General features: G+C 47.5%; 16 protein-coding genes across 43 annotated transcripts in view; 8 read left to right on the forward strand and 8 right to left on the reverse strand.

Moving 5' to 3' along the window:
- Positions 1-117,166: 117,166 nt before the first annotated feature.
- On the forward strand, positions 117,167-148,856 carry SFXN1 (sideroflexin 1). 6 transcript variants are annotated; one of them, XM_015876152.2, is made up of 12 exons: positions 131,298-131,360; positions 133,228-133,413; positions 136,720-136,894; positions 137,481-137,651; positions 138,352-138,450; positions 139,428-139,503; positions 140,481-140,566; positions 141,691-141,818; positions 142,291-142,340; positions 146,575-146,624; positions 147,364-147,411; positions 148,550-148,672. In XM_015876152.2, exons 3-12 carry the CDS (start codon positions 136,731-136,733, stop codon positions 148,644-148,646), a joined length of 969 nt encoding a protein of 322 aa, XP_015731638.1. In that variant the 5' UTR covers positions 131,298-131,360; positions 133,228-133,413; positions 136,720-136,730; the 3' UTR covers positions 148,647-148,672. The 6 variants fall into 6 exon arrangements, with proteins under 6 accessions (XP_015731640.1, XP_015731637.1, XP_015731642.1 ...); XM_015876154.2 differs by lacking the exons at positions 131,298-131,360; positions 133,228-133,413 and adding an exon at positions 117,167-117,251; XM_015876151.1 differs by lacking the exon at positions 133,228-133,413 and having other exon boundaries at positions 131,244-131,360; positions 148,550-148,856.
- DRD1 (dopamine receptor D1) lies at positions 118,222-123,485 on the reverse strand. Of its 3 annotated transcripts, none has more exons than XR_001558233.2 (3): positions 123,375-123,485; positions 119,021-122,948; positions 118,222-118,859 (listed from the first exon to the last, which is right to left on the reverse strand). XR_001558233.2 is itself a non-coding variant. In XM_015876148.2 (3 exons), exon 3 carries the CDS (start codon positions 121,386-121,388, stop codon positions 120,033-120,035), a length of 1,356 nt encoding a protein of 451 aa, XP_015731634.1. In that variant the 5' UTR covers positions 121,389-121,396; positions 122,117-122,948; positions 123,375-123,485; the 3' UTR covers positions 118,222-120,032. The 3 variants fall into 3 exon arrangements, 2 of the variants coding, with proteins under 2 accessions (XP_015731634.1, XP_032303414.1); XM_015876148.2 differs by having other exon boundaries at positions 118,222-121,396; positions 122,117-122,948; XM_032447523.1 differs by having other exon boundaries at positions 118,222-122,948; positions 123,248-123,464.
- KIF20A (kinesin family member 20A) lies at positions 148,610-156,813 on the reverse strand. Of its 4 annotated transcripts, none has more exons than XM_032447522.1 (19): positions 156,793-156,813; positions 156,323-156,491; positions 155,246-155,335; positions 155,015-155,134; positions 154,427-154,565; positions 154,150-154,337; positions 153,922-154,066; positions 153,386-153,586; positions 153,059-153,170; positions 152,873-152,944; positions 152,604-152,747; positions 152,352-152,517; positions 151,952-152,110; positions 151,135-151,274; positions 150,935-151,037; positions 150,435-150,633; positions 150,171-150,262; positions 149,755-149,892; positions 148,610-149,258 (listed from the first exon to the last, which is right to left on the reverse strand). In XM_032447522.1, the coding sequence occupies exons 2-19, from the start codon at positions 156,482-156,484 to the stop codon at positions 148,986-148,988; spliced, it is 2,643 nt and encodes an 880-aa protein (XP_032303413.1). In that variant the 5' UTR covers positions 156,485-156,491; positions 156,793-156,813; the 3' UTR covers positions 148,610-148,985. The 4 variants fall into 4 exon arrangements, with proteins under 4 accessions (XP_032303413.1, XP_015731630.1, XP_015731631.1 ...); XM_015876144.2 differs by having other exon boundaries at positions 156,706-156,809; XM_015876145.2 differs by lacking the exon at positions 156,793-156,813 and adding an exon at positions 156,651-156,731.
- Positions 156,804-171,525, forward strand: BRD8 (bromodomain containing 8). The gene is made up of 21 exons (XM_015876140.2): positions 156,804-156,917; positions 157,267-157,363; positions 157,971-158,040; positions 158,841-158,890; positions 159,006-159,128; positions 159,284-159,364; positions 159,818-159,882; positions 160,351-160,487; positions 160,915-161,130; positions 162,393-162,537; positions 163,754-163,963; positions 164,337-164,617; positions 165,036-165,491; positions 165,847-165,940; positions 166,152-166,198; positions 166,560-166,774; positions 167,090-167,182; positions 167,407-167,475; positions 168,146-168,323; positions 168,975-169,079; positions 171,111-171,525. The coding sequence occupies exons 1-21, from the start codon at positions 156,899-156,901 to the stop codon at positions 171,168-171,170; spliced, it is 2,811 nt and encodes a 936-aa protein (XP_015731626.1). The 5' UTR covers positions 156,804-156,898; the 3' UTR covers positions 171,171-171,525.
- A 4,731-nt stretch (positions 171,526-176,256) lies between these two features.
- Positions 176,257-181,342, forward strand: NHP2 (NHP2 ribonucleoprotein). Of its 2 annotated transcripts, XM_032447524.1 has the most exons (8): positions 176,257-177,351; positions 177,506-177,648; positions 177,809-177,895; positions 178,319-178,387; positions 179,277-179,507; positions 179,862-179,931; positions 180,021-180,126; positions 180,326-181,137. In XM_032447524.1, the coding sequence occupies exons 1-8, from the start codon at positions 177,286-177,288 to the stop codon at positions 180,415-180,417; spliced, it is 864 nt and encodes a 287-aa protein (XP_032303415.1). In that variant the 5' UTR covers positions 176,257-177,285; the 3' UTR covers positions 180,418-181,137. The 2 variants fall into 2 exon arrangements, with proteins under 2 accessions (XP_032303415.1, XP_032303416.1); XM_032447525.1 differs by lacking the exons at positions 176,257-177,351; positions 177,506-177,648; positions 177,809-177,895; ... (1 more) ...; positions 179,277-179,507; positions 180,326-181,137 and adding exons at positions 179,585-179,785; positions 181,149-181,342.
- Positions 181,343-181,743: 401 nt separating this feature from the next.
- Positions 181,744-186,454, reverse strand: N4BP3 (NEDD4 binding protein 3). Of its 2 annotated transcripts, none has more exons than XM_015876409.2 (5): positions 186,345-186,454; positions 184,503-184,937; positions 183,734-184,288; positions 183,176-183,433; positions 181,744-183,015 (listed from the first exon to the last, which is right to left on the reverse strand). In XM_015876409.2, the coding sequence occupies exons 2-5, from the start codon at positions 184,905-184,907 to the stop codon at positions 182,443-182,445; spliced, it is 1,791 nt and encodes a 596-aa protein (XP_015731895.1). In that variant the 5' UTR covers positions 184,908-184,937; positions 186,345-186,454; the 3' UTR covers positions 181,744-182,442. The 2 variants fall into 2 exon arrangements, with proteins under 2 accessions (XP_015731895.1, XP_015731896.1); XM_015876410.2 differs by having other exon boundaries at positions 186,320-186,434.
- A 1,853-nt stretch (positions 186,455-188,307) lies between these two features.
- B4GALT7 (beta-1,4-galactosyltransferase 7) lies at positions 188,308-190,272 on the reverse strand. Its single transcript, XM_015876381.2, has 6 exons — positions 190,138-190,272; positions 189,711-190,052; positions 189,405-189,630; positions 189,132-189,215; positions 188,883-188,987; positions 188,308-188,768 (listed from the first exon to the last, which is right to left on the reverse strand). Exons 1-6 carry the CDS (start codon positions 190,182-190,184, stop codon positions 188,613-188,615), a joined length of 960 nt encoding a protein of 319 aa, XP_015731867.1. The 5' UTR covers positions 190,185-190,272; the 3' UTR covers positions 188,308-188,612.
- A 375-nt stretch (positions 190,273-190,647) lies between these two features.
- LMAN2 (lectin, mannose binding 2) lies at positions 190,648-195,130 on the reverse strand. Its single transcript, XM_015876380.2, has 8 exons — positions 194,950-195,130; positions 194,745-194,863; positions 194,557-194,674; positions 192,742-192,821; positions 191,859-192,020; positions 191,588-191,702; positions 191,195-191,314; positions 190,648-190,920 (listed from the first exon to the last, which is right to left on the reverse strand). Exons 1-8 carry the CDS (start codon positions 195,098-195,100, stop codon positions 190,760-190,762), a joined length of 1,026 nt encoding a protein of 341 aa, XP_015731866.1. The 5' UTR covers positions 195,101-195,130; the 3' UTR covers positions 190,648-190,759.
- A 246-nt stretch (positions 195,131-195,376) lies between these two features.
- On the reverse strand, positions 195,377-198,506 carry LOC107320470 (ADP-ribosylation factor-like protein 3). Of its 8 annotated transcripts, none has more exons than XM_015876374.2 (8): positions 198,355-198,506; positions 197,516-197,620; positions 197,058-197,201; positions 196,848-196,964; positions 196,696-196,746; positions 195,910-196,087; positions 195,757-195,829; positions 195,377-195,647 (listed from the first exon to the last, which is right to left on the reverse strand). In XM_015876374.2, the coding sequence occupies exons 1-8, from the start codon at positions 198,421-198,423 to the stop codon at positions 195,548-195,550; spliced, it is 837 nt and encodes a 278-aa protein (XP_015731860.1). In that variant the 5' UTR covers positions 198,424-198,506; the 3' UTR covers positions 195,377-195,547. The 8 variants fall into 8 exon arrangements, with proteins under 8 accessions (XP_015731860.1, XP_015731861.1, XP_015731862.1 ...); XM_015876379.2 differs by having other exon boundaries at positions 195,556-195,647; positions 195,902-196,087; XM_015876375.2 differs by having other exon boundaries at positions 195,545-195,829; positions 197,058-197,180.
- An 89-nt stretch (positions 198,507-198,595) lies between these two features.
- On the forward strand, positions 198,596-204,686 carry RGS14 (regulator of G protein signaling 14). 2 transcript variants are annotated; one of them, XM_015876371.2, is made up of 15 exons: positions 198,596-198,765; positions 199,597-199,618; positions 200,498-200,652; positions 200,754-200,846; positions 201,225-201,368; positions 201,470-201,619; positions 201,738-201,831; positions 201,934-202,058; positions 202,128-202,325; positions 202,414-202,490; positions 202,597-202,723; positions 202,821-202,902; positions 203,058-203,116; positions 203,247-203,355; positions 203,527-204,686. In XM_015876371.2, the coding sequence occupies exons 1-15, from the start codon at positions 198,721-198,723 to the stop codon at positions 203,751-203,753; spliced, it is 1,707 nt and encodes a 568-aa protein (XP_015731857.1). In that variant the 5' UTR covers positions 198,596-198,720; the 3' UTR covers positions 203,754-204,686. The 2 variants fall into 2 exon arrangements, with proteins under 2 accessions (XP_015731857.1, XP_015731856.1); XM_015876370.2 differs by having other exon boundaries at positions 198,597-198,765; positions 201,738-201,858.
- Positions 204,687-206,306: 1,620 nt separating this feature from the next.
- Positions 206,307-210,268, forward strand: SLC34A1 (solute carrier family 34 member 1). Of its 2 annotated transcripts, XM_015876368.2 has the most exons (13): positions 206,307-206,416; positions 206,569-206,685; positions 206,823-207,005; positions 207,170-207,298; positions 207,369-207,512; positions 207,596-207,707; positions 207,785-207,980; positions 208,187-208,282; positions 208,417-208,510; positions 208,693-208,860; positions 209,201-209,317; positions 209,428-209,552; positions 209,634-210,268. In XM_015876368.2, exons 2-13 carry the CDS (start codon positions 206,583-206,585, stop codon positions 210,186-210,188), a joined length of 2,022 nt encoding a protein of 673 aa, XP_015731854.1. In that variant the 5' UTR covers positions 206,307-206,416; positions 206,569-206,582; the 3' UTR covers positions 210,189-210,268. The 2 variants fall into 2 exon arrangements, with proteins under 2 accessions (XP_015731854.1, XP_015731855.1); XM_015876369.1 differs by lacking the exons at positions 206,307-206,416; positions 206,569-206,685 and having other exon boundaries at positions 206,921-207,005; positions 207,220-207,298.
- A 110-nt stretch (positions 210,269-210,378) lies between these two features.
- On the forward strand, positions 210,379-212,996 carry LOC107320469 (alpha-2C adrenergic receptor-like). Its single transcript, XM_015876372.2, has one exon. The coding sequence runs from the start codon at positions 210,962-210,964 to the stop codon at positions 211,994-211,996; it is 1,035 nt and encodes a 344-aa protein (XP_015731858.1). The 5' UTR covers positions 210,379-210,961; the 3' UTR covers positions 211,997-212,996.
- A 1,364-nt stretch (positions 212,997-214,360) lies between these two features.
- On the forward strand, positions 214,361-228,284 carry GRK6 (G protein-coupled receptor kinase 6). 2 transcript variants are annotated; one of them, XM_015876288.1, is made up of 16 exons: positions 214,361-214,476; positions 216,729-216,824; positions 219,178-219,290; positions 219,602-219,679; positions 219,883-219,983; positions 221,278-221,370; positions 221,682-221,745; positions 222,288-222,428; positions 222,999-223,189; positions 223,739-223,776; positions 223,900-223,989; positions 224,093-224,301; positions 224,570-224,707; positions 225,010-225,147; positions 225,343-225,477; positions 226,236-228,284. In XM_015876288.1, exons 1-16 carry the CDS (start codon positions 214,425-214,427, stop codon positions 226,239-226,241), a joined length of 1,683 nt encoding a protein of 560 aa, XP_015731774.1. In that variant the 5' UTR covers positions 214,361-214,424; the 3' UTR covers positions 226,242-228,284. The 2 variants fall into 2 exon arrangements, with proteins under 2 accessions (XP_015731774.1, XP_015731773.1); XM_015876287.1 differs by having other exon boundaries at positions 226,890-228,284.
- A 1,170-nt stretch (positions 228,285-229,454) lies between these two features.
- PRR7 (proline rich 7, synaptic) lies at positions 229,455-233,545 on the forward strand. 4 transcript variants are annotated; one of them, XM_015876293.2, is made up of 3 exons: positions 230,641-230,755; positions 232,234-232,816; positions 232,910-233,545. In XM_015876293.2, the coding sequence occupies exons 2-3, from the start codon at positions 232,507-232,509 to the stop codon at positions 233,296-233,298; spliced, it is 699 nt and encodes a 232-aa protein (XP_015731779.1). In that variant the 5' UTR covers positions 230,641-230,755; positions 232,234-232,506; the 3' UTR covers positions 233,299-233,545. The 4 variants fall into 4 exon arrangements, with proteins under 4 accessions (XP_015731776.1, XP_015731779.1, XP_015731780.1 ...); XM_015876294.2 differs by having other exon boundaries at positions 232,234-232,509; positions 232,602-233,545; XM_015876290.2 differs by lacking the exon at positions 230,641-230,755 and adding an exon at positions 229,455-229,668 and having other exon boundaries at positions 232,234-233,545.
- A 135-nt stretch (positions 233,546-233,680) lies between these two features.
- On the reverse strand, positions 233,681-243,552 carry DBN1 (drebrin 1). Of its 3 annotated transcripts, XM_015876284.2 has the most exons (15): positions 243,357-243,552; positions 239,591-239,646; positions 239,392-239,504; positions 239,154-239,228; positions 238,932-239,078; positions 238,766-238,843; positions 238,537-238,688; positions 238,387-238,450; positions 238,230-238,289; positions 238,024-238,138; positions 236,747-236,884; positions 235,989-236,117; positions 234,709-235,283; positions 234,517-234,619; positions 233,681-234,444 (listed from the first exon to the last, which is right to left on the reverse strand). In XM_015876284.2, exons 1-15 carry the CDS (start codon positions 243,440-243,442, stop codon positions 234,374-234,376), a joined length of 1,962 nt encoding a protein of 653 aa, XP_015731770.1. In that variant the 5' UTR covers positions 243,443-243,552; the 3' UTR covers positions 233,681-234,373. The 3 variants fall into 3 exon arrangements, with proteins under 3 accessions (XP_015731770.1, XP_015731771.1, XP_015731772.1); XM_015876285.2 differs by lacking the exon at positions 236,747-236,884 and having other exon boundaries at positions 243,357-243,551; XM_015876286.2 differs by lacking the exons at positions 235,989-236,117; positions 236,747-236,884 and having other exon boundaries at positions 243,357-243,551.
- A 1,646-nt stretch (positions 243,553-245,198) lies between these two features.
- Positions 245,199-251,256, reverse strand: part of PDLIM7 (PDZ and LIM domain 7) — a 20,766-nt gene continuing 14,708 nt past the window's right edge. The window contains 16 exon segments of the mRNA XM_015876046.1: positions 245,199-246,105; positions 246,312-246,427; positions 246,868-246,988; positions 247,156-247,336; positions 247,421-247,655; positions 247,786-247,844; positions 248,738-248,771; positions 248,927-249,081; positions 249,190-249,228; positions 249,795-249,814; positions 249,816-249,832; positions 250,106-250,157; positions 250,159-250,261; positions 250,389-250,430; positions 250,914-250,941; positions 251,178-251,256. The exon segment at positions 251,178-251,256 is cut by the window's right edge and continues 16 nt beyond it. Of these exon segments, the coding sequence (XP_015731532.1) occupies positions 246,019-246,105; positions 246,312-246,427; positions 246,868-246,988; positions 247,156-247,336; positions 247,421-247,655; positions 247,786-247,844; positions 248,738-248,771; positions 248,927-249,081; positions 249,190-249,228; positions 249,795-249,814; positions 249,816-249,832; positions 250,106-250,157; positions 250,159-250,261; positions 250,389-250,430; positions 250,914-250,941; positions 251,178-251,256 (1,368 nt within the window). The 3' untranslated portion in view covers positions 245,199-246,018.

Here is a 251,256-nt window from a genome sequence, read left to right on the forward strand (position 1 = left end):
TGCTCCGTTCTTTCTCAGTATCTTTATAGTCTGCATTTGTTTTATAGAAAATCCTGGGTTTTGATTTAAAAATGCTGCTACTTTTATCCAACTCTTGTTTGTGTGTTTAACTGAGAACTAATTTCCTAAATACAGCTACTGCCTCTTTTATGGTATGATCACACATTTGTTGCAAACAGTTTTGCCAGACTTTAACTAACTGGGCTCAAATCAGTCACAGCTTGATGTCATAAAGTACGTTAGAGACCAGAGAAAAGATCATCGGTGTGGTCAAGTTTTCTTTGAAAAATGTCAGATGTCTCACATGATTGAATATCTTTACACGTTTGGTTCCTTAAGGGAAGTATTCAAACTCACCACTGCCCAACCTAGCAGGAAATGTGTAGTATCTCTGTTGCAGATCTCAGATGAACTCAACCTGTACTGAGTTCTGCCCAATGGATTTCTACTTAAGCATAGTACTTCTTACAGTGCTTACCTCCGTCTCAGCCTGTTTGGGTACCCATAGTGCAAATTCCCTAATGACAGCATACAAAATATGAACAGCTTCACCCGAGGTACACACATGCAGGCCTCATCTTGGGCAGCAGAGCCAATGCAGTTTGTCATATCTTAAAGTAGGCAGCAAAAACATACCATGACAGGTGAACTGAGATTGTCCACCTTTCTCTTCCTGTACAGGGAGATTCATCTGGGAAATTCAGTGCAATAGTCCATCCTAGGGACATCTAGAGAGTTTTCTAATGAGTCCATTGAATGCCCAACATAGCTAATGTTCACCTGAGCTTGAAGACTCATGGAATCACTACGACTTAAATTAGAAACAGGTCAAGTTCATAGTAACAGCTGACACAAAAGGAAGAAAACAGAGTAGTAGATCAGTAGCTCAGATATTTTTTTTCCCATGATAGAAGTAACAAAGTGTTCATTGTTTTAATGAGCATCTGTGTCCCCAGAGAACGTAAACATGGGATAAGTTCCAGATGCACATAACTGCTCCTTGCCTAATCGGCATGTCAGAGGTCTGCAGCAGGAGGTGGTGGATACATCACTCCAAATATTAAGTTATTAAACATGCCTCTGGGTGGCCTGACCAGAGACTGACTCATCATCAAAACCATTTTCTGATGACAGCTAGACAAATCAAAACAGCTCATGTGCATTATAATTCATATTCAAAACAACAGACTATTGAGCTTTATGGTCATCTAATTAAACACAGCAGGAGTACAATCATCTAAATTAAAAAAAAAAAAAAAGAAAGCAAACCACACACACAAAAAAACCCCACAACCCTTCCTCGTTGTATTGAATAAAAAGTAAGTGACACAAGAGAATGAAAATCAGGTTCTGGAAAAGGAATCGTGGCTACCACACGACTTGCCATAAAACTCTAATGCATCCTACAGTCAGTGTATCTTAGCAAGGACAGTGCCAAGCCAAGTGAAATCAGATCAAGCCTTTACTAACCAACTCCAGCTCAACATTTTCCTTCATTTCATAGGATCATTGATTTTTTTTGCCTCTGGTTTCAGATTAAGAAAACAGAATGCAGCCACATCATCAAAGGCTGTTTCTGTATTAAACCCAACAGAAAACAAGCAGTCAGTGCTGCACAATGCATTTTTGGCCCTAAACCAGCCAATCACGTGTCTCTGGAGCTGAAATACTGGCTCCAAAGTCAAATCAATGACTAACTCACCTGAAAGGTATTTGCCACTAATTCCTCATGAAGCAGGCTGACCTAATGAGCTGCAGCCAGAAGTGCAGATTCATCCCAGTAGAGATACTTTGTGGTAATGATTGGTGATTCTGTTGGTTGTTTGAGTTCCCCCAGCAGTCTTCCTAATGCAGATTTCCTTGTTCCCTGCTTGCTTACGTGGGCTGCAGCCAGGAATAGGCCTGTAGAGCCTACTGTGCTGGAGTATCCCGGTGACCCTACAGAACTGAGATTACAGAAATCAGAAAATCCCAGAAGGTAGCTGTTGATAGACCGCTCTAATTGATGTGCTGCCTCTTAGCAGCCAGAGGGCAGAGTGTGCTTTGCAACACGACAGGAGCTTTATCAGGCTACTCCCTGATCCGATGCTGTATGCTGAATGGGGCTTTGTACTGAGGAAAAGTTATCAGCAAGAAGAAATTTGCAGCAGAAAAGGTAAATGTTCTTCACAGCTTATATAGTGTGTGAGTGGATTCTTGAAGGAGGAAGAATGGATTCAGAACAAGTGGTAGAGTCCTACAAAGGAAAACACAGGCATTTAAAATTGACTTTCTGGCTGATTAGCACAAGGATCACAGCATGAAAAGCATCTAAGAGCATTGAAAACTGGATCAGATTCTTTAAGGCCATTTCAAAGTGACTGGACAGTGGGATTTATATTACTTTACCATGCAAACCAAGCTGAAAGTTTGTAAAATACACCTGCACAGTATATATGTGATCTGTATTTTGAAAGCACATTCTGTATCCATCATCAAATGATAATGTACAGGAAGGCATCCTGCTATACATAACCCAGCTAAAATATAGTTCATTTCATCCTTCTGCAGATTGTATTCAGCAATCTGCCTTCATAAATTGCTGATGGGAAAGTTATCTTTATTGGTTGTCTGAGGCTTCAAATTGTGAGCATGAATTGGATCGTTAGGAGATATTCTGTCTGTAAGCAGCACTTTCCATTCCTCTAAAAATTGTGGCAGATTGATAATGGTTTTGAAGTCCACTTGCATTTACCTTCTTGACATAGACTGCACAAAGAAGGTGCTTCTAGAAAACAGACAAGAATAAAAGGAGTCGGAGATGCACAGCCTGCAATGAAACTGGATCACAGCTCACTGTAAAAATCTCAGGAAAGGATTAGTCTAATAAAATGTCTGAGCTATTTCCCTCTCAACAAATGCAGCCTTAAATGCAGGAAGTGACTCCGTGCTTTAAAAAATAAGTTACAGTTTAATTCTTTAACTCAAGTACATTAATTATGAATGTGCAACAGATTATGAGCCACTGAGAAGGGCAATTATAGAAGTGTTAGTCTGTAGACACAGTATTTAGTCTTGTCTAATACAGTCATAAGGATCGAGTTGTACCGTTTTTTTAGTTGTTTGGGAGGGTATCCAGATTTCCACCTTTCAGAGCGTGACGTGTAATCGGTTTTGCTGCTGTTTGAGTGAAATGTGAATCGAGTGATAAACATCTGGAGTTTTATTTCTATCCACTCAGATTTTTTGCTGTCACATTTGGGGTCTGAGCAGGCAGCCATGTCCATCTGGTTCCTTGTACAAATGCATATGGGTCTCTAGGTGCTCATGTGTAGCTGCCTCGTGGATGCTTGGCTGCACTGTATCAGTCATCGGGCAACTGCAAACTCAGACAACACTCTGCAATTCACCTTGGAAATGCAGCTCTTAAAACAGCTCTAACACATTTTCAAGATGTGCTCTACCCAGGCCACTCCACTGTCCTGGACTGCCTGAGAGGTATACCAGAAATGAGACATATATCTAATAGGGGTAACCATCCACAGCAGTTCTGTTCTGCTTTGTGTGAGTGAATGTGGGTGTGTACCAGATCACCACCCACCAACAGTATGGAAGAAGGCTCCAGCAGTGAAGAGTCCCTTTGCCTCTACTCCCCAAATGCTGCTGCCAGCAGATACCATGACTGCAAAACAGGAGCATGTCAAAGTCCAAACTGAGAAAGATCTTCCTATGGGAAATCATCACTTTCACAGTACTGTAACTTCACTGTACTTCTCTTGAGTACTTATTACTAATGAGGTGTAATCATTAACTGCGTAAGTAATAGTTTTCATAATAACTGAGGAAAGAGAGGCATTTCAAATGTATTCATTCTGGCCAGGTGACACTCCCACAATACACATTGCACCTCTATTGACACTGTGCATTTTGATGTGTACTTCTTGTGGAAGATGAAAAGAGGTTGGGAGAATTGGGAGGATCACAAATACCTTCTGTATTATCTCAAAATTCTCCACAGAGCATCAGCTATCCTTGAAACAAAATGCATAGCAGACACCTGGTCCTGGTCTCAGCAGATCTCCCCTCTTCCATGTTAAAACCAATTAATCTTGAGTTTTGCCTTGTTTTCTCAGAGGTTATTATTAAACCATCAGCTTGCAACTGAAAGTTTCTCTCCGCCTTGTATGAATTTTTCACTCTATGTCCACCCACTGGGTAGCTGTTGCAGCATCGTTGTTGAAAAATAGTTCTGAACACAAGTTAGTTAATGCAGTTACTCAGGAAGATTGAATGCTGCCAATTTTATTTCAGTAGGAAAACACAAAATCTGAAAGGCTTCAATGGACAAACATGGCCAGGTATGAAGTAGCCCTGTTCCTTCACGTCTCACAAAAAAGGCGCTCCAACCACAGTGTTGGAAGTACAGGTTTTAACAGTGATGAAGATATTTAAAAGAGCCCAAAGAGTACAGGAAAGTATTTTATTCAGAGGGATGCAACCAGGACCCTTATTTTTCTGCCACTCTTCCATCTTTCCTCCTGTTTCTTCCCATGAGATGAGCCCAGGGCAGCGTGCACTGAGAAATGCAATGCTTGAGCCCAGGACACAGTTTGCTTGAGTTTGTCCCCTTGGCAAAGCCTCTGGCTGGTTGAGCAGGAGGAGACTGATACCCTGGTTGCCTCATAAATGTCAAGTGTAATTTGTTGGGCTCCTATCTGAGCACACTGCATAGTCTTTTCCAGCCTGGGAAATTTCTTCTATCCTTCAATAACCACATCTCGGAGGCAGCTGGGAGACAGAAATATCTTCCAAGAGAAACAGATGCTTGAGGCTTGATGCTTAGTAAATGTGAGCATGGTTTTCTGCATTTTACAACCTTTCTGTATAGGTGTGTTGCATCTGCAATGTAATAAGTTCTTAGATAATGTATTGAATGGTAGAGCTAATTGCAGTTTGTTTCCTAGTTTTCTCCCCTTTAAAAACAACAAGAAAAGAATATGCATAATAAACACATAAAGAAATAAACCACAAAACTTTTTCACCTTTCCGTCCTCAGGCAAAAGAAACAGTTATGAAACTCCAGCCTTTTCTCACTGTGGCTCCGTGCTGCTAATTATGAGAAATCAAAAAAGAACCTAACACTTCCAGGGTGGAGCCCATGGGCAAATGGGGAGCTCCAAAAATTAAAGGGCTGTGGGCAGCCATTATTTGAATAAGAAAACGTCATGGCTCTTAGGACTTCAGGCTGAAAGGATCAGCAGAGCTCGGCTGCCTTTCAAGCACAATAAAACCAAACAAATGCTGACCCAGGATGCACTAGGAACTAAGGAAAGAGTCTTTGCTCTCTCTGCTCTTCCAGCTATTGAGTTTATTCTCTAACTCAAATGCAGTCTCTGCAAGAAGCCTACAGCACCACTTGCTCTCATTTTTCTTGCTTTAATAATGAAATGCTTTCAGAGCAGCCCACTCCATATATAGCTGAGGCCATAAGGACAGCACTGTCATTGCCTTCCCATCTTAAGGCCACCTTACCCTGATGGTGGATTTTCTGACTTAGTGGCAAACACGCAGGATCTTTGCATTATTATGGAAGAAAAGGCTGCCAAATGATTTTGTAACCATGGAAATGAGAAAACAGTATATGGTTTTTAACAGTATTTAAAGACTTTTAAATGACTCTATGGGACTCAGGAACAATGCACAAATCCGCCATCCAATTGTAACCCACACTACAGCTATTTCTGTGAAAGCAGTCAGGAGACAACATGTTTGGAGGAGATTTCAAGTCCTTGTGCATAGGTAGCACAGCTGAGCTCCCCAAACTGGCATTTTCACAGATACAGTTTTGTCGAGCTTAAAAATGAGTCAGCTTGTCTTCCTCCAAGACCTGTTGAGTTCTTAGTACTGAGTTCTTTTAAACTGAAACGAATTCACTTGAGAAGTGACAGAACTGGTTAAGAAGCAGAAATGCCCAACTCTTGGCAGGAGAGCAGAGTCTCCCTGTGTGAGCCCTATGGGATCTCACCAGCAGACTAAGCCACTGGGACCATTGTGATTCAAGGACATTACAACAAGGCTGAAGCCCAACCAGCTGCCCCAAGAAGCCAGCAGCACTTTGGCAACAGAAACTCAAACTCTGCCATGTTCAGATGTGGCAAAGCTCTCTAACTTTGTGACTTTCACCCATTGATATCCTCTGATTTCCTAGCCTTTTAGTTTGATCACTTTTAGTTGCTGATGAGTCAGTTGGGAGGTATTTTTGTTTCATGGCATTTGCATTTTCTGTAACTGGTTCTTTATGTGTTCTGATGTTTGCTGCTCAGCAAGCATGCCCCATCGCATTCAATGTGCCATGAGTAAAGCTGATGAAATATCTAAACAAAAACTGCTCTTAGAACTCACGTTGCATCCCCAGGATTCAGCTCTGTTTAACCACAAAGCCACCCAAAGGAGCTCAGCTCCACTGTGCAGTTGATGGAAGAGCTTATCTGGTGAGGCAGAAATGCAGCCTTATTCTGTTTTGAACTAAAAAAAAGAGTCAGTTTAGATAAGATTTTAGGAAGAAGCCATTACTATTAGGGTGGTTAGATACTGGCACTGGCTGTCCAGAGAAGTTGTGGATGCCCCATTCCTGGAAATGCTCAAGGCCAAGCTGAATGGGGATTCAGGCAACCTGATCTTCTGTAAAGTGTCCCTGCTCAAGACAGAGGTACTGAAACAAGATTATCTTCAATGGTCTGTTTCAGCCTAAACCATTCTATGATTTTTTTATGTGATAGTTTATATAAAGACATAGGGTGGAGGGGATTTGCCTCATGTTCCAGCCCCTTTCTGTTTGTACATCAGATTTGTGGCAATGGTGGGACACTGACTGTCCAGAGGTCCCATTTGGTAATTCAGCATTTATTTCTCTTGATATCTTTACAGAGGTGCATCTGAGTGAAGTTTGCATCAGCAGCATTCTGGAATGACTCTGGAATTACAGTGGTGTTACCCAGAGATAAAGCCATCCTGGAAGCCATTGGCATGAAGAAGCTCTTATTTCAGCTTGTTCTTATCTAACAAACAGCAGTTAATACTGGATTTCAGTTCTAGTAACAGAAACCTGGATTCAGTCAATTAATAAAAGCAGCGAACTTTTGTAATTGTGCTAAAATGAATATGGATTTTGGCGATAAGTGCAGCCTGTTTATCCCTTATTTGAAGCAACAGAAACTGCAGGATTTTCCAGGTCTGCTTCAATAGCCCTAACGATTTCTTTTCTTACTTTCCCTCTTTCGTACTCTGCCCTCAGATAATTTATTTCCAGTTCTTGATGGATCCTGGAAATGTAGAGGAGAGGCTGCAGAAATGCAAATAATTGAAAAAGTGTCAAGGTAAAATATAGCTAAAAGAAGCCAGATATTTTGTGTGTCTCTGGGAATGTTGTTTGCATTTTGTACCGTGAGAGGAAGGCAATCTTTTTTTGTATGACACCCTTATATAAACCAAGCATAGGAGAATTGTCCTCTCCATTTCATAGCTATTTTTTCAACTAATTTAATCTCTGTTCTTCAGCCAGCCAAGTGAGATTTCTTCCTAAACAATATTGATGTCTGAGAAAGTATTGGTTTCATTACTTTTTATAATGGAATTACACACTGCCTGTTGTGCATTTAAAATCAAACTGTAAATTAGGCAGAAAGAACATTTGACACCTGCACAGGTGTTTCAATAATGCTAAAGCTTTCAGAGATTTCAAATGCATTTCTGTATTCATTGATCCTAACACTTCACAGTAATTTGGGGGAAAATATTATCGTAAATCTCTCGCACAGGCTTATACTATTGCAAAAGGGCTCTCGTTATTTTCAGGAAGCAGTTCTATTCTCTGGCTGTAGGTTTTATCTCCATTTGATTCTCTCTAAATGGGTTTTCTATCTGCACTGTAGAAGTCCCAAGTGACCATTATTTTGAAGACAAAGTGCTCTTATTCTTTCGGGCACTCAGACCATTTTTAGAGTAGATCCTTCTGGCCTTCAGTCACCCTTGTTTACCTTGTTTGTTGGTTTTACCTCCAACCATAAATATTTCTGCTAAAGACTGAGATTCCACCTGGTTTTGGCCCAAACTTCTTTATGTGAACAGAGTTGATGGTCAGTCCTGCAGCATAGATGACTCACACACCTATTGGTCCTTCATAATACACAGTAAGAGTTCAATTATCAGTATTTCATATGGATTTAGATCCCATAGCAGCTTTTTGACTTTTAATTTAGATGTGCACCTTACTCGTTTTTTTGCTGAACCATAGGAACTTTCTGAAGAGGGAGTTTTCAACATGTAACCAGAGGATGGCTCTTTTTTCTATCTTGGATCATCTTTAGCAGGTTTATGGTTGTGATTAAAACACTTCATTTGAAATGCATTGTTGTAAACAAGAAGAGACACACTTGATGCATATTTAAAATATGCAATTAAACAAAAGGAAGTTGCATATCCCAGTGCAATTGCTCATTCACCCGTGTAATAAATGGCTATTTAAAGCATACATTCCAGTAAAAAACAGTGCAAGACCAACTTTTTTTTCTCAGCCTGCACACAGCTGTGGCTTCTGCTGCATTCTTCTCTACATTGGTCCTTCACAATATATAAATAACTCATCTGAGATGACTAAACAGAGGAAACTATTGACACGATCATGGTTCTGACAGCAGGATTTTGTACACAGATTGAAGCTGATCTGATGCCAGTGAAGAACAGCAGGAACTGCAGAATAATCAATGAACCCTCACCAGGGTTTTGGCAGCAGAGTGTGATTGCCATCAAATTTTTGACTCAGTAGCAATGGAAGTAATTATATCATGCTCTGCACCGGAGTACAAGCTGGGCGTACTGACATCATTACAACCGTAACAGTTTGCTATCCGTAAATTCTCATCCAAGTAATGTAATATATTGTTTACTTACAGCTAAACAAAATGAAATATTAGTTTCCATAATAAGCAAGGAACACAAGATGTCAGGAATGCCAGCGTATTTCAAAGCAGAACATCCAAGGAAAAAGAAAGGCAGAAATTTGCTGCTAAAAGGAGACAATCTGTGGGGCAGTTTTGCTTGTCTTGCTTTCTGATTTGTGTTCTTCTATGAAATGTTACACTTAATCAGAGACTGCCTGATGTTTTAAACACATCATTGCATAACTGTGATTTATTAATATTTTTAATGTTCTTGCATAGTTCTTTTCTCATAGTGAGGGCTTACACAGGTCTGTCTTTATTTGCCTCTTGAAGAAAAAAATAATTGCATTCCTTATTTCTTTGTGAGAGTTTTAAAACTGACATCAAAGGCATTTTACTAGTTATAAAATAATCCTAATTCTCTGAGGAAAATAATACTCATGTACCAATTCTGCTACATTCAGAACTGAATACATTAGTCTGTTTTGTTTCTACAGGGTCTCTATTTAAAATGGTGTGCTTTCTTAGTCTTAAATACTTTTAGGAAGTTAAACTGGAGCAAAAACCCTCCCTGCTGCACTGGAAAAGGGAATAGCATGAAAAGAAGCTCTCCAGCTGCTGGGAGCATCAGAGCTGTATCTAATATATCAAACAGGATTTCTTAATTTGGCAAATGATTGGAAGATTATAATGGAGTGATGTTGCCAGTGTGGGACCCCCTTTTACATCCTGAAGGTCATGAAAAATATGGAGCTTATATATCCTTCCGTGTGAAAGGAGAGAAAAGAGGCCTCTCTAGAGCTACTCCCAAGCTGTAGGTTTTGCCACTCCAAACTGATAAACATCCCAGCTCTGAGAGGCATTCAAGCAACATAACTGGGTCTGACTGTAATGGATAATTAACTGATATATGTCCCCCTCTGGACAATGGGCAACGGGAAGCTCAGGGAGAAAAGCTATGGAAAGATGGGAAAGGTTTTCTTTGTTCTCTCCTACTCCAGTCCTTATAACAAAAAGTGGTTTCATGTGGATGCTTGCCCGAATTTTTCCACCCAAAAATCAGTATATAATAGAGAGGTCTCAGTGGCAAGTTTTAGTGAAAGTTAAAGTATTATGTGAGATCATCTAGATTGTATTAGGGGTATGTGAGTCACTGTGGGATTAAAAGAGATTTTGCAAGCAAGTAGAGAAAAAACCCTAGAATAGAAAATCATCCTTTGGTAACATTGCCACTGCAAGGTTATTTAAATTTAATGTAATAATGTTAATTAATAATATAAATAAGCATTGATGAATATTTGAAAACCTCTACTTCACATGCAATTAACTGAAATTACACGAGCAATTATATGGGGAGCCAAATTATTTAGCAATTTTAAAGCTATTTACACTCACGTTAGACTTCTCTCTGCACAATTAAGCCAAATTGTTGCAGGCAGTTTCATTTATATTAATTTAATATTGCTTGTTTGCTAATTTAATAACAATTGCAGTCAATGTACCTCTTCCAGCCCTAAGCAAATCAAGGCTAAGATGATACAGATTTGCATTTTGGGGGCCTGCATGTAGCTGTAACTGAGCCACAATGGCACTGAGTTCTGGAACGAGATTTCATTTACTCTGTGAGCTCTTGGCTCTTTGCTTTTGTTATGACACAGACTTTTATTGTTCTTGTGTTTTTTTTCTATCTATTCCATTATTCTTTCTTGCCAAGGCCTTCAGTCCTGGTTTGCACTTCACCTCACTGTGTGTGCTGAGAGCAGGGTGCCAAGGGCCACAGCTCCAGGTGAAGGGCCATAAATCAAAGTCATACTATGTGAAATTCAGTGTGAACAGATACCTCTGTCAGCAAGAAGCTGCAGTCCCTGTCAGCTCATAATTTTTCTCTCTGCCTGTATGTAGCCTGATGGGATGCATGTTCAGTCTGGAGGAAAGGAGGCTTTGGGGAGTCCTCATTGCAGCCTTCCAGTACTTGAAGGGAGCTTATAAGCAGGAGGATGACCTTACATGGTCTTATAGTGACAGGGCAAGGTAATGGCTTTAAACTAAGAAGGGGATATTTATGTGAGATGTCAGGAAGAAATTCATTACTCAGGTTATTGTGGCACTGGCAGTGCAGCCCAGAGAGCTGTGGGTTCCCCATCCCTGGAGGTGGGATGGGGCAGGTGGGATGGGGCCCTGCACAGCCTGAGGGGCCACCAGCCCGAGGCAGGGGATGGAACTGGATGGGCTTTAAGGTCCCCTCCAACCCACCCATGCTGTGATTCTGTGCTTCTATGACACAGACTGGTGTTGAGAAACATGGTGACTGCATGTCAGGACAGCACTTGTTTGCTTTTAATCCTATCATTGTTCAAGAAGCAAGCAAGAACTTAACTGCTTTCTAGACATGAAGGTTTGCTTTGGAGGCCATTAGGAAAATCTAATCTTTAACACAGAAAGCAGTAAAGAGTAAGACAGATAAAACAGTGCTGGTTGACTACAGACTTTTTCTTTGCACTCTCTGAAACTCTTTTGTTACTTAGTGATTCGCACCGAACTTCTAACACATGTGAAGCTGCAGGCAAACATAATTAAAGGAATTATATCACAAAAGGTTCAAGTTCCCACTGAAGGCTTGAGTCAATTTAGCTGTATGCTTTTTTCAAAACATTTCTAAGACAAATCACTGAAGGAACATCCATCCCTGTCTCTTTTTAATAATAGCTGAGACAAACTTCTGTTAGAGATGGAGAAAACGTGCTTGAGATCTTGAGGGGGCTTCGTGTAGCTCTGTGGTTTCATGCTCTGTTCTGTTCTGTTCATTTCAGAGATGCCAGTAGCCCAGGTTCATCTCAGCTTTAAGTCACCTGTATATTTTATCATCCTGCTTGTAAGAGGCACCGAGTGGTCTTGCTTTATGGGATAACTGTCACACCACTATTAAGATGAACGTTTAAAGTCCATTCCAGCTTTTCAGAGAGCAGTTCTCTAAAATTCCCACATTCACTCACTGTACCTCTGTTATAAAGTATCTGTCAAAACGTCTCATTAGAAATTTGCCAGCAGGTCACTTCCTTTGGTTTGCAGTCCAATCAGCTTTTCTTATTTATTTTGCAGTCCAGATGATCATTTTGCAGCATTCCCAAACAAAATAACTACATAAGCATTTGAACTCCAAAGTTAAGTGGAATAAGTTTCCACTTTAATCCCACTCCCAGCAGTGGTAAAAAAAAAAGAGGGAAGAAAAAGAGGGAAAAAAACCCCACCTACTCTCAATTAAACCCTCTTTGCACACACACTTTGCCTTCCTCTAACACAGCTTTTGGTGCTAGCAGCACTAAAGCTGATTTCTCATAGTTCTGGAGACTGAGCAGAACTCAACCATTCCCCACATCAGCTCAACCTCTGCTCCTTTCAGAAGTTGAAGCCTTTGGTGAGTAATGAAGGGCACCTTCAAAGCAAAGTCAAGCAAGGCTGTAATTCTGCAGCAAAGTACTGGTTCCATTTGTAACCCTCTCCTCACCTCTATTCTTGCCCTGTTTAAAAGCAAAACATTGTAAAATATTGAAAACATTCTTGTATGTCTTGTTGACTGCATTTGTTTCACATACAAGCCGAAGCTAAGTAAAGACTTGGATGAGCAGCACTAAAATGCAGCTATATTTAGGTCTCAGCATGTTAATGTTTCTATTTGTTGCACAGCCCTAAGGAATTTTTCAGATAGCTTTTATGGTATTTCTGTTGCCAAGGAAACGCCTTGTCATGTGTGTGTGCTCGTGGATAGAGAATAAGCCTGCCCAATTTCCATCCCCATTTGCAGACATAGAAATTCATGTTGTGTTGAACAAGGCAAAGACACAGCAAAGAAATATCCCAGCATGTCTATAGGTAAACACTAAAGGAAGAGTGGTGCTCATGTTATTCAGCCCATAACTCACATCTACCCCTCTTTGGGCTCCCAGAGATGGGAAAATATCTGAACACACATTGGTTGAGGAAGAACTTTAAACCTGTTGTGCCCATTGTCCCATGGTAGCACCACCAGTGTCCCTCACTGAGTTATCTGTAGCCCGATAACCTCATTCTGGGGGAAAGGAGCTGAGAAACTGTATAGGGGTCAGCAGTGAGAGGACTGATTTTTCTTCCCCTCCCTCCAGGGTTTGCTATATTAGAAAGTCACAATTCTGTGAAGTGACAGTCATGGGAAGTGACAGCTCTTTGGAAGATTGAAGCATCTGTCTTACTTGGTCTGTGCCCCTTTGCACCAGGAGAGAACTGACATGACATGATCGGAACAGAAGTTTGGACTAAATCTTTCACAGCCTGTTAGGGCAGGCTGAGATGGCGTTTGGGTGAGTTTCTTTGGTAGGATACCACACCGTCAGCTCTGGGAGCAGGGAGGGGGCAGGCAAAGGAGGGAGAAGAAGTAAAAAAATATATTTGCATTTTTAAAAGCCTTTCCTCACAGTGGTTTCTGAGGAAATGTAGGTCAGCTGTAGGATCCCTTTCCCACAGGGCCAATAGGAAAAAGTTTTTCTGGTGCAGTCTTTCTCTGGCCTGGTTTAGAATCAGTGATTTTTTTCTAAGCAGACATCCAGCTGCTTCCAAACCTCAAGCTGTGGGTGAGAGGCTTACAGCAAGCTGCATTTGGGCAAAGTGATGACTGCCTACAACAGTTCCTCTAGCTCCTTAGTTCCTTCTTTATTTAGATGACACACCTTTGGTTTTTCATCCTTTCTTTAATCCAGATCTCAGTCATTAGGGTTAATCGCAGATGACACCCATCCCAGGCACCCACAGAAATCTGTGAATGGTGGAGAATTTTACTGACCTTTACAACATTACTCTTTAGGTTTGTTGTGTTTCTTCTTGTTCACAGTGAGTCTTGAGAGTTCTCCTTAATTTAAGTAAAAGATTCCTTTTAGAGATTCAGTATCACTATGTTTACCTCTCTGAAGGAACAGACTGAACAGCTTGGTCTCTTGAGAACTTACCTAAGATTACACTGCAGTTTCCCAAAGGCTGTAGCAGTGTAAATGTTGATACACCCTTTATAGGAACCAGAATCATTTTGCTTCTCTTTTCACACTGTGGCAAAGCTAATGCTAAGGGATGATGGAAATGGGTTCAGAATATCAGAGCCACGCATGTCCTGGAAATTGCTTTCTTCTTCTGCAATAAGGCTGTCTCCACTAGCAAGTTTGGGGTTGTCAGTTCAGATCAGTGTTTTACTTTGCAGTGGAATCAAATACAAACAGACACGGCTTTAATTCACCTTTGAGTTCCCTGAAACCTGGAGCACTTCAGGGGACAGTTTGGTTCATGACATAATTTCCATAGGGCACTGGGACCTCTGAGACTTGCTCTCTGCATTGTCTGTTGGTGATACCCATCTCACAATGATCAGTAGTCACAGACACCACAACATTGTGTCTTCTCTTGAAATGTGCCTATGAGTACAGGAGAAGTAGAAGGAAACCAGTCCTTGTGCTTCAAGGTCTTCAGGAGACTCCACCTGTCTGACTTGGTCATTTCTTGCACCAGAAAATAAGAGTAGCTTAATAATAAGTGGTGCTTAGAAATCAACAGACTCACAGCTGGTTCAGTTTCCACCAGGATCTTATTTGGATGGTCCTGAAGTCAAGCTTGTACATTAGAAAGGAACAGATGGCCAATCATTTTGTGTCTGAAGCAGAACTGACAAGATTCTTACTGTAGTAATGTGTAGCAAAGCAAACTTCAAATGTCTACTTTTTCCCTGGTGTAGGCATTATAAGCTCCACTGTTTTGTACTCCAGGTACCTAAAACAATTGTCATGTGTGTGGGAAAGCATTATCACTGTATCCCTTCCAACCTGGGATATTTTGTGACTCTATGATCATTATTTGCCTGACTTTGCCTTCCTGTCTCCATATCAACGAATACATTTGTCACATCTGTGTTTAAAGGCAGATATGGTTTCATGCTACAAACTTTGTGGATCAATGCAAAGTGATTTAGGTAACTAGGAATTTGAAAAAGTCTTATTTAAATTTTCATCCACTACAGTCTGCACCATTTGCTGAAGAAACCTTTTTGCTTCATCCTTTTAATGGAGAATAACTGAACGATGTCTGCTGCTGAAGGTAATGATAATCACACTTTCTAAGAGGATAAAAATTCACTCATTTTTATGTTATTTGTTCCTCCTGTTATCTTAAACTGGAAAAAAAATAAAGTAAAAATGAGTGCTTGTCTTCCTAAAAGTGTCAAAAGGCAGAAAAAATTCCTTTACAGTTGAGGAAAAACTAAACCAAAAAGTAAAATGGAAGCATCAGGAAGTTTTACAGTAATACTTAAAAAGCACCCAGCACCAAAGCAGCAGGAAGATGGGAGGGTGCTCTGTATTAAATCAGGAGGAACAAGGATATCACATGTGTAATGCCACCCAGTGCAGAGACTTCATACTTCACACCTAAAGAAGAAATGGGTTTGGTTTATACAACAGACAGTCTTGGTGCAAGAAGGTGAACAACCTGTTTGGGACCCATGACGAAAGGAATTCATGTTTTGTTTTTCGTATGTTCCGAATATCATTCTCACACCACTACAGAATATGCAGCACCATGCAACTGAGCCTCAGGAAAAGATGTTTGTGCCAGGACAAAGAATATCGGAGCAAAGCACATTAAATTTCATGGGAATCATTTGCAGGAAACTGCCCTTTTACTTCTGTCCAAGCTCTTGGTAGGTTGGTAGCAATTTATGAAAACAACAATTACTATAATTAAATAGGAGGAAGCAATTAAGCTGTGTTTTCCAAACCCTTTCTTCCAACCACTACCACACTGAAAGGTGAAGCTTCACTGTACTGCTGCAAGGAACATTGTAGGTTGTCTTTAGTAAGAACATAATAGGGGAACATCACAGAATTAAGTGGCAATAATTATACATTACCTTTTTCTTCTGTCAGAGGTCACAGTTAAAGTCATGGAAATAAAGTTCTTTTAGTATTGCAAAAGGAGAGAGAAGAATAACTTCTGGGTCTTCAGAAAACATTTTTTCTCCTTTTATCTAAGCAGAATCTAACAGTAAAACTGCAAAAATAGAATTGAACCTGAGTATTTCTGTAGCTATGATATTGGGTGTAACAGAAATACATACACACATACATTAATGCATAAAATGCTGTTATACTTCACTACTCCTTGTGTGCCAATAATCTGACACATAGCAATTTAAATTATAGCAGAGTTTTTAAGATGAAAATCCTGTTAAATAAACCCTGAAAGAAAATTTGAAGTTCTGAGATGAGTTTGCAAAATTTCCTGACACAAGAGATATCAAAATGACATTTCAACACCTAGTTTCTATTATGAGTTTCTATTAAAACCTATGATTTCAATTAAAAAAAAAAAAAAAAAAAAAAAAGGAAAAGGAAAGAATTCCATTGAAGAAAGAGTTTTTAAGTTGTTTCAAATGTACGTTTTCAGAAGTCTTGTTATTTCACTCTGCTGACATAACGTAACATAACATAACATAACATAACATAACATAACATAACATAACATAACATAACATAACATAACATAACATAACATAACATAAAACATAACATAACAACATAACATAACATAACATTTTTCAGTACCAATACTGTGTGCAAAATCTGCTCTTCATGCTGAAATCTTGTTTGTACAGAAGAGGCAGGTGTGTAGAGGCAATAGAGGCAATGATACACAAAAGAGAGGAGAGAGACGCACTGCAAGAGTCAGTGAAGCTCCAAGGCTTTTGTTTGCATGCAGGATTTTTGTTCATAAAATATGGCCATTTGCAGAATTCTCTTTAAGATATTAAGCTGTCCAGAAAGGCACAAATTCCTAATGAACTGAAGAATGTGAGGTGATTGAACTTGGGTTTTGGTCTAGATTAAATTTATTTGTCTGTTACCATTCTGACATGAATTAACTCAAGATCAGAAAGGTCAACAAATGAGATTTAAAACTGCTGTCAGAAGCAGCTTAAAGAAGTAGAAGTGTTCCCAAGGCCAACATGAACAAAAAACATGGGACCCTCATGAAATTAAGCAAAGAAGAGCAAAATGAGTATCTTCTTCAGAGGAATGCTTGAAAGCTTTGGCTAGATCCAGAAATTTTCAATCTTTTCAGGGCACTGATAGTAGTTTTGGAGTTTTGCTGAACTGTGTCTATCACTGCAAATGTCAAGTTTTCCTCCTATTCATTCTGCCAAAGATCACCAAGTTTGTGTGTTTGTGGTGGGCTTTGATGTGCATGAAAGTCTGCAGAGATTTGCAGGAGGCGTTCAGGGTAGACATACAAGTGTTGACGTAGGCATAGAAACTAAAGCTTTGATGGTAATTATACTCTGTCAGTGGGTTTAATGGCTTCAAAAATTGTCTTTGCTGTTTGATTTCTTGAACAAGTTTTCCAATGAGAAGCTATGGAATTTGAACACCTTCGACTTCTATAAAGATGGATGATTCTTCATTTCCAGTGTAAAGAGGGCTTCAGTTTTTTCCCAGCTTTAGTGCTGGACATACCTAAAATGTGCAAGTGGATTTCTAGCTTGGTTTCTTTGGTTTGAGATGTTCACATAGGCAGCTCTTAACTGAAGCAATTCAGCAGATTTTATTTCAGGATCCCTTTGTTACCAGATTACCACTTTCCCAGTGACCTTTTTATCCTCTTTCCTTATGTTTCCTATATGAAACCATGCAATAGAAATGTCAGTCACACTATTCTTTCCCAATCTGAAGGAAGCTGAGGTCCCAGAGCAACCAGCTTCACTCAGAGCACAGTATAATAGCAGCACACTGGCAGCGCTCACTGCATACTCACTGAGTGGCAGGTAATTCACATAGAAACCAACATCTTTGTCAAGCCTGTCCACATAAGCCTTTTCAATTTCCACAATGTTAAACCTCTCAAGAGGATAGATCCTGCTGTTATCTGTCACATAGCCAGATTCCAGCTCTGATGGCTGTGCTCTGAAAATGCCATCAGCTAAGAGGTGACAGTGGTCAAGAAGATACTGAAGTTGGGAGAGAAGCACTCTTCAGCATATTTTCTAGCATTCAGTCCTGTGAACTTACTTGCCAACTTACACAGAGTAAATGGTAGATTCGAAATCTCTGAGATTTCTGAACAAAAGCTTTGTATTTCACAGAAGTTTGGGGGTGTTTTGTGATTTATATATGTACAAGTGTGAGAGAATTAAAAAGGAATGGGAATCTGGTCTCAGGTGGCTGTTATTCTGCAGTTTTGTATGGCTTAAGACTCTGCACTGTGATAAAACATGGCAATTTTGATATATTATTGTCCATTTGAGAGTCAGACAATGACTGCAAGGAGAGGATGAAGAGTCAGGTTCCTACACTATTATGGATGCAATGACGTTGTTTACCTTTTAAGTGAGGCAGTTTGCTGTCTCAGTGGACTGACATACATGCTGTGCTGCCTCTATTGGGTTTTCTTTCTTATTTTATTGTTTACCATCATCTAAAGGAAACTGAAAGAAGGTTAGACAAATTACATGCTCGTGCTTTGTGTATGGTCAGCAGGACTTGTCCAAACAGCTGCATCATTTTAGAAGAAAGCTCAAAGAAATTATTCCAGAGGAGTGAAAGAAGCAAGCCGCAGTAGGTGCCACTGCCCATTGCTACAGATAATGCAATGCAGCTTGAATCCATTGGGCATTACCTGCCAGTCTATTCTGTGTGCTGTGTTCCTCTTGGCAGCAGGAATGATGGGTAAGATGTGCTTGCTAGAATTCACAGAGTGTAAAGAAAACCATCAGTTGACCTGTCTACCACTTAAAAGCTACTTTGCACAGCAATGATTTTTACCCAATTAGGCCAAAATTAAAATTCTCAGCCAGCTGCTGATATTTCTCTTCAGCAAGATAAATTCTCGTTAATATCTTAGAATCACAGAACTGTAAAACAGTTTGAGTTGGAAAGGACCCTTAAATCCATCTGGTCCAACTCCTTGCAATGAACAGGAACACCCACAGCTCCATCAGTGCTCAGAACACCTCCAGCCTTACCTTGACTGTATGCAGGGACTGGGCACCTCTCTGGGCAACCCGTGCCACTGCCTCCCCACCCTTACTGTGAAGAATTTCTTCCTTATATCCAATTTAAATCTCCCCTTTACTTAGTTTGAAACTGTTTCCCCTTGTTCTATCAATCTGTTTGGACCTATCTAGCTCATCAGTCATCCATAGCTACAGCACCACATGTAGTAGCCTCATTGGCTGTTGTATTCAACTGAAATCAGCTGTTACACAAGGTTTTCTTTCTAGCTAGAGCATCATCTGTTTTGGAGGCTGGATCCCTGCCTGCCTTTGCTGGTAGATGCACGGGCATTTGCTGCTCCAGTTCTCTCTGAGTGGCTGCTGTGTCATTCACCCGGCACAATTTAAAGAAGGTTGCACGAGGTTGCATGTTAATTACACTTTGAACAAAGCTTTGCCTAGCTCTGGATTCATATAGGGCTATCAGCCCCATGGGACTGAGATTTTTCTTTGTCCATGATCCCAGTAAACATGGAAGGGAAATCCTTGGTAGTACACTTTGTCCAAAACATCTTCATCAAGACTGATGCTTTCCTGATGGAAGGTCATTCAGATTTCTTAGTGCCTGTAGAGTCTGGGTTTCCTTGCGGGCTTCAGCTTTATTCCTGAGTAAGGTGGGTTAGCTGGGACCGAGCACTGCACAGCCAAGTTGTATCAGGCCTCAAAACTGCTTTATTTAAGGCTTGTGTATCTGTACCTAACAGTGCACTTCAGCAGCTGCCAGATTTCTGTGAGCAGCTTTTTGAAGGGTTTTGGTGCCCTAGGAATGTGGATTACCTTGGAGGTAATGAATGCCCAGTTGCCAGCCTTTGAATGTAACATGCTTTTGCAAGCAATTAGCCATATTCAGAATAGAATTCCATCATCTTCTTTCTCCTATGGTTCTCAAATGCTTCATTCAGTGGAGAGCAAGGTCCTGGCTGAGCAGTCCTTTCTTTGTGCCTGGTAGAGGGCTGAAAGAGAAAGTGAGATTATAATTAATACAGCTGGTCTAGGAGCATTTATTTTGTAATGCCTACTTTTGTAGGCAAAGTACCTGAAAAAATGCAAAAAACAAAATTATTTTGCTTCTAATTCAAGAGAAAATGTTTCCCATTCATTTTTATTTCTTACCTGTATGTGGGAAAGGTATGTGGCAAGTGCCACAGCTGCAAGCTGAAATGGGCTGAGAAAAATAAGCTATCAGAGACATAGCACTAGCACTCCATATGATCATCTTTTAGCACAGTGGGTTAAGGTAAAATCCTTTATTTAACAAAGACTTTGCCCAGGGCACTGCATAGCAGCGGCTGTGAGCAGTAACCTGCCAGCAGCCCTGCTTTTATCGCTCCTAGTGTTTGAATGTTTCTGTGGCAATTCAGAAAGACACATAAAAAGCCCGAGTTTGAATGGCTGCAGAATAAACCTGCTCTTTCCCTTTATTTGCCATCTAAGTCTAGTCATTTTTCTTTTATAACATTGCATTGATTTCTGGAGCCACAGCTTGTGTTGTGACATCCACAAGGCAATGATTGCTGTTCAGTGGGTTTCCACTATGCACACTTTGTGGTAGAAACAGACAAGGGGCTTAGGGGTGCTTACAGGGCAGCTGTACACTGCAGTTCAGGAACAGAAAACACAATGGATGAAGAGCTGCTGCCTCCAGGTAAAGCATTTTTGTTACTTTGAGCAGGTCAGTAATCCCACCGAAGTCAAATACTTTGTTGTATCAGAGCAGCTGAAAGCAGCAGAGATAAATTTGTCTTAGGGAGGCACTTGAACAAAGAGAGGGACATTATTTAAGGAGAGACAGTTTGGAGATGGAAAATGAGGAGAATAGGTATGAGAAACAGGCTGGACTTCAGCCATTTGTTCAGCAGCATCAAAGCAAGAAATGTAACTCCTGTAAGGAAACATTCAAACAGGGGACAATGAAGCATCTTCAGAATGAAAGGAGGAAGCATTAGAATGTTGAACAAACTGGTCAGACAACAGGAGGGTAAACTGCAGAGGGAGTAACAGAAACAGTAAAAGAAAAGAAAATTATTTGTTCTTTCAAGAATGTCAGCCCCGTCACTGGGGATCTGTAGAAAAGAAATGTATTTTAAAAAATGTGATTTCTTCAATCCCTTTTAGCACCACTCTTAGAATCATAGAATCATTAAGGCTGGAAATGACCTCTTAGATGCCCAGCCCCAACTCCAACCCATCCCAGCATTCGCACTGACCACATCCCTCAGTGCCACACCTTCACAGTTCTTGAACACCTCCAAGGATGGTGACTCCATCACCTCCCTGGGCAGCTGTGCCAGTGCCTTGCTCAGATACAATAACCCTAGATGTCAACTTAGTATAAGTTAAACTTTCATTCCTGTTCTGCATTATATACATATATATAAATAAATATACACGGGAGTAGAATGGCTTGCATAAAGAACCAGCTGCTCTGTAGAAAGAATGAAAGAACAGACTGTATATATGGGATTAAAATAAATAGTACTGTCTTGTGCATCTGCTTCTTTTAGAGGATTGACAAGAGCTAAACAGGTGATGCTGCAAAATTATCTTAATTGTCATATACATTTGCCAGTTAAGTGAGTGTCCCACTCCCAGCCCTATATACATACTCTCACCTGGAAGCACCTCATATTTCTTGCCTCATTGTTTAAATGGGTACAGAACAAAATAATGAGCAAAACAACAGTGCGTGGGGTGCAATTAAGCTACCAGTGGAGAGCACATAAACTAATATGAAGTAAAGAAAGAAAAAATCAGACACGGAAGCTCCTACAGTGGTTTTGTACCTGTGCAGTGTGACTAGTCAGTGAGCTGCCCACCTGCTTTTATTTTTCACAACCAGAGTTGTCATCATCCTAGTACCTCACAGGTAGCACTGTATTTCCTGGGTGCTATGCTGTGGAGCCAGTCTCAGATACAGCTATGCCTCATGGCTATGGTAGGGGGAAGGGATTTGCTTTATCCCTCCTCATTCCACCTTTGATTTCCTACAAAACCAGGCAGGAAGCCCTCACCCTGCAGTCCTCCATTCCCATACGAGTGGATGCTACAGGGGAAAGCTGGACTTCCCGATTCATTCATTGCTGAATAATGAAAGGCCAAACATTCCCCAAGACCACATAAAATAAAATCTTTGAGACCTTCTCTGTAAAGTTACTCTTCTACCTTTTATTTCTCTAAGATACTGTTAGAATCAGGCCCTTCTATTCAAATGTTTGGCTCAGATGAGTCAGTTGCTGAGTAAGGTGATTACCAATACCAGACATAAGGTATTTATTCCTTCATACAGTCCTTCCAGCCTCCGGGCTTAAAGATTTTTGGAAGAAAAGACAAATTTTCTAAATAATAACACTTCATTTGTAATCAGTTGTCCAGTCCAAACAACACTTTGTTGTTTGGATGTATCCCTACTACTGCAGTCTCCTTGCAGAGAGAAACACAAAATAGGTTTTATATAGTGGGAGTTTGTTAGTTAGGTTTTTTTTTAAGTGGGAGCAAAATGAGTAATCCAAGTGCAAAAGTCCGGAATTTACTATTTTAAAGATAATAAATGTCATGCTGCTACTAAAAAAAACACCCAGAGATGGTTCTAGAATAACAGCTTGGAGAATCTGATTAAAGATTTTTTTTTATTATTAAAATCACTGATTCAAACTAATGGAAATAAATTTAGAAAGCAGAACCTAAATAATATCTGAAAATGGGCATCAATGCCTTTGTATGTAGGTCGCTCTATCAGTAATGCCTCCATATCAGCAGGCTGAAGGAACTGATTGTCCTCCTCTGCTTTCTCTCTGTGGGGCCTCATCCAAAGCACTGTGTCCTGGTCTGGGGTCCCTAACACAAGAAGGATTTGGGGCTGCTGGAGCAGATCTGGAGGAGTAACATAAAGATGATCCTAGGGCTGGAGAAAGGTTGAAGGTGTATGGCTTGTTTAGCTTGGAGAAAAAAAGGCTCCAGGAGACCACACTGCAACATACAGTGAATAAAAGGAGTTTATAATCAGGAGGAAGACTGACTTTTTACTCAGTCTGATAGTGAAAGGACATGGAAAAATAGTTTGAAACAACAAGAGGGGAGATCCAAGTTAAATGTTAGGAAGAAATTCTTTACTTAGAGGTTGGTGTGGCGCTGGAACTGATGCCCAGAGCTGTGGGTGCCCCATCCCTGGACGTGCTTGAGGCCAGGTGAGATGGGGCCCTGCACAGACTGAGCTGATGTGGGACAGCCAGCCCACAGCAGGGGGTGGATCAATGGATCTAGGTGGGCTTCAAGGTCCCTTCCAATCCAAACCATTCTATGATTCTATGATGATTCCTCATCCTGCTGGTCTGCAATTTACCACAGGTATCCCTTAAATAAACAAAGATAAACACGTAGATATTTAATAATTATAGCACTGTTCAAAAAGATACAGCAGATTTTGTCCATTTACTGACAGATTTGCTTTTTTTGGTGGAAAATCATGTCATTTATAAGTAATTTAGATATTGGGGCATAACTTTCATTTGATGAATGGCGAATTATGGACAATTTTTCTTGCAAACACCTTATTGTGAGGTAATTTTCTCTTTCACTGCCACTATGATAGGGAAAAAGGCTTTTAATTCAATATTGATGTCAATCTTTAGCTCACAAGTTGGGGGAAGCTGTTATATAAACTTGCCATGCACAATTGCTTCACGTAACAACATGATGTGTGGCTAATGAAAACAAATGTTAGCTCCTTGCCATGAATTATAAAGTAATACAAACACATTTCCAGCTGGGCAAACCACTATCAATGCATTAAACAGCTTTTACAGCTGAAATGATGTATCAGGCAATTGAATGATCACAGCAGGAAACTATGAGCGCTACAAGAGCAGCTCCACTCAGCACGTTAATCCTAACAGAACATAACCTCCGACACAAACCAAAAGTATCTACTGGGAGGATAATTATCTGTGAAACGTTGGAGATATTGCTCATTAGCTGTACATTTTATTACATAAAGCGTTGAATGAGGTATGATAGATGCTGCTCTTTCTGGGCTGAGACTGAGCTTTCTCTTTAACACCCAGAAGGTTTAGGGACCTCTGTCCTTAGGAGAATCACCATGCAGACAGCCCAGACATCAGGTGTGGTTCTGTTTCCTTCCATCCATCTTTTGCCAACACTTCTGTAATATAAAAGATCTGACCTCAAGCCAGCTGAAGTAAGCATTCAGCATATTGAATATGAGATTTGAACCAAGCATCCACATAACACATGCAGTTATCTCTTTTTTATATGTGAAGATATAAATGTGTCTAAGAATTAAGTGAATCAGCAGACTCGATCAATTCAAAGACTGGAGATTTGGTGAGGATGAAGATTTTCAGTAGGTGCAACCTATAGGACCTGTAAAGAGTTCACTTGCTTGATTCACACAAACAATCCTGGAGGGCATTTTGAGCAAAGCATGGCTTAAAATAGAAGCCATAAAAGCTGAAGATACATAACAGTAATGACTCTCTTAGTCAAGGTTTTTTGATTTTCAATAATATAACACTTCAATACATCAGTCCCTTGGCAGCAGTTTTTATTTTCTAATTGGCAATTCAACCATAATATGCTGGAGTGTGTAGGCTCAGGGCATATATATTAAAAACCCAAACCTTCATTAGCATTGTACACTGTCACTGCCACTCATGTGGGTGTTTATAATAAAGCAAGATACAATTCTGTAGCTTTCCACAGGTCAGCAACTGAGAGTCAGCTTCACATACAGAGCTCAAGGACCTGTTCATTGCTTTAACAAATGGAAGTCACTGTTATGTTTTGAATATATCACATGCAATCATCAATATATACCACACTGGGAGAGCTAACAACACTAATTTTGTTGAGCAGATAATAGGTAAGAACAAAAGTAACTTTAAGAAAGCATGAAAGGGTTTTTTTTATCTTCAAACCACTGAAATTGTTAATAAAATGAAATGCCTAATGATTCACTGAACTCTTTGATTTGAAAGGCAGAAAGTCTAAGAGATTTAAAACACTGTTCTTTCTGAGGAGCAATTACATGTGATTTAATCAGCCATGCACTTAAAAAAAAAAAAAAAAAAAAAAAGATTTAGAAGCTATTTTATGTAGGAAGCAAAATGACTCATTAAATGAACCTTCACCATAGGGGGGAAAAAAAAAACCAAACCATGTTATCATTAAAGTAGTGAACGTGATTTAAAGAAATACGCAATGAGATTTAACAGTGAAGATTTGAGGGCTGGAAAGTCACCCAAGTTCATTCTGAAGCTGTCAGCCAAAAGAAGATTTAAAACTTAATCTAACAGCCATACAGGATCTTGGAGATTTTTGTCAATATGGAGAGAAGCATAGCAGGAACATGAAGCCCATGTATTAACCTCTCTGTTTCATCTACTGTTGAAGCTAGTACTAGTTCTCCGAGCTCTGTGACTTGACAGTTCTTGACAATTAGTGCTCATACCAGCTTTTGCTTTAGTCATCAACTAGAATAAAACCAAACTGACAACTGGGTAACATGATTGGACAAGAAATCTGAGCAAAGTAAATACGCATTTTAGATAGGAAAGTAGAATGCATGAAGCGTCTACAACTTTCTTTTCTGTTTTTTGTAAAATTACCCATAAAACAAACATGCATGCATATGAAGTGTTCTTTTAAAATTCTTTTTAATTCAAAGATGCCCAAATGTGTACAAATGAACAGTGGAGCAAAAACACAGGACCAAAGTCATCTTCTTTCATTGTCTCCCTTCATTACTGGGAGTTCAGAAAGAACTTCAGTACAAATAGTACCTGAATAATAATGGGTGTATTTAAATATGGAGGCAGCCTGAATGTCAAGGTCTCTTGAGTATACAGAATAAAACTCAGTTTTAAGTTTCCAACCGATATTTCACATGTATAAGCTTACATGTACAAATGCAGCAACAAGGCTTATGGCTGCATTAAGGAATATTTTTTTAAAACCTACTTTATTGAATGGATTGAAATGTTATCATGAAATAATTTTGTCTGGAAGAAAATACAGTTTGTGAGCTAAGAGTTATTAAATGACTGCCCTGTTTTTGTATGTACTATAGCCTGTATTTCGGATAGAACTTTTAATTTTCTTGAATGAACCAGCAAAATTATACATTGAGAGCATTTGCAAGCACCTGTCCCAGACCCACACAGACTTGATTCAGCTGTGTGCACATATAGCATGAGTTTAATAACAAAAGATCAGAGCTTGTAATTAACACAGACAGCTCCCTAATTTGCACACAAAGTCAGCATCGTTGTTTAAACTAAAAAGGTTCACAGTTGGAACTATGTTTGCCAGTGGGAATTCAGGGTATCCAAGTAAACACCATAGTCTTGAGAGGTAAACTAACTTTTTAGGTAGGAAACAAAAGAAGAAAATGTTCTTCAGTTCTCAGAATAAACCAGTTTTCCCTTTGGGAATTCTTTGAAGAACATTTTGACAATCTCATTCGTACCAATCAGCTCAGTAAGTAATGGGAGGTATGCCCTTTGGTCCTCCTGCCACTTTGTTCTGCAAAATGATAGTCACCGAAAGGAGTTGTGTTTGGATAGTAAGTGTGGGAGGCCATAAGGGATATCTTGGATACTATCATCTACCAACCCCCTCATTCAATATAATATTTGATAAGAAATAACAAGAAATAGATAGTGCTTTGTTTCCTAATACTTGGAATGTGTAGCTTAAAAGTGTGCATAAATCACTGCCCCTTGCACTCTGACAGCTCACCTTGAGATGCTGACACACTGACAGCTCACAGCTCACCTTGAGATGCTACTATGGAGCTGCAGTAGGGCGATCTTTTTCACCGGGGGACACAAAGCAAAGTGGTATTTTTGGTGATGTACAGGACCATTTGCAGATGACAGCAGCAGACAATTACTTGCCTTACTCACCTGGGGGCCGTATACCTTCAGGACTAAACATCAGTGTGAAAAGTGCTCGCTTGCTGATGGGCAGACTGTGTTTTATCCATACCTGCCTCACTATTTGTTTTTTGCGATGCCATGGGGGCTGCAACATGGAGACTGGGACACATGTTCCTACTTTAATGGTGCTTTAAATGACACAGAGGAGCCAAGTTTGCTAAGATGAAATCATTCCCCCAGGGCAACATCCTTGCAATTCTGCTTCAGCCCTCTCAGTATTCATGTAGTTGATATCGGAAGTTTTTTTTTTATATTTAATGGCTCTATTCTTCCCCCTTCTATTATTTCTTCATCCCTCTGCTTCCTAGAACACATCTAAGCAGTAGAGATGAGCATGAACATCAGCATTCACTTCCAAAATTTCACAAAGATCAAAGAATGTCTTAATCTCAGCTCCACAACTCTTTTTAGGACTAGCCAAAAATTTTGACTAAATAACCAAACCTATTTGGATATCAGGCTGATTCAGATCCATAGTTCTTTCTTAATGTAGCCTGGGGGTAAGACACACTCTGCCCAATGGACCTGTATATACCCTTTATGTCTGTAGTTTATACTATTAAGCCCCTTGGATTTTCTATAATCATTACTGAATAGATCATTGTAATAGAAGGCAAGTTCAACGTGCAAAGAAATGGTTACGGTTTTGGGAGTGTGGGTGAACTAGTTTCTTTCTTTTTGATTGCCGTAGTTTGGTTGCTTGTTTATTTCTCAGTAACTTTGGATAAAATTTTGATATAAATTTTGTTCTGAATCTACCATTTTCTAACATTAATAGCACTTTCATCCATCATCAAAGTGCTCTCGCCTACAACATTCCCATCTCTAGCTTTTCAGTCTTTGATTCTGTCACTTTGCCAAAAAATGCATTAGTATGTATGTATCTGTGATATGGAGAAGGCCCAGGGGCCCATTCCTGTGTGTCATCCTCGTTGTATTGCTCCTGGATTATGTACTAGAGAGACCAACAGGAACACAAACTGGTAACTAATAAATTGCTGATATACATACGAAACTCTCAATTACTTGTATACTGCTGTTGATTTTTAAAATGATCGATTTCATGATGCAAAATATATATATTTATATATGATTTTCAGTGATAAACCTAATGTGATTCTCAGTTATTTTTTGCTGCCCTTGTCTTCTTAAAACATGTGTATAATCCTCATTAGCCTACATTAGCATGTCTTAGGGTATATACACCTGTGAAGAAATTAACAATATTCCAACACACTTAAAATTACTATAGTTACTAGACATGTGACCTTGCAATGGGAAATATCTCATAGACTGAGAAACGACATCAATCCACCTTCCAATGATAGACTCCCAGCAACACGTTGGGAGTGCTGTGGAGGCAAAAGACATAAGTAATAGGAGAGATTTATTACCAAGTAAAGACTTTCCTAATCTAAGGGGACAGATGCCCTCATGTCCAGAGAACTTTTTAGCAAGGAAGCCAGCCATTCTACTGATACAACAGGGTGTTCTACCGCAGACTCGCTGGTACAAAGACACAATTCAGACTTCATTCTTCCACTTTGTTTCCTGACAATATGCTGCTATTACTGATCAAACACTCTTTAAACATTTGCACAGATTAACTATTTAGTGTTTCCTCATCTCATTACAATTTAAGATGTAAGACTTTTAAAAAATAATCGGTACCTTAGAAAATTTCCAGCTCTGTTGTTATGGTAATATTATTGAGATTGGTATTTTTATTACCATAATTCCCAGGTTTTACAAGGAGAAAAGTAATGAGTAATAAAATAGTACAATTGAATCGTTTAAATCCATAAAAGTTTTCAGACTGTATGAAAACTACTGAATGAAGCTGTGATATGAAAGCTAATATCTGCATGTTCATAAGCCTTCAATAATCTATATGTATAGAGGCACTGAAGGTAAGATGTTGAATGTGAAGAGAATCTCCTTTCTTCCTATAATTTTTTAAGCCATGTGCAGAACTGTGACAACCGTGCAGTGTGCAAGGGAGTTCTGGGAGTCTTTGCAATAAAGGAAACATTGGGTCATCTATCCATGGTCTGGATGATCTTTGGTGACATCATATATAATCTCATGACATGACCAAAACCATCAGAAGTTATAGAAAATTATACAAAGTTATTTTTGCCCCTGTCTTGGGGAAAAAAATACCACAAGTTCAGTCCATCTCCATCATTATTTGCTATTTGCAACCAAGTCCCAAGAGGAACAAGTATTCAGGAATTTCTAGCACTTTCTTATACATTTTCCCTGTTATTAGTTCCAGCTTTGGGGCTCTGGTGGTTTTCCTCCCCATGTGTGGCAGTATAAGCTGGCAGAGTCTCACAAAGTACTTTACTGGGTACCCTTATCTCCCATGTGTCTCAGCAGAAGTGCTCTTCACCTCATGAAGTTGAACATTTTGACTCATCCCTCATGCCCACCTGAACAGCAGGATCATTTTTACAAGTCCTAAAGATATTCAGCTGCGGTGACATATGAAGGCAGGGAATGCAGGTTGTTAACATCAATAAGTGTATGTTTAATTAAGAATTAACATATTGAGAAACTACACTTTCATCTCTGTCACCTTTGGACATAATTCATTCTTTTCTCCATCAATTACTTCTTACCAATCTTTTCCTAGGAAAGAACATTCATTATATTCTCCTCAGACGAGGGTAAGTGTTTACACTGTCCCTTTGCTAGCAGCAAAATGCTTTATCCACCAGCTATTGCTGTACCCTTTATAATTGCTCAGCCTAATTAACACTACAGTGAATTACACACCTGCACTATCTTCCTATCCCTGCACTCCTGCTCTTCTGCATTGATGCTGTTGTTAAAAATGTTAAAATATTTCTGAGCTGTCTGAGCCTTCCTGGAGACCAGAGCTCGCTGTGTGCTGTGCTTTTCCATGAAGAATGAGGAAGATGCAGAGGCTGGCTCAGAACTCTGACACTGACTATATTTAGATTCCTCTTTTTCTGAGAAACTTGTTTCCCATGGGAAATGAATCCTCCGGGGAAAAAAAAATGTCGTTTCCACCTCATTTGTTAATATAAAATATCTTTGCTTTTGGCTTCCTGCTACGGAGCACAGAACTGCTGCATCTTGTTAATTTTGCAGTATTGCTAAATGACACTGAGATTTATTTAGAAGGAAACCAAATTTAGTCCCATTGGATCGTAGCAACTGTTATATGGGAAAAAAAAATAAATAAATAAAAAAGAGCTAAAAAAGAAATTAAAAAAATGTTTTGCTCTTGGAAAGGCTTGTTCTCTGAAACCAACAAATTATCTACATGGAAGTTAATCAAAGCACTGACCCTAGGACGCAGTCAAAGATGTTGCTGCAGGCATTCAAAAAGGGAATTACATCCTCTACAAAACTGAAACATTACTTTCAAAGAGTAGGCAAATGATCAGAGTATAAGAAAAACAGAGTTACTGTTGCTGGACCTATATAACTCTGCAAGAACGAGACCTTCAGGCTGCTGCTGGAAGTTATATGTTTAAATTATGGGTGTGTTCCTTTGTCTTGATACTGCCCTTTTTAATGCCTTCCCTGTAACAGTGGACACCCTGGGATCATCATCCCCCTGTGCCATGTATTCATATTGACTGGGCTGGACCGTGCACACAGAGAGACTGTAAGCAAAGCTATTTCTACCTTCATTTAAAATAACAGACTAAAGCCAGACTGCCTCTGGCTGTACGGATGAGTCGTCATAGTAAGGCTGGAGATGCACACGATGTGATACATGATGTGATATCTCCAAAAAACTGCCAGTACCAAGGATATCAGTCAAGTATATACTGACTGAGTAGGAGTTGTTAATGATACAGCATCAATATTTAAACAGTAGTATAGGCAAAAGGATAGGTTAAAGGTCTTGATATTTCTAATTGAGACACAAGATTAGAAATTAGTATAGATTTCTAGTTTTGAAAGGAAAACTCTCTGTTTCATCAAAGATTTTTCTAGTGGACATAACGTTAGCATCAGTGATGTTTGCAACAGGAAGTTTTCTGAGGTTAGTGCCAGGCAAAGATGCAGCTGAAAGAGATAGTATAAAAATGTCTGTGGCCAACCAAGTTTTCACCAGGATCAATTTTTCAGGACAAAATTTTCACCAGTGCCCAAAAATGTTGCTGCCTCACTATGTGGATTTATGAGGTTCTGGGCATCTCTTGTTTGAAATCCTGTCTTTGTCTTCTACCATGTATATTGTTTTACAGAAACATCCACAAGAATGGATCCATGCCAATCTCTTTGGTTTTAAGCTAGCAGAACCCATTTAAACAGTACCTGCCTTAACACAGAGCACCATGGTTCTGCCAAAATGATGAGAATTGAATTTTGCTATAAAGTCAAAAGACTTAAGGCAGGGACTGATATCTGAATGATAGTGCTGTATTTCTGTGGTCAGGAAAGCCCAGTTTGAAGCCTGCCAGGGGAATTTTGCTGCTTTTATTGTGACAGTTCAGCTACCCGGAGCAGCCCAGGCACCAGAGGCCAACCATATAAAAAAAACATGAGTTAAGCAAGAGTCTGTAAAAGGCAATGAAGCAGCTCAGCAATTCATGCCAGCTCCAACAGCTGCTCCATGCTGATACCTGTCCATGCTGATACCAGGCCATTTCTTGCCTGGCCATGTGGGTGACAATGGCAGATGTGCCCCGTGTTGGTATAATCATCATGGTACACAGATGACCTACTGGAATTTAAAAAAAAAAAATAGAATAAAATAAAATAAAAATTGAAAATTCATAAAATATCAGAACATTTTTTTTCTGCAAAAACATCTCACTGTCTTAAAAAAGAGCAGGGGAACAGAGTGAAGCTTGCATCTGCAGGCCTATGGTGGGTTTCACGATATTTGGGGCTTTTCTTGCATGGTTAAAGCTTCAGAAACTGAAGTACTGGTACAAAAACCAATGTAAAATGGAATAAAATAATAAAGAGATTGAGGACACGCTTTCACTTTGAAGATTATTCACTTAAAAATATTTTCCTGCAGGTAGCTTACACTGTGAAATGAAAGTTGATTTAAAAATTGAGGAATAAAATTCCTCATTTAAGACAATCTTCAAATGTTTTAAAAATTCAAAGTTTTATAGAGATGATGAGTGAAGAAAATTGTCAAAACGGATCTTTTCTTTTGATGGATATTAGAACAAATATAGATAAACCAACATTTTCTGTTGAAATAATTTCAGAAAAATACCCATCCAGGTGTGATAGTCATAGAAAAGATTATCAATTATGTCTTACTGAATAAGTTTGATTACATAGAGGTGACACTTCGCTGTCAGTTTCTCCAAAATCAACATTTAGAATTATTTGCATTGAAAAACAGCTGAACTGTGATATTAGGTATCAGCAGTAGAAGTGGTCCTGTAGAAGCTCTCAAAAAAAGGCAAAATGTTGCTCTGCTTTCAGATTGAGTGCATACAGTTCTGTAACTCCTGCAGTGGGCAATAAGTAGTATGATCCAAAACAATATATATCTCAAATTATACAGAATTTGCCTTCTTTTCTTTCCCTACAACTCTGCATTTCCATAATTCCCTCTGACTCCATTATAATCTTCTATTTTCTTGTTCCTTCCAGTGCTGAAACATCTGAACAGTCCTATTATTTCCTGCCTTGCTCTTCCTATGGCCCATCCCACTGTACACAATTGCTTTTGGATGTTTTTGCCTTAACATAAGTACATCTCATCAGTTCTTGTTCATCCTCTGAAATATTTAGATGTAATGCTTAAGGATCCATGGATATTTACATGCAAAGTATGCAATTAATATGAGATGTAGAGTGTTTCTTAAGTTAGGTTGTGGCTTGGAATAAGAAGAATGACCATCTTGTGTTAAGCACTGTTCGTTTTATGTTTCCCTCTGGACCAGAGGGAGCGTGGTGCCCCCACAAAAGCACAAATGCTTGTGGGTATTTCATGCATTTGGTGAATTCAACACTATTTGGAACCAGTTTCAGATATTAGCTGACAAAACAGTCTGTCAGTTAATCTCATGCTGGCAAGTCTTTTCATTACTGAACTGGAATGCATACAGCATGAATAATAAAAATGACCCATTAAATTATCTCCAGCAATTTTGTGCAGCTATCAGACATATGCAGCTTGATTTTCCCCTGACTTATCCCTCTCTCAAAAAGATGGATCTCAGCGATTTCAGCATACTAATCTTTATTAGCCCTCATTAACTTACCACATATTGTATTGATTTTAATATATTGAGCCGCTTCAGAAAACAAAAAGCAGAGAGAAGATTCAAACCACCCATTGGAGGTGCAGCTGTCTCCATGTTCTTTAATAGAAGCTCCCAAAATTCTGCCTTCCTGGGTTGTACTGGCAGATTTTCATTCATAGACCAAAATAGGGATTTAGGCATCTAGCTCACATGTGTAAACTTACATGGAGATGCCTAAATTTAGTTGTCACCATTTTATACTGAACTGAGTGCACACTGCAGTCTGGCTATGCACACAGCAGAGATGGATCCTCCTTTCATAAGGAATAGAAGAGCTTCACATAGCTTGTCTCCACGTATCTCCACAAGCTCACTGAAGTTCATTTAACGGTAACAAAGGCCCACAGAGCTGCTCTCAAATGTGAAGGAATTGACTTAATTTGGTGTCGCAGTTTGTTGTTTCCTCAGAAAGGCGCCCCAGGCTGTAATGCAATCATTGCTGCTGTACTAAATTTCAAGCTAGATCTTATATCACCAAAAGACAAGGAGTATCATGCAGAGCAACATCAAGCTAAATTTAGTGTGAATTAATTTTATCAACAAACACACTCTAAATCTTTTCTTTCTTCTATTTTGATGTTTTTGCAAACGTAAAGTGCAGATAAAATCAAAAAGTGTATCTCTTTCTCTCCAAAGAGGAGAAAGAAAGGGCAGAATTTGATGGACCACAAAAAGACGTCCATTGGCATTTTTCTTTTGACTCCCAGCAGAAATAATTTCCTCCAAGCAGCTGGACAATTACAGAGAAAAATGACTGCCCAGTACCACAAACCTGATGGAAAGTCAAGGAAATCTGCCTGCAACAGGCTTGCAGCCATCCAGTCTATAACTTTCTATATAACTCATTTTTATGCCAGGCTCTGTAAGAGGAAACTCAAGAAGGTTTCCCAAGTCTGAATCTTGAGAACAGCAGAGTGAGTAGCTATCTTATTTATAGATATTGTCTCAAAGAAGTAGTGTACTGCCCAACAGCGTCTGTGCCCAAGGAGTTTTGGTCAGGCAAGCAACGACATGATTTCTGGCACTGGAAGGATGAACCATTGCCCAGTTTTTAGGAACATTATCATAGTCTACAGAGAAGGATTTAAAGACCAAACTAGAAATATGCCCCATGTCTACTTGGCACAAAGTGCAGTTTGGTGTATTTTTCTCCATTCCATTCATACAAAGCAAGAATTTGTATCTGGGATACGGTGTCTGAAGAGATTAATGCCTTTTAATTTAATGTAGGGAAACAGTTCCATTCTCATGGGATTAATGGTTCAGCAGCAAATGCCTGGTAACCCTAATTTTAACAAAGCTATCTTAAAGCAACCGCACAATGCTGTCATTTTAAATGATAGAGCAATTTCAAACATTAAGCACAACACCAAAGGGTTTTAGTAGCAAATATTAATAGGGGTCAAGTGGTTTCATTTCAAGATTTGCCCTGCATTAATTTATCTTAACTTTCTTATTTCAGTACAACTTGTAAAAACTTCTGAGGCCACGTAGTTTGCAGTAGTGGATATTACAGGATAATTCAATGCAGTTAAAGGAATAATAAAAGCTAATCATTTCCTGGAAGAGAGGGAGCAAAATGTCAGTTACATTAACACGAAATACCAGCAACTAAAAAGGCTATCACAAGCGACATCTCCACTTTATTATGTCAAAACAAAAATCTCCTTTAAATCACATCCCGACAAAACCTGCTGCATTTCATTGAACCATTGGATCATTTGAGTTGGAAGGAACCCTTAGAGGTCATCTCATCCAACACTCTGCAATGAACAGGAATCTCTCCAGGCATTCCGAAAGGATGTCATCACCCTCTAGCATTAATTGCAGCGGTCATAAACCAAGGAAACAACCTTCTTGGAACTCCAGTCCACATTTGGCAGAAGGGTGAAATGGCAGTGAAAGGATCAACTGAGTCAGTAGAGATGGTGAGATGGGAATCCTCCATGTGGGGCTGAGCAGCTCTGGCTTTGCATAGTCAATGCCCTTGCCATGAAGTGTGACATAAACATCAGGATGAACCTGGAGCACTCCCAGGCCCACCATTCTTTCTCCTTCACTCCCTCTTTACATGTTTTCTCTCCTCCATCACTTGGATAAGGGGAAAGAGCATATAAAGTCTGGGTTTTTTTCTGATTTTTTTCTGTGAACCATTAGTTAACGTTGACTAACGTAAGACTGCTGTCACACTCCTTCCTCACACAGCATTTTGAATCGCTTGGAGATGCTTCTATTGCAGGCTGTAGAAACTCTCCCAACCTCGATGGGCGCAGTTCCAAGTCATTATTCCTTGATACTCTGTGAAAATTAACCAAGCAGCTTTCTTGTCCTCTTCACCCATAGTGACTTAGTGTATGAGAAATATCTGCTTATTTCAGCAGTCAGACAGCTTGCTTTGTTAGTGCAGAGACATGTGCTGTAGAGGATTTTTCCTCCTGCTGTGCTTAATTTCTGAATCCAAGGGGATTATTAAAAAGGAGGAGCAAAAAAAGATTAGGTGCGCTTTCATCTACCTTCCCAAATGGTGCCAGTTCTCATCAGAAAGCAGCAAACATTTTCTGGAAAATCACACTTTATGGCTCCACCAAATCTTTGATCAAAGGTCTCAGAAATAAATTGGTTCTGCAAACATCCATCTATTTGACGTGCAAATTGAGCACTTTAAAAAAAATACATTAAAATTAAGCCTTATAGTTGTCAGCTCAGTATAACACTTCATTCTTTCCCGATCCAATTGAAACAACCTTGAATTTGACACAACACATCTGAATTTACTTAAATCCTACATTCAGTTGGTGCGGCAGGATGATAGGTTAATGACATTGCAATTAATGAAAAATACAGTTCAGTTTCTCCAGGAATTAATTGGATTTTAATCCCCAACTTTACTTAATTATATGACTATTTCTGAGCAACTGTTTAATTTGTTTTGGAAATTATTTTTGCGTACGTGGAAAGGAATACATTTTGAACTGTTCTTTTTTTTCAGTGTATTTTACATTCCTGATATATCCCACTCAAACTTCAGCATTTACCTCTATTTATATCCAGGATCCAGCTCGCCCACAAGTTATCCTCCCTGATACCCTGAAAAAGCTGAAAGAGCTGAGTGGAAAGGCAAGCTCACTGGAGACACCAGTTTCAGTTGCAGGACATTCAGCCCTTCCCCTTCTGTCCATCTCTATATGATCCATTTTATGTCTGAGTCCCCAGGAATGGGTGTTAAACTTGGTCAGCAGGATTCTGCATCAGTTGCAGGGTCTGAACTGGATAAAGTCCCTTCCATAGTGCTCCAGTAGCCTTGTCTATAGCAGCGGTGCAAGAAATTCTTCATTTAAACATGTATGCTCCAACAAAGAGCCTTCCCTTTATTTTTAAAGATGCCAGTTTCTTGAAGTATCTTGGAACATTTTAAGGGGAATTTTCCATTAAAAAGTTAAAAAGCAGCAACAAATGTTGTCCTCAAAACTAATCCCATCAATGAGAAAGAGCCAGTTCCAGCAAAAATCCCACTCAGTTTTCCTTTAAATACACATTTTAATATGGCTGAGCACATATCAGACTGTTTTAAGATGTAAGCTAACTGTAGCAAAACTGCAATAAAAAATGCATGATCCAAACACCAGAGCTAGCACTGAGTCGAAGCATAGCTGGTAAACTCATACCATAAAGATTCATCTGAGGATAAAAACATTTGCATTGGAAAGATGCATTTTAAAGCCTCTATACCCATTTCAGAAGTCTTTTAGACATTTCTCTTGAAATTTCAGAAATTTATGGTACTCATATCACAGATTTTGATGAAAAATAGTCGAGGAATATTAATAATAGATAATGAATACATGATGTTCGTAACGATTATCTCATTAAATCAGACACGTTCTCTCTGTTCAGCCTTGTTTCTTCAAGCTTCTGCTTAGGGAAGCTGTTCTCAAGAGAAACCAGAAAGGAAAAGTTTGTACTCTTAAGATCTGATTATTCAGAAGGGAAAGGAGCAGAGCAGGCACTTGGGGGTGTTAAGAACCTCACTGTCATTACTTTCAGATTAGTGTCTGTCTGCTAAACGAATCCACACAATGGAAAGGTACTTAAAGGCTATGAATAAATAAATAAATAAACAAATAAATAGGAAAAATTACAAAAAAAAAAAATGAAAAGAAAACCAAAAATAATCAGGAATGGAGCTACATGCTACATCCAGAGCAGTAATTTGGGTGATTAGTCCTGAGATATCTGTATAATGATAGCCCTGTGTCTGCCATTTCTGTTAGAAGCTGGGAGTAAAGGAAAGGTCATGTGGCATTAAACAGAAAGCAAATCTGCAGAGATGCGAAACATCCTGTGTAAAAGCACATTCTGCATCCACAGACAAAACAGCTGCAATTTGGAACTGTAAATATGCACTGTGAACTAGTCATTCCAAAATAGAACATGCAGAGCTGCCTGATGAATCTACCCAGTAATTTCAAGTAGTAAATACATTTGGGAAGAAACTTATTTTTCCCATAAAATGAAGGAAAAGTACCTCACAGAGGAAATTTGTTTGCTATTAATTATTCACTGAGCTGGACTCTTGAAGGGTTGTATTAGTGTCAGGTTTTTGGAGAAAACAACTCTTTATTGTATTGCAGAGAAGATAGACTTGCTTTGTGTCAAACAGGGAGAGATATGACACTCTGCTAAGTAATAACACAGAGAAGATGAGAAAGGAACACTTATTTTGAGTCATCCTGATTACTTGGTTTTGATTCTGTCCAAGGCTTAGTTTAATTGTTGCAACAGTCTTCCCCACCAACCTTTGGGTGCTTTTTTTGGGTAGAGAAGTACCGAGTTGGGTAGAATGGCTCCAGACACATCATCACAGCCATGCACCAATAGCTCTGCATTGTGCCCTTTTTCTCCTGAGAGCAACTAACCAATTATGCAGATGGACAGACTTTTACAACAGCCTACCTAACAAGCAGGTGTCTCTAATTGTACTTTGAAATAATTCTTTGTAATTCGGTTCTTTTTCACCCAAAAGCCTTTCACTCTGCTTCTTCAGTGCAAATTGCAGGGCATTTAGAACCCACCGGGAAAATAGTTGATTAAAACGCTGTGTAAAGCAGAAACTGACGCTGCTGATTTTTCTGAACATTTAGGTAAATGTTAGACTAAGACCAAAAAAATACCCAGGCAAAAGTCACTGACCTCTGAAAGTAAAACATATTGTTAAAAATAATGCAGTGTCCTTGCTAGCAAAGCAAGTGACCCAAGGCGAATTTGTTCCAAAGCCTGTATACTTGGGGATCTTTGCTTATCAGTGCAGAAAGATAACCAGTGGTGGCTTTGAGCTACTGCTGACTGATTTAATCACAATGATCTGCACTGTAAGTGGAGTGGAATACTACAAACTAGAGTGCAAATGAAGAACAAAAATCGTCATCCTCAGTCACCTCTGTGTTATTTGATTCTTACTAAGGAAATGAGACTATTGCCAATCAGGTTCCTTGGCTCACTATGTCTTTACAATGAGCAGTCATTATTAAAGACCAGATCTGTTAAAGCTTGGCCCATTGGCTCTTTGTGCTGCAGTAATGATATGTCAGATCTATCTATGCCAGTAGAGTACATTTTCATAACACTCAGGTGTTCAGCACATAGAAGGGGATCCCACTGCTTCAGGTGCAACATGGGAACCAAGAGAAATCCCTGTCCTCAGCTGTCCAGTACAGCAGCTGAAAGAAATAATGCTCTTGGCTCTTATCCTGATCTAGATAGGAACTGTCATGGAATAAGATTCCAGGAGTAAAAGGAGAACTTATTAAAATAATGTAGTGATAAAGGATAAAGACTTCATATCCCATTACAGATCTGCCTGTGTGGAAACCTTGAAGTCTACCCCCTAGAAAAGAGGGTTTACTTTATTTAGACATGTTCATGTACGTTGTTCTGATTCTTATAAGTCAATAATCATTTCTATTTCAGCGCTTATTTTCCCCTATTGCCCGACTTCTCCTCATCATGGCATTTGTTTCCTGATTCCTTGTAAGAATGCCAAAGAAATGTCCCAGAAAATATTTAGGATTCTGCAGAATGGTACATCCAGAGAATCAGCCACCTGTATCTCCCCAGTCACATTTGCAGACTGTGTGTCTGCAGACCCCTCCTGGACATCTAACTGTTGTTAAAACTGCATCTAAACCTCCAAAAAGACAAGGATGCCTTGCTTCTCTCTGAACTGATGCTCCCAGCACAACAGTTCTGCGGGAATCAAAAGTGGGTTTGTGGTGCTGAGGGTCATGGATTAGCAAACATGGTGGCAATTGGTTGATGGTTGGAATCTCAGCGATCATTTCCAATGTTAATAATTCTAGAATTCTATAATTCTACAATTCTAAAACTCCTTTAAGTCAGATTAACTCCTCTTACTTGGCTCCTAAGTGCCTACATGGATATCTGTAGTTTATTTAGTCTCTTCTTGGTTCTTTGATAGCGCTCATCTAAGTGTCAGCTTTGTAACTCAGCCATAATGTGAGGAATATTCATGTATTTCACTTTGTGCCAAATAACTTCATGGCCAACTGTGCCAAAAACCTGGAATAGAAATCTTGTCCCAGAAAATGGCATACCTCCAATTTTCCTGCATAAATTGAGTGATATGCATGGAGCAATTTTAAGACTGTATTGTTCATCATCAGGTGATGCTTTAAAATTTCATGAGATTTTTTGTTCACATTGGACTTACTACCTAACACCAATGCCTTGTCTTTGATTTATTTACACTGTAGGTACCAAAATGTTAAGTTTATGTGATTTTATGTATGAACACTTGCTATATAAGAAAAAAGTCCATATTTTATTTATAGATCTGATAGTACATAGGTAATTAGGATATAGAGCACTCACAAAGATTAGGTTACAGAATGTGGCAAAAATTACAAAGCACATGAAACAAAATAATTCACTCTCTGCCTGTCTTTGATGTATTCAACTGCAATTTCTGCGTATGAACCTCTCATGTTTTATCCATCCTGCAAATTCTTATTTTTAAACATATGTATCAATTATAGAAATTCTGGAATAATTACATTGTCCGATAGAGGAACAGTGACAGCTTTGAATTTTAAGATGTAAAGCTTCTCAATCTCTGCACTGTGTTCTGAGTATGTATATCTGTTGGCGACTTATGCCATGCCAAGCCAAAATGGCAGCCTTGGTGCAGGCTGGGTCAGGCAGCTGTGATTAAGAGTGTTTATTGACAGCTGTCTTGAAGGCATATACCCCTCGCTCTCGTTATGATTATGTATTTTCTATCTTAATGACACACATGAGAACACCAACACAGCCAAGACTAAAGAAGAGTCCAGCATTAGGTAAAATAAAGAGGAGTAATCAAAAGATGAACTGAATTATAGTAGCCATCATTATTTTCTCAGTCAGATGGTGCCTTCTGGAACAGGTTACGTGAAAGCAAAGCTCAGGCTTTACTCTGCCATCTCATGGCTTCTTTTACTCGGAGAAACCCTTGTTTACCCTTATTTAAAAGAAGAGAGAAAGAGATTACAGGAATAAAATCCAGGGGCAATTTGAAGCATCTACTGCATCTACTTACAAGGGAGGAAAAAAGGGGCAGAATTTTTCTTATGTTAAATATAGAGGCATAAATGATTTGTAATGTTGCATGAGTATCTTTCCTCCATTTTTCTTTTGACTTTGACAGATGCTTAGATAAATACATTTTCATCAATCAAATTCACTAGCTTTCTTTCCTTCTTCTGTTTATGGAACGGAAAGTTCAGCTTGGTTCCCACAGTAAACTAAATGGGGAATTTAGAGTGATGCGTTTGGCTCTCCCAGTGCAGAAAAAAAACAAAACAGTATTTTACTGAGTACCTATTTAAGTATAAACTTTAAAAGGTCCAGCCCACTAAAAGTCTAATAAAATGACTTTGATTAATGATTCAATTTACCATGTTACGGTTACGTATTTGAGTGAAAGATAAGTTTGTTTTAATGTCCTGTATCCATTTTACCTAAGGCTTTGAAAAGTTGATACCACTGTTCAGACTTTATGAAGGTATATTTTTCAATAACATAGCATCTTTCAATGGTTAATGTAGTTATTACAGCCCTGGGTATATTCTGGAATATGCAATATGCCTGAAATATATTCACAGCTAGGTCAAATACAGATCATCCTGTGGTACATTGGAAAAAATGTCCCTTCAGTTTGCTGTTTTTCTTTATTTGTGACAACATGAATGCAAAAGGACATCTGGCACCATTAATGACAGTGGCAATGGGAGAATGCTTTGGTTTTCAACATAGAATCATGGGGTATCCAGGGTTGGAAGCGACCCCTAAGGCTAATTGAGTCCAACTCCTGTCTCAGTGCAGAACCACCCAAAAATAGAAGAAATCTGCCTGGCTTCCAGAGATGAGATATCAGTACAGCCCACTCAACAGAGTGGCTGATTCTGGATTTTCAGGAGCTGGAGGCTAAAACCCTTGCAAATTAGGCCCTTAGTTTTCATTCCAAGAGTTTTAAAATGGAGGGCAAGTCAAGAATAAGAACATGTAATCACCTACTGAATATTCATCATCTCAGTACCTACTGCACTTCCTGTGGATTCCTCTCCAAAGGGCATTTTGTTGGCAAAACCCACCATATGGAGAGGACAGCCACGTTATGTAATAAAGGCAAACAGAGGTCTTTAGGAAGACCAGATATTATGCTCCAAAACTGTAATTGCTATAAATAACATCATGTAGATTCTGTATTTACTCTATTTTAGGGCTTTCCACACACTATTTACACACAGTATATCTGCATGTTTGCTAGTCAGAAGGGATTTTTACTTCACTGCTTGTAGAAAAAAATCAGAAAAAGGTTAAACAGAGTGAGAAAACGTATACCATGAGGCCACTTTGCTGATGAGGATGACAAGTCAGCATATAATACACTAAACCAAGCTGAAGGTGCTCAAGAACTGCAGAGATGTGGCACTGAGTGACATGTTTAGTGGGCATGGTGCGGATGGATTGAGGTTGAATGTGATGATCTTAGAGGTCTTTTCCAACCTTAACAATTCTATTAATCTCTTGCATGTAACTCCTCATGATCTGGCTCAAAATTTACATTTTCTTACATTTATCATCCACCCTAAAGATACTTCAGTGACATCTGAAATCAGGATGGCACAACTGGATGGCAGTAAAGGTGGCCATCCCATACAAACTCACTTTAGCAAAATCTTTGAAAGTGATGGATGGAATTTACTAAATAATTTCACCTACACTTGCACTTCTGCTTTCCTAGATTTTAAGAACTTCCCAACACATCTTCTCCAGCTTCAGAAACAGCTTTACCCATCCAGCACAGAGCTCGGCTTATTGCTCTGTGATCTTGGGCCTGTGCAGAGCTGAACTAGAGGAGGCCATGAGCACATCTCACAGGATCTGTGGGAAACCTCTGCAAGAATATGAGTTGTGCCTCCCCTTGCCTCACCTTCCTACTTCACTACCACTTTGTGCCAGCTCTTCTATAAAGCTATAACTGGTGAAGGCAACACATTACTGCTCAGCCTTGTTCCTGCTTTCATACAGATACAGCAAAGCCTGTGGTTCAGTTGCAGCATAAGAGCAAACTTGATTCCAGGCCTTCCGCAGGAATTGCTCTTGACTCCATTTCAGCAACATTTACTTTTGAAACACGTGCATTTGATTTCATTAGGACCCCAAAAGCTTAAGCACCCTGCTGAATCAGAGCCCTTCTGCAACTGTGGCTACAGGCTGATCACTGTTCAGACATCATCTGTGGGGAACTGCTGGCTTTCAGATGCCAGGACCCCTCCAAGCACCATGAGCAAAGGAGGCAGCAGCAGAGGATGAAAGGGCTGAGTTATCAATCAGTCAGTTGTTAGTTCTGTGTTAAACAGCAATGTCAGGACATGCAAATCAAAGCTGTTTGTTAAGAATCTGCAGGAAGGATTTAAAATATAGCGCTACTATTTAAAATCCATTTTGGGATATGTTAATACTTTATTACAAATGTAAATTGATATTAGGCTGTGCAAACCTTTTTTTCGTGTTATGCAAATTCGTTATAAATATGTTAATGTGGTTCCTGACACAAATCAGGAGAACATGTTAACTATGACAAATGTTAAAAATAACAATTCCTAAACTTTGTGATTATAGATAAGGCTGTATTTGCCAACTCACAGATTATATAATTCAAACTCTGACCTAAGTCCAGGTTGGTAAAACAAACTTATCAGGCAGTGAGGTAATACATTTGACACTGAACTGTTCTATATCAGTCACAAAAGTGGTTATTATGAATATCTTGCTTCTGCTGTCTCATCACTGCTGGATATTTTTGAACTTCTTACTTAAAAACTTGAAAAGGCTTCATAAATGTGAACTTTTGATTTCCCCTCTTTCTCCATCTTCCCAGATGAAGGTTCATCCTGCTGGTCCAGCACAGTGTTTGTAAAGGTGGCAGGCATTCACAGCCAGGAAACTGAAGTGTTAGAAGTTTTGCTGCTTTGAACCTTTACCTTTACACATCTAAAAAGTAACAGACTTAGCAGCACCTCTAAACCCACTAAAACTCAGGCAACTTCATTTCTATTCTCCTTTTATCACTGGGCATGCAAAAGTGCTGAGCAAACCCTAGAATCCTCTGAGCTGGAAGGAACCCTTAAATGCCATCTGGTTCAACTCCCCTGTAGTGAATGGGGACACCCACAGCTCCATTGGGTGCTCAGAGCACCATCCTGTCCAACCTCTGGTATCTGCAGGGATGGGGCACCACCACCTCTCTGGGCAAGTACCTCCCTTCCTCTCCTCCTTTCCAAAGTGAATGTCCTAGAAATGAGGAGCTTTGGAGTTCCATGCCTTTCTCATGTTAGTTTTGGTGTGGTGAGGTCTCAGGGTGTATTTCATACTTTTGCATTCTACTAGCACGGCTGTTTGCCTGCCTCCCAAACTGCAGTGCCATGGCTACCCAATGGAAATTGCACTGAAATTTTAAGAAACATATAGCTAAAGAGCAATTAAAAATATGTTAATGATTAACCTATTAAGTCATTTCAGAAGAGACAGTCACGCTTTGTGACCAAGGATCCAAATACTCTGACTTTTGGGAAAGCTCATGTTTGAGTATAAAGTTGTTGGTTTTGTGTTTTTGTTTTCCCTGGAGCTTATCCTTTATTTTTTAAATCCAAGTTTTAAAAACTTCATCTTAAGTGAGATAAACATAAGGGAAAATGTGATGTGGTTCATCCTGACATTCAAATGCACATCAGTGATAGAAGTAAAACTTAGAAGGGCAGAAGGGTTTCATCCATTTTGATATCCCAGTCACATAAGGATATTTATGGCTTTTCCCCAAACTTTGCACAGTGAAATTGTACCAGAAATGGTACAAGAAGTGCTACATGGATACCATCCATAGAGTTTACCACAGCCATCTCAAAACAGTGGTGTTTCCTCAGACCTCAATGTTTTGCTAATTAAAACTAGAAGCAAGAAGTGCCCCAATGTGCTTAGTAACTAAATTCTACCTTTCAATCTCCAGAAAATTTTGTCTTCATTTTAATCCTGACTCTGATTTAAAACAACATTTTTCTTCTCACTTGGGATTTCTTCTCCCATTTCTGCACTGGTATTGTGAGAACAATGTACTTTGTGGTAATTATAGACTCATTTTCAGTTATTCAGTCATGGGAAAAGTTACTGGAATATCCAGGAAGATGAAGGTAAAAGCCTTCAGGACCTCTCAATTGTCACCAGCATCCAAGGAACTACAAGCTCCAACCCACAGCAAAAGCAGCACTTGTCAAGAAAGCTGGAGATTGCAATTGCCAAAGAGGTAATTATTTATTCATGAAAAACCCTCCTGAGAATTCAGTGTATCCGAATGTCAGAAGCACTTGTCAGGCTCATTATCTGGGGGTAAAGGCTGCACTCAGCCCCACATGAGAGCTTCTGCTCCTGCTGGCTGGCACAGGGAGCCATTTCATCTAATGAGCAGAGAATCTACTTCTCTCATTTCCCACCTGAGGCTGAAACAAGTCAATATGTTCTCATTGAGCACCTTCCCCTTGGCCACAAGAAAAGCCACAGCTCCTGGAGGCTACCATGCACGTCCAATTGGTGGCCCTTTCCCAAGAGCTGCATACTAACATTGTAAAGGAGTCTCATTTGATTTGACCCTGCTTAAGAATTCAACCTCTTCCTCACCACTTCACCATCCAGTTAAATTGTTCCTAACCATCAGAGCTGGAGTAACCTCTGATATTACACATGGAGGGCTGCTGTTGCTCTATTTATTAACAAGTCTCACGTGACCATGACAGTGATGGCTGCAGGGAAGAAGCAGCATTTGGACTTTCAGAGTTTGCCCCAGGATCAGAGCAAGGCAGTGATTAGTCCCCAGAGCCACTTTACCCCAGTGTTAATTATGAATGTTTGAAATAAAAGATAAATTCTTCCTATAATTATCTCCTCTCAGAGGAGAGAGGTAGGTATCTTGTTTGATAAGGAAGTACTCTAAACAACAGGGGAAAAAAAAACCAATAAAACCAGATTTGTGTCACCAAGTGCTGTTCTCTAAATGAAATGATGGATCTCAAGCTTAAAATAACAACAGTGCTTGAAAGGAAGGAGGAAAGTTTGCTCTAGGAATATGTGACCATGTGAATATACAAAGATGAAAATGCTCAAGAAAGGTGCTCATTTTTGTCTAGTTTCACTAAAGATCATTCCCATTTTGCTCATCTGACATTGTGCACAAAGCCTGGGGGAGAGCACAAGGGGATGCTTGACACTGAAGAGCAGGCTGTTATGATTTGTGTTTGGAACAGGCTGTCCAGAGAGCTGTGAGTGCCCCATCCCTGAGGGTGCTCAGGACCAGGTGGGATGGGGCCCTGTGCAGCCTTAGCTGGTGGGGGGAATCCAGCCTATGGTAGGGGTTGGAACTGCATGACCTTCAAGATTTCTTCTAACCCAAATATTCTGTGATTCTGTGATTCTATGACTTGAGTCAGGAGCTTGGAATTGATAGCAATTTATTTTTAAATCAATAAATTTGAGTGTCAGTTGGTTAATTCCTTACATTTGCTTGCCTTCATTGCCTCTTCAGCTCAGTGCTATCTCATTTCCCCATTTGCCTGCAATGTCATATACATTTTTACTTCTTCAGTAATCTCACAGAAAAGCAGATAGAATATAAAACTTACAAATATGTCACCACAGTAAACTGATGATAACAACTGGGAAACGAAAGGGAGCAGTGAAGAAGCAGGTGGTGATGAGCACTTGTTGCACCTGGGCCATTTTGCAGCAGGGAATCAGCCCAGGCTCCTCTATATATTTTCCTGTAGTGCTGTGCTCACAGAAATATGAGTGGAAAAAGTTTCCGAAGACTAAAAAGCACCATTTTAACTTGGTTTAAAATAAAGGGGTTGTGGGCTGCCTCTGCCCTAGGAGAAAATATCTCTCATGATTTAGACTTAAACAAAGTTTCTGAACTCTAAATTTGAAATAGCACATTTAAAGGCAGGTGGGTGGATGGATGTGGAGGTGGGAAAGCGAAAAGACAAAAGGAAGAGAGCAGGAGAGAGCTCTTGGGAATCTGTTCACAGAAAGCTCTCAGAAAATTTTGAAGTTGAGGAGATATTAAGTTCTAATTGCTAGGCAATAAACAACACCCACCTGCTGACTAAATGTCAGGACCAAACTTATGCCTAAATCTGATTTGAAACAATGTCACTCAGTGATTTTATTGCACACAGATAGAACCTTTGCTTTTTTTTTTTTCAGCATTAAAATGAAAATAATGTAGGATTTTTAATTACCTGAAGTCAGAGACCTCGGGCTAAAGTAAACAGAATCATGGAATCGTAGGAGTTGGATGGGACCTCTGGTGATCACCATGTCCATCCAGCAGGGTATTCTCTGAAAGCAGTTAGTTCTCAACATGCAAGAATATACTGCTAACTAAACACCCACAGGAGCTCCAGAAAACTCAATACAACCTCTGGGAACCCTCTTGTTGTGATCAACATTTATGCTCCCTTCACAAGTGGCCGACAGCAGCAGGTCTGATCCCCATGCTGCAAATATACTGCATGCATGTGCCAGGAAGCAGTAAGTCACAACCAAGGCAAAGAGACAATTCTGAGCAGAGACGAGGAAAAAAAAACGTAACACCTGCTTCATACTGACCCTTACATTGCATTTGTGCCATTAAACAGAAATAATTAAGAAAAAGTCTGAAATCTGAATCTCAGTGTTTGATTAACTGAGATCCAACCCTTACCTTCATCTTTGCTTGTAGGTCTATCAGCTCTCTGAAATGCAGCAAGACAGACATCAGATCCTGAGTCTTGAACTCTCTGTTTACATTAAGGCAACTGGATAGATGGAACAACAGATTAAAACTCTATCCAATTTTAATACACAGTAAAATGCTATGGAATTTTGACTTAGTCCATAATTAAATTGGAAGATCAGTGTTTAATCCTAACATTAGTTTGGGCTGCCAAGTTGCTCTGTATTCAGATCATAGACTTTGGTTTTATTTAAAACTCCTCTTTCTGTGCAAACACAGCTCCTCAGCAAGAGGAGAAAGTACATGGAGCTGATTTAAAGCAGGATATTCAATCCTTTCCTAAAAAATAAGATCAGCAAACAGTTGTTTAAACGATCTGAAAGATAAATCCATGGAAGTTCCTTACCCTAATACATCAAACCACAGAGAACCTACAACAAAAGACTTCACTGAGCTTTTCTCTGTCCTCACTGAATGTAAATGAGAACCTGAATTAATACAAGCATCTTAAGGACACTTGGCCAGTCACTGTCAGGAAGCAGCGGCTTTAGTTTACAAGATCCATCAGCAGTTTTGTGCAGCTGACTCACACCTGTCTGGAGGATGAATGGAAAGATGATTTATTTGGCAGGTGAGACTGGGAGCTACAGGCTCTTTGTGGATTGAGAGGATGATGCAGAAGTGATGGGGCCGTCGCTGAACCAAACTCATCTCTCTGCTCTACTCCAGTACTTTTGCTTGGCCTTGAGAAAGATGCTCAGAGTTTGCTTACTTCTTAGGAATGTTATGAGAATAAATACAAAATAAATAAATAAATACATGGGGGAACTTAAGTGCCCCTGCAATGTGGACCATACAAGTGCACAACCATTGTGGGAAGAATCTTGGAAAGCTACTCCATATTTAACTCACCATGTGGACAACATTTCACACCACGAAGATCTTTATGCAAATTTTCTCAGTCAGTTTTAAGAATGGTTTAATTGAAACCTGCATGCAGGATGACAGTATCCTTGTGAGAAGCTAATGTGAAGTAGTTATTTAGCTTAAAATCTTTGTTCTACCTTGCTGTGTAATAGCTTTCCTGTGTAGATAAACCATGAAAGGAGAAAAATGGACAATATCTACTACATAATTTTTGTTATAATCAGCTTATCAGTTATTCACCATTGAACAGGGAGTTACCTTTAAAAGCATCTCTCCTATTAGGACACACAAAAAGGAATCGGGTGGCAGAAAGCAAATTCACCATAAAGGGCAATCAGTTGACAGATGGAGGGAAAACACATTTGAAAACAGCATATTTGAGAAGGATCATGAAAATGTAGCACAGCCTCTTAGGACTCAAATAGGACGTTTAGTTATCATCCAGCAGAAGGGCTAAAGTGGAGTTTGTGGAGTAAAATAGATAGTCAAAGAAAGCAGATGCTAAACAGAGGTCTGGAATATTCTGAGCCAACAATCTAATAGAGAGAGAAATATAACTTGTGGAAAATCATACAGCTGAAGCAGAAACAGCTGAAAAGCAATGACAATGATGTGTTCTTAGTACAGCAGAAGGTAGAAGTATGGAAGTAATGACTATGAGCTAGAAAGCCCTTAGAAAAAGAATGGCTGTTTTCTTCAGTTTCAGGAGCAGTGGCCAAGTTGGTGAGACTTGCTTGAGATGCCTCTTGTTGACAGACTGAGGAATCTGTGGTCAAACGGTCAGAGAGCTGCCTGATGGTAATTCTAAGAATACTTCCCAACTTGGTGTCTGATGTGGGTTAGAAACATTTCCTTGTACCACATCATCCCCTCTCCACACCTCACTTGTGCCTGCAGGCAGCCAGCTGCAGTCTGGCTCCCAAACATACCATTACCCAAACAGTGTTAAGGGCTGGATAAGAAGGGCAGTTTGAAAAGACATTTTTCACCACATTATTTTCCTGTAACGAAACAAGAGCATTCTTGCTCTTGCTTTCACAACAACCAGCTGCACATTAGAAGCACAAAGTGTCAGGATGAAGAGACGTGTGTCAGTGCTGTCCACCTGCACAGAAGCAGTGGGTGTGAAAGGCTGGTGATGCCTGCTGCTCTCCGTGCTCTGTGCTGCACTGCTAGGGGACCTCAGTTTTTCCCATCTTATGCCAAACAGATGGGAGTGCCACATCACATCCAGCTCACTTCTTGAGACATGATTCCCCCCCACTTTTTAAATTGTTTATTACTGTTTTCATGTCTTCCCTCAATCACCTGGTTCTTCTACTGCCTTTCCACAGATGTATCAGCAGGAACTGAGAGAAAGTCTGACATTGCAATCAACCTGCTGCCTTCCTACCCCACTGTCATATCCTCTGGCTCAGTGGTGACTTCAAAGTCAAAGAGCAGCTGACAACTGAGCAACGATCTATGACAAAAGATGAGCAAACCATGTAAGTTCTTCGTTTGCTGGGTGAAGAAAGCAAAGGTCCTGTGTATATGTCATCTTGTAAAGGCTGAATTTTTGCAACAGGACTGTAAAAAGTTCTGTCTCAAAGATCCAGTCCTCCCTGCTTCAAGTCGCTAAGTCCTTTCCTTAAGGAATTTCACTCCTGTTCCTTGTGAATCAAAAAAGGAAGACTGGCATCCTTAAAGCATGTATGGTATTTATTGAAAACATTAAATGAGGGACATGAAGATCTCATGATGTCTAGCCAAAGTACGTTTGTAGCATCTTCTACTTCAATATCATAGAATAACAGCAGTGCAGTCATCAAAGTATGTTTCAGCAATTGCGGTTTGGAACTTATAATTGCAAGCTCCTATGAAGTTATGTAGCTTATTTTAGCTTTAGGTAGGATTACACATTTCTATGACGAAGAATAGCATCATCAGCCGCACAAGGACTCTCATTCCTCACAGCCCCAGTCACTGACTGGTCCCTGAACGAGCAGTTGATTTTTTATGTTTTAATGTAACACCGCTATTGCACAATCAAACTCTGGCTACAGCACCTAGATGACCATTAAGGATCCCCTCTGACTCAAGCATTTCTGATAGTTGTGACCAGGAACAATTAGAGTTCATTATTTCTTTTCTACTAACCTTTGCTGCCAGAATTAAGAACTCACTCATATTTTTAAGTTGATACCTATCCTTTTGCTATTATCACTAATTATGGCTTAGCATGAAGCTTATGCAAATGTTTTTGATTACAGATTTTTGCAGTACAGATCATCTTACCGTACTTACAACTGGAAAATGGCCCTGGCTGCTCTCCCAGGGGCTGAACCTGCTCTGCAGGCAGGGACTCCTATCTGTCCCTTAGGATGCTGCTGGAGTACACGTTTGCTCCCTCCCTGCTCTATACTCACCACCATCTCCAAGTCATTTCCAGCCACTTTCTGGGAAGAGTTTAAATAAGGCATTTACTGCTCAAATGTGCCCCTCATCGACAATGCCTCCAGCAAACCTATGCTTCTTTCAAAGGTATCAAGAAGACAATGGTAGAACTGTTAAGCGCAAATTAGAGAGTCATTCTCTTGTTGAAATTATTCTAGATCTCAAAAAAAGAAACTGCTAGCAAGAAAATCATAGAACATAACACTTTCCTTGCAGTCTTGCTTTGCACTGCATCTTCTGTTTATAGTTTTACGGCCAAGTAGACAACTTTCTATGCTCAGAGATGATAAGATGTAAAGGACTAATAGAGAAAGGAAAAATATCTGCCCTGAAATGGCCAGGTTGGAACGCAGTGCTCAGATGAACCAGAATCTCCCAAGCTTGTGAAGCCAGAAAATCTATTTGTGACTAAGAGTTAACACAGCAATCATTTCTGGGCAATTAAAAACACTGAACCTGTGAGGTGAGATGTCTTCTCTAAGCCTTCCTCCTGGCAGACAGGCTGTCACTTTCAGGCAGTACCAAGGTGTTTTTGGCAGAAGTGGAGACAGACAAAGTTGGTAGCCCAGCTCTATTTAAAGAGTTCTTCAGTTGTCCTTAGACCAACTTCGTAATGCACTGTGGTATAAAACTTTGATGTTTTGATGGACTCTTGGGGATGTAGTTGATGCTTATTAACTTCAAAGAGTCCTCTGCTGAACAATAAAAAAGAGTAGAAATGCTCTCAATGGATTGTCTATTCTAAAAATCCCTCTGGTTCTTGGCAATGTGGGCTGTATGCATTAGGCGAGGCGGCAGGGGGTTCTTTCAGTGCTCTCAGCTATATTGTCCTGCTTTGCATGGCCAAAGCATGACAGCAACTGCATCAAGATCACAACTGCCAATGTTCTGTCTGTGCATAACCTCTCCAGGAAGGACACCATGTAAAGAAGAGCCATTTCTACTTTGATTCTAGTAATCTTTTTAAAGAAAATCAGTTGCACAGTAGGAACCTGCAGGCTTGATTATGTGTACATTTGAGTGTCTCAGTGTATATGTGTAAATATTTAGAAATTCTTTCTGACTGCTGTGAACTGCTGTACATTTTAGTTGTGCATGTGACACAGCCCCAAAACAGCTCAATGAGTTCCTGAAATAGACTCTCAAATAGAATCAAACAGCACTGACCTACCAGTGTCACAAGGTTTTCAGCTCAGTTTTTGCTAACACAATACTTAGCACAGTCAGTTGGGAGCTTTGTAAAGGATGACTGCAATTGTAAAAGACTACAGGAGAGCCGAGAGCCAGTCTTCATTCTAATAGATGCTTAGAGATAATGACAACGAAGCTAGACACTCATCATTCCTGAATAACACTGGGACTCAAGAAATTATTTATGTGAAATCTCTGTAAAACTCTATACAAAATGATCCTCTCCAAGGGCAGGAAGGGTGTATGGACCCATGGCCCTGATTGCATGGGGTGTAACCTTGCAGCTATTTGAGTAAAATATGTGAAGTTGCAAGGCTTGGTTTGTGTTGGTTGTGCCCTTCCTGTTGGGTTGCTGGTTGGTTGTTTCTGTTTGTACGATACTGGGAATTCTCTTATTAATTCCTTTTAGCTCAGAGTGAACAACTACTTGAAGCATGGGCTCCTATCTGTCTTTAGGATGTCCGAACAACAGTTCAATTCCCAATAACATTTAGAGAATTTACCTTTTCTGTAAATACCACCATCACCAACAATGTAATGAGAGCTGATGACACAGTATGTTCATGTTGGCTTCAGAATAGCCAAGATTTGTTTTTAAAGCTCTTTGGATGTTCAGCCTTTAACTGGTAATTATTTTGTCAATGTATTTAAGAACATTTACCTCCTCTTCCCCTTTCCCCAGTGACAGAAGTTCTCTATGCAGAAGGACTGGACCTCTGGGGACTGGGAGGTGAATCCTCTGATCCGGGCTTATTCTAATGCAAAGCAAATCATCCTTGGGGGTTACTTCCCCGTGCTTGGGCAGCCCAGCAGTCTCAGTCTCAGAAGGGAAACCTGTAGGACTCTGACGAGCTCCCTCTTGAGTTTACTTTTCTGGGATAGCAGGATCCTGAATATAAATTAACACCTTTGAGACATAAACGCTTTTCAAGTAGTGAATATATAAAGGCAACAACAACTCCTTCCAATGACTGAGTAAAAATGACAGTTTCTGTTTTCTTTTGTGACATTGCTAAGTAACCCAGAATTTCCCTGGTATGAGCATGTGAGAGTTTAGCATAATTGCTGCTGCCAGTATATTCAGATGTATTAAACTGCAGCTATGATAAGCAAGTACTACAAGTAAAGGGAAAATAGATCGTTTTCACCCCTTGCTCAGTCCCCAGTGTCAGCATCCGCAGTGCCATCCACCCCAGGAGCTGCAAGCAAGAAAGGAGAAAATGTTGTGCAGCAGCTTCAGAAAACTTAGTGGGGATATTTTCCTGCATATCACATTCCACTTGCTCTCACTGAAGGATGTGATTTATTTCATTTTCATCTGGTGATTATTTTAATCTTTTCTTTTAGGTGAGGTGGTTTCATATGGTCAGACAGAAATTATATTATCCATATAGGCAAGTAATGCATCTTCTTTGTAAGGATGCAAAAGTGAGTTATGCAATAGTGTGCCTGAAATAGCTGTCTAAGAATACTGCAGCACAGCTCTCCATCCTTATGCTGGATGGAAAGCAACAGGAGTTATAGCTTTTGTGGAGTTATACAGGAGTGAATTTTAGCACTCCATCCTCCATGTATTAAGGCTTTATTCATTGTTCCTGCTTCTTGTTCCATGCTTTTCCCTGGTGCATCATTGCTGGGGAAATGTCATTAGTGAGGATATTGTTCAATGTAAGTCATTAAAAAGAAAAAAGAAAGGCAACTGCAGCCCATACAAATCAGCCTCAAGGAAGTCTTTGGGGGAAAACAGATATTGCTGAGTAGTTTGGAAAGCTAATGTTGTCATTCAGTGTCAGATTTAGAACTAAGGATAAAACATGGAGAAAGAACGAGGGAGAGCTGATGGAAGCAGCTGGGGAAATTTTAAATGGAGAGAAAGTGACTATATTTGATTTACTGACTACCAGTGTAGCTAAGCATGCGTAACACTGCTTTTCCCTTTCACCTTGCCTCCAAGGTTAGGCAAAACTAAAACAATTAAGAAGTACAGACGTTGTTCTGCTCAGTCAGAACCACACTTGTGGCATTACAAAAACCTTTCTGTAACTATAAACAGTGCAAACCTCTCAAAACTCCTGCATGAAGGGAATGTGTCATGAAAACCAGAGCGATCCCTTCCTCTGAAATCTCTGTAACTGCTCCCAGCATTGCTGAAGGAAGGTGCAGATGGTTTGCAGGAATTCTGCAAGCTGCTGTTATGCTGCTGGGAGGAGCCCAGAGGTCTCGGTTGGATTGCAAGAAACTAAAATTCCAAACTCATTTTTACAAAGCACCTGTGGCTGGCAAATCTGGAGGCTGAGGCTTTCACAGCCACAGGCTGTCTGTGGGCACACAGCGTACAAACCAACACAGCACGTTGATGTATCCTCTCCGCTCTGGCAAGAGGATCCTGCCTGTGCCACTGCCTAACTGTGTTTCTTTCCATTTGAGCTGAAAGTTAAATGCTCTGTTTGGTGTGAAGGGTGCTCTAGGGAGACAGAAAGCAGCAGTTTTGGAGTGGATTTCTACAAGGACTGGTTTCCAGCAGCGCTAGTACTCAGAGTACCTATTATACGATGTGCTTTCCTCAAAAGGCATTTCCCCCCACATCATCTTGCAATGAAGCACCCATGGTTTCTGTGAGAAGTTCAGCCTTGACATTCTTTGAGAATCTGACTCACATTTTCTACAGTGCAATAAAAATCAAGAACAACATTCACTATTTACCACTTCCTAATGATGCTCAAGCCCCCAAACAGGGGGCTAACTTCATTAAAAGATCAATTAATTCCTAGTGTGCGAGGCTTGAGGGGTGAATGACTTCTCCTCCTCTTCAGAGCTCACAACATGAGGCTGACAGGGAGGATGGACTGAGAAAACCAACTTTCGCCCACGCTGAGCAACACGCTGCCTCATGCAGAGCTGTTTTCCCACCCACACTTCCTCCTCTGCCTCATCCCCTTCCCATTCTTGTCCTTTTTGGCCTTTTGTTACAAACAATTCTGCTCTGGTTAGATTCTGCCACTTTTATTTAACCAGTGTTCTAAATACCTGAGCAAGAAGAAGGATAAAAGCCTTTTTTTGTTTGTTTGTTTGACTGACTTATGCCATCTGAAGTAGTGCCAAGTAAAGTTATTCCCTATAAAATCCCTGCAGAGCTAAGAGATAAAGTAGGATATATTGTTGGTATGCAAACCTAACTCAATATCTTCCATTTCAAGAGGCTTTTCATAGTCACACTGAAAGGTCAATATTTCAGATGGCTACAAGAGGACTGTAACTGCATGGAGATGGATGGGACTTGGAAATAGTTTTAAGAACAAGTTTTGCGTTCAGTCTCAGCTGATATATTAACTGAGACTGGCAGGAACCCTGATCTGCATGTTTAGAATAAGGTACAGACTGTTTGGGGTGTAATGACCAAGAAAACATACATGTAATTAGAATTACCCAAAGAATATTCTTTTGCGTTTTGTGAGCAGCTTTTAGTTGGAGATCCTTTTAACTTCAAATCCACAAGACCTGAGTTACTTGTACTCTTGCTGGACTAGAAAGAATTAATGTATCAGCCAGATTCTGTAATCCAGTTTCCCATAGTAATAAATGTATTCTATATGCAAAATAAATGTTTCTGGAGTCTTATCTGCATTCCGCTGTAGTGTTTATAATGAAGCATTCCTGTTATTTCCATATGATCATTTTACTATGTCTGTAACACAGCCTTTGTGTTGGGAATGTGCTTCAATAAAAAAACATGATTTCACTGATTTGTTCTTTCTATGCTAGCAAAATTTCACATTGTGAGCTTCAGAAATATTCATGACTGATGTCAAGATTTGCTGGATTTAACATTCTCTGAAGGAATTTATGCTAAGGCATATAAACAAAGTAAGGAAAATTCCACAACCAGTGAAGGACCATATAAGTTCAATTCATAGACTCTATATAAGCCCCAGCATCTCCTTCAGACACCATTTAAGCACATCTGCTTTTAGCAACTTGCCTGAATTCCTCTGAACAAGCACAGGTGTATGTCAGATGTTAAGAAACTACAAGCTAGATGCAAATCTGACAAACTAGGGGAGATATCAACAAGGCAGAACACACACAGCATCTTAACAAGTCTGCAGGAGGGACTGCATCATCGAATTCATAGAGAAATGAGAGAAAAGTAGATCTGAAAGGATGCAAGTAATTCATGCTTGTACCACAGCAGCATGAAAAATGTTGTGGATGATGTATTTTATAAATGTGAATACAGATGTATCAACCTTGATTTGATTTATTCTATAATTATACAATGTTTATATTTATAAATGTATGATGGAAATATACAAGTATCAATATTTATACACGGAAAGATATTCATCTCCATATGTTTTAAAAAATACTGTCTCCTAAGCAATAGTCACCATCTTGCTGTTTGGAGAGCTGATGTCACTCTAACCTTCACCCTCCTTACTATAATTTAAGCCTTTTACCTCTTATGCTGCCATCAGAAGTTATGGCAAAAGGTTTATTTCACTTCTGTAGTCTCACACACTAAAGTTCTTCCAATCAGCAATGTGAACACCAAAGACTGTGGCAGGGCAGATAGGACTGACCCCAAATTATCTACAATGTGCTTTGCTCTCGTGTCTGCCACAATCCACATCTCCTGATCAGGCCTGAACCCTAATCAGGGTAAAGGCATTTTCATGCACTTTTAAGGTCTGCTTTGGTCACTGTGCTTCTGGAAGGGAACTTCCCAGCACAGTTACACAATGGCTCTTGTCTGCACTCTGTCAATGGGAGGAGGGAGTGGAGGCGAATACCGTTTTATTAATGTCTACTAAAAGTGGTTTTGGTAATGAAATTTGACTAGACTGGAGCAATACGTGGGCAAAAGGAGTAATCAGAAATGGCATGAGCTTCATTAGATCAGCTTGCAAATGATTTGAATTTCTTTGGCTACATCTTTCAATTATGGTAATTTCTTAGAGTTTTCATACTATTCAGCTACAGAAAACGATATGATTTTCATCCAGGAGACTTGGGACTAAGTATTTAACATCATGATACACTTAATGCATGTTGGTCAGAAGGGTATAATTATTGACAACCATGGGTAAAATCCCCATTAACAAGTTCCACACATCAATGGATGACTACTCTGGTTGAATGAAAGCTGATAATGGCATTGTGTGCGCTCAGTGGCCAGCGTGCTTGCACAAGGCTCTCTGGCTGTAAGGTTAGAGTAGAGTTCTCTGCATTGTAACTGATAATTGCATTGACATAGTGGGCAACCTATTTTTAGATGAATCAGTGAGGTCTTCCAGCCCTAGAGTTATTGCCCTAGATAACGGCTGAGGGAGAACAAACAAGAACAAGAGCTGCCTTGTGTAAAATACAGAGCACACAGGTTACTCTGCTACCATTCCTTCCTGATAACAGTGGTTTCTACCATTCTGCCTTTGCCTTTTAGTATGATTTTGAAGCCTTTATCCTTTCTATCATTCAATACTGTGAAATAAAATGTTGAAATTACATGTAAATACATCATGTGTAGGTAGTGTTTCTCGGTACATCAGAGGCCTGATAATCACTAACTTGCATTACATTATTCATGTTCCTGGAACAGTTTGTGTAAGGCCACTGCAGAGCCTTTCTGCAGCACCCAAATCTCACTTGGGTAAAATTTAGATCCACCTTATTTCTAACAGATTACCAACACCACTCTGTTCCAGCCCTAGAGCTAAGCACAGCTCCCAGGAAAGACATGCACTTGTGATAATATCTTCTGTACAGACCAGAACCTGGGGACTTCAGACAAAGAACATATAGCCAAAATGATCAGCATCATGTTTTCTTGCATTTCTATTCTGACTGACCTGGTTGAGTGTTTTTACATGATTTTGTTACAGAAACACTTCTTCTGTTGTGGTTTTGTTTTGTTAGGTCTGTTCCGAGGGAAGTAATAGAAGAGAATAAAATATGAAAAAATACATAAAAAACAACAGAGAGAAAAATGAAATTGCATGGCATTAGTATACTAACACGTAGCCACAGTATAAGGAGTCTGATAGATGCTAATTATGAAGCATCACTAAAAACTAAACAAACACAAACAGAGGCTCCAGGTTTGCTTGACCTGAGATGCTCCACTCAGTGAAGCTCCTAATTAAAGAAGAGAATGCTGCAGTGCAAATGTCTGGATACTTGTGTAGCTGACTGGATAAAACCCCCATAAAACAAAAACTTTTCTCCTTGTGATTGCACTGAAAAAAATGCATCAGTTTGTTCCAGAAATGTTTTACAACACAGGAAATGACTGACATTCCAAATGCTGCCTATTTCAATGTGAAATTGTCTAAGAATTTATGAGTAGTTCCATCATTGTTTGTGATTTATACGCCATCTTTAGATTAAAATAATTATTACTAACTTGAGGTGTTCTGCCCTTACAGATACCCTTCAGAGCAGAACCTCTGTTCATGTTGGGAGTGACTTTATATTTTACAAAGGAAACCACAAACGTGGTATAATTAGATACAGATTTTCCAAGATTTCAGATTGTGTAATTCTTTCTCAGGGATTTCACTTGAATTAATCCTGTTATTGCTCTGCTTAGAGATAAGGAGCGAGGCTCACTTTCAAAGCACCAAATGTGTACCCTGGGTCCTAAGCAGAAAAGAAGAAAATAAACTGTTTTACTTGAGTAGCTGCTGGACCAAAATACACAAAGAAGGAAATGGTTTTCCTTTTCCACCCAACCAAATCCTTCATAAACATGCAGGCTTTGACATGAGGCTGTATTTTTAACAAACCTGAGAAAAATGCACTCAACATTCATTCAAAGCGTTGAAAATTTATAGCAGCGATTCTTCTTGATGCTCCTTATAACACCCCATCATAATGAGCACCAATTAGTCACAAGCCCATCCAGATCCTGAAAGATATGAATAAAAGAAGGGGTTGAGTAAATCTCCAGGAAAAAAATACTCAAGGTACAGTTCCTACTAGAGCAGTTAATTACTACAGAGCTTTTGAATGAAAATAAATTCAAAGCAATATACTGATGTTGGAGTGGAAGTGTTTATTCTGAGAAAAATATTACACAAAAAACAGGTAAATCTGCCAACTATGACTGAGTTATTCTTTTTTGGTTTTGGAATCATGTGAGATTGAGTCTTGATTTATGGCATCATAAGGCTGACAGTGAGAGCTCTTGATGATTGTAATGGAAGATCTTTAGATGCTGAAAGAGAAAAAGCATACAACAACCCAGGTATGTAACCATATATGCACACCTACAAAGCCAAAAATTAAAATCAAGTGAGTTAGTGCTGGATATCAGAGATTCCATAGGAAAAGAAAATGTTTCCTTGTGCAAAACAAATGAGAGGTGGATGTTTCCATTGTGAGACTTCATCCCAAGTGATGTAGCTGGGGAGGATATGTCGTATGAGCCTATAACACACTTAACATTGACATAATTTGTCCCTGAAGTGCAGAAGAGATGTGGTTTATGTTATAGACTGTTATTTTCCCCTTATTTTTTTCTTAAACAAACCACTGTCTTTCTTAGTGTTGATATTTATTGTTGCCACTACATGGTAGAGTTGCCTCTGAGATGATATTTCACTGAGCAGTTCCTAGCTAAGGCAAGAAACTGGAAAAGCACACCAAGTCATCAGTGTACAAGTGATGCTGCTACAGTTAATCACAGAAATGATTATCTTAATTTCTCGGCATGCTGTTTTATAAATGTCTACAAAGACAGAAATGAGATTGGTCTGAATTTGGGGATATACAAAGTTATCTTTCAGCAGCTGCGTTCGGAGTGAGTTTGCTGATATCATTTAATTTCATCTCCATCTGCCTTCCGAACACTTTGGCATGTGTTTCTGAGTACCCATCTGTGTCTGTGGGTTGGGTCAAATGATTGTACTTACAGACGTCATTTGGGATTCTTCTGGTATGGGGCATTCAGGAAAACCAGCGATTCATTGGCACATTACTCTTTAGTCATGCTGCACTCTGCCCACATTGTGCTTGTCAGCAATGATATTTCTCTTGAACCTTTGTCCTGGGTTGTTTCTTGCCATGCTACAGAGAGTGTAAGGCACTGAATCTCAGAACCGCAGAACAGAGCATCAGAAGGGTCTGAGTGGCCAAAATTATATATTTTCATCCCCAAATCTGATGTGAAGCTCAAATCTGGTGTCAGACTGAGAGGCCAAGAGCTCCAAAAATTCATCCAGAGAGCAATGCATTCTGCCATTAACACTACAGTGAGAACATCACAGATGGTACATGCCTGTCACTGCAGATGTCCCAAGGAATACTTAATGCATTTGAGGACATCATGGAGACCATCCAATTTTCAAGACAAGCTCTGGGGTTAGGAGAGAATCCAGCTGCAGCGTCTGCTGTAACGTGCAGTTCTATATGTGCCAACAGCAGTGACCTCCTGGAACATACTGGCACAGATTGGAGCCAGGGTTTTGGCTGGGAACTCACACTGCCAGGAAGAGCTGCTCAAAATTGTGGTGGTCTTTCTAAGCCCTTCCAGGAGTTCTCTGAGCTACAGAGCAATTAAAAGACAAAGGGTAGAATGGTACAGGCTCCTTTTCCTAGTGATTTATGTCTGTCCTTTGTCCAGTAAAGCTAACTATTTTTCCTTTAGCTCAGAAAAGCTTAGGTCAAGTAGTTATTCCTAAAAGTTGATTGAATATTGTTGACCTAAAGCTCATTTTTTGCCATTTCAGTGTGTGCCAAGGCTTCCTTTCATGAGCCCTAATTTATTGTTTCAGACATTCCCATGTCTCTGTATTCCTGAACAAGTATCGCTATGCAGTGATTCCCTCTTTTAAAGAAAACTGATCACAAAGAGTGCTTTACAAATACAAAACCATCTGCACTGCCCCAGGGCTCAGCGAGCATTGCCTCCATGCTGAAAGGTAAAGCAAGGACTGCTGGAAGTGTAACTCGCTGTTTTAATTCTGCTCCACAAGAAGCAAGCACTGCAGAGCAGACTTCTTTTCTTCAAGGTCTTTTAATAAATTGATTTGAAAAAGAAAACCCGCCAAGATTTCTGGTGCAGAATCTTTCAGCCTTGCACTCTTTTTGTCAATATACTGCTACCTGCAGAGCAGAAAGGTTCTCATCCTCAGGATGAATGTGGTCATCACAGTCTTCGACAGAAACAAGAATTTCACTTCATTTTAATGAAGCAAGGAGAAATAAAGACAGTGATAACTTCCTTCCCTGGTGATAGTAAAGGTTGAATAGCTTCCTCTTGCCATTAGAGAAAACACAAAGCCTCTTCATCACATCTCTACCCAGAGGAGCATCCAGAGCCCGCTGTGCTACACATCTTTGTGGTGACTCTCTCTCCCTCGGAAAAAGTGGCACAAAGTGACACACTGCAGCACAATTTAACCCCAGTGCTGTCAGTCTCTGCATGCTCTTGTTCTGTCTGACCCAGCACTCTGCAAGGAGTGCAGCAGTTGTGCTGCCGTCTGCAGCTCAGACTGCCCAACATCTGCAAAGCGGTGACCCACGCACAGCACTTCTCATGCCTGGTTTTCTCTTGCACTGGAGGACCTAAATTTAGCAGTCCTCTCCATGCACTTGGCTCAGGGCAGAACTCAGCTGCAAGGCTCTTCACATTGGCTTTTCTCACAGCATCCGCTACCTAATGAACTTGTAGAGCAGTGAAGCATGGCTGCCGCTGGCTGCACTGGAGGAGCCTGAGGCTTGCTCAGTGGTGGGATAGGAATGACTTCCTCCTTGCATCCAGGCACACAGGAATGTCCCCTGCTAACAACATGCTGCAATGCTTTTTCAGTAGCTGCACACTTTGGGAGGATTTGCAGCGCTGCTCTGGAGCAGTTGGACTGCAGCTTTAACCTCCTCCCTTTCCTTCCCCTCATTTTCCCCGGCTCTTTTCTCGGAACGCTGACTTTCCAGCTGCAGGCAAAACAGGTGCTGCTATATTTCTCTTGATTTTCAAGGATCACCTCAAGTGAAACTTTGTGGCATTTTAAGAACAAGAGCATTTATCTGCACTATTTATATAAACCTCCTCTATTAACCCATGCATTTCTGTTTGGATTAGCCTAGACCAGACTGGAAGGAATGTGAAATCCCCCCTCTTGCTCCATTCTCCTCCCCTGCTCTGTAGCTCAAATATGTTGCTTAGTCATGTTCAAATCACAGTGTGGGACGTAACAACAGGAGGCATTGCCACTCTGTTCAAATGGATACAGCACACTGTGAGTATTGAATATTGAGTTAGAGTAACTGTACCCTTCAATTAATCAGTGCTTAGGATGCAACTAAAATATGCCTAAGGAGTCTGCAATTACTTTACCTAATTAGTAGATACATTTTCCTAAGAAATTATAAAGAACAGGATCATTAAGGTCGGAAAAGACCACTAAGATCATCTTGTCCAACCATCGTGACAGTCTGCCATAGGATTATTGTAGGTCACACCATCACAGACCCTTATAGACAGAAACTTGGGCCGAGCAAACTGTAGTGTTTCATTTCTTTTCCTTATTTAATCTTTGCTGATGTTTTAAAAGTAATTTGTGGATCCCCATGAGGCTGCGAGCTGCCAGTTAAAACTCTCATAACAAGCTCACCGTGCTTCACATTTAAGTCTTCTCGCAACAATTACTGCACTGTTCCCAGACCAGTATAAATTATTACAGTCTCAGATGCTCCAGTGTACAAAGGAGCTCCTACAACCAGCCAGGCTGCTACAATGCATTGGGGGAAAAACCTCCCTTAGATCAACCTAATTACTTTTTGTTAATCGCACAACATAATTATTTTTTTAGTTAGCTGGGAACACGGGGTGATGGTGGTTGGTCTAGATGGTCTTAATGGTCTCTTCCAGCCTTAATGATTCTACAAGTTTATGATTCTGTGATCCCACCAGCAATCCTCTCTTTTCAGGTGTCTCAGAATCCAAGCACAGAACTAAAGCCAGATCAAAATACATATTTTCTGGGCTGTTCAGACCCAGCAGATTAGATTTAGCTGATGCAAACACTACAGATGCAGTGCGGCTTGTGAAAATATGTTATATACTACAAGCAAAATGAGAATAAATTAGGACAAACTGAGACAGCAATAAGCACTAAAATAGAGCAGGCTTCTTGATAATGTCTTCTGGCACATACCTTTTTATCAGGGGACTCAACAAAATTGTGTCCTCTTTACATGTGACCATCAGAACAGGCCAGATTCATTTCATGCAGCAAAATGCAATGGGCAGTTTTGGTCCCATCACTGCAGAACATTCTGCCCAATGCTACAATATAATGATGCCATTTAAACTGGGACAGAAAATTAATTAGATCCACCCTCAGAGTTCTGCTTCTCTAAATTTGATAGGGGTTCTTTGCTAAACATCTGTGCTCCCCTCCCAGCTAATTGCAAGCAAAGAGGAAAAAAACATGAGCATGATGCTCAGTGCCTCCGCCCAGAGACCTATTTACATACTCACTAGCACAAACACACCTTGTTGCACAATTTGCCAACACTCCTTACACCGCCCGACTGCTGTGTGTTGGCCATTAGAGAGACACTGGGATTTATCCTGTCAGTCGAGCCCTGTGCCACCACACCCGTGGCAGTGACATTATCTAAAATACCTGAGCTGGAACTAATGCTAATAGAGGAAAAGCTGTGTGAAAGCAAGCAGTGAACAGCACAAGTCTGGAAGGCAGAGCAGCGCAGACCTTTTGCAGGTGTGGTGTGCTGTTGCGGAGCTGATGACAGGTCTCACTTGCTCTTCAAGCTGCTCCCACTGAACTCTTGGCAACCGCTCTGCACTGACATACCCAAGCAAGACTGATTCACTGTTGAGAAGAAGTACATCACCTCAAGTTCTTTGCCATTATCGATTGGTATTTTTTTTCTGATGGGGATTCTCCATAAAAGCACACTTTTACAGGAAAACAGAAGAATGACCTCTTTAGCACCACAACATACAGGAGTTTGTGTCTCTTTTCTATTGGCTTTCCCATCATACTGAACCGGTTTTACAGGAGAGAGAAGGGTTTTGAATTACTCAATTGGTTTCCTTCACATTATGGGCCAACTGATAAATGGTGCCCTGATGATTTGATAGCTCCATTAAAAGCCAAAGATGTCCATAAATTGTGCTACTATATCATGGTTTCAGTTGCTGTTATGGAAGGTATTAAATGAAACATTACTACAAATAGTCTTATTTACAGGCTACAGTAATAATAAAGATTATCTTCAATAACGTTGTGTAATAATACAACCTTATTATAAATTACCTCATAAATAAAGCAAAAATTAAATGAAATTTAGGTTAATTTATATGCTGTCATCCCTGCAGCTAAATGTCTAAACCATGTATTGGAGGGGCTTTCAGTCCTGCAGCACTAATGGCACTCCAGAAGAGAGACTTTGGATGAAGAGCTGCCATTAAGGTGATAGGGGCACCAACCCTGGAGAGGGATGAGCCGTGGAGGTGTAACATTGAGAAACATGGTCAGTAGACATGGTGAGGTTGGGTTGACGATCAGACTGGATGACCTTAGCTGTCTTATCCAATCTTATGATTCTATGACTGTACAATTTAAACTGACCAAGTGGGCCCTAGGAGGTGAGAAGATGGGAGTTGGTGACTGGGAAAGTGCAGCCCTGGGGTCACTGCCCCATGTCCTTCAGTGTGGGAGCAATGGGGCTGTTGTTGCTCAGAGCTTGCTCCCCATCAGTACTGATAGTGCTGCACTTGCCAACTCCCCAGCATTTGTTTTCATTCTGTTGTTATCATACCCTAGCTATGTGCCATCTATAAACATTTCTCTAACAGAAGCTGCCTCGGGGGAAAACAAACATGAACAGCAGTGAGAAATTACTCTCAAAATTAAAGAGAATGGAAAAATTTTAAGTATATTTGAAAATAAAATGATTTTTAAATTCCTTTGCAGTAATTGGAATTTGTTCTCGCAGTGCAGTGTTCCTCCACAATTACTTTTCAGTCCTTCCATCACAGTGTGGGTGAGAAGCAAGAATATGAAAATTAGATTAACTTAATTAAATCTGCTTAATTTACCTCACTTCTTTAAAGAGAAATGTCCCTAAAAAATTAAATACATAGTGGGCAGTTTTCCTATTCTATTAGGCAGAAATGTGTTTTTAGAAATGGTGCTTTTTCACTTCATTATCTTTTCTTTTTAACCTTTCACTTTCTATGAGACAATTACTCTGGTCAGGCACAAATAAAGGAAAAACAACCTTACAATCCAGCTTGTGAAATGACATCATTGTAAGTAAAGAAACGTTACCGAACAGTGAGGTTTTGAGGTAGCACACATAGCAGGAAAACAAGAGAAAGCTTCAGAAATAACATATCCTAAAACAAATCTAATTTTTCCATCTAGGGACCCCATCCAGTAATGAGAGTATGGGGCTTTAATCAGAGTATGGGGCTTAACTGCAAAAGGGAGTTGTATTTTAAAGGTTACCTGAGTTGTTATTAAATTAGAACTGTTTTTCTTGGGATTACTGGCATAACTACGGAATTATTCCACTGAAGTCAAGAGAATTGTTTGAATGTCACAGCGGATGTGAGATGAGAATGAAGGTAATGATTAATGCCACGACTAAATTAAAATATTTATTATTATAATTAGGTATCATTAGCAAATATAAAGAAAAATAAATGATACCAAAAATACTCAGTTGCATTTGTATTCTTTGCAGCTCTTCCTTTTTTCACCTGTATGGGAATTCATTGCCTCTTATCACCAGTCCTCAGGTTTTTCTGCTGCTTAACGTCTTTATAGACACCTATCTGTGTTTTGTATGGAATATTACACATACAGATAAAAGATCTGTTTCACCAATTCACCTCAAGGAGAGCCTGGTGAATTTCTACAGTTCTCTGAATTCTCCTCAAGTAGTCCTAATTTACTTATCTATTATTAGTTTAATATCACTAACGAAGAGGACAGGATGTGGGAGTTGGGTGTTCAAACACTGGGAAATCGTATACGGGAAGAATTTGCACTGCATCACCAAATGTTACAATGAAAAATCTGTTTCTCAATTTTTAAGCTCTATTGATGCTCTCTTCCTAAAATGAAAAGAATTTTCTTGCTGTGATTTAAGAGATTCAAAGGTATTTCTCTGAGTTCACTTTAAGGAAGACAAAGCAGCTGAAATGTGCATCACAGTTCCTGGATGATTTAGGATCTCAGTGTAGGAGTGATCAACACACGCTTTTATCTGCTCAGATTTCACTCTTTAATACTACCTTTCTGAGCAAAATTTTATGTAATAGGTTTCACTGGACGGTGCTGAATATCAATGTTTGCACAAAACAGCTCCCCACTCAGCCTGCTTGTACTCCTACCACTTCTAAGCAACCCTGGCTATGAATCTAATGAAAAAAGAAAGGCAAGCTTCAGTTTGAAACTCAAGATCAGCATTTTGCTGTGCATTTCCCCAGTGGTACGAAAAAGAAAGCTTGCACTGAAACCTACCAACAAAGCAGTAGGGTTATTGAAGGACTTCATGGCTCCAGCTAATCTCTTATAAAAAGTACATGAGGCTTTCAGAAGTGTTTTAAGTGCTGCAACACATATGGGGGAGTAAACAGTCACGGCAGGGAAATGTGGTCAAACAAAAGAGTTTATTAAAATAGAAGGAAATGTGTCCTTCTCTGGGGACTTCAGGAACTGTTTGCATTTTAAGCAGTTTCTTCTTGCTGGTACAAAGCAGGCAGAATGATGGCCGGTTTAGGTTCTCCACAAACTCATCCATTTAGAAACTCCTTTATTCATAATTGAAATAAGACATTTGTGGAGAAGTTGGCTCATGCAAAATTGCTTTCTTCTCATACCTCTTGTAAGTTCACAGTGGGAAAATCTCTTTTTCTTTCCTCTGTACTCAACCTTGAGTTTCTTGCTCAGAAGCATTGCACTTATTGATGAAATCACTTGCATCTGCAACAAAAGAGCTGCAGTAAACTTCGTGGCTTTATCTCTCTACCCAAAGCTTTCAGAGAGATAATACCACAAGTGTCATGAGAGTGGTCTGAACAGCTTTGAACAATGAACAGCTTTACTATGCACCAGAAACTCAGGTTTGACTGAATATAAGGGATCTTAATGTGGGTGGATCTGTGTAGTGTCAGGAGTATGTATTGGAGGAGTGTTAGTGCAGCCGGGGTCAGATCATTTATTCTGGCCACTGTACAAACAGGACGAAGGGAGATCCAGGGACCCTGGTGTCATTCATTCACCACAGGTGATGAAAGTCCCCACAGCAACAGTTCTCACTGTGTGTAGCACATAAATCCTTCTTAGAGTGGGAGTTACGGAGCCAAAGTATAAATTAAAGCCTAACAAAATGAAAGTGCGGTTCCAAACATATTCATTTGTGTGAGGTTCGTGGCTGGCAATTTACAGTAATGTTTGATTATGAAATTACTATAGCAACTTCGTTAGTACTACAGAGTCACCCCAGTGATTCTTAAACAAACCTTTGTATAAAGGGGAATGCATATTCCCACATCAGAAGGAGGAATGCTTTTGTGGTTAAGACACTCTATTAGTGCTTTGGAGAGTAGGCACCCAGGTTTGGTGCAGTCATTCTGTGGAACCCTGGGTTGGAAAGCAGTTTAACCTCTCTTTGCAGAGATGAAAATGCCAGGAACTTGTAGCTTGCTGTCATCAAGAAGAAGCCAGACAGGTGAATCCTGTTTGATTGTGGAGCTCCTGTAACAGCCTCTGCCATTACACACCACAGGTTGACTGGATTATCAGGGCAGGTGTACCTACCCAGAAATGCCTCATTCTGGGATCATTTGTTCAGTTTATCTTGGAGTAATCACTATTTTCCAAAATGATGCTCAAGAAGACCCCCTATTACATCACTTTCAGCTTTATGGTTTCTTTAGTGAGGATTCTGGTCCCATCACTGTGTTTGAGATGCATTTGAGATGTCCACTTTGAGGTCAAAAAGTGGGCAACAAGTGAGTTTGCATACTTTGAAGTTTATTATTCTCAGATTGATATTCTTGATATGCTTAGCTGTCAGAACTGTAACAAAAGCCCAAGCACTACTACAGAAGACTAATGAATTGAAAGCTATCATAATTGTTGACTTTCCAGACTCTGAACATTTTCCTGTGATGGGACCCTAAGGATTTCTATCAGTCATAATATTCTTTCTCAAGGCTTTCTGAGAAATACAACGTGTTAGGAGAAAAACAATGTCCAGGAGAAGAACTAATTCCCTAAATAGTTTGAAAAGCTAGAAGGTTGGGAGAAAAAAAACACATTGCTATTAAAGGTTTATTGAACACGAAGGTGAACAGAATAACACTGCAAGATGCAGTTCATAATGTTCAACCCACTTCACTCCATTCGCCACTGCTAATAAATACAGTAGCATTGTAGTAAAGAAAAAGGAATCCCAAATCAAGATAATTTTCCTCTTAATCCTAAAAACAGCACAGTAGTAAGCCTTCAGGGGAAGTTAATTCTGAAAGAGAAGTTATTTGTTAGAGAGTCTGGGGGTGAAAAAAGGAGCAGGGTGGGGGAATATAAAGGCAAAAGTACAATAAATTGCATGTCCACATGCATTGCTGGGAAATAAAATGCCATAGGTTTAAGATATCTGATGATTCTCAGATTTATTACTCTTGGAGTGATGTTCCTGTGTTATCTGCACTGCACATTACTGAGAGCACATCATGCCCCTACGTCTGTGTGTTCTGTGCATCTGTCCAGAACCACCGCCATGAAAACTGAACGGACCGTTCTGAGGCTTTTGAGAACCTTGATGGGATGCTGAAGAAGATCCAGAAATTTCACAGGCAGTTGAGGGTGAGCAGTGTTGGCAGACAGACGTCTCATGGGGTCATGATCTTAGACACTTATATTTGAAATAATTGAGCTTTCTCCATGCTTCCTTTTACAGAGCAAACACTCGTCAAGTGATGTTAGTCTGTGGGAATGCCTATAGAGATCCTGATTTTCCTGTTCAGGATGAGCCTCTGATTTTGCCTTGTTCAAATGCTGAGGTGTTGCTGACCCAAATACATGTTCTCACAATTGCAATATCATGAAAACTGCCAGCTAAATCTGTCTTCAGATTATTGAGGATGAAATTTGTGTATTACCAAAGAAATTAATGACAGGACATACACATCCCAAAAACTTTCTTTTTAATTTTGGAGCATACTAAGGGAGCAAGATTAAATTCTGCGATACTTTGAAAAACCCAGTGATTAGAGAATTTCCTTGTAAGTTTGAGCTTTTGAGTTTCAGGCTTCCTATTTTCTTCAACAAAACAACTGTTTTTAACTGTGTTTTATTTGCATTGAATTTTGACATCTGTATTAAACAGTCTTTCAAATGTAATGCCAAGTAAATGAAGTACCTTATCTGGGACTAGGTGATATTTTATACTGTGTTTATGTAAAACTGAATTTCTTTGAGTACTCTGTAATTTCCATGTCATCACGTTGCTTACATTGTTTTCAGTATAGAATCTAATCTGCAAAATGTAGGTTCCGTGGGAAGAAGAAAGTTGTTTTTGAAACAAAACAGAGAAAAGAATATGTAAAGATAAAGGGAAAAGCAGGGAGGAGGGGAAGGGAGGGGAGAGGAGAGGAGAGGAACAAAACATTAATCAGTTTCCCCCAACCATATAGGTTGTGCATTGATTGAACAGCATTATCCTTCTTAAGTATTTCAACAGGGCACCATAAACTTTAATGTGTTTGCATAGTGAGTAGTACTTGCAGATAACAGGTATATTTATTGTTTTGCCACTATTTTTTTGTAAATTTATCCTAAGAAGGAAAAATTGCTTTATTAAAGAATTATTCCCTAAATGGGTTTCAGGCAGATCTTCAATAATGTTCTCCAAAGTTATTTTTGATGTGCAGAATTAGAGAATTCAGATATTTTGAAGGCTCTCATTCACCTCTTAGTCACCTCTCCTAAGTTGTGTATTGAATAACAATGGAATAAAAGTCATTGTACTTAGAATTTTTTTAGCCACTGCCTTGAGCTTTTAGGATCTGTATAATAACAGCAGAAATATTCGCAGCTGAATAACTGACAAGGGGCTATTTATGGATCTACCTCTGAAGGTTTTTGCACATTTGAAGTTGAGAAGGTAAAATTTCTCGAATACATGGGATGATTCCTCATGCGTCTTTGTCTTTGAGGGTCTTTATCACAGCAATGGGCTCTGCTTTTGCACGACATTCTTAGTTCTTCTGCTAAAGAAAGGGGTAGAGAGATAAAAGCTTGTGTAGTGATGAGACATGACAAACAAACCCCTGGGTGACCTGTCTGGGCTGCACAAGGCTGGGGCTGTGCGGATGACGTGTCCATGAATGTACATCAGAATAGGGCTCTCTGAAAAGAGGATCTATCGCAATATTTTTTATGCTATGGGAAAGCTTAAGAGGAGCCATGTCCTTTAGGATTTTCAAAGCCTCCAAGCCAGAATGGTGAAATGTGACAACCATTCAGAATATTCTAAAAATAATAATTAGAATGAGCTGGTGCCCAGCAAAAGGAGCTCCTACGTAAGGAAGCCTCTCTGGTCTCATGGTGCCCTTTGAGTATTGCTGCTCTATGCAGTGGCCCAGACAGTGGCCCTAGAGGGAACCCCTACTTCAGAAACAAAACTCCCTCCCCTTTATCTTCTCAAAGAACTGTAACTGAATTGAATCCAAAGCTTCTCCTCCTCCTTGCTGCTGCAAGGTGTGAGCAGCTGAAAACTCTATCCAGGTACTAAATATAGAATAAGGCATCTTCTGAGGGACTGGCTGTCAAAGAGCTGCAAGCATCTGCCTACTCCCTTCCCCTCTATTTTTGTCTGTGTCTGTAGAACGAAGAGGGCATCAGGAATGTTTACCACTCCAGACTGCTCAGTATGACGTAGCCTTTCTGCATGAATGCTAACAGGACATTTCACAGTTACAAAAACTCAAGCCTAGGAGATGCACAGGATGGGGGCAGGATATTGTTCACAGTAATACAGCCTATGCAAAGCTACCAAGCTTTATAGCTTTCACAGAAATCCTCCAATATGCCACCAACAAATGGCTGGGTATTTCTTAAGCTGCTGCTTCAGCAGCAGAATACATCAGTCAAGTTATGCACTCATTTGCTAGTCTAGATTTCACTATCTGGCCACACTTTTGCAATTCCAGACTTCTCAATCATTTTTAGATGACTGAACTGCTAGAATTTCCAGGTCCTTCCTGTCACATACTCTTTTACTTAAAAAAATAAATAATGAAATGAGGGAGAAAGGAAGAGAGGGAGGAAAGGAGGAAGGGAGGAAAGGAGGGAAGGAAGGAAAGCAGTGCAAATTTTAAGGCTAGAATTCACTATTATGACCACCTAGCCTGTTCTCCTGCATAGCTTTACTGGTAATTTCAGCTTTACACAAACATTTCTGATTCAGTAACAACACAGTTTTACATGGAGAGTCTCATATGAAGAGGAGTTATCTCTGTCACTGGCTATGCTATTCTAATGGTTTTTTTTTGCTTTAGAACATTGATTCAAATATCCAGATATTTGCTCTTCTCCTGATATTTGCTCTTCTCCTGCTAGAATAAAAAATGATTTGCTGTGAGATTGTAAAACTTAACTTCTCCAATTCATACCCTCCGTTTTAGGTCTCCACGTGGATATCTTCCTGCACTGCATTTCCTTGTTTTCCCATTTGCCAAAATCATTGCATCTACCTGGATGTGAAGATGCTGAAATGTGCAGAGATGAGGGGTGCAGTGAGCTCTTCCTTCCAAATCAGCACTCATCAACACCGTGGATAAGCAGCGCAAGAGGCAGCTGAGAAGATCTCAAGGGTGCTGTGAGATGAGACACAGAGCTCTCACCCTTCCAGGAAACCTGTTCAGGAGGATACTCAGGTGCATTGGGGACAATATGCAATAGTGATTGCAGCTGCAATCTTTCTGGAGTTCATTTTCTTTGGAAGGAGCAGAGATGTTCAAACTATGGCAGCCTGAGAGGCTCTGCAATCCCTCCAGGGCAGCTGTCCTCCAGTCAGAAAAGATTTGTTTCAAATACGAGTGTTTTTCATTGAATTAAATGAGTTTTCCTGTTGTTAGAGATGTAAGATTTTTTTTTTTTATGGACAAATAACGTGCTTTTTATCTTCCCTCGCTTTAAACACAATTGTTGCAAATGTACTTTCAAGATGCTGATTTCTATGGAGAACTTGCCTGTGGTTTCAGTGCTATGCAACTTAAAAAGCAGTGTCTTTAAAAAAAGGCATTCTTACTGAAGGGAAAGCTCAAAGAAAAATCACATTAAAAGATAAACTGGAGGAGAGGGTTGGGGGGGATAAGGAGGGGGGGGGGTTATATATATTCCTATATATATTAAATTATATAGGAAAGTGTCTTTTTACCAGCGGCACTCGTCTGTGCAACCAATGGTTATGAGCACCTCTGGCCATACTGCAGTGATTACTTTACCTGTCACTATTCTTGGATTTGCCCTTTTGATTCCTGTGTGGCTTCGTTAAAGATTGCTTCACTTCTGCAGGTCTACAACCTTTCATTAGAAGCCTCTCAATGCAACGAGCCAGTGGCCTTAATCCACAGAAAGTATTGCTTTGGGGGATAATGATTTTGCTCTGTATTTAGCCCAGTAATTACTCCACCATATCAAAACTTTTTTTACCAGCTTTGTGGCAGTTGATAAAGCTTTTTATTTTCAGCTTTGTTTCTCCTGATTTTTTCAACCCAAAACCTTCACTGTCTCAACTGTAACTTTAGAAATATGATTTTCCAGTTCAAGGAATCAGGCTAAAAACAAAGACTGCTTTCCACTACTGCCAATTGCCATCAGTGACAGAGGTGTTCCCTATTGTGCAGGGTGGTTTTCACAGGATAAACCACACATAAACAAGAATTGTTAAGAGATCAGAGCCCCCAGACATGGGGATCATCTGAAGCTCAATTTAATCTGAAAGCCTTACAAGTTAACAAATGTCCCTCATGCAAACAGGTGATTGTCATATTCTATATGAATTCTACCCTTTTTTTGGCCATTCTTCATTTTTTCCTTTTCTTAAAGTACATCTTAAGATGAATCTGATCATCACATTCCTTTGGTATAACAGATGATGGCTGCACAAACAGGACTTTAATAGGGTTGAGTTTAATAGAGTGAGCTCAGCTCTGGGCAAAATAAATCTCTCTTATTGTATCCCTGAAACCTCAGATCCCATTATAAGCATGTATTTAGAAAATAAATCTAATAAAATTAATGATTATTATATTGTATGTCATCATACCAGAAGAAGAGCTCTTTCTATCACTTCTCCTTTTCTACCCTCCCTAATAAACTCCCTCAGACTTGTATCCCAAATTCTCACAGTGATCACATCTGCTTTTTTCCTCTTCATTTAATCTTTTGAGACTTTAAACTTCGGATACCACTTACTTGAGAGATGATGAAACTCCAGACATCAACAGACCTAAAGAATTAAAAGATTCCCTTTAAATTAACCTTAACTTCATCTAAGATAACCTTTTCCTTTCTTCAGTGATTTCCTAAATACAGCAGTTTGCCTCCACATTGCCATGCCAGAGTGATAAAAGACAAATATGAAAATCTGCCATAACTGAGGTTCCAGATCAGCTGTAGATTCAGTGGAACCTGAAGAATTGCTTGATGAATTGGTGATCAGATTGCAGCATAATCCTATCAACACATTTATTCAAGCTGGTTTTGTTCATTTCTCTGGAAATTATAGCAGGTAATTGAATCTGATATCTAATCTAGCTATTCTGACTTTGTTTTGGGCAAAGTTATATAACATGAAGTGTTGCTTTTATAGAGTCTCCTGCACAGAAAACAGATTTAGCACATGTCTCTCTTCAACCTTTATCCTTGAGGTGAAGATGTCCTGAGGCTCTGGTTGTGTTGCACCACCAGTCTACATCATCATGGACTAACACTGTTCCAAAAAACTGCTTTAAAAATTAAAAGAATGATACAAATAGAAAATTGCTATGACTCAGAAGCCTTGCAACTTCCTATTCAGAAGCAGCTACATGCAGAAGCAATGGCAAATGATCCCTGCAGATAATTTATGGTCCGTTTGGTGAGGTAAGAGTGGAGTTTTTCAACAGATGACAGATTTCCTGAGTTTTACCAAGCCAAAATATTTTTATCCTATCATCTGAACCAAAAAAACTTCCAGTGTGTGTTACCCAAAAATGCTAGAAGATGTTCCATGAGATCATCAATCTGAATCACAGCTGCTTTTGCCACAGAGGGCTCTCAAATGCTTTCTCTTTTTCTGTAGCAATTTCATTGCTGATGCAGGATTCTAATTCCCTCTAACAGTTTGTATGTTTGGGTGAGTGCCTGACCACTCATTGTGTTCACCAGCTGGATATATGGCATCCCTAGTAAAAGCTTTAAAGAGGTTTGATTGCTACCTTTATGTGGCAAAGCTGTCTATAACCCCGGGGCCTCCTATAATGTGCTGTCAAAGATCCTTTGCAGTCACTGGACTGATTACAGCAGATTCACTAGTTTTTATCTGGTAGGATCTGTTTTCATCCATTTCTCATCATAAGTCCTAGATGTACAGGGAAGAATGCTGGACAATGCTTAAATGGATTCCCAGTTGTTTAGTGCATGTTATACTCAATAATATCAATTCATATTAAACATTGTTTGGGGAAAGGAATTTGTTTACAGCTTCTCCAGCTATACTCTGACATCTGCAATGGCACACAGGATATCCTGTTTACAATTGTTATCATTGCTGTTGATATTTAATGGTTTATCTTTTAGCATGTTCCTCTTCTTTTGCCATCACTCTTTTTCTATGTGATGCTCAATGATCACACTGCCAAAAACCACAGGTACATATTTTGGCCTCCCCGTGCCTCTTGTCCTATGTGAAAATAAGCAAATTACAACAACATGTTCAATTAAATCCTTGCAAGGTTCTGGAAGCAATTTTCAGTTCTTCCAAGTGTTTTACATTAAAGGTCTCACCAGTTGTTCCAACTCAAAGATAACGTTTATCTCTTTTCAGTATATGTAAAGCAAGAACTGGGGCTGCTATATGAGGTAGCAGTTTTCTTACAGCCCTTCAGACAGCTGAGCATGACAGCTCCAAAGTGCACTGTCTGATACAGACAGCGGCTCTTTAGAACTCACTTCAGAATTTCCTTCCCAACGTAGCAGCTGCCACAAGTTGTGCTGAAGAGGCCGTGTGAATGGGAATCCATTTCTTCTTTAATTTTTGCTGGTGAAATACATCAGCATTGACATGCATGTGCTACTCTGCTCTAGCACAAACACTTCTTTGTCTCTGCTTCCCGAAACAGTTCTGTCACTGTGCAAAAACAATGCCGTAAATTACTCCATGCTGATTTAATAAAGTGACCTGGCTTGTAGCCCAGCAAAGCAGATGGTGTTATAGATTATAGGCTAATGCCCTGAGGGAGGCCCAATAGAGAAAGCTTTTCAGAAAAGAACTCAAAAGAAGAACCAGGGTTGCTCTCAATACCTGTAGGCATCTTTCTGAGTTGGCAGAATTGATAGAGTCATAACAGAAAACAGTTAAACACTGCAAACAACAGTATGTTTGATGCAGAACACCTTTCACACCTGGAGCACTGATAGAGCCTGAAGCCCCTGACCCATAGGAATAAGTTGTGTCCCATGGAGCAGCTCCCAGCCACATCACTGGCCCAGAGTTGCTGCTAAATCAATACAGCACTGCCTGCTGCCCTCGTGCGTTTCTTGATCTGATGTCAGTACCTTTTGCACTAACTTAAGAGAGGCAATAAATGGGCAAAGAGAGCAAAGCTGTTCACCAGTACAACCGGCGATCTGTGTTTTAGCATCCTACCAAACAATGAAGGGCTATAGGGTCTGTGGCTGCCCAAAGCATGTCAGGACTTCAGTTGTACATCTCACAGAGAAATCAGGAAACATAGGCACTGAGCTGCTGTGACCTCTTCAGTGATTACAATCATAATCCATTGTGTGCTTGTTTGCAACCGATCCATTTCTGTAAGCAGTTGAGTTTAATTGGGCCACAGCTGCTGCTGGCTGAGCACAAGGAAAGGGGGGAGGGGAGGGGGGGTGAGGGAAGGGGTTCGTTGACTCAACAGCTCTCCTTAAATTAGGGTTACATGGTTTGATATCTATCTTATTTCTTTTAGCTGATATACTGCTAAGGCAGCAGTAGGTCTTCAAAGCAGGTATTTCCGCACAGGTCTCATTATGTGCATCTTCATGGATACCCCATGGTATCCACCTCTTCCCACCTTGTGGTATGGGGCCTCCTTGTCTGCTTTGGCACAAATCCTTGTCCTTGCCTGTCTTGCAGAGCACTTCCCAGCTTTGAGCCATGGATCTATAGCTGTCTATGGATCATTCCCCAGCTAAACTGCTGCTAAGTTCAGAGATCATTCCTCTTTCTGTTTGATTTTACTCTCTCTGCTGTGGGAGGTTAATAGAGAAAGATAACATTCCATCTAAGAGCTCAAATGGCCCCATCCCATAATATACTGTGATGGATTTCAGTCTTTGTGACACTATTCTGCAAACTCAGGATCATTTCCTATCTATCTGTGATACATTTTGTCCATTCTTAGCCAGCAGATCAATCACTCTGAGCACCCTCGTCCCTCCATTGCACACTGACCCTAGATTAGGACTTATAAACTGCAGTGAAGGTCACAGTTACTGCTACATATATGACTCCCTTCTGCAGCAACTCATGTAACAGTGATTTCCTTGTCTTCTATGGCTGATCTGCAAAAACTCTGCAGGTGGTATCTGCAGGCTTTCAGTAGTGGCAAATCCTTTTATGTGCTGCTTTTCAGCTGTTGACTTGGTGGGCAGAGCCAGCAGTGGTGGCATGCCTCTGTAGCTCTGAAATGGCCCTAAGATGTCAGTAAGCCACAGGTGTGGGAAATAACTGCCTGCTAAGGTAGGTATTTGCCACAGCTTTGTCTGATGATTCATTTGTCAGATACTAAAATTAATCTACCAAGATAATAAAACCCCACAGCAAAGTTGGTGGTTGCTTACTCACACATGGATGCCATTGGGACTGTTCGTGGGATGGCTGGCAGCCTTTGGTGCGTGTCTAACCTGGACTACATATGGTGCCAGGTTAAAATCCATCATACGCTGTAGAGCCACCATCTCTGGAGGTGTTCAAGAACCGTGGAGATGTGGTACTGAGGGTCATGATTAGTGAGGGTGGATTGATGGTTGGACTAGATGGCTTAGTGGTCTTTTCCAACCTTAGTGATTCTTTGACTCTATACCCATTTTCAAGATGAAAAAGCTGGAGAGCAAAGAGCTCATCCCTGTCTGAATTTCCTTTTGTAGAAGCAGAGGTAGTTTGAAGGGATGAGGACTCCCCACATCCTGTGATGGCCAACTGGAATCTGGGGTCAGTTTCATAAAACCTACAGGTTGCCAAAGAAGTAATCTCCATCAGTCCATCCCAGGGTCATGGTAGGAAGTGCTTGAGAAGGTTCGAAGGCAGAAAGATGGGAATACTTTGGGGCTGATCCCCAGCAGAGGACCTGAGGGGATGCCCTGACCATGGGGCAGCAAAACAGGGCTATGTTGGTGAGCTGTCAGGTGAGCTGTCAGGCCAAAAACCAGCATGTGAGCACCTCAGAATAAACTGTCATCCTCCAGGCAGCTCTGTCTTAAGTAAGAGAGTAAGGAAATAATCTCAGCTATTCGTGGTTTCAGCTAGCATCTCATAAAGATACCATCTAAAATAACAGTGTTGACTTTTTTTTCAGCTGAAATTTGATGTAGTATTAAGTTGCAGGGGAAAATGGAGACAATTTTGAATCTACAACAGGCATAAATGCTCAGCATTAAAAATGTCACTGCAAGCACTTCATCTGCTTTTAAGACAGTGTGATACATCACCACATACAAACGGAGGGAATAAACATAGTTCAAGGGCTTAATCTGCGAGCAGCTCGATTACTAAAAGACAGCGGAGCTATTATGTCATGAACAACCATTGGTGTGTCTAAAGGAGACATCTAACTGGCATGATCTGTGTCGAAGACTTCTAAAATAAATCTTATTTAGGGCATATCATCAGAGTACTGGTTTGTAACACAGCATAGCTCTGGTTGCGTGTGTGTGTGTGTACTCTCATTTCCTTAAGTGTCAATGTTGTACGTAAGGATACAATTTATTTGTTAACACTCATGAATATTTATAAGCAAAATTGCAATGAATATTTCACAAAGGAAGAGTTGCTCATATTCCTATTAATTAAGGAAAGGAATAACGTTGCCTTCTGAGTGTTTTTTTAACATGCTGATACAGGGGAAAGTCAGTGCAGCAGGTTTAATTCTGCCCTTGCATACAAAGCCAGTGGGTGGAAAAAATGAGTCCCATTGGGCCAAACAATTACTTTAATGATGTCATATCACATCCAATACAAGTGAGTCAGATAATAGGCCGAGCTCAGATCTCAATGAAGGCAGTGGGGGCAAGGGGAAAGTAGTGAGCCTCTTATTAGTGTTGCATTCAGTGGGTGTAACTGGGGAGGCAGGAGAAAAGAATTGATTCCCACTGAGCCTTTCACCTTAATGCGTACCTTCCCAGTACTTTCTTTTCTATGTGCTTCAGGAGGTCATTCTACTGAACAGCTAAGAATTCTAGAGAATAGCTAAGAAAATGTTAGTTCTTCTGTAATTGAATTAAACAGGGGCTACTGATGGGCCTTTCTTCTGCCAGTGAAAATGGGTAGTTTTTGCAAAATCTAATGATTTTTGATTGCTTAAAAATATGCAAGAGATGAAAATTCCTCTTGATAATTTGAAGAAAATTCAAGCAATCATATATTCAACTCAAAGCCACATGTAAGGGTTATGTTTCTCCTCAGTTTGTTTTCACTCAGCCAAGTTCCCTAATCAATGAACTCTCCAGCAAATCATTTCTAATGATTTATGAGTAATAGAAATGAAAGCAGTAATAAAAGCTCTTTAGGTTCTACTAATCTTTCCTTATAGATGTGAAAGTATTTGTTAGTAAGTTCCTTTCAGTTTCTTCTATAGCCAGAGTGCATTCCAGAGCCTCATGGGTCCCTCGGACTGCTCAATAACAATGGGTAATGCACCACACTATTTTAATTAAGCTTGATGTGCACTGACCTTGAAATTAGAACAAAACGTCTATTTACTGTCCACGTTATAGCTAAATACAATAATTGATTTTCATTAGTTAGACTGGAAATGCCAGCAAACAACTCCATGTAATTTCAGTTGGTCCCTGGAGATGGTGGGACCCTTCAGGGAGAGACAAATGTGCTTATCCTGAGTGGCAAAAGATGTTTAAAGATTTCTATTTACTTTTCTTTAGCACAGTGAGGGAAAACCTTGGTCTCTCAATTACCCAATAATATATATTACCCAATATATATATTATATACCTATATATAAATTAGTGCCTTCCATTTGGACACTCAAACCTTTCATGACCACTGAGCGAGTGTGAGACTCACCAAAGGCTTTAATGTTGGGAAAGTTGAGTCAACAGGTAATTGAATAACTTGTTAAAATGAAGTGTAAGGACTGTCATGCTACTGAATGTTTTGAGCTTTTAGTTCTTCTCACCTTCCCAAAGCATCACACACTGCAGGCTCAGGAATCCAGAGATGATGAACATTGGAAGAAAGTTCATCAGCCTTCATGTCAACACCGAGACCAAAGCAATTACTGAAAAGTGACAGCATTGGAGTAGGAATTCAGCTGTTGAGGTGTTCATAAGAAATATTGTCCTATGGTGATGTGAGTTCATTTAAAGACCCAGTCTCTTCTTCTGCTGGCATCAGAGGTCAGAGACATAGATTTGACAGCATGGCATTCTTTTGCTGTTTACCGATCTGCAATTTCTTTTATATTTACTATTTCTCAGTCTGCCTGATGCGTTTCAAGAGGTGAAGGCCTTTATGATTCATCATCGCCTAGAGGGAGATGCTAAACAGAAACAACAGAACTGCCCATCCCTTCCAATGGCTTGGTTCACTTTTTCCATATATTTTCTATTCTGTTTAGTCTGCCAAATTTCTCTAGTTCTTGAACATACAGAAATAAAGATATCCTATTACTTGTTCAAACATCACAAAATACCCTGTTAAACAAATTATTGATGATGCTGCCATCGGGGCTGTAAAACTGAGGAGAAACTTCAGAAAAGCAGAGCTGTGGATACTGTGCTTTGCACCATTCTTCTGCCCCATAGCGCCAGGTGTGAAATGCTGTCGGCTGTCCTGGAACCCAACCTGGGTTTGTGAGTGCAGTGGTTGAACTCCCACCAGAGCTGCTCCAGGGCAGGGGTTGTGCGCTCTGTTCCATAGAACATAATTTAAGTCTGAAGAGGAACTAATGCTTTCCATGCAGTAATTAAACAAGCACTTTGTTTTCTCTCACAGCTTCAAGGCAATTTACCCTCCAGAAGCCCAGCCACATCCAGCAGACATCATTGGCTCCCTGGTCTCCTGCATTCACAGCATCATCTTTCCTGACCTTTCCTGCTCTCTTCCAACAGTTCATCTTTGTGATTAAGTGCTGATCTAGCTCCCAGTTGCTGAAGACAGAAACCCTGAAGACAAAAAGCTGTTAATGAAGAAATTAGCTCTACAATTGATCCTAGAGCCATGCTTAATTGCACACGATAGCTCTGTCTATTGAACTGCCACAGTTGCTTAGTAATTAATAGCATCTTCATATCACAGGCTATAAAACACCCTGTGGATTTCTGCACTGCATTCCCATTTTGTCTTGCTGTATCACTAACATCATACCATCCCTCTGGAAGGAGGTTGTGAGATTAAACCTGTACATAGCCACTGTATCTTTTCCAGAAGAATGTAATAGTAGCCAAAGAATCCACCTTTTGTGTACTGTTTGTCAGAGGGACAACATGAAAGCAGAACACACCTCCTTGCCACTTGCCCTTTAACCCCTCCTAATGAACCTTTCATATGCTAATAATGCTAAGGACCTAAATAAAGAAAACAAATTTATAAAGGGTTGAAACCTACTAGTTAATTAGAACATCCAATTACAGCTGAGAATCCTCAGCTTTGCTGCAGGTTGCTAATACACACAAAGCTTCGTTTTACCTTTAAGGATCTCCCAGATGTGTAGCAATCTGCTGAGCACCTAAGTGAGAGATTCTAGCTTTGAAGATCAATAATGCATAAATGAAGAAACTAAGAATAGAAGCTAAAAGAGCAAGCCAACGATGCCTTGAAACCAAATGTGGCCTGATTCCTTGAACTGCAAACCAGATTTCGTTTCTCCCCCTTGAAAAATTGCTTTCTTTCCCTCTGCCTCTCCAACGCATGTTTCTTGCAGCTGTGTGTTTACAGACACCGAGATGATGCTGCAGTTATGTCAGAACCAGGACAATTGCATAATCCATCAAATTGAATGCAGACTGTCTGACAGTGACAGCTGCCAGCTAATAATAAGGGTTCCGTCAGAAGCCAAGGAGAATAATTCAGCCTTTATAAGCCATGGCAATAAGGAAAAGAATGGCTTAGCTCTGCAAGGCTGGGTCACCAATACAGGAGGAAAAAAAATCAAGCATTTCCAAAAATAAAACTTCCTTTCTAATATGTGTGTTTAGAGACTGCAGTTCTGACCATCCATTCACACTCTCTTTTTCACTTATAAAATAACTTTAAATCAACAGACATTGACCCACGTGAACTGTGTCAACATCCCTGAAGTGCAGTAAAAGACAGAAATCAAGACTGCGAAATAATTGCTTTTTAAGAGGGATCTTCAGTGCATTTTAATGCACTTCACTGACTTCTAAGATGCACAACTTTATTACTTCCAGGATCCAATTTCCTCCAGCATGTATTTCTGTGAGAGTCATATATTTGAAATGAGGGCAGGCATTTGTTTGTGGCCATAAAAGTGGGGGTCACTGCTAGAACCTTAGCATCCTTTAATAAGTGGGTAGATTACTTAACTGCTGGAAATAGAAAGCTGTGACACATAGTTTTTTAAATCTCCACCCAAGTTTGCACATGCAAGCAGTATTTGGAGCACAAGCACACTCCAGTTGCACTGACTTAGAGAATCATTGCATGCTCAGCCCAAGGAATCTTTGACGTGCTCACCATTCACAAACATCTACAGCAAGGCAATGTGATCTAAGTTTATCCACTTTTTATTACTGAAATAAATCTATCTGCCACCCATGAGGATGTGAGCAGGTGGAGATACAATTCTAGGTCAGCAGAGTGGTGTTTCCTTAATTCTAGCCTGACTGGGTATGCAAGCCGATGGGTTTCAAAGTGTACCTCCACTGCAGTGGATGAAATTCCTTGTCTAACAATCACATGGTGGGCACCATGAGCACAACTGTCCCTGTCCATGAAACACAGATGTGAGCCAGGAAAGCCAACCCCAGAGCAGCACCTTCCCAAGCACATATCCCTCTGCACCATACAGTCCTGGAGCTGCTCTCAGAATACCTCAAGCTTCTGACAGCGAAGGACCATCTCTACCACAGTCATCAGAGCTTCACAGTGCTCAGCATCAGCAACTGGCATCAGGAGAAATACTGAGAGAAGCGCTCAGCATAGTCAGAGGAGTCAGAAGAACAGAGAAAGAATACAGTAGCAGAGAAAGGTGGAATCACTTGCCCAGGATCAAGCAGGAGATCAGTAGCAAAGCTCACATTTCTGGCTGTTAATTCACAGCACAGGGACTCAGTCTCTTGATGTGCTCATGTTTCAGAGCTCACGAGGAGGGCTGTAATCTTCAGCAGTGAGCACACAGGTGGTTAATTAAAACGCTGGTGCTTTCACTTTATGATTTAACATTTCTTTACTCTGTCATCTTTATTTTTGTAAGATTAATTTAAAAGATTAAATAAAGATTCTGAAGAAGAAAAGAAAGCACGGTATTTCAACAAGGTTAGAAGAAATGTTGAATAAGTGTCTATTTTTCCAACTTCTGTTTCGACCTTCAGTATTTCTTAACATCTTTAGAAGTGTGATCCTCTTTTAATATGTCCATATTAAAGCCTGACAAGGTGTCCTTGAATCTGGCACGCATGCAGGTATTTAATAGCAATGTGAAGATAAACCTGTCTCTCCAGACCTTCCTTGTTATTTGTCATGGAATTAAGAAGCGAGCTTGATTACAATGTCTTTCAAAATTTTAAATGAAATCACAGTAACTGTTTGATGACACTAATTAGGAGCACCACCTTCAGCAATGTTGCCCTAAGACAACCAATGTTCAAAAAGAAATGTTTTCAGCTAAATTGGGCCTTAAATATTTCAATAGACAAAGGTCTCAGTGGAACATGGAAATGCACACTCCATAGGTTACATGCACCAACACCTGGGGTTCCTTTGAGGTTCTTAGATGAGTGTAGCTCACTGCCCTGCCCTCACACACCCATAGCTCTGCCTCAGTTTCCATCTTTCCTACATGTGGCCCTTTGGTGCTCTGCCCCCTCCACACTTGGCTCCCTGTACTTTGCTTTACAGCAAAGCATTAAGCAGCATTCCCACCATAAAGATTTACACTGGTCCTCCTTCCCAGCATAGGGCACATGTGTATAGTCCCATATGTGAATTTTGGTGCCGTTCCTTGCTGATAGCCTCTGCCTGCCACCTATTGGCACGTTGCTATGGGCAGATGCATGCAAACCCAGCTCCTCCATGACTGTAAATATTTGCCTGGGCACGAATCACATCTGGTAGTGAGGCTGTGCATCTCTGCCAGCACAGTTAGGAACACAGAGCAACTGCTAGGAAGGTGATAGATTGATCCTGATAAACAAGAATTTGTCAGTAAGGAGGGGCTGTTCTCAGCAGTTTCATTCTGGCATGAAAGGAGTGCCAGTTTTCTCCAGCTGAAATCTCATCAGTCCACATTCCTCTGCTGCAGAGCACCCCAGTGTGTGGCTATCAGTGTCACAGAGTATGCCATGGTTGACTGGAGTAATGTGCAAGGGGAAAGAATCCCAGTGCCTAATACAAGCAGGAAGGAATCAGCTATCATTCAACCTGAATGCTCAGCACCCAGTGCAGGTGACAATTCCAATGTCTTATTATAGTTTCTCTTGTCTTATGTTAGGATGTGGCTTCCTTGATATAATTTGCAATACATACACAAAGGAATAAGGAACAACTTGTGAAATTAAGGTTTTTCACTGCTTCTGTGGCCATCCCTTGAGGTAATTTTTTTTCTCCTTATTCTGAAAGGCTCACCTTCCTGCCCGCATTTAACGGACATTTGTTTTATACCACTTCTCCTAACCAGTTTTCCCAAGCTTCCAATATGGGAATTAGCATTGTACCCCTCTGCTTGTAGTTCCAGAGCAAAATGTGTGGCATAACAAGGAGATGAAGACACCATGAGGAAGCATTACTCCCATGCTTGGAAATCTGCTGATTTCTCCTTGGCAAAGACCAAAATTACCAACACAGCACAATGCAGGGATTTTGCAGAACAAGGGGATGGGGAGCAGTAAGGACAAACAGGCACTTGTTTAAGTTCACAGCATTCCTGCCAGCTTTTATCTGCTTTTACATAGGTCACTCTAAAAGTGATGCCTCCTATTTGTTTCCATGGTAACTACAATGGATATAAAGAGCAAAATAACACTATTTAATAGAGTAAATTCTCAGCTACAAAATGGTTTTTCAGTGTTGTCAGCACTGTTTGCTATGCACTTGCACCAGTGATGAGGATGAAGAGCTCTTCATTTTGTGATGTGACAGCTGCGCATGGCCATCCAGAACGTGGCACTTTCCTGTTGCTAATGCTGAAATGCACCACCCACCCCTCACTGTGCTACATCCACTGCTTGGGCTCCGTAAATGCTCAGAAATGGATGTCAGTAGGTGCCTTTTTTTTTCACAAGGAGGAATTTAATTCCACTCTTAAAATTGCTCTGTCAGAGTTGGCAGATCTGAAAATGCTGAAAACTATCAACCCAATTCCTGAATCTTCGCACACTTTCTAAACAAAACGATTCAGTCTTCACTATGAAAGTGTTTTGGACATGTCTCTATTTCAGACTACTTGGTTTACCTTTTCCCAGTGCCGGAAGAAAACTGCTCTGTAGTGGTGGAATTTTGTGCAAAAGAAAAAGAAAAAAAAGCTTTGAAGCAAATTTTAGACAGTTTTACAGTGTATTGCAAGTTCTTCACACAGTGGAGAGATCAATAAATTCACCAGGAGCTGCACTGCGCCAGTGGGAAACACAGGTCTTCATCTTTGAATATTTTCACTTGAAACAGGTGATCCATCCAAACTAAGACATCATTTTATGTCAGATAGAAAAATCCCGATCTGCAACTGCTAAGTTCCCTGACAGTTAAAAAGGAACATCGAAGAAATGTATCTGCAAGTAGGAAAGTCAGAAAAATTCGCTGAAAAATAATGTTCATTTTCTAGATAGGCATAAGTTTGACCACAAAAGGGAAAACTCAAAGAGACTGCATTGAATTGTCTAGCACAAAAGTAAATCACTTTATCCAGAATAAGGTGACCTGTTTACAATTTGCACATCATCTTCAATATTCTTCCCGTGCTCAACTGAATCTAATGAATGTGTCATTTGTCTGAACAGCACAGCACAGATTTTGTTGTAAATTCTCAGGATACTGTCTGGGTAAAATGGGGCAAATCAACATTTACATTTCATTCTTGCATATTGTTATTAGGAAACAGGAAATCCGGGGGAAAACGAGAAGCATTCAGAAGTTTAAATCCAAATCCGGTCCAGTCTCATTAAGAAAAATCTTATCCCAAAAGAATGAGTTGAAATGAGTTAAACGGCAGTGAGAAAAACAATTTTCCAACACTCAGAACTGTTTGATATTGCTCTTTATAGCTGCATTTGAAAAGGTTTTAATCTCAGTAATATTTTGTTTATTTCCCTCCTGCATAAATCATCCAGGCATTTCATTGTCTGTTTGGATGCATTTCTTCAGCAAGTTGTCAGACAAGTGTGGGAGCAAAATGATGGCCCAGGAGAGAGGCAGTGCTTGCAAATGTCAAAGCCAGTCACACAGGAGATGGTATTATTTGGCATTTCATTCATTCATGAAGATTTCCAAATCCCAAATGCTAGGCAAGTGTCTATTTAAGGGGCACTGGTGGTCCATCTGAAACAGCTGGGTTTTCCTCCAGATGATGTATTTGTTATCACTGCAGTGATTCCAGTGATTCATGTGACTCAGATGACCAATTAGCTCAGGAACATACCGTGCTGGCTTTGAAGAAGGGTTCAACTGTGGGAAAGATACAGCACAAAACTGCAGTTTAGGGAGGAAGTTGGTATCTCCCTGCACACCTCCTTCTGCTGTTTGAGGGAACAACCTTCCACTGATCTCTGCAATTGCCACCTCACTTCTGTGTTTTAAGAGACTCTGCAGGGCCAAAAATGCAATGTGTTACCTGAGCCAATGAGGAAAAGAACACGGGAACTGGAGTAAAAATGTTCGCTGCCCTTCCCATCATCACTCTTACTTATACACAGCCATAATGTCTGTGTTAGTTTCCTAAAGTCTCCAGTCAAGGTTTAGGACATAAGTAAGTGAAAAAGTGAATTAAGTCACATTCATTCTTCCTTGATCCCAGCCTGGCTTTAGGCCACTTCAATCATCTCCAAGCATCTATATTTAGGCTCTGCACCAGCTCGTGCCTCCAAGCAGTTGATATGACGCGACGAACATTTTGTAAGATCTATCAATACGAGAGCTGTGCATATTCTTTGCTAAGAAAGAGCATACCAACTCAACAGCCCAACAAATGACTTCCAAGCAGTGATTCTTGCAGCATCACTAGAGGGATTTGTGGAGAAGAGCTGGGATTACTACAAGAGTTGTTAGGGAATATGAATTTGTCTACTTTGTCCTGCTTGTTCTCCTGTGGGAAAGCAAGCAGTGAAGGAACCAACCTGTGTGGTTAGGTAATAGACAAGGAAAGATAACATTAGCCTATTCATGACAGGTTACACAAAATCCCAGGGAAGGACATTTAATGAGCTGCCAATAAGCTGCTACTGATCACATGCAAGCATGAAGGCAAGGGAAGAAACACAGCCATTCTGCAGCCAGCAGGCATATTTGCATGTCATTCTATATTTATGGTTCATTTTGCATCTCATCCCCACAGCCTGATTAATTCAAGGTTGTTTTTGAAAGCAAAATCTGGGCCTTTCTGTCTCTACATGAAGGCTTTGTGAAGGAGCTGTGGGGTCTCAGCACTGGGTTAAGGAGACGTTCCCAATCACAGCAGTTGTAGCTGTGTACAAACTCCCAGCCAGATCCGTTCTGATACCTCTCACAACACAGACCAGGGTAAACACCGCTCGCAGCCTTACGAACTAAATAAAGGGATCTATTTTTATCACTCTGCACACGCTGCTTAGAATCAGCTCTGCAGTGGCCAGGCTTTCATTCATCTGTGTCGCAGAAAAAAAGCAAGGTGGAGATTCAGCACAGATGTTTCCTAACACAGTGGAGCTGGCTGTACGTTTCTAGTCAGCATTCACCTTTCTCACTGAGCTGAACACCTCCTCTGCCTGCTGTCAATGCCAGGTACCTCCTTCCCAGCACATCACTCTCTCGTGTTACAAAGACACGCCAGTTCTAATTTACAGCATTTGCAAAAGAGCTCTTCTTCCTGCCTGTGGGCAGCAGTGCTGATGTGTTAGGCTCTTATTAGGAAGGTGTCATCTTGTCACCCTCCCTGAGATGACAGTTCTCACTGTGTTGCTGAGATGAAGACCCCTTGAACAAATCTTCCTCCAATTCTGTAAAATCTATGCATGAAAATAGAATCAGTGATGAAATCCTATCTGCTCAGCCACATCGCACATGCTTCAAGGCTTGAGTATCCTAAGCAGGATGTTAGGTAATCATTTTGTTTTAGGGAAGTGTTTAGAGGCTAACTGGAGATATACACAACCTTTCCTTGGGGGACTTCTGATACAGGTAAAATTAAGCACAGTGCTACATCCCCTTACAAGCTGGGGGCTGGAAGATGTCTGTCTGTTTTTCCATAAGGCAGAGGGAGTCCAGCACAAGATTTCACCACAAGCTCCCTGCTGTTCGATGGTTGGACTGGTCTTATTGGTTTTTCCAACCTTAATGACTATGATTCTATATGATGGCTAATTTCACAGAGAGACATGCTTCAAAGCTTCCTCCAGCTGAGCCAGGTTTCGTGACACCTATCAAACTCATTAAAATTATATAGATTCAGAGGACCTCACAAAACTAAGTAAATGGGCATAAAAGTGGCAGGTGAAGTAGATAAATATTAGATGATATATTTAGGGGAAAAGTATCAAAACCATTCCTGCATGATGCTGGATTCCTCTTACTCTGGTGGACAGAGATGTCTCTCAGTAGATCTCTGAATGGAAATTTGGAAGACCAGGTAGGAACATGCCCCCTGACATCCCAAATACTGCAGCAGTGAGTGCCAGGACAACCAAGGGAATGGACTGAAGGATATGATCAGTTTTCCATGTGCTTCTTAGATACTATCTCCTGCTGTCTCTGATGGATAGGGAATCTTGGGCTACCAGCCTCACCCACTGGGACATTTCATGCATTTTCTTCTACTATCACTCATATTTGGAAATAAGACATTCAAAATGATAGACACCAATAATCTTCAAGTCACTGCGAAATGACTGGTTGCACTTTTTCAATTCTTCAGATAAGTAATGGTAGCAGAAGGAAACTGTTTCACTTAATGATTTGTTTATTCTTTGATCACTCGTGTACATCTGGCCAGTATTGTGACAGCTCTCCGCTCTATATTGCAGTTTCTATCTTATTCCTGATTGATTTGTTCATCTTTGCCAGTATTTAAAGAATAGATTTCCAAAGCTGCTCATTTCTTTTCCAGTTATTCAGGTGTTGGTCCAGCACTAAGCCTGAATCAAAGCTTTAAAAGAGCTCTTGGAATTACCTTAAGATAATTTAATGGGTTCAGAATCTGGCCAAACCCCAAGGTGCAAAATAAGCAGTTACAAAAAAAAATCAAAAAAATTCAGGAAGATGGAAATAGATTCTTACTCTAAGCTTTATTGCCAAGTTACATGCTGGTATGCACAACAAGCTCTTTGGAAAGGCAAGAATCAGCAGCAAACCATTCAGTGAACCATCTCATTCACCGTATATGCTTTTTCCAATTTTATTTTTCTGTCATGTTTGTACGGTGCATCTGCACAGCAAGCCCCCTCTCCAGATGGCATCTTGCCTGCTTCACTCTGGCTTCCATCTGGAAGAATTGCTTTGCATCTGCCTCTGAAACTACAGCCAGCTCTGCTCCAGTTATCAGTCAGTAACATGAAGCAGGGAGATGGTTCATGCTCTTTTAAAGAGGGATCGTTGCTGTGATCTCCTAGCTGACAAAAGTATGAGCCTTTGAGATAAAAGCTCTACTATCTCCTTTACTCAACAGAACTGCCTGGAGAAAACCACTGGTCTGGCTTTATTGGTATTCATGGACATACACTAAATAGAACCAACACGAGTACAAGATATTTGCTGTGTCTGACATTAAGGATTGCACTACTGTTTTTTAATCTCAGACATCTGAGGATATATTCTGACAGAGTTGAATGCAAAGTACCTCTACAGGAAAGGATTTTCCCTCACCTACTCTTAAAAGGACAGAGTTAAAGTAGAACTAGTCACTTAGCCAGAGGAAAGAGATGGATAATTCATCTCACTTGATTGATCTTAAGATGAGGAGAATCACTTACAATTACATTACAGTAGTTGCCAAGCCTGGCTAAAATCAGATTATAAGAAATCCAACCCAAGATTGATCTTGATCACAATTCAAAGGAGGCTGGTGATGTTCACAACTGGGTTACTAGATTTCGATATCTTTTCATGACAGTGCTAGATATGCCAGGTATCATCCAGATGAGTCAACACTGTCCTATCCTTTCCAGTTAAAGCATTATGGTAGTTTCAAGTAGAAGTGTTTTAAGTAGCTTTTAATAAGTTACAGAGAAGTTAACTTCTGTGGGACATTGGAAATTGATTGTTAACCTTGTCCTTGTAATCACAAAGGGAAAAGTATCTCTATGCAGTCATTTGTAGCCATCTCCTCAAAGCTCCCTTCCCACTCTCCTGGCATGGATGATGGCATATCTAGAGGAAATCTTCTTGCTGACATGTGTGGGCCTACTGTCTGCTAAACACACTGGTTGTGTTCAGTGTAAGGATAAACTTTGACTAATTAAGGCTTATAAACTATCAGCCACAGATGGTAACAGTTTTAATGCCTCCTTGCATGTATATGCATATGGCTGGGAGAAAAGAAGCCAAACACCACCAACAAACTTCCATTAACAGTTTTTCAGGGTCTAAAATAGGTCTTTTGAAAATAATGTTTTTTCTTCTGAATGTCTGAAGCACCCAAGGATTTAGAAGCATGAATTCCTTGTAACTTTTCTCATTTTTGTTGGTTTGGATTTTTTTGGCATTTCCTTTCCTGTGTGTTAATCATCTCATAGCAAAGCTTCTGTAATAACACACAGGTTTGAAGTTAAATTTAGCAAGGCTATTCCACCTTGATTTTCACCTACTGCTTGTGTACAGCTGGCAAGTGACTAACTCAGTGATGCTCAGTTGTGGGTAGGTACTTATCTGCCTCTTATCCTTCAGAATTCACTCTGTGATCTTTATTTTTGCTGTCACAAATGGAAAAAGTATTTAATGTCATCATCTTCCCAAGGCTCATCTCAGCAGGAGTTTCTACTGTTCACCTCCATCCTCACATCTTGCCTCGTTAGTCAGCCTGGTTTTGCATTGGAATCCAAATATTAGGTTAATAAGCAAAGGCAGTCTCTTCTGAAGTGTGACCACAGCACAAAGTGGATCCTTGGGTGAACCAAGATTGCACCAGTGCTGTATTCCTGCTTCAGTTTCTGTTTCTGTCTGTGGCACAAAAGACCCTGAGCATTTCAAATGGCAGCAGAAAACTGCAAATAACATCCTCAGCAAATGGAAAACTTTTTGAGTCAGAAACTTTGCTTGTGCTGTGGGCTACAATCACTACCCCTTAGTCATCTGATAGCACAAAATGTATTTCCCAATCAAAACACAGTCTGACAAACAAAGTAGCAACATGGAAAAGAATGACACTGAAACGAACGTTCTTTGTCCTCATTTCCTCAAATATTTGTCCTACATATATATGGTGGGAGGTGTTTTTGTTCATACATCCAGTTGAGTGTCAGCTGCCAACATTCAAATGATGCTGAGCTCTTTCTGTCAGGATATTGATGTCTATGGTAGAACTTTACCAACTCACCAACAGGTATTATTTCTTAGTGTGTTTGTGAAGCTGTTTTTGGTATCAGCATCTTACCTTGTGACATACTTTGTTCTTCCTGCAAACCAAGGTATGGGTTTATTGCACATTTCTTAAGAATTGGCAAAGGGGGGAATTCTGCAAAGTCATCTTAACAGAATCTGCAAAGGCGCATTACAAGATATGCATCTGTCATAGTCCTGTATTTATATGCATCACCCTTTAACAAGTGATGCCCTAGTAGTATATGTGTACTGGGTTTCTACTTCTGGTGGGTCTAAAGCAGAGAACTAATACATAGATAGGACTTATCTCCTCCAGGCAGCTGGAGTGGAATAAAAAAAGATTATTCAGTTCTGTGCATGTCTGTGCAGCAAACAGCCACATTTGAAATGACAGCATGATTGCGTTTTAATGGGACAAATCCAGGATTAACCAGCCCTGTACAGGTGTCAGCCCCAAAGTGCACCACACTTGTCACAGCCTCTGAGCATTAATATGAACAGAGTGTTCATTCCGTTGCCGCTGGAATCTGGTCCATCAAAACTGTCAATCTTGAGCAAACTTTATCCAGTAAAAGCAATGTCATTACTCAGCTGCTGAGTTACACACACTTGAGGGCAAGGGTGACTTTATGAACACACCAAAATGTCTCTATCCTGACATCAATGCATCATATCTTGTGCCACAGCCCGATTCAAGTGGGAAATGTCCTTGCTGCTGCACTCTCCTCCTCCACCCCACTCCAACACGCTGCCATAGTCCCACACAAACCAAGCTATGGTTTGTGCCAGCCTACAGGCAGAAGGCATGTCTCAGTATCCATGATGAATGAGAGCCCTAAACCACAACCCCATCTTTTTTAGGCATCCTGTATGGCAGCATACAGGGAAATGCCCCATGTAGAGCAGAGTCCATTCAAAGAGATGTGCATAAATACACCGCTAAGAAGTGGAGTTCATAATTCCAACTAATTTTTTGGCAATGACTCAACATGCTGAATACATCTTCATTCAGCTTCAGTGGAATTATATCAGATCTTATATATTTTTCATCTCAAATGAATAAAATATAACATTTCTTTTAATAACTGACAAGCCCGTCTTTGAAAACCTCTAAAGCAACTGTAATAGAATAATAGCAGTGGCAATAGGGTCTGCTCCACCCACTCCTTCTAAACGATGGAGTACTGTTTTCAGTATGCCATTTCAAAATGGGATTTGCCAGCAGAGATTGTTTCTTATCACATGCTATGGGCAGGGTAGTGTAGCTCTGCATTTCCCTCTGCAGCGAAGCCCAGCGGTACGGAAGTTGCTGCATTGGCTTTTCTCACAGTGCCAAGGAAATGGTTGTGACAGTGGCCACTGCAAGTAGCACAGAAATCAGATGTAACTGGACAGAAGGAACCCTTGAAGCATAGCGCAGCTTATTTTTAACTCACTGCCCTGCCCTACTTGTTCGTTATTTTTGATGCAATGCACATTTAATTCCATATGAATTAATGAGCAAAATGAAGCAAGAGGCAGAGAAGGGACCAGCAGACTGACTCCATGCAGGGGGATGCTTTAAGTACACAGAAAAGGATGCAGACTCATGGGGAAACATTGCCTGTGCCAGTGGAGCATATTCACCAGAGCCAAGAAGTGGGGCTGGACACACAGAACCTGTTCAGCACTATTGAAGGAATATAAAGAACCTTATTTTGGCAGGCAGTGGTCAAAATTGGGTCAAATTTCTGTTGATCCATAAATGGGTACAACAGTGATTGCATCCATCAGTATAATTAACAGGAGGATCTGGCTCAAAAATTGTATGGAAATATGGGGGTAGGATGGGAAGCAGTAGAACCAAGGATTGATATGTGAATAATGGGGAAATCTGGAATAGCTCTTTTTAAAGTGTACAGTGTTGGTAGTGTCATTCCATCACACAGCCCCAGAAACCTCACAGCACGCTGAATTCCTCAGCACTGACATACATGTCTGATTGTTCCAAAATCACCAGTTAGTTCATAAATATGGACTTGCATTATTGGAGAGCTGCATCAGCATATATTGCTGTAACTTTATATCTTTTTCTTCTCCCTTTTATTTATTTAATATATATATATATATATAAAGTATTGTAAGAATACTTAAACATACTCAAAGAGAAACGAAGAGCAGAATTGCTTTTGTCAAGCAGTGATTCAAGAGATTTCTAAGGCAGAAGAGTCTGGCCATGTGTCTGCTTTTTACATTGGTCTCCACTCTGTTCCCACTTTGATTACTTTGGCAGAGAGCCCTCCTGGATTTTCCTCTTCATCTTTTATTTTTTTTCACTGCATGAATTGTTTCACTGTTCTTTCACCCTTTCAAAGTATCTGTGTATCTACATATACCCACAAATGAACTGAGTCCATTCATCCTGTACATCTCCTCTGACCTCTCAGCTCTCTAATTAAAGGATTTCCTTCCAGCCTACATGTACAGTGCACATAAACATTTTTATGCTCGAACCTACTGAGCCATTCCATACTCATTAAAGCAGCAAAGCCATTGGCTCAGCCAGGCAGAGAGCAAGCTTATGGAACTGGAAAAGACCTACTACAAAGGAGCATCTCTCTACAACCCCAAAGGCCACAACAGCTGTGAAGAAAGAGGAGAAAAAAAGAAAGGGAACTATGACTGGCATGCTGTCAACTTGAATAAGATTGCTTTTTCAGACTACTTCAGTACCCTCACATCTCCACGTAATCAATGCAAAGAGCAATTCCAGGGCACACTGTTATCACCTTTGGAAAGCTCTGCTGCTATCCAATATAAACACAATATAAACTTCAATATTTATAGAAGGAGAATGGACCATAAGGCAGGTTATTGGGGTGTGAAAAATTTGCTACTTAATGCAAGTCTACTTTCAGTTCAATAAGGATGGAAATTGAGGGAGGTATTACAACATTTCTGTTGTAAATCCACTTAGCTTCATTGCATTCAATATTTTAATACATCCTACAACTCTCCAAATTAAAAAGTTTGAAACTGAGCTGATTTTACAGAGAGTTTGGAAGAAAAACAACTAGAGTTCAATTTTTCAAATGAAACAAACAATATTTCTGAGTTAATTTTCCCTTTTTAGAAAACTTGGCTATTCTATTGAAAATACAGCCATCTTTGCAAGTGGAAAATACATTTCAAACTTAGAAAAGAGAAAACAACTTGAAAGATAAAAATAAAACAAAACCAAAAAAAAAATCATTTTGGCAGCTGGTAGTACGGTTATTCAAATTACCCACATGGAGTGTCTGAAATGTCTCTCTTCTATTCTTCCACTGATCATCCATAAAAGAGGGACTGATGACAGTCCCTGAGTTTGAAGCAGTGCACGGTAATCCAGTCCTTCCCAGATGTCTGATTCCTGATTTATACCATGCTCCAACAAAGACCAAAACAGAAGATCTGCAGAATAAATCAAACAAAACAGGGAAACTGTTCAAAAATATCCCACAAAGTTCAAGTCATGGAAGCAACAGAAATCCTAAAATGAACTATTTTGACCTCAAAGATGCCGTGTTTCATTTAGAGTGGAGACACACATAGGAAGACAGAGAAACCAATGGCAGAGAAGTCCATCAGCACTACAGGTTTTTTGGATCTCGCATTCAAACTCATTTTCTCCACTCTCAACCATTGCTCAAGAATTCCAGATTGTCCATCTTCATTTCCATTTCCTTCTCAGTGACCACCACGGTTTAGGTGCACAAATCCAGAGCACTGAGATGCACACTTTGCTGTCAGCTCTTCAAGTCCAAGATCCCACCAAAGCCAACCTCATTGCCAGTCCTTCAAAGCTGAACTTCATCCATCCACCTGGAAAAACTGTGAATGGGACTGAACAACCCACCCATAACCAAACATCTAAAAAAGAAATGTTAGTTTGATCCAACTGTTGGGATCTGAACACGTTGTACCTCAAAAATCCTTCTTTTCTGTTCAAGTTTGTTCGAAACATCCTTGTAGCTTCAGGTCACAGGCTTTGTTCTGAATTTAGTGGTAATTTTGAAATGCCCTGCCATAGCAATATGACTGATGAAGCACCAGTGTGAGAGTTTGTCCTAAATATCATCAAATATAATCATCTCAAAGCATCTGAGAATAAACATGGCTTCTATAGGAAACAACAGCAAATACTGCACTAAACGTAAATTGTCCCACTTGGGTTTCTGCAGACCCTCAGCGTCTGTAAAGTGTGCAATTGATTGGAAAAACAATTAAAAGAATCCTGATGAAAGACTCTTTTTTTAATAAAAGACTGTATTTTTCACTGGAATCCCACAGTGGGAATGTGTGCTTTCCTTGAAAATGCCTGTTTAATATAAGCAGAAATAAGCAAGATATGTCTTAAGTAAAAAGAAATACATAATTTTAGTGAACTCATAAATGTACATTTCTCAATTAAAAAAAAAATCAGCTGTGCATGGTTACTGGGAGGGGGGTGAGCTCTTCCTGAACATCAGAAGTGTTATATTCATAATTACTGATAAACTGACTGATTAATTAAGTACTAGAGAGACATATTAATTCATCTAGTGCCTGATCCAATTCTCATTTAGAACTCCCATTAGTAACATTAATGTGGATTGCAATCGGTTTCTCATCCATTTCAGTCTCTCCTCCCATTATGCTTTAGGGAGAGCTGATTGAATGCTGCAAAGAGAATGAGTGCATCTTGGCAAATATTAATTTGCAATTTGAAATGAATTTACTGTGACTGTTCTAGTTTGCCAGCTGGAATACCCTTCAGAACTGGGAATTTTCAGCAGAGATTGGACATCTTTCAGCACAAGTAAAATTAGGATGATACGATATTCCCCAGAAGAGCTTTTCTGCATATTTAGGAATACATAGATTCAGAGGAAGAAAAATATATTATATTACAATTATGCAATAAGAAGGAATATTTTGCCATCTGACATTGTGTACCAGGTAAGGATTATGAAGCACTTACAGCATATTACACACCAAGCACTATTCACCAGAGTTGTTTGATCAATGTTGGCAGCGATCAAAAAAACCCAACAGATCTGAGATGACCTTCATGCAGGCAGTTTGCAGCCAGGAAAAAGAGGAAAGATGTTCTCAGAGTCACCTTTTCCTCTCCAGCCAACCTGAGACAGCTCAGTACCCCCAGAGGAGACTCCCAGTGCTCAGTGTGAGGTAGGAAACCTGCTGCACATGGGTTGTCATGTTGGAGAAAAGCAGAGCTCCCTCTGAATCAATCCACCAACCTCACTGTCAGCCTCTAGCAGCCTCAGAGTCGACCCATTACACCTAAAATTCACCTCTTGCTCAGCCACTATTCCTTAGCTCATCCCACAGCAAAGCATCAGGGTTGGTCTGCTCTACCTCTTTGTTTCAGGTTTCTGACTGTCTGTAAATACATTCATCTCTCTGGCACTGTTCAGTAATCACACCGTGTGAAGCACATCCTCTCTGCATTAATCCCATTTCATTATTTCTCTAAGCCAGCACCAAAAATGAAGCAGAGGTAGGAAGACTGTATTTGTAATGTACAGACTGGGGCACTGGTGCTGTTTCACTGCAGATCCACTGCGAGTGGATACATGCTGCTGCGTGCACTGATGGCAAAGGCACAACCATTTGTCTCCATCTTCCTGTCTTGCAGAGTCCTGCTCGCTTAAAACACACTCCAAAGCAATAATTTATCAAACCATCATCCAAAGCAAACCTCATCTGGGTGTCACAGCCCCGTGTGCTGAGAGCCAGCACCATCACTGCCTGGTCGGTTGGCAAACACAGGGGGAATGACGGAGCTGTGTAAAGGCACTCACTCTGAGGAGCAGAAAGGAAAAGTACTCAGACAACAAATACAGCTCAACTTATTGACATATGAATCACGAGCAAAGCTTAAAAGATACGAATATAAAATCCAAATCGCAGTATTTAAAGACTCAGAACACTGCACATTTAAATGCCTTTTAAACAGAGAAGCTACCAAATAGCTGGATGTTTCTTTTAGAATCTTCTATTTTCTGCTTCTCAAATTTTGGACACCTCCAGACTCAGGAGAGTAGAGATGGAATTTACATGAAAATTATTAACATTTTACTTGTTCAATCCATGTCACTTTTAAAAAGTTACTTTCACGAGGCTGGAGGATGCAAGGCTGTCAGCTCTGGAGACTGACATCTCCATTTGTAGGCAAAGAGCAAGGAAAGCAATGGCAAGAGCAGGGCAACCGCCCACCCAGTGTTCTCTCATAGACATGACAAGACAGGGCAGATGCCACCACCCAGCACGTCTGTGCGATCAACCAGCATATGGCCACCAACATGTAGGCATTGAGGATGCTTTTTCCAGAATAATGCCCTGAAATACAGGCTGGAGTGAGCTGGTTCCAGTCTAGAGGCAGGAATGGGAGGGAATTAGGTTCCTAGAATTCAGTCTGAAGGTCTGGGGAGGTTGGTAAGGTATTGGCACAGGCTGCCCCACAGTAGTGGTAGAGTCACTGTCCCTGGAGGTTTTCAAGAAACATGGAGATGTGGGCAATATTGGTGGGATCTTTCCCATTCCCCAACCCAGGCACTTTCAGGCCCCACATTAGGATTCAGAGAGCTCTCCTCCAAGTATGCTCTGTGTACATCTAAGCCCTATTTCCCAAGCAAGGAAAAAAGAAGCTGATCGGTCAGACTGCATCTTCTGATTGTAAAGTCAGGGCTTTCAGGTTGTGCTGAAGGCAGCAGTGACTCTGCCACTTGGTGAGTAAGAAGTGTAACATTAGCGTGAAACTGAAGCCAAAGAGGGGAACAGGAAACAGAATGAGTCAGAATAGCAATTGCAGGGGTGTGTCAATATTTATAGCAAAAATCCTCAGGCTTCAGCTGACTTTATCTAGTGGCATGAAATAGATTTTGTTTTAGCGCTAATCAGGAAATCTGTTTGACAACAATAAGGACCTGTTGATTCAAACCTTTTGCTGTGTAGGGCTACATCAGACTCCAAGATTATTTCCTGAAAACTCCTTGCTATCACTTCTGTATCCTAAAAGAGGCATTTTTGCCAACAGCCTCCCTAAGGGACAAACCACTCTGCTTTTTAAGCTTGGACTAGATTTTAGCTAATCTGCTATTCTGCAATCAAAGAGAAGGGAAAGAAGGGTGAAATTAGCCAGATTACAACATCTTTTGTTTCCAGATCCCAGTAGTTCTTTCTATTTCATGGCTGAAACGATCTGGGCTTGCTGAATCTGTTGCTAAGCAATTGAAGCCATCAAAGTTTACATCCTGAATTATTATCATTTACTTTCTGAAAATACGATACAGGTCAATGTCTCAAAATGTGAGCAGGTATGTTTTAGTTCTATTCCCAAGGGCTTCTCCAAGTCAAATCTATCACAGTGCATGTGACAGAGTGAGCTCTCTTTCAAAAACGAGCCAAATTCTCTCCTTATTAAGCTATCCCTTTCTAAATAGCACTCATCAAAAATACTTGGAGGGCAGGAAAGCAGAACTGCAATATGAAATGTCTGAAAGAATCATCTGGCAGGCTAAATGGCTTTACCACAGCACTCAGCTTATGGGCGGCTTCGAAAGAACGCAGAAAACAGCACTCAGCAGAGCAGACAGATCCTCACATCCAACCATTATCTTATCCCAGCCAGCAGTCTGATAAATGCACGTCTTTTGCTTGCATTGATGCACCATGCTCGGGCTGTGTTTGGCGTTGAGCTTCGTTTCCAAAATGCTTATAAATCTGTTTATTACCCACAGATATTTAATCACCCCTGGCTTAACTTTCAGAGCACATTATCATCACTTGTTCACTTCATCACTTGTTTCAGGCTGGGTTTCCAGCAGGAAATTGACCCCAGGCAGTACAATACGTTTGGATAGCACTGATGGAAGCCAGTTTGGGAATTATTGATTGCTGGTATTTTCACACTGTGCATATTTTTATTTCAGATTGGCAGAGATGTGGGATTCTTTGCTCAGTCATATCACAGCACTGGATACATGGTTCTTTACTCCTGCACAAGTTTGTAATGTTATAGAATGTGAAAGATATGGATATACCATGAAGTATAGAGTGTATCTTGAAAAAGATTCATTTAAACTTTGGGGCTTATTTAACAGAACAAGCCTGTGTGTGCATTTCAGGTCAGTCTCAGGAAGCTGCCATTTCTACTTTTGTAGATGAAACCATCCCGGAAGAAGAGAATTTGGCCTTGCATGAATTAACACATCTCAGGCTTACATAGCAGACCAAAAGGACATGATAAACTGTTCTATTAATCAGTTATGAAAGTGTGGGCAGTAATGGTAGTTCCGAAGGGATTTCAAAGAAGAAATTCAATGTAAATGAAATTTTCCTATTAGCTACGTTATCTTCCATTTACCAACAGTGATGGATGTAGAAAACCTTTTCCTATAGAAGTTTTCTCCTTTACAATTAGGACAAGAGCTCAAGTGAAATGTCAACCAGTTTGTCCTCCTTTCTGTCAAGAGCGGGGCAGCCCCAAATACCAAAATATGAGATCAAACAAAGGCTCAGAGTCTCTTCTGGCCAATGGATCAAAGGAAATTCACATTTACTGATGATGTGAAAAAGATGAGGAACTGAGACACTCACAAAGTATTCTGTATCAATATGTGAAAGCTAAGATAAGGATCTGAGGAGAATGTGAGATATTTGATTAGCAGGATTTCAAGTTAATCATGATAGGACTCAATACAGTAGTACATCAGGAAAAAGAAACAGTGAATTCAGTGACAGTGATGAAGAGGAGAGGATGATAAAGAAAGAATTTGAAATTTCTAAAATGTATAATGTTATATGTAGGGACAAACCTGCAGAAGAGCGAACAGGAGACCGATCCTTTCTACTTCAAAGAGCAGGTTTTTTTATTGCACTTTTTTGGATATTTGATATCTTAATCTGAAGTGAAAAACTTCTGCTAAATTGATTTTCAAAACTTCCCTAGCTTTAATGGGAAAGGATTCAATGCCTTTGGATATATGATGAATGAAAGCATGTAGATCCTGGTATGAAAGCTTACTAATTGATACATGCGTTAGGATTTCACATACCAGCCTGCTACAAATCTCAAAGAGAAGATTAATGCAACTATTTGTTTATCACCTATACATAAATATTTTATGCACGTATATATGTATGTGTATCAAGAGTACATTAACTGCCTAGAGGTTTTTGCAATATGCATAGAAAATCTGTAATGTTTATACTTATAAATATTTATGCAAATAATGCCAGCAGTAAATCATTCACCTTGAAGTCATGATGCTGGTAACACCTCCATTGAGAAGTTCTTCAAAGACACGAGAGTGCAAAGCATCTGAGCATTAACAATAATAGCATCACCAAATGTAATATGGGGACGTATAATAATTACAGTTAATATTTATACAAATACAGTTACTTTGGGTTATCAGCCCATACAAAGAATGTCTCTCTACAGCACTACCCATCCAATCTCTTGGAGATGCCAACCTCTAGTGCAGGATCTGACCCTTGATATTAACTGTGGGAACCTGAGAGGTAAAACTAATGATCTAATAATTAATCTCTTAATTGATCAGATGAAGACCACCTTGCGCAAGTTTTGCTACTCAGCACTGCATCAAGTCAAAGAAAACAACACATCATTTACATCAACTGAAACCATTCACAGCTATGTGAGCAAGAGCCATTGACCTGGTTTGGATAAAAAAAAAAAACAAAACCAAAAAAAACCTCAGATAGAAATGCCAAAACTGAAAAAAAAAAAAAAAAAAAAAAAAAGTCCTGAATTTTTGCTACTGAAAAGCATGACTTTTTTTTCTGTTAAATAGCATTACATTGATATTAAACTAAATACATTTTTATGGATGGAATCATTCCCAAATGAAATAAAAACATCACCGCATTGTTTAAGAGTTTAATCGGATATACTTCTTTTGATCCCAACTTTTTTTTTCCCCTGTGTTTTTTCTTCCACTCAAATCAAATTTTTAATGTAATTAATGACTTGATTTATTTAGCCAGGCTGATGGCCCGGCACAGTGACAAGCTCCAGTAAAAAAACAGTTCAGTTCTCTTGGAGAATTCAATGTCAGAAGCAAACAGTCTGCCAATGGAATGCCTATACAGAACCTAATTTTGTACTAGTGTGGTCTTTTCAGGCCGTGATTTATCCCAAATGATTATAGCAGTGAGGCCCATAGTTGCCTTACACCAGATCCATTCATTGTTGTTACCCTCCAGACAGAACTTACTTATTTGCCATCTGGCTGCCCACATGGTCATTCCCTCACTTACAAGCAGAGAAACTTAAACTCATCCTGGACCCTGGAAGTAGCTCAGCCTCTGCACTTTGCCTCAGCATTTCAGCTGGGCTTCAGATCCTGGATGTTTAAATCCTATGAATTATTCCCCAGAGCAATTTGCAGGCAGGAAAGGGGGCAGCGTGGCCAAATAGCATAGCCCAACTATGATTTATGAAGCTCTTCATCTAAAAATCAAAACTACAATTAATTTTCCCAATGAGGAGGAGATCAAATGATCCCATATTTTTAAAAGACACACACACACACACACACACACACACACACACATATATATATATATATATAAATTTCTCAAAGAGTTTTTCCTGTAACTACATTCAAATCATTGTTTGGATCTACTTAAAAGACCAAGAGAATAAGATGGCAACATCCTTATGAAGTTTAATAAAATTTTAGCACCTAATTCTTCAGAGTTCCTCTGACAACTACATTCAAAATCATTCCCAAAGAGATGATCCTCTTAGAGCAGTTTTTCTAGTTTATACTTGACACCTTTCTTCTTTCCTTTTGTTGTGCTGGTTGTTATAAATATTCAGTGATTTTTATGAGCCTCGGCAGACCAAAAATCATTTTCAAAGAACTCGGTTACATGTATTCACATATTTAAAAGGCCCTAGGAGTTCCTTTGTAAGAAATATTATCTGAATTTCTGCACGTCTGTAACTAGTGAAATGTTTTACAGCAAACAGTACTTTCAGTGAGGAACAAAGAAGGACGATGAGATCGGAGTAGTGATGTATGTTGAAAGAAATCCTGCTATGGAGCTCTTGAGGAATACTTGTCTATCCCAACACAAAATGTCATTAAACTAGATTTGTTCAAGGGCCAATTGTGTGCAATATAGAGAGAACTAAGACTCCACTGAGCTACACCAGAGGCTGACAGTTCTCCATCCTATCTATTATGTGTTTTCTGCGAAGGAAATGGGCAAGGAGAGCTGTTAAAATAACCCTATCATGTTATGGCTTACATTTCACATTTCCAAAGCTGACATATCAAACTCTTTGAGCTGAAAAATTATTTATCAGGAGCCACTGCATGCAGTGCCGTGGGCTGTATTAGAGGGGAAGTTCAGGAGTTCCTGAACTCTGTGCATTAAATCCTTATAATGTTTATTAGTTTCCTCAGCTTTGCCTCATGCTAACTAAAAAGTGAAACGTGCCACTTGAGTAATACCCACAGGGTAATCAGTCACTGTGGGAGAAGATTGAAAACAATCTGGGACTCCCACAGTACATTCAAAGCCACCAGTACCATTTATAGCACATGTTTTATGCATCTGTTGTTCTGTAGTGGGAAGCCATTCAACAGATGGTTTCATTTTCACTTACATTAGGTATATAAAGTTGTGAGCACGTTTGTAACAAGTGAGAACCAAGTTCAAGCTACAGAAATGTGCATTTATGACACCCCCATTTTCATGACAAGCTTGCTGTTAGTTTAATGAGATGTAAGGTTTCTAACAAGAGTCAGTTCTGGTAGGGTTACAAAGGGCCCACTCCCAAAATCAAGGTCAGAGCGCTGCTTCTGTAGTTCTGCTTCTCCTGATTACAGTAAGACCAGGCTGGGATGCTTTACTTTATAGTCACACATCCCAAGTTCCTACAGAAGCTGACAGTTTTCAAAGCTCAGTTTTTCAGCATGGTCAAGCAGGAGATTTAAATGTGCAGTAACAGGAGATGAGGACCATCACCCCCAAGTTATAAGTGCACAAAGATTGCTTACCATATTTTATTTATGTTTATATGTTGCTGAAATAGTGATTTTTAAGTTATCTGAAAGGATGAGAAAATGTAAATGCCTCCAGTAGGTATTCAGGGAGCAGGTGGTCAAAGCGCAAAGCTACCATCATCTCTTTTAAAAAGGGGTTGCTCAAAGCGATGTTGGATGGGGCCGCTGGCAACCAGAGGTAGTGCATGATCTAGTGCTTGTCAACCCCGCCTGTGGCAAGAAAGTTGGAACTTAATTGATCTTTGATCTTTAATTGATCTTCCAGTCCAAGCCATTCTGTGATTCTATCATTCTGTGATGATTGTGGACTATTTGACTTTGTATTTCATGCTGGATTCTTAAAGTGCCTTCCAAATATTCCATGTCATACTCGGTTATTGACATAGTGGTAAAAATATAATGAGACCAACACGAAAAACAGAATGCAAAATCCTTTAATTGGATTTGAAACGCTGTGCTTGGAGAAAAGATTTTTGCAGAAAACGCTTTTCATATTTTAGTTTTATTTTTTCATTAAAAAAAAAAAAAAAAAAAAAAAGGGGTTTTAATTCCAAATCAGAACAAGAACAACTCAAATTTTAGCACTTTGTGTTTTTAACATTTTGGGGGGTTTTCACCAGCTCTGCAGTAGTAGGGTGGTTTGCCCTTGCTCCTTTTCTGTCCCCATATTCTGTGAGGCTTGTTTCAGTATTATTTGAGGAGCTATTGGAGTTTCAGCCCTTAATTCTTCCTCAGGGATAGCTATAAGTAGATTGACAGCAGAAAAGAATCGTGTGAGAATTTAAAGTGACAAGTGATCTCTGGGGATATTGCAAATGTTTTTCTTTTTTTCCTGCTTCAGAATGAGACAGAAGATCTGTGTTCTCTAAGATAGGAATACTACAAAAGCAGCAGGAGGAGTTCTAACGCTTCTCCGCAATGACTCCAACTCAATCTTTCTACTTATGCATCCAGATGTGGCCACCAAGGACAGAAACAAAACCATTCATCTACTGAAATGTCCATAAATCAGCGATTTAAGTGGCTTTCTGACAGCATCTGTCTGGTTTTAATGTCAGCTTATGGCTAAGGCAGTGGTTTAGTCTTTGAAATTGTTCATAAGCAATGAAATGCACAGAGTTGTGATCAATAATGAAAATGAAATATTCTCCGTATTCCTACAAGCCTCAGATTTTGGAATTCTTGTCTAAATTCTCATTTTCAGTGGCTGTTGCTATTATTCTAGAAGCTTTCCACCTCCCAGAGACCCTTTGCTCACGTGCCATGATGTACAGAATAGTTTCTGATCAACTCATCTCGCCCAGCAGGCATTGTTTTATGTCTTTCCATCACGTTCCTTTTTCCCGAAATAAAGAATCCAAATTGATAAATTCCCAGGAAAATTAAAAGAAAAATAAAAGTTACAACTATGATGAAACAAAGTTATTTGATGTTAGCACTTCAGCAGGCAAATGATTTGCACATAATAGACAAGTTGACAGAACTGAGATGAAGCACAGTTTCTGAATGCAGATGTTTCAAAAATGAATGCAAAATAGGCTTCAGAATGGATTTGTGGTGGCTTTGGGGAAAAAACACACATTTCTGTCAGTGATGGTGCCAGTATTTATCTTACTTTCTTCTCTCTTTTTCTTTTCTTTTCACACACGTGAACTTCCATCTGAAGTAAATTTCTTTTCCCCTTCCCAGGGTATTTAATCCCAGGCAGCCAACCCTCTTCCCTCAGCAGTCACATCAGGAATGAGGCTGACTTGTAAAGCTTTCTCACAGCTCCCCATCTCTGCACCTCTTCTAGTTGGCCTTCAGCACCTCACACCTTTTCTGTGGGTCAAGAATTCTCTCCTTAGCGCAAATCGTGCTGATAAGCTCCTCATTTGGGATTTTGGTGATGGGATGTTTTTGGCAGAGTTGCCTGAAACATTCAATTCTGCTGGAAGATGGTGCTCCAGGCACCCAATGGCAAACTGCAGGAAGGGAGAGGAGCAAGGGATGAGGTGAGGTCGGGACACCCAGATGCTTTGGATTACGTTTCTCAAAGCAGAGAAAACCAACTTTCCCCAGCTCGATTACTGAGCGCTTTCTCTGAGTCTCTCTGTCTTTTCTCTTTCCCCAGGGCCAGCTTTTAAAAACAGCATTTCTGAATTGCATTTTTTTCTTGCCAAGAGAGCACTGTCAATGAGACAAGAGCTGGAGATTTTCTTCTTCCTGGCTATAAACTGGCTAACACATTTCAGGACTAACACATTCCTAACCTGTGCTTTCTCACTGATTTCTGTAGCTATCTCTTCCAGCCATATGTGCCGACAAGAGAGCTGCACTTGAGAGGAGATTTGCATTTGGAAAACTATTATTACCATTCCTCACTTCTTGCCCCAGGGTCTGATTGCTTGATTCAGCATCAGGGAGAGGACATAGCGAGTTGTTTTGTGAGGGACAGACTGTAGGATCAGGGATGCAACCCCTGCGTGTCTGGGCAAGAGCTGAGTGGGTCTTGTACACACAACCATGGTCTACCACAGTCCAGATCCACTCACAAGCACACACCGATGGGACAGCTGTATTCTGTAGTGTCAAGGGTAGCATCCTCCCAGCCAAGAACTGGAGGAGGCTCTGGGAACTACCTGATCCCAACCAGCTGGCTCTTCTGTGGCAGAAACATTCAATTCTTGAGCTGTTTTTGGCAGCACTTTGCCTTAAAATGAAAACGTACAAAATCAATCTGCAATATTGAAATCCAACGGCATAATTCCATACAGGGCAGTGCGGTTATTAAGACAAGTGCTGACAGCAGTTATTCTACCTTACATTACAGGCAGCACCACAGCCATTGATACGAGGTGAGATAAATGGACATGAGCAAGATCACTTCTTAATATTGGTACAACTTTTTGTGTCAAAGATATCCTGGGATTGCCTTACTGGCAGTCTCATAGTTCTGTCTCAGTTCTACTGCTGGGGAATATGTCCAAACACACAGCAGACATGAAATGTTCATAGGGTGGCATCTTTCTTCATGATGGCTCTTCTGTTATGGGTCTGCTATTTTCCTCCAGACTGCCCATCTCAAGACGTTTGCTGGCATAGTAATTCATGTTTTCATTTGACTTACAAGGAGAAAATTCTAAAATATGGCATCTTGAAAGACTTCACAGCAAGAGTTGGAGAACTGCAGGCAAAGGAACTCATGTCATTTTTTAGTGGAAAAACTAATATACACATCAAAGCAACTTCATGAAAGTTGCTAGGATGCAGTCAAGCTTTAATTTATATGTGCCAGATTGCAGGATTCATTCCTACAATGTCACTTCAGCTACATCATTGCCATTATTGGCATTAATTTGCCATTATTATTGGCAAACTTGAATAGTAGATGACAAACCCACACATCTGTGCGTCCTACCAACATGCTCTGATCTCATTCTATCAGTGCACCTTAAGCAAGATCTTGCCAGAACTCTCATGTTTATATATGCTTAAAGAAAATTCATGGAGCTGCAATTTAGAAAATGTAAAATGTCCTCTACTGGGTCATTCTTTGAATCAGTGGCAGTCGTGTTCTTGATCATTATGGTAGGTTGTGTTGTGTTTCGTTGTGTGAACAGAACAGCAAGGGTATGGCTCTCACTGCTTAGTAAAGATCCAACAATTAGTACAGAGGATGTCTCCCATCTGAATTTCAGTATGAGCAGTTAAATGCTTTCTGCCTAAGATACTCCTTCAAATTAAATGGATACAGGATAATTTCTCTCTTCTTGCCCCAAGCAGGTTTGCACTGAGTGATGTACATCGTAAAAATCATTACTTCAGCCCAGAAGGGGCAGGATAAAAGGATCAGTCTTCAGTTTCTTAGAAAACTCTTCTGGAAAAGAGAATAAATAGGGACATCGTTATGAAATTTGTCCTCAAGACATTCAGAGTTATGAGAAAAATATATACATATTTTGAACATATAGTCGTTTAGATACAACAGGCCAAGCCACAAATGGGTAGCCCTGAGACTGCTGCATCCTGCCTAGAAAAATCCCATTTGTTGTCTGAGCTGAGTCTGCTTCAACAAAGACTTTAATCAGCCCTGGAAGTGTTGGTGATAGAACTGAGAAGTGATAGGGATGCAGGCAGTTCTGTGTCCTGACTGAACTGAGCAGTGGAGAGCACGCACTGCTCCAGCTGGAGGGTGGGTTTGCTAACATGATTATCACACATCCGGGGCTTTCATGAAATAGAAGAGTGTGTGTAGCAAATGCGTGCCCAAAGAGTGGGTTGCCTCTGGATGCTGGTTTTCTGTGTCTGTTCAAGCCCCAGAAAGTAAGTAAGCAATGCTGTGTGGCAGCTCCATCTCACAGCAAGGATTCCCAGTGAAATCCATGATAAAGTGTCCCCATTAGCACACAGAGCACAGCAGTAGAGCTCCCTTGTGGTAAAAGAAAATACAGGCATTGGAAGTGGGGGAGGCAGCAGGGAGGGGAACTGTGTGTGCAGCAGAGGAGTAGAATGAGAGAGAACTGAGTATGGGAGTTATGAAAGCTGAAAGTCTCTGCAAATTGTGCAGCCCCTCCTTCATCTGACTGAGAAACTGGAATGCTATTTTTTTATTCTTCTTTTTTTTCCCAGTTTGGATTCTTTTTCTTTATTTTTAGCTATGTATTTAAAGCCATGGAGGCTGTAGTTTTGCTTGCTACCGCTTTGAATTTGCACACTGGGCATATAGCTACTCTCCCACATAAGCAGGTTAGAAAACGTCCTGTGAAAACACTGCTTGGGAAATAGCACCTTCCAAGTGAAAATGTCACCATTGCAGCCCTACTCTGAGTGTGTGAGGATGTTCATTCAACAGCACTCCCATCATCTCGGGTATTTTGTTGTATGCATTCCACTTGCTTTGATGAGATGCTTAAAAAAGAATCCTGAGGCTTTTGAATGAATTAATGCTCTTTTCCTCTTCTTGTGAAAGAGCTCCATGTTGTAAGGCAAAAAGGTTTGATGGTTCTCTCTTCTATTAGAGGGGAATATTCACACAAAATAAGAATTCACACTTTTAGAGCCAAATCATTTATCTTTATAATTCCTGTGGGAGATGAATTTCTTCATCCAAACTCAGAGCCTGAAATCACATACAAATTTCCCATGTCAGGGGCAGGGTACATAGGAGCTGATGATTCACGTGCACACTTTGCATATATAAAAGGAAAAATACTGATTGCTGAGAGTGCCCTTTGCCTGTCTAGCTGCATATAACAAACGCATCCCTAAAGGAGGGCACCTTGGCGGAAGGAAGGTACAGATGTGGAAGGAGCAGAAATTGCCTCAGCTCTTACAGCACTTGGGGCAGGGAGCATCTTTTCCCTACCACAGTGCACATCTGGATGCACACCCACCTCCTCGCCCAGGGTATAAACTGCACCACCTGATTCACAGCCACCTGTGCCAGCACCAACTCGGCAGCGTCTCTCTTGCTGATGGCTTTTTGTATTGCAAAAATAACAGCAGTTATGTAATACAGCATCTTCTCTTTGAACCACTTAAAAAGAGAGGGGGAAAAAAATGAAAAGAAAAAGAAGGAAAAAGAACATTTTTTGCTGTAAAAGGGTTCTGTTTGTGTGAAAAATTTTGAAAGGGCTCGGGTTGAATGAATTCGTTTCGTATTAACAAGTGGTCTCTGTGGTCCAGCATTAGCATGACTGTGATCCTGCTTTGACCTCATGATCCTGGAGATGAGGAAAAGCAAGATACTCACCTTCATGTCTCTATGCTGTGGATGGGTGTGTGGGAGCAGAGCCTGGGGTACAAGCACTGAGCCCCAGGAGCATATGGAAGACTGGAACATGGGCTTATCTTCCACCTCAGTCTTCACATGAATATGCAGTTTTGACAATGTCAGCCCAGAGCACTCAGTTCTGGTGACCCTGCTCAGCCCATCCCAAGCTGTGCAGGGATGCTCAGCACAGAACCAGAGGAAGAGCTGGCTCACCCCATGCACAAACCTCCCCCAAATCCTGCTCAAAGCAAGCACGGGGACAAGCCAATCTGCTCTATGTGTGTGTGTGTGGGTCTCTAACCTTTCATTTTCCCAAGTAGCCCTCCCTATTAAAGTCCTTCATCAACAATGTATATAATAGTTACTGCACTTGAATAGCAAATCCACCCCCAGCATCCTTTGTGCAGCATAGGGCAGGGTGTGCAGCTCTGATCTGCAGCAATCTAGCCTCCCTGTGGGGCTGCCATGGGGCTGGGCTGGGTGCTAAGTGCTCAGAGCTGATCTCCTGTTGTAAGCCTCCCCTGCAGGCACTGCAGAGGTAAATCAAACCTAAAGCCTATGCCTGATGGTCTGCAATGAAGCAGGCATGGCTCAAGCAATAGGACAATGCAGGAATGTTCTTTATTTTTGCAGGATGGGGCAAAATGTGCAGTATAAGGGCCAGAACAAGTTCTACGGATGGATGAGGGTTCTGTCCCAGCCTGTGTAACAGCAGCACCATGGGGCTGGAGCAGCCACTGCTCTGCCCTCAGCCACCCACCAGCAATTCCCTGCACTGGGTCTGGTACTCCACAGACCAGCAGAGCTCATACACTGCCTGTGCTGCTCCCATTGCCAACCTCCCTGTTCCTGCCTGGAATGAGCATCATCAAATGTCGCCATGCCTGACTCATTCCTGCCTGGAGAGGATGATTGAGTAGCTGAGCTCACTTTCTACCTCTCGGGCGTGTGTTTGAGTTCCTGTGAGTCACACATTATAGTCTTGTTCTCCTTTGACTTTGGGCTGCTTCTTAATTTCTCTCCATGATACAGTAAAGATGCACTGTCCATGACCTATTTTTGAAAACAGAGTTAACTTTTTGTCTCAGTCCACTTCTTTCTGAATGCCTTCCCTGCAGGTTGCCGTTCTCCACATCTTAAGCACACAGTGAGCCCCATCATACATCTACATACATGAGAGGATATTTATTATGCACCATGCAGCCCTTCCTCTCTCACACTGTGCCTTCCAGGACTAAGCAGACAGCACTGCAAACATCAGGTTGTTCAGGAGAGAAATTGCTGCTTTATTTAGGTGGGTACACTTTCCAGCAGGCATCCAGTTCAGCTTCTTAAGCTCTTGGTCCCATTTGAAGACAGCCATCCATCAGACATGCCTGCCTCCACGGTTGTCAGCATGAAGAAGAGAGTACAGTGGAAACAAATCACGTTGCAGTCCCACCTGAGCAGACAGTGCTAAATACGCCTCTGATCAGAGATGTTGGACCATTTGGAATGAAATATTCCCTCTGTGTTATCCCAGCATGCAGCCCCCAGGATGGATCACAGCCCGCCTGAAGGGCTGCAGCGTGTTGCAGACAACGGGATGCCAGATAGGGAATTTGTTTTATGGCTTTACTCTCAACCACAAGCTGCTTGCCTTTTTCTTTAGATGTTTACCATAGTCTACATATGCTAAGATTTATATTTCAATTCTGAAAACAGCCATTTCTTGAGGAAATAAACAACAAGCAGCTGACTGGAAGAGAATTTGGATTCAGGGTTTTTTGCTTTCAAAAAGAGACTGAAGAGTTACGGACGTTGCTGTTTGAAAAGTGAAAAATAATTAAAACTAAAGGAAAAGATGCATTCAACACCTTCTTGGGAAGGCACAAGGAATTTGGGCTTGCTGTGGCACAAAATGATTATGTAGGTAACATTGTCCACACAGCCATGCCCTTGCGAACCCTTTGTGATAAGTGGGAACGAGCACAGCCCATTTTGTGTCCTTCATTGAGAAAGATCCCATTGAAAAAGACCACTGGCATTTGCTGTGTTCTCTCTCATGGCCTGGTGTTGTCTCTGAGCATCCCCCAGGCAAGGGCAGGGGCAAAAGAGCTGGGAAGGAAGGGAACTGCACGCAGACAGCAGAGCCCTGTGCCAAGCTGGCACCTTCTCTTCATTTGCACCCACATGCTGTACAGTGCTGCTGCAGGGATAAGAGAGAAAAAAGTCAGATGATGGGTAACACAATATGGAAGGGAAGATAACGCTGCCTGCGGGGGCGGCTTGGCAATGGAGCAGTTCTCTGCAGATCTTCCCTTCTTTAGAAAAATAGGGGAAAAGTGATAGAAATGAGGTAGCAAGCTGGTATTAATGGGCTCCAGCAAGAAGTTCTGTTTTACAGGTTATTCACGCTCACACCCGTATTTAACTATAATTAATTCCCAACGATTGTTCCAACGTCAGGCAGTGGATGTAAGTGCAGTGCTATAAAACCATTGGAGCCAGGACAACTGATGTGTAATTCACTGTGACTGTGCAAAAAACGATGGTGAACTGCAAACATGCTGCATGCACTAATAAAGTTTGCTTTTGGAACAAACACTTCATGGGAGTACTTGCTTTTCACGTTCATTTCTTCCTTCACTGGAGCCTGACATTAAACCGAAATTATTTCCTCTCGTTTACAGAGTAATACGTCTGAACACAATAAACGCGCATCAGCTTCGTTATTATCTAACAGAGAAAACAGTGTTTAACTGGCTGCAGTGCAGGGAGGGCTGATACAGTGCCATTACTGTGTCTGCTCCGTGGGCTGGAGGCACTGCCCAGCATGAGTCCATTACCGGGGATTTCTCAGCCGCTTAGAAGGTTAAATGGCTGAAGGACTTATCCAGAAGTGATTGCTTTTATGATCCCAGCTCTCTCGTGTTAGAGAAACATTATCTTATTACCCTCCAAATCACTGATGAAGCTTTTTTTAATTGTGATTTGACTCCCCTGCGAGGTACCACGCTCACCATCTGGTGCCTGCTGCCTGTCTCCAGTGCCCATAACCCCACTGAGTAGGACAGTGAGAGGCCAACAACCCAGGACTGTGTCTGCTGGGCTGGGAGCAGGGAGAAGTGAATGCCTCCCTCTTTCACCCATGCTTCTCATCACTAAGACCTCCTGCAGCTGTTGCAGCCTCGCTTGGCTGCCCACAGGTGGGGATGGAATTTGGCCCCTCAATCACCTGATGGGAAATGCTTCTTTTCTTTACAAGGACACAGATGCCCCATCTCTGGAGGTCTTCAAGGCCAGGTTAGATGAGGCCCTGGGCTCATACTGATTTTTGGGTGGTCCTGTGTGGAGCCAGGAGTCAGACTCAAAGACCCTTATAAATCTATTCCAACTCAGATATTCTATGATAAGCTCCAGGGGTAAATAAGCAGACCCCATTAGCCATTAGCCCAGGCAGTGAGGAGCTATGGCTGTCCAGTGGTAGGCCAGGAGAGCAGGATGAAAGAAAACGGATAGACAAAACACACTGGTAACACCCAACCCTGGTGGGCTGTGGAGTGATAAAGACTTGGGTATTCAGCAGTTTTATTAGGCTTTGTGGCCATATCCCTGTGCTTCCCTTACAAGGAGCACAACCGCAACCCATGGCAGCAAGGATCCAGGCAGCACTGCTCCAAAGCACGGCAACTTTGGACTTTCTCCCTAAAAAAAGCCATACATTTTCATATGGGAAAAGGAACTTTCTATTTCTCGTGTTGTCTCACGCTGAGCTGATTTCACCGTTCTGACTGACACTTTAAAAGTTTGCAGATTTGCCTGAGGCACATTTTCGAGCGTAGAAAAAAACCTCTATCAAAATGGTTGAGGTTAGTCAAAGAGATAAGAAAGTGGGGAAAAAAAAGAAGAAGAAAAAAGAAAAAAAAAAAAAAAGGGTTTTCTAAGGGAACCATCCAGTTTAAGGTAGTCTGGAATTTTATCAGACTCACATTGTGCTGATCAGCTGAGGAATCATGCATGCAGAAGTTTGTGATTTCATATATGCCAGAATAAATCTAATGCATATCCCAGGGAATAAATTATATTACTGTGGATTTATTCAGCTGTAATAGATCAACATTCGTCCCTGAGCGACTCCAGATTTTCTTTCCTCTGTGCACAGCCTCTTCCCTGCTAATGCATCCCCACGGGAGGGAACACTTCTATAAGCAGGAAATGGGGAAGCAACTCATGCCTTTTGCTCAGTGGCAGAATTTCAAGCACTTAATGCGTACAATTGCTCCAAGACAAGGCTCCATGTCTCAGATGAATGCAGATATGTAACCATGCCCCCGTATGGAAAGAAGTGTTAAACTGGAATTGAAGATCTGGAACAAAAACTCCTCATGGCTCAAGAGGATTCATACCTCTGTATTCATTTACATTGTACATCATTATTTGGATTTTAACTCATTGTCATCAGCAGTGTCCCACCGGGAGCCAGGTATAGAAGCAAGACAGGACCTTGTGTCCCAGCCATGTTGCTGCTCCACTTGCTCATGCAAGCACTTCAGCATCTCTGGTCCCTGGCCCCATTTAGTATGGAGAAGCAAAGCCAAATGCAATGGTTTGCGTGCTCCCTAATCCCTCTGCTTGAGCAGAGGCCATGCCCTAGAAAGGTTCATTCTGTAGGGTAAGAAGGGAAGAATTGCTCTCCCATCTGGAACACAGTGAACATTCATGCAGGAAGATCACCTTTAATCTTTTCATTCTTAAATTATTGCAATTATTATCTTAGTCTTCATAGGATGACTGCAAAGAATCCCATACATCCAAGATTCAAATATGGTTCTCCTCACTCTGTGATTCCCACATTAGTGGAATTTTGGGGTAATTTACTGTATTAAGTCTATTTTACCCAGCTTGAAAATCAAATTCACAAAGCCTGCACAGTTAATCACAGTCACAGCTCTCTTCTACAATCAGAGCAGTCCATAGAATGACCAGGATGAGAGGAAAAGCTGATCTTCATTTCTGCCAAATGGTCTTTAGCTCCACCTGAACACTCCAATCCATATCTCAACACACAGCTTGTCCCACAGTGGTAAACATTGGTTTAGATTAGAAAATTATTCTCCAGTTCCATAGTTAATTACATAATTGCTGCTTGTCAGCTCAGATCTGAGAAAAATCAGAGACCGGCCAAATAAAAAGAATATTTTTCTGTTCTAATAAAAAATACTGTTGTATTTTATTCCATCCTCCTTGAAAGCAAATGCTTTACTGCAAGGCTCCGACTGCAGTTATCTATCACATGGGAGCCCAATGGTAGGGAACAGCACTTATAGCATTAAAAATGCAATCTCTGTGTGTCAAACCCAAAAAGTATGCCTCTTGGCAGCCTCCATGGCCTCATTTTGGCTGCAGAAGGAACAAAATCAGAATTTGCAGTGATATTCCAGCATCACCTCCTGCTATAGCTCCTGTTATCCAGGGAGACAACGCCGGGAGGAAATCTGGCATTTAAGTTTACTTTAACACTGTGAATATTCAGGTCTATCCAGAGCAGCCCATACATTGAGAGACCCATTCACTCGTTTCTTTTTCCTGCACAGTACTTCCATGCACTGCATACACAAGCAACAGTGACGGTGTAACGGTGCATTGCTGCAGACTGCAGGTGTAGCTCATACCCACCTGAGATAACTTCAACACTGAGAAACTGCTCTGCAGTATCACAAATCACTCCCTTATTTTCCTTGAGGAATAAAGGTGTAAGGGTCATTTTAATTAACTTAGCTGCTGAAACAATTAGTCTGCTTAGTGTATTAAAGTACGGATCCAGCTAAGAATCTGTTCAAAGAAGCAGCACAGCAAGAAGATGCCAAATGTATAGGATCATAGAATAGTTTGAGCTGAAAGGACCTTTAAGGGCTATCTGATACAACTCACCTGCAATGAACAGGGACATCTACAGCTCGATGAGGTGCTGAGAGCCCCATCCAGCCCGGTTACAGCCAGCTGAGGAAGGGAAGCACAATGATGGGCTCAAACTAAGGGAATCCTTTGCCAAAAAAACAGGCCCAAAGAAAGGAAATCCTCACCTTGGAGCCAAGAAACAGCTTCTCCAGAATGACAGAAACCCTTCCAGCTGGGGGAAGAGGGAAACTTCTCCTCAGCCATCCCAACCCACCCCAGCCCTTGGCTGCTGCCAGCCCCCAGGCTTTCACTGGTGGCCTCTTCCTGTGTTTAATTCTGAGCACAGGCAGCCAATGGGGATGGGGAGGAATCACCAGTCATTTTGCAAAAGAAAGTGACTGAAATATTGAACACTCCATTGATTGCTGCCTGTGGCATGTGGAGCATTCCCTTTATTGTCCCGCTGTAAAGCAGCAGCAGTGGGGCTCAGTGGGGCCCCTCATCCACCCCCTACACTGCACCTGCCCTGGGCTGCACCCTGCGTGAGGGTGGGAATCTGGCCCCAAAGGCATTTCTCCACCTAAATGCCAAGCTTGATAACTACCATTTGTGTTCTATTTGCTGAAGCATGACTGTGCCAGGACGGGTGGGACGGAAACATGGAGTGGAGCTGCTTGGGGAGTGAAAAGCGCGTTATTTCACATCAAACCACATCCATACAGTCTATCCTGGTCTGGAAGGGAAAATGAGGCAGAACAGAGAGAACATGTGTAGAGTTCTGGGGAAGGAGGAAGAAGGAACTTGCTGAAAGGCAGCAGGAGGCCCCAGCAGGCAAGAAGGGAAAAGCTTCAGCCAGGATACAGAAAACTGCTCTTCTGAACTCAGGTCAGTAAAAAACTCAGGTTTAAATCACTGATGTTTCAAGGATTTTGGGAACACATCTCCTGCATCTGCATCCCGCTGTTTGCAGGGAAAGGCTTTTACCACTGCTACGTGCTTCCCAGGCTGCCTTTTGCTACGTTACATCTCCTCAAGCAAAAAAGAAATAGGACTGAAAGTTTTCGCATGACATTTTTCTTGGCAGAATTTGTCCTCTTATTTTGAAGAACTTTTTGCATGAGCAAAAGGATAGAATCACAGAATACTTCGGGTTGGAGGTGACCTTACAGCCCCCCCAGCCCCAACCTCTGCCCTGGGCTGGTTGCTCCCACCAGATCAGGCTGCCCAGGGCCCATCCAGCCCAGTGCAATGAAATAATTTAGAACACCTTTAATTCAGGACACCTTTCACTGAGCAGATTCAAAACCCAGAAGCGGTTTCATTCGTGTGTGGTGAGATCTCTTTTAAACAGGAAAAAAATCCAATGGGTTTAGAGGGAAATTGCTGACTTGACAGATACAAGAGAGCTGAAGGAACCCCGGGACACTCCACACAATGTGCTTTCATCTTTTGAGAGTTATGGGATAGCTCTGGAATAGAACAGTTACGGAATGGCACTGTTCTTATTCTTCAAGTTACAGTCGCTGTGTGGCCACATAAGTGACATCACCGAGAACATATTGTACTGTCATTATGCTAAAAACCAAAGTATTACTGGAAAGAGCTGCCTGTCGAGATGCTATTGGAAGTGGTTGTTTGAGATTGCAATCAGATATCGGTGCTTCTGAAAATTATTCATTTGAATAAATCCAGGACCATCTCCCCATAACTATGTTATTAAAGCTGTACATCAGCAAAGGCATTTGCTCTCTCATCTCCTGTATCTTGTACAGTTTGTGAAGTCAGAGACCCAAATCAGCATAATACACTTGCCAAGGGGCAGGGGAAATGTATTCAGATTGAACCTAGTGATTCTGGTTCACTCACCGCTAACAGCTCCTTCATCAAGGCCATGGGGTTAATCATTAACCTCTATCATCTACAAACAGAAAAATACCTTCAGTCACGAGGAAACAGAGCAGAAGGGAAGGTTACACCAGTTCCAAGCACAGGTCATAGCTCTGGGACAGTTAACAAGGGTTAGGGCACACATAAATAGGGTGGCAGCAGGTTGGTCCTTCTCACTGGTCCTGGCCCTGATCTCCAGCTCTGCAGCAGGTAGGAGGCACTGCTGGGTGCAGCGAGGGGAGTCCGGGGGGAGGGTGTGGGGATGGACTTTCTCCCAGCAAAGTGTTACGGAGCCAATGGAGGGTGGCAGGAGGGCCCTGGTAGGAGTGGGAAGAAAGGAGGTGACAGGTAAAGGGACCTGAAAAGGAGCAGGAAAAGGGAGGTATGATGATAAATGAAGATCCAAGCGTATTATTGGTACTGTACAATATACGTAGGAGAAAGGAGTTGGAAGCAAATATTGTTCAAATAGAGGGACAGAAAGCAACAAGCCAGTGCCCCTGCTCACACCTAGAACATACATCAGCCCCAAACCATCTAGAATGAAACCACCATCTTGCTTTACATGCTTTTCTTAACTCATGTTTCTGCACCAGGGAGGGGCATGACTGCAGCCCCTGCACCTACTCCAGTCCCAGCTGCATCACGTTGGTAATGCAGAAGCAGCCACAGGTTTTTCTGTAGGTTTGGCTTTTGTCTTCATTTCAAAATGAACCTGCTGACAAAGCTGAAAGCAAAGTGCTAAGCTGCTGTTATCAAAGTGATGCTTCTGTACTTTGGCTGAGCCCCACCAGCTCATCACTCCTGAAACGACTCATTTTGATACAGTACAATACTGGTGGTGGGATTCTATCAGGCAGCTCCGAAAGAAAAAATAACTCAAAAAGCAACAGGTACAGTGTGTTATAAACAAATACCCCCAGCCTATTAAACCAAGGCAAAGTGACCGAGGTAAGAGGCACCGATAAATCTACCATTGCATGTTTCACCAAGCCTTGTTCAAGCAGGATGTGGTTGTTTCAGGCCCCAGCTGAGAGAAGGGCTGAGAGCTCCCACAGCACTGAGGAATTTCTCCTGCTTCTAGTAAGAATTCCCATCTGCCTCCTTGGTGTGATCCCAAATAATAGCAAACAGAAAAGCAGAAACCATCCCCTCCTTTAACATGATGGATACAACTGCATGTATTTAACAAATGCCATGTCGATTGCTTTATTTGACCCTCTCTTCACAAAATAATTTTATTATATGTATGAAAGCAGCTTACAGGCAATAAAGTTATGAAAACATTCACGATACATAAATACACAGACCTGATGCAGGATGTATATAGTTCATTAGACTGAGATTTTTCCTCTCAGTTCTCTTTTCCTGACGTTGTTGTTTGTTTTTTTCTTTGTAATATATTAGGAAAAGTTTCTCCAGAGGGTATCTGTGCCCATTCAGAAAGCAGGTCTCTCACTTGAGAGTGCTGCTGAGTGTTAACTCCCGGTGTTCCTGTTGCTAACATTCGCTGCTCGCTTTGGGCATCACAGAGGGAAAGCAGCAGGGAAGGACCATGGAAAAGTTGCAGTTTTTTTGAATTAAACACTGGCAACTTTGTTTTGGAGCTCATGGGGAGCTTTTGAGGCGGGGGCTGCAGTTCCATCCATAGTTAGAGAAGTCTTAATTCAGATTGGTGATGAGGCACTATTCCTTACTGAAGGGACTACTGAGGTGGGAACTCCTAAAGTGTAACATCCTCCTGGCCTCCAAAGTAAAGCACTGCGTACCCACTTGAACTCAGACTGATAGCAGACAGACAGCATGATCCCGGTGGTACTGCAAGAAATAATACAGATGATAACAAGGTTTGGCATGTTTACTACCATAAAACCAATTGTGTTTGTTCGGAAAAGATATCCAAGACTTGGAATAAGAAAAGTCTGAGAAAGCTGTTTATCTTACATAAATACAAAACATTACCTACTACGAATTGTTACCTAAGTAGCTTCTCTTCTCAAATTGGATTCTCCTGAAGGTTGTAGTCGTACTGAAGGTCTGTACAGATCCACAAACTTGACATTCTAGCAAAGTCTTTGTAACGTGAAACTTCTTAAAAAATAAATAGCAGCAATTCCTTGTTCTTTGTATAAGGGAAGAGAATTCACAACTCAGTCAACGCTGATCCTATCTTTTGAAAGAAATCCCACTTAAAAACCAAAGCCCACAAGGAAACAAGCTCCACTCCACATCAGTTCTGTTGATTCCTTCATTATGCTGAGCTTCTCAGCCTTCCTCCATCCCACTCAGCTCTCCGGGCCATCGGGGCTTCCATAAAGTGCTGACTGGTTGCCTGGCCACAATGCAGTAATGACACTCCAAAAATATCCCATTATTTAGACATCTTAAATAACATAAATAAAGCTAGATCTGTAATAACATATGAAAAATATCAATTTAAAACAATAAATAAATAAAACCAGTATCAACATGTTAACTCCCAAAGCTTTAAAAATAACCATTCTCATAAGGCTCAATTATTTGTTCAGAAATAATTTTAAGAAGGCCTCTACCTCCCTTTACAATCCCTCAGCCTTTAACTAGGATCTGTTAACACCCACTATCACAAAACACAGCAATCCTTTATATTCTAGTAAACATGAATCTTTAAATACTTAACATTTATCTTTTGCCTCACTTGGAGCAAGAAATCGGCCTCTCTAGGTGCAGAGGAGAAGCACTATTTTCTCACTGCACTGTATCCAAACTTGTGTATATTCCTCAGTATGAACAGCACAGTTCAACATCCATTTTTTTTTAACCAATTTTCAGTAACTTTTTGCTGTTTAGTGTTTTAAATATTAAATGTAATGCCAGGAAAATTCATTCAGGGATTGATGTAAATGTGTACTTCTCCCTAGGGCTTAGTTTCATACAAAAAGATTGTATCTTTTGTTTTTTAAAGATGATCACATTGTACACTATTATGTTTTGCTGGGTACACCTCACTGTTCAGGTTTTATGCTGCCCATTTTGTGTAATGGGATTTATCTTTTCCAAAGAAACATCAGCTTCATAATCCAAAATACCCGACAATGCTGGAGACATTTTCTCCAAGGTCTTAGATAGTTCACCCTCTTCTTCCTTTTTTAGAGGTTCTTCTTCCGGACAGATGATTGCGTGTGGGATCAGATAAACCAGATTTGACTCTTTGGGGCTGGACCCTTTGGGCTCATGTTGGCTTGAAAACACAACCGCTCCATTGTTGTTAATGCTAACAGTCTCTATAGCATTGCCGGACATTGGGCAGAGCCTGTAGCATCCTAGCAGGGTGGAAAACGCCTTGCGGAAATCAGCATTGAAGGCATAGATGATGGGGTTTAGGGAAGAATTAGCCCATCCAAACCAAATAAAAACATCAAAGATGGTAGAGTTAATGCAGAAAGCTTCTGCTCCCTTGGACGGTTGGGTGGGCTCGCAGAAGGGAATCATGCAGTTCAACACAAAAAATGGCAACCAGCAGCACACAAACACCCCCATGATCACTGACAAAGTCTTTAGAACCTTTGTTTCCCTCTTGAAGGACATTTTGAAGTTGCTCTCAGGTTGCTGACAGTCCATGCTGCTTCTGTTGCCACTTGTGTTCTGGCAGTTCTTGGCATGCACTGCTGCTCTCTCCAAAGCTGAAATTCGTCGTATTTGCTTCTGAGCAATCCGGTATATCCTTGTGTAGGTTACTATCATGATGGCCACAGGTATATAGAAGCTAATTACAGAAGAGGAGATGGCATACATCCTGTTTAGGCTAGAATCACAGTTGTCTGTGCTTATACCTTGTAAACTGGCATTCAAGTCCAAAAGGCTCGTGGTTTTAGCCTTGTGCCAGTTCAGCTGCACGGGGATGAAGGAAATCAACACAGACAAAGTCCACGCCACACTGATCATGATGAAGGCTGCCTTGGGGGTCATTTTCCTCTCGTACCTGAATGGGCTGGAGATGGCCCAGTATCTGTCCACACTAATGACACAGAGATTTAAGATGGAGGCTGTTGAGCACATAATATCAAAGGCCACCCAGATGTTGCAAAATGAACCAAAAGGCCAGAAACCAGCGATCTCAGACACTGCTTTCCAAGGCATGACCAAAACCGCCACCAAGAGGTCTGACACGGCCAAGGAGATGACAAAGAAGTTGGTCACTTTGGACCTGAGGTGGCGAAACCTAATGACAGCTGCGCAGACCAGCGTGTTTCCCAGCAGCGTGGAGAGGATCAGCAGCGAGAGGAAGCAGCCCGTGAGGATCCGAAAGGAAGAGTCCCTTTCCGCAAGCAACCCTTCCCCATCCATAGTGGTGTCGTTCCAAGTCATAATTTCTCCTGAGGGAAAATCACATCATGATTTTCATGACAACATCAGCTCCTTTCCTTACAGATAGCAGGCATGAGATGTCCGTTAATTAGTCATCTCTGAACAGACCAAAGGCTCCTGGTTACAGTCCCCTCAAGCCCCAATGGACTTCACCTACTCTGAATCTCCCTGAACGACACTGAAAGCTCTATGAGCAGGAACTGAAAATGTGCAAATACAGTCAACTCCACTGAGGGGTTTTTAAGCAGTCCCTTCAGGAACACACTGCACCACCCCAGCATGAAGCAGCCTGATTCAGACAGCTCACCTGCAAATGTTCTGCTTCTGTCCTCTGCAAATATACCCCACAGACAGGAAAGCAATCACTTTTCCATGCTTGCATATATTCCCACTTAAATAGGCTATTGATCGAGTGTTTCCAGCGTCCATTGCACTAGCCCTTCATATTTACTGATGCGTACCGTACGAGGTGCTTTTCCTTTGCTTTGGTTCCCTAAATGTCTCGCTGATTAAACACCCCATCCTTCCTCCTCAGCATGCTCCTGTTACAAAATCCACCAGTTCTCTGCTTCTGGGCAGCATCAGTGAGCAATTCTTCACTTCGTTTCAAGTTTTACACTTCCAGAGACAAAGGAAATAAGCATACAGCAGGCGTGTTTTAAAGGTTTTCAGTACGAAGTAGCTCAGGTTATTTAGTTTTTATCGAAATGAGAAATTCTGGCTCCTACCTTTCACCTTCGTTTCTGTTTGCTCTGGGATGCAGGGCCGCCTCTTCTCCTCATTTAGGTTTGGAATTGCATAGCAAATCTTACAAACAGACCCAACGTTGTATCAGTTGCAGGCATGTGTTGTTCCCTGAAAGCATCAATCAGCAAAACAGGAGCCACCGAAGTTTAGTCCCCAGGAATTAGTCCTGCAGCAAGCAGTGGGGCAGCGTTGGTGGGCAATGTGTGACTGACCCCGTCAGTGTGTGCCCGGCTACCTCCATCCCATAGACTCCATAGATCTCTCTGCAAACTTCGTTGGCCGGCTCGGTTCCGGTCGAGCTTTGTACATCCTGTCAGAGGGAATCATCCCAAGCAAAAGGCACAGTATTCCCAGCACCAGCAAGAGCCAAGTCGCAGTTGTTTCTTTCTTTCCTCCGTCGTTCTCTGAAGGGGGTGAAAGGAGGGAGAGAGGAGGAGGAAGGACCTGAGTGAGCTCCCCTCTGCACGAAGGCGGTGATGCCAGGAGTGGTTCCTCTTCCAGCAGGGACGAATGGTTTCAGCGCTTCTCTGCCAGGTTATAGCTCTCCATGACCACCACGGGATAATCTCACCTCCTGCTCAGAGGGGCTGCGCTCCGGCCGTCGGAGCAGCCGGCTCTAGCATGCTTTTCCCTTTAATAACAGCGCAGGCGGAGCTGCTCTTCACGCTCTCCCGGGCCGCGCATCTCCGGTGCCGGGGGCTTTTCCTCCGTTCGCCCGGGAGGGCGGCCCCGGCGGCACAGACTTCCTTCTGCCGGGGGCAGGACTCGGCAGCATCGCCCCTGAGAGAGCTCTGTCCGTCCGGTGTCTCCTTCCTAAAGGATTAAAACAAGGGAAAGACAGGGTGGAGGCACGCAGAGGGCACAGAGCAGCCCCCCTTCTCCTCTTTTCACATCGTCGGTCGGATGTAGCTTCCCCTGAGCCACCTCCCCCCGATTTTTCCGCTTTCTCGGGGAATAAGCGGGATGCCGAGCAAAGCCGGGCTGCGGGAGTTGAGCGCACACGGGATCACTTTGCCCCGCCGAGCTGCGGGACGCTGCGTGATGCCTCGGCGCTGCGAGCCAGCCGAGTCCCATTCATTGACGCGTAAAGTAAGTACCGGTACCCAACTTACGGCTGGGCGATGCTCGCAGCGGTGCAGGCGGCGGGCTGCAAGCCGAGGAAACCCGACAAGCACCGAAACCCCGGGGAGCACCGATAGCCCGGGGCACGCTCGGCACCCGGCAGAACAGGGTACTCACCGGAGCGGGATGCTCGGGTCGGCCCGGGGTGACGGCGGTCAACAGCCGGGGCAGCGCTCCGCTCCCCCCTGCTCCGCTCCGCGCCACTCCCCGCCGCCCCGCGCCCCCGCGGCTCCCGGCGCAGCCGCGGCCACCGGGCTCCCTCTCCTGGGCGGCCGCGGCCCCGCGCCCCCCCCGCCGGAGCGGAACGCAAGGCAGCCCCAGGGGCGCGGGGCAGGGATGCTCCGGGTGTCCCGCCCCGCCGCTTCCTCCGGACAGCTCGGCCGGTTCGGCGAGGAGCGGACCGGGAGGAGCCGGAGGGAGCGGCTCCGAGAAACGGGTCCTTTAGATCAGCACTGAAGAGGTTAAGGAGACAAAATCCGAGAGCAAACTTCAAACCTGGATCTCCGTAGCAGACGGAGCGTATTGCTGTCCCTACATATCGGCAGGGAAAGACCTCAAGGGCAGTTTCCCCAGGGCGTTCCGGTGCCCGAGGAGCCGGGTCCTGTCCAGATGTCCCAGAGCAGGAGTGGGGACAACAGAACCGCGGCTCTGGGAGCTCCCGGAGCTTCAACCCCTGACGGCAGATGTCAGCCCTGGGCAGATCCCCCTCCGTCTGCGAGAGAAAACTCCGTTCGTTCACCTGCCCGCAAAAATGTGTCGGTTCAGATCGTGTTTTCTTCTTTACAAAAATCACTCTGGTTCAGCAATAAGCCCTTCGAGCCCTTTCATTCTACAGAAGGGATTTTTCTGTCCTACTTGAGCCACGAGAGCCAACGGAAGCAGATGAACGCAGTGATTTGCAAGTTGCTACCTTTGTGTCATAACCTCACCTCAAACAAATGGATCGGAAAATGAAGATAAACATCACGGTGTGGGGGGTTTAAAACCAACGAGAAGAACAAATAAGTTCACTAAGTTGTCAAGATGCATTTCCTGGGTTTCAGCATTACTGAAGTTGCTTATATGCCAGCTATAATTTCTCATAATGTCAGTCAGTGTGGGTACAGTGCTAAACTAACCCTGACTAGCTAACTAAGATGCTCGTTTTCCCTTCCCCTCTCTCTTTCTCTCACTTTTAATTCCTTCTCAGCAAAGTCTCATCCTCCTCCTTTTGATCCCGTTCTTTAATCATCATCATTTGTCCCCAGGGGAGAGTGAAAAAGACAGAAAGTGAATTCTTTGCTCTTCAGTAATAGAGATGCCTAATGAAACTCCTTCTGAGCTTTCTTTTTATATTTTTGGGATTTTTTTGGTGTATTTTTTTTTCTCCTTTTCTCCTCAAAGCACAACACAGGTGAGATTTACTGCATGTACTTATCTTCTGAAAATGCAGCACACTGCTGCTTTGGAACAGAAACCCTGGGCCGAGGGGAACATTGACTTTGTAAGAAGACACTGGGAACATTCTCACATACTTCATTCATTTAAATCAACATCCATTCCAGCAGTCAGAGTCTTTTTCATATCTCACCCCTAATTTAACGTGATCATTTTGTGGATGAAATTCAGGCCTGGCTCAGCTGAGGCCATAACAGCAAAGCAAAGCCCCTTAAACAGCTCTGCAGGTTTATAACACTCCTTCTTCAAACAGGGCACCCTGCTGCGCTCATTTGCCACTTCAGCTAATTTGCGAGCTTTTAAAACTTTCATGACTTAATAGTCATACCCAGGTGAGGCACAAAAGTGAAATCCATTAAACCCTTATTATTGTTCAGGTAAATGTAGTGGAGGGATTAGGCAGCCAATTGGTGCATCTCTGGGAGCCATTTCTACAAAGGATGGGTTGAATTTGCCTTTTGCTGCTCTCCAGCTGATGTGCCCTCAGACAGCACTGAAGGATCAGCTCATGTCCAGGTCAGAGCTTGCCCAAAGCTGCCAGCAATGGGATAGTGGTGCAGGTGTGAGACCTGGAAACAGGCAGAAAACTAGTTTAATTTTCCCTAGGCCCCCACATATAACAGCTACTTGATGTTATTTAATGCTTTTCAACCACTGCTGACTGATGCTGAAATCAAAGCAATACCCAGCAAAGGAAATCTCGTGTTGTCTCTGCTACCACCCTACAAAACATCTGTTGCTCCTCAGAGACTCTTTTTGGAGAAATGCCCATTGGGTTGGCATAAAGACTTGAAAATACACATAGAGTAACACCTTCATCCAAATGATCTTAATCCAAACAGTAATTAGCTACTAGAAGACCGAGCCAGAGCTGAACAAAGTCCAAGGCTTGTGTTCAGAGATAAACGTGCTTTAATCTGCCAAACAGAACACACACACATAAAGGTGGCTTGATTTACAAAACAGTGTTACAGTCTGTGGATACAAACTGTACTCACGTCACTCTCAGGATGACTTCTGGAGTCTGCATGCATGGGATGTATTAAACATCAAATCAGCTGGGGTGGGCTAGCAGAAATAATGCCTGAAAGAGCTGTCAGGTTTCTAAATAACTGGCTATGCTAATAAGCCAAGGTAACTTTAGCCTCAGTTTAACCTTCTCGGAAAAATCAAGAGTTTCTGGGAATGGAGCAGCAGCTATGAACTCAAAAGATCAGCAAAGCTCATGGCATAATTGGTGGTAACACAGTTGGGCACTGCTTGGGAAAACACAGCAGTGAGTACAAAATGCAGAGGAAAGATGAGAGGCAGAAAGAAATACAAACCACACATCAGGGTCTCAAGCTCCTTCTTGTATGATGAAGACCCATCAGGAGGGAGAAAGAGTCAGTGAGAGAAGGGATTTCTCATCCCCAAATGGTGCTAACAAGGCCTAAATATTCACTACTGGAGGGATATATTTTTTTCTTTTGAGGTACCATAATCTGTAAAAGAAAAGGAACAATGTTACATTCCCCATATGTCCTGGGCAGTCAGACTGGGCTCTGTTCATACATCCTCTTCCCATGTAACCAATCCTTCCTTACATTTCTAATGTAAAACCCAAACCAAAGCTGACTGGTTTCAGCTGCAGCCCCCGAGATTTTACAAGCTCTTTTTGGGCAGAAGAGAAAGACAGGAATGAAAGGGAAATATCCACCCTGGGGACAGAGCAGGACCTGTCAGCTGAACAACTCCATACCCCACCAGCAGGATCCCTCCATAGCTGATTGCTGAGGATATACGATATGAAATAGCACATAAACCAGCATGTCAACACGAAAATAAAGACTGTCCCCACTGTGCTGATATATGCTTTATTTGCACATGCACTCTTTGTTTCATACAGGCTTGCATTTTTTCTTTCACTCCATGGATGGGCACAAAAATTGAATGCATGAATCAAAAGAGAAGTCACGGCAAAAATGACAGCACTTCTAATGCCAAAGATGGCTTTGACATATTAATTAGTACCTCAGAAATGAAATAAAGCCAGTGATATGGGATGATTCATTAGAATGAAATTAATCTGAGAAATAATTAATTCTGAGTGGATAAATAAGAAGAGTACAAATGGATATATTAGCAGCAAAACTCTTCACAGCTGAGTGCTACAGTGATTTTTAGCAACAGTGGATCAGGCTACAGATAACATAATTTTCTTAGCAGATGGCTTGGTAGGTGGCACTCCACTCCTAAGCTGTAGATTTACTCCTGAGCTGCATGCCAGCCAGCAACATAAAATGGATCCTTCTCCATATTCCAGCCCAGCCTCTGAATGGTGGATGGAGAACTGCTCCTCTTCCATCAGAGGACTTTTGTTCTTTCTGATGCAAAACGTGTCATGATGAAAAGTGTGGCTGGCACCAACCTAAGCTCATTGCCTCTAAGGGTTAGCAGAGTAGGTAAGAAAAGTCAGACTGTTACCCAACAGCTGATGATGTATATATGTAAGTGCACATCACTGCACATCCAGTATGGTCGTGCTTGACAGCCCTCCTACAGGCAGGCTACAAAAGTCCTGGGATTAATGAGAATTAAATGAAATATGACAGTAAAAAAGTAAGAATGGAATGAAATGGAATGAAATGGAATGGAATGGAATGGAATGGAATGGAATGGAATGGAATGGAATGGAATAGTTTAGTTGGAATGGACCTTGAAAGATCATCTAGTCCAACTGCCTGATCTCTTCAGGGCTAACCAAAAGTTAAAGCTTATTAGAAGAGCATTATCCAAATATCTCTCAGCACCGATAGGCACTGTGGAAGTGTTTGATCTGTGTTTGACTGTCCTCACAATGAAGAAATTTGTCCTAAGGTCAAGTCTGAACCTCCCCTGGAACCAGTGGAAAAATAAGAATCCAGAGCAAGGTTCTGGCTTTAGTCTCTTCATTCCTCCTACTAGTTTCAACCAGAGCTTTTGAAACACCCAGGGATCAGACTGGATCACCCCAGACCATGATACAATCCCAAATTCACTTTCACCTTACCTTGTCTGCATACTTTATCTATTCCAGCCTTTGTGCCAGTCTGACCACACCAGGTAGAACTGGTTCATTTCAGTAATTCAGTAATAACTTGTTCTTTGCAGCCTGCCTCTATGTCCTTGGCTTTTCCCTGCCCTGTGTTGCAAAGAGAGAAGTTGCTGTGACAGCAGCTCCCAGAGCAGTGTCTAACAAGCAGTGCTTGCCCTGGTTGGAAATGTTCCCTGCATCCTATCATCCATTTGTCAAAATCCATCTCAGGGTCAGGGGCTTCAAAGCCAGCGAGCTGCTCATGCTCCTGCCCTGCTCAGCAGCTCTGGGCTTGGAACAAACCAGGGTTTGGCTGCACCAGCACAGCTATTCTCATTCCCTAATGCTTTTCTAGAAGCATCCCAATGATTTCTAGTAACTGTACTCTACTTATGGTAACTCTGATCTGTTTTCCAGGACTTCTGCTCTTTAGGAACTTCCCAATGCTTTCTAAGAATTGTGCATTTCTTTCTAGGACTCTTCTACTGCTTTTTAGGAGATCTCCCTTTCCTTTTAGAAACTGCACTCAGGTTGGATCTTAGGAAATATTTCTTCTCAGAGTGATCAGGTATTGGCACAGGCTGCTCAGGGAGGTGGGGGAGTCACCATCCCTTGGAGGTGTTAATACATAGGTGTAGCAGTGAGGGTCAGTGGACATGGTGGGGATGTCCAAGATCCCACAGGTCTTTTCTAACCACTGTGATCCTATGATATGTGATGGCATGTGACATGCTATTCAGAGCTGTCTGGTAGTGTCTTATTTTATCCCATGTCATGTTGTCACGTGTTGTTCTCAGCACTTCACTCACACTGCTGCATGCCTCTCCATGTTGTGGCATGCTCCTGCGCATGTCAACTGATGCTGCTGTATGCCTGGTCCCTAAAGGATGATGAAAAAATTTGTCCAGCGCAGTTGAAGCAGCTGTGATATCCCATGGGATGGTGCTAAAGCAGGAGGGACCTACACCTCCTCTTGTTCCAGACTCCATCCACCAGCTTAACTGGCTGAAAGCCTTGCTGCCAGCAGTGGCAAATAAAGCTAAAATCTTTAAGTGACTTTGCAAGTAACTCTCTACTAGCTTATATGAGGGTTTATTTATGTTACCAAAGTGTTGTGTTGCTGATCTGTTGGACCATTTTTCCTTGGTTAATCGTTTATTTATTAGCAGCTGAAACTGTGGGAAAACAGGGTGAAGGTTTTTGATATACTGACACAGACTCACAGATATCTGTAGTTCAGAAACAGTCTTTGAATTTAGGAGACTGTACTGACATCCCTTCCAGTCTGGAGTTTGAATTTCCTGCATACCATTAATGCACAGTAAGTCAGCAGAGCAGAAGAAATGCTTTATATATATGGTTCATCCAGCCCCATACTGTGCTCCTGATAGTAAAACGCAGCACAAAGCTTTCACACGCACCTCCCATCAAGTGAGTGCTAAAGAACAGTTCCCAGAAATGTGGCTGGGTTCTTCTGGCAAACCTCTGATAACAGTCAGCTTGGTGCCAAGGCCGGTTCCTAACACCACCTCCAAGAGCCAGCAGCTGAACACACTCCAGCTCCTTGCTCTGCACATTCAGAGCCGTCATCACACATCGTTTCCCACCCGCTGTACAAATGTCTTTCTCATGGAGTAGAAATGTCTTGATACATTCCGTGCTTGCTGTTTGTGATACAGGGCTGCAGAAAACCCAGTCCTGTAGTGCCACTTACTGGATATCTGTGTTAATAATTGCAGCGCACAGCAGCTCTCAGTGTTTGTCATTTGATTCCAATTTGAAATGGGGAAAAAAAAAAAACACCATAAAATTATTAATGTCCAACATAATATTATGAATACAGTGAAGCTTGAAGAAAGTGAATACTGCAAAACTCATTTCTTGGATGAGGCAGTAGCTGTACAAGAACAGAAATGTTCCTGCTCAGGTTTGCATAGGGAAAGCTTTGCTCTGCAGCAGTCTAGGAATTCATTCAGGTGAAACACAGAGAGGGTTAAATTCATATCTAGTTCAAAAAAGGACTGAACGAACACCTGAAGGTTTGCAGGAGTGTTATTAGTGGGGTCAGCTGGAAATCAGGTGCCTGAAAGGAACACTTCAGCAGGAACTAAGGTAGCACTTCATGCATCCACTTCAGTCTCTAGGGATGTGCTTCCTGTAAATGCTATTAATACTTACACTGTAATTTAACCTGTATGAAAACCTGTAAGAAAACACATGCTTGAGTTTACTGGCCAAGCTATGTGGGTTTACTCTATAGGACTGTGTGTAGGGGTTTTGGGGGGGAACGAGGACTTCAGAAGAACAAAGATCTGGTACTCAGCTGCAGATCAATATACTGTATACCACATCATGGGTCCTCTACTCTCAATCCACTAAAGCAGAGAGCTGGCTGGGAGCCACCACAGCCTCTTCCAGCCCACCTTATTTTACTTCAAAGCATCGATGAGCACAGAGTGTCTATTTTTTGGTCTCTACAGGTTGATGAGCTATTCTGGCACACCAATGAGGTAACCTAGCACTGTTTGCAGAATATTCATGGGATGCAGCACAGCTCTATCGCAGCACATTGTTCCCATTCCCAGAAGACTCAATATGAGATACGGGATGACACCGGCTCACATGTTGCTGACTTATCAAATTATCATAACACAATATAAATTAAGGCTTTAATGAGCTTTAATTGATTTGCGAAGTGAGCTAGCAATCTATTTTGTCCATCTATCACCACATTCATCTGGAAGCTGGGATGGAAAAGGAATGGGAACAGCCATCCCTGGCTGTTTCTCTTGATTGGTCAAAGCACTCTCAGTGCTCAGTGGTAGTTTACCTGCTAGTTCTTCTGCAAAACTGCCTGAAGAGTGGCCAAGAAAGTGCATTCAGGCTTGCTCTGAATCCCCTGGGTTTCCTCTGAGCATTTCCCTGCTGCCAGCTGCTTTCTGCAATACTTATTAAAGCTGGAGTAATGAAAATGAGAAAGTCCATAAACATCCATTTTTGTTGTCAAGGTTGCCTTCGGGCCTCCGGTTCTTTTACCTTATAGTTGTTCCTATTAAACTGACTGATGATCCAATTTGTTCACCAAGCAAGTACCGGTATTTTGCTCCAGAGGTGGCCAATAATATTTCTGATAACCCTCCCATCAGCTTTTATTCCATTAATTATGGAAGTAATTTCACAGCCTGCAAGACTTGAGGCCACATTGTGCCACAAGCTGCAAGCAGGCCTGTCCCATCAGGGAGCTGAGAAAGTCGGATGCCTTAATAACCCAAACTCACAGAATACCCCGAGACGGAAGGGACTGAACCCAACATAGGACCACTCAAAATTCAAACCCTGTGTCTGAGCGCATTGTCCGAACCCTCCCTGACCTCCAGCATCTCGGGGCTGTGCCCACTGCCCTGTGCAGCCCGTTCCATCACGGTGGAGCTGAGGGGCGCAAACCGATGCGGAGACCCAGCCCCAAGCACGGCGGACACCCAGCCGACCATCCAGTTCCCGGTGGGCGGAGCGGGGCGGAGCGGGGCGGCCGCTCTTCAACCCGGCCCCGCTCAGCACGAGCCTCTTCCGGGCAGCGGGGCGGCGCGGAGCCGGCAGCGTGCGGGGCTGCGGTGAGTAACCGGCAGCGGGGGGCGAGGGGCCGGGCAGAGGGTGGAGGTGTTGCCCTGCCCGCTCTGCCACCCCCGGCCTCCTCAGGGAGGGCTCCAGGCCTCGGTTCGCCCCTGTTTCCTGATTGAGGACCCTCCGCTTCCCCGCATCCTCAGCACCCTCCCGAGCTGTGCGCGGTGCTGTGTCACAGGGTTGCGAGCTGGCGGTTCTCACTAGCAGGGTTTATTTCTTTATTGAGTTGTTAACGATTGCTGTGACGATAAAGGAGGAGGGGGTGAAGGCTGGACTCGTACCAGCTTAAAATTGGCTGTGTGTATCCTACTGGAAATATATATGGTAGTAAAAAACCTATGGAAAGAGGCCATGAACGTGTTTGGGTACAACCTGCTAATCCTACCTCAGCTCACAGCAACCAGCAGTGACACAAAATCAGACCTTGAGTTAACCCTTCTCCCTCTTATTGCTGAGGAGAGGTCGGTGTGTGACACATCCCCATGCTGTCCAGCCTGCAGTGTGAGCATAGATGGTATATTACAGGCACACGCTGATGCAGCTCGGACGTCTGGAAGCAGCTTCAATGCAGAATGATGAAATCTCCCACCAAGTGCCAGCCAAAGATGGCTGCTGTTTTGAGGAGAGAGCCCCAGCAGCAGGCGCTACCCATAACGCAGACTGCTGCTTCTGTTGCTAAGCTACACACAGGATGGGCATTTATAAGCAAAAAAAAAAGTATCTTGCGGTGTTAGCACGGTTTGCCTCCTCCAGCACTCGGTTGGTTCTTGTGACTGTGGTAGGAAAAAGGTCATGCAAAGGTTTTGCTTCTTATAATCTAAATGGATGTTTGCTAGAAGGAGTGCTTTGCAAGTGTGTTAGCATTTAGTGTGTGTTGCATCATACTTTTCCTTGTTAGTGCTGCTTCTTTCAAACCGTGATAGCACAGTGCAAATAGAGAAATACCACTGCTTAATAACCCCGGTAAGTCTGAGATCCGCTGTTTTGCCATCACACAGAAGTGCTTTCCAACTATCCTGCCTTGATTGACATCCCTGTAGAATGCATTCATTGTGTAGTTTCCTTTGCCCAAACAATTGGAATATGGGTAGTAGCTGGGTTTGCATTTCTGCTGTAGCTTTACCAGAGTGTTATAAAGTAGAATAGGTCTCTTTTTACTGATCAGAAGGAAGTTTGTTTCCTGTTTTTTTCTCCTAAAACAACGTAGCCAATATTCTCGTGGTGTTCCTCCTGGAAAACAGCTGCTGTGGGAGTGCTTTGAAGGACAGATCTAGGAGCCTAAATGTATCACACCTTGTCCCTCTCTCTCTCTCTCCATGAATCTGCACATCAAATGATTTCAGCAGCACACAACTCCGACTTTAGAGCTTTTCTGTAATGGTAGGATTCTGATAAGAAGTGGGTATTGCTGATACATTCTATTTTTAATTGGTTTTCAGAGAGGGAAAGAAAAGTGATTTTATTCTCCTCTTTTTGAAAAAGGAACACTTAGCTCCTAGGAGAGTCTGTGAATCATCATCTGACCCAAATACCTGAAGTGAGGGATCTACGTCAAATGGGTACCAGGAATGTCCCATCTTTCTTTCAGCATTTATGTTGGCTAGTTTATACCCTTCCTCTATGAAGGCTGCTTTGAGTTTTGTGAGTTATCATGTGTCCAATGATGTTTGAGTTATGCTATAAATGATTTGGACTGGGGAGCTGAGGTGTGAGATGTTGCAATGTTCATTATCACATTCACACTGCTTTGGACACAGTCTTCTCTTCTTTTGGCCAGCTGTTGTCCTCCCCAGCTTGGTGTTTGCTTCCTTTCTGGATCTGCATACAAGAGAGGTGAAAGGCTGCTCTCATTTACAGAGTCCACTTCAGTAGGGGAAGGTGCTGGAGCTGATCATCTGGACTCTGGCCCCCATAAAACCAAAAAGCAACAGGAGATTCTGTATAGTGAAGCAGTATCCCATCCAATCTGAGGACATTTGCTGAAGGATCCCCCACTCAAGACAATCCAGGCCTTCATATCTGTTCAGGAAAGCCTATTTCTGGGTGAGTTTTCAGGCTAGTAACTCTCAAAAATACTCTCAGACAGTATCATACTTATCAGCAACCTGCAGACAGTTCTCATCATTGTCAGAATCACCTCCCTGCTCTATGGAGCAGTGGCAGAAGCTCTCTGCATCACTCAAGGAATGGGCATTTTGATGTTAGGGATGCTTCTTGACTCAGAGCAGTGACTACGGCTTTAAAAATGTCAGCTTGTTTCAGATACACAGCTGTATCATCAAGGAATTTCCTTTTCCATTGCTCTGCTTTCAGCTTTAGCTTGGAAGAAGATCAGTGATGCATCTGGTGAAGCTTTTTACTTGCAGAATGGATTTTGTCAAGATCAGGTTAAAATAGGGGATGTGAGTAACATAAGAAAGCATACATTGTTGCAAGGAAAGTAGCAAATCCAGTTTCCTCATTCAAGCACTGCTGCTTAAGTGCGGGTTGCCTGGGTTGAATTCATCCCCTGGTTTATGAGTCCTTCAAGTGCACAGTTAGTAACACACAGGGTTCACATTTATACAAAACCTCATCTTTGGTTTTCAGCCGCGTTTCTTTTCATCCATGCTAAAATGATCCAACGCCTGGGTTGCTCAAAACAGCCTCAGATGGTCATTGCTACTCTTTGGGCTGTCGCTGCAGTGTGAGAAGTGACATATGGTGGTCAGTGTGCTGTCAGAACCGCAGTTAGGAAATAGAAAACCAAAGAGTTGAACTGACAACTCCTGAATCGGCGTTTTTCAGGATTGTTGCAACCACTACCGTTGACCTTTTAAACAAGGTTTAAAGTCTTCTGCTATTGCTGCTGATTCTGCAGCAAATCTAAATGCAGCCTTTGTACTAATATTGTTGATCAGGCTTTGGGCTGGTTTTACGTAATTATGTTTTTTAAGAGAGGCCGATCTCAGTTCCAAGCCCTCTTTCCTTCCCATTGATGTCAGTTTACAATGGGAACTTGCAGGCAGTCTCATCTGATAGAGGACAGCAGGTTTAGGTGTGCATTGAACTGGGACTTTCTGTTCAAGGTCACTTTCTGATTGGAAAGAGGAGTTGAAAAGCAGTCAAGAAGGGATTCAGTTGAAAAGAAGTCTGTTTGTAGAAGGTTATTCAGAATACAGAGTTGAAATTATCTCTGCAGAGGAAGGAAGACCTTCGTTTTGTCTGTGGATAAGTAGAGCTTCATTATTTTGATGTGTGTAATCAAAAGAGTCTGTAATCATCTTCCTGGTCCTGCAGCTGAACCCATGGCAGCACATTCCAGCAAGCCACAGCCATATCCATGTGGGAAGCTGACTCTTAGTACTTTATTATTGATTTATTTTGCTAGTATGGGGTGTTGCTAACCCTATGCTATGTTGTCATCCTTGTCATTTATCCACCCTTGTAGTGCTGATCCTCCTGTGTTGTGAATGTGACCACAAAGTGCCATTTAAGTATCAGTTATTTCAGTAATTTAATTAGCACTGTCTACCAAATCTTCTGCTAATGGAGTAATTGTGTTATTTACCTTCCCACCTTAAAGTCTCTGCTGCTGCTAATTCAGTTTTCTTATTTTCCAGGTGTTCTCCCCTCTGTCAGTACTTACAAACAGGATTAAGTGTGGGAGCAATAAATACAAATTATTAGTCAACTAATAAAGGCAAACTTCAGCAGCCCCCTAACGCTCAACTGTGCATGTAAAACAAAGTCAACATTTTTCACTTTCATTCTGGAAGATTTGTGCATTTACTTCCCCCTTTTGCAAACTTTCCACTTATCTCAGGGATCACTTGGGTTTGTATTGATTTGATTTCATCTCGGAGCCCTGTACGACTTCTTATGACAATTTCATTAGGAATATTTGGGTAATTTGAGCTTAAATCTTGGACGTGCCTGACTTATATTGAGAGCTCTTTGACACAAGTGGTATTTTAATAACAGGTTGCCATAAATCATGTACAATCAAGGCAGAGTTCCCTGGCTCTCCTAGACAAGGAGCACTGTAGCAGAGCAGTGACTCAGTCCCGAGACCAACAAACCCAGCAACCTTTCTACTCCAGTGCAAGTTTTGTGTGTCCCCAAGCTGTATTTTTCCAATGTCTGGAACTTGTTATGCTTCCTTGCATGGACAGCATCCGCTCCTTTGTGTGTGCACCGTGGTCTGCCCATGCTCAGAGTCCTTATGGTTTGAAACTCACTTAGAAAAGCATTGTACCTACTGACAGTATTAAAGTGCAAGTCAGTTGTGTCAATCACATGATTGAGAGGAAAACATTGTGTTCTTGGATAACAGGCACCCAAAGCTTTCATCCCTTTTTTGCACAAGAGCAAATCTTTTTGTTAGGTGAATGCCAGCAAGACTGGAGTCCATGTGCTCTGCTGTTGCCTTTGCCAAGACCAGTCCTATCCAAGTCAGTATTTTTTGTTGCTGTTGTCATCTTTTTAAACAGATGCAGTGATTTCAAGCATAAATTTTGACCAAATTGTCACCAATGTCTCATGAGCTTCACAGTGTTCCTGAGGTTTGTTGGTGGGAGGTAAAGCTCAGATGTCAAAGTACTTTTAGTCATTTTGAAGTTTTTAATTTTCTGGGCTTTAAGCCTTCTAAATGCAGAGCTGTGTTAGTTTGGTGCCTGTCATTGTGGTTCTGTTACCATCCCTGATGTGTCATTAGAAGAACTGGTCATGTGTTCATAATGCAGTAAACTGTTGCCTTATGTAATCTTTGTTTCAATAGGACGTGGATTTGGAGAAACAGCATTTACTGAAAATAATGTTTGGTGTTTGTAATCCTGATTTATTTACTTTTTGCTTTGCAATGCCAGAGGTGTTACCTGGATTTTGTTAAATACTGCTGCACTTTGTAACAGCTCCTCAGGAATCTCTTGAAAAGTTTAATTTCCCTTTATGACAACATGTTCAGCCGACTCTAATTCATACTCCAGTAAAGCAGATTTCTGTTTAATGTCTTGTTAATGTTAATTAGTACATTTGCTTGTTAGTGAGCTACTATACTTTGCATTCTACTCATCCTCAATTATGGTTACAGGAAACCATGAAATGTATAAATGTTTTGGGAAGCAAGCCCAAAAATGTAGATATTTAAGTTCTTTAAGTTAGTTTGTTTTCTTGCATGAATACCAATCTCATTAAAACTGTGATGATGTCTGACATAATCTTCTTTCTGTACTCCTTTAAGCTCAGTTCTGCAAGATGTGCCCTTTTTTTGCTGCAGATAAAGCCATTTTTCACTGTAGAGTCTTATCAGTTTGAGACGTGTTATGAAATACGAATTCTGAATTGCAAGTGTTCTTGTTGTCTTTGCAGACTTTTTGAAGATGTCAGCAGATATACCCTTAAATATTAATATCAAGGAGCCCCGATGGGATCAAAGCACTTTCACTGGACGAGCCTGTCACTTCTTCACTGTAACAGACCCCCGAAATATTTTGTTATCTGATGCCCAGCTGGAAAGCGCAAGAAAAATCGTTCATGATTACAGGTATGACAGTCTTTATTAATGCTGGCCCAAAAAAGTCATGACAGTGAAAAGAATAGCACCATTATAGGTTTAAAAGGACATATTTAAGACCCCCTATTTATTGCACCACTCTTTCATCTTGTTTCAGAGCTTGAAATGTTGTCAGATTACTAATGAATGGGGAAATTATGTCATCTGAAAAAAAAAACTGTTTAGTATTTGAAAATGTGGGAGTGTCTAGTTCTGAAAATAGTTAATAGAACAACAGTTTAAAATAGCCTTTCATATGTCGTATTTTGGGGGCACATCGTTTATTATATCAAGTTAAATTTCCAAAGTTTCATGCTTAGGCCAAGTACTGGTTTGACTCAAGAGAAGTTTGATGCTGGTTGTCTCAACTCAGATAACACAACCAGTGCTGGGAGTTTTAATTCTTCTTATTTTGCCAATTTATTTAATAGCTGATGATCTACAAGCTGACTATGAGGCTAGATTAAATCAGCATCCTCTGATGCTAAGTTTTTCACTGGAGGTCACAGCATTTTATGTTTATAACAGTTGTGTTTTTTGCTGTTGTCTTGTTTTGTTGGTTTTAATTTGTTCTAAGACAAGGTATTGTGCCACCTGGATTGACCGAAAATGATCTGTGGAGAGCAAAGTATATCTATGATTCAGCCTTTCATCCAGACACTGGTGAAAAGATGGTCTTGATTGGCCGAATGTCAGCTCAGGTACCCATGAACATGACTATCACAGGTTGTATGATGACCTTTTATAGGTAAGTGGTGGCAGTGTAACACATGAGACATTTCCCTGCAAATTACATAAGTGAAAATCAGTGTTACTGTCAAAAGAGCATTTTAGAAGATGTATAATAAATGTTGTAATATGTAAAATTTTACTTCCTTTTCTCTCTTCTCCCTGTGTTCCCTCATACCCTTACTGATGAGTGGTATCCTCTGGAAGTAGCTGTGATATAAGCTCTTAGATGCTTCTCATAACCCGTATAGCCCATTTTTCCTTCTTATAATGTCTTATAGATTTATTAGAACAGTTAGGGGCATGCTAACTTTTTGAAGACTGAGAGAGTAAAATCTGTTTCTGAGTCGCTTATGGAGTTTCCAAGGAGGGGAAATGAGCTGCAAAGGAGTAACTCTGGAAAAGTACTGTAGGTCTTCAAGAGTTGCATTTTTTCCTCTGTATGTTTTTGTAGAGAGGGTTGCCATAATGCTTTTGCTCTTACTATAAACCTTTGTCCCAAGTGAACTGTTATTTATTTGCAATGCTTTTAAAGATCTATTCTTAGAAGAAACTTGTGCTTTCATTATTAAGACAGTATCTCCTTGACTAAATTGCTTTATTCAGGTAACCAATAAACTTTATGATTACAGCTTACAGTGGCTTTTCTCGATTCATTTTTCTGGGCTGTTGACTCAACTCTGTTTTTAAAAATATTAATAGCTGTTTCTTTTTTCAAGAACGACACCGGCGGTGGTTTTCTGGCAATGGATTAACCAGTCCTTCAATGCTATAGTAAATTACACAAACAGGAGCGGTGATGCCCCAATTACTGTCAGGTCAGACTCAAAAGCAAATGCTTCTGATGTGTTTGCAAGTTCTCTCTAATGGACTTGAGTATGGTTGGTCTTTAAAGTTTGAGATGGTAGATAAGTTTGTTCATCTGCATTTACCATCAGTTTGGTACATGTAGTGGAAATGCTGAGTCACAGCCTGAAGCAGTGATGGAGCACCTGGTGGAAGGCAGGGCCAACCCAGGGGAGCTCAGGTGCACACAGTGCAGCTGAGTGACCAGAAGGGGTGGAGCCAGGATCCACCCCTTCCCAGCCCTCATTTAAGGGTTGGCAGTGGAGGTGAGGGTATCTCTTGCTGGAGATCCCTGCCTACCTGAGGCCTTCCAAAGGTAAGCAGCTCTTTTCTTTCATTTTTGCATCTGTGGCTGCTGCTCCTGGGCTTGTTCTTGCTTGCTGTTGCCAGGGACTTTGCCACCCTGCTATTATGACCCCATTATAGCATTACAGTATGTATAGTCAAGAAGCCCGAGGGTGGTGAAGGTGATCTCTGTTTTCACCCTCAAAGATAAATCTGAGGGTTTTAGTCAGTTCTGAAGCTGCTTTTCATAGAGGATATGTCAACGGGTGGATTAGGTTGGATTTGGGTGTTTATTGCAGAGCTGGTATATATATATTTATATCTTTTTGGTACTGTTGATTTCAAATATTGTTGTGGATATGATCTTAAGAATTAAATACAGAACTAAATCCTTTGAAGTGCTCATTCAGATCTCCCAGAAAATGCCAAGTAGCAGTGCTGAAACAGTAGAGCCTGGTTCACAGTTAAAATGTTGCTTGCAGATAGTGGGGGAGGGGGGGAGGTTAATTTGTGTAATTTGTGTGTCCATTCCATTTTCAGTCCAAGATATGTTTTAACTTTTGTAGATAGAAGGAACTTATTGTGTGTGTAGAAATTGCTTGGTTTTGAAAGTGGCATGAATGTAATTATCGTGCATGTACAAACATTGTTATTTTTGTTTTAGCCAGCTGGGAACAGCCTATGTTTCTGCTACCACAGGTGCTGTTGCAACAGCTTTAGGACTTAATGCACTGACAAAGGTATTGCTGATACATTTTCCTGCTCTTAGTCAGATTTTGGTGCTCTATGAAATGGCTCCCTTCTCCTCCTTTGGATCTGTTAAGGAATAGTAATTACCTTTGGCAGCTCTTTTCTTCAGTTCCTAATCTTATTTTTGCCCCACATAGATGGTTTTGTATATATTTTAAGTGCCCTATCCTTGCTGTTTTCGTACACAAAATACATGCAATGAAGGTGCCTTTATGCCATTTCTTTTAAGGTGTCAAAGTATCTGGGAGTGTCTGAAAGTTAATTGCAGTGGATTTGTAATTACAGTGACATAGGCCTGTTATGTAATTGTACAGCTTGCCTGGTTTTTAATGTACAGTATTACCTCTGGAAACATAAAAGCCTACTCTGGACTGGCTGAAGAATGTGTAAAGAGCTGCTTCTCTTAGATATGGGAAACTCAAATTCTTCAAACAAATGCACAGCATATTTCAGGAAGAAAAAACCCCACGATTTTATATCCTTCCATCTATGCTTTAGTATACTGGGCACGGTACAGCATTTTCACATTACTGAAAGATACTATTCTAAGCAGAGTAATTCAGATTACATGAGACATTGGCTAGATGAATGGCTTCATGCAATGAGTGGCCTTAGATGCAAAGCAGCTATTACAAATGTTGCTGGCTGTAACCTTGCCATTGAAGACAGTGAAGTTAAGGCCTATTTAGTGTTGCCATCAGGCTGTTCAGAAGCTGGCCTTTGTCCACAATGATGCTACTAAGTTAAGAAGATTTTTGCCAGTCTCCTGCCGTTGCTCATCGTGATAGTAATATTCATGACTTAGGTCTTGCTTGTGTCTCTTTTGTCTCTTCCTTAACATGGAATTTTCACTGAATTTTAATTAAAAGGAGATAAATGTCATCTGTCATTAACAAGTGAAGAATCTTGATGTGACCTTTGGAGAAAATGATTATGTAATTCTTTTTTCTCTCTCTGCTTTTCACAGCATGTCTCACCTCTTATAGGACGGTTTGTTCCTTTTGCTGCTGTTGCTGCTGCTAACTGCATTAATATTCCACTAATGAGACAAAGGTAGGGAAAGGCATAAAAATCACTCATTAAAAAAGAAAGGATGTTATTGTGTTCTTAGATCAGCAAGGTACTGAAAAAAAGAACGTTATATTATCTTTAGCTTCTTTCAGAACCTTGCAAAAACCTTGGGCATGGTCTTGTTTTAACTGATTGACTGTGATGTGTATAATAGAACATTCTCATTCTCTTCAGATAAATATGTTTGCTTCTTCAGCCTTAGATCTAAGTAACCAAGTACCTGTCCTTCAAGGTTTAATACAAACTACACTTTGGAAAAATATAATTTCAGGAATGGTGCTTCAAATCCCACATATGGAAGTTAGTCATAGAAGTTGGTATTCAGAGTTCTATTTAACATTCTGAGATTACAGAATATGTTTTAAATAAGTTTAAATATATACCATCCTCTTACAAACAGGGTTGTGAGCAAAAAGGGGAATATTTTCATGTTTATGTTCATGGTGAAGTTGAATCTCGGTAGTATTTTATTTCCAGTGAAAGATGGGAAGAAGATCTTAGGCAGTCTTCAGTATATCTGCCCTTCTGTCTGCTTTTCACTCTTTGAAAGGGTCTGCCCTGTATGTGAGCTTTGCTCAAGAGCAGAATTGTGTTAAAGCTCTGATAGACAATAATACAGATACAGTAATGTAGTTTCCTTTGTGCATTCTGGTATACTTCCAAATACATTTTTGGTGGCTAAAATGGAAACCCAGACTATAATGCCACGGTATCGTGTTTTAGTTCAATGAAACTAATCTACCTGTGTTCCCTATGTTCTAATTGGGGAAGGACAGGCTACTTTGAGAGGAGTCCTGAAAACTGTATTCATCTGACTTTTCTTAAAGGACAGCCCTCTCCCTTCTGTGTACTACAGAAACAACATCTTGGAATACACGTGGCCAGGCTCAGACATCAGACTGATATTACAGATATTCAGTTGTTCACTTTTTAGCATAATTTGCCCCAAATCCTTCTTTACAATTTGAATTTTTTTTGCTGCAAACATAAATAATAAAATAGAGCCTAATTCTTCCAATAAAAAACTTTAAAGAGGAGAAACATGACCAAAAAAAGAGGATAAATCTACATCAGTCTCTGCTGTATTTTCCCTTATTATTCAACAGGGAGCTCAAGTTTGGAATCCCTGTCACAGATGAGAATGGAAACAGATTGGGTGAATCAACTAAAGCAGCTCAGCAGGCAATTACTCAGGTGGTTATATCGAGGATCCTCATGGCTGCTCCTGGCATGGGTAAGAATAAGTTCAGTCACATACAGCTCCTAATTAGAAGTTCCTACTGTGACAAAGAGCTTAAGTTCTATGGAAGTGATTTTTGCATCTCTTACTGAAAAACATCCCCAGTATGTTACACTGACATGCAACAGAATGGTTCCTGGGGTGCTTGTGTGGAAATTATGTGAATAGCAAAGGAATGGTAGCAAGTTCTGCTTGAATGGAGCTTGTTTGCTGAAGGTATGTGCTTTGACCAGTGCCAAGTTACTGAGCACAGGGTTAGTTACCTGTGAAATTAGAAGTTCCATTTCATGGGAGAGTCTACTCATGTAAATAACAATCCAGTATCTCTTAATGGCAATGTGAAATGAAAGCACAGTTATCGACAGCTTTGAAAACTGAATTAGTGTTGGTTCATCTCTACAGAAGATTAAATCCATGTGCCTTTATCTCCAAAGTTCATGCGCTGTTTTTGTTTTCTCATTTGCAGCAATTCCTCCCTTTATAATGAACACATTGGAAAAAAGAGCCTTTTTAAAGGTTAGTCTCAGATAAACCATGCACATGTATTTCATGTACTAAGTTAATGTTTTCATATAATTCAAGTATTTTAAGTCTTTGTATTCTCCTCAGAGAAATCCTGGAGGACGTCATTGTAGAGTGTACTTTGCAGCTGTTGCTTTCTTCCTCTTTCAAAGACAGAAGTGTCTTAGTTCTTTTAATCTTAAAGGGCACGAGGAAATTACTCACTCATTTTGTTATTCTGGTCATTATGTATAAAATGTGGAGTTCTTCCTAGTTACGCGACTTTCCTCTTACCAAGACTTGGAGTACAGCTTCCTTCCTATTAGGTCAGAGTTTCCAAACCCTCCATTGGGAGAGCGATTTGGGCAGCAGTTGGGAGGGCAAGCAGAGGAAAGTCCCTGTTTCCATCAGTTTGTCTATGAAAAATTTTCTAAAATACTGCAGTTTCGTTATATCTGATCTTCAAGCTTCTTGTGCATGGTTAGATAACCTGCCTATATGGCAGGAAGAGCTTGGTATTAATAGATAAATGGGGCTTTAGGAAATCATCCCAGGTGTCTCCCAATTGCAAAACACTTTTGCTTTCCTGAACGAATTTGTTGCTGTTTTTCCCCACTCACGTTAACAGGAAACACTGTTCAGAATGTAAGAGTAGGAAATGTGGTGGTTGAATTTTAGAATAAAATTCTGTTTTTTATCTCATTCAAGAAATGAAACTGCAATGCAGCCAACTGCACTGACTTGTTTGCAGTGTAAGGAGCCCTGTACTGTTTGGGCTCTGTGGCTTTTGACCCATTCCCTGTTGGCAAAATAACTTTAAGTGGCTTGTGATACTGTGATGTCCTTGAGAATGTATTACTGGAACATTCACCTTGGCTTTTGAAGAATGCCAACAAAAGAGAGTAAAGATGATTTCCCATGTTTTTGACATGTAAAAGTGTCACAAATGCCATCAACTCAACTGGCAAATACATGACATTTGTGAAGAATTTGTGAAAATTCTCATGGTTTGAAGGCAAATAGCTGTTGTTGTTTGTGTGGTATCAACATAAGAGTGTTGTGAATTTTTCAGATCAGCAAAAATGAGCGATTTCTTCAGTGACTGCTCAGTGGTCTTTGGTACCATCATGACTGTTCATGCTCACCTGTTCCTCCCCCTCAGCCTCAAAGAATGAGCAGAGGTGAAACACTGCTCTACAGGTCATCAGTGGTAACATTTGGTAGAGATTAGTATTAAAGCCTTTAAGGAATAAGCTGCATTTCTAACAAGCAGCTTCTGTGCTTTCTCTTGGGGCTTCAGAAGCGCCATCCCATTTGCAGTATTCCAACACCATCCATGCTAGCTTTACTAACTCATTTTTCTTAGTCTTTGCTTTGCACGTCATCAGCGCTCTTGGAACAGTACTTGTAAGCTTGCCAAAGCCTATTAAAGAAACATGCAGGGTCAGAAAAGTCAAATGGCTGTTGAATGATAAGGAACATAGAATGATGTAAGCAGTGAGAGAGAGGTAAATACTTCTGGACTGCTGATCTCGGTGGTAGCAATGAGTCATCCTTTGGTATTTTAAACGTGATGTAGGTTCTGTAGTACTATTCATCTCTGACATGGTTTTGCATGAGGATACTTCAATTATAGCACTAATATACCTGACGGTATTCCCAAAAATTATTGCTAGAAAATGATTCAAAAATGTTTTTAAAACCACAAACACATACTTGGTGGTTCAAAAAGAATCCTAATTCTCAACCAGAAAACTCTAAATACTTGGTTTGATATATACATTCCTTTTGCCTTTGCTTTCAGCAGTTGCTTTGACTGTGTTTTGAATTAAGCAATGCAGTGGCTCTCGATAGTGAGGCTGCATGCTGCACATATTGACTGGCTCCACGCAGAATCAAATTGTTATTACATTTGCTGCAGCAGAAGGATCCATAGCAACCTTGCTTTAAGGGACAGGGTTTGTAGGTCTGTTTTGTTGCAGATAACCTTTCCCCACCAGAAATGAAACATTCATTTCATAGGAATGCCCGAAAATCCAAAGGGAAACTGAAGCTTTAATTTCTATTGCAGCTCTCATGTCCTCAGCAACTGTTTCTCTCTCTGGATTGATTCCGGAAACTTCCTTGTATGCCTTTAAAGTAAATATCTTCAAGTATCTTAGTCTGTAACTAAATATTCAGAACTCTTACGAAGCTAGAACAGAGCCTTTTGTTTGTTTGTTTGTTTGTTTCAAATATTCTTCTTAGATATCTTAGGCCTTAGATCATATCATTCTTTCCTTCTATAGCTGTTGTTTTTAGTGATGTCCTTGTGAACAGGCATAGCTTCCCTGAGAGAGTTGACACAGGTGGGGATCAAACAGTGAAAGAAACAGGAAAAAAAAAATCTGACTTTCTTTTTGCCTTTTGTTTGCTTGCTCCATTTTGTTTGCTATCACTTCTCTGCTTTCTCTTTGCATGAACTGCTGAAGATGCCTTGAAGTCATCTGGAATTTAAATTGCCTTCTTGCCTATTTAAAAACATCTTTTAACAGGCTAAATTCTTTTGCCATCTTGTAGGCCTCTATTTTCTCTTTGTAAGGATGTGCAGCATGCAGTTGAGCATTGCTTTATCATTTGAGATTGTTCTCTAGGCAGCATTGACCTTCTAGTGTCAATGTTTTACCTTGCCATCGTTCTTCATTATTTCTCCCTGCATTCAGGAGCCAGTTGCTGTACCAAGTTTTTGTGTTCCCAGCTAAGTGTAGGACGCTGACCTTGGTAACTGCTGTCCCTCATCTGTGAGCTGTGATTCTCATAGTCCAATTCCTGATCTTCCACTGTCAGCCATGGAATTTCTTGCCATTGGAACTCTCCCAGAATATAAAATTTAAAGCTTTTTGAGTGAATTTATTTCAGGTGAGAGTCAAAGGCGTATTCAGTGGATTGGCAGAACAACGGAGCATAGCTGAATTGAGTCTTTACCCTTTTATTGTTGCAGGTTATTGCTGATTCTTTCTACATTCATTTCTGGATTGCAGGTTAACACCAGGAAGAAATAGTAAAAAAAGAGGAGCAGTGTTCTACATCATTTCCTTCTCTCAGGCTCTGGAGAAAGCTTCATATGCAGGCTTGATTACCACTGCTTAGACCTTACATAGCACCAGCTTTGTCACACTGAGCTTTCTAAATTTCCTCCTTCTATCTCACCTGTCATATACTGCTTCTCTTTTGTTCACTGGTTTCCCCTGTAATTTCTACATCTTGAATAATGCCTCTTGCAGAAAAACATCACCATCGTTGGGAACATTGTTCACTGTAACACATTCATACTCATTAGCTCATTTGATTAAAAATCAGCTTCCTGTTATCATAGCATTTGTGCTATTCTGCTTATTAAATAAAGACACTGATATTTTACTGTAACAAAACAGAGCCCTGTGTAGAGATGGTATTTGAACAGATCTGGTTTTATTTCATTAGCAGTTTCAATTAGAATGCTAAGCTGGGCTAGTGGAGGGGATTCCTAAACCATTCAAAGACCTACAAGAAAACTATGCCACTTCTTAGTGTGCGTTCAAGTTCTGCAAGTTATGATACTGTAAGGTATGCCATAAAGAAAAAGAGTCTATATATTATGGGGTGCTTTCTCTGTTTTGTCCCCTAGTCCCTAGATTTTTCTTTAATGAGATGAACGCTTGCAGAACTGGACTAGGTTGTGTCCTTAACAGTTAAATTCCTACACATCAAATCATAGCATAAGACAGGAGGAATCAATTCCTTGTCTCCCTTATTTTTTGGTCAGCAGGTGCAATGATCTGTTATCCACAAAGCAAAGTTGCAGTTGTGAGTTAAAGCCAGTTGATGGAAGAGAGAGCTACAGCCAAACTCCAAGTGCCCTCAGGAGATCTGCCAGTGCGTTCCACCAGCACCGCTCCCAACTTGCTAGCTACTGTGGGCTTACGTGACTCAGAGAGGTTCAGGTCAGGATCAGTTCATGAGTGAAACAGTTGGTCACCTGTTGTAGTTTCTAAGGGATGCTCAGAGTAAGTGTACACTGATATCACTGAGTTTCTTTACTACTTGAAAGAGGTTGGGGTAAGGCTTTCAAACCATAGCTCAAGCTTAAGGTGTGCTGGTAATTGTTTTCCTTTCATTGTGTAAAACAGACTTTTTTAGGTGCAGGTTGTCCCTTCCAATGCAAGTTTCCATGGTGGGAAGAGGAATAAAAGATAGCATACTCACTGTGTGTTATTCTATTTTTAAACAGAGATTTCCATGGATGAGTGCTCCCATTCAAGTTGGATTAGTTGGATTCTGGTGAGTGCCTTCTTTGGCTTGTCTGCTATTATAAAGGTGTAACTGCAGGGGCTGCTTTTTAAGAAAGTAGCATTTGTGTTTTGTATAAGGTGAAAAAGGCAGGGGGGAGGGGGAATCTATGTATGTTGAAGCAATACAGACAAGAAGTTCATTTCCACATCTGTGGCTGATAAAGCTGATAATACCATTTAGAAAGGAAGCAGTTGAAGAAGCTGCTGTGAGGGAAGAGAAAGCAGGGGGTAGGGAAGAGGAAAAAGGGAGTGACAGGAAAAGGTATAAGCAACTTAATTTGTGAAACGATACTTTAGCTGCCACCTCCATAAACAATAATTGTAAACTAATCCTGAGTTTGAGTTCTTGACAACTCTGGTTAATGGAAGGCTGTGTTTGCTGTTGTCTAGCACCTTATGTTGCCATGTACACCAGTGCAAAGAACTGAAGGGACATCAGATGAAAGTTTTATGCATATTCATAAGGGTATTGCTTATGCTTTAAGTACTGCATAATACATAAGCACAATGCAATGAGAAATAAAGCAGTTGTTTGTCATTGAACCTTACCTCACTATCTATGCCAAAACAAAACATCTTTGTGCTTAAAATACTGCATGAAAATTCAGATTTTCTTTTACTGTGTATATATATATATATATTGTGTGTATATATATATATATATATATATATATAGTGTATATATATTGTATACCTCTTTATTGTAAACCTGTTTTTGTCTTTTCCAGCCTTGTGTTTGCAACTCCTCTGTGTTGTGCCCTGTTTCCTCAAAAAAGGTACATATTCCTGTTATGTTATTCTTTCTTTAATATTACACTTCAACGCATGCAAAATACTGCAGAGACACAAACAAGTCGTCATTGCCTCCCAGAGCATACAGTCTCAATATGCATACAATATGATAAATGTGAGAATATTCAGAAAAATATTGGAACGTAACATTGTTATTAATGTAGTCTGAACCATCTGTTAATGGCCAGTGAGGTTCTGGCTTCGTTAAGTACAGTCAGATCCCATTTTATTTTTAGCTAGAAACTTCTCTGGTTCTAGAGAACAGCACTTGGCTAAATGTGCTTATTTGTGATTTGACTGGTTTTTTTTCCATCAATACAAACTGCTCATAATAAGAAAAAACACCTCAAATTGCAGTATATAGCAGAAATGGGGTCTTATATTGAACTTATCCTTCATTATTTAGTGATTGTTAGAATTATTACAAGCTGACAAGCTGCCAAACGTAGCTTAAAAGATGCAAGTTGGAGCTGAATTGGTTAAAATAGAGAGCAACTGAAGTAGTTTTTGACTTCCAGAAAACAATACCTAATTCTCATCTGATTTAATGCTACAAAGCAGTTTTGGCTGTTTTCATGGCTGGCATAGAATGCTAAAAGAGCGTCACCAGGCTACCTCAAGACAGGTTATAAACTAGGAAAGCAGCAAGCTGAGCTCTCACAGCACCCCTCTGCTGGGGTGCCTCTTAATTCTAACCAGTGCTCTCAGCTTCACAGAAAGATCAGATCTTAAAACTGTCTTTAGAACTAAATTGCAGCTGTTTATGTGATCTGGCAGCTGTGATGACTCAGAAATAAACATCAACTGAATAAAATCAGACAGCAAGTTAAACATCCTTAGGGAGAAGCGCTTCTGTTGACAGAGACAACCTTAAGCAACTCCTTAGATTCCTACCTTCATGATAGTAGGAACTCCAGCTGTTTCTTTAAGGTATGGGAGATCTTTAACACCTTCTAAGTGGGGGATTCTTTTGCCTGACCTGTGGAGCATGATTCCTTTATGAGGAGTTTATAAAAAAAACTCTCCACAACCCAGGAATTTTGAAGAAATGCATCAATCTTATTTTAGAATCCAAGTGCCTGTTATATATATGTAACCCTTTTACTTGTTTCTTTTGCTCAGTTCTATGTCCGTAACACGCTTGGAACCAGACTTACAAGCAAAGATCCAGGAGAACAGCCCTGAACTAGAACGTGTATACTTTAATAAAGGATTATAATTCAAGGAAGGGAAGGTATCTTACAAGGAGGATCTTGTGAACTTATTTTTATGTGCCACCATAGTTGAACTCAGTTTAACTGGTCCTCTTGTTAAACCACATTTTGATCATCTGCATTGTTTTATACTTAAAAACCTTTCCTCGCTGTAGTGTTTAAATTACAGAAGGTCACTTTGTCCACTTTGGTATTGATTAAAACTTTTAACCATACATATGCAGAAATGTTTACATAAGCTCTCAAGCAGCTACAATAATAAGCACACAAAGAAGAAGAGAAGCTATGATACTGGATGTACCACCTGTTCCAGTAAGGGGAGGCAGGGATCCCTTCCCAAGAAGTCATAAAGCAACTGATCGAAGTTGCCACCCTCTGGTAGCAGCAGGACGGGGAGCTGAACGTGTCAGAAGGTTGTGCAGGAATGGCTTTTTGCCAGGAGGTTGGTTAGGTTGTAGGTTTTCCCTATTGGCACAGAACCGTTTCTTTAGAGTTGACATTGGAGGAGCCTGGAGCTTCTGTACAGTGTGATACTGTTCAGCAATGCAAGCTGCTTTCTTCCGCAGATCCAGTTTTACCAGCATCATGTTGTTCTGCAGTTCTGCCAATGTTTGGTCCTGAAAAAATAGACAGCAGTGGTGCATTTAGAAATGTAACTCCTTGGTAATTATGAAGACTCTGCTGAAATTCGCTAACCAGCATACTAAATAAGGCCATACAGAAAAGGCTCCTACTGTCACTGTTATAGCAGTTCAGTAACAAAATAAAAACAGTTATGCTAAGAAAAAACAGAATCCATCATGCTGTAAACATGCTGCCATAGCAACTGTGATGGATCACAGTGGATAAAGGAATGAGAACTCTGAATTCTGCTTCAAGTGCAAACTATCAAGTGGCTAAACAGAAACAGTTGGGTCTCCTTTGGAGAGTTAAACATGCAATACAATTCAGACACTGAAGAAAGTTGCAGTATAGCTCCCTTAATGGAACAGGTATTTACGTGTCTAGAGAATAAGTCACTGATACTTGCAGCTACAAGAATCCAGGTCTATCTGCTGATTACATCAGAGTACATAAACTAATAACCCAGTGCAAGAAAGGATAACACGTTACCTGTCTAGCCAGGATGTCATCGCATGTACAAAGGGCTTCTCGAAGTTTCCCTGCGCCTGTACTGTGGCAGCATGCCCTCTCCGCAGACTGAAGAGATTCCCCAAGTTTTTGTAACTCTGAGCGCAGCAACCTCACATTCTAAAAGAGAGATTTAAAGCGAGCTGTTATCTTACCACTGTTTTAGTAACAAAGCTGCTCTGAGATAATCTAGACATGCAGTACTGAGGGAGATCTGAGTGAGCTACACTGGGATCACTGACAGCAGCATCTTCCACATCTGCACTGAAGAAACCTTCAACTTTCAGAATGCTGTCAACCATTTATTTGAAGGCTTGGAGACTGCAGCTCCAAATACATTTTAACTGGCAAGCACTTTGTGTTGCAAGAGTTTCTTTCTCTAACAGAGATATAGTTACCTTCTGTCCATCTTCCAGTTTCTTGTCTACATCCACAGTAATGGGTCTGGCAGAGGGAGGTGGCTCCAGTAATCTCTGGTATTTGCGCAACTCTAAGAATAGACGGAAATGAGTGAGCAGGAGCTCATTCATAGAATATTAGGTTTATCTTAAAGTCTGTCCTGCCCTTGAGACCACCTGCCACAAACAAACTGAGAAGAGCTCAGGATTTCAGTTTAAACAAAGGAACTTTAGATTCTGAACTAGGAGTTGAGCCTGTCTTACCTGATGATGCTGTATTCAACTCCTTTTGACACTGCTCCAGTTTGGCCTTAGTATCTGTCAGCTCCTGTTGCAGAGCATATGAAGCAGCCACCCGCTTTGACCGACGCAAGCCTTGATCTGAGTCCCTTTGCTTAGCATCCAGTTTTTGTTTTGCCTCTTGCAGAGCAGCTTGGAGCTCTTCAATCTTCTCATCACGCTCCTTGAAGCAAGTTTGTTCAAAAATTAATTTCAGAAAATCTTATGTTGGACAAATGGAGGAATACAAATGATTACACATCAGTTCCCAGATTAAGAGTTGAAAATCTGGAAGTCCAACTTACTACAAAATAGTCAAGATAAGAGAATTAACAAGAATTGTGGATCAAAGTTATTAAGTATGGATACAGCAAAAAAACCAAAATATTTATTCTCAGTCTTTGTAACCACCCTCCTCTTCCTGGACTTAAGTATCCCAAGCCCCTGCCACCTTCCTGCTGTCAATTCCATCCCTCTGAACAAACCTGGATTTCTTCCTGGTAATAGTCCGTCAGTGACTCCTTCAGGTTATTCAGTTTATCCTCATACAGTTCCTCCAGCATTTCCTTCTGTTCATCAATGTGTTGGCTACAAGGAAAGCAAACAACTATCTGCATCTGGATCTGGTAGCCTTTGATACCATAGCACACCCTAAACACAGGTTTTAAATCAGCCTCAGCTGTACCTCCACCATTGCTCCTTCTGCTGCATTCTCTCCTGCATCTCATTGCAGATCTCTGTACGGAGACGTATTTCTAGTTGTAGCTTCTCCTGCCTCTCCTGCACCAGCAGTTCTCGCGCAGCTTCCACTACATGCAACAAGTCCTGGAAGACAGAATCTCCCTTGCCCACATTGCACAGCACAATTACGACCTAAAGAAAACAAACTAGCTGATCCTGGATCTGTAAGACTGGGGTAATCTAGGTTTAGGATGGTTTTAGTCACTTGGAAAAATAAGCTGGTAGGCTTCTTCCCAGTTCCCTTCCCATGAGGTGGTTTAAAAACCACTCCAACTGGAGCTATCACCATAAGCAGCTTGCTATACTGCACTGCTCAAGGCTGCACATGCCTTTAATACCCTGATATGTTACAACTCAAATCTCAGTATTTCTTCCACCCCCCTCTTATCTTCCAGCTATTCCAGCTTCCCACTCGGAGTATCCAGAAAATCTGATTATTTTTCCTCAGTTTAGCCAACTGATTTAGTAATTCTCCAATCAAGATTTCCCTTATAGAGGAGAGATTATGGGTCTGCACCTGAGCTCTTACTGTCCTTGGTCCACAAATGGACAAGTGCTCTTAAGCACTCTTAAGCTTCAGATTTTGAGCAGCTATGGATGGAATATCTTCCAAAGATCCCTACTTTACAGTGTTCTAAGATCACATCTTTGAGGCTTTCTGTCATCGTTGCACTGAGTTCCAGGCCCCACCTTCCAGGTTAACGGTTAGACATATTCTTGATTTTCTATCAGTAAAAGTTGTAAAATAAATCACAACCCACCTCTCTCTCATAAACAGAGACATCTGCTTCATCTTCACTGTCCGTTTTCACTTCTTCCATCTCTGTAGCCTCTGTACCCTGGCTGGTTCGCCTGCTGTGCTCCTTGATAATTGACTGTATGGATGGAAGTCCCAGCTTCATGGGAGGGGCCTGAACAAGCTGAAAGGGAAAAGGCTATAATTACTGGTCCACAAAGGCTGGAGGGCTACTTAGCCTTTAAACATGGCACTTCACAGCATGCTGTCAAACTTTTCAGTTTAGCAGAGTTTGGAATTACTGTGGAGTTAACAATACACTGCAAAAACACAGGGAAGGAGTGCGTGCATTCTGAGGGAAAGGGACCCATTCCCATAGGAAGAAGCACCCTGAGCACATCACAACATTACTAAGTGTTACATACCTGACTGGCAATGGCTGAGAACTTGGCTACATACAGAGTTTCATCATATGTAGATGCACATTGATTAATGTTGACAATCATACAAGATCGCCCACGTCCAGTAAAAAAACCCTGGAACACACGGGTTAGCTTGCTGTCCCGGAAAGGAACCACAATCTGCTTCACCCTATGGGAAGAGACGACAGTGAGCCCATGGGAAAAGCAAGACAGCCTTCCCTACAACTTCCCCCCTCTGAAGTTCCAGATACTCACTTGGATTGCTGTTTCTGACGGAGGGCAGTGATGCAGCGACCCAAAGTATGGAGTGAAGTATTGATGTTGTTTGCTTCCTTCATTCGGTCCCCACTTATCTGGTCTTTGCAGCGCTCTGATCCCGCAAGGTCACACAGAGATAGCCTGAAAAAAACAGAGATGCTATCACCTGACCCACAAGACCTTCCTTAAGATACTTCCCAGATCCACAGCAACAGTTTAAAAAAGTCCACAGAATACCCACAAATCCTAGAAAGCATGAAACTCACTCGCTGATTTTGGGAACAATCTCACTGCCACCTCCTTGCAAATGTAGAATCCGAATGGAGAAGATACTGTGACTGTAAAAGAAGCACACAGGCATTTAAAAAGGGGAGAAAAAAAAAAAAAGAGACGTAATATTGAAAAGATTCTCAGAACTTTATATCTAAGAAATGTCCCCTCCCACTCCAGACCTGCGACTGGAGTTCTGATTCATGTGGGTGCTGGCAAAACTCTGGTTCTTCCGACCCAGTTTCAGGAGCCTCCAGGCTTCATCAGCATCACGGACATTGATCCAGTTCAGATCTGGAAAAGCAGGCATGCATTGGGCATGGCAGTTAGGAGATCGTAGCGTTTCCCTAACATTAATAAGCTTCACATCCTCTTTATCCAGGCATCTGAAGGGCCAGAGGACATTGTGCTCCCCAGCATATCACTGCTAAGCCACCCACTCCATCCTTAAGTCTCCCTCAGGTGAGATCCACCTAGAGGCCCACTATAAACATCTTTCAGGTAAATACCTTTCACGTAGGGGTTGCCAGTCTGGTCTTCACAGAGCCGCAGTGTCTGCCTCTTGCGGTTCTGACCAGGGAGGGCTGGTTCTAACAAGTCATAGATTAACTCATTGTAAATCTCAAAGAAAGAGACCCAGATGGAGAACTGCACATCTGCCGTGGTGCTGAGTGAAATACGATCCAGGTCAGCCCAGCGAGGGCCCGATTCTGGGGAAGAAAAGAAAATAAATCATGGCTGCAGTCTTTCAAAGGTCAGACCCGAGTAGTTCAGGAATAGACTGAAATGTAGTAACACCACCCCAGACTCAAAGCTATTCTAAATACCTCCTGCTATTTGGACATACGCAACTACCTTTGTCCAATTATACAGTATTAAATTCCCTGTGACAGCATCTTTACATGCAAGGACTGCCTATATACTTGATCTCAAGAAGCACAAGATATTTCAGACAAACTCTTCTTTAGCCTTAAGCCTTGTTACTGCCCTTTCTTCCTCTATTCCTCCAACAAGCAGGTAGTACAAAATAGGTTTCCAGATATACCTTCTGCCTGGCTGATGTCTGAATGGCTGGTAATGTGGCTGGATGAAGAGAGGCCAGCAACTCCACTGTCAAAGCTGCCACTGGTGGTGGCCTGAAGCTGAGATTCGGCACTGTGACTCCTTTTCAGTGATGTTAACAGCTCCTCCTATGAGGAAACAAGAAAAGCCATGACCAGGTGGTCGAACATCATTCATTCCCTAGTAAACCTCCTGGAAGCAATGTACTTACCTCCCACAAGCCCCCTCGCAGCATGCTCTGTTTCTTGGTCTCTTCCTGTCGAACCTGCCTGCTGTCCAGCCAGATCACATCATTGCAGAGCGAAGGCTTCAGGTCCATAGATTGGTACAGACGGTCCCCAACACTATTGAAGATAACAGCTAAGGAACGAGGCAGAATCCCACCATCTTTGATGCTGCCTGAAGAAAGAACAGGAAGCCATGGATTCAACAGAAATACATACATACAGCTACTTCAGATGTCTGCTACCACTTCATACTCCCATTACCCTGAATGGTGTGAGTCTTCCCTGAATTGGTGTTGCCATAAGTGTAAACCAGCCAGTTCTGCCCATTCAGTACATCCTTTACCACCTCTTTCATTGTTTCATCAAAAAACAATTTCTGCCCCACATCTGGTCCAAAGATCTGCAAAAAAACAACACAGAAAACAGCCTTATGTAGATCCTTCCTACTTTTTAGACTGCAGCTGATGGTTCAAATACTGCTTAGTCCTTAATGAAGGCCTCCATCCTCCACCACCACAAACAAACCTACCAGTAACTCCAGCCTGAGAGCCCTATAGAAACAGACCGTTCACTTGCTTAGTCCAGTAACACACAATATTACTACAGTCTTCATCATATTTAAATCTTTATTAACAAAATAAGAGCTTTGCATTTGCTGCTGAGGCTTGCAGAATCTATTTCAAAATAGATAAATCAATAAGGAAGACATCAGAAATGAGTAGAGAGAGTAACACAGCTCATACAGAGTACTGCTATTAGTAGTAAAAAGGCAGCTTTTTAAGTAGTATTGCTGGTTTAAGCTCAAAACCCTCTTAATTGGATTAACTGTTGTCTGTCCCAGTTACCTACCTGAGTAAATGAGAACCTATGTGCTGCTTGTCCCACTCCACGTTCTGTGCTCCGCATGGTGAAGGAGTCTTTGGGGGCTTTTAGAAGAAGGGTCTCTGAACTCTCAATGAAGACACAACCCTGAAAGAAAAAATAAATCACAGTGGCTTACAAGAGGTTATGACATGACAGCAAAGGAAAACTGGTTCTCCCAGTAAAGGACAAACACAAGTGGTTTATCAAGGATCTCACCTGGTCTTCCCCTTTTTCCAGCTCTGTAGGTTTCAGGGGTCGAACTCTCAGATACACCTTCAGTTTCCCATTAACATCTTCAGCAGTAGCCTGCAAAACTTGTACAGGTTAAACACAGCAGCCAGAGTGACAGTACACAGCTATCTGCCAGGCCCAGAGCAATAACAGGAGTCACTGATTGGAAGACACACAGTTACTCCATAATTCAGAAGCACCACCAGAACATCTTTCCATACATTTCCACGTTCACCAACATATCTTTGCCTTGTGTAGTGAAGCAGAACAAGAATCCAAAGACATGACACCAAATCCAGCCCTAGAACTGAGCACTGTGACTTGCAGAATCAAACTCTATAATCCAGAGATGGGTTATAAAGCAGGTATGTTTATCACAGCGTTGTGCAGCGCCGGGTGCAAGGGGGATAGCTCCTCCAAACTTGCACACCGTAAGGAGAAAAGTGTGTTAGATATATAGGTCAAGCTAATACATAATCAATAGCCTCCTCCTCAGTTTGATTACATATTCATTACATTCCCTATGGCCTCATTCCTCACAACCCCATTCCTTCATTCCTCCTGATCCCATTTCCCACAACCTTTGCTGTTATTATGGGGTGAAATTCTTCTTCTGTTTTCTTCTTGGTGTTATCTGCTGTTATTGTTCTCCCATGTCAGCATCATCTTGCCCGGGGGGGGGGGGATCTAATCCTCCTTGTCAGAGGTCTCCGGACAATTTCTTCTTATCTTTATTGCCCTCTTCTCTGGCTTTATTTTGACTAAGTGTCTGTCATTCCCCCTTTTCCTGCATTTTTAAATGTAAACTATCTACATTTACCCTTTGTCTTGGTTTCTGTGAAGTTCCCTTTTCCCTTAGTATAGCAAAGCGTTACCTTGCCTCCATTCTGGGGGCTTTGCTCACTCTTCACTGAGCTAAGGGGCATCCATTAATTGCGCCCTTCATTAGTAGGCTGCAGGTAACAAGAGACTCTTCTTGACCGTGTAGTGGAATTACTTAGCACTGAGCACAGAACACAGCCCTTATGACACACAGTGCGGGTAATAGGGCTCCATCCTCACCTGCTGGCTGCCCTCGAGACCAGGGGAGATAGCAGAGAACTCAGACAGCAGATCCTTGCGCACATCAGCACCGAACCCTGCAGCCGTGGATTCCAACACGGGGGAGGCGGCAGCACCATCATCATCAGAGAACAGCCCCGGGGACAGCAGCGCTCGATCCATGGCGACCCTGAGGGAAGGAACGAGGTGATGGCAGAGCAGCGAGCAGGCCCCAGCAGCACACAGCCCCAACCTTCGCTCTACACACGCACAGCTGCGGACAGGCCGTTACACAGCGCTCGTTCCCCACCCCCCGGGGTCTCTCCTCACCCCCGGGGCCCGTTCCCACCTCTCGGCCCGTTCCAGCCCCCCACAACCGGCCGTTCCCCGTTCCCCGCTCGCACCTCCCGGCTGCGCTGCCGATACTGTTGAGGTTTCAAACCTCGCCGCCCGCTCCCTCCGCCAATAGCAGCCCGCGGCTTCGTGCTCACCAATCAGAAGCCGTGTTCAGACAGGAAGGGCGGGGCTTTGTGCGCTCGGTGCTCCCGGCGGGCTGTGCGCAAAACTCCGCCCCGCCACAGCTCGGCCGAGGGCAAGATGGCGGCGGGAACGGGGAGTGAGTGAGGGGAGAGGGGGAACAGAATCGGTGGGACCGGGGAGGAGGGACGGAGCCGGTCCGCAGGCACGGTGATGGGGCGGGGGAGAGGCCGGGGAGAGGCCTGAGGGGGACCGAGGGAGGCTGAGGGGGGCTGAGGGGAGGGGCGGGGCCGACGGCCGAGCGGGGGTGGGGCCGACGGGTGGGGGGGCGGGGTCAGGTAAAGGGGGCGGGGACAACGGGCTGAGGGGGCGGGGCTTCGCTCCGAGGGGGCGGGGCCAACGGGTGGGGGGCGGGGCTTCGATCCGAGGGGCTCCTGCCGTGGGGTGCTGCATTGTGCTGCACTGCATTGTGCCCGCTGTCCCAACAGAGCACAAGCTGCTGAGCGCCGGCCCCACCGAGCCATGGTCCATCCGAGAGAAGCTCTGCCTCGCCTCGTCCGTCATGCGCAGTGGAGACCAGAACTGGTAAGGGGTGGGCACAGTGAGCTTCGTGTTATGGGTGCTGCGGGTTGGGGTGTTAGGTATGAGTCTGGAAATGGCTCTGCTGCTTCTGGAGTAGTGTGTGAAAAGGGATGTGTATTAATTGGTACGGAGCACAGGTTTGTAGGTTGAGTTATAGTGTGTACTGAGTTGGAGTGGGCACTCAGGGCTCACTGAGTCCAATTGACTCCACACACAGCCATTCAAATTCAGACAGGCAGCATTATCAGACACTTCTTAAACCATAGCAAGCTTGAATAGGAAGAGTTGCATCCAGGTAACACGTGCAAGAGCCATGTTTGCTCTTCCTGTGCTTGGTTTTGCTGCCTATTATCTCCCCACAAAGGGAAGTTTTCATTTAATTTATTAGAATGTGATTTTCAGAGCAAGAAATGGAAGCTCTTGCATTAGGAGTAGGCAGATACTTTTGAGTCTAGAAACCACAGTTGATTAACTCCTCTTAAAAAACTCCATCTTGGTCGATCCATTGTGTTAATGGGGACTGTTCTGTGATGAGAATTAAGACACCTTTTCATAGTGTGTTTGTTGGGGTGGGTTCATTGAGCAGTCATGTGCCATTTCTGCCCTGCAGGGTCTCAGTCAGCAGAGCCATCAAACCCTTTGCAGAGCCAGGCCGCCCACCTGATTGGTTTTCCCAAAAGGTAAGAGGCTGCCAATGCAGTCCTGGAATAAATGAATTCTGTATGTGGTATGGAAGGCAATAAGATGACAAAACTGAGAGTAGAATGATCAGAGATATGAAAAAGCTCCCTTCTAAGGGATGACAAAGTAACATAGAAACTTTCAGCATAAGAAAGGAATAAGTGAAAGGAAAAACAATAGATGCTTATACAATTCTGAGCAGCATGACAAGGGTGAACAGGGCGTAATTGCTCAGTGCCTTGTCCCATAGAGATGTTAGAGGCTATTGGGTAGGACTGACAGGAGACAGGCTCGAAGCAAACCAAAAGAGGCACGTGATCAAGCTGGAGTTCATTGTTGTAGGGTTTTGTGGATGCCCTTGTACTGTGGTGTGTCCAAGTGTTTGGGCAAGCAGCTGGGGTTATTGTTAGGTAAGGACCAGAAAGAAATTAAGATTATTAGGGGAGAAGTCTGGGTTTGGTTTGGTTTTAATGGCATTTACTATTTCTGTAGTTTTGTTAAGCTTGACTTAATACTATCTTGTCTTCTCCATTGGAATATTTTTGGTCCATGTTCACAGACAGAAGTGTTAAAGCCACAGGTTTTTTTGTGTCTTTGTTCTGAGTCAGCCTGGCCAGTGCTAGAATAAAAGAGTGAACTTATCTTCCTCCTTTTGAGGTATGCCAAGTTGTATCTTTGAGAGAAACTCTGGAGAATTCTGTTCATAAAGCATTAGAGTTGGTGCCCTGCAGCTTTCATAGATAGCCATTTGCTGACCTGACTCTTCTGATGTCCTCTGATTTTCTTTGTTTCCTTTCAGCATTGTGCATCTCAGTATTCAGAGCTCTTGGAGACTACAGAGACCCCTAAGTGAGTATAAAGTCTGAAGCAAATGCAGACTGGGAATAGTAGACAGCAGCCAAGAAAAACAGCAGAACTCAGATTTTCTGTTTCATTACTGCTTTGTTTGTCTCTTGTTCTACAGGAGAAAGCGTGGTGAGAAAGGAGAGGTGGTGGAAACTGTGGAAGATGTCATTGTGCGGAAACTGACTGCAGAACGGGTTGAGGAGTTGAAGAAGATTATTAAAGAAACACAGGAGAAATACAGGTATGTGGCAGAGGCAGAACTGTGGTGTGCCTGAAAATCCTGCTCTGATAAAGTGGCGCAAGTGGGACGATGCTTGGGGTAGAAGTGCATGTAATGGGAGCTTCTCAGGGCTTACCGTTTGGTAATAAGTAAGTAAGAAGATTTTCTGATTACAGGCAACTCAAGAAGGATGCAGAGTTGATCCAGGCTGGACACATGGATAACAGACTGGAGGAGCTGTGCAATGAGATTATGATGTGGGTTACCTAATTATTTCCACGTTATTTTCTTCTGAGGTTTTAGTTCCCTGATGTTTTGTGTTTGGCAGACATCTTTGGCTCAGTCCTTTTTCAATTGGGAGAAGAGAGATCATGCTTTGACCTCTGGGGGTGAACTTAGTTTAGGTTGTGGGGCACCTCTTTATGTGAGACATCTTTCAGAGCTCCCAGTATTGAGTTTGTTGATGACTTGCAAAATCAAGCTTGCCTCTACCATTTTGATATGCAACTGGCAGTGAAACTACCTGCAAATCGTGTTATTGTCTTGTTGGCCTTTGATTCTGCTTTCCTCCTCAGAGGGTTTAAGCCTGAGTCCACAAAATAGTTCATTGTTTTCTGGAGAATATGGGGTAGGGGCCAGTAAGATGATTGTGTGGGAGAAGGTAAGGGGCAGTGGAACACTGTGACAGAGCATTTTTATTCTATATACAGAAAGAAGAAAATGGAGGAGGAGGAGGCAGAAGTCAAGAGGAAGGCTACAGATGCTGCTTATCAAGGTAAACTGGACAGTTGCTTCTTTACTCTCCAAAGGGATGTGCTTCTGTTCTTCAGAACCATTGGAAAATACTGTGTCTTATGATCTGTTTCACGCGAGTTCTTTGCCCTAGGGGTGGAAGAGAGAGTTTGTATTCTTTTTCCAGCAAAATGTAGAGTGTTCTGATAAGAAAACAAAAGTGTATGTAAGAGGAATAAGGATTTGTCCTGAATGTTTCATCCATTTATAGTTCCTAGAGCAATGCAGTGAGCTAACCTAGCAGTGGAGGGATGTGGTAAATACCCAATTGCTAGGGAAACATGAAATTAAGGTGCATTACCCATTCCTAGTATTATCTATGAAGTGAGTGTAGTGTGATGCAGGAAGTTTCTGCAGTATAAATTGTTTTCTTAGGGTTCTTTAGTCAGAGGTAACTCAGGAGCTGTCCAAGATGGATGGTGTCATGGAATCCCATTCTCTTCTCTTTCAGCTCGTCAGGCCATTAAGAATCCACCACGAAGATTAACGGGTGTGATGGTTCGCTCCCCTGCAGGTTCAACCTCTCCAGGGGGAGACTATGCTCTGGGAGATCTGTCTCAGCCTGCTGTGGATGAGGCCAGCCCAGGGGTAAGAATGTTTCCCACAGTAAGAGGGAAAGACCAGCCTGGGACATAGGGTTCTGCATCCTTCACAGAACAGGAGCCTGGGGAGAAGCCTTTGGCCTATTCTGCAGACTTTTTGCTGTGGTAGTGCTGTAGTGTGGTTGATATGCAGTGCTGCTCAAGATACGTTTCTTCTTTGGTGGCTGTGATGATCAGGTGCCTGGATCAAAGGCTGTGTAGGGGCAGCAGTGGGTTGACCAGACAGTCTTCTGTGTGTGCCTGGGAAGTGGCGCTGCAGGACAGGGAAAGGGTGAAAGCCTGGAGTAGTGTAGTGAGTGAATGGAGTAGGTGTCTGTGGTGTGCTGGATCACTGCTCTTGGGGGAAGGAGCAAGTGGGACTAGTCGGTGTGGTGGAGTGTGGCTTTGAACAGTGTGGTTTTTCTCTTTCTCAGGTCACTCCAGGGACATTGCCCAGCACCCCAGTTGCCTCCTTCATTGGAATCCCTGACACCCCTCCAGGCTCTGCTCCCCTGGATGCCCCCATGACCCCAGTCACTGATGATTCACCCCAGAAAAAGATGCTAGGACAAAAAGCAACTCCGCCTCCTTCCCCTCTGCTCTCAGAGCTGCTGAAGAAGGGCAGTCTCCTGCCCACAAGCCCCAGGCTGGTATGGAGCTCTCTGCTCATATATACAAGCACACAAATAATCTGCTCCAGACTCTTCCATTGAAAAAGGGGGAGCTGCAAAGGCATTTAAAAGTATACTGTTCTGTGAGAATCCCAACAGAAGAGAAATTTGTGAGAGAGAATTATCCCTGTGAAGCCACAAAGGTGGGATCCTTTCCCAGCATTACTGTGGGTCCAGGGCTGCAGGTGTCAGCACACAGAACTGGCTGTCCCTAGTTGTAAGGAGCTGGAGTTGCAGGCTTTGGTAGAGGAAATGGTTCTCATGGGGCTGCATGTTAGTGAGAAGACATCATTCCATTCAGTCTCCATGGAGGTGTTCTTGGCGAGTTCTCCTTTGGGCTCACCATTCTTTCTTACCTCTTGGCAGAAGGTTGTGCTTCAGTCTTTATAATGGATCTTAGGGTAGGACTAGAATCATTCAGTTAAGTATATGACCAATGTTGAAGTTCTTCAGTCTTCTCCTAGTTGTTGACAGTCACTGAAATGGCTGTGATGACAAGTTATTTTGGCCCTTCTGGTGTTAGTGTCTAGAAGGCATAGGAAGGAGGGCAACTGTTGCTGACTTTTGAAAGCCCTGTCCCAAAGCTGCAGCCATCAGCCTGCACGTGCCATTGATTCCCTGCATTAGTGTTTGTGTGATGAAGTAGATGTTTTGCTGTTGATGATTTTTCAGTAATCATATTTGGGGTATTTTCTTAGCTTGTGTAGGTGTTCCATGCTCTGTGTTAGAGTGTTACACTGTGTTAGCAGTATAAGATGACAAAGGGTAGAGAATGGCTGTAGAAGTCTTTGGGTTTTCTTCGTATCAACAGAGTTGCTTTGCATCTGATTCAGAGTCTTTTATTGGTTTAGAGTGTGATGTTGACAGCGTTCCATCTTGATGTGTCAGTTTCCCTGAACTCAAAATAAGGGATAATTCCTTGCTATTTTAGGAGGTAGAGAGGCTAACTCTACAGGTATCCATAAGGAATTGTGAGATCCTTGTGCTCAGTAACTGAGGGAGAGCAATTGATGGTTTTGTCCTACCTTAATGGAAGTTTGCACTATAGCTGTATTGAAGTTGGAGAAGAATAGCTTTAAACTTGCATAAGGGAACCTTAGGCAGGGACTAGGCTGGACAAAAAGCACAAAAGAATTGTTGAGACAGCAAATGGTGGATATACTCATGAAGGTGCCTATCTGGCAGAGAATCACTGATGTGGTTTTATCTCCAGGAACTTCAGTTGTGTCCTCCTTTGGCAGGTTGGTGAAAATGAAATGGCAGTGGCTTCTGGTCACATGAACAACTCAGGAGTCCTGCTGGAGGTAGGAAGCGTCCTTCCAGTGCTGCACAGTGGAGAAATGCAGTCAGCACCTGGTGCTGTTCCTGCATCTCCTGCTGCTTCAGGTAATTCAAAAGGGTTTTTTCCCCTGTACAGTTCTCCTTTCAGAAGTCCCTGCAGCTTAGCAATGTTACCATTATGTGCCATAGTTTCACAGACTGTTTTATTTTTACTTGGAGAGATGAAGAGCATCTCTCAGCCTGCTTTGTCTGAGGGCTTCCTTACAAGTTCTGTTGCTATTTCTGTACCCTTTTTCCTTTCCCTTTTTTCCTTCTGAGAAGACTAATTCTTACTGGGGATAAATATATATATATATATGTTTGTATATATATATGGCTTGGTCTGAAATGGCTGAAACAGATAGATTTGATTGTCTCTGGTCCATCCAGTCTAGTTTTCTGGGTTTGATGCTGGCCTAATACCTGGCATTTCAGTTTAGAAATGAAAGTTGAATTGACAGGGATTTGGGGAAAATTGTATCTAGTGACTGAGCCTCAATGTGTCTAAATACAGCTCCCTGTGAAACTGCAGGCCTCATTTATCTTACCTCTGCTTCATCTCAGGGGTATGCTAAGAATTAGACTGCAGTGGACTGTGATCTCTAGAGAAAATTCCATAGGCTGAGGTGAGAAGGGACAGTGTATGAGTCTGTGCACTGAGTCCTTTCGGAACCTCCTGCCTGAGATGAAGTTCCTTCTCAGCTCGTACTAACAAAGGATTTGTTAATGTTGTCCACAACTGAGGTTTTATACCATTTGTTTATACATAATTCCAAATGAATAATCTTACTTTCCTTACCCATCTCTGTTCTTTAAGACCTTTTAATTTGGTCCAGATGGTTCAGTAAACTCAGACTGGAAATTATGGCTGAGTGGCAACCTGTGATAACAAAGGAAGTTTCCAAGAAAGACCTGCAAAGAGATTCCCTCTGCTCCCTTCCTCCTCCTGTGATGACTGTCTTGGCTTACCTTGTGTCTCTCTCTCAGCAATGGTGTTCAGATTTCCCATAATTATATTGGAATGAACCTTTGGAAGGGTATCTCTCTGCATGTGTGGCTTAGCCTGTCCAGGCCTTACTTTGAACACCATCATAGTCTGCATGACTTAATCTCTGACTGCAACTAGGAATCGTACGTTTTTGGTGCAGGTTTTCTTTACAGCTTTTGGGACTGTTAGGAGGTACTATTTAGTATATTCTCCCAGAGGAAGCCACCAGACAAGTGAAGAACCCAGTGGTGGCTGCTTCTCGCTCATGTGCTTTTCCCTTCTACTCTCTGTTAGGTGCTCCTACGCTTTCCCGGCTTTTAGAAGCTGGTCCTGCACAGTTCACCTCACCTCTTGCTTCCTTCTCCGCTGTTGCCAGCGAACCTCCAGCTAAGCTCCTGCCACCCCCCGTAGAGCCTGTGTCGCAGGCAACCATTGTCATGATGCCCACGCTGTCAGCACCATCCGTTGTGCCACCAGCTGCAGCTCCAGAAAGCGTAGTCACAGGTGCGTTCCTGAACTACGCACTCATAAATCATAGAACTTGCCTTGGGCTCAGCACCCAGCAAGCTCTCAGCTGGCATTTTAGCATCTCAGACTCTCCTTCCTTTCTGAAAGGATGGTTATGGCTGGGTTTTGGAGTAAACAGGTGGTGAATATGGGATTTAAACAGGGTTTGTTGGGTGGGAGTTGCTTGATCATGATTCAAGGGCTGGAACCTCTTTTTCTCTCTGCTGTGGTAAAGCAGGCATGTCACCAATATTTGTCTTTCATTTTTCTAAGCCATACTGTTGTGGGTGGAGCTGGGATACTCGCGACTGGTGCTTGGACTTAGCCATTGCAGTATTTGGTTTTGATTGTCACTCTCTTCCTTGTGCAGTGAGCCAGCCAGAAGCCTGTGTTTCCATGGAAGCAGTGTCTGATTCCCATACAGTGACAGTGTCCATGGACAGCAGTGAAATATCCATGATTATTGATTCAATCAAGAAAGAGTGCCTGGGTTCTGGAGCTGGCAGTACTGCAGGGTCTTCCAAAGATCACTGCATTGATGGGAAAGAAGACCTGGATTTAGCTGAGAAGATGGATATTGCAGTGTCCTATACAGGCGAAGAGCTGGACTTCGATACTGTTGGAAATATTATAGCCATCATTGAAGACAAGGTAAACAGGCAAAGCAGAGAGCTGGTAGCTTTTTTCCCCACTTTGAGTTAGGTTAATTTCAACTGGTTGCTGCTTGCCAAATTTAAGTAGCTTAAACAAGAAAGAAATAACTTTTTCAAAATGCTCGTTTTCACATTGTCAGTAGAAAGTGACACCTGTGTGACACCAGTGCCATGTTTAGCCTGGTGCTTCGCTTCAGAATACAGAAGGAAATCTCGTGTTGGATAAGGTTTGAGTCAGTGCCCTTTTTCTGAAACTGAGACTCCACAGCAAGTGATGGACCTCTGCTAAAAGCAACTCTAGATCTGTTACACCCAGCTTTTTCACAATTAGCTTGTTCCCAAATAATGTTGAATTATTTTTAGTCCCTTTTTCTGACTTTAGTCTGCATTTCTCTGCGTTTATTTTGGTAATAAAGGTAGACGACAACCCCGAAGTCCTGGATGCTGCAGTTGTTGAAGCTGCTCTGTCCTCTTTCTGTGAAGATACTGATGACCCTCAGGCTTTGCCTGGCCCATGGGAACATCCAATTCATCAGGAACATGAGAAACAGGCCCAGATACCCCAAGTGTCTGTGACTGTGAAGCAGGAGAGACTGGAGTGTGAGGAGCCAGAGGCAAAGGGAATTCGAGAGCTAATGGGCATTGGAGAGCTCGGATCAGAAATAAAAACAGAACCTGCAGAGCAAGAGCAGAATCAGCTGGGCCCTGAAGAAACCATGCCAGCAGCTGCAAGAGTGACAGAAACGCCGGAGCTTCGGAGTCAAGAGATTGAGGAGGACCAAAGAGCAGCTGTGGCAGCAGGAGAGAGTTCGGAAATTCAGATAGAATCTACCAAGGGAGAAGACACAATGCACAATACAGTGAAGACAGAGGTACGTGAGCTGAGAGGCTGCCTGGAACTGATGTGGGGAAAGAGGAGCAGTTGTAGTAGACAGGAAAGAAGTTTAGAGGAAGGATGAGTGCTGGGTTGAAGGTGACGCATCAATGAATGTGACTGACTGTTTCCTTGGGAGTCATACTGCTGATCTGTTCGATCTGCAGGGAACTTCTCTGCTTTAGGCAGTACTTTGATTAACTCCCCTGGCCCATGTACAGGATTGCTGTTGGGAAGGTGCTCAGTGAAATGCATTGCCTTGAGCTAGGTTAGAGCGAGTTTAGATGTGCCCACACCTTCACTGAAGTAAGCTGACACAAACGTCTAGATTTGTGCATTTCTCTTCCCTCCAGACCCCACCTGATGATGATTCATCCCCTCCACAAGTCCCAAATGTGAGTGAAGACTCCTCACAGGCTGATGTTCAGCACAAATTTGAGCTGTCAGGTAACTTAATACAGCTAGGAAATCTTTTACATGCAACATTATTAGTTGGATAGATGTCAGTGATCTGGTTCAGGTGTTTTGGGGAGGAGGGAGAAAAGTATATGTAGGAATAGAGGTAATTACTGCAGGACTGTAGGCTTTGGTACAGGTTCTTTTGTACAAAAGACTGCTTTAGAGAACCATAACCTTTCTGCTTCTCTTTCTTTCGCAGACTCAATGAAGGAGGAAGCCCAAGCCCTCTTTAGGAGTCAGATGAAGGTAATTCTGAATTGGTTGCAGTCATCTTGGTTTCACTAGTAATACCTCACTGCTGCTGCTTTCTGGCTCTCGCCTACTTAAGAGCAAAGCCTGTGTTCAGCTTTCTGCGCTGTAAGAAGTAATCAGCGTGAAGTTGGGAACTAGAGGGGAGATTGCTTCAGGCCTTATACAGCTGAGTTTGCGTGTTTCTGTGTTTGTGTTGTTGGCAGTTGGAGGTAAGGCAGGATAATAAACAGACTTTTGTGAAAGTGCCTGCACAGTTGTCAAGAAAATCACTTTGCTTGCTGAACCATAGTGCTTTGGAGGCTCTGAGTTGCTGCTGTAGTTGGCTGTGCGGACTTACAAGCTCTTTGTGTTTCAGGATGGACAGGGTGAAGAAGATGATGAGGATGGTGCCAGTGAGGCTGCCAGTTTGGAGGAGCCCAAAGAAGAAGATCAGGGCGAGGGATATCTGTCAGAGATGGATAACGAACCCCCTGTGAGTGAGAGTGATGATGGCTTCAGTGTCCATAACGCACCGTTACAGTCTCACACACTAGCTGACTCCATCCCCAGCAGCCCAGCCTCCTCGCAGTTGTGAGTATCAGTGAAGCTCTCTACCACACACAGGTGCAAATCCCAGGCTGTTTCCTGGGGGGAGTGCAGGATTCTCATTTCTGTTTTGCTGAGTGGGTCCAGTGGGGGAATTTGTTGATGATTTGTCTGGCACTAGATTGTCCTTACTCAGAAGTGCAGGTGTTCAAACAGTGCTGTAGTGCCAGGTCCCATTTTTTATATTTCTCTCTGGCTTGGGTTACTGTAAGCATGACAAAGGCAAAATGAACCGTAAGGTTTCTGCGCCAGGGCAGTATGGAGATTCACAGAGGAAATCATATTCTGTTTTTTTCTCAGCTCAGTGTGCAGTGAGGATCAGGAAGCAATACAGGCTCAGAAGATCTGGAAGAAAGCCATCATGCTGGTTTGGAGAGCAGCGGCTAATCACAGGTGAGTTTGATGTCTTGAGAACTGGCAGAAAGAAGTGACTAATCTCAGGCAAGTCTGTACTTTCCCAGCTCTGAGGCTTTACCTGCCTTGTTATGGGGAGATGATGAATCACACTGTTAGTGATAGCAGACAAATAAACATGAGAGCATGACACAAGTATTTGAGAATTGTTCCTCTATTGGCAGGGGCAGGGCATTCACTGGAATCTCTCTCTATCTCTTTAGGTATGCCAATGTCTTCCTGCAGCCTGTGACTGACGATATAGCACCAGGCTACCACAGTATTGTGCAGAGGTGAGTCTCAGCATTCTTATGTGACAAGAACTCTGGTGTATTTGCGTAAGAATTTCTGCCAGGAAGAGTCTAGAGTTCATCCATTGTTCAGACTGCAAAACTTGAAAAATACCTTTCTTCTGACATCATTCATTGTATTTCCCTAAGAAAAAGGGACACCTTCAGTAACACATACAAGTCTGTACACAGCCCTGTCCTTGAATGAAATACAGATTTGACCAGAACATTTTTTTATCAGTGAAGTGGTATGTGACTATCAGCTTCTCTGTTATTGTCCAAGGGTTGAATTTAAGGTGTGATGTTCCCACAACCCGGATTCTTTAATCAGCTCTTTTATTGCCTCAGAAAGTCTAGATTATGGAAGAGTTACCAAAATGTGCCTAAATAGTCCAGTGGTTGTAGCTGTGGCTCCCTTGTGTCACACGGAATGCTTGGAGAAGGCAAATGCCTCTCTTGAGGCAGCTGTTACATGTACTTACCATTCCTGTTAACTGCTGAGCAGATTGTGTCTCCTGATCTGAAGCCTTGGAACTCAGGAATGCAGCCTATGTGGGAACATATTCTGCTAAATTAAATAGATGGTCTAATTAGATATGTTTTAGTCCTTAGACTGCAAATGAGAAAGGAGAGAGTTACATGTTTGCATTGCTATTTTGAATGTATTTCATAGGCCGATGGATTTATCTACCATCAAGAAGAACATTGAGAATGGACTGATACGAACCACAGCTGAGTTCCAGCGTGACATTATGCTGATGTTTCAAAATGCAGTTATGTACAATAGCTCTGACCACGATGTGTACCATATGGCTGTAGAGATGCAGCGAGATGTCCTGGAACAGATCCAGGTAAAGTACTGAGCTGAGGCTGTTTCAGAACAGAGTTGTCTGCATTGGTCCACAGGTACAGGAAAGACTTCTGGAAGTGAAAATGAAGTTTCACTCACAGTGTCTTCAAATGAATCCCCATCTTTGCCTGCTTGTACTAGCTTAGGTGTTTGTGGTGAACTGGATTGTTAAAACTAACACAGTGAGATGTTTGTTTGGCTTAGCCCAGACTAATTTCAAACCTGATTTCCTTTGGGGGTGCACATATGCTTAGGCCAGCAAGAACTGGGGTGTGGTTCAGGAACAGAAATGAGCAACAAGATCAGTGAATGACAAGGGACGCAGCTGCTGCTTTTGGTGACTGTCAGTCTGTGCTGGCTTGAGGCACATACAAAACTGTCCTGAGATTGTCCTTTGAATATGTATCATTAGAATTTCTTCTGAAGCAGAACGTCCCAGCTGCCAGGGCTGTCATAGTTTGAACTGGATTTTTATAGTCCCTCCAGACTTGTGGCTGCTGAGGTGAATGGGGAAACTTATTCTGAGCAGCAAACAAGGAACTGAAACTGTCTCTGACCCATTCGTTCCCAGCCCTGTGGTTTGTGATAGCTGACAAGCTTTAACTGAGCTTGTTTTGCTAGAGAATCTTAACAGAGTATGGTTTTCCTGCAGCAATTTCTGGCTACACAACTGATCATGCAAACGTCAGAGTCGGGGATCAGCGCAAAGAGCCTGCGTGGGCGAGACTCCACTCGCAAGCAAGATGCTTCAGAGAAGGTGAGAATGCTGCACCCTGCAGAAGGGCGGCTGGTGTCTTTTGGAGGATCTCAAGATACCACATAAAGTTCCAGTACCAAAGATGTGCAGAATGTGTTTTTAGATTGGAATAGGTCCTGCATCTTCATGTGAACAATTTACTGTTATTATGTTTCTTTAACTAAGTCCATTGATTAGACTTCAGCTCTGGGGATGTACATCAACCCAGAGATGGGTCTGAGAGTCATGAGTTATTTCTGCAATCCCTATGTTTCTGTCCGTGATTTCAAGAGCAAGTGATGAAAAGTGTTGTGAAATGAGGAAATATTGGAGGAAATATTGGAGGAGGTGTGGTATGGCAGGAAGGTGAAGATGTAACAAATTGAAAACTAGGCTCTGCCATGTTCTTCACTTCCAAGTCAGGTTTTCAGAACCAGATTGTTACTGGAGTCTGGTTTGCTGTTTAAAACATACCATTGAACTTTGCATTTCCACATTGATCTGAGAGCTGATTACATGACCTCACCTGCTTTTAGCTGGTACACATAACATTGTGACAGCAAGGACTCCCTGCTTAGTTCAAGTAGAGAGTATGGCAGACTGCAGAGTGCAGTTGGTTTTAGTAGTACGGGCCTTGCCGTAGCTGGTGAGGGAATAAATATCCCTTTGCTAGCATTCTTGCTCATGCCTTATTCCTCTTCTGTGCATTTTTATGTTCCTGCCATGTAAGACTGAAGCCATGCGGGAAGGGGAGTGGGGCACATGTTTCTCTATGCTCACATGTGGGCTTGTTGCTTCTTTGTGGTGTGTGCATTTCCCTATCTGATATCTGATAAGTCCTTCTGTTTGGCCTTTTAACAGGACAGTGTCCCAATGGGCTCTCCTGCCTTCCTTCTCTCTCTCTTTGTAAGTATTGAAAGGCTCCAGCAGGTACTGCAGTACTGCTGTCATTGTCCTCTGCTCCTTGTCTGGGTGATCACTGCACTGTCACAGCGTCCTTCGCATTACAGCAAAATGTGTTTAACTTTGGGTCTGTACAACCATGAGCTGTAGAGACTAATCATTTCAGGTCCTTCCTCTTGGTTTGGGTGAGTGGGTGGGGCTTCAGTCTTTCTTCTGGTTCCGAGTATTCTTATTTTGTCATCTGCCTTGCTTTTTTCCACAACTGCTCTCCTGCTTTTTCCATATGAATGGGAAGACGCACCAAGTAATGCATTGCTATAGTTCTGACATCTCTCATGCTTATACAGCTGCCCCTTCTTCACATTCAAGGCCGTACAAAGGGCCCGGGGAAAGTGAGGATTCAGCTGCATTCTCTTTGTCGTTCACGGACCAGAAAACAAATAACATACTCCACAGAAATACCTTGCTCTTTGCCCGTGGTGAGCTGGAAGTGTTTGCAAAGTGTTCCCGAGTCTCTGAGTTGCAGGGAGGAGAGAGGGGAGGAAGATGGAGAGTTTATTTTTTCTCTCGCATATATCTAAAGACAGAGGAGTACTCCAGGAGAGTCAGCATGTCAGCCAAAGGGAGAGGGCAGCGGATCAAAGGAAGCTCTCAGCTCGCCTTCTGCTCATGGAAAGGAGCTGTACGGAGAAGCTAGGGAGCTAGTGCCAGGGTCACTCAACTGGAGGAGCACTTCCTGTAGGGATCAGCAGCTGCTAAGGTAGGTTAGTCAGCAATTTCCTCTTTCCATCTTAAAAGCCAAGCTAGAATCTTATCACTTTGGAGAAAGCCTGCACACTACAGGCTCCAAAAGCATCTGTCTGGGTGAGAAACTTTTTGCCCGTCTCTGTCCTGGCCACTGCTAATGTGCAGAGATGCTGCAAATCCCAGCACCCATGCTGTATCCAGAATGAATTCTAGGTAGGTCTGCAAGCAGGCCTCCCCAGGCCTTCTTAGCAGAGCTTCCCTTTTTCTCCTGTTTGGAAGGCATGAAAAGCTGTTCCCAGATGCACGATTTCTTACCTCCATGTGCTGGAGGAAATGTTTTGTGCTTAGGGTTGCATAACTGATTTCTGCTAATGCCAGTCTTTTTGTTTGCCTTGTGACTAGGATGGAGGCACCAGAGGGCGTCGCTGTGCCATTGAGGCAGACATGAAGATGAAGAAATGACGCCGGAGAAAAAAAGGAAAACCCAGCACTTAACATCCAGAGCTGGAGCGCAAGCGAGATGCTGTTAAAGCTGTTAGAGGAAGAAGAGCTGCGGGTCCATTTCTGGGACCTGTTCCACCTTCTTGGCTCGAGTTTGGGAAGCGACGTCTCATCAGAATGTGTAACCCAAAGAAACTTCCTTGGAGGGGAAGACTAGCCCCCCTGCCTGTTCTAGGGCAGTCGTCTTGGGCTTCATCAGTGTTCTGGTGTTAGCTAGCAACTGGTGGCTCGTATGTACTGTAATGTGAAGTGTACAGATTTTTACTAGTGATGTGTAAATGTGTATGTATATTAAAGCCTTGGGGGAAAAAATCCATTATGCAGTGTGCAGTTTTCTGAGCATCACAGCTCTCTTCAGCGAGGAACGCTGCTTCTGTATGAGTGTGCATACAAACCTTGAGTTCCTGCAGATACAGCTCACTTCCAGTTACCCTTTAGAAGCACATAAGCAGTGCGTTGCTTTGTACATTAGAGACAGTACATTAATCATTAGAATGCTGCATAGTGCTCGGATGGAGGTGAAGGTTTCCTGGCTGGTGTAAGGATATGGCATTCTTGTTATGAAACAGAACGTCTGACCGTGAAAAGTGGAAATGCTGCAGTCTCACAGGAGCTTTCCTTAAGAGTCTGGTATATTGAATGCCATGTTCTTTGCCCAGAAATTAGATAAGAGTATGAGTTATGGTGAAAATGTTTCTCACAGCCGTAAACATGCCTCTATCTGGTCTCACAGCAGAAAGTTGGAACTGGTTTTTTTCAGTTGGTTGTTACAGTTCTTAGCAACACAGATGACTTGAGTTGAAACTCCTGGCAATGCTCAATTTACCTGATTTTCTGCTAACTTCTGTGCATCTTCTTTTTCCCCTCATTTACATTTACAGGAGAAAAGAACGACAACACAAAAAATCCCTTGGTCTTGATGCTTGCAGCAGCTGGAAGGTGTCTTTACATTTGTGTGTGTGTGGTGTGTACAGGACTCAGATTTCTGTCACACATTGCAGGAAGATGTCATTACAATTAATGGGAGGAACTGTTGCCTTAACTAATGAGAGATCTTGACTGTCCCAAGTTCTGCGTTGATGTTTGTTGTGCCTGCTGTGTCGTGTACCACGCTTGATTAATGTAAGGTGTTATTTCCACCAAGGGTCACTCTGTGCTCGGTGCTGGAAATGTGCAGTCCTTGTTACTGATTCATTGTTCCTCACTGCTGAACTTGGGAACAAATTTCTCATTTGAATTTCTACGGCCTCCATCTCCAGGGGATTCTCATGACACAAAAAGTCAGAGGGTTCTTTTGCTTTTTGCTGTTTTGTGGACTCATGTAAGCTGGAAAGGATCTCTCAGGATCATCTAGTCCCAACCTGCTGCTCAGAGCAAAGCCAGCTTGAAACCTAGAGCAGATTGCTCAGAGCCTTGTCAGGTTCTGAAAATCTGCAAGGATGCAGATTGCATCATCTTTTTGGACAGCTTGTTTCAGTGCTTACCCACCCCCAGGGAGTAAACATAGTCTGAATTTCCCTGGTGCAGCTTGTCATCACTGCCTCCTCTCCTTTCGATGCTGGCCATTGAGAAGAGTCTGGCTCTGTCTCCCCTGTAGCACCTCTGTCTCTGTTTGACTGTGTTGGGCAATGGAAATTCCAGCACGTGGGAGGATCTCTGTTGTACCCACTGGTAACTTGCTTTCATTGTGGAAAGCTGCTGTTCGTTCTTACCCTCGGTTTCTTCCTTTAACCACTAGAGGTTTTTCCCTACTCAGAGAGCCCGTGACACTTTAATAGCCTGTAATGATGTTTAATAACTTCAGAAATCTAAAATGGAGCTTTCCCTTCTGTAGCCCTGTTGCCTCTTTCCCAATTGACCGCCTCATTTTGTACTTTGCAATGTTTTGTGCTAATCTAAGTACAGAGCCCATGCTGCATCTCCCTAATCCACCTTTCTACAGACAGAAATAACAACTGCTCTTTTGTTTTTCTCTGCTATGGCAAAGTCAAACTGCAAGCTACGCAGCAATATAGGTTTGGTCACATTATAATTAAGCTTCTTAGGGACTCACGAGTCCAAGTCATTCTGTGCCTTACTCCCTCATTCCAACTGTTCTAAAACCTCCCCTGTTGACATTTTAATTGGAAATAGTCTCTATCTCAAGAGAAAGTCTCTCTGGGACGTCTGTGATCTCCTCTGTGGCAACTGCTGATAATTACAATTAATGCAGGTTTTCCAACTGACCCTGTTTCCCCCTGAGGTGTTTGGCACTGATGGTGCGTCATCCCCACTGATCATCTGGCAGCTTTCTGCTTCTGATGTTCGTTGTTGTTATTTGCTTTTATGTCTTTAGCAAATTGTTCTCTTTTTTTTTTCTCCCTTTTATTTTTTTGCCTGCTTTATTGCGGATTCTACGTTTCATTTGCTGGAGTTCGGGCTTTTATCATTTTCCTTGTTTTGACACGTAGATTCCTTTCGAAGTCCATCTCCTTTATATCTGACAGCTTGTTCTTATATCATGCGGTGTCTGATCTCTGCAAAGTGCACTAAAACTTTCCCGTTTGATAACGATTCCCTGTTGGCAACTTACGTAAAGTCCGCAAGGCAGTCCTTAATTAAAAGTTGAATTCCCTCTCCTTCATCCCTTATTTTTGTACCAAATTGGTATAGAAGTAAGCAGCCTGTAATTATTTCGCTCATCCCGCTTGTCTCGCACTAATGCCGCTGCTCTGCTCTCTTGCACCCTCAGTCTTCCAAGACTTAGTTGAGCTGAACATGAGGCTGAAGATCTTTTTAATCGGTGCTTATGCCTAAGTTACCCAGGCTTCCTGGTTTTAGATGGTTATCCCTCTGAACTGCAGTACAGAAAGATGATCACAAGCAATTGGATTACCCTCGCCTAAGGCTTTTCTGTTCCTTGGCAGAGCTGTGGTGACTGGTTATGCATGTGCAGCCAGCTCTGCCCATCGTGCAGTGCTTTGGGCACCGGTAGTCATCAGATGAAATCAGTTTGCCCAACTCCTTTAGCTGGAAGCTGAGAACAGGTAATGTTATCTCCTACCTCATCAAATTTTATCTGCTCCTGCTGAAGTTTACTTTGAAACAGGTTTCAGGAGGGAGGCCAGTGAGATCCCAGCTCTCACTGTAAGTGCATAAAAGAAAAAAACAAATATTCTCATCCCAAACCCAGTGGATTCTTTATTTCTCCCATTTATGCACCGTAGGCTGCATTTGCTGCTGTGGCAGCAGTCCTGAGAACGCCAAAGGAAGTCAGGGAGAAATGTGCTTGTTCAAGACCCTGGAGAGATTAGGTTGTACATAATTAACTGAAAACTCTAAAGGGACGGCTAATGAATGCTTAGAATTCTCCATGGGTGCAGCATCCAGGAAGCTGAGTTCACTAGCAAGATACAGATTTTCCTAACAGCCATTTACTGTTATTAGGGTGATTCTACAACCAGTTCTCCTGACTGCAGAGAAATAGTGGTGGACTCAGACTCTGGGAGAGACTTAGGCTTGGATTAATGAGTGGAGATGAAAGGGGTGGTTTCTTCGATCTTACAAGAATGCTTTTACTTTATGAAATGTGTGTAGAACGGATCCATCAGTGGATGAGTGTGTGTGGTTCCAGTTCTGGCTCAGGAACACCAGTGGCCACCATCCAGTTAAACCACATCTGCTGTTTTCAACACAAAGGTTCTGTAGTGTTTGTAAGAAGTTGTTTCTGATGTAAAATTTCTTATGGTACAGTGAGGGAACTTCCAGTGTGTGGATGACACTTGGAGTCACGGCTGGATCACAGCTGTCAGCAGCATGACTTGGTTTTGAACTTGCTGCTGCCTGTCGTCAGTGCCCAAACGTGTAGCATCAGACAAAGCCAAATGCTCCAAAGCAGCTTAGCATCCCCTGAGCACCAGCCGGGGGAGAGCACAGCAAAAGCACTGGAAAATCGTAATTCAGTTGCTCTGAAATGTCAGTTTGTGTTGCAAAGCTGCAGCCCTGCCATGTGCTGTGAAGTGTGGGCTCAGGAATAGGCTGCTCGCCTCACAAAGTTCTTGCTGTGTTTTGGCTCTCTGAGTAAGTCAGGAAATGAACTGGGCTTTGTAGTTCTGGATCAGGGTACAAAGAAATTGCTGTTTCTCTCTTTGTGTTTGTTTGCAGATGGGCCATTCCTGGGTGTGGTGCAGTTCTGAGTCGGAGTCAGAGAACAGTGACTTACAGTCTCTTCTCAGCTGGCATTCAAGTTTGGATCTGGAAGTGGGAAACTGGAGGAATACCAAAGAGGTGGCTATAGGGAAGCCAGAGGAAAGCAGCCAAGAGACAGACAGCAGGCTGGAGTTCAGTGATCCTCTCTGGGACGATGATAATGAAGACTTCCAAAAGGCACAGAAGCAATATGAAGATGACAGTCTTCTCCAGTTCTTCTCGGAGGTACAGCTGTTTCGATGACAGCAAAGTGGGCTGCATAGTTCTGACCTTCTTGAAATAGTAGAGTTTTCAGTCTCTCCACTATTCTGACAACAGAAATATTCTGGGGGAAATGCAGGTACCCAGTGTTAATTTGCTCCCTATTCCAAGCCTTGTCCTTGCTCTCATTTAAAGCTGGCACAGCAGCCAGGCAGCTGCTTTGCCAAAACACAGATCACCCTAAAGCACAGAGATGTCAGTGAGCTGACACTGTAATAACAACACAGGGCTTCATCAGAAGATTTTGCAAGGATTCCTAAAAATGGAAAGGCGTGAGTGAGTGAAAGCAAAAATAGCATTGGTGCTGCTTATTTTTTCTTCCCTTTGCCTTCACAATTTGAAGCAATAAATCTTTTGTGTTACAGATAACCCAGTTGCTGGAACCTCTCCGTGTCAGCTGCACAGATTCAGCAGAGACTCTATGGGATTATTCTGGCTCTGGGAAGCAAGATGATGAGGAAGATGTAAGATGCCAGGAAGAGACCACCAGGACAATTGTCTCAAGAACGGGGGAAAGTCAGCTACATGTCCTGACAGAAGATAAAAAAGAACACTTCCCAGGGAGAGAGGTAGGGGAGAGGTGGTCCTAAGAGAGATGAGTTGGTGAAGGAAATCATCTCTAACAGAGATGGGGAAGTCCCATGTTCCAGCAGGGAAGAGAGGAACACAGAAGAGGAGACAGCAGGGAGGTGAATGCAAAGGAAATGTATGAGGGGAAGGATGGTTTTTGTGTATGGATGTGCATCTTTGTGAGCAGGAAGCTTATTACAGATCAAACCCTCAGATGTGAGTTGGAGGAATTGCTCCTTGGCAGTACAAAGGTGACTCATGGGAGCTGGCAGTCTGCTCTGAGGTTTGATGCAAGACTGGAATACTTGGTTTCTTCTAATTACTGTGTTATGCAGCACACGGCTTGGCTGGTTTCGGGCCCACGTGGATGTACAAGCAATACCAATAACCATCTGCCCCAGGAGACCGTCATGTCTTGGAAGCAGTCGCTGTCTAGCCTGGGTTTGCATTAATCCCGTGTCTGGGGGACTCTCAGCTCTCACCAGTCTGCAAGTTGTTGCTGGGACAAGCTAGAATACCACAGTAGAGGAAGAACAATGCCCAGTTTTTTATTTCACTACTCAGATTTGTTGCCTTGCAAACTTAGACACTGGAGGCAGAAATGATTTCCAAGGGTTTTCTGTGGTTCTGTACTAAGGGACTTGGTTTAATGGGGCAGTATTGGTGATAAGTGGATGGTTGGTCTAGACGAGGTTGGAGGTTTTTTCCAACCTCGGTGTTTCTGTGATTCTGCACTAAGGGTGCAGGACTCCACAGAAATCCTCTTTCCCTGCATCTCCTTTCCTATTTTATTGGCAAATCACTGTGCCAACAGCATAAATCTCCTTCCTGGCTGAGTCCATTCTCTGTCATTTTCATGTGGGAGTTTTTGAGGAAACAACCCTGTTGCACTCTTGGGGATCCTGATTTCTGTGTCTTGAGGTTTAACAAGCCTGAGGCAGTCTTACCTCAGCTCCTGATTGCCCTCTATATATCCATGACTCTTCACAGAAAAGAAGACAGACACACCTCTGGGCACCAGTCATCTCCACAATATTTGTGTTAGCTGGAGGTGATTATGATCCAAGAGATCAAACCCAGCTGTTACTGGAGTCCTGGCCAGCACAGTGAAGGTCTGAATAAGGTCAAACATCATCTTCTAGAATAATACAGAGAGAAGTAGCACCCAACTGAGATTGGATGCAGTAAGAGCACATGCAGCAGGCTGGTTTCTACTTAAGGGATTCGAGTGGTGAGCTGCCATTTTAACCAGATCTCCATTTTCCTCTGCTCTTCAGGACAAGACTCAAGAGTCACCAGGAGAAGAAGCTCTGTGTGAGCCAGATTCACAGGAGATTAACCAAGACCAGGATCAGGATGACAGAGACAGCACTTCCACAGACCCCATGTTGGGCTCCACAAGCCCTGCCAACACACAGCTGTAAGTCTGTCTGCGCTCTTGTAGGTGCACCAGAACAATTCTTTCCTTTGATTCACATGATCTCTGGGCTTTATCCATGTGGATGTGGTGGGTGATGGTTGAAGCACCAATTTGTACTTGGTCTCAGATGTAACAATCTGGCATTATATTCCCTCCACAGGATGCAGTTGAGCTGGGATAACCCCATGCAGCATTCTCACTTCAAAAGAACTGTCCTGTCCATCTGGAAGATGATAGCCAGTCACAGGTGTGTAGGGGCAAAGGATCGAATTGGCATTATATTATGTGCCAGTTCCCATATCACCTTGTCCTCCCCTCCACAACAGCCACCACAGGATGGTGTGTCTCTCCATAGCTTTTGCTTCTGGCTGTCCTTGCAACAAGAACAGCTGTGTGCTGCAAAGACTGAGAGAACACTGCATATTTATTTCCTCTGCGTAACATGCCAAAGTCCAAGTGTGGCTTCCTACACAACTGGCAAAGATAGCTTCAGCAAGGGGCTCAGCCTCCTCCCATGCCTGGCTGTGCCAGCTGCTGAACACCAGAAGCTGCTGATGGGCTGTGGCCCTCGTGGCCAGCAGGAAGAGGCAGGCATTGGTCCTGCTGCCATGTTGTCTTTAGCCCCTGCTCAGAGGCAGACAGAGGTCATTCTTTGTGCTTGTCCCTGTAGATGCAGCGGCCCGTTCCTGAAGGCAGTGTCAGAGAAACAAGCCCCTGGATACAGTGAGGTGGTGAAGAGGTGAGTTTATGGAAGAACTATTCACTAGCTGATTTCTCTCTGTTTTCTCTGCCTTTTCTGGCACCCAGCACTCAGAACAGGAACAGCTGGTTCGGGTCATCTCTGCTTCCAAAACACTAATGGGACTATTTCCTTCCTTCTGTCCCACAGAATCTGGCTGCCATCAGCATCTCAGATTTGACTGATTTATCAAAACTCCCTTTCAGGTGACCAGGACCTGGAAGTCTGCAGTGACCGTGGTGCTGACATGCACTGTGTCTGCCCTTTGCTGGCCGTGCATGGACTGATGTACCGCAGTCCTGGTCTGCAGCTGTGCCCCCTGCCTTGAGCTGGAAATTCAGCCTCTGCAGTTCCCACATTGTAAACCTGTGTCTCTATCAGTATCAGCTCTGCTTTCTCCCTACATGTATTCTCAGTGGAGAAGTAGGTTATAAGAATATTTCCCAGATAGATTAAGGGCATTTTTCAGAGCTGAATCACGTTCTATTCTGGTCACAGTTCTCCATTCATTTTCTCATTGTGTCAAAATAAGGGAAGTCATATTTATTCCCCATCACATTCCCCATATCAGCAGTGCTATTTTGGCTGGTGGCACCATTTGATTCTAAGGGGTTTTAATAGATCCTTATTTTAGAAACTTCTCTTTCTCCACCGAGACCTGGGCTGACTTCATGAGGACTAATGGGATCGTGCCTTCAATTCATCATCACATTAGTTAGAGGTGACAGCTGATGGGCTGCAGGGCTGCCTGCTCTCAGTCTAACTAATGAAAGAACACTGCTCACTGCCCCATTTAGCCCCGGGTGCTAAAGCTGACTGCAGAGATCCGTGCTTTTAGGGCTGCGATGCACACAGTGCCTTCAGCTGTCTCTCCATGTCCACCCCGCAGGCCCATGGACCTGACCAGCATCAAGAGGGGTTTGGCCAAGGGTCACATCCGCTCGTTAGCGCAGTTCCAGTGCAGCCTGATGCTGATGTTTCAGAACGCCATCATGTACAACGCTGCCAACCACCACGTGCACCGCATGGCGCTGGAGATGCGGCGCGAGGTGCTGGAGCAGATGCAGATGTTGGGGGAAGCGCTGCTGCGCTCCGAGCACCGCCCGGCAGCGGGACGCAGGTACCGGGCTGACATGGGCTGCGGGGCGGAGCGAGGGCGGAGCGAGGGGCCGAGCGATGCTCATCATTGGTTGTGAATGGCGCTGCTGGGCTTTTGCCCCGGAATCGGAAGCGGTGGGTGGCAGGGTGAGAGCATGGCGAGGGAGAAGCAGCAGGAGGAGGCGGTGGAGGCCGCTCCCGAGCTGTCGTACCGAGAGCAGCTCGAGCACCTGAACCCCATCGCGCAGCCGCTGGCATCCCGCAAACTGACGCGTAAACTCTACAAGTGTATCAGGAAAGGTGCGGGGGGGTGATGGCAGCGGGGCGGGGGGCACGGCGGGACCGAGCAGCCATTGATACGGTGTGTCTGTTACAGCGGCCAAACACAAACAGATCCGGAGGGGAGTGAAGGAGGTGCAGAAATTCATCAACAAAGGCGAGAAGGGGTAAGTGATGCATCGGCACCCAGCACTCAGCCTGCACCCTGCAGTGTGACACGGCGTGGGGCTGCTGCTGACACCGGCTTCTAATGCAGGATCACGGTGCTGGCCGGAGACACGCTGCCCATCGACGTGTACTGCCATATCCCCATCATGTGCGAAGACAGGAACCTGCCCTACGCCTACGTCCCCTCCAAGTCGGTAAGGAGCAGCCCGTGCTGGTCGGCTGCTCTGTGCATACATGGGGCACATAGCAAAGCACACGGTGCTTAGGAAATGCCAGAGCATAAGGCAGCAAACAGATACAGCCCAGGTGTAGAGCTGCCTCATGACAGGAGCTGTTTACTGCAGTGGGGCTCTATGGGGCAGAGCCAGGACAGATCTCTTTTTTCTCCTTTAGTTCTGAACTGGGACCTGGCTGCAAACAGAAAGGAAGCACTGGCCAAGGTGTGGTTTGGGGAGATGTCCCTCCCTACTCAGACCAAGGGTTAGAGATGGTCACTGCCTTCTCATTCCGGGTGAGGAGTGGGATGCAAGAGGCCGATGCCAGGCATTAATGGCATGTGTCAGCCCTGCTGGGCTAAACTAAGGAATGGCTGCTTGGGCTGCATCAGCAGGAGAGTGGTATCAAGGCAAGGGAGGTGATTATCCCCTCTGCTCTGCCCTTATGAAGATCTGCATCCAGGCCTGGGGCTCTCAGCACAGGAAGGATGCTGAGCTTTTGGAGCATGTCCAGAGCAGGACCACCAAGATGCTCAGAGGGCTGGAGCACCTCTCCTATAGAAAAGAAAAAGGTTGAGGGAACCAGGCTTATTCAGAATGAAGGCGGCTCTGGGGTGACCTTGTTATTGTACTGGAAAGGAGCTTATAAGCAGGAGGGTGGCCAACGTTTTACATGGTTTAATAGTAACAACACAAGGGGTGATGGCTTTCTGCTGAGGGAACATTTGGGTGAGGTGTTAGGAAGAAATACATCACTCAGAGGGTGGTGAGGTGCTGGCATTGCTGCCCTGAGCTGTGGGTGCTCCATCCCTGGAGGTGCTGGGGGCCACGTGGAATTGGTGGCTGCTCACCAGCTCACAGCAGGGCTTGGGACTGGGTCAGTTTTAAGGTCCCTTCCAACCTGACTGTTCTGAGTGCTTGCAGGGCCACCTTCCCATGTCCCAGTGGGGTGCAGGTTGCTCTGTTCATGCCCCACTACCTGCAGCCTTTTGCTCCTGCAGGACCTCGGGGCCGCAGCCGGCTCAAAGCGTCCCACGTGCGTCATCCTGCTGAAGCCCCACGAGGAGTACCAGGAGGCCTACGATGAGTGTCTGGGGGAGGTGCAGGCGCTGCCGCTGCCCTTGTGACCTCCGGGAGCACCGGGTTGGGGTGGGGGGCGGTGGTGGAGGTGAATAAAGATGTTGGGATGTTTGTAGCACTGCGGCCGGTGCTTTGGGGTCGGGTTGGGGTCCGCCGTCACACAAGGGGGCGCCCGGTGTGAGAGGAGCGAGGCGGGGGGCGGGTCCGGCTGCTGAGCGGCGGATGTCGGGGGTGGGGGGCGGCTGTTGGGCTCGGGCGGCTGCCGGGGGGGGGGGGTGAGGCCCGTCCCGACGGCGGGGCCCTGGAGCCGCCCCGCGGGGCTCAGCCTGGCCCCGCCGTGAGTCAACGCCGTGCGATGCCCGAACCGGTTGTGCCGCCCGCTCCGCTCCGCGCCGCCTCCCTCCTTGTCGTGCCGGCTGAGCCGGGAGGGAGCTGCGGAGCGGGGGCGACCACCGGGAGCAGGGCCCGAAGTGCGGGCTGCAGAACCGCGGCCTTCAAAGGGAACAGAAGGCAGAGGAACGAAATGGAGGTTTATTGCAGGAAAGGCCAAGGACGTTACAAGCACGGCCCGGGGCTGCTAACACTTCCCCCAGCCCTCGCCGTGCCCTTGGAGGAGATAAGGGGACATCCCATCCCTGCTCCCACCTCCTGCGGCGCTGCCTCCTCTCAGCCCAAGGGCTCCGTACCCCACCAGCACCGTGGCACTGAAGCTGCAGTGCTGGGGCAGCCCCCCATCTCCCTGCACACAGCTCTTCCTCCAGGGCCTCCCCAGCAGCAGCAGCACCTCAGCCAGACCCAGGGCACTGTGAGCTCCCAGGACCCCATTGGAACTCATAAAAGGGCCGTGGGGATGGGGACGGGGCTGGAGCCTCTCCTTAGCATGATATTAAGTTACAAGTTGAAGGGAAAAGGGGAACGGAGCAGGAGGGATGGGGAATGGCTCACAGGGCATTCGGTCTTATGCCCCCATGGTAGAAGGGAGTGCAGGGCAAATGATCCTGGAGTCAGAGCATGGGGCACATGCAAGACCCCCCGGTACAGATGATCCTCCCTCCAGAGACCAGCCCTGCTGGGCCCCAAGCACTGCAAGAAGGAAAAGTTCCTTTGTCGTGATGTCCTTCTCCCCGGGGCAGCAACGAGCAGCGAGTCCTTGTGCAGCCCCCGGGATCATCAGCAAGAGACCCCCCCCCTTCACAGTCCCACAGGATCCTGCCCTCAGATCTTGGAGGACTCCACTCGTTCAATCCACGGTGAATCAGCCCCGACATCCCTGGGCTCTGAGCGCAGCTGCCGCAGCTCCCGCTCCAACACCTGGCTGCGGTGGTACATCTCCATGTAGCTGGCCTGGAGCTCCCGCTGGTACCGCAGCACCTTCTCCTTCTCCTCCTGCCAGGTTTTCCTCTCCAGCTCAAAGTTCACAGCCTGCAGCTGGCCCTGGCGCCGCTCCCGGAGCAGCTCTGCCCACAGCCACTCCACCTGCCGCTCCAGAGGCTCCGCTGAGTCGCTGTGGAGGCCCCGGCACTTGGAATCATCCGTTTCACAGCCGGGGAAGTCCTGGCACGCCGGCATGGGGTCGTCGCCCAGCGGCAGCGCGGTGCCAGGCTCCGGGGGGCTCTGCAGGGAATCAGCCAGTTGTGCCAGCTGCGAGTCCCTGGCCTGGACCTCTGCTTTGGCTTCCCTCAGCTGCGTCTTCAGGCTGAAGATCTCACCCAGCTTCTGAGCCATCTCCTCCTGGGTGTCCCGGAGCTGCTGCTTCAGCAGGGAGATTTCTGCTGCCTTCTGACACACCTGCAGGGCACAGGGGACGGTGAGGAAGGAGAAGGACCTCAGAGGTAGCAGCACACCCCCATCTTGTGTCCACCCACAAGTGGTAGAGCAGAAAACCACTGCCCCATCCTGGCTGCACAGACTGAAGGGTAGCAACAGAGAGGGACAGAAGGGGACTCACCTCCCACTTGGTCTCCTCCAATTTGGGGCTGACACGCTCACCCTGGGACTGCCGGAGCTTGGTCTCCTCACACTGGCACTGCTGCATGCTCAGCTCCTCCTGCAGCCGCTTCTTCTCTTGCTGCGCCTTGTAGAGCTGCAGCTGCAGCGCCCGCTGCCCGCGCTGCGCCTGCTGTGTGACCTGCTGCAGCCTGGCCATGTACATCTGCTTCAGGTCCTCCAGCTCATCCAGCCACAGCCGCTGCTTGTCCTCAAATGCCTGCCAGCACAAAGATAAACTGGTGAGGATCCACATCCTGCCCATGTGGAACAGTGCCTGGAAGGATCCCAGGAGGTCCCAGGTCCCTACTGCCAGGACAGCCCCAGCTAGATCCAGTGAACAAAGCTTCAGTAGCAAGTTCCCAGCCTGTTTCTGCAGAGCTGCTCCCACCCCACAAGCCATGACACTGGGTTCCCCCATGTTTGGACACCCACCAGCCATCATGGCAGGACAGCAGGTCCTTCACCGCTCCTTCTACCCAGTCACCACCTCCCCAAAGCCATCAGCCCCACTTCTCACCTGTGCGAAGGGGTCCTCGGTCTCACTGAGGCTCCTCTTGAGCTGCCGCAGTTCTCCCCCAGTCTCCTTCAGCCGATCCTCCAGCTGCTTCACCGCATCCTCCAGGGAATAGGTGAACTCGTAGGGCGGTGGGGGCTCCCCAGGGCTCTGCAGCCGGCTCAGTGTGGCCATGCTCTTGCAGGACAGAGGCGCCTTTTCAGGAGCCAGGGGATCCCTGGGGCTCCGGGACACCCTGTCCAGGGAACCCCCAATGTGGTTGATGTGGCCCATGGAAGCACTGAACTGGCTCTGGGCAGGCTTGAGGCGGGAGCCGTAGGAGGGGAAGCTCTGGATGGAGTTGTGGCTGGAGTCGGAGGCTTCATCCAGGCTGATGGCGTGGAGCAGGTGGGTGCGGAGGGGGCCGTGCTGCGGGGCTGCCGTGGTGCTCTGCGACAGCAGCGTGTGCAGGCTCCCGTTGCTCTTGGACAGCTTCTGCCCCTTGGATGAGGAGAGGCCTTGCATGGAGACCAGCCCCTTCCCAGTCACTGCCTTGAAGGCCGAGGGCCTGATGCGACACTGGAAAACACAAGCAAGGTCAGGCTGGGCCCCACCAGCACACACTGTGCTCAGCTCCACTGTGAGAAAATCCCTGCTCACAGCCTCGTCCCTTCACCCAGACATCCCAATTCCCACATCCCCCTTCCCACTCTTGGCACATTCAGCTCATCCCGCAGCCCCATCCTCCCCAGAGCAGGACAGACACCCTATAGGGTCGTTTCCCATCCCTCACCTTGTCGAAGCGGCCCCTCTCAGGCAATGAGCTCTTGGAGAAGTCAGCCCCGCGGTGATGCTCCCTGGAGCAGCGCTCGGGGGATCGGTTCTCGCGGTCGCTCTCATAGTCCCGTTTGTAACACGCTCCTGTTGCCTGGTGCTTCCGTTCCGACCGCGTCTCCTTCTTGGCTCCATGCAGGTATCCAAACAGCTCCCGCTGGCCCGGCCCCTTCCGCAGCAATCCATCAGGCTGACGAAGCCCCCGTGTGCCCCCCAGCGGGGCCCGCAGCTCCAGGGGGGACAGGTCCTGCTTCTCCACCAGGCTGCCCACGCTGCCCATGCTGCCAACGGGCACAGAGGAGAGGTAGGTGCCGAGGACGCGGGTGTCAGGCTCGCAGCTCACAGGGCCTTGTGCTGCTGCCATGGAGAATTAGAGAAAAGCCCGGTACCAGCACTGCCGGAGGAGAGACAAAGTCAGCACGGTGGTGTAAACGGGACCACGGGCCTATTGGGGATACCCTGCTTGCAGCAGGAGCGTGGAGATGCCCACTCAGCCCCGTGTACCCTATGCTAGCCAACCACAAAGGCAGTCAATGGGGACCCCACAGGGCCACGTTGGCAGCCAAGCAAGAAGTGCTTGTGGTTGATGGGGCAGGCAGGGGTGGGGGCTCCCCGCTGCCACCCCCCGTGGTTCAGCGCCTCCCTCCCACACCCAGCCCCACCTCCCGCCCGCGGCCGGGGCTGCCACCAGAACAGGCACCTGCCGCCCAGCCTGTTCGGGAGGGCGAGTCGAGCAGCCGGCAGCACCTGCCTGGGCCTGGCGCCAGCCTCGGCATGGCGGCACACAGCCACCCCTGCCTGGGAACCCCTGCGTGGGGCCGGACCTCCCCCTCTCCATCCCCTTGGCTCCATGGGCCAGCAATGGCCCTGCAGCAGCCCCAGACCCTTGGTCCATCCCTTCTCAAGGGCTGCAACTGGGGGGAGGATGCTGCTACAAAACACCCCGGGGAGGCCGCAGCCTTTTGGCTCCATCTCTCCCTGGGACGTGAGCATCAGCCACAGCCCGGCACGGCCGGACACGGGACGGGAAGGGGAAGGATGCGGAGGGACAATGCCGGCTTCCTGCACAGGTGGCCGGACCCTCGGGGAGGAGGCGGGCAGCGGGGTGGGCCCGATGGGGACCTTCAGCCCCCGACCTTCAAATTACAGCCTGAGGGGGAACCCCAGAGCTGCGATGAGGGCTGGGGGGGCCGAGGCTCCCACCGACCCCGTCCGTCGGGCCTCACCCAGGAAGCCGTCCTGGTTCTCAGCACACACGCCGGGTAAACAAACACCCCGCTTTTAATTGCTGCCACGCACAAACCTGTCTGACAGCTCCCGGCCTGCGCTGTCACCTCCCTCCCTGGGCTCAGCACCTGCTCCGGGCACCGCCGGCACCGAGGGGGGAAGGGGGGGGGGTGCGGGCCCCATCCCGGAGCGCGGCACCGGCGAGACCCCTGTATACGGACCGGGAGCTCGAAGGCGGGGGGAGCGACATCGGGACGGGAGAGGGGAGCGGAGCGATGCACGGAGCGATGGACGGGGCGATACACGGGGCGATGGACGGGGCGATACATGGGGCGATACACGGGGCGATACACGGGGCGATGTTCGGGGCGATACACGGGGCGCTGTTCGGGGCGATGCCCGGCGGATCCCTTTGCAATCCGGGGCCGCGCTCGGCCGAGGCGCCGCAAGCAGAGGACAAAGCGCTGCGGCCGCGCGGGACGGCGGGGGGGCGGCACCGGGCACGGCCGGGGGTTGTGGGGTCGGGTGGGGGGGAACCGGGGCGCGCACCGTGGCCGGGCCGGGCCGCACTCACCATGCCGGCGGCGCTGGGTCCACGCGCGGCTCCGCTCCTTCCCTCGCCGCGTTTGAACGCGCCCCTCGGCCGCGGCCGCGCGGGGAGCGGGCGGAGCCGGCAGCGGCAAATCGCGGCGCGGAGGCGGGAGGCGCCGGGCGGGGCGGGGCGGCGGAACCGGGCGGAAGGACGCGGTTCCCCGCGGGCTGCCCCAGAGCGGAGCGACCAGGTCCGGCCCCGCGTGCCCGGAACGCGCCCGGCCGCCGTCCGTGTGTCCGTGCGGCACCGCCGGGCTCGGAGCTGCCCTCGGCCCTTCGGTTCGGTGACCCGCAGCGCTGCCGCATCCCGGCACATCGCTGCTCTTCCTCCCGCCGACGGACGGTGCTCGCGGCGTCCCCAGCCCAGGTTCGGGGCCGCCCACATCCGCCCCGTTCTCTGCCGGTTCCCCCCTCGGTGTGTGATGCCAGCGCCCACACACACACCGTCCCCATCCCCATCCCCATCCCCACACGCTCTGAGCGGTGCCGGGTATCACCCACGTGCCCTCCGAGCTGCGGGGCTGCAGCCCTGACCCCCCCCGGGAGCGCAGCCAAAGCGGCTCCCAGGATGCGGGCTGTCATCATCTCATCCATCCGCAGCGTGCGGTGCCAGCAGCATCGGCCTCTCCCGCTGGGCCTTTGCCGAGAGCCCGGTGCGTGGGGAGAGCGGCCTCCAGCGCCCTCCGGAACGCAATGAGGGCTATAAAAGGAAGCCGGGTCCCCAGCGAGGAGCCTCAGCCACAAAAGCACCCGGCGGATGAGGGGGCTGCAGAATAAACTGGCAGGCAGCGGGAGTGGAGCCTGCAGCGCTAAGAACGAGCTGCACATATGCTCTGCTTTGTGCACAGCTCCGGGAAACTGTGCCATCTATTTTGAACAGCGTGGAGAGATACTTGGATCTGTGCTCTGGCACACGGCTGATGTACCCTGACCGATCCCAATGTGAGCAATGGAGAGGGACTGGGGCCTTCCACAGGTGATGATGGGCTGGTGGCTTCCCCTTCCTTCAGCAGAGGACACGGTGGGGTTTGGGGATGCTGCAAACAACCTGTGGGCTACACGCAGGATGAAAACACCGGGCGTCAAGACTGAATTGCCTGGGTGGAGATGGCCTCGAGGCTCCGGGATGACACGTCCCCTCCTGCCCTGGGGGAAGGACAGGCCTGGAGCTGGGGAGGAGCTCACACTGCCCGCGTGGGATGATGCAAGGAACAAGGGCTGGTCCTCATCGCAGCCTTGACCCTTTCATGGAGGCAGCACACTGCTGTGTGCAGCACCAGCTCCTCTGCAGCAGCAGATGATGGCAGGAGCCACCAGGATCCTGTGGTTCACAGTCCCTGTGTTCAGACCCAGCACTGTCACTTCCCTCAACCCACAGCTTCTACCCAGAGCTGCCACGTCCCTGTGAGACAAGAACCACTTGGCTTCCTGGGATGGCAACAGCTTCCATCTGCAGCCACCCGGCAAGGGGAAGTGCTCCAGGATGCAGAAGGACAAGGACAGAAGGGCCTGGGAAGCACAGCAGAATGAGTGCCAACCCAATGCAGTGCTTGGCCGGGGGTGTCTGTCCTGCTCCGGGAGACAGCAGCACTTGAAATGTGTGCCAGTGCCCCAGAGCAGCCCCGCACGTGGCACCACCTGTGTGCCAGCATGAGCTTGGCACCAATTCACCTGGCAGCTCTACCAGAGGCCAGGACAGGCTGCAAGAGGAGCCCAGAGCTGGCATGGGGCAGAGGGACCTTCCTGGCATCCCCACTGCTGGATCCACACTGCAGTGCCCCGGGTGCCTTCCCAGCAGCCAGGAAAGGATGTTCCCCCCCTAAATCCCTACGTCCTGCCCCAGGATACTCTCCTGGCAAACAGTGGCAGTGCATCTGCTGCCTCCCACGGGCTGCTACTGCCTCTGTTCCACGTAGGAAGCAGGTCCCCCAGCCACTGCGAGCAGATGCCTTGATAGTTCTTTATTGTCCTCTGAACTGGGTGGCAGCTCGGCCATACCCAGCACAGGAAAAACGCCTCCTGCACCTGCCCTGGGAGACAGCAGCATCACTCACAGCAGCGCCATGGAGTCCTGCTCTTGGCCTCTTCTGCTGATCCCAGCAAATTCAAGCACTCAGCCCTTTCTGCTCCTCTGGGTCCTGCCAGCAGCGCCGTGCCGGCCTGCTGCAAAACTCTGCCTTGCTCCAAGCAGCTCGGCACAGCCCTGGCACCTTGGTATGAGCACAGCGCATGCTGGCACATGGGACACAGCTCAGCCAAACGTGCACCACGGTGTCTCATTCATGTCGCAGTCCAACACGATGTTCAGGACAGTGCAGGGGGCTCCTGCCACACTCAGAGCAGTCCGGGACTCGATCCGGTATTTCACGTTGTTCAGACCTCCTTCCCGATCCACCTTAAACTGCTCCTGAGGAGAAAAGAGCATTCAGGGCAAAGCATCTGGTGCTGAAACAGAGAGCACAGCGGGCAGGGAAGGGCTCGGAGCACGTGGCAATCACAGCCCCCATCTCTCACAGCTCACCTGTTTCTGTGCAGCAATGCGCTTCTGGTCTCTCTTCCTCCAGGCTGGGTCATGCAGGTGCTGGAACGTCTCGTATCCAGTTGTGATTCCAGAAGGACGGTGAACCTGGGTGGAGAAAAACACTTCCATACAGCTCCTCCACATGCGGGAGGGCTGCCTGCCCCTCATGTCAGCCCTGGTGGCTGCAGCAGGAGACAGGCAGGGAAATGAGAAGGGGATATTCAGCCAAGGAGGCCCCCGAGCACCCACCTGGAGCCCAGCTCCTTTGATGCGCCGATAAAACTCATCGTCCTCCCGTCCCCAGCCCCAGAAGCGGTTGGACATTCCATTGCACTGCAACGAGAGCAACACCACACTGCTCTCCTGCAGCAGCCAAATACCACCACCACCCCCAGCCCCGAGCACGGCTGCAGCCCTCACGGTGCCATCAGCTCAAACCACAGATTCCTCTTCTCTCCTCCAAAGCGTGGGGCGCAACCACGCCAAGATTTCATTGCACAGAGCAGTGGGGGCTCAGCTCACCATCTCATAATGCTGCTTGGTGAGCAGCAGGATCCCTCCCACGTAGGTTTTATAGTGGTACAGCGGGTGCAGCTCTGGGGATGCCACGTGGAAGGGCCCGGCCTCGGGGAAGCCATAGTCCAGCTGCTCGTTGAGGGGCAGCAGGTCGACGTCGTGCATGGCAATGTAGTCCGTGTCGTTGCCGCTCTCCAGGAAGCCCACGTTGATCAGCGATGCTCTGTTAAACCTGCAATGGAACGGGGTACACGTCACCTCCCTCTGCATGCAGCCCATATGGTGCACAGCCTGACTTAGCGGCTCCTGTACCTGTAGTGATCCACCTGGTTGAGCACCAGGATGTGGTGGCGGATCCTCTTCTTGCTGAGGAAGCGATGCATGTAGGGCACGAAGGCCAGGAGCTCCTCGAAGCGCTCACGGAAAGGCACGAGCAGGGCCAGGCGGTGCGGGCCCCACGAAGGGTCGTCGGCCGGCGGGGCGGGGGGGTCGGGCGGGCAGGGCGGCCGGGGGACCCCCCGCCCGGGGGGGGCGGCTTCACCCGAGCAGCTGAGCTGCAGCCAGAGCAGCGACACGAAACCCAGCAGCAACGCGAGGAAGAAGAGCTGGAAGATGGAGAACTTGCCGGCCAGGAGAGCCAGGAGCTGCGGGGAGCTGCGGGCAGCGGGCGGTCAGCGGGGCTCCTTCCCGGCCCCTCTCCGCCCATCACGTCCCGTCCCCCCGCATCGCCCCCGCTCACCCTCCGCCCCTCAGTCTCAGCGCCGCTCTCCGCCGGCCCGGCCCCATGACGGACCCCGGCCCCGCCGCCGGGACACGCTGCCCGGGGCCGAACGATCCCCCGGAAACAAAGCCCGGCCCCGCCGTTCCGCTCCGCTCCTTCCGCCCGGCGGGGGCGGATCCGTGCAGGGACCCTCCCCGCGCTCCCTCCCCTATTCGGACCCGTTCGGATCCCCCCTTTCTCCGTCCCCCTCCCGCAGCTCAGCCCCCCGCCCCCTCCCCAGCAGAGCCCCAGACACAGGCGGAGCCGCGGGTGGTGTCAGTCCTTTAATGCCCCACTCACAGCCCCAGCCCCAACAACCCCGACATTCACGCCCGCCGCCCCCGGTAACGCAGCAGGTCCTGGGGGGGCTCAGAGGAAACACGGCAGCTCCTCTGCAGCAGCTCGATAAAAACATTCCCTCCCCCCACCCCCCCCAGCCCAAGTCCAGCCCGCCAGACAGCGCGTGTCCAGCAGGATCACAGCCACAGGGACAGGTAAGAAAATACTTCTTGTATTTCTCAGAAACAGCTTTTAGAAACCACAGTTTGTAGAGCTCCCCATAGAAAAGGAACGTTTCGGGCAGCTCGGCCCAGTGCTTCCATTAGTAAAAACGCTTGTTCCGCTCCTGGCGTTTCTGGAAGACCACAGCTCCCACCACAGCACACACAATGATGCCCAGCAGTGCACACAGCAGCAGCAGAAACACCTTCCAGCCCGTCAGGGGCCCGCTGCGGAAATTCCCTGTTGGATCATCCACGTTGTCTGCAAGGAGAAGGAGCAAGAGATGCACCAAGGCTCAGAGAAGGGAATCTCAGCTCTAACACAGCCCTGCTGCACGGCTAAGAACAGGGAGATCACAGTGTGCTCAAGTGATAGATGGATATTTGCCCTACAAGGTTCACTGTGCTGCTGGCAGCAACCACTGAATGCCAATGCTTAACACAGGCACCTGCCTCAAGGCAGCTTCTGGATGTTTAGGAGCCCAGCCCCAAGATCCAAGTCCTTCACTGAAGGTTTGGGAAGGGCAGACACTCACCTTTGGGAGATTTAAGGAGACTGACGCTAGGCTCGATCTTTGTCCAGTCAACAGTGTCATCTTCTAGAGGATGCTCCACCATCAGCTGGAATAGCTTCATTGAGATGATGTCATGATTGTCTAGGAAACAACCGTCAGCACTGAGGACTGTCAGAAGCCTTGAGAAATGCCCACATTGGCAGAGCATCCCCAGCTCTGTGCTCTGCCACGTGCAGGTCTCCTTCCCTCTCAAGCAACCCTTCAAATCCCAGGTATAATTTGAGATGCTTTTAGATGCCTCCTTTCCCAGTCCACGTGTCCCACATCAATGCAGTTTCAAAAGCCCCATGAACAAGAAGCCACCTTATACTACATCCATAGCAGCACATATTCCTGCAAGCAAAGCCCACTCACCAGATAAGTCTCCAGTGCCTGCAGAAGCGCCGAAAAAGTAGCCAGTGGGCAGCTGTACCCCTGCAATATCAATGCAGTTCTTCCATTCATTCTTGTCTTCTACATCCGTCATCACCTGTAGGACCAGCGGAGTCACACTGAGAACACTGGCTGCCCCTCTGCCCCCCAGTACAAACCACACGGTGCCCCAGCACCACCCACCCACCAGTACCACCTGCTGTATGTGCAATGAGGTGCCCTGCAGAAGGCACAAGGCTCCCCAACATCTCACCGTCAGGCGACCCCGGGAGTACCGAACTGCCAGGAAAGTGTCGTGATTCTGGTTCCGAATCTCAGCGGTGCATCCTGCCAGCTCCGTCCAGCGCCCGTCCTTACTGTGATCATACGTCAGGGAGCCGTTGTTCACCATTGCAGAGATGTAGGGGAACACACGCTGCAGGGAGAGAGCTGAACTATTACATCAAAGCTCTTTGCCTATGTAAAGCTGGCCCTAAAACGAGCAACAGCAGAGTTGCCTTTTCTTATCATCTACATTAAGACCCCTCATGGGCTTACACAGCAGTGGGGGCTCATGACAATGGGACAATTGAGACACTAACAACTCAATGAACATCAAGACAAGCAGACAGGGTCACTTCCCAGGTATTTATGACTTTAGGGGTAACAGAGCTCCCTAATGCTGTAACGTTGTCTAACTGTGCCATAATGAGATCCACAAAGCAGGACAGAAGGACCACAACCCCCATGGGGAATTCTGGAGAAGAAAGCCAGCACTGGAGTTTCTCTTTTAGAAAAGCAGGTTGGAGATGGAGAATAAGGCCAGAAACAGTGTGGGATGGTCAGAGAAGTTCAGGAAACAACACCTGGGATTAATATATTTTCAGATGGATTTCACATTCAAAATCTAATGTCCTGTCAGAGGAAAGGCCCTGGGAGCATAGGAGCAGGCAACAACACCATGAGATGGAGCAAGCACCTTCTTGTCCCCATTAATGCACATCCATCCTCTGCTCTTTACCAGCTCACAGGACAGGAAGAACAACAATCTGTTCTTGCATAAAGAGTTTTCCTTGGTCCAGGCATGAAGCACTTGCAGCACAAAGCCACAAGGAAACAGCCTCCTCGGCACTGAGCAAACTCCCTCAACTACTCACCTCTGTTGCTTCGTCATTGGGATACGTATCGAGGAAAATAGCCAGCCCATGAAAATTGTCCCTGCTGCCAAAAACAGGACCTGGAACAGGGCAGAACACAGTGAATGGACGGCTCTGTTCCGCACCCTCATCCTGAAGCCCTGGTCTTTAGGTCTTTGACACTGGCACAAACAGCACAGCTCTACCTCACCACAAAGCACAGCCCCATGAGGCAGAATCTGCATAAGAACAGCAGACACGGCACCAGGTCTGCCCATGCAGACTGCACACAACCACCAGGGGAAGCACTGGGCACGATGCCCACTGAGAAGCACTGCTCATCCAAAGCATTGCTGCAGGCTCTCAGGATAGGATGGACAAAGCAGAGCGTTCCTCTGTAACCAGGTGTGGCCAAGGGGAGCTCAAAACCTGCTCTGCAGAGAGCCATGCAGGACAAAGGCAGCTCGCTCTAAGGCTGCCCCAGGACATGTGCAAGCACTGCCAACCCAAGCTGTGTGTGGGGCTCGTGCTGAACACATGGACTCATAGAATTGTTTGAGCCGGGAGGACCTTTAAAAGTCATCAATTCCAACCTCTCTGCAATGATCAGGGACATCTGCAGGTAGGTCAGGGTGCTCAGAGCCCCATCCAGCCTGACCTCCAGGTATAGGGCATGCATCACCTCCCTGGGCAACCTGTGCCAGTGCCTCACCACCCTTTGCATAAAAAGCTTTTTTCTTATATCCTCTCTAAACCTCTTTTAGTCTGAAGCCATTTCTCCTTGTCCTAACACAACAGACTCTATTAAAGAGTCTGCCCCCTTCCTTCTTACAGCCCCCCTTTAGATACTGAAGGGCTGCTCTCAGGTCTCCCCAGCGCCTTGTATGAAGAGCCCCAGCTCTGTCAGCCTGTCCTCAAAGGGGAGGTGTTTCATCCCTTGGATCATTCTGCAGCCCTCCTTTGGTGGCACTCTAACAGGTCCACATCTCTGCTGTGCTGAGAGCTCCAAACCAGGTGAGGTGCCACCAGCACAGAGCAGAGGGAAGGATCACCTCACAGAATCACAGAATGACCCGGGTTGGAAGGGACCTCAAGGATCATGTAGTTCCAACCCCCTGCCTGGCAGGGCCACCAAACATACACCTTTACTAGATCAGGTTGCCCATGGCCCCGTCCAACCTGGCCTTGAACACCTCCAAGGACGGGGCATCCACAACCTCCCTGGGCAGCCTGTTCCAGGGCCTAACCACTCTCCTAGTGAAGAACTTCCCCCTAACATCCAACCTAAATCTTCCCTCTTTTAACTTAAAACCATTTCCCCGTGTCCAGCTATTGTCAGCCCTTTCCAAGAGTTTCCTCCCCTCCTGGCAGTAAGTTCCCTTCAGGTATTGAAAGGCTGCAATGAGGTCACCCCGCAACCTTCTCTTCTCCAGGCTGAACAAACCCAACTCCCTCAGCCTGTCCTCATAGGGGAGGTGCTCCAGCCCCTGATCATCTTCCTGTCCCTCCTCTGGACCCTTCCCAAAATCTCCATGTCTTTTTAGTACTGAGGGCTCCACACCTGGACACAGTACAACAGATGGGGCCTCACAAGAGCCGAGTAGAGAGGGACGATCACCTCCCTATCCCTGCTGACCACCCCTCTCCTGATGGAGCCCAGGATCCCATTTGCTTTCCGTGCTGTCAGAGCGCACTGCTGGCTCATGTTGAGTCTGTCGTCCATCAGGACCCCCAGGTCTTTCTGTGCCGAGCTGCTCTCAAGTACCACCTCCCTGACCCTACAGATGAATGATGTAGGGTGCCGTATCCCAGCTGTCATTCTGTGCCGTCACGTACCCGACACGAGTCTCTCCTGCGTGTACCACAGTGCCAGGCCGTCCCCGTGCAGGTTCTTCTTTCCAGCCCCGTGGATCTTGAAGTGGACGTGCAGCTCCCAGTCCTTCAGGAAGCAGGGCTGTGGAATAAAGCGGTGCAGTGTCAGCCCGGCACCGGACCGGACCGGAACGGGCCCGGTTGTCACTCACCACCCGGTTCCATATGGATCCGTCCCGGCTGCGCTCATCCGGTGTGAGCCGCACGTACTGGCTGGTGACCATGGTGCTGCCCTGGAAGTCCCATAGCGGCATGGCGGCGGACCCGGCTCCTGTCACGGATACACACAAAGCGGCTCAACCCGCCGCCCGGTGCAGGCCCGCTCCCGCTCCCGGTCCCGCCGCTCCCCGCGCTCACCCTGGTACGGCTTCATCAGCGAGTGCTCCCGTTTCAGGTGCTCGCTGTTCCCGTCCGTCAGCTCGGCGGACACGGTTACGGGCACAGGCCGCGGGCCGCCCCCCGCCAGCACCAACAGCGCCACCGCCGCCAGCCGCGCGCCCGCCGCCATGCTCCGCTTCCGCCTTCCGCCCACCCAACAGCGGTGACTCTCTCAACCAATCAGAGGCCTCCGTTCCGCTGAGCTCCCGCCCCCGGGGTGTGACGTCACTCACATGCGCCCATGGGAGCGGAGGGGGCGGGGCAACAGCTCGCAGCTGTCTGTGCGCAATGCATGCTGGGAGCTGCAGTCCGCGCCGCTCCGCCTCGTGCCGCCCGCTGGTCACGTGACACCCCCCCCCCCAACAGCACACACACACACACACACCCCCCCCCACACACACACACACACACACACACACAACGCGGGACAAGATGGCGGCTGGACAGAAGGTGGCACAGTCAGTGCGGAGCTCAGCGCTGATTTATTGAGCGCTGCCAGCCCGGTACAACGAGCCATGTCACCTGCACACCATGGGGCTCAGCCCTCCCTGCCACAGCCTGGTGCTGCAGGCCGGGCCTACAGGTGCAGTGCTGCCCAACCCGGCCCTGAGGGTGCCCATATGGGAAGTGTGTGAGGCACAGAGCTGTGGGCTGAGATCGGCCCCACAGGGACGGCCCTAAAGACGAGGAGAGAAGGGAGGATGGATGGGGAGCAGCCCCGCAGTGTGGGCTGCAGGCTCAGGGCCTGCCCAGGCCTTTGTGCTGTGTGGGGTGTAGCTCAGTGACCTGCAGCTCCGTCTCTTTGCAGCTCTCATTTCTTCCTGCTCATGATCTGCTTGGAAATCCAGTTCATTCCGTCCTGAGAAGAAGAGAGGTTTGAGCACAGCCTGCTCCTACACACCCGTGGTGCTGCTGGCCGCTCAGTCCGTACCTGCACACCTTCTCCAGACAGGGCAGAGCAGGCCTGGATCTGCCACTCTCGGTCCCGGTACATGTGGAGGTTCAGCCCTTCTGCAATCTCAGCCGCAGGTGCTGCTGTCACCAGGTCCTGTTTGTTGGCAAATACCAGCAGTGGGACCCCAAGCAGAGATTCCTCCTCTGTGAGCTCCGCCAGCTCCTGCCAAGAGAGAACCCCTTCCCAGGAGTGCTGCTGCTCCCATAGATCCGTGTTCCTCTCTCAGGTGCTGCTGGTGAGTCTCAAGAAGCCGTGAGGTCTCCACAATCCGAGGTGGAGATGGGAACCCTTGAAGCTACATCTGTCCTGAGGAGAACCTGGAGCAGCGCTCAGCATTGCTTGGGGACAGAACACTCCTGGCACCCGGAGCACCTTGGGCAAAGGGCAGCTGCTGCCAGCCCACACAGTCTGGCACCCATGACTCTGTTTCTGGCAGAGCCTGGTGTCAGCATGGCCTCAGCTGACACTGCTTCACCTTCCATTCTTTGCTTTGCTTTCCAGCTTTTACATCTCTTAGTTCACTACCTGGGTAAACAGCTTTGTTATGTGGCCTGGGGCATCATCCTCAGCTCAGATAGGATGGGCAGAGCAGACCATCAAGTCTGCAGTGGGGTGGGACAGATCTCCATGCTGAGGCCCCAGTCATGAGCCCTTCCCACACAGCCTGGGGAACAACTCAACCCCCATCAGAACAGCCCACATTGAACAGCCTTGCTCCCCACTGCCATCCCCAAGACCTCACCACCCCCCCTTGCCCAGACCCTTCATACCTGCCCCGTCTCCTCAAAGCGCTTCTGGTCTGCACTGTCGATGACATAAATCTGCCAGGAGGGACAAAAGGAACTGCAGGCAGCCCCTCCTCACACAGCACACAGCCCCTCGCTTGTTGCAGGGCTCTGCTGGGGCACAGCCCCTGGCTCACCAGCAGGTCGGTGCTGCCCAGGTACTTCCTCCAGTAAGGTCGGACGGCGCGCTGCCCACCAATGTCCCAGATGTTCAGCTTGAAGCCATGCGAGTGGACGCTCTTGATGTTGAACCCCTGTATGGGGAAGCAAACACGAGCATCAACCCAGGGGAAGAAGATGCAGGACCCATCTCCCACCCACTGTGTGTGCTCCGGAGCAGCCTGTACCTGGGTAGGGGTGATGGTGCTGACCTCCTCAGACGCCAGCTGTTTCAGGAGTGTGGTCTTGCCTGCATTGTCCAGCCCCAGCAGTACGATGCGCAGCTCCTGCCCTGGGGACCCCCTCAGCCTCTGGATGACGGAGAGCAGCCCCTGAGGATGCGGGGGGCTGGGAGAGTCCTGCAGGGCGCTGGGTTGCTGCAGAGCAGCCTCGTTTTGCAGCGGGGAGCTGGGTGCCCTGCTGGCCATGGGTGCCCCGTGTCTGTGGCCTGAGCGAGGTCTGGGATTTAGTCCCAATACTCACAGGTTCAGGGTGCACCCACCGAAGATCCGCCCGGTCTGTCCCCCTCCCTGTGAGCCCAGGCAGCTCCTGGCAGCCTAAGGGACAAGCCCTGGTGCTGCTCTGCCAGCCGGGCACTGCTGTCAGTGCAGCTGCTCAGGAGGGATGTAGCCGGACCCCCCCTCACCTCTTGCACATCACCCACGGTCTGGGAATGGCTGCAGCTCACGGGGAGAGGCTGGGGCTCATCCCTGGGGCACTGGCATCTGCTTGACTGGCACGTTCCCCATCCCTGGGGGAGGAAGAGGATTACGGGCTCCAGAATTAGCCACTGTTTCTTCGTTTACCCACAGCATTAGGTAATGCCCTCAGTAAATCCCCCAGCCAGCTGTCACCCGTCCGCTACCTCCTCCTGCTCCTGACCCACAGGGGGGCACAGAACATCCCCCTCCCCAACTCATGGGGATGCTGGCACAGAAGAACACAGTACCCAGGGACACAAGCACCGTGTTGGAGCCACCAGCAAGGGATGCTGCGGGCAGGGTCAGACACACAAAAGGAGGCAGCAGGGGGCCGGCTGTGCAGGGGGTGAAGCGTGGCCAGGATGGGGGCGTTCATAGAATCATGGAGTCATAGAATGGCCTGTAGGACCTTGAAGCCCCCCCAGCCCCACGCTGGCTGCCCCAGACCAGATGAGGCTGCTCAGAGCCCACCCATAGTGCTGTGTGCCCCCATGGATGGAACCAAAGCTCCCTGGTGTCAGGGACACCCCGCAGCCCCACACGGGCCCGGTGCTCATCCCTTGGCCATCGGGATGATCACACCCCGTTCGGTGTCTCAATGCACTGATCCCTGCAGGGCGCCCGGTGACTCAGGGCTCTGGGTGAGCAGCGTTATTTATAACTCGCATTGCGGCTCCAATGCAAACAGCGGCGACAAAGGGACGGAGCAGCGAGCGGCCCGGTGCCATCACGGCTCCACACGGCGCTCACGGGCCCCGCTCTGATCCCGTTATCCGGGACATACCGCTGCCATCTCCCATCCCGTCTCAAAGCACAAAACGCCCTTTCCCTGCGGTCCCCGGAGCCGCGACATCGGGGCAGAACCGCCGGGTCGCGGCACTTCAGCTCCGCGGGGCCGCCCCGGATCGGCGCCGTGTCCCGGTGCCCGGTACCGAGCCGGGCCATGGACGCGCTACCGACGGGAGAACGATGGAGGGAGGGAGGGCGGCTCCGCTCCCCCCGGCTGCGGTCTCGGTTCCCATGGCGACACTTCCTGTGGCAGCCGAAAGCGGCAGTGCCGGCGGGGCCGGGGGTGCCGGGAGGGCCGGGCCGGGCCGCGATGCTGCGGGGAGCCGGGTAACCCGGCGGGCAGGGCCGGGCAGGGCCAGGAATGCAGGGCAAGGGCAAACTGCTGCCGGTCCTCAACGGGAGGATGGTGAGAGGGGACCGGGCGGGTACCGAGAACGGGGAGATGCGGGAGAAGGAGGGGTGGGGCTGGGTGTGGTGAGAGCATGGGCTGTGCGGGGATGGGGGGAAGGGGATGGGATGAAAGGGTGGGTGAAGGGGATGGGGTGAAGGGGGTGGGTCGGGAAGGGTTGTGGGTGCGGGGTGCGCAGGGCAGGAAGGTGTGGGGCTGGGGCTGGGGCTGGGGCTGGGGCAGGGGCTGGGGCTGGGGGATGCTGTGGGGTACGCGGGGCTGGGGGTCACGGGGCAGCCCCGTGTGTGTGGGGCTGGCAGGGGGCACTGGGCACCAGGCCGAGCAGTGCAGTGCTTTGCCCACCCCCGAACTGGGGCTGAGCGTGAGGCCCTGCCCATCCTCTGGGTGCCACGTCCCTGTGGGAGCTGTGGGGCCTGGGGATGCTGCAGGGCGCCCTGGGCCAACACGGACCGACTCCAGCCCCTGGGTGCTGGGTTTCCAGTAACCCCAGGCCCCACAGCAGGAGGCAGCGGGCGCTGTGCCTGCCTGGGGCTGTGGTTCTCCTTCCTCCCCTGCTCTTCCTGTGTTGAGGACGCTGCTTCTCCCTGTGTAGCTGCAGTCACCTCTGTCGGCATCTGCCCTTTCCCAGTTGCTGAGCGCAGGGTGGCAGGGGCACACAGGTGGCAGGACAGCAGCGTGCTGCCTGCAGACACACAGCCCTGCTTGCTGTGCTGGGGGAGTCCCACGTCCTGCCCCCCCATGGGGTAACAGCCCCAGCTGTAGGTCGATAACACTGGGGTGGTGTCTCCAGCTGTTTGCCCTCCCTCATCTCTCTTCTCCACCCTGCAGGGCCCGGCTGTGTCAGATGGAGGTAAGGCTGCTCGCTGTGCTGGGATGAGGTTGGTGGCATCTTCAGGGGAGAGGGAGCCCTGTGGTTCTGCCCATCCCTCTCTCCTATGCTGGGCCCCTGGGTGCTGGGAGCTGCAGTTCTGGCTGGGGCAGGCCGAACCCAGTGCTCTGAGGGGATGCTGCTTGTTTGCCAAGTCATGCCTTGATTTGGACTGATTGAGAACAGCAGGGCCCTGCAGAGCAGCAAGCTGCCTCCTCCCTGCTGGGAAGCAGCCGAGATGCTGCTGCTCCTGCTTGCGTGCCCTGTCCTCTTCCTGCTGGTTCTCCCAGTCCACCAGCTGTGCTGCCCAGGGGTTCCTGCAGTATTAGGGACCTGGGTGGCTGATCTGTGTCACCTTCAGTGGTCAGGGCTGGGGGGGATGGAGGAGGTGAACTGAAGCACAGTGCAGAGTCATGGTTCCTGGGGAGTTCCTCCACCCATCCTCCATGCGCTCTCCATGTCCCCCATCTACTCCTGCCGTCCTGCTTCCCCTCCCCACTGGGTGCCTTCCCCACATGCCTGCTTTGTTTCCCGGGAGATGAGTCACAGGCAGAGTGATGGTGACAGCCCTGGGAGGGAGCGTTGTCACGCCGGAAGGTGTCAGCTTATGCCATCCATTGCCGTGCTTAGTTCAGTGGTGACGCTGACGTGATGCACAGAGCAGCAGCTCAGCTCCTTGTGCTCCCATCCCACAGCCTACAGGGCTGGAGCAGCCAGGATGGGGCAGATGGACTTGGGGCAGATACTGGGGGCTGCAGGCAGCGGTTCCTCGGGAGCTGACTCAGCTCCAGCTGAATGCCCATGCACAGGGTGGCTGTGGTGCACAGGGACTTGGACTTGACCTTTTTCTCTCTCTTTCAGAATTAAATGCTTCCAGAGCCCGAGGCAGCAACCACAGTGTGAACAGCCTGCCTGCAGTGCAGTCCCTCAGCAGCTCTATGCACAGCTCTGTTGTCAGCTGGGCTGAGTCCTTTGAGACACTGCTGCAGGACCGTGTGGCTGTCACCTACTTCACTGTGAGTGCTGCAGCCCACATTGTGCTGATTACAGCTGCAGTCCTGGCCTCAAGCCTCCCATGCTCTGGGTGCAGCCAGGCCAGCAGCTCTTTTCCCCACAGGAGTTCCTCAAGAAGGAGTTCAGTGCTGAAAATGTCTACTTCTGGCAGGCATGTGAGCGCTTCCAGCAGATCCCAGCCAGCAACACGCAGCAGGTACTGACCCTGTGTGGAGGATGTGGTCTGAGATATGGAGGTGGCAATCACGTCACTGTGTTCCTGGGTGCTTGTATAATTGCTGGTAGGGAGGCTGGGGTCTGTTTTTGTTGGGACAAGAAAGTGGGCACAGGGCAGGTTGTGCTTCTCCATCTCTGGGGCAGCAAGAGGATGGAGGGTGCTGCTGCCAGTAGAAGGGATGGGAAAAGAGATACAGGGAATAGGACAGCACGGGGCCAGGGCCAGGCAGCTCCTCCATCAGGTTGTACTGGGTGTGAGGCCGGTGCCTGTCCTTCTGCCTTGGGTGGGACTCAACCCCCAGAGCTCAGGTTCTCAGACAGGTTGGGCTCACGGCCCCATCCTGTGTCCTGTTCCCAGCTGGCGCAGGAGGCGCGGCGGATCTACGACGAGTTCCTGTCCAGCCACTCGGTGAGCCCCGTCAACATCGACCGGCAGGCCTGGATCGGGGAGGACATGCTGGCAACTCCCTCGCCGGATATGTTCCGCCTCCAGCAGCTCCAAGTGAGACAAAACCCCTCAGTCCCACTCCAACAGTGAGGCAGGAGCCAGACCCTCAAGAGTTGTAGGCTGGGATGCTCAGCAGGCACCTTTTCCCCCTTCAGATCTTTAACCTGATGAAGTTTGACAGCTACACACGTTTCGTCAAGTCCCCACTCTACCAAGCCTGCCTGACAGCAGAGAGCCAGGGGCAGCCCCTGCCAGACCTGCGGCCCCACTCCCGCAGCAGCAGCCCCCCGCCGGACCTCAGCAAGGTGCATTGGGTGTCAAGGGGACACGGACCCATCCCTGGGCCAGTCACAAGCCTGAGGGATGGAGACACAGTGTGGGACAGAGCAGCCCCCATGCTGAGCTTCCTCCTCTTCTCCCCAGAAGTCAAAGCTGAAGCTGGGGAAGTCTCTACCACTGGGCGTGGAGACAGCTGGTAGTGGTGCTAACCGCAGCCCTCGCCGTTCCTTCCGCAAGGGTGAGCGATGGGAGCCCTCCTGGGCAGGTAGGAGATGTGCAGGGTGGTTCTGGGTGTCCCTGTCCTTGTGCCATCCCCACCATTGCTGTCTGTCTGTCCTAGATGGGGGAGAAGGTGGCGGAAGCGCTGTGCTATGGAGGGAGTCCCAGGGCTCCCTGAACTCCTCTGCCAGCCTGGACCTGGGCTTCCTCTCCTCAGCCAGCACAGCTCCCAGCCCCTGGGCAGAGGTGAGTCCTTGCTGCGCCAAGCCCCACAACTCCACTGCCCATGCTGACGGTGGCTCTCCTGTCCCACAGGGCCACCGCAAGAGCCTGGGGGGCAGTGAGGCTGAGGCCAAGCCCATGAAGTACTGCTGTGTCTACCTGCCTGATGGCACGGCCTCACTGGCCTCCGTGCGGCCCGGCCTCTCCATCCGCGACATGTTGGCTGGGATATGCGAGAAGCGCGGCTTCAGCCCCTCTGACATCAAGGTTTACTTGGTGGGGAATGAGCAGGTAAGGGGCAGGAGAGCTCCTGCCTGCAAGGCTGGTGTGGCACAGATGTGCCCATGCCGGGAGCATCATGATACTTTGGCTCTTGCAGAAAGCACTGGTGTTGGACCAGGAGTGCTGTGTGCTGGCAGACCAGGAGGTGAAGTTGGAGAACAGGATAAGTTTTGAGTGAGTGTCATTTTCAGGACTAATGCCTTTGTAGGTCTGTTCCACATCATCCATCCCAACTTCCCCACATTGCCCCAGATCCCCATTGTTGTCTTTCTTTCTGCAGTCTGGAAATCTCCTCCCTCAACAAGACCATCCGCATCACGGCCAAGTCCACCAAGCGTATTCGGGAAGCGCTGCAGCCCGTGCTGGGGAAATATGGCATAAACATGGAGCTGGCGCTGTTACGACGGGTGAGAGCAGTGGGGCAGTGGTCTGGATGGGGTCAGAGGGGGCGGCAGCACTGGGGTTGCTCCATGCCATGTGTGACACTGGTGTTCCCCATTGCAGCAAGGTGAGCAGGCATCCCTGGACACGGAGAAGCTGGTTAGCACAGTGGCTGCACAGAAACTTGTCCTGGAAATGCCAGCAGGTAACGTCCGCTGTCCACTGTCACTCCTGTGAGCCATATCACTGCCCCCAGAAGTGTCCCCAGCCCCTCCTGCTCTTGGGACCAGGCTGCTTTCTCCTGGCTGTAGCTCCTGCTCCCTAGGTGAGCACAGAGCATTGCTCTTCTCTGTGTTGCAGACATGCAAGTGACAGAACGTGCTGAGGCTGCAGCCGCCCCCTCCCCTCTCCAGAGTGAGGTGAGTCCAAGAACCCACTGCAGTGGTGCCTGCGGGGAAGGTGTGCTCCACTGTGGCCCCTGGGAAGAGGCAGGAGCAGGGAAAGCACAACTTACTTGCCCCTGTGTTGAGGCATGGCCACTTCCTGCAGGAGGGAAGCCCAACAGGAGCAGAGCCTGACACACCATGGGGGACAACCTCCTCCAGGCCACGGTCATCAGCTGCCAGCAACCTGAACCGCCGCACATACGACCTGGAAGGTGAGAGCTGACATGCCCCAAATCCTCTGCACTGAAGTGAAACATGGGCTGAGGAGAGGGGGGTCCCTTCTTCACCAGGGGGGTCCCTTCTTCACCAGGGATGGGTGTGAGGTCCCATGGATGCAGGATCTCCATGGGGTGGCTGAGGCGCGTGTCCTCCTTTTCCCCCAGGGCTGGTAGAGCTGCTGAACCGTGCACAGAGCTGCCGGGCCAATGACCAGCGTGGGCTGCTCTCCAAGGAGGATCTGGTCCTGCCTGACTTCCTCCAGCTGCCAGGGCAGGATGACGGTACAGGCCGGGGGCCAGAGCCACCCAGTGCCCTTCACCCAGGGAACGGCCACCCTGATCCTGCCAAACCTGCACCGGCTCAGCCTGCGGTTGACCGTGAGCCCCGGTGAGCCCTGCCCCACACCTGCGCCAACGTGTGGAGCTGCCAACACTGCCCAGACCACAGATCCGTCCATGTCCTGTCCCAGCCTCATGTTGTGTTGCTGTGAGTGGTTGAACAGCTGCCATGCCCCTCGGCGGGGCCATACCCTGGTACACATCAAGGGAATCCTGTATATAGGTCGAACCCCCATTGCAAAGCACTTTGCAGCACCCCACATGCACCTGGCACTATTCCTGCCTGGTGCTTCTGCCCTGGAGCAGGGCTGCCCTTAGGCAAATTCTGCCCCTGGGAGAATCCTGCCTGCACCAGGCTGGTGCAGACACTCAGGAAACAGCCTTCAGCCCAAGGGAGGGTAGGATTTAACTGGGAAGTATTGGTGATGGTTGGACTGGATGATCTTCTAGGTCTTTTCCAACCTTGATAATTCTGTGATTCTGTGATAGAGGGGACGTGGTCAGACTGGGAGGCAGAGCAGGCGCCAGCCTTCAGCCCCAGTGCTGTGGATGGGCAAAGACAGGAGAGTGCATTGGCCCAGATCAGGCCCTGTCCCAGCAGCAGCAGTGTGAGACAGTGCATGGGAGGCTGCAGAGACGGCCCTCAGGGCATACACCCACAGCCCCTGCCTGGTCCCTGCTGGAGCTGCGGGCATTCAGCCCTTGGGGATAAGTCTGTCCTGTGCTAGAGGTGCTGGATCAGTGCGGCACCTCTGGGTGTTCAGCATCTCAGCCTGCCCTACGTGTGCCCAGCAGTGCCCTGGGCCACCACTCAGTCCCCACTCTGCAGCCACAGGCAGAGGGGTGGCCCAGGGCATCCTCCTGCTGCCCCCAGGCAGGTGTCACAGCCCTCAGGGCTGGCTCAGAGCCCCCATGTGTCTCCGTGGTGCTGCTCAGTCCTGTCTGTGGTGTGAAACCAGGGGAAATAAAGAGCATTGCCTGGAATCGCTTCCCTCTCCTCCCTTCCTTCTCTGCTGGGGATCCACACTGTGCTCAGCTCTTGAGGGATGCTGGGGTGGCTTCTGGCAGCATCCCCGCTCCTGAACCCCGGTACCCACCCAGCCCACCAGAACTGTTCCCCACAACCCTGCCCAGTGTCCATCCTGCTCCTGCAGGAAGGGGCAGCACCAGTAGCCTGTTTTCTCTGTACTGCTAGTGATGCAGGGGAAACTGTGGGGCTGGTAGGACTTCAGCCCCAAGGCTGTCAATGAGTGACAGCCCATCTACCAGGGCCTCTGCGGGTTAATGATTGTGGGGACAGCCAGGCAGCGGCCACCACATCCTCTGGGCACAGGGCACATGCGGCCACCAGCCTCCCCCACTGGCATTGCTGGGCATGGGGGGCCCTGACTGCAGCCCCTGGTCAAGGGACATCCATGCCCCTGCTGTTCAGGAAAGGCACACCGCAGTGTGCAGCCTAGTAAAGGACACGGGGTTCCTTTGCAGGCTTACCCACAGGCTGTCCCTGAGCACCAGCAGCCCCCTGGGTATCCTTGTGCCCATACAAGCCATTGTGTCTGGCTTATTTGTGCTTATGGAGATACCAAGTTACTCTGCAAACAATGACGTCCTGCTAGCAGTGGTGCACGGTGTAGCTGTCCCCTCCAGATCTGCCATGGCATGAACCCATGGGCTAATGGAGACGAAGCTCTACTTCCCAGCTGGGTGACCTGCTTGGCCCAGGGTCCCTTGTCCAGCACCACACACGTCCCCTGGTCCCCACTGCGCCAAGGGAGCAGCACGTGCTGCCAGGGTGATCCAGGCACAGGTCACGCAGTGCTCCATGCCCCAGTAGGCACAGTCCAGGGCACAGGGGGTGCCCTGACGCACTCTGGGCAGCAGCCATGTGGCACCAGCTGGACCCAGCTCCAGAGGAACAGAAGCAGCATGGCCATGCAGCCCCACTGTGCCCGCTCCCTTGCAGCAGCACTGGAGGGGCCTTTGGCCCCAGCTCTGCCCTTAGCTGCCATAGGCACGAGCTGGCCGGGCACCACGTGGATAGATGGAAACTTGGCGGAGGTGTGTAAACGAGGGGTAATAATAAACAGCACTGAGGTGCATTGACAAGCACACTGGCACTGCTCCCCTTCCACTCGACCTGGCATCGTGCATGCTGAGATAAAGCATTCTCTGTGGTGCGCTGGCACAGGCGACATGTCACCATCAGCGATGACACAGGGACCGTGCTGTGCCTGTCCTGCTGGCAGCATCCTGCAGCAATGCTGATGCAACCACTGCCACCACCCTTGGGCCAGGCCAGCAGAGCTGTGTGCATGGGGATGTGAGGCCACACACACTGGTAGTGGGACCTCCTCCTCCTCTCCTGCAGGGGATGAAGTGCACGGTGTGAGGCCGCCTTAGAAGTGGTGACACGGGGCCTTGGGCAGGCCAGGTGGGGTGCACGGGGCGTGCAAGGCACCATCCCCTGCAGTGTGTGCCCCATGCCACCCCCAGGACTGCGGCTGACATGGGATGCTGTGGGGTTACCCATTAACTGCAGGAATTTCTGGGGAGGAGGTGAGCAGTGAGCGGAGGCGAGGGGCAATGCCGGGCTCCTTAGACTTTGCTCTTGACGTGCATATAAAGGGCCCTGGTGCCCCGTGAGCCACTTTGCTGGAGGAAAGCATGGATTTGGCATGAGGACGCGGCGTTGCTCTGAGTGCTTGGCCAGCACCAGGTGAGCAGCACCCAGGGCAGGACAGTCTCCTGGATGGACAAGGGGATCACTAGGACGGTGCTCACTGCACCACTGCGTGGTTTTGGGGTGGCAGTGGTTGGAGCAGTGCAGATGTGGCCCCACCACAGTGACGTGTGGCTGCCTCTGCTCAGACTCAGCTGGAGTGATGCTGCCATACCGGAGGGAGAGCCCGGCCATGCCCCGCTGCCCAGTGCGGGGAGGAAGGGTGGTGCATGGGACCCCGTTTGCCTACTGCCCCAGCCCTCAAGGTAGGTCTCCCAGCCCTCCTCCTCACCACCTCCTTTCCATGCAGAGCTCAGCCCTGCTTCCCCACAGCAGGTGGGCTCCATGCCCAGCACCTTGAGAGGACAGGGCCATAATGCGTGTTTGATATGCCCGTACCCAGCTCTGCACAGGCTGCCGGGTGCCCACGCCTGCCCCTTCGCCGTGGGAGCAGTGACCTGCCCTGACCATGGCTTCCTGTGCCCTGGCTCCCCGGGGCGGCTGGTGGAGAGCCGGGAGCGCTACGAGCTGGATGCACTGCCATGGCAGGGGCCCCGCCTGGGCTTGGAGGAGCTGCAGAAGCCAGGTGAGGTCCTCAAGCACTGCACCCAGCTGGTGCAGCGGGAGTGGAAGATGCTCAGTGCCCTGTGGTGCTGCAGGCAGAGCAGAAGGAGATGTAGGGGACCCACAGACACGGCTGGGCATGCAGACTTGTGCCCAGCGTGTAACACTCTCTCTTGTCTTGCGCAGAGCTGGGCTGCTGGGTGAGGGTCCAGTCCATCTGTGTCTCCCTTCTCAAGGTGCCTCTGATGTTTGGCTTCCTGTACCTCTTCGTCTGCTCCCTGGACGTGCTCAGCTCTGCTTTCCAGCTGGCCGGAGGTACGGCCGTGGGCAGAGGGCAGCCAGCAGCACCCCGGCTCCAGTGCCCTGTCCTCATGCTCTCTCGCAGGCAAAGTGGCAGGGGACATCTTCAAGGACAACGCCATCCTCTCCAACCCCGTAGCCGGGCTGGTGGTGGGCATCCTGGTGACTGTGTTGGTGCAGAGCTCCTCCACCTCCACCTCCATTATTGTCAGCATGGTCTCCTCGGGGCGTGAGTGCACCCGTGGGGCTCCCTGGGGCTGGGGGCAGGATGGCTGAGGAGGATGTGGGGCTAGCAGGTCTCTCTGCCACCAGTGCTGGAGGTGCGCTCTGCCATACCCATCATCATGGGCTCCAACATTGGCACCTCAGTCACCAACACCATCGTGGCCCTCATGCAGGCTGGAGATCGCAGTGAGTTCAAAAGGTGAGCACTGATGGGGACAAAGGGACTTGGAGGGGCTGAGGGCTGCCCCACGCTGACACTCAGACTCCACCATGTAGAGCTTTTGCTGGTGCTACGGTGCACGACTGTTTCAACTGGCTGTCGGTGCTGGTCCTGCTGCCGCTGGAGGTGGTGAGCGGGTACCTGCACCACGTCACCCGCCTGGTGGTGGCCACCTTCAACATCCGCAGTGGGAAGGATGCCCCTGACCTGCTGAAAATCATCACGGAGCCCTTCACCAAGCTTATCATCCAGGTCTGCTTGGGTTGGCTGCGTTGTTGCCAGGGGTGGTCCTCCAGCGTTGGTGTCCCCATGCTAGCAATAATGTCCCTAGCGCCAATGTCCCTGATATGGCAGTTCTGCCAAAGGCCGGCAGCAAAGTCCCCATCACAGTGTAGATGTCTCCAGCCTGAGGATGCTGCCAGCCCCCCAGTGCCATCCCCTCCAATGTGTTGTTGCAGCTGGACAAGTCGGTGATCACAGGCATCGCAACAGGGGACGAGAGCCTGCGCAACCGCAGCCTCATCCGCACATGGTGTGGCCCTGCACCAACCCAGGTGAGGGGCTTGTGGCCTTGCTATGGTGCTGGGGGGGGCAGGCTGCCCCCCCCTAAAAGCTCCCCATGGAAGGCAGTGGGCTGGGGCTGGTGAGGATGCTATGGGCTCACCCACAGCCTGCCTGCTCCCTGCAGACAGCTGCCGGTGGGGTAGGGGTGCCTCCAAACTGCACAGCGTCTGGACATTGCAGCAGTAATGGGATCCTTCACAACGTCACTAGGCAGAAGTGTGAGTGGGTCTGGAGGGTGTGCTTGTAGGGCTGGGGGTTCTGGGGGTCTGGAAGCCCTGAGAATGGGGCTGAAGGAGGGCTGGGTGATGCTGTGGGGCTGTGCGGGGCTGCTTGGTGGGGACAGGTTTGTGAGCAGGGCTGGGCAGGCCCCAGACCCTCGCCCAGCCGTGCTGTGGGGCAGGCGAGCACCTCTTCACGGACACGCCGCTGCCGGACCTGGCCGTGGGGCTGGTTCTGCTGGCTGGGTCCCTCGTCGTGCTCTGCACCTGCCTCATCCTCCTGGTCAAAATCCTCAACTCCCTGCTCAAGGGGCAGGTGGCCAAGGCCATCCAGAAGGTCATCAACACTGGTGAGTGGGACAGGGACCACTGTGGGATGAGACTATGACCACCCTCGGCCCTCTCTGCTTGACCTCTGTCATCCCCCATCCTAACCTTACCTCTAACCCCAGCCCTGCATGAACTCCTGGCCCCATTCCTACCTGCTCCCTGCTCTATTTATGCCTATCACATCCTCCTGTTGTCCATACCCCCCTTCCCATCCATCCTTCCCAGCAGACTCCTGCAGCCCCAAACTTGGCCCTATACCCAGAACCCAATCCTACAGCTCTCTTCCCAGCACCAGGTAGGAGATCTGGGCCGATCCCAGCTGACATGTCCATGTCTGTGCCCTTGTTTGTGCCATGGCAGATCTCCCACATCCATTCAGCTGGCTCACTGGGTACTTCGCTATGGTGGTGGGTGCTGGGATGACCTTCGTGGTCCAGAGCAGCTCCGTCTTCACCTCGGCCATCACACCCCTGATCGGTCAGCCCCAGACATGTGCTGGTCCTTGCTATGATGGCCCATGGGCACTTGGGTGCTCAGACGTGCCTCAAGGGAGAGGGCTGCGATGCTAAGGGGTGCCTCTCCCACAGGCTTGGGGGTGATCAGCATTGAGCGTGCCTACCCCCTGACCCTGGGCTCCAACATTGGCACCACCACCACCGCCATCCTGGCCGCGCTGGCCAGCCCTGGGGACAAGCTGGCTAGCTCCTTCCAGGTATGGACTGGGGGCTGCGGGGAGACATGGAGAAGCCGAGGTGCCCCCATGCCCAGCTCGACACAACCGCCATCCCCACAGATCGCCCTGTGCCACTTCTTCTTCAACATCTCTGGCATCCTGCTGTGGTACCCACTGCCCTTTACCCGCCTGCCCATCCGCATGGCCAAGGCGCTGGGCGAGCGCACAGCCAAGTACCGCTGGTTTGCTGTGCTGTACCTCATTATCTGCTTCCTCCTGCTGCCCTCCCTCATCTTCGGCATCTCCATGGCGGGCTGGCGGGTGCTGGTGGGGGTGGGTGCTCCTTTCCTCGGCCTCCTCTTCTTTGTGGGGCTGGTGAACGTGCTGCAGGTGCGCAGCCCCGGCCGCCTGCCCAAGTGGCTGCAGAGCTGGGACTTCCTCCCGGCCTGGATGCACTCGCTGCAGCCGCTCGACAGCCTCATCACACGCGCCACGCTCTGCTGCACCGACCGCTGCCGCAGCCCCGAGGGCTGGGATGAGCGTGAGGCCACTGCCCGCGACAAGGCCAGGCTGGGGCTGGACAACCCTGCGCTCTCCTACCCCGAGGAGATGCCCAGCCCCGTGCTGCGGGTGGGCTCCCCACACCTGGCCCCATACAGTGCCACCCGCCTCTAGCCCGCACCGGGTGCCCGGTTTCCACTTTCCCCAGTGTCCAATAAAGGCTGAGCACCTCGTGTCCCAGCTGTGCATCTTCAGCCCCTGTCCTGCAAATCCTGACTGCTGCATCCGTGCAGCACCAAGGTACTGCCCTGCAGCCCAGCACTGGGGCAGCACCAAGCACAATGCTTGGCAGCACAGCAGCACAGCGATGCAGCAGCCAAACCCATGTGGTGCTCTGCAGTTTGCCATTGCTCTGCTGGCAGCATCGCTGCAACTTATCCCTGGGGAGCTGAGCTGCAGGGATGAGGTCGGTGCCACTCCACTCCATGTCATGGCAGAGAATAATAGCTGGGGCTCAGCGGGATGCTGGCTTGGCACAGCATTACACCACAGTGCCCCAACACCACGGTGGAAGCTCACCTGCCGCAGTGACCCCGGCAGGAGCCCTTTAAGCATTGGCTACAACCACTTCTCCCACTGCCCACAGATGCTTGGGCTCCTGCCAGAGATAGCGGCCGTCCCTCCCTCCCTGCTTCCCGCCCTCCCTCCTCCCTGGGGCTGGGACGAGTGAGCAGGGCTGCAGCAGAGCCACGGTGCAGCCGCTGCACGGAGGGCACGAAGGCAGCAGTGAGGGAGACACCGGGTTGGTCCCATCGCACCGGGTCAGCTCGGGAGCAGCTGCAGCGGTCGGGGTGATGGAACTGTCAAGCAGCAAGAAGCGGCGGTGAGCAGGGCGTGCGCGGGGGGCAGCCCCATGGGGATTCGGTCACCGGAGGGGCCGGTGGAGCATGGAGGCTGCCGTCACCCTGCCCAACACCTCCGGTAACGGCAGCCAGGACAGCAGCCCCCCGCACTCGCCGGTGGCCACCGGGCTCATCCTGCTGGCCGTGCTCATTGTGCTGCTGGCCACGCTGGTGGGCAACGTGCTGGTGGTGGCAGCCGTGTCCACCAGCCGGGCCCTGCGCGCCCCGCAGAACCTCTTCCTGGTGTCCCTGGCCTCTGCGGACATCCTGGTTGCCGTCCTCATCCTGCCCTTCTCGTTGGCCAAGGAGGTGATGGGCTACTGGTACTTCGGCAGCCTGTGGTGCAGCCTCTACCTGGCGCTGGATGTGATGCTGTGCACAGCTTCCATTTTGCACCTCTGTGCCATCAGCCTGGACCGCTACTGGGCCGTCACGCGGGCGGCACGGCTCAACCTGCGGCGCAGCCCTGGCCGCGTCAAGGGGATGATCGGGGCGGTGTGGGCCGCGGCCACGCTGGTGGCATTACCGCCTCTGTTCAAGGCCCGGCCGCGGGCACGGCAGTGCGAGCTAATCGAAGAGACGTGGTACGTGCTGGCCTCCTGCGTCGCCTCCTTCTTCGCCCCGTGCCTCGTCATGGTCACCGTCTACTGCCGCATCTACCGCCTCACCACGCGCCGCAGTGCCGCCATGCTCGCCGCCCGCCGTGGCTCAGCCCCGTGTCCCGGGGATGACAGGAGGGTGTCATGGGCCGCAGCACCGAACCGGCGGCACCGCAGCCAGCACCAGAGCGTGTCGCTGTGCCGGCGCCGGTTACTGCGGGTGCGGGAGAGGCGCTTCACCATCGTGCTGGCCGTGGTGATGGGGGCCTTCGTGCTCTGCTGGTTCCCCTTCTTCTTCACCTACAGCCTGGAGGCCGTGTGTGGGGAGGGGTGCCGCGTCTCCAAGCCCCTCTTCAGCTTCTTCTTCTGGATCGGGTACTGCAACAGCAGCCTCAACCCCATCATCTACACCGTCTTCAACAGGGACTTCCGTGCCGCGTTCCGCAGACTGCTGGCTGCCCTGGTCCGTCACGGCTCATAGGGACCCCCGTGAGCAGCTACCCCAGTGCACTGTGACAGAGATGGGGGATGGAGGGCTGTGCTGCTGGGTCTGAACTCGAGGTACTTCCAGAAGCGCAGGGTTTTGCAGGGAGATGAATTAAAAACAAGGCGGAATTGCACACCCAGGGCTGGTGTCTGCATCCCAGGAGCTCTAAGCTCTGCTCCTCTCCCAGGTCACCCCATCTACCCCCACTGTCTCTTGCAGCCATGGGTGACTTCTCAGTGGTGATGCCTCCATTGAGTGCCAGCAATCTGTGCCACCCCACCTTGGCTGGATTTGCTGGTGACCGAGCCAGCTCTCCTGCGTGCACATGGCCCTGAGTATCTTCTGGCACAAAGCACAGAGACAGACCCTGCGGCTGCTGCAGGACCAAAGGCCCAGATGGCAACATCACGGCCACTGGGCTGAGCTGCCTGTGTCCTGCAGCACCCCAGCACAGCCCAGTGCCTTTGCTGGGGCTCTCCGGGCTGTGCCCCCCCAGGGTAATCTATGCCATGCTGCAGGAGTACCGGGGATGCCCCATAACCTGCTTGGGGCTTTAAGAAGAGACATTGTGTAGGAGATGTTTCCACATGGAAACACAGGGCATGAGGGGCAGGGGGCAACTGTAGGGTGAAGACCGAGGGCAACCACATCCTCAGCTCCAGGCAGGGCAGGCCAGGCCCGCTGCTCCACACAGACACGCAGGGGTCAGAGGAGGCTCGGCTTCTCCAGCTTCACAGCTCAAAATAGAAAAACTCAAAACATTAAACTTTTGCTTGGCTAAAAACAGCCACCGGCGCCTGGGAGCCGGAGCCCGAGGAACGCCGGCCCCGGGCCAGCCCTGGGGTGCAGCAAGGGATGCGTGGCCCCTGTCAGGGCATGGCATGGCCCCACTCCCCATGGGGATGCTGTGGGACAGTCCCAGCACTGGCCCTGCTGCGGAAGAAGCTGCCCTATCGGCACCGCCTGCTTCCCTCCCACAGCCAGCCTTAAGTCTTTGCACAATTAAACAGCACTTTGCATCTAAAAATACCCACGATGGGGGCACGGCTGGTTCAGCTGGGGAGTGACGCTTAGTAACCCACTGTGATGGCCTGGACAGGTTGCTCTGTCCCTTTGCATTCAGGGTGCACAAAGCCTTTATCCCCAGCAGCATCACCCTTATTGCTGCTCAGCTGCTGGGAGGGCTCCCCTGCGAGCACTGATTATCCCTGCCTCCATGTATTACTTGCGCTCGCTGGAGCTGAATTGCCTGCTGTATTTTCAGGCTGTTTCTCACATTTGTCCAGATTAGTTTGAAGGAGCGTGGGTTTGCAGAGCTCTCCTGCAGCCTCAGCTCCTCTGCAGAGCACAAAGCACAGCTCCAGCTCCACCAGCAGCAGGACATCAATGCAAAACACCATTGAGGAGGAAACAAAGCTGCTGCCTATGGGATGCACGTGCACACAGATGCATGCAGTGCTGCTGTGTTGGAGGCTCAGTTTAGGTGTTTAAAAGCAGAACAGCTCTGGAAGGGGGATGCTCGGTGTGAGCTGACCTGGGGAAAGCCACCATTGCTCCTGGTTATGGCTGCATGGACCCAATGATGCAACGTCTGATCCCCAGCAGATGCTGCTGGACCGCAGGCAGCACAAATTGCACCGGCAGAGCGCTCACATCATGCCTTATTATCGGGGAGATAATGAGAACAGGAACTGGCTCCTTCCTGCTGCTGGCAGGGCGGGCTGGGCCGGGCTCCAGAGCTGCAGGGAGGCGGCCATGGGGGGGGGGGGCAGACAAGGAGGACACAGGGACTGCCCACAGAGTGTGAGTGATGGGGGCAGAGCGGCAGGAGCGGCCACAGAGCGGCCTTAATTCGGACTGAGCCCATGGCTGATGGATGAGCACCGAGATAACACCCGCAACGACAAAGTAAAACAATGAGCTCTGAGCCCGGCCCAGCACTGCATTATAACCAGCCCCTTGACCCCGCCCCCTAAGCAACGCTCCTATCATGGCCCAGCCCGCCGAAGAGTGGCAGCTCTACAATCCAATCAGAAACTACAGTAAGCGGGATCTCAGCGTGGTGGGCGCGGTTATATCTTGTCCAATCCTTGCTCGGCTCAGCGGTGCGCTCTCTGACTGACAGCTCCTCCACCAATCAGCACCCGGACAGCGCTCCGCCAATAGGCGCCGCGTGACGCGCTCTTCCCTCTCTCCGTCCCGCCCCCTCCCAGGGCAGCGGCGCGGCGGAGGGGGCGAGGCTTCCTGAGGGGGGCGCCGAACCAATGGGAGCGCGGCGCGGGAGGAGCGTGCGCAGCCATTGGTGGGTTGGGCCGAGGGGGGCGGGGCGTGGCGGCGGCGGCGGCAGTGGGGGGGGGGGGGGGGGGGGGCGGGGCTGGATCGGAGCGGAGCCGGGCGGGAGGTGGAGGAGCCGCCCGGGCTCATGGAGCTGGAGAATATCGTCGCCAACACCGTGCTGTTAAAGGCTCGGGAAGGTGAGCGGGGACCGAGCAGCGGGGGAAGGCACGGCCCGGGGTAGGGAGGGCCGCGCTCAGTGCTGGGCCGGGGGTCAAGGCCTGCTTCAATACAACCTGTGTCAGTGCGGGGCCTGGAGCGGGGCAGGGCCGGGTGGTGATGGGGGGATGTGGGGGGATATGGGGGATGTGGGGCCGGGAGCTGAGCTCACATAGAGGGACTGGGATTGAACCGGGAGCTCCGTCATACGGCACTATGGGGTCGGGATCCAGCAGAGTAATGCGTTAGATCATATGAAGGTGTTGCTGTGCAGCTGGCCGGGCTGATGGTTCCTGAGCCCAAGGGACTTAAATCCAGTTCGAGGGGTTTGGAGATTAAATTTGTGGGAGCAAAGAGCGTTGAAATGAAATTTCCCTGGGCAGAGAGTGTTCTGAACTGCTCAGAAATCAGACTTGGGTCGGATACTTCAGGCGTGGAGGTTTTCAAGCAGTGAGAGGGAAATCCAGCTGTTGTTGTGGTTTAGTTGAAGCCAAACCTGGACAAAACCAAAGAGCAGCACGTGAAACTTCAGGACATGAAACTCCTCCTGACACACGGAGCAGCTCCTGCAGCGCTGTGCTTGAAGTGGGGCTGTGTGAGAGGTGTGGCACAGCTGCTGCCCTGCTTTAGGGTGCTCCTCTCTGCCTTGATGGAGAGCACCCGGTGCGATAAGGCCCATGCACACGCCTGTGCTCAGTGTGTGCCATCAAGGTGTGGGCAGCAGGATGGTGATTTCCCATGGGAGGATCTTTCCCCTGTTCCTTTTGTCGTCTGGCTTGTGGCAGATGGGATGTGACCGGCCCCAGAACTGTGACAAGCTCAGGGTCAGGTCTGCCTTCCTATGTCCTCAAATGGAGGGTTGCTGTGTGCTGCTGGGACAGGGCTGCATGGGGAGCAGGTCTGCACTCAGCTGCTCACTGCATTGCACTCCTCATCCTCAGTGTGTCATGGGACATAACTCTGCCTTCTCCTACACGTTCATGGAGGGTGCCTACACTCCTGTGCTCTCACCTACGGGTTGTCCCCGTCCTTGTTTGTGGCTGGGAGCTGTGGCTGACAAGGTGTCGGCGCTGCTGGTTTCTTCCACCCCTGCTTACCCTTGAGTCACTTCCTTCCTGAGTTTGAACAATCGTGCAGCCCAGCTGCCACGGGGGGCAGATGCAGCACAGCCACCCAGCGGTGCCAGGGCTTATGGCTGCAGCCACCCCGTCCCATCCCACCCCACTTACACGCCTGTAGTGTAGGTGCTAGAAACCCAGTGTGTGGGTGCAGGGAACGTCTGAGGGCCGAATCACATCTGTGGTGGAGGAAAGCGTTATGAAACTGTTTCTCAAGAGCTGGATAAATGGCATTCTACAATGATTTCAGAGTGCTGTGCCTTTGGCCCAACTCAGCAGCAAAGTTTAATGCGTTTCCAGAGTCAGGGGGGAGTTTTTGTGTTTGTTGGCACTGAGCAGGAGGAGCACGATCCCTAGAGGTTGGCTGATGTGAGCAATCAGGCATGCAAGTATTCCAGTACTCGGGGTTTGCTATGATGTAAATTTTTTTGGTCTATCTAGGAGCTTTCCCACCCTTTCCTACAGCATTGGGCATTTACTCCAGCACCTGAAGATGGAATAATATCTAGTTGTCGGATCTTGCTTTTCTGAGGCTGGCTTATCTCTGTAGAACAGTGGGAGTGTCCCCACTTCACAGGTGGGAAACTGAAGCGATGAGCCTGGGGCAGTGCGGTGAGTTGTCTGTGGAGCTGGGATTAGAGCAGGAATTCCTGTCTTCCAGCTTCGTGTCCTTTCTCTGAGAGCCCCTCCCTGCAGTAAGCAATCAGTCTGGAATGAGTAGGTGGCATGAATCTTAACTACAGCAAGAAACTGGCAGTGAAGAGCTTCACACCAAGCACCTTGGCCTCAAAAGGGCCTGGGAGCCAAGGCACAGAGCAACCTGTGGCTGTAGGCACTCCTCCCTCTACTGTGTTTTTCCCATCTTAAATATGAATGACTGAAATGTCCAGAGGAAAGACCTTACTGTCATTGCTTTGTTCTGCCTTTTGAACAGCCGGAGCAGTCAGTCCTTCCATTTCCTCTGGCGGTCAGCTGAGGCTCCAGCATTCCTGTCCTTCGGGCTGGCAGGCAGTGATACCTCTTGGTGCTGCCCAGGCTCCTGGTGCAACAAGATTCATCTTCAGTCGGACATCCCTCATTCATAACTCATCCTACTAAATTTGTGTGCCCTGCAGGTGGAGGTGGAAACCGGAAAGGCAAGAGTAAGAAATGGCGCCAGATGCTGCAGTTCCCACACATCAGCCTCTGCGAGGATCTTCGACAAGCCCTTGGTGAGCAGCAGGGCTGTGCTGGGCTGTGGGGCAGGCGTGTGGCTGTGACCTGTCAGATCACAGGTTGTCTGAATGCAGGTGAGCCGTGGGAGGGTCAGAGATGGGTAATAATGCACAAGTCCTGGCCAAGAGCACACAATTTAGAGTGCAGGGAAGGAACAGTGGGCAGGTAAGTCATAGCTGCGTGGCATTTGCTGTTGGTGTACCCACAAACCTTCTAGATGGTGAGAAGATTCAGTAGAGACATATGCATCCTTCTCTGCACAAACAAAGCTGCCCATTGCTGTGAGCATTGCTCAGGAGTGCCTTTGCATAAATTCCAAATGTCCTGCTAACATCTTCCTGTTTCCTTGGCTGATGTCCAGCCCTGTGCTGCAGACCTCAGCTTCTAAAACTAAAGCAGCAACTTTACTTGAGCAGGATTGGGTTCTTGCTGTGCAGTATGGATGAGGGTTGTACGGCTGAGTAGGGCTTGGTCTATGATTTTAATTCTGCACTTTGTACTCTTCGTGATTTTAATGTTTGTGCAGCAGGTTTGGTCCTGACATCGTATAAGGTTGTTTGAGGAGTTGACTTGTAAGGTGAGAGTGATCTGCTTTCTGGGAGGGGGAGAGCTTGTTTAAGTTGTCACTCCATATTCATCTGCCAGCTGGAGAGTGGCACAGTGTTGACTTTGTTTCAGAGCAGCACCAAGCTGACTGGGTTTGGGATGTGTCTGCAACCCCAGTCCCAAGTTCTGCACTGTGCAGGTGTTCCAGGTCCTGGTACAAGGTCCTGGAAGTCACTCAAAGTGGTTCCATTTGAAGGCACATGGGACCACAGCACTTGAAATAACAACCTCCATCATCCAGATTATAACTTCCAAGCCCACAGCACCCAGTTCAGCTGCTTTGTGCTGGGCACCGTCTCCCTGACTCTTTCCACAGCCATTGCAGTCAGCTGGAAACTGCAGCCATGATACTGGGACATGCTGCCTCACTGGAGCAGGTCCTGAGCACTGAGTTGCTTCTGGCATGGGCTGTCCCCTTCACAGCCACCCTTCTGTAGGTGTCATGATCTGTTTCCCAGCATTGATGTTCGTCTTTGTTATGCTGTCCATTTGCTGGTGATGAATGCTGTACTCCATCTCCATTGTCCCACTGTCCTGTGATGCTGTGGAGGTGCCTCCCAGCCTCTGCTGGCACCGCTCGTGCCCAGTTCCCCTTGCAGAGCCATGATGGCAGTGCTCTTGCAGGTGGTGGCTGCCTTGTTTGGATTCCCTCCAGGGGAGGCATCCCCAGTTCCTATGTGCTGGTGGCTTTGCTGTCCCCTGGCAGACAGACAGTGGTGTGTTCAGTTCCTGTTACAGAGGCTGAGGAGGGTCTCCAGTGTGGTGGTGCTGCTGCAGAATCAGGTTTATGTGCCCTGATTGCAGAGAGCAGCCTAGTGTGTGCCTGGGCAGCAGCAAGGTGACCAAAACCCCCATTCTTGCTGTCAGCAAGCTCCCATCCTCTACAGCAGTGGGGAACTCCTTCCCCTGCAAATAAGTAAACCAGCTGGGGCAGCCAGGCTGGTGAAGCAGCCCCCACCCTCACCTCAGCGTGGCCCCTCCATGCTTGTGCACCACCAGGAAGCCACAGCTTCCTCAGGAGAAGCTGCTGTATGGTGGGGGGAAGCCATCAGCATCAAGGAGCACAAAGACCCCGGGCAAGGTGAGGCATAGAACTGGAAGCGCTTTGGATAGTCAGAGGTGTTTGTGCCTGGTTCATAAGACTTTGGGAAGATGGATAGGAAGAATCATCAGGGGAAACCAAGTTCCAGGGGGGCACTGGGACCTGACTGCAGATAGGTGGCTGTTCCATGGAGCAGGGACGTGTGATGGTGATGTGCAGCATTAATGGGACATGGCTGGAAATGGTTCCCCCCACGTTGGCGCCGCTGCTTTCAGCAGGCTTTGTGAAGCAGAGTGATTTGTGAGAGTCATCAGAGCAGCCCTTGGCCTGGGAGTTCTGCTTTAAAACAAGTTCAGTGCGTTCCATAGGGCCCAGGGAAAGTTATGTATCCGGTCACCATGGAGAGGAGGATCAAGAAGAAAACCTCTAGCCAAGCAGGAGATACTGAGATCCACTGCTCAAAACAAGATGGGGATATTGCACGGAAGACCAGTTCAAATCTCCGTTAGGGAAAACCTTCCATAAAGGGTCATAAAAGCTCAGCCTGTGGCCTCTTGTCTCAGCTGGGTGCATTTTTGTTTCCTGGGAGCCTCAGGCTGGTGGAGCCCCTGAGCGGCCAGAAGGTTCACTGCTGCCTAGTGCCGGGAGGAGGGCTGCAGCTGCTCCGTGGGGCTGACAGTGTGTGATCTCCACGTTTGCAGAGCGAGACTACCACAGCCTGTGTGAGAAGCAGCCCATCGGGCGGATGCTGTTTCGGCAGTTCTGTGAGACACGGCCTGAGTTGTCACGCTGCGTCAAGTTCCTGGATGCTGTGGTAAGAGCAAAGCGTGTCAGCCTTCCTTGGGAAGGCAGGGATGTTCATGGCATCCTGGGCACGGTTCAGTTGGCTCTGGGTGTCCAAGCTATTGCCAGGTACTTCTGGGCAAGGAAGTTTTCCTGTGAGTTGCAGTTTCTCAGAGATAGGGCTGGGCCTTTGCTTAGGGAGGTGTTTGCCAGAGATCTGGTTCTCCAGGAAGGCACAGGGTTGTGGTACCTGGGCAGGGTGTTGCTGCTGTGCAGCTGTTGCCTGGTAGCAGGGCCTGGTTCCCAGCTGGGCCTGCCCCTCACCATGTTTGCTTTTTGCAGGCTGGGTACGAAGTGGCTCCAGATGAGAAGAGGAAGGAATGCGGGCAGCAACTGATTGAAAAGTACTTGAAGCCAAAGGTGAGTGAGAGGGCTGTGTGTGCTGCCTGCAGTAGTAGAACAGCCAACAGTTGTCATTACCCGTGTCCTGCTGCAGTGCTGGACAGGATCATGAGGGCAAAGTCCACCTTATCCTGAAGCAGATGAGCATCTGTGTGCTGCTCCTGTGGCTTCCCCTTCCTGACAGGCTCTGCCCCCCACTGACTCAGTCCCTTTGTCCCCAGAGTGAGGACCATGTGCCTGAAGTCCCCTCCCAGCTGGTGGATGCCTGTTGTGAGAGGCTGGAGCAGGAACCTTGCAAGGAGCTCTTCAAGGAATCCACTAAGTGAGTTGGAGGGCTGGGGCAACCCTGCAGCTGCATCACAACACAGTGCTGGTTGCTGCAGGCAGCTCGCCTCATCCACTCCCTTCCTGTAGGACATTAAAGACTGATGCCAGGGCTGGGGCTGTGCAGGATGGGACCTAGGTATTTTGGGGCTAGCAATGTGCAACACAGTTCCAGGAATCCAAGGAGTTCCCATGGGCTCTGGGAGCCACAAGCTGCTGCAGAAACCTTTGTCAGTCAGTTTATCATGGGTCTGAACTGCCATTTGGGAAGATACCATTCCAAGGAAGCCTCAGAGGCTGGCCGTGCTATTCCTAGTTTTGTGCCTGGATCTGGTGGGCACCCATTGTGTAGAGCTGACTGCAGCAGTTTAAGTGCCAGCTGTCCTCTCCTGCTGGCCACAGATGTGGCTGTTGTGGCTAGATCATGGTAGCTGTTGCTACAGCAATCTAAGGTCACTTCTGTTCCCTGAGCTCATCACAGAAAGTGTTCGAGGTCACGGCTCCTGGTGTGAAGAGGAAGCTGTTAGGCAAACCGGGCTTACAGCCCCCACCCCCCTGAGAACAGTAGCAGCAGCACATTGCCTAATCGAGTGCAGGGCTGTGGCAATGAGTTTGCTGCAGTCTTCTGGGGAACGTTAGCTCTGTGTGTGGTAACTGGTGTCGTCTGAATGCAGAGCCTCCGGGCTGGGCCCTGCCTTCTCTTGGCAGGCTCTGAAAGAGGAAGAGCCCATCCGCTTCGCCTTGATGCATGTCTCCAGTCTAGACGCTAAGTCTAAGGCTTTCTATTCCGCTGGGCAGGCCTGGCACCAGTCTCTGAGGCAGTTAGCTCTCAGGCAGGATCCCTTGTGGCCTTTTGTGCTGGATATTCATCTGAAACTGAACAACTCAGTGCCTGGTACTGAATGTTGCTAGTAGCTTTCAGAAACTGATTACAGTCTTGTGCATGCATTTGCCCAGTGAGGGGCAATTGCAAAGAGTCCTATCGCCCCCCTTTGTCCCACAGCCACGGCTGCTGCTGGGAGGCCACAATTATCAGTGCCAGTCCCACAGAAGGCAGTCCCAGGGTGCTGCCTTCGTCACAGTTGTGCCTCCAACGCACCTTCCTTTTGGATCAAGACTTAGCACAGAGGGTGGGCTTTAGTGCCAGGTCTGTGCAGGGTGCGTGGGTGATTCAGTGCAGCACGGTGCTGGGTGAGGGGATGGCAAAGCCACGGGGCTCCTGGGGCTCCTCACCTCCTGCTCTGTGGCTGTGAGCAGCTCTCAGCTGCCTTGCTGGCTCTGTTCTCTCTTAGGCTTATCCACGACTACCTGAGTGTGGCTCCCTTTGCTGACTACCTCGACAGCTTGTACTTCAACCGCTTCCTGCAGTGGAAATGGCTGGAACGGTAACATCCTGTGGCATCTCTGGGAGACCTGCATCCTGCAGCACTTGGGCTGCCTGAGGGGTCCCTTGAGCTCCTCCCCTGCTGGGACATGGGCCTGGCATTTGTAGTTCCTTTCCTTCATGGACCTCTGTTGGCACAAGGAGCCTCTACCGGCTGCCGTACCCTTGCTTGCTTGCAGGGAAGCAGGTTCTGCTTGAACAGGGGTTTCACAGTGACCCACAGACTCTCATGCCAGGGTGTGGGGATGGTTTGAGTTTCAGCCTCTGTTCTTTTCCTGTTTCCATCTCACAACAGTTTCCTTTACTCCATAGGCAGCCGGTGACCAAAAACACTTTCCGCCAATACCGTGTGCTAGGCAAGGGTGGTTTTGGAGAGGTGAGTGGCCAGCATTTCCTCTGTATTTAGGGTGGGTAGGCGGGGTGCTGCAAGCTGCTCCAGCACATGGAGGCAGGTGCTTCTGGCTGTGGAATTTTTCTGAGATGTTCGTCTGGGCTCTGTGCCGGACACTTCTTTGGGCATTGCATTATCTCAGTTCCCTTCTGATAGACTAGAGCTCCCATCTTGCAGACATGGGAGGTGCAGAAGGTGGTTGCACAGAGTAGGCAGCATGTATTTTGTGGTGCCTGGGTTGAGAATAATTGTCTCCCCAGTCTCTTGACAGAGCGAACAGCAGTCCTGAAAACTGCTGGTCTTTCAGGCTTCCTTTTGTTTCTAGAGTGGCCTTCAGTTTTTGCAGGCTCCAGTCTGTGACACCTTGAGATGTTGCTATTCCTTGTGTCTTTGTGGTTCTTGCTCACCTCAGGATGGGGCTGAAACCAGGACAATCTTCACCTTTCTGTGTCTCACTCCAAGAGGAGAACCTAGACCCACACTGGAAACAGCAGTGGGAAGGTGCTGAGCCTTGTCTCCCACTCCAGGTTTGTGCCTGCCAAGTGCGTGCCACAGGGAAGATGTATGCCTGCAAAAGATTAGAGAAGAAGAGAATAAAAAAGAGGAAAGGAGAATCCATGGCCCTAAATGAAAAACAGATCCTGGAAAAAGTGAATAGTAGGTTTGTAGTAAGTACATAGGAATTGCTCTCACTTTGCTGCAGTGGTTGATTCTTCCCACAACCAGCTGGCCTGGCTTTTCTGTGCTACTCACGCTGTGTGGAAAGGCAGGAGCAGACCCTGCCTATGGAGCAGGGTCCTGGTCACCAGGCTGGGGTCTGGCAGGACCTCCCACTGCCTCCACAAAATGACCTTAAATGCCTCCAGACTGCCAAATGGGCTGTGTGGTGGATGGCTCTCTCCCTGGCTGTGCAGAGGTGTGAACAGTCCAAAACCTCCTGCTACAAAAGATTCATCAAATGGTGCCCCAGGGTTGCTGCTGGGTGCTTCTTGCCCCCAAAGGGGAGCAGTTCTGGCTCAGGGAGATGAGCATCCTTCCTGTCTGAGGAAAGCTCTGGTGTAAAGGGGCTACTGGGTACTTCCAGATCCTCCCCGGGTTTGAAATCCACTGTTCCCTCTACAAAAGCCCATCCTGTTGCTGCCCATATCCTGGCTTCTTGGGTGGCAGTGCCCATCAGAATGTGGGTGCCTCCCTCTTCCAGCTGTGTCTTCTAACAGCCTTTCTGCCCTGAATTGCAGGTGAGCTTAGCCTATGCATATGAAACTAAAGATGCTCTCTGCCTAGTGCTGACCCTCATGAATGGAGGGGACCTCAAGTTCCATATCTACCACATGGGAGAGGCTGGATTTGAGGAGCCCCGAGCAGCTTTTTATGCTGCTGAGATCTGCTGTGGCCTTGAGGACTTGCACCAGGAGAGGATAGTGTACAGGTATGTGCTGCCTGGCCTCAGGAGGGGCACTGGCTGCAGGTGCAAGATTATTTCTGCTGCCCTTACTAGCACAGCCGGGATTGTCTGCTCAAGAAAATAAGCTTGTGCTTGAAAGCAGCATAGAGCTGGGTAAGAGGAGATCAGGAACAGAAAGCTGATCTCAAAGGAGACGCAGAAAAAGGCATAGCTTAGCTACCTTGTGCTGGTGAAAGATTACTAATAGGATGCGAGTGCTTGTGATTGCCTCGGGAAATGCACTTGGGTGTTCAACTTCACAGCCAGTATTGACGCTCTGCTCCTCTCTTGTGTGGCCTACCTTATCTGGAGTTCTGCACCTGAGAAGAAGGAAGTAAACGCGGGCTCAGTGCCTCCTGGTGGAGGGCTGAAGGTTGTTCTGCCTGGGAGGGGGACCTTACAGGGCTAATTCCAGGATGGAGTCTGCCTACAGCAGGGCTTTGCATCCCTCTGCTGTTTACCTGTGACTTCTTGAGATCTCACCAATCCCAGTGTCCTTTGCTTTCATTGCTGATCAAGTCTCTTCCTTCCTAGGGATCTGAAGCCTGAGAACATACTACTGGATGATCATGGTGAGTGCGGAGCCTAGGTCCTTTTCCCTTCTTGTGCTTGAATCAGAGTTGCTCCGAGTTCTTGGCAGCTTCAGTTATCGTCTCATGACTTTGATTTGTTATCTTTTGCCCTCCTCCTTGCAGGTCACATTCGTATCTCAGATCTGGGGCTGGCTGTGCATGTGCCTGAGGGCCAAACAATCAAGGGACGTGTGGGAACAGTTGGCTACATGGGTAAGAAGTGATCCTGGTTTAATTAAAAAGTAGCCTCTGACTCCACTGCACTGCACTGTACTCTCCCTGATCTCACATTTTTCTCACTCCTGCTTCTGTATAGCTCCAGAGGTGGTGAAGAATGAGCGCTACACATTCAGCCCAGACTGGTGGGCACTGGGCTGCCTGGTGTATGAGATGATTGAGGGACAGTCCCCCTTCCAGCAGCGCAAGAAGAAGATCAAGCGAGAGGAGGTGGAGCGGTTGGTGAAGGATGTGCAGGAGGAGTACTCGGAGAAGTTCTCGCCGTGTGCCCGCTCCCTCTGCACCATGGTAGGAGTGCAACCCTGTCCCCTATCACCTCTTTGCACACAGCAGCCAAACATCATGACTGCTCCCTGTAGAGGCACAGATAGGAATGAGGTTCCCTTGCTCTGACACTGGTAACATAGTGCAGGAGGGTCCAGAGTGCCTTAATTCCTCACTCACAGATGCCTTGTGAGCCCATGTCATTCCTGGAGACAGTGCAGGAGTCCACCAACCCCAGGGCTGCTCCTGCCCAGTATGCTCTTCCTGGCACACTGATTTCCTTGTGTTACAGCTCCTGTGCAAAGACCCTCTGGAACGCCTGGGCTGCCGAGGAGCAGGGGCTAGGGAGGTGAAGGAGCACCCTCTCTTCAAGCACCTCAACTTCCGGAGGCTGGAAGCGGGCATGCTGGATCCACCCTTCAAGCCAGATGTAAGTGCCTGTCCACCTCCTCACCTCTTCAGTCACTGTTGCTGTCAGGGTGAGAAGGAGCCCTGCACTGGCTCACCTGAGGAGGTGGGGTCCATCCCTCTTTGTTTCTGGGGCTACTGCTCTGGCCATTTACCTGAGGGTGGGCTGCTGGTCACAAGTGGGTCTTACCAGTACTCCCTGCCTGGCAGAACAGAGTTCAGGCAAGCAGGTAGAAGGGGCTCATGCTTGACCAGTATCCAAGTTATTTCAGTGAGTGTTATCACTGTGCAGCCTGGCATTAGAGCAATGTTTGTGCTGTTTAGCCCCAGGCCATCTACTGCAAGGATGTTCTGGACATCGAGCAGTTCTCCACAGTGAAAGGAGTGGAACTGGAGCCCACAGACAATGACTTCTACCAGAAGTTTGCTACAGGAAGTGTGCCCATTCCTTGGCAGAACGAGGTGGGTGGGAACTAGCATGTACACCTTTTTTGCAGGACAGGTCTTTGCCCCTGCTTGTGCTCACTGTGGCTGTGTGCAGTGTCCCACAAGGCAGGCAACAGGAACTCTGCTGTCACTGCTGCCCTTGCACTCTGCTGGGCTCTCAGTGACAGGCTTTGTGTGGCAGTTGCTGCAGCCATTTTTGCCCTCTTCCAGATGATAGAGACAGACTGTTTCAAGGAGCTGAATGTGTTTAGCACAGATGGCACAGTGCCCCCAGACCTGGACTGGAAAGGGCAGCCTTCACCACAGCCCAAGAAAGGGTTACTCCAGCGCTTCTTCAGCAGACAGGTAAGAGTGCATGCCCAGTATTTCTTGCACAGCCCTGAGCCCTCTCTCCCTGATGCAGAACGGTCAGGAAGGTGGGAATGTAGGGGCAGCAGATATGAGTCCCCCTGCTGGGCTGAATCCCAGGGCTCTTGGGAAGTCCTGTGCAAGGCTGCAAGGAACCAACCCTTGCCTGGCTGACATTCACATTGCTGCATGTTGAGGGGGCTGGTATGGAGTGTCCTGGCTAAACATGCTGCAGTTGCACAGAGTGATGCTGCTGACGGCTCTAAAATAGCAAGTCTTCTCCCTTCCTACGTGAATAATACCATCCCTGAAGAAGACCTTCATCTTGCTGTGGTCTATACAGGCTCTGGGGATCCCTTGAACACTTCTGCTAGGCCTTGAGCAGACAGAGAGAGCAGTGCTTTCTAGGGATGAGGAGAACAGAAGCATCGTGCATCTGCTGTGGGCTCGCCTGCCTGTATGTCTCCTCTGGGCCAGAACAGTATTTGCCTTCTTTCCAGGACTGGCAAAGTCTGGGCTGCTGCCTCAACAGCTGCTAGCAGCTGTGGCACTCGAGCACGGTTGGCTCTGGCCTGCCCTGGACCCATTCCCAGTCACCCAGTGCTGCCTCTGACTTCCCTGTCGAGTTCCCATTTGTGCTTAACTGTTCGTCTTGCTGGAAGACACAGCTCTTCCGTAGGCAGGCAAGACCTGCACAAGGATGGGCTGCCTCAGGCAGGGACTGAGCTGTGATTTGCCACGTTTTCTCTTTCCAGAGGTGAGCAGTCTCTCCTGGCTGCTCTGCTCAGGGAAATACCTGGTGGCCCACGGACATGGCGAGATCTGGGAAAGAGGAGTGTTATCCTTCAATGCCTGACCCCTTCCCCCAGCAGAGCACAAGCTGTTTGTTGTTCTAACTGCCCCCTGAGCCACTAATCCTGCTCCCTGCTCTTGCTGCCTTCCCCACTGTTGGGGAAGCTTTACCCTCAGCTTGAGCCAAAGCTGCCCCTATACTGCTGCAGCTGGGAGCTCTGTTCCCAGGGGGCTGCGAGAAGGCCAGGGATCCCTTCTCTCTTTGGATGTCCTGGATACATGGAAGAGTTGAGACACTGTGAAGCGTTTGGCATTGTCCCATGCTCAGGCTCCCTCCCCAGGGCTTCAGCTGCTTTCTGTGACCTGATGAGTCCAGACTAGGGCAGATTGTATGCGCTGGCACTGAGCTGTCTCCCTGGGTGCCTGTAGTCCCATCTTCCTCCCAGCTTCTGAGCCAGTCAGCTATGCACTCACAACTACGTCTGCTAGGAGCTGAGTCCCAAGGTGCAGCTTTGTTTCTCTGCCAGAGGGCAGCTGTAGACCAGGTTGTGACTGTGCTTTACCCTCTGCTTGCTGTGCTCCTCTCTCTTTCCCTCTCGTTGCCCCTCTGACTTCAGGACTGTTGTGGGAACTGCAGTGACAGTGAGGAAGAGCCGACCCGGCTGTAGAGCACAGCCTGTTCTTCTCTTGCCTCTCCGGGTGCCCAGAAGAACAACAGCCCAGCCTGAAGGACAAGGCAGCAGTGGCCCCACGAGGTGGATTTGTTTACAACTTTACATGTCTTTTTCTGAAGACCACGAGGATGGCTCCAGCGCTGGCAGCAGCACGTGGCACCTCTGGCTGTGGGTGAGCCATCGTCCCCAGGACAGAACTGGACGCTTCTGAGTGCGGCTGGGGATGGTGCTGCTGCTGCCCACCAGCTGACAACTCCCTTCTGGGGCCAAGGGCAGGAGGGAGGATTGTGCTGGTGTGGGCCAGGCTCTGTTGACACATTCCACAGTGTCGAAGTGGCACTGCAGGTTTGGTGTATATTTATATATGTCAGTCTGTACATATCACATGTCAGTTTTTAATCTATAGGTGGGGGCCTGCGCTGCCCCCACGCTGTCACAGGCACAAATGTCCTCCTATGGGGGGAATGACAGTCCCAGCTATGTACCGGGGAGTTCTGGGCAGAGGCCTTCTGTGCCTTGAGGTGCCTAAAGCATCTTTCCTGGACCTTTCTGGCCCTGCTGAGGCGTCCCTGGCTCCGGAGGAGTCCATTGCTCAGCCCTGAGGCACGGGAGAACGCTATGCCAAAGCATCTCCCTTTGCATCCTGGCAGCAGAGCAGCATCACTGCCTCATCCCTGCTTCCCTGCCTGCCGGAGCCTGCTTTCTCCTGCCTTGCCTCTCACATGCTGCCAGCTCCTGGGCACTGATCCTGGCCTCTCCAGCCTGCTGGCAGCCTGCCTTACAGCACAGCAGGACACAGCCACTCCCCCAGCACCTGCCGGAAAGCTGGACCTGAGGGATAGCCCTGCCCCTGCGTGCTGCAGGATTGCCCCAGCACAGTCACACCAGCTCGGCTGGTTTGCTGGGGATGCAGGCAGGCCCCAGTCCTGGCGTGGTTTTGGTGGCTGTGCTCTTGAGCTGTGACAGGGGACTGTGCCTTGCCCAGGGCTGTGACCAAGTGGGAGCAGGGCCAGCCCCCAGGATCCAGCAGAGCTGTGCCTGAGGGCAGGGCTTTGGTATAAGGGCCTGAGCATCCAGGGGGTCCTGTGTGCCCCCAAGGAGCTCAGCCTGGCTCTCCTGCCTCTGTCCTCCATGTCCTGTCCTGTCTTGTGCATACATGTCCCAGCTGTGTTCCTAGCAATAATTGGTCTTTGTGTGCGTGTACGTGTGTGTACGTGTGTGTGCTGCTGCCCTGTGCTCATTCTGAGCCAGGCCCCACGGCAGGGCTGAGCACCAACTTGGACCTGTGGTATCATTTGCTTGCCTTGCACTAAAGTTTGAAAGTATTTACATTTTTAACCTTTTGTGAAGTGTGAGATTTGCTGTGCCTGGTGCTGCTGGGTCGAGGGGGGGTGAGACAGAAGCGTGAGCAGCATCAGGTTTGTATTTTGGGTAGAGCTCTGCTTATGGTGGAGACTGCAGATGATCCTGTGGCTTCTGCAGGGCACTTTGGGTCATTGCAAAGGGCACAATGGGCACAAAACCTCACACCACTGGTTGTCTAAGTGTGTGCTGCCATCCCCTATGGAACGTGACCACAGGGCAGCCCGAGAGCTGACCCAAGTCAACCAAGTGCTGCTCCCTGTCCCCTTATATGTGAGGACAGCATCTCCAAGGTCTCCACACCCTGCAGGGCTACATCAGGGCTTGGGGGCAGCACGGCTGCCAGGAGGGGATGCAGGGGGACACCCTGAATGGGGCCATATGGGGTCGGTGGGCTGGGAGCCCAGTGCTGGGAGCGGGGCTGGTGGTGGCCTCGTGCACAGCACAGGGTGGCTGAGAGCAGCTGAGCAGGGATGAGAATAGCAAGTAGGGATCGGTAACTAGGGAACAGTTGCCATGGGAGCAGGCCGAGGAGGAGTTCTCACACTCGGAAGGGGCATCTTGGGGTAAAATCCAGGAAATTTGTGCAGCCTTGGAAAAAAAAAAAAAGGAAGGAATGGGGGGGGGGGGGGGGGAGCTGCACCCATGGGAAAGGCTGCTGCCGCCTGGCACTGCTGGACTGCAGCACACAGAGCCCTGGGGTCACAGTTTGATGGTGGGCACTGTGCTCTGCGGCAGGGCTGGGGCACTGAGCGACACACAGAGCCACAAACATCACACACGGTGCTTGGCTTTGACCAGCAGCAGCTCAGACCCAGTGACTGCGGGTCCCTCGCCCCCATCTACATGCCCACAGGTGGGAGCAGCGTGCAGTGCCCGTGCTGCTGCTGCACAGCCCCTGCATGGAAATGGCCCGACACAGCGAGGCCAGAGCCAAGGAACCGGACCCCGTGTGAGCCGGGGCCGGCGGGGGGCTGCGGGTACCCGGTGCCCGGAGCCGTGCGGCGGCGGAGGCAGCGCCGAGCACGATTTTCAGGGGTGAAGGATGCTCTCAGCTGTTGCCTCGGCAACGGCTCCTCCTCCAGCCCACCATGTGGCTCAGGGAGCGCTCCCCCGCCTGCCTTCCCCCCCCATCCCCCCCCCTCCGCCGCCGTGGGGAAGGCAGCTCCCGGCCCCGGGGCTGACGGGGCCGCGGGCCCGGCTCCCAGCGCGACACCGGCTCCCGGTGCGCACCGCCCGCCCTCGCCCCGTGCTGACGATGCCCGCCGTGTCCCGCGCCTTGTCCGTGACCGCGGGGACCCTCCCGGCCCCGCCGCCCCCCCCCGGCGCTGCCCTGCGCCCACCGAGCCGTGACAGCGAGGTGAGTGAGTGCGTGAGTGAGTGGGTGCCGGCCGCAGCGATGGGACCGCGGGGACGATGCGGGCACGGCCTGCAGCCCCGGCCCTCGGCCAGCACGGAGGAGGAGGAGGAGGATGATGAGGATGATGAGGATGATGAGGATGATGAGGATGATGTCCTTCCGGCCGGGCCGTGCTCACAACGCGCCCGGTGCGCGGCGCCCACGGGGAGGAAGCGGTGTCGGTGTGCCGGCCGTGCGGGCAGCCCCGCAGCGTGTCACCGCCTCGTGCTCGGCTCCGGGCAGCCGGGGGGCGCCGTGGCCTCGTGCTGCCGCCGCCGCGTCCCTGTGCTGTGCCCACGCTGCCGTGGAGCCACGCGGAACCGGGCAGTGCCCGCTGACAGCGGAGCGCTCGTGCCTCGGGGCGGCTGTGACAACGGCTGTGACGCGCCGTGGAACGGCTGCTACAGCCCCGGGGACAAAGGGCCACGGCGGGGGACGGCGCTCGGGTGCGGGGAGGGGGCGGGGGGGGGCGCGGAGCACTCGGCCCCCAGCGCCAAGTGTGAGCCCGGAGCCACGCGGGCACCATCCGCCCGACACAGGGGCCGCCATCGGTCACACGGCGGGGGGGATGGCCGGGGTCACTGCCCCTGTGCCGCCGCTGTCCTCGCGTGACCGTCACCGCGGGTGTGAGGGCGGGCTGGGCTGTCACCGCTCGGCACCCCGCCCCACGGCGACGGCACCGACACCGGACGGCACCGCGGGGCTCCCGGCACCGCCGGCGGGTTCCCCTCCGGGCACCGCGCTCCCGTCCGCGCGCCCCCTCCCGGCCCCGGTCATTCCCCGCCGGTGGCCGCGGGTCCCGGGGCGGAGGCGCGGGGGGCTCCGCCGGGTCCCTCCCCGAGCCGAGGGCGGAGCGGAGCGGCGGGGCGGGAGCCCGGGCGGGGCGGCGCGCGGCGGCGGCGGCGGCGCGGGAGCGCTCACCGGAGACAAAGGCAGCGCCGGGAGGCGGCGGCGGCGCCGCGCGCCGGGGGCGCACCGGGACCTCCCGCTCCGCCGCCGCCGCCGCCGCCCTATGGAGCCGCAGCCTGAGCCACGTGCGCCGCCGCCGGTAACGGGAGCCGCGGAGGGAGCGGGCACGGCGCCCCCGCCTGTTGCGCGGCGGGGAGCGGAGCGGGGCCGGGGCGGGGGCGCGCGGGGCCGTCGGCACCGGGAAGCGGAGGAGGAGGGAAGCGCCCCCGCCCCGGCGGAAACGCGCGTTCCCGGTGGGTGGGGGAGGAGGAGGAGGAGGAGAACCAGAACCGACGGACGGGGCCGCCGCGCCCGGCACCGGCAGCGGGGAGGTCCCCGCCGGGTATCCCCATCACAGCCCCGCGGGCATCGCGCGGGGATGCACCGGGCACCAACCGGGCACCAGGGCCCAGGCCGGGGTCAAAGGGGGACGAGGCGGGTCTGGCCCGGTTCCCGCTGCCCGGCGCTCCGCTCCGCACCGAGGGAGCCGCGTGGGTGTCCCCGGCTCCCCCGGAGCGCCCCGCGCCGCCGCTCCCCGAACAGCCCCGGCCCCGACGTTCCCTCCTCCCCGCTGCATCCGCCCCCGCTCCCTCGCAGCTGCCATCTCTCGCCGTTCCCGGCCCTGTCTCCGCCGCTGTCGCTGCTCTTTGCAGCCGGGTCCAGCTGCGCCCGCACCGCGCTGCCCTCAGCCGGCAACGCCGCCTCGCGCTCCCCGAGGAAGGGGGGCTCTGTTCCCCCAAAGCGCAGCCTCTGCCCCCGCGGCAGAGCAGAGGAGCAGCCCCCGCCGCCCGGAACAGGGATGCCGTGTGCTTCCCCAGCCCCTTCGTTCCCCTTCCCTCCTTCCTTCCGCCATGGTTCGGCCCTCTGGCCGTGCTGCTCTGCCCGCTCCCCTCCAGCTCCCCTGCCCGCCGTGTCCCCGCTGTGGTCCCCTCACTGGTCACACTCTGCTCTGTGCCACCTGGGGACCCTTTGCTGTGCAGCGGCACGTGGCACCGCCGTACTCTCCCTGTCCTCGGCTGCTGCTCCGGCGCTCGCCACCTCTCCGCTCCCCCACTGTGTTTTCTCCCACACCGTGATAATAATAATCCTGACGGGTGCTTACGTGCCAGTCTGCCAGCACCCATGGGTGCTGCGTGCTGCCGTGTGCAGCCCCCCCTGGGCACAGCACTCAGCTGAAGGTGACCGAGCTGCCAGCCTACCTACAGTACTGACAGTCCCAATGCCACCTCTACCCAATGTCCCCAGTGCTGCCGTGTGCCCCCTGCAGCCACAAGGCCACCAACGGCTGCAGTGTGTGTGCTCCCATGTGCCACGTGCTGCAGCTGCTCCCTGGGTACCCCATGGCACCCTATGGGCACCTTACACAGCACTTGGCAGCCATATGTTTAGGGTGCAGCAGGCAGGAGGATGCCACGTGGCCTGGAGGGCATCGAGGGCACCTGTCTGCGGCTCCAGGTGCCCAGCCATGGCAGGGTGTACGCTGGGGAGATACGTAGGGGGTGTGTGGGGCCAGGCACGGCCACATGTGTGTAGTGAGTCACCATGGGAGCGCTCACGCTGGTGTCCATCTCATTGCAGGGCTTCCCCTGACCCTGTTGGTCCCGTCCCAGCAATGGGAAGTGGCTGGGCTGTGCGCCGTGCCATCCCTGTGTCCCCCTGCCTGACCCACGGCCCCATGGCGAGGACGGAGCCCTGACGGCGTGTGCCCACAGGAGGAGACGGCGCCGGGCACGGCATGGGGAGGCCATCGGCCGCCTTGAGCGCATCGGCCGTACCGCCACCCTGAGCACCCCGACCCCGACCCCGAGGGCAGGGAGAGGCGGGGGCCTCCCGCACGGACCGGCGGCGAAGATGGTGATGTCCCAGGGCACCTACACCTTCCTCACCTGCTTCGCCGGCTTCTGGCTCATCTGGGGGCTCATCGTGCTGCTGTGCTGCTTCTGCAGCTACCTGCGGCGGCGCGTCAAGCGGCAGCAGGAGGAGCGGCTGCGGGAGCAGAGCCTGCGAGCGCTGGAGCTGGAGCCGCTGCACTACGAGGGCTATGGGGGCAGCCCCCCCGGCATGGCCGTCCCCCACCGCCTGCGCCTGGAGCCCCACCACCACCACCACCACCACCACCACCCCCACATCCCACCCCCCCGGCCCTGGAGCTGCCGGCACGGTAAGGAGCGGCCGCGGAGCGCGCGTCCCCCCCAGTGGGGAGCACGGCGGTACGGGGGCCACGCTGACGCCGAGGGGGGGCTTTACCCGGCAGAGTCGGACCTGTCGAAGCCGCCGTGCTATGAAGAGGCGCTGCTGATGGCCGAGCCCCCCCCACCCTACAGCGAGGTGCTGATGGACACTCGTGGGCTCTATCGCAAGATCAATGCGCCCTTCCTGAGCCACGAGCGGCTGGAGAAGCAGGAGCAGCCCCCCAGCTACAAACCCCTCTTCCTGGACACCGGCTACGGCTCCGCGCTGCATCTGCCCCGCTCGGCCAGCCCCGGCCCGGCCTGCCCGGACCTCTACCTGCAGGCAGAGTGCTCCCCACGCATGTTCCCCAGCTGGACGGACTCGGAGCTCAGCAGCAGGGACACCTTCGAGCCGGGGCCGTGGCACCTTCCAGTCTCCATGCCCCTGTTTGGCAGGACTACGGCTGTGTAAGGGAGGGGCCATAGCCACCCAAGGGTGCCCCTCCGACACGAGGGCGCTCAGCTGCCCTCCCTGGGTACCCCATCCCCGGCGCGGGCCATCGCCGCCAGCGCGGAAGGGGCTGGTTCCCCCTCTCGCCCCCACCTGTCATCCCCTGCTGGCACCCCCGCGGCCGGGGGGGGCTCGGAGCCGGGCTCAGACTCTGCTCTGTTTCTTATTTTGTTTGTTACAGTTTGAGAATAAAAGTTTGTGGATCCGGCTCGCCTCGGATCCATCGCCACGTGGGGCAAAGGGACCCCCAGCATCCACACCAACCCCCCCCACATCCACAACAACCCCCACACACACCCGCACCTCTCCCCCTCCCCTTACACCCCCCCCATCAGACAGCAGCCCCCGCGGGAGTCGCTTTATTTATTAACATACATCAGCACGCCGCCGTTACAGAACTTGTGCTTTCCAAAAAACAGTTATACCGTATGGAGGGGGGGGTTGAGGGGGGGGGGCCAAGCGAGGGGCAAAGCAGGGAGAGGGAAATGGGGACGGGGCGAGCCCTGCGCTGGGGGGGTCCTGGTGAGGAGGGCATCCCCACAACCTTGCAGTGCTTTGGGGTGGGGGCACCACCGGCCGCAGCCTCGCCTCGGTAGGGTCACTTTATTGCCATATTCATTTATTATTATTATTATTATTATTATTCTTTTTTTTTCTTTTTTTCCTTTTTTTTTTTTTTTTAACTCGTGCAAAGTACTGGGGAGGGGGGAGGGGGACAAAAAGAGAATGGGGCCCCCATCCCACAGCCGGGCACCACGGGGGTCTCATGTATCCCCCCCCAGAACGGGGGGCTGGGGTGGGGAGGGGCCTACAAGGGGTTCACAGGGCCAGAGGGAGGGGAGAGGGGAGGGGGAGGGCTGACACGGCTCCTACCGACAACTTATAAAAGAGAAAGAGACGGGGGGGCTGAAAAAGGCACCCCGGGGTGCTGCGGGGCGGCCCCCCCGGCTCCATCCTGCGGGGCCCCAGCAGGGAGGGGTCCCCAGCCATGGCCGCTCGCACCCCGCGCCGGCGGGGCCTCCATGCTGCGCTGGGCCTACAGATCGCCCCCAAAGCTCTCCTCCTCCTCGGGCAGCGGGTCGGTGTCCCAGCACGTGATGTCAATCTCTATGGGGATGGGGTTAGGGGGCACCTCGCGGACTGGACCCCCCCATACCTGTTCCTGCTGCGCGCACTCACCTGGCGGCTTGTTGTAGAAGATGGGCTGCGGGGCTTTGGCCGAGGGCTCCTCGGGCGGCGGGGCCTCCTCCTCCTGGGACTGGCTGAAGTAGCCCTCGCTGGCCTGCGGGATTTGGGTGCCGCCATTTGCAGGCGCTGTGCCCTCACCCCCACCCCGCTGTGCCGTGACCCCGCAGCCCCCATGGTGCTCACCTGCTCGCCACGGCCCGCAGTGCCGTCCTTGGGGCCCATCTCCCCGTTGGTGATGGGGGGCACCTCGTGGCCTTCCTGGTAGCCCTCCTGGTAGCCCAGCTCTGTGGGATGGGGCCCACCCGCCGTGGCCTCCTCCTCCTCCTCCTCCTCTTCTACCACCTCCCCATGCTGCTCCGTATCACAGAAGGTGGCGGGGGGCTCGGGCAGCTCGTCCAGGCCCAGCAGCGTGCCTTCCTCGGGGGGAGCCGGGGGTCCCGCAGGGGTGTCGGGCAGGGGCCAGGTGCTGGTGGCAGCGGGGGCTGCGCCATCACTCTGCCACAGCTCGATGAGGGGCTCGGCCACAGCGGGTGTCTCCGCAGGCTGGGGGTCGGCCACAGCGGGCGCTGGGGATGGCTCCGAGGGTTCCAGGGCCACCAGGTCCCCCAGCACGTCAGCCCCTGCTGTCCATGCCGGCCTGGGGTTGGGGTCGGGCTCGTCTCCTGGCGGCTCTGCAGCTTTGTCCTCAGGCCCAGGGAAGGGCCAGTGCTGCTCGGTCACCGCCAGCTCTGCCACCTGGGTGCTGGGGCTGGGGGAGTCTGCAATGGGGGGCACAGCGGTCAGAGCCCACCATAAGGATGGCTGAGGACTGAGGGGCAGGTGGGGGGAGCTTTGGGCTGGGAGATGATGGTGAAGGGCAGGTGGGATGGGTGGGCGGTAATGGTGTTCTCTGGAGAGGCAGTAGGACACGGTGGGGGTGAGAGGAGCACTGGGGAGGCAGGGGAGAGGGCTGGGAGCTGGGGGGCAAAGGGAGGAAAAGGGGCGGAAGTGCACAATGGAAAGCAGGGATGCACCAGGGGAAACAAAGGAGACAAAAATTGCAACAGAAGGTGCAGCAGGACAGATGTGTTCCCTGGGATGCAGTGGATGAAGGAAAGGATGCACCGGGGAATGCGGCACATCCAGCAGAGACGCATTGGGAACATGGCAGCCATGGTGGGGGATGCACTGGTGTGACACGGCGCAGACAATGGGGAGTGCACCGTGGGCTGCACCAGAGACAGCAAGGAATGCAGCATTGTATGAAGGGAATGCACCAGTGGTGGTGGGGATGCAGCAGCAGGGAGCAGCGGATGCGGCGCAGATGCAACACGGACGGTGGGAATGCAACAGAGACGCATGAGATGCACCGGGCGATACGGCGAGGATGCACTGAGAGCTGCAAAGGGGACCCTGGGATGCAGCAGCAGGGGATGCAGGTTTATGAGGGGGGATGCAGCAGGCAGCGCCAGTCCCTCGCCCACCTTTGGGCGTTGCCGGCGTCTCTTCGGCCGTGGCGCGGGCGCGCTGCTCGCCCAGCGGCGTGGAGGCCGGGCTGGACTCGCAGGGGCTGCAGCCCATTGCCGAAACCTTTCGGTAGTCGGACTGGCTGCCTGCAGACAACGGAGACACGGCTTGGGGGGAAACGCCTGCACTGAGGGGTGAACACCTGAACGGGGAGGGAGCAGCGCCCCAGCGCCCCACAGCGCTCTGCCCAAAAGCTGTGAGACGCACGTTGCAACACAGCCATCCCCCCCAGTTCGAGTCCCTTCCTTGAGCAGGAGGGAGGCCTGGTGCAGCAAGCCCTGCACCCCTCTGGGCAGCCCCACAAGCTGCAGTCCCCAGCCCTGCTTTGGCACACGCTGCCCATACACTGCCCCACTGAACCCTGGCACAGCCTCAGCTCTCTGCAGGCACCACACAGTGCCCACTTTCTCTAGCTGGAGGGTCACGGCACCACGTGCCTCCTCCTGCCCCATGGGCACAGCTCCACACGGTCCTGGACACAGCCTCATCCATCCCTCGCTGCCCCGCAGGCGCAGCATCACATCCCTGGGCACGGCTCTGCCCTGTCCCCATTTGACTCCTGATGCATCGCGGGGCACAGGAGCTGCCCCTTGGCCCCCTGTGCTTGGCTGTTGATCCCACGGCTCTGTCCTTGCACCCTGGTCCCACAAGCAGCAGAGCTGGGGAGGGGTGCAGGGCCAAGGGGCTGCGTGCCCAGAGGCTCCCAGCTACCTACATGGGAAGAAAGAGGAGAGATTTGGGGTGCGGTGGCAGGTGATATAGGGGAAGGGGGTCCGCGGGGGGGAGGAGGAGGAGGAGGAGGAAGAAGGCGGCCCACTGTCAGCTGTCTTTATGAAAGGACAGTGCAGACGACCTGCCAAGAGAAAGACAGACAGACGGACGGAGAGAGAGAGAGCAAAGAGATGGGTCAGTCCCTGCTCAGAGTGGCCATGGCGGGGCCGGGACACCGAGGCACCGGGATGGGGAAGACGGCAGGGAGGCAGCACTGACAGCACTGACAGCAGGACGGCAGGACAGCAGGACGGCAGGACAGAAGGACGGCGGGACGGGAGGCAGCACCAAGGCCGGGTGGGCAAAGGGGCCAGGACACAGCCTCGGGGCCATCTGTCTGCTCAGGCACAGCGCATCCCTACAGCAGGAACCCACAGCACAGCCCACAGCAAAACGCACAGTGCTGCCCCAAGGCACAGCTCCACAGTGTTGCTCCAAGACATGACCCCACAGCACTGCCTCACAGCGAGAACACTCAGCACAGCTCCCCCCAGCACAGCCCCCAGCACAGCCCGCAGCGTGATCCACAGCACAGCCCCACAGCGTGTCCCCATGGCAGAGGCACCCACCAGAACAGCCAGCACCCAGAGCTGCAAGCAGAGCCCCAGGGCTGCACCCTGCACTGTGGGGCAGCCCAGCACCCCCTGCCAGCCACCCCACCTATAGTCTGCTGAGAGTCCTGCTGCCAGGGCCAGCAGGTACCACCAGACCCAGAATGGGCATCCTGCCCTGCTGTGTACAAGCAATGGGGACCCTTGGGCACGTACACTGTGGGATACACAATGTGCCACATGCATCCAGCCAGGGGCACACCAGGTGCCCCACATCAGCCCCACAGCAGTCGTCCAGCCTCAGCCCCACCTCTGCCCCTTTTCAGCTGTCGAAGCTTCTTTCCCAAGCCAGCACGCAGTCCCCAAGATGCCACCACAGCTGAACCATGCTGCCAGGAGGTGCAAAGGGCACCCAGCCATGAGCAGTTTGAATTCCCCCATTGCAGGACCCCTTCTTTGCAGCCCCAGCCCTGTCCCAGTGGCAGCAGGTGCCCATCTGAGGAGCTGTGACAGTGGTGGTGCTGAGCAGAATGACAGCAGTCCTCCCAGTACCCAGAACCACAGCAAAAGTGGCAGCAGAGGACACCCACCCCTCTGTGGATGAGCTGCGAGTGCCCCGGTGGCAATGTACTCGTGTACTGAACCCCCCCTGTGCTCCTCAGCCCCTCACCTGTCCTATGGCTGCCCGGCGAGATGGCGTCGCTGCTGCCCGATGCCACCCGCTCCTGCTGCTTGAAGAACTCCCGGGGGTTGTCGGGTCGCTGGGCAATGATGGCAGCAGCCTCCTGCAGGGAGGAGCAAGGCTGGGACCTCCAGCCCAGGCAGCAGGGGGCTGCCCCACACCAGGTCCCAGACAGCTCTGGGTGCTGAGCTCACCTCCACCTCTGACTCTGATTTCCGGAGCTGCTGCCTGTCATCCTCCTCTTGCTGCTCCCCCTGCAAAGATACGGTACCATCACCCCGACACCATCACCCCGACACCATCACCCCTGACACCACCACCACCCAGTTCCCAGCTCCTCGCGGCACTTACAAAGATGGACTGCTCCTTCAGGCGCTGCCGGGCCTCCTCCGCCTCCATGCTCTGCTGCTTCCTCCTGCAATGGGGCCAGGAGCAGAGCTGAGCGTGGTTCCCTCCACCCCCCAGCACCGCCGACCCTCACACCCCCAGCTGGCCCCATGCCTGTGCTCCTCGATCTGCTCCTCGCGCTCCCGGTAGCGCCTCTCGCGCTCCTCCTGCTCCAGCCTCTCCTGCTCCATGCGCTCCTGCTCGAACCGCAGCCGCGCATCCAGCGCCTTTTTCCTCTCCTCCTCCTTGCGCAGCTCCTCCTCTTTCTGCAGGGATGGGACGTGGGGTCACAACCCATCCCATGGAACACCCCGTGCCCTCCGCCCATCCCTCGCCGTCCCACCTTGGCTTGTTCCCAGAACTGCTCCCGGTTGAGCCGCTTCATCTCCACGGTGGCATCGGTTTTCTGGTAGGTCGTGCCCTGAGATGGAGCAGAGTCAGAGGGTGTCAAGGACAGGGCTGGGGTCAGTGCAGGGGATACCCTGACCACAGGGACATGGGGACGTTACCACGGGCTCGGCATTCTCGTCCTCACGCAGCCTCAGGCGGTGCAGCACGGGGCTGGAGACACGCGCCAGCCCATTGGAGAGCCGCTGCCCGATGGCCCCTGGGTCAATGTCCTCCACGCTGCTGGCATTGACAATAACATCCACACCCTGGGGGAGGTGGGGGCAAAACTCATCAGAGACCCCCCCGCAGCAGGCCCAGTCCCCATCCCCGACATCACCCACCTGGAAGAACTCGGCGATCTTGGCCACGTGGCTGGCACAGGCACACTTACGGGCGTCGGGCACATCTTCACCCACCTACATCATTCAGGGGGGTGCTGAGCCAGGGGGGGGTCAGTGTGCCCCCACCACCCCGCTGACAACCTGCACCCCCCGTGGTCACTCTTTTGTGCCTTTCTGCAGTGGCCCTGGCTCAGGACCCCGTGTTCAGCAGGAGGTGTCCCCACGCTGCCCAACTCACCCAATTGACGAGGACATATTTGGGGAGCACGGCCTGGGGCTCCTTGACGCTGCAGAAGCCGTACATCACCTTCTGGATCTCAAAGTGCCCAGAGAGCTCCAGCAGACCCCCTCCTGGCACAGTGCACAGCACTCTCAGCACACGGCAGCCCTGTACCAGGAGCCCTGGCTGAAATGGGGGTTGGGTGACATGACCTTACCTCCTGATGCTGCCAGCTTCAGGTCATCGGAGCCATCCTCATATGTGTAGAGGGCCCTGGGGGAGTGCAGGGGGTAAGAATGGCTCTGCACAGCATGAGGCAGCCTCCCCACCTCCCCTTCTGCTGCTGACACTGAGCCCAAGCCAGGGTCTGGGGACCAGTGGCATTGCCAAAGGTCCCTTAATCCACCATCACACAAAGGATCCAGCACAGATTCCATAGCACAGGGCAGCTCTCCTGCACACAGAATATGGGGCAGGGCACTCCACCGCACAGCTCACAGCTATGGAGCGAGGCCCCAAGGACAGGCACAGAAGGGTCACTCGGCACAAGGACCGTCTGGGTGCTGCTGCACTCATCCCACATGACGCAGTGCTCCCAGCTGCCCATACACCCATCCCTGTCCTGCAGTCCCATGGGGTCAGCTGGCTTTGGGGACAGCCTGCATGGGGCCGCTCACGTTCCTGGCTGCGTGAGCCACTGGCCCGCCAGGCACCAGGCTGGGGGAGGACGCCAGAGCTCCAGCGGCAGCAAATCAATGTGCCGCCGGGGTGTGCTGGGGCCGTCATGGAGACTGTTCCTTGGAAACCATTCCCCGCGGCTGGGAAAACCCTCTCGCACCCCCGCTGTGCCCCAATGAGCCCACCCGGGGCTCCACGGGACCCCCTGCAAGTCCCCAAGTGTGGGCAGGCAGCAACGTGGGGGGAGAACGCCGTGCCCTGAATCGGTCCAGGGCGGGTGGGCGAGGGGATGGTTGTTGCTAAGCAACCAGCATCCTCTATCTCCATGGCAACCCCCCATCCCAGCTGGGATGCAGCTCGCCCCGATGACGAGGTGATTAGTGGAGGGGAGCGGGGGAGGCAGGCAGGCAGCGGGGACCTGGCGGGCGCCCAAACCCACCACCATCACGCGCTGTGCCCGGGGAGCCGGGGCCAACCGTGCCGGACTCCCCCCCCAACCCCCTCCCAGATTATCGTTTTGCTGGGTGGGCGGGCAGCTCTGCCGATCGGCAGCAACACAGAGCCAAAATCCCTGCGGTGCTGGGGAGGGAGGAGCCCACCCGAGTTGGTGGCTTCCAAGAAGGGGATAGGGAGCGAGGATGGGAGATGGGGAGTGAGGATGGGAAGTGGAAGTGGTGAAGGAAAGCAGGGATGGGAGCAGGAATGGAAAGCGGGTGCCCCCCATGGGCAGAGCCCCGCACCAGAGCCACACAGCTCCATCCTGGGCCTCAGCTGCCTCCTTCCAGCTGAGAAATAACAGGAATTTAAGGCCTTGCCTAACAAAGAGGGGGAAACAAGGCTCCCTCCGCCCTGCAGCACCCGTAGCCCCCAGTCTCCCCCCAGCCCTGCTCTCGCAGTGAGCTACAGATAATTGCACCAACAAGATTGACTTTAATCCGCACATCCAAATCCCGCTAATCGGCCGCCTGAGCCGACGCAGCTCCCAGGCTGGAGGCAGCAGGGAGGCTTCACAGCGCTGAAAAAGGCAGCTTTTCCAGCCCTGGCTCTGCTCTGTTCCCCCAGGGACAGGGCTGCAATGTGGGGGGCTGCAGGCAGGACCGTGGGGTTCTTAAGGCAGAGTGAACAGGATGCAAAAGTAGGGCACAGCCAAGGCATAGCAGCCAGAGCACCCGCTGCCTGCTGCCCACCCCCTCATCCCCCTGTGTAGGGCAGCACCCTGAGCACATTGCTGCTGCTGGCACCCAGAGGTGCTCCTGCAGCTCAGCACTGCGGGTTCTGCCCTCAGAACAGCCTGTTCCAGCACCAGGAGGGACAGTTCCAGTGTTCCCAGCCCCACACAGAGCCCAGAGCATCACCATGAGCAGGGACCAACAGCACCACGACCCCACGGACCATCTCCTTCCATGCTTCCATCCCCCCATGCAGCTTCCCCAGCACCCGAGCTTTGACATCACCCATGGGTGACACAGGGACAGGCAGGGAGCAGGGGATGCTTGTGACCTGAATCTCCCCATCACTGACAAGGGGGCAGAGCCCACTGCCCTTCTGCAGCCTCCATTGCTCTGTGCCAGACCACAGCGGTTCTCCCGCAGCCGTCTGCCCCCCATGCAGGGTCAGGAATGGGGGGGTGCCCTATTCTGCCTGCCCCAACCCGGGCACATGTGTTTCCAATGTGGCTGCGAGCTCTAGGGAGTCGGCGTGCTCAGAAAGCAGCACCAAATTCCTTTCCTATCGAGTAATGGGCCCCAGCAGCCTCCGCGAGGCTGGGGAGGGGGAGGGGAGCCTCGGACCCTCCAGGACTGGGCTGGGGCGGGGGAAATCCCAGACTAAACATCCCGTGGCCACGGGGATCCCGGCATCCCCCGAGCCAGCTTAGAGCCGCACAGCGCAGCGTCCTCAGAGCCCCGGCTCGCCCTGCCCAGCTCCAACATTTGGGGACAGTCCCCCAGCCACGATGGTCCCCCAGCACCGCTCCCCATCCTGCACCGAAGATGGGCACCAGGCCCTGCAGTGGAGATGCTGCTCCTGCTGGCGCTGGGCACCAAGGGTGATGGAGGACTGGAGGAGATGGGGAGCACGGGGCTCAGACACAACAAAGGAGCTGCGGGGTTCAATACTGGAAGAGGGGTGGCCCACTCCCAGTGCTCGCCTTCCAGGGAATTGATTCTGCTGCTCTCAGCAGCTTTGGCAGGGAACGATCCTTTGCAGCAGATGCTGGGAAGCCAGATGTACCCGGGGCTGACAGCTGCCTCCTGGCCACCAACACGCTCCGCACTCACCCACCGTGCCACCAGCAGGGCTGGAGGGACCCAGAGAGTGGGACTGGTGGGGGGGGGCCATGCTCAGGCCCAACCAGCGGACACCCAGCAGGAGAGCAGCACTCAGCCTGGCAGGAGCTCAGCACGCATGGCACGCACCAGTCCCGGCTTCTGGGGTGCGCACAGCACCCCCACGCGACCACCCAGGGGACAAGGGCAGGGGGTCCCAGAGGGCAGCTGGGCGCTGGGGGCGGCAGCGATGGAGCTGCGGTGGGATTTGCTCCCTTATCAAAGCTGCATTGTAGCCTGGAACCACCAGGCCCCCAGCACAGGGTGCCAGAGGGATCAGGGTGCAGGTGGAGCACCCCAGAGTGCCGCCACCCCCTGCTCCGCTCACCGCATCCCAGCCCCGGGGCACCCCGCACGGCCCTCCCGGGGACCGGGTACCCAGCGCTCCCCCCGGGGCTGCGGGAACCGGGAGCAGCGGGGACGCCAGTTCCCTCACAGCTGCGGGCCTGGCTCCGCCGAGACCGGGCTAAGGGCTCCCCGTCCCCGCTAACCCACCCCCGGTTCCAGACAATGGCAAAACTCCACCGCATCCCAGTACCGGGCCCAGCACCGAGGGTCCCCCAGGCCCTCCCCACCCGCCGCTCCCCACGCGCGGTGCCGCCAGCAGAAAGGAGACGGGGCTCGGAGCGGGGCTCCCGGTGCCCCCACGTGCCGCCCGGCGCAGACAAAGCGGGGCCGCGCCCCGGCCCAGTGCGATGCGGTGCGGTGCGGTGCGGTGCGGCGGGCAGGTGCGGGCACCGGGGGCGTTGGGCCGGGCACACCTCCTCCGCCGTCCCGCCGGCCCCGCCCGCCTTTGTGTGCCGGGGCTCCGGGCCCGGTGCAGGTGGCGGGGGGCGGCGGGGCGGCACGGAGGGCGCAGCGCGGGGCGCGGTCCCGGTGTTGGCGGCTGCGTCGCGCTCGGTGCACCGGGCGGCTCCGCGCACAAAGGGCCCCGGGCGGCGGGGACAAAGGGGCGGCGGCGGCGACGGGCGCGCTCACCAGTCGGTGGGGCTGTCCTCGCCGATCACGTCCTGGTAGGAGGCGAGCAGCTCCAGGCGGTGCGCCGCGAAGCCGACGCCAGCCATGGCGGGGCCGGGATGCTGCCGGGGGACCGGAGGGACCGGCCGCCTGCCCGCCTCCGAGACACTGCCGCAGCGGCCGGGCGGAGGGGCGAGCGGCGGGGAGGCTCCGCCCGCCGCCGCGCCCGGTCCTAGCGCCGCGAACGGCGGGCCCCCCCTCCGCCCCGGCCCCCGCCGCTCCCCCGGGGCGACCCCTGGGGCACCCACCCCCACCGGCACCCGCCGAGGGGCAGAGCTCCTGGAGCGGAGCGCGAAGCTCGACCCGAGGAGCCGCTCTGCACCCCCGGCTCCAAATCCCGGCTGCGCTCCCTCTGGGCACCCCGAATCCCGCGGATGCGCCCTCGGTCCGCTCTACCCCGGGATCCCCGTGATCTCAACTTCCCCCACCCCGTGCACCCCCGGCCCTGGAACTTTCTTCTCCGAAGACCCCACACTGTCCTCTCTGCCCCGTTGTGCCCTCAGTGCTCCAGGCCCAGCCTTTGGGGTTGCCAATGGGATGAAGGGCTCCCCTCCATCCCCGCTGCTGTCAGATGTGTCCCTCTGCTCCCAACCCACCCCGGGCCCTTCCAGCCCTCGACGCGGACATCATCTCCCCCAGGTTGTGCCTCTGCATGAACCCATAAAGTTCTTTCCAAGCTGCCCCCGTCTGTGGTTCCGAGGTGCAGCCGTCTCCATTTGCTCCCACACGGGTCAGCACCCTCCTGCGAGGGACAGACACGGAATCACCCTGCCCGCCCCACGTCTCCAACCCAGGCAGGAGCCGGGCCCGCAGCAACCCGAGCAGTAAAGTGGGTTTAAACACGGGGTCCCGATCCCTGAAGGTCAGGGCACGGTGCCGGTGGGCGCAATGTACAGCGGGACGCAGCGTTTCGCTGCTCCCTGCCCACGCCCTGCTCGCAGCGGTTCCCGATCCGGAGCCGCCCTGCGATGCTGCGGGGTTTGGGCAGCAGCTGTCGAGCAGCTGCCGGCCGCGGCCGCTCCGCGATGGGCTCAGCTGCCCCTGGGGGTGGGGGCGGCGCGGGGAGCCGCGGGGCTTTGTTCTCGGAGCGGCGCGGCCCCTCCTCGGGCTCCACCTCCGCAGCCCACCCGCGACCCTCCTTCCTGTGCGCGGGGAGGGCGGGGGCCGCTCGGTGAGGCCGGCAGAAGGGAGCGGAGGCTGCGGGTTGCGGAAGGGCAGAGTGCGGGGGGGACTTGGCCACCTGCAGAAGGGCGAGCGGGGGTTCCTGCCCCCGGCAGAACGCTCCAGCGGATGAGCGAGGCGATTTTCCATACATCGCTCATCACGTTGAGGGCTGCAGTTATTACTGACCGCTGCAGCTGTCGGATCGGAGCGCTGGGAGCGGCCGGCCCCACATCCATCGCTCCAGAGCCTGTACCGGGCGGCGGTGCCTCCCGTCCGTCCTTCGGGGCACGGCCAGGACCGCTGTGCTCCAGCTGCTCGTGCCGGTGACTCGGTCCCTGCACGGGCAATGGGGCACAGCAGGAACACAGGGACGGTGCTGGCTAAGTGCGATGCCCTTGCGAGGTCACGGCTCAGCACCATCTCCTGCTCAGCGCTGCTGTTGCTCTGCCCCCTGGATTAATTGCTGCCTCGCTGCTCTCTGCTTGCTAAAACCAGGCAAGGGCAACCCAGGGATCTGCCAAGGTGCAAAGGAGGGGAAACCCCGGAAACAAAGCAGGACTCCAGGCGGGACAAGGGCCATGTGTGACCTTCCTGCCCCCACCAAACCGTGCCCAGCAAAACCACAGTCCCCAGACAGCGGGCACTCGCAAAAAAGTGTTTATTCAAGGCACTAAAAGCACCGTGGCTACATCAGACGCAGCCCAACTGGAAAGTGGGGGGGTTGGGAGAGGCATTTACAGTGCTGGGACAGCAGTGGCACACGCTCTTTGGTAGAAAGCAGTTTTCAAGCCTGATGGGAACCCATTAGCCAGAGGCTGGTGTGCACCCCCAGCCTACAGCGGGGGCAGGCATGGCACACAGTCCTGCTCCATGGCACGGGGGTGCTGCCATAGGCAGCCCCACAGCCCCCCTAGCTCTGTGACATGCAGCCATGGGGGGGTGGGTAGGAAACCATGGTAGCAGACTGCCTGGCTGTGGGGTCAGTGCAGGCAGGGGGAAGAAGGGCCAGTGCTCAAGCCCTGTGTGCTGAGTATGAAGTGGAGGAGGTGAGGGAAGAGTATGGCAGAGGCTGGGGGCAAGGACTGTCCCTGCCCTGGTGCTGAGTGCCAAGGCAGCCGGACCCCATCAAAGCAAAGGAGCAGCCCTGATGCAGCCAGACCCTCCTCCAGCTCCAGCCTCAGCACGGCCACAACCATCGTGCTGAGCAGCTTCGGGGCAGGAGACCTTTGTGGCATCCCCTTCCCTAGGGTCCTATGTCAGCTAGGGGGCACAAAAGAAGCCAGCCAGCTGGAAGGAGCCAGTGCTGCTTCTGCCAGGGCCCGGCCAGGAGCTGCCAGGAGAGAGGCAGGAGCAAGGGGTAGGAGTGAAGTCCCAGCCTGGCTCCCTGGGGCAGGGGAAAGGGTGGGAAAGGAGCATGCAGGGCCAGGGGCATGCACAGGCACAGCTGAACTCTTGCCCCTCACACGTGAGAGAAAGCATGGCTCTTGCACAGCGGCTTGTCCTTCTTGGAATAGAATGTCTTCCCTTCCAGATTGGTCTGGCAGATCTGGGGAGGAGAGCACAGGCAGTCAGGAGGGCTGAGCCAGCCCCTAGTATCCCCTCCCATACACCCTCCCTGCAGCCCAGCACAGATGTCAGGGAGCAGCAGGCTCAGAACTAACAGGACAGAGCCAAGTGGAAACCTGATGGCAGCATGCACCCCATGTGAGACACAGCTCACAGCAGGGGGAAGCAGGGAGAAACATGGCTCACCGCACAGACGAAGCAAGTGTCATGCCAGCTGAAGCCCAGTGCCTCCAGGAACCGGTCCCCAGCGTCGATCTTGAAGTCACAGCCACGGCACTTGGTGCCAAACATCTTCTCATAGTCTGTGAACATAGGCAGAGCACAGGTCAGTGCTTCCTCCAAGACTGTAACCCCTCATTCTGGTGCAGCAGGGCTGCAGCACAGCCTGGGCACAACTTGCTTTCAGCTTTGGAGAGGGGCAGGACTTGAAGCACAAGAAGGCACTGGACACTTGGGGAAGGGTGGCCCTTTCCACCACTGGGCCACAGGGAAGAGGTGAATCCCCCCACCCAGGATGCAGCACTCACATTTGATGTAAATCATCCATCATCACCACGGCAACATGCCAGCAATGGCACCACCCAGCACCAGGGAGGATGGGGATGGAGGGTTTGCGGGGGTCCCCTCCCTGCTCTGCACCCTGGACTTCACTCTTCGGTGCTACTGGGCATGTGCTGAGCCCCACCAGTGAGCAGCACCCCGGGGCTGTGTGGGGTGCCGTGGGGTCCTCCCCTGGTCCTACCTCTCTCACAGTAGGGCTGTCCCTCCTCCATGTAGAAGGCACGGTTGCGGATGGGAGTTTTGCAGGCTGCGCAGGTGAAGCACTGCACGTGCCAGGTCATCTTCAGCGCATGCATGACCTCCTGGAAGAGAACCGCTGTCAGCCAGGAGGGAGCACCCCACACCACAGGGAACCCCAGCAAGGGCTGAAAGGAACCGGAGACCCCTGGGGCAGGACGAGAAGGGACAGAGCTGGGGACACACAGGTAAGCAGGGATGGGAGGTGCAGGGCAGACTGAGGGACACTCACCCCAGTGATCTTCTTCTTGCACTTAGCACAGCTGGGTGCATAGCGCGTGTCGTAGCACTTGGGGCAGAAGATGGAGCCCTTTTCCTCAAAGAAACCACCCTCATCCAGCACCTTCCTGCACTGGCAGCAGGTGAACTCCTCAGGGTGGTAATAATGTCCCAGGGCCACGAGGTAGCGTCCCCTGTGGTGGGACAGAGCCACATCAGCCACAGCGGGGCCTGGCAGTGCCCAGGATGGTGGCAGGGCTGCAGAGGCCGGGGCTCACCTGATGATCTTGTTGCACTTGAAGCAGAGCGGTGTGCGGCCGGGGCCCTCGGGTGCCTGCTGGGCTGCCTGCACAATGGAGCTGCGGTTCTGCATGGGGGTCGGCGTGGCCGGCTGGCTGTGCTTGCTCAGCACCGTGCTCGTCTTGTCTGGTGCGTAGCGCTCAGCAAATGAGGGGTCCACAGCCCAGGGCGGGCGGCTGGTAGGGCCAGGGGTGGCAGCAGGAGTCCTGGGGGCTGCACAAACAGAAGCCTCTTGGATGATGTTCCCAAGCCCTTTGCACCCACTGGTAGGCGAGGTGCAGTACCAGCCCTACCCATAGCCCCGCTCCCCTCACCCCAAACTCAAAGAAAATATTTTTCTCACCCAATCCTGGTTCTGTCTTCATTGCTGCCCCCGGGGATGGGTCCGGTACGGAGACCTGGCTACAAAACCACCAGTTAATCCTGCTGGCCACACTCAGCCCCTGAACCCAGGCTAGCTTGTGCATGCAGGCAGGACCCCCACTCTGCAGCCAGGAGCTGGCCAAGCACCCATGCCCAGCCAGTAGCTACTTTGGTGCTGGGCTTGGAGCTAAGCACCCTCAGCCCCGCAGCACCCCCAGGTCTGTGGCACCCAGCAGGGTGGGAGCACAGGAGCACTGTGCCCTAATGCTGAGGTGCTGTGGGCTGGCAGGGACTTGGGGAATCACACACAATGCTGCTTGCTCCATTGTGACAGTGTCCAGGCACACCTCCACCTCACACACAGCATCTGGTAGTGTGGGGAGCCCTGGGCCAGCTCCAGCAGAGCCAGGAAGGGCAGGGATGGGTTGGTACCAGAGGGGGCAAAGTCTGTGCCCCCCCCAGCACCCTGCCAGCACTGGGCTTGTGAGAAGCCAGGGCAAGCAGCACCCAGAGGAGCAAGGACAGTGTCAGATGGAAAGCCAGTGCCTTTGTGCCTCTTGAGGGCAAGGACAAGAAGGAGGTAGCTATAAAAACCACAAGTGTTTAATTGCAACGGAGCAAACCAGGCAGATCTGGAACTGAGTGGTCACGGCACCAAGGCAGGAGGGGTGGGGGAAAGGCAAAGCTGTGCCACAGCCCTAATCTGTGTCCTTCCATGCAGGGCTTTGAGCCTCAAGAGCTCACCCACCTGGCCTCTAAAAGGTGCACAGCACCTCCCAACACCCCCAGCAAGGTCTGCCAGTGCCAGCACAATCCTGCTCACCCCAGCTGCCTGAGAGACCACAGTGCAGCTCAACCACCCCAGCGCAGTGCCAGCAGTGCCAACAGGCCTGGACATACAGCCCAGGAATCTGTGCTTGCACCCCCCTTACCTGGGCTTTTTAATAAATACATCATCATCTTCCACTGAACGCAGAAGGGAGAAAGGAGGAAACAGAGTCAGTCGGCAGCAGCACGGCCCCACATAGCACTACCCACACGTGGCCAACACACCAACACCACGGGACCACCACGGCCACAGCCCAGTGCCACCGGGCAGCCCCAGACCCGCAGGGACTTACAGCCATCAGTGCCCGTCAGCCGGGCCAGTTTGCGGAAGGAGCGGGACTGGGAGGTGCCGGTGCGGGGCTGCCAGTCCTCAGCATCCTCAAACAGACGCAGCTTGCCCGGGTCACACGCAGGGGTGGTGGGGGGCTCCACGTGGGGCAGGGGCTGCCTGCGAGCAACAGGCAGGAGCTCAACCCGCAGTGATCTGACCCTGCACTGCCCAGCTGGCAGAACTGCCCAAGGGCTTTGTATGCACCGAACCCCAGCACAGACTCACCGCGGCTCCTCCGTACCACAGAACAATACATGGGGGCTTCTGCGGTGTAGAGAAAACGGCAGCACAAGGATAAATCATGGGCACACAGCACAGAGCATCCATTCCTCACGGCTTATCCCCAGCCCCACAGTGATGCCAGCAGACCCCGCTCCCTCCAGCTCCCAGCTCTCCTGCAGTCCCACCCCAGTATTGCTGCCTCCCATGCTGAGCTGTTGGCGCTGCCCTGGGTCTCCCAGTGCCCACAGCCAGGCTGTGCCAATGCCACCTACACCACTGACTCTTTGTGTCAGGACACTGCAGTGCAGGGCAGCCTCCCCACCGCCAGCAGTGCCCAGGGTCCTGCCCGGGATGCCCAGACTGGGTATGGCCCAGCATCAGGGCACAGCAAAAGGGGACAGTACCAATGTGGTGCCCGGGCAGGACCCTGACAATGAGATGGTTCCAGCTGTGGCCCAGCGCCGGCGGTGCCCATTGCAGAGGTGAGCGCAGTGCGGGTGCTGTGACTCTGTGAGCACCTCAGCTCTAGAGAGATGGAAAGGACAGAAAGGGACAGAGCAGGAGGTGACGGGACAGGACAGCACAGACAGGAGCTGCCTGCTCCTTACCTGGGCTTCCTAACTGGCTCACTCCTCGTGGTCCTCAACTGAGTGCAGTAAGGAGAAAGGAGGAGACAGAATCATTAGTGGCAGCACGGCCCCACAACAGCACAAAGGCCGGGGACAGGGCACCCCTTCCTGCTTCCCCACACCAGCATCACTGTGTGCCACACACAGCCCACAGCCCATCAGGGCCCCCACAGCCCCACACAGCCTGCACCACACACAGGGATAATGGGGCCATCACGGCCACAGCCCGGTGCCACCTCGACCCACAACCACAGGCGGCTCCAGGCAGCCCCAGACCCGCAGGGACTTACGGCCATCAGTGCCCGTCAGCCGGGGCCAGTTTGCGGAAGAGCGGGACTGGGAAGGTGCCGGTGCGGGGCTGCCAGTCCTCAGCATCCTCCATCAGCCGCAGCTTGCCCGGGTCACACGCAGGGGTGGTGGGGGGCTCCACGTGGGGTGGGGGCTGCCTGTGAGTGACAGGGGCAGGAGCTCAGCTGGCACCAACGTGGACCCGGCTCAGCCCAGCTGCCAGCATGGGGCAGCCATGGCCAAGGTCCTGGCCCACACTGACCAGTGCCACAGCCCAGAACTCACCACTGCTCCTCTGTACCACAGAACGACCCGCGGGCATCCCTGCTGCAGTGACAAAATGGCGGCACAATGGTGAATCTCTGGCACTTGGCACAGCATTCCCCGTGCCTCATCCCCAACCCCTGGCGATAACAGCAGCACTGCCCAGCTCTGGCACTCACTCACTGCTCCAAATCAAGAGGGGAAGGCAGAAGAGCTGCCCCCAACAGGAGCACTCAGATGCTGTCCCAGCTCAGCAGGACATGGCTTTCCCCCACAGTCCCCACTCCTTTCCTCACACAGCCCAGCCCCACAGAGCAACCAGCAGCACACAGCAGCTCTGCCCGGCCCCTGCAGCCCCATGGGCTTCAGCATCCTATTCCAACACTGCCCACTGCCTTCAGAAACCCACAGCGAGGTCTGCCAGTGTCACCACATTGCTGCACCCCAAGAGCACGGTTCAACTGCCCCAGCCCAGTGCCAGCAGTGCCCAAAGCCCTGCCCAGGACATGCAGCCCAGAGCTCATGCTGCACCTCACGCTCCCTTACCTGGGATTCTTAGCAAACACATCTTCCACTGAGCACACAGGGGAGAAAGGAGGAGACGGAGTCAGTCGGAGGCAGCACAGCCCCGCACAGCACAAAGGAACGAGGACCGGGCACCCACAACCTCTCAGCCCCAAAACCAACGCCCCAGGCACCACCATGAACCACAAATGGCAAACATGGAACAAGATGGGACTACCACAGCCACAACCCACTGCCACCTCAACCCACAGCCAGGGCCACCTCCGCACACCCGCAGGGACTTACGGCCATCAGTGCCCGTCAGCCGGGCCAGTTTGCGGAAGGAGCGGGACTGGGAGGTGCCGGTGCGGGGCTGCCAGTCCTC

Source organism: Coturnix japonica, chromosome 13, assembly GCF_001577835.2.
Source record: "Coturnix japonica isolate 7356 chromosome 13, Coturnix japonica 2.1, whole genome shotgun sequence".
In the NCBI taxonomy this organism is placed as follows: domain Eukaryota; kingdom Metazoa; phylum Chordata; class Aves; order Galliformes; family Phasianidae; genus Coturnix; species Coturnix japonica.

Coding starts and splice junctions, on each gene's coding strand:
- SLC34A1 (XM_015876368.2), top strand. CDS start 206,583: ATGCTGCCATACCGGAGGGAGAGCCCGGCCATGCCCCGCTGCCCAGTG. Junction 207,006..207,169: donor GGAGGAGCTGCAGAAGCCAG/GTGAGGTCCTCA, acceptor TGTCTTGCGCAG/AGCTGGGCTGCTGGGTGAGG. Junction 209,553..209,633: donor AGCTGGCTAGCTCCTTCCAG/GTATGGACTGGG, acceptor CCATCCCCACAG/ATCGCCCTGTGCCACTTCTT.
- DRD1 (XM_015876148.2), bottom strand. CDS start 121,388: ATGACTTGGAACGACACCACTATGGATGGGGAAGGGTTGCTTGCGGAA.
- B4GALT7 (XM_015876381.2), bottom strand. CDS start 190,184: ATGGGGCCGGGCCGGCGGAGAGCGGCGCTGAGACTGAGGGGCGGAGG. Junction 190,053..190,137: donor CTGAGACTGAGGGGCGGAGG/GTGAGCGGGGGC, acceptor CGCTGCCCGCAG/CTCCCCGCAGCTCCTGGCTC. Junction 188,988..189,131: donor TCAAAGGAGCTGGGCTCCAG/GTGGGTGCTCGG, acceptor TTCTCCACCCAG/GTTCACCGTCCTTCTGGAAT.
- BRD8 (XM_015876140.2), top strand. Junction 159,883..160,350: donor TACAGATGCTGCTTATCAAG/GTAAACTGGACA, acceptor CTTCTCTTTCAG/CTCGTCAGGCCATTAAGAAT. Junction 168,324..168,974: donor ATGTCCTGGAACAGATCCAG/GTAAAGTACTGA, acceptor GTTTTCCTGCAG/CAATTTCTGGCTACACAACT.
- DBN1 (XM_015876284.2), bottom strand. CDS start 243,442: ATGGCTGGCGTCGGCTTCGCGGCGCACCGCCTGGAGCTGCTCGCCTCC. Junction 239,647..243,356: donor GAGGACAGCCCCACCGACTG/GTGAGCGCGCCC, acceptor GCACTCCCCCAG/GGCCCTCTACACATATGAGG. Junction 239,505..239,590: donor GAAGCTGGCAGCATCAGGAG/GTAAGGTCATGT, acceptor GCACTGTGCCAG/GAGGGGGTCTGCTGGAGCTC.
- NHP2 (XM_032447524.1), top strand. CDS start 177,286: ATGATCCAAGAGATCAAACCCAGCTGTTACTGGAGTCCTGGCCAGCAC. Junction 177,352..177,505: donor ACAGTGAAGGTCTGAATAAG/GTCAAACATCAT, acceptor TCTGCTCTTCAG/GACAAGACTCAAGAGTCACC. Junction 180,127..180,325: donor CCTACGTCCCCTCCAAGTCG/GTAAGGAGCAGC, acceptor TTTCTCCTTTAG/TTCTGAACTGGGACCTGGCT.
- LMAN2 (XM_015876380.2), bottom strand. CDS start 195,100: ATGGCGGCGGGCGCGCGGCTGGCGGCGGTGGCGCTGTTGGTGCTGGCG. Junction 191,315..191,587: donor AGGCACTGGAGACTTATCTG/GTGAGTGGGCTT, acceptor GTTGTTTCCTAG/ACAATCATGACATCATCTCA. Junction 190,921..191,194: donor TCTCCTTAAATCTCCCAAAG/GTGAGTGTCTGC, acceptor TTCTCCTTGCAG/ACAACGTGGATGATCCAACA.
- N4BP3 (XM_015876409.2), bottom strand. CDS start 184,907: ATGGCAGCAGCACAAGGCCCTGTGAGCTGCGAGCCTGACACCCGCGTC. Junction 184,289..184,502: donor AGAGGGGCCGCTTCGACAAG/GTGAGGGATGGG, acceptor TGTGTTTTCCAG/TGTCGCATCAGGCCCTCGGC. Junction 183,434..183,733: donor CCGAGGACCCCTTCGCACAG/GTGAGAAGTGGG, acceptor TTGTGCTGGCAG/GCATTTGAGGACAAGCAGCG.
- LOC107320469 (XM_015876372.2), top strand. CDS start 210,962: ATGGAGGCTGCCGTCACCCTGCCCAACACCTCCGGTAACGGCAGCCAG.
- SFXN1 (XM_015876154.2), top strand. CDS start 136,731: ATGTCAGCAGATATACCCTTAAATATTAATATCAAGGAGCCCCGATGG. Junction 136,895..137,480: donor AAAATCGTTCATGATTACAG/GTATGACAGTCT, acceptor ATTTGTTCTAAG/ACAAGGTATTGTGCCACCTG. Junction 139,504..140,480: donor GACTTAATGCACTGACAAAG/GTATTGCTGATA, acceptor TGCTTTTCACAG/CATGTCTCACCTCTTATAGG.
- GRK6 (XM_015876287.1), top strand. CDS start 214,425: ATGGAGCTGGAGAATATCGTCGCCAACACCGTGCTGTTAAAGGCTCGG. Junction 221,371..221,681: donor CAGTGGAAATGGCTGGAACG/GTAACATCCTGT, acceptor TTTACTCCATAG/GCAGCCGGTGACCAAAAACA. Junction 222,429..222,998: donor AAGTGAATAGTAGGTTTGTA/GTAAGTACATAG, acceptor CCTGAATTGCAG/GTGAGCTTAGCCTATGCATA.
- PRR7 (XM_015876290.2), top strand. CDS start 232,507: ATGGTGATGTCCCAGGGCACCTACACCTTCCTCACCTGCTTCGCCGGC.
- LOC107320470 (XM_015876373.2), bottom strand. CDS start 198,423: ATGTCGCGGCTCCGGGGACCGCAGGGAAAGGGCGTTTTGTGCTTTGAG. Junction 196,747..196,847: donor TGGGCAGCACCGACCTGCTG/GTGAGCCAGGGG, acceptor CCCTCCTGGCAG/ATTTATGTCATCGACAGTGC. Junction 196,088..196,695: donor GCTTTGAGGAGACGGGGCAG/GTATGAAGGGTC, acceptor CTCTCTTGGCAG/GAGCTGGCGGAGCTCACAGA.
- KIF20A (XM_032447522.1), bottom strand. CDS start 156,484: ATGGATCGAGCGCTGCTGTCCCCGGGGCTGTTCTCTGATGATGATGGT. Junction 155,336..156,322: donor GTCTCGAGGGCAGCCAGCAG/GTGAGGATGGAG, acceptor CAAGTTTTGCAG/GCTACTGCTGAAGATGTTAA. Junction 155,135..155,245: donor TGGAAAAAGGGGAAGACCAG/GTGAGATCCTTG, acceptor TTTTTCTTTCAG/GGTTGTGTCTTCATTGAGAG.
- RGS14 (XM_015876370.2), top strand. CDS start 198,721: ATGCAGGGCAAGGGCAAACTGCTGCCGGTCCTCAACGGGAGGATG. Junction 200,847..201,224: donor CAGCCAGCAACACGCAGCAG/GTACTGACCCTG, acceptor TCCTGTTCCCAG/CTGGCGCAGGAGGCGCGGCG. Junction 202,326..202,413: donor ACTTGGTGGGGAATGAGCAG/GTAAGGGGCAGG, acceptor TGGCTCTTGCAG/AAAGCACTGGTGTTGGACCA.